This window comes from Somniosus microcephalus, chromosome 8 (genome assembly GCF_052327205.1).
Source record: "Somniosus microcephalus isolate GS21.2 chromosome 8, FLI_Smic_1.0, whole genome shotgun sequence".
Lineage (NCBI taxonomy): Eukaryota > Metazoa > Chordata > Chondrichthyes > Squaliformes > Somniosidae > Somniosus > Somniosus microcephalus.
The window spans coordinates 220753899-221042256 of NC_140994.1; the positions used below are offsets into that span (position 1 = coordinate 220753899).

At 46.2% G+C, this 288358-nt stretch overlaps 1 long non-coding RNA gene across 2 annotated transcripts; it reads right to left on the bottom strand.

The window, feature by feature from the left end:
• Positions 1–21251: 21251 nt before the first annotated feature.
• Positions 21252–232858, bottom strand: LOC147114115 (uncharacterized). Of its 2 annotated transcripts, none has more exons than XR_015079156.1 (4): positions 232734–232858; positions 43066–43183; positions 22439–22494; positions 21252–21639 (listed from the first exon to the last, which is right to left on the bottom strand). It is a non-coding gene; the product is annotated as an uncharacterized LOC147114115 (long non-coding RNA). The 2 variants fall into 2 exon arrangements; XR_015079155.1 differs by lacking the exon at positions 232734–232858 and adding an exon at positions 87494–87601.
• Between the last annotated feature and the right edge of the window lie 55500 nt (positions 232859–288358).

Here is a 288358-nt window from a genome sequence, read left to right on the forward strand (position 1 = left end):
TTTAAAAGTGCGGTTTGCACTCAGCGCAGACTTGGCAGTTCCTGGTCATGGTCCTGACCTCCTCAATGGAGTAAGGCAGGTTGCGGGCCTTGATGAAGTGGAAGAACCTGGTGACCCCCGGGTGGCATATGTCATTGTGGAGGGCCCGCAGTCTATCGATCTGCGCGCTGGCGCAGGTGCCACGCGATAGAGCATCTGGGGGTTCATTGAGCTTCCCGGGCCAGTACAAGATCTCGTAATTGTAGGTGGAAAGTTCGATTCTCCACCTCAAGATCTTGTCGTTTTTGATTTTGCCCCTCTGCTTGTTGTTAAACATGAAAGCAACTGAACGCTGGTCAGTGAGCAGGGTAAATCGTTTTCCGGCCAGGTAGTGCCTCCATTGACGCACAGCCTCCACAATAGCCTGGGCCTCCTTCTCAACAGCGGAGTGTCTGGTCTCCGGGCCCTGGAGGTTTCGTGAAAAGAAGGCCACGGGTCTCCCCGCCTGATTGAGGGTAGCGGCCAGGGCAAAGTCGGACGCGTCGCTTTCCACCTGGAAGGCGATGGATTCGTCCACTGCGTGCATGGTGGCTTTGGCAATGTCTTCCTTGATACGGTGGAAGGCTAAGCGGGCCTCTGCCATCACGGGAAAAGAGGTGGACTTGATCAGCGGACGGGCCTTGTCCGCATAGTAGGGGACCCACTGGGCGTAATAAGAGAAAAACCCTAGGCACCTCTTCAGGGCCTTGAGGCAGTGGGGCAGTGGGAGTTCCATAAGGGGACGCATCCGGTCGGGGTCGGGGCCGATGACTCCGTGTTCCACAACACAGCCAAGGATAGCGAGGCGGGTTGTGCGGAATATGCACTTCTCCTTGTTATACGTCAGGTTGAGGAGTTTGGCGGTGCAGAGGAATTTTTCGAGGTTTGCGTCATGGTCCTGCAAGTCATGGCCGCAGATGGTCACATTGTCCAGATATGGGAAAGCGGCCTGCAACGCATTTTGATCGACCATCCGGTCCATCTCCCTTTGGAAGACGGAGACCCCGTTGGTGACACCAAAGAGAACCCTAAGGAAGTGATAGAGGCGGCCGTTTGCCTCAAAGGCAGTATACTGGCGGTCCTCAGGGCGGATAGGGAGCTGGTGGTACGCTGATTTCAGGTCAATGGTCAAGAAGACGCGGTACTGCGCAATCTGGTTGACCATATCAGCTATGCGGGGGAGTGGGTAAGCGTCCAGCAGGGTGTAGCGATTTATTGTCTGGCTGTAGTCGATGACCAGGCGCTGCTTCTCGCCGGTCTTAACGACCACAACCTGGGCTCGCCAGGGGCTGGTGCTGCCCTCAATAATCCCTTCCTTCAGGAGCTGCTCCACTTCGGTTTTAATGAAAACCCTGTCCCCGGCACTGTATCGCCTGCTCTTTGTGGCGATGGGCTTACAGTCGGGGGTGAGGTTAGCAAACAGTGGGGGGGGGGGTGACTCTGAGTGTGGAGAGGTTGCACCTGGTGCGTGGCGGGCAATTTGGAAGCTGCTGGCTGCGGACTGTGAGTGGGGGGAGGGGTCCACCGTACGCCATCGTAACACTTTTAAGGTGGCACTGAAAATCTAACCCCAGTAGAACGGCAGCGCAGAGGTCGGGCAGGACCAGAAGTTTAAAATTATCGTACACAGTCCCATCTACTACGAGTGTCACCACGCAGTAGCCGCCAATGTCCGCCGACTGGGACTCGGAGGCCATAGAAATCCGCTGGTGCGCAGGCAGGACTGGGAGAGAGCAATGCCGCACCGTGTCGGGGTGGATGAAGCTCTCTGTGCTCCCAGAGTCAAAAAGGCAGATTGTTTCGTGACCATTTACCTTAATGTCCATTGTGGAACTGGCCAGCTGGTGCGGTCTCGCTTGGTCCAGTGTAACGGAGGCCAGCGTAGGGGTTGGTGTGTCGCTGCGGGTATCAGATGAGGCGGTGTTGGGGACCTGCTGCGTCCCGGCTGTCGTCCAAGATGGTGGCGTCCATGATCCCCAGGTGGCTGGAGGCGTCCAAAATGGCTGCTGTTCCGGTGGTTCGCACATGGCTGGGGAGGCCCAAGATGGCAGCCCGCACGGCCCACACGCGGCGCTGCTGGGGTTCGGGGTGGCTTTGGCCCTGCAGGCACTGGCGTAGTGTCCCTTCTTCCCGCAGCCCGAGCAGATCGCATTTTTCGCCGGGCAGCGCGCTCTGGGGTGTTTGGCCTGGCCACAGAAGTAGCATTTCTGGCCTTGGGGCACTGCTGTCTAGCCTTGGGACACTGCTGCGGTAGTTGGGCCATTGCTGGGATGTGGCTGGGGTGGCACGGCGCTATGAGACGGTCCTACCGTGTCCCAGGCTGTCGTTCCCCGCGGCGTCCACGGTGCAGAGGAGTAGGCATCCATGCCCCGGTAGGCTGCGTCCAATGATAGTGCGAGTTCAGAGGCCTTGTTGAGGTCGAGGTCACTTTGCTCCAACAGTCGCTGTCGGGTGTAATTGGACTTGTGGCCCGCTACAAAAGCGTCCCGGATAAGTTCCTCTGTGTACACGGCGGCCTTTACATCCTTACAACCACAGGCCCGGCCAAGCACAGACAGTGCCTGAAGGTATTCCTCGGTCGATTCCCCAGGTTGTTGTTTACGACTCCCCAGAAGGTGCCTGGCGTACACTTCGTTCACTGGGCACGTGTACTGGTCCTTGAGGAGCTTGATAGCATCTGCGTACGAGGTCGCGTCTTGGATGACCGAGTACACTCGGTGGTTCACTTTGGAGGTCAGGACATCCAGTTTGTCCTCGTCCGATTTGATTGCAGCGGAGGCAGTCAGGAATTTTTCGAAACACCTAAGCCAGTGAGTAAACTTGATGGATGAGTCCGCCTCCCGATGATCTAAGTCCAGGCATGCTGGTGTGAGGATCTTCTCCATTATAAAAATCTTGTTAATAAAATTGATGCGCTATCAATAACTCAAAAGACTGAGATTAAGCGAGTAATTAACAGGCTTTTATTAACAAGAGAATGAAGGTGTGCCTCGAGTGGTCGACCGGTCCAAAATACAAAGGGGCTGTGGAGCAGTCACCTTTATACCTGGATTCGTGGGAGGAGTCAGCCGAGGCATGTACAGGCATGTACACAGTGGAATACAAACAGTGGTTTACCACAGAAGTGCCCTCCCTTTCAGACAGGTATTGCTCTCATTGCAGGTCCCACCCACTGGACAGTGTAGCAGGACACAAACTTGGTGTATTTCCAATGGGTAGGATGTCCCCCAATTTCCTACATCTAGCCTTTCGAACATGGGAAATCTTATTCATGGGTCACGGGTTGGTGGAAGAACGAATGTGGGTTACTGCATTGTCCAGCTTATGTGATGTTCTCTTTAGTGTTACTCTTCTGCTTCGATATGATTAACCTTTTTTCTCTAATCACTCCAGTTCAGAGCTAAGCATTTTTTTTAATCCGATACTCCAAACACATTTCCTCTTTTCCATGCCATGTATGGTTGCTTAGCAACTCCAATTAATAACCTCAACCAAGAGAGAGAAAAAAACTTCCTTTTTTTGAAAGGAAAGATTCAAATAGATCAGAAAGAAGAAGGTACTAATAAAGAGATAACTTAGTTGAATCAAATGATTCCATCTCACTTTCTGATGATGCAAATAGTGACAATGTGCCACATTTATTAACATTGGTTACCATAGCCAGTTGTTCAGTGTCCCCAGATGTATCTCAGTAACCAAAGCAGCTAGCCTGATAAAAATAAAGTTTGAAGGAAGCTCAAAGATTCTATATAATATTGAAACACAATTTCCCTTTATGGTGCAAGAATAGAATATAGGCCCGGATTTTGGGGTCAGTGACAAAGTGACAGTGCTCACCGCTGACCTTGAAGAAAGCTGTCCAAAAAGATATAGTGCTCTCTGTGGCATGGATTTAACCTTTCCTGATGTTAATTTCATTCTGGCTCTATGGACAGGGGACCTCCAGTGTCCAGCAACAGTGATGTCATCAGGCAGGCTAAGCAGCCAATCACATTGAAGAATTCTCACAGATAGCAAACCAGGAAGTAAAAAGCAAGTTTAATCATTCACTTTTTAATACTTTTAGAGAAAGCAAAATAAAGATTGGGACATACACATGGGATTAAGGTAGAAGTTTAAATATCATAAAACTTAATTTTTTTTTAAATCATGGAATTATCATCATGTAATGTAGGAAATGAGACTCCACATGTAAAATTAGTCTTTTGGGGTCAGAGAGAATGTTCAGGAGTAATTATGACTTAGTACACCATTAAAAAAACTCAGGATTTCTGCACTTACCTGTGCACCCCAGAAGTTGCTGTCTGTTTTACACAGTAATGACAGCAAACGTTGACAGTTTTGCTGTCTTTACAACTGCAAATTCCAGGCAATAGATTTGTTGTAATAATCACTTGCACATTGGTTGTTTATTTTTGGCAAAATGTCACAACCACAAGAAACATGAAAAACTATCACTTGGGCGCAACAACAGAGCCCCCAGGCCCTGTCGGCACAGTGGATCCATATTCCAGCACAAGTTACTGCCTTCACAAATGGATGGATAATTCAAGGGGGAGGAAAGAGATAATGGGAGAAAATTGGGAAGGAGAAAGATAATGTCATAAATTAATTGGTAAGAGACAAGCTGGTAATATTTGTAACTTGGAACCACAGGAGAATCAGAAAATATATATTAAAAAAGGAAAAGTTGAAGTTTTTATTCCCTCCAAAATGACTCAAAAGACCATAAGAATACAGTCTGCTCACATGGAATAATGTTTAATTTCAGAATGCTCTCGGTTACTATCTTACAAGCGAACCATTTATTTTTAGACTGTAAAACAGGAGCAAATTCACACGTGCTAGATAACCCTTTTCTGTCAATGTCAGCTCCTACAAAGCTCCGGCTCATTCTGTGAACGTGCCATGTGGATTTCACATTCATCAACAGTGTGCATACCTGTCATGCATTCTATATTTATAAAGTCCTTTCTATTCCAGGAAGCTTCAGGTTATAGAAAGAGGGAAAAGGTTAATATGTCACAGCTGTCAATAAACCTTTAGAAATTCTAAAAATATACAATTCACTTTTTCATTTTCAATTTTTTTGAGAATTTTTGTGCACTTCATGGTGAAGGCGATTAGCACTGGAATAAGGAGTAGCCAACTTTAATATCAAGCACTCTCAGGTTAGGGGTACTGCAGGGCTAGATACATTGTAAAGTCACCTGTGCTCTTCCCAAATTATGTGTCTAGTCGCAAAATCAAGAATGTCATCACTATTGCGCTACAGTGAAGTTTGCAATTCCTATACCAATCACTTTTGTGCCCATGTAGTAAAACTGCAAAGTAAATGATTAATCTGTTCTGTGGGCTTAGGTTAAGGCTGGTCAGACATCGTGCACATTGGCGGTTGGATGGGGAGGGGGAGGGGGGGACGGGTTTAGTCTTTACATTGAATGCAATTCCTCCCCTCGTCCCCATGCGATTTCCCCCTTTAAATATGGCTCTGACTATGTGAAAAAAATTCAGTCAAAGAGAAAAGTATTCTCTGGAAGATCCCCATTGGTCAAATTATAATGACTACTATGCAGTTATACAGCAGTCTCTAATCATTAATGGAGATTAGGAACAGTGTGCATTCTGTCAAGCCACTTTCCCACAAGTTGATAGTGGGTTTTCAATTTCAGCACATTAAACAATCTTTTTGGCCTGACTGGATTCATTATTGAAGGGTAATATATTTAATTTGACTCTGGTCAGGGAGAAATTAGCAGATGATTACATTTCTTCCGGTACAGTGGTCATTGGGATCATTCACAATGTGCACCATTAACCATTGGTTCCCCCTCCCTGAAAATCCATGCAAGAAATAACCACTCCCCAACCCAAAGTTGAATTGAAAAGAAAGGCCACTTTCTTTGTATTTCCAATGGAGGGAATGAGTTGAGTGATTGAAATTATCATTCTAGTTTTCTAAAAGTTGTTTCAAAGAAGACCTATATGTTAGAATTAAAATTATGAAAGTAAAACTATTTGCCTCAACAGCTTAGTTTCCAAATTTCCTCTCCTTCCCTGAAGGCTGCGGCCAATGCAATGGACATCAGCAGCTCTCTGGTACCTGTCCAGTTAACCATTTTTCATGAGACATTGTTGCCAAGTTATTTGATTGTGTTTGTGCAGGAGTCACTGGATAGTAATCAGGATTAGGAACTCTGGCTTGATTGTGGTTTTTTTCCACCCTACAATAATCTTGGTCACAAGAGATAAAATGGGCAAGACCAGGTAAAGTATTTTAAACTGAACAATGCATTCATATACAGACAAAGAGGGGATCAAGCAGCAAGAGTGAGAGCAAACAGAGAGGAGGGGAGAAATAGAACAGAAATATAAAGAGGGAGAGGAGCGAATTAGAGTGTGGAACATGGCAGAGACAAATTATTCATGAGCAATGCCATGGAAGATCAACTAGCTTTTCATTAAAAAAAATTGACAATGTTGCTATATAAATAGATCTTACTTCTGGGAAATACCAAGGATAAATGTTACGGTGGCAATGCCTTAAATTTATAAAGCTCGAGGCTATATTGTAGCTTACAGCTCTGTTGAAGTGGTACCCTTCTCACAAGAAAGTTTTCGGAAACGGCTTTGTTTGGGGAGGAATATGTATTAGAAAAGCTTTGAGTTACTTTTGTCATTACTGTCATAAACAAGTGACAATGCCGTTCATCAGTCAAATGAATAAAGTTTTGACAAATAATTGTTTTCCTGCAACAAGCTTAAAACAACATATTTTACAAGCTATACAGGATGAAGCACTACAACAAAATTACTTCCTCCCCGAGGAATGCTCCCTCTTTAAAATTTCCATAAGCAAAAAGGAACAGCATGCCCAGTAAGTCATGCAACACAACACCAGATAATCACTATATTCAACCAAGAACCGACAGTGATACACCAATTGTGGATTTCAGCAGCATAAATTTCCTTTTGCAAATACGGTTAAGACAAGTAGCAACTAGAATTTAATTTGTTTATTTATTTGCCCGACAGCCCACCATCCTGCCTAATAAAAATATGAAGGTTGGCAGATTGTTAGAGATCATCAGCAATACTCATCAAAAGCTGACAGCTTTACATTTCAAAATGAGGTGCCATAACAATTTAATGGCACATTAATAAACTGTGTCTGCGCATATCTGTATGTTGGTGGAGAGGTCAGGATACCCAATTTCAACAAAGGTCAACAGTAACATTTTAAACAGATTACCAAAACTAGCACAGTGCAAGCGGTCATAATTAATTCAAAAACCAGCAAACAAACATTGGCTCCTATCCAGCCACTCTTGGCCTCCAAGAAGTCTCTTCTTAAAAAAAGGTATGCTTATTTATGCATATTTAAATCACTAAGTTCATGGAGGTACACACACTACTTCAAAAAAGAAATCTAGGTAGTTTTTGTTGTATTAAATAGTGAAATTAACCTAATTTCTCTCTCATCTTAGCCAAGACCACCAGATTGGAATTAAGATTTACAGCAGGTAAAATATGCAGCTTTGCAGTTTTACAGTTGATATGTTGCAGTATATAATATATATAATAAAATAAAAATATATATATATAATATAAAAAACCATTATCAAGCACATCTAGGTTAACTATAACCTGGTTTAGATCAGAGTAAATTTTCTCTGCAATGCCCCAGTAATGTGCCTCGATGCCACCCTGAGAAAAGCACGCTCTGCTGCAGTAGTGTGACATTTCTATTTCCCACACCATCTACTTTTCTGTCCTCTGAGCAAGACTACCAGTTGGTACTGAGGTAAAGTCACTAGGAACCTGGCTCGAGACTACCCAAACTAAATTTTATGTAGAAATAAGAGAAAAAAAACTGGAAATCTGAAACAAAAACAGATGCTGAAAATACATAGTACGTCCATTAATAGCTGTAAAGAGAAAAGATGAGTTAAAAATTAATGTTTTAGGTGTGTACCCCTTTTACAAAACTGAAAAATAAGCAAGCATTTTAGCAGAGTTGAGAAGGAAAGAAATGACAGATACTCCAAGCAGAGAGAGAACTAATGAGTCAGTGACCTGTAATAGAAAATTAGGTCTCTTAAATGATTCTACTCCACACGTATTCATTGTGATTTCACTATGCATACAAATATTGCAAAATTCATATCCTCAGATCAGCAAATTTCACTTAATCATATTTTCTGTAAATACAGATCTTGGGCAATGTATGATGCATTCATTGGATGTGGATGTCACTTCTCCTGTAGTATCTGGGTAAATTGCAGCTCAGAATGAAAGGCTGAAAGTCTCCTATCTCCGCTAATCTTAATCCAGCTATTTGTGGGCACAACACAAGATGGCTCACCAACAATAACTGGCTTTAAACCGCATGTTACATTCAGTGATGTTGCAAGGATTAAACGATGTAGGGAGCAAAGGGTCTTTTACTGGGGGGGGGCGGGGAAGATCAAATGAATTTCTGGAGCCCCATAGAGTCCTATGGAACATTATTCAACTGTCCTTTCTAGTCCAAGAAACTTCTCTTTACTCCTACCCTTCGCTTTCTGCCCTCCAAACATCTTTCTATCCATGTAGCCACATTGCTTTTAATTCCATTATCTTTGCCAAAAGTCTCTCACATGGAACCTTGTTGAATGTTTTTCGAAAATTCAGATCATAGAAGCATAGAATAGTACAGCACAGAAGGAGGCCATTCAGCCCATCAAGTCTGCGCCGGCTCTTTCAAAGAGCAACCCAGTTAGTCCCACTCCCCCGCTCTTTCCATATATCACTGCAATTTTTTCTTTAAGTATTTATCCTATTCCCATTTGAAGGCTACTATTGAATTTGTATCCACACCCCATTCCAAATGCTAACCACTCGTTGCGTAAAAAGTTTTTCCTCATGTTGCCTCTGGTTCCTTTGACAATCATCTTAAATCTGTGTCCTCTGGTTATCAACCCTTCAGCCATTGGAAACAGAGTAAATAAAGAGAAACTATCTAAACCCTTCATGATTTTAAACACCTCCATCAAATCCTCTTCGACTTCTCTGCTCTAAGGAGAGCAACCCCAGCTTCTCCAGTCTATCCACATAACTATAATCCCTCATCCCTGGAACCATTCTAGTAAATCTCTTCTGTACCCGCTCCAAATCACATCCTTCCTAAAGTGCGGTGCCCAGATTTGGACACAATACTCCAACTGGGGCCGAACTAGTGTTTTATATAGATTTAGCATAACTTCCTGGCTTTTGTACTCTATGGGGGAGAAATTCGGTTTTGCCCCGTTTGAGGCGCAATTATCGGCCGGGCGCAAAGTTTAGCGCCTGGTGTTAATTATCGCCTCCGACTGCAAACTTAGCCTCTATCACCCCTGGAGGTGATTTGAGTGCTAAATATGGCGCTATACACATCTCTTAAGGCACTAACGCCGAGAAGCGAGGCGCTACCTCAGAGCGCTGGCGAAGCTCAGGTGATGTCAGTTAGCAATGGAACACAGACACACTGGCGCCGGCCAGCTCTTAAAGGGGAGGTTCGATCTTGCTCTCCAGCCACACCCTGCTCATTGCAGCCTTGAATCTCAGCCTGGAGAGACCTGTACATCAATTCTGCTGGGAGAGGCCCAGGGAAAGAGCTCAGAGTGCAGCCCCCATAGTCTTTTCTAAATCGATGCAAGGAAGGTCATATCAAAATGAACCTGCAAAGTGCTGCGCAGTACCCAAAACTCCTTCACACAGCATTGAATCTCTTCAGAAGTCTCTCGCTCTCTCAGAATGCGTGGTGCAAAAATGTCGCCGACAAAAAAAGGCAGGAAGCGGCCGCCTTTAAATAGCACTCCCCCAGTCCCTTCCTGACTGCAAAACGTTCGCCTCTACCTGTCGTTGCTAGTGGCAGGCGGAAAGGAAGGGGGCGCCACTCAATATCCGGTCCGGGGCACTACACGCTCGACTGACGTCACGGCGGTAGTGTTTAGTGCCATTGCAAAATGTCTAGTCAATTTTGTGAGCGGCGCAAACATCGCCGCGCCCAGGCGCTTGTTGCTTTGCGCCCCATTAGTGCCCTAAGAGGGCGCCAGCAGGAGGCGCTAATCAACCGAATTTTTCTCCCATTGCCTCTACTTAAAGCCTAGGATCCCATGTGCTTTATTAATTGCTTTGTTAACCTGTCCTGTCACCTGCAAAGATTTGTCTCTGTTCTTGCTCCCCGTTTAAAATTGTACCATTTAGTGTGTACGGTCTCTCCTCATTCTTCCTACCAAAATGCATCACCTCCCACTTTTCTGCATTGAATTTCATCTGCCATATGTCTGCACATTCCACCAGCCTGACTATGTCCTCTTGAAGTCTATTACTATCTTCCTCACTTTTCACTACACTTCCAAGTTTTGTCTCATCTGCAAATTTCAAGATTGTGCCCTGTACCCCCAAGTTCAAGTCATAAATGTAGATCAAAAACAGCAGTGGTCCCAGTACTGAACCCTGGGGAACACCACTGTAACTCCCTCCAGTCTGAAAAACAGACATTCACCATAACTCTCTGCTTTCTGTCCTTTAGTCAATTTTGTATCCTTGCTGCTTCAGCCCTTTTTATCCCATGGGCTTCAATTTTGCTAACAAGCCTAATATGTGGCGCTTTATCAAATGCCTTTTGAAAGCCCATATACACATCAACTGCACTGCCCTCATCTACCCTCCTTATTACCTCATCAAAAGCCAAGTCCACTAGATTTCTTTTATCTATTGTCTTATTTCTTCAAGGAATTCTAGAAGATTAGTCAAGCGTGACCTGCCTTGTAGAAATCCATGATGACTGGCCCTGTTTAAACGCATTTCTCCAAGTTGCTTATTAATTGCATTAAATAATTATTCTTGGCTGTTTAGACGTTGTAAAGAATCCATTCCATTACAAGAGCAAGAAATGCTCAGAATTGTATCCAATGATCCCCATTGTCTCAAAACTATGGAAACGCATATTAGGTAAATCTTTTATAGCTGCGCATCTCTCATTGGGTAGTGAATTAATATTTCAAATTACCAAGAGCTCTGCCCATTGTTTAATGTCTGCTGGTTAATGTTAAGTCAAAAATTCTGTATTCTCCTGGAAGTTGACACTTTGTAAGCCGGTTGTAGTCTAATAACCCGATATAAATTTTAAACAAATTCTTACGGGCCATATAGGTAAATGTTCCAAAATGTCACACCTTGGCACTACATTTCTATAAATAACAATATGTCATATCTACCAATTGAAATTGAAATCAATACTTCTTGATACTCTACAGGGATATAAATTTCAGACAGCGCAACTGAAAGGCTCAATCCACCAGTCACAGCAACAGTTGTGTCTCTATAAAGGAAGTTTCACCATTACTAATTATATATGAGGATTTCACAGTAACAGATGCATTTCTGTCCAAGTCACTGATATAATGGCATATCCCAACATCCTCCGGGCATGCCATTGGCTGCAGGCCATTCTGAAATACCTGGAGGAAACATCCCGACAGTTTTTCTGTTTCATGTAGAATCAGTAAATAGACCAGTCCCAGTAGTGTTCAGGGTCTTTGCTTGCTCCAGGCTTTAATTATTATTAGGCCTAGCATTCAAAGTCAAAATTTGATCCATATGTTCAACTTGGGAGCCCAAGTGGAGAAAAGTTTGAATTGTTTATTACATTTATACAAGGTCAGATAGTGTCTTTGATTAAAAAACCTAATTGGCTCATTTCCTGAATTTAATTAGTAAAACTGCTCATCTCAGCAAAAGGAACTGTTTTGTTTCATTGCGAAGATTTGCTTGTTTGATGCAGGTGTGTGATATGTTCGTACCTTCCTAAATACTGTATTATTATTGTTTTTGTGGTAACAGTTCCCTATTGTTAATTGGATTTATGCAAGTATTATTAAACTTAGTTAGGAACCTCTAAATCAAGGTATTTACAGAAGTTTAAGTCTAAGGGGTAACAGCTGGGAGGTTGAAAAAGCACGAGTCTTCTTTCAACAGCTTGAGTTTGACCAGGCCCCACAATGAAACCTCCCTCCCCCTAATGCAATCACTTTTGGATTTCCCACCCACTTAGTACCAGCCACCATTCCCTCAGGTTCCAGGCAATGGATTCCTGCCATGCAAGATTCATCCCCGTTCGCTGGCCACCTAGTAATTTCAACTGGATTAAGGTGGGATTCCATCCTCCAACGTGCTAATGAGGCCCAAGAGTTAAAATAGCCTGGGGCTCATGCCAACACCATTATAGGCTCCTCTTACCTACTTGGCCCCCACACACTGCACTCATGCCCAGAGTTCAAATTGGGGCTTTAGAAACACTGCACTTGCTTTGTCTGTAGCAGAGTATCACTCCCCATAATGACTCAGCTCTTCTTACACAGGACTAGTAGACACACAGCTGAATGAAACCATGCAGATAACAGGTATTACGAGGCTGCTGGTCCTGCACAATATTGTTCCTCCTGAACATCAGGTGACAAGTTGCCTTGCAGAATCTGCTCCTTAAGGTGCAAGACATGCTACATCTACCCTTATTCAAAGATCTGTTTAATCTGAGCCACCACATTTGTCCAAGGTACCTAGTTTGGACAATTGCTTCAAGGAATCTAAATGTCACCTCCAAATGGTGCAAACAAACTTCAAACATAGGCAATCCCTATTTTGTGATAGATCCAACAGCTCATCGCTCTGGTTTTGACTTTCGATACAATCAATGGATAAAGCTCAATCATTTCAGATGTGGAATGATCAGATGTGCTGCAAATGAATATAAATAGGGCTGTTGTGACACTCCCCTTTGCCACTGTGGCCAGTCAGAAGATGTAAGCCACATACCAGCAGGTTTCACCCATTGGCAAAGGCTATCTGGTTCCCTAATGGACATGCACAATGTCCTTCACTATGGTTATCCAACATGCTTGACTTCACAGTCCAAGTAAATGCCATTACAATAAAAACAAAAACAAGAGTTATGTTATCTCCCAATCTTATTAAATGCAGTAAACAGCTGATTGTTAGCTCAAGAGATGGGGAAATGTTATTTTAGTCTAACCACCCATAATACAATTCAACATTTCTGAAGAAGTCATGGCCTCAAATTTTTAAGCCACATTATAGTATGTGAGCATAATCACTACAATCTGTTGCTGCTAAAACTCAAACTGCTGCCATTATTTCACCACTTATGTTGTGTCTGGTCCCTAACATCTTCAATACTCTTTTCCATCACTTACATTATTCCCCTTTACATTCATTACTATGTCCTGTGGCACAATGTACTGGTTATGGTACTAAACTAGCAATCTAGAGGTCACAAGTTCAAATATGGTAATTTATGGACTGGCACAAATTTGGCAACTTGTGGACTGGCACCAGAAAAAATAACAATGTCCTTCAGGGAACAGAATCTGCTACCTCTACCCACCACGTGATTCCAGTCTGATTCAATGGACGTGGTTGGCTTGGAATGCCCTCTATAGGGGCCTGGCAAAGCATTCAGTTGTAACACTATTTTTTCAAGAAATGTAGCCTAATTGGGGTCTCAAACTAGGGTCCTGAACTTAAATAAAGGCAATTACAAAGGTATGAAGACAGAGTTGGCTAAAGCGGATTGGGAAAACAGATTAAAGGGTAAGACGGTAGATAAGCAGTGGCAGACATTTAAGGAGATATTTCATAACTCTCAGCAAAGATATACTCCAGTGAGAAAGAAAGACTCTAAGAGAAGAATGAACCATCCGTGGCTAACTAAGGAAGTTAAGGATGGTATCAAATTGAAAGCAAAGGCATACAATGATGCAAAGATTAGTGGTAGGCCAGAGGATTGGGAAATTTTTAGAAACCAGCAAAGGACAACTAAAAAAATAGACTGACAGTAAATTAGCAGGAAATATAAAAACGGACAGTAAGAGCTTCTACAAGTATATAAAAAGGAAGAGAGTAACTAAAGTAAACATTGGTCCCTTAGAGGATGAGACTGGGGAATTAATAATGGGAAACAGGGAAATGGCAGAGACTTTGAACAAAAATGTTGTATCGGTCTTCATGGTAGAAGACACTAAAAGCATCCCAGTAATAATAGATAATCACGGGGCTATAGGGTGGGGGGATCTTAAAACAATCACTATCACTAGAGAAAATGTACTAGGCAAACTTATGGGACTAAAGGTGGACAAGTCCCCTGGATCTGATGGCTTGCATCCTAGGGTCTTAAAAGAAGTGGCTGCAGAGATAATGGATGCATTGGTTGTAATCTACCAAAATTCCGTGGATTCTGGAGGTGTCCCAGCGGATTGGAAAACCTCAAGTGTAACACCCCTATTCAAGAAAGGAGGGAGACAGAAAGCAGGAAACTAAAGGCCAGTTAGCCTAACATCTGTCATTGGGAAATTGCTGGAGTCCATTATTAAGGAAGTAGTAGCAGGACATTTAGAAAATCATAATATAGTCAAGCAGAGTCAGCATGGTTTTATGAAAAGGAAATCATGTTTGACAAATTTGCTAGAGTTCTTTGAGGATGTAACGAGCAGGGTGGATAAAGGGGAACCAGTAGATGTAGTGTATTTGGATTCAGTAAGGTGCCAAATAAAAGGTTACTGCACAAGATAAGAGCTCATGGGGTTGGGGGTAATATATTAGCATGGATAGAGGATTGGCTAACTAACAGGAAACAGAGTCGGAATAAATGGGTCATTTTCAGGTTGGCAAACTGTGGGGTGCCACAAGAATCAGTGCTGGGGCCTCAGCTGTTTACAATCTATATTAATGACTTGGATGAAGGGACCGAGTGTAATGTAGCCAAATTTGCTGATGTTACAAAGATAGGTGGGAAAGCAAGTTGTGAAGAGGACAGAAATAATCTGCAAAGGCATATAGATAGGTTAAGTGAGTGGGCAAAAATTTGGCAGATGGAGTATAATGTGGGAAAATGTGAGGTAATCCACTTCGGTAGGAAAAATAAAAAAGCAAATTATTTTTAAATGGAGAGACTACAAAATGCTGTGGTACAGAGGGATCTGGGTGTCCTCGTACATGAAGCACAAAACGTTAGCATGCAGGTATAGCAAGTAACTTGGAAGGCAAATAGAATGTTGGCCTTTATTGCAAGGGGGATGGAGTATAAAAGTAGGGCAGTCTTTCTACAATTGTACAGGGCGTTGGCAAGACCACACCTGGAGTACTGCGTACAGTTTTGGTCTCCTTATTTAAGGAAGGATATACTTGCATTGGAGGCAGTTCAGAGAAGGTTCACTAGGTTGATTCCTGAGATGAAGGGGTTGTCTTATGAAGAAAGGTTGAGCAGGTTGGGCCTATACTCATTGGAGTTTAGAAGAATGAGAGGTGATCTTATTGAAAAGTATAAGATTCTGAGGGGACTTGACAGGGTAGATGCAGAAAGGATGTTTCCCCTCATGGGGGAATATAGAACTAGGGGGCATAGTTTCAGAATAAGGGGTTGCCCATTTAAAACAGAGATGAGGAAGAATTTCTTCTCAGAGGGTCGTGAATCTTTGAAATGCTCTACCCCAGAGAGCTGTGGAGACTGGGTCATTTAATATGTTTAAGGTGGAGATAGACTGATCTTTGAACGATAAGTGAGTCAAGGGTTATGGGGAGCGGGCAGGAAAGTGGAGTTGAGGCCAAGGTCAGATCAGCCATGATCTTATTGAATGGCGGAGCAGTCTCGAGGGGCCAAATGGCCTACTCCTGCTCCTATTTTTTATGTTTCTTATGTTGTGTTGGCCACATTCCCACAACAAAATTATTTTGTATGAAAAAGCTTCAAATGTTAAACACTGCACTTTGTACTACAAAGAAAATCCATTTGGCCTGGAGTTGATCTCACCTCTGTGTTCATGACATTATCTGAACAGATTAATTGAATTCCTGCCTTGTACGTTAGTGCTCCCATTATTCTTGTATTTGTTTCTGTATTGAAATACCATACAGGCACAATGGGGGAGAAATTCTTCCAGGGCGGTGGCGCAAAACTGTCGATATCCAATAAAACTGAATACAGGGTGGGGTGCATCACAGAATGTCCATGCAATACTGCCCAAGACGCATTCATTACCATTATTTCCACCCCCCCCCCACCCGATGACCTGTGGGCACCAAATAATTGGGAGTGGGGAAAGAATCTAGTTAGTGTGCAAAGATGCTGTATCAGACTATGGACAAATGCAGCTCTTATCCAGAACTTCCTCACCGTGAGTCCTTGAACTTGACCAGGCTGTTGGAGATAGATGGCAAGCCAATCAAGTAAAATAAAATTCAAACTTAAAAACAAAAAAAGACACTCCACACTTGTCTCACACACAATACAATACAATAATACAATACAAATCGCTTTATTGGCATGATAAGGTACATCTTATGTTGCCAAAGCATCAAAATACATTTATGGTTGAACACATAAACGCGGTTCCATTCATACAGTGTATAAACAGGTATATCCCTGAGTTTATAAATATATTTTTGCCTTGTTTATATATACTCTTGTCTTAGTTTACTGGTTGTCCCTCTGTTCATGGCAAGCTGTGACATAGTGTGCCGCCAGTGTTACACAGCTTCTCTCCTCCCCCAGTAGGAATGGGAGTTTTTGGTTGTCAGTCAGATTTCTGAATTCAGGGCATATTTGTGAGAATTTTTGATAGAAATTCTCTCTGATGCCCTGATATTTTCCACAGGCTGTGAGGAAGTGCATCTCTGTCTCAACTACTCCCTGACTGCAGTGAGAGCATATCCTGTCTTCTCTTGGCAGCCTGGTCTGCCTGTGTCTGCCTTTTTCGATCGCTAGGCTATGTTCGCTAAGTCTGTACCTTGTCAAGGTTCTTCTCAGTTTGTTATCCTTTACCATGGTCAGGTAATCAGCTATGTTGTATTGTCTGTTTAGGGCCAAGTAGCAATTGAGTTTGCTTTGGGTTTTTGTTGTTTCTGCCCAATATGACAGATATTTTTCCTTTTGCTTAGCGACGATTGTGTTGGGTCAAATTCTTTGTGTTACCCTGTCACTGTCCTGGGGCTGGTTATTGTTAGTATTGTTATTAGTTACTTTATTGAGTCCCAGGACTAGTTGACTGAGGGTATTCTTCTTTATGGTCAGCTCTTGGCATTTCAGGGCGTCGTAGTGATAGCATTGGGGGTTGCTCATTTGTAGGTGATTCCAAAATTTGGTGGCTCTTTTTTGGATAGTGATTATTAATGGGTATTGGCCTAGTTCCGCCCTGCATGCGTTGTTTACTGTTTTCCTTTGAGTCCGGAGGATACTTTTACAGAATTCCGCATGTAGGATCTCAATTGGGTGTTTGTCCCATTTTGCAAAATCTTGTTGTGTTAGTGGTCCCCAGACCTCACTGCCATAGAGTGCAATTGGTTCAATTACTGATTTGAAAATTTTGAGCCAAATGCTAATTGGGATTTCTATTTGGATTGATTTTTTGATGGCATAGAAAGCCCTTCTTGCTTTCTCTTTCAGTTCATTCACAGCCAGTTTGAAGTTTCCCGTAGAACTGATTTTTAAGCCCAAGTATGTGTAGTGAGTGGTTTGTTCAATTTTGGTTGTTCCTACTGTGAAATTTATTGTGGGTTCATGTTGTTTGGATCTTTGCTGGAACACAAGGACTTTGGTTTTTTGGGGATTTATTGTCAGGGCCCAAGTCTGGCAGTACGACTCCAGCAGGTCCAGGTTCTGCTGTAGACCCTCCTTAGTTGGTGACAGCAGAACCAGGTCGTCGGCATAGAGGAGGAATTTAACCTTGGATTCATATAGGGTGAGGCCGGGTGCTGTAGATTGTTCAAGTAGTTTTGCCAATCCATTAATGTAAATATTAAAGAGTGTCGGTGAGATTGGCGAGCCCTGCGTCACCCCCCGCCCCTGTGGGAAGTATTTTGTTTGTTTGTCTCCAATTTTAACTGCACATTTATTGTTTGTATACATTGATTTAATTACATCATATGTTTTACCTCCTACCCCGCTTTCGATAAGTTTCAGGAATAAACCGTCATGCCAGATGGAGTCGAAAGCCTTCTGGAAATCTACAAAGCATGCGTAGATTTTGCTTTTGTTATGGTGAACGTGTTTGTCAATTAGGGTCTGTAGGGTGAAGATATGATCGGATGTTCTATAGTTTGGCAGGAATCCAATTTGGCTTTTACTCAAGACATTGTGCTCTTCAAGGAAGTTTATAAGTCTTTTGTTTATGATGCTACAGAATACCTTCCCCAGGTTACTGTTTACACAGATGCCTCGATAGTTGTTTGGGTCGATTTTGTCCCCACTTTTGTATATGGGTGTTATGAGTCCTTTGTTCCAGATGTCAGGGAAATAACCGACACTCAGAACCAAGTTGAAGAGTTTTAGGATAGCCAGTTTCAGTTTGTCGTCTGCGTGTTTAATCATCTCGTTTAGTATGCCGTCTGTCCCGCAAGCTTTTCCTGGTCGCAGGTCCTTGAGTTTTTCAAGAAGTTCTTTTTCTGTTATTATGGCGTCTAGCGGGTTTTGGTTATCTTTTATGGCCATTTCAAGCTTTTCAAGTTTTTTGCGTATTTGGTGTTGCTCTGGTCCTAGTGTGTTTTTCTGGTATAATTTTTCAAAGTGGTTTACCCATGTGTCCCCATTTTGAATGGACAAATCGTCGTGTTGTTTTTTGTGTAGTGTTTTCAAGTTGTCCCAGAAACAATTCGACTCAATGGATTCCTCCATGGAGCTGAGTGTATTCTTAATAAATTGCTCTTTTTTGGTCCTGAGTGTGTTTCTGTATTGTGTTAGCGTCTGACAATAAGTAAGGCGTAATTCCTCGTTTTCTGGATGTCTGTGTTTTTGGTTTGATAGTTTTCTAAGTTTTTTCCTCATGTTATGGCAATCATGGTCAAACCATTTTTCATAGTTTTTTGTTTTGGGTTTGTTCTTGCGAGCTTTCAAGTTTGCATTTGTTGCCAAATTATCAAAAATATTGTTTAGTTTACTAACTGCCCGGTTTACGCCTTCTTTATTGTGAGTGTATATGTTATCCAGAAAGGTGTCTAAGAGAGCTTGAGTTGATGCATTGCTAATTGTTTTCTGGTATTTTTCCGTGTCGTTTTTGGCCCATCTGTACGATTTTTTGGTGTTGTACAGTTTACTGGGTTGTGTTTCTATGTTGTTTGTTTCTGTCTTTTTGAGAAACATCGTAATTTGACTGTGATCTGACAGTGTTGTTTGTGGTTTGACTGTGAATGCTCTGAAAGAGGATGGGTCCAAGTCTGTAATCATATAGTCTACTGTGCTGCAGCCAAGAGGTGAGCAGTAGGTCGATCTTCCTAGGAGGTCTCCTATGAACCTACCATTGACAATGTACAGACCCAGGTTTCGACAGAGCTGTAGTAGCTGTTTACCGTTGGTATTTGACTGCTTGTCGCAGTTATGCCTGTATGGAAGGGAAGGGATGTCAAAGTGGTTATTCCCGAATACGTAATTGTTTCCCTGATTATTGGTGAAGTCTGGTTCTTCGCCCGTTCTTGAATTGAGGTCCCCACAGATCAACACGTTCCCCTGGGCCTGGTATTGGATAATTTCCCCCTCCATGTTGGAGAAGGTGTCCTCTTTGTAGTACGGGGAATCGATTGGAGGGATATAAAGTGCGCAAATGTAAACATCTTGGGTGTTTGAGATAATCTCCCTCTCAAGTTTGAGCCACATATGGTTTTCGCCCTTTTTTATAAATTTGATGTAATTCTTAAGTTCTGTTTTAAACCAGATCAGTATGCCTCCGGAGTCTCTGCCTTGGGTTACACTTGGTAATTTATTGGAGGGGACCACTAGCTCAGTGTACCCTTGGGGACAGCCGGTGTGTCCTTTTCCTTTATACCAAGTTTCCTGTAAAATGATAATATCTAGATCTTTATTTTCCTCTATGAACTCTGGGGTCCTACTCTTCACTTCTCGCAGTGAAGAGCGTAGACCTTGGATATTCCAGGTCGAAATATATAAGGATTTCATGTTAAGTTTTATCTTTTTCTATGATAGGTTAAAGAGTGGTACGTGTTTGTCGTGTCTAAGTGTGGGGAAAAAAAAGATCACCCCAGTTGTCTACAAAAGTTAATACAATTTGGTTACAGTTCTTTCTATTAATTAGTCCTTGATCCATAAGGCGGAAGTAGATGCTGCTGCACATCTGCTTATTGTCTCTTAATGGATTGTTTCTGTCTGAGGTATTGCGTACGTCCTGTGCATCTCTCCCTCTGTCTGGCTGGTAGCGGTCCTATTCCCCTGTGGGACAGGAGTGGTGCAGGTCTGATAATGTTGTTTTGCATGGGGATCCTCTCCGGTCTCGGTTGGTGTGGTGGTGGTCTTTGTAGTGTTCCTGATATGTACCCCGCTGATCTCTGGTGGTCGGGGGGGGGTCCTCTTGGAGTCTGGGTATGGACCCGGTTAAAAGCGACGTCCTTCAGGGCTTTAGCAAAGATCGATATTTTTTGCCTTTGGATGTGGACGTGGTCGTAAAGACATTCTTCATCGAGGGTGGGGTGTTGGGCCAGGTGTACGTTGTGGTTTGATTCGCATTCTGTTGCTATGCTGGCATTTATCTCATGAATTGTGTTGTTGTTGAAGTCTGTTCTCGGCAATATTGTGGAAACAGTGATTCTAGTGTTTGGAAATGTACTGCTTGCCTTCCTAATCATTGCTCTGAGCGATGTTGCTACCTCTTTCTGTTTGGCCTTTAGGTCATTTGTGCCCGTGTGTATTATTATGTGTTGGGGGGAGCCTAATCTGGCTTTGGTCAGCCATCCCATGGCTCTGTCTGTTGTTGGGCACCAAATCTTTTCTACTTTACTTCTAGGGAAGAGCTTTTTCTCCCATAGAAATTTCCCATTTGAGTCTATGAGTATTACGACGTCAGCCTTGTTTGTGTTTACTGTCTGGTGGCTTTCGCCTGGACTCATAGTGTGTGTGCTGGGCTGGGGTGTCTGGTGTGTGCGTACCTCTTGTGAGCGGCTCGCTTGTGGTTCCATGGTGGTGGGGGAAGATTGCGAGTCAGCATGCTGGTCGGTCTGTGTGGCACCCCTTGTATTGTGTGTCTGTTGCTTTTGTTCCGTGTGGGAGTGCAGCCGTTCCGTCCGGCTCTGTCTTGTCTTATCTCTAGTCTCTGGCTGCTGGTCTAATGGTGTTTTCTCTCCTCTATGGCTCTCTTCTTTTTCCTGCAGCTCTTTCACCTGATTCTTAAGTAGATTCACCTGGTTATCAAGTCTATTCAGCTCTCTCTTGTGTCTCTCCCTCTCCTGCTTTTGTTTGTCATTCAATTTGAGGACCTCCTCTCTAAGTTTAACCATCTCTATCTCTAATTGATAAATTATCACCCTCTAGCAGTCATTAGTGTCAGCCATGGCTTTATTGGTAGCACTCTCGCCTTTGAGTCAGAAGGTTGTGGGTTCAAGTCTCACTCCAGTGACTTCAGCACAAAAATCTAGGTTGACACTCCAGTGCAGTACCGAGGGAATACAGCACTGTCAGCAGGTGCCGTCTTTTGGATGAGATGTTAAACCGAGGCCCCGTCTGCTCTCTCAGGAGGATGTAAAAGATCCCATGGCATTGGGCACTTGGTGTTCTGGCCAATAGTTATCACTCAATCAACATCACTAAAAGAAAACAGATGATCTGGTCATTATCACATTGCTGTTTGTGAGAGCTTGCTGTGCACAAATTGGTTACCTCATTTCCTACATTACAACAGTGACTATACTTCAAAAATAGTACTTCATTGGTTCTAAAGCACTTTGGGATGTCCAGAGGTCGTGAAAGGCGCTATATAAAACAGAAGTCTTTCTTTGTTTTATTAGAAAAATGCATAGCACAAGATCTGGGAGCAATTGGCTGTTCAATGTCTTAGGCAGTGAATGATGAGCAGCAGTGGGAACCCAAAGAGAAAAAAAATTCAACTGCATTAATATATTCCAATAATAAAAGTAAAAAAAGTAAAAATGTTTTCTGACCTAAAAGAAGCAAAGATTAAAAACAGAATGAAGGAGAGGGGGATTTTAGTGCAACATTTTACTCTTGAGAGATATCTAATTAATATTCAAATATTAACCTCAAATAGCATCCATGATAGAGGTCTTAAACAGCAAGCACATGTCAGCAATCCAAGAAAGGAATAGTACAAAGCACAGTGCTAGTCAATTATAGAGACACAACCTGTAGATAGAAACACGGACAGTATTGACTTGAGCCAGTGGGTACGACTGCTTGACTTGAAACAACTGTTCTTTTCCAGTTTCCAAGAAGCCAGATGTAAAGCAAAACAGTTGATCATTACAGCAAAGGCTTCACTGCTACAGAATTGAAATTTTAGGCGCAGTAGAACACTTGGTTTACTTTGCATTATTTTGTTAACATGAACATTAATTAAAGCTACTGAACAGGGTGGCACTTATTTACCTTCAGTGTTGCCAGGGTAGAGGTACCATCCTACCACAGCAAAGCAGTTTCTAAGTCTGAAAGAGAGGTGTAGGATTAGATACTTTGAGTGAAACCAGACTAGCTCATTACTTCTGATTGGCCATAGAATGATAAACTGCTAGTTCTCTAAACCTCCTCTCCCTCATCTCATGATTCCCACTGGACAAGTTCTAATCTGGGCTATATCATCAAGGAACATTGCAAATAAAAGGGAATATGTAATCTGTACTGGGTACTAGATAAAGGATAATGGTTGGCTGGAGCGCATTACACGGCAACACATTGAACAATTGGTAAATTGGAACAGTTCGAAGTAATCTGAATTCAATAATGCAACTAGCTTGAAGTATATGTAAAAAAAAATGTTATTCTTCATAACATGCTTACACAGAATATCTTTATGTACAATAATTAAAGTTTTAAGGGACTAAGATAGGGAAAGACAGAAGAATAACATGCAAGTCAAATAATTTGTGGAAGGGAGGAACAGACTTGGTGAGTTGTACACTGACCTTTCACCTCTGGGCCTTGGTATCAAATCTACTCCAGGCTAATGGGATGAAAGTCTTATCTGTCTGCTGATTGTGACTGTCCTGCACAATTGAGCTTGAGCAGTTTAAATTCCATCATAGTAAGTTGTGAAACTGAGCTCATCAAGTCTGGTAATTTTGGGCTAGCACCAGAAAAATGACAATGAAGGCTGTTGCATTGATGTAAAAACCCAACTGATTTACTGATGTCCTCACGGAAGGGAACCTACCATCCCTTCTCAGTCTGGTGTACACACGATGCTGGCTCACACTCGTAGTTGACTTTTAATGTCCTCTGAAGTGGCCTAACAAGTGACCCATTATCTTCTCAAGGGAACTAGCGATGGACAACAAATGCTGCCGCGCCAGCAACATTCCCTTTAAGCTGCACGGCCGCACAGCTGTCTCGAGGTCCCGCACAGCTGGTGAGCCAGCTTCACAATGCAAAACAACATGCATGCGCGGAAGTTTGAATGGGCCGTGCAGTCTGTTAAAGGGGCCGCACAACCCAAAAAATTATTCGGAGGTGGGGGGGTGGGGGAGCAAAGTGTTATCAACTGAATTCTCAGTATACATGAACCAACATCTGCTATCGCATTTAGATGTGACAAGGATGCGGAGGTGGACAGTTGAAAGGTCACCTGGCATAATATAGGTGTTCTTCTGAAGTTGGGGCTAGGGCATATAGTTGGGCGATGTAAAGGCAGCTTTAGCATGCATCGAGCCCATGCTAATCTTGACTTCTGAGGGCTCTGGTGCTTATTAGTCGGTTTTTACAAAAATGCTACTGGTTATGGTTGGACAGAGACAAAAGCTTATGTGCGACGTACCAACCTTGTGACTTGAAAAGTGTACCAATTCATTTCACATTGGTCTTGTTTATATTCCCTCAGACAAAAATGATGATGGTGATTGGGTTAGATGAAGAGGAGCGAGAGGAGGCTCGTGTGGAGCATAAGCACCGGCATGGACCAGTTGGACCAAATGGCCTGTTTCTGTGCTGTACATACTATGTCATTCTATATATCATAGTGGCAGCAAAAATGCCATCCAAACAAGATGTTGTAAACCCCAATCGTGCATAATTGCTTGTCAAATGAAAACCTGTTCACATAGCTTCATATTCAAGGGTAGATTTCTCGATAAAATAAAACCGCTTGTTCCGTAAACATTGGAAATCTCACCCATTCACACACACGACAAACACACACGATCCACAGGAGAATAAATAAATGTTCCAGCACTAAGTCCTGACAGAGGAGACTCAATCACAGACACTGAAGTTGATACCATCTCAGACACAGATATTAATTGAGATCAGTAAGAGTTGAACCACTGACATGCCAGGTTGATATATTTAAATTAGCTAATTTGTTTAGGGGACTGATGTGATTAACTGTGGTGAAGGTCTTTAAGAGCAGGCCATCATCAAGTGCTGATGGAATGTTGTCACAAAAAAATCTCACTACTACCTCAGTAAAACTGGGGGTTGAAACAGCAATTGCTGCTGCAATTAGGGTTGCCAACTCTTCACAATTGTCCTAGTTAGATTTATTCCTGGAGGTTTCATTACATGACCTCCCACCTTCAACTGTCCCACCCACTGAAAGCCTATTTTCCCCATCTCCAACATTTTTATAGTTAATATATGAAAGTGTTAAGAATTTGTTTTAAAAGAACACCATTTTTTTTTAAAATGTCCCTATGATTTTTCTCCTGGGTTGCTTATAGTTGCTTATAACAGTGTCTGGGAGATTATTTTTTTTAATTCCTGGGACTCCAGGACAATCCTGGAGGGTTGGCAGTGCTAGCTACAACTGGTCTCATGGTTCTTGCAATAATGATGATTTTTCCCTCTGTCCCTGCAAAAATCACCCAGCTTCTTTTTCTCGTTTTTCAAGGGGCATGAACCCATGTGCTGCTACATTGTAGATTAAACAAAAGCAGCAACATACTGAATCACAACAACAAATTGCATTTACAGGAAACTTCGCGATATCCAGCACCGACGGGACCGAGCTGCTGCCGATCTATCAAAACTTCCAGATAGACCAGCACTAATGTTGAAGGATACGGAGGTTTTCATCTCTGTATCTGACAACAAACACTGTTGCTTAGCAACAGCTTGTAAACACTTGGCCCGTACCTTGGAAGCGTCTCTGAAGCTGTTGCTAAGCTACAGAGACGCTTTCCAGAGTCTGACTGTTAAAAGAAAAATGCGAGAAGAAAAAAAACCTAACCAAAACGGCTGCTGATTTCTGCCGTTAGATCGAGGTTTCCGGACATACAACCTCTGGATAAACCAAAGTTTCCTGTATATAACGGCTTTCATGTAGATAAACATCCCAAGTTTCTTCAAAGAAGCGTCATCAGACAAATAAAATTGACACTGAGCCAAAGGAGGAGATATCAAGAGGGGCGACTGACAGATTGGTCAAAGAGGTAGGTCTGAAGGAGGGTCTTAAATTATGAGAATGAGGCAGAGAGATTTAGGCAAGGAATTTCAGAGCTTAGGGCCTAGACAGCTGAAGACACGGTTGCCAATGGTGGGGTGAAGGAAGTGGGGGATGCACAAGAGGCCAGAGTTGGAGGAACACAAGAGTTGTCAGAGGGTTGGAGGGCTGGATGAGGTTACCGAGAAAGGGAAGGGCGGGCCAGTGGTGAGATTTAAACACAAAGTTGATTATTTTACATTATTTGAGGGGTTGGTGTCCTGGGAGACAATGCAAGTCAGTGAGCACAGGAGTGATGAGTAAGAGGGAATTATTGCGAGTTAGGTTACAGGTAGGATTTAGATGAGCTGAAGGATGAGATGCCGGCCAGGAGAGCATTGGAATAGTCGAGCCTGGAGGTGACAAAAGTGTGAATGAGGATTCCAGCAGCAGATGGGCTGAGGTACGAGCAGAGTTGGCCGATGTTATGGAGACGGAAGTAGGCAGTCTTTGTGATGGAGCGGATATGGAAGCTCAGCTCGGGGTCAAATAAGATGCTGATGTCTGGTTCAGCCATTTACAGGCATAAGCAAGGTGGTAGCAAGATGAAATTTAGCTGCAGGATGTCTGTTCCCAAAGGTACAATGCCTAGTAATTTTAAAGAAGGATCAATCAATTTGGGAAGAACGGTGAAATAATTAGTTGCGTGTCGTATTTGGCATGACATCAGCTGCAAACAATGCATTTATTACATTTATAAGCTTTCCCTACTACTCTTCAAAGGGGTCATTTTGCCTCTAAAATAAACAAACCAAAGCAGCAAGGGACAGAGATCCTAGTGAGGGTTCAATATCTTTCTTGATAGCACCAAGGATCAGTGACATGAATAGACTTTTGCTTTAAAACCATATCCACTTCCATTTAACGTCAGAATTGATTGACTGCTTAAGGTAAATGGTGACCTTTATGTCTCAGATAGATAATTCATAGGTACTCTATTTATCAGGCACGATGGGTTAACGCACTAAAAAAAAAGAGCCATTCAGTTTAAGTAGGAACTACTGCTTTATTTATTAACAAATTCAATTTACAGTGTGAGAAATTGAAAACTTGGATTGTTTTCTCTGAAAGGGGTGGCACTGATGGAATCAGGAATATTGAGGCATTTGTTTGTGCAGTAGATTGGTGGTTTAACACACAGCCCCATGGAGTGTTTGGATTCAAGTTTTGCTCTTGCCATTTCCCAGATGGCGAGTTAGTGGTCTCCGCTGTGCTGTTAGCAGGAAGCTCCAAGCGGTGGCCTGACTCTTGCCCAAAGTGAGGCTCAGTAATCTTTCACAAGGTCTGTCTACCTGCTGAGCCATCGGTGGAGCAGTTAATTATGATTTTAATTTGAAAATGTAATCACAGGCAGTTGAAAGAAAAAAGAACCTCTGAATTGATTCAGATCAGAAAATACTCTTCTCCATACATAATGAATCACAATGAGTAACAGCAAAAACAGAGAACTTACCTTCATTATTCTTTTACAAAAGGGTAAAAGCAAGTTATGTTCTCTTGTAAGTGAACTGTAAGTTAATAAATAGCAGGAAGGAGTGGTTTATAGGGAGGGGGCATTGGCTGTATAATTTAAGATTGCTGCAGACAGATTAATGCCATGAATAAAATATGATTTGTAAACCACTACTGAGGCCGTATAAATGCAATATACACACACAATCACATTAATAAACCTATTCAAAATAATTCCTGCACTTCAATATTTCAGAATGCAAACAGCTCCTTATTCTGTAGTTGTTTATTCTCAGTTTGATATACCTTATGAGGCAGCACGTGGAAGGAGGGGGTGGGCAAGGTGGGGGAGGGGGCGGCGAGTGCAAGGGTTCTTAGAGAGTGTCGGACCTTCAGTGTGCTGGTCAGTGTTTGCTTGCAGGCAGGCCAGTTGGCTGGTCCCAGTATCTACGAAATGTTTCATCAGGTAGTCATCCAATTTCATTTTGAGATTACAGATTCAAATCAGCCCTCGCTGCTTCCTTTGGTTGCAATTAAATCCAAACGGAATGGGAGGACCCACAGCAGTAAGTTGGTGGTTCATTTTTTCCCTGTGTTTTGGCCCTGCTGCCGCCACCCTGATTTTAAGCATAAATCTAGAAACGTCTACATCTTCTAGAATTGAGAGAAGTCATGCCAAGTAATCTTTATACCTCTATCAAAAAGTGGACTTCAGGGGCCTTTCAACATTATATTTACTTTGCTACTAAAAACTTACTACCTCCTGGTTAAAGAATGTTAGTTTGTAATACTAAAGGAGAATACCAGTAAAAATGCAGATCAAGAAACTGAGTGCGCCAGAAGGCCAAACGATGGAAACTTGTAGGCTAGGGCAGAGATTGAAACCAAATAGCTGCAAAGTTCCATAAGGTTTGGGGTGCCAAATTACTTTTGAATACATATCTATGACCAGAACTGCTCTAACAAAGTACTTAAAAAGGATTTTTCAGTGCTCACAAATCCCTTTCCTTGATCCAGCTACTAACGGCAGCCCCCTCTGAATGCACTGCTTCGAAACATTTCTGCTATAAGCCTGGGTCAGATCATACTGCGGCATGCATAATGGAGGACTAACACGCTATGCAATCACCTCATTTGGTGGTGTGCAATCTTCAACTTGGATTCTCAAATATAAATCTTTAAGTGGGCAAATAGAAAAATCTGAAAGGGCATTGCAATCTGTGTATGTTAGTTGATTTGTGCAGTTCCTCAAATGGATATTTCACAAGTGAAAATAAAAATGACATATTTGCTCCTCAGGACAAGGGCTCAGTTTGTTGAACACCGAATGCAGGGAAACATTGATTGAGAAACGGCCCGATGGCTCATTAGGCCTATTTATTCCCATGGATACTACTCCATGTATATAAACACGAAGGAAAGTTTCACATTTCTCCCCCAAGCCCTAAAGTCATCAATGAAAAGTCCAGAATATCTATTCATCCATATTCAACCCTGGTTGGTTGCTTTTCATAGATGTTAGATATACTATTTACCTGGCACAATGACATCTCAAACAACAACAACAACTTACATCTATATAGCACCTTTAATGTAGTAAAACATCCTAAGGCGCTTCACAGGAGCATTATCAATCAAAATTTGACACCGAGACACCTAATGAGATATCAGGTCATATGGCCAAAAGCTTGTTCAAAGAGGTAGGTTTTAAGGAGCATCTGAATGAGGAGAGAGAGGCGGGAGAGGTTTAGGGAGGGAATTCCAAAGTTTAAGGCTTAGGCAGCTGAAAGCACATACGTCAATGGTGGATCGATTAAAATAGGGGATGCGCAAGAGGCCAGAATTTGAGTAGTGCAGAGATCTCAGAGGGTTGTAGGGCTGGGGGAGGTTACAGAGGTAGGGAGGGATTTGAAAACAAGGATGAGAATTTTAAAATTGAGGCATTGCTGGACGAGGAGCCAATGTAGGTCAGCGAGCACAGGGGTGATGGATGAATGGATGCTTTTTGTGACTGTCCCTCTGCCTTTATCTTATATGTGGAGCCACACAGTGGTAGCACATGGGTTTGGCCACTGGCTGTCTGATCTCACTGTGGGAGATGGGGCTGTGGAAACCAGAGTAGGTACAGTTAGAGGGAGAATCGTTCATTTAACTTAGAGAAAAGCCCATAAATACAGATGTTTTTTACTTTTCTAACACACGACCACCAGCAGAATAGCTGCCATTATTGCGTAGCCTAAGGCCATGTGTAACTCAATTACATTTTTGATTTTGTTGTAGAAATTCCACTGTACTGCTTGGAGTTGATATCTTCCCTTTGTCATCTGTACTGACTGAAAATATCATCCAGACAGATGAAACAATGGGCACCAGTGAAGGTTGCATTGACAGTAACATTTCAGTGTTTCATTACTTTACTTTCCAAGCTTTGCTAGAGGAACAGGATTGAAAGAGAATGTGGTAAGAAATTGTCAACTTTTCAGAACGGAATAGCAATGACTCCATTCTGGAAGTGTCAAGCATCACTTTCAGTACTGTACAATACATGATGCTGGGCACAAAATCGTAATGAATAACAAATTCACATTTTGATAAAAGCACTAACTACACAGACATATTTTCAATCGTGTAATCAAAGTTGGAATCAGTAAAATTGAGCATTGCCCTCTTTCAAAAGGGACAATCCATTTTGCAAACTGTAAAATAACTAGCCAGAATTAATTAAGATTTCCACATTAGTCATTGTAACTTCCATCGCGATTGAATCACTGCATCGCATACTGTCAGGAAAATAATCAGTGGGCATTAGGTTTCATTCTGAAGATAGCAGTTACCCCAGTGTGTTTAATTATAGACACCACCCATCTCAATGATTGATGCATATATTCCATTGACCTACTCAAGATGAACTGATTTTACCAACTAGATCAACCACAATCTATTCTTTACTTGAAGAATAAATGAACTTCAGTCAGGGGAAAACAAATGCATACATTAACTCCTTCAGGGGTACAAAAGCATACACAGACAGTGCAGCGAATAAAGCATGATGGAGTATGTAAAGAAGTTTGTAATATACTTGAAGGGTTTAGATCACAATCGATTTGGATTCAGAAGTTAAATGAAAACTGACAAATTTGCAGACACACTAGGAGGGGCAGCTGAATCTAAGAAGGCAGTCCAGGAAGAGAGTGGGAAGTAGAGAAGTAGAGGCACTTAGGGAGGAATTTCTAGAGAGCAAGGCCTAAATAGCTGAAAAGCTCTGGCACCAATGGTGGACTAAAGGAAGGGGGCGGGAGCAGGATACCCAGTAAGCTGGTGTCAGGAGACCAAAGACTGCAGGATGGAAGATAAGTGTGCAGGAGGTTGCAAAGGTAGGGTTGAGCAAACCCATGGAATGATTTCAAGATAGGGATTTTAAATTTAATGTATGAAAGGACAGGGAACCAATGTAGGTTAGCGAGGATTGCAGTGATAGACAAGTGGTGTCCAGCATCCAACATGAAGCAGGATACAGGCAGCTGCAATTTGGGCAAATTGGAATTGATGGAGCATGGATAAAAAGGAAGGCTAGCAAGGAAAACTTCGGAATGAACAGAATCATGAAATGACAAAAGCATGGATAAAAGTTTCAGTGGCAGAGGGCCTAGGCTGGGAATGGAGACAGCAATATTGCGGGGATGGAAACAAACAGTCTTGGCGATGCAGAGTAGGTGGGATTTGAAGCTCAACCCAGTGTTGAATCGGACTCTGAGGTTTTAACCAGAGTGAGAGATCAGCAAAAGGGATGAAATCAGCATCAATGGATTGGAGTTTGCGGTGGACACAGAGAGCAAATACTTCATTCTTCCCAGTGTTCAGCTGAAAGGATTTGTGACACATCCATGATTTGATGTTGGACAGGTAGTCTAACAGAAGTGGTTGTGGGGTCGAGAAGTCATGGAGAGGTTATGTGGGATTTGTCAGCATACATATGCAACCCGACTCCATGTCTCTATATAGAGGAGGAAAAGAGGTTTCAAGGAGATCTCTTTGGGGAATATCTGAAAGGTGGTGATGCATGGAAGGGAATAGAGTTACACTGACATGTATCCAGATAGGGAGGAGGGGAACCACAGAGGGGCAGTTCCATGGAGCTGGTGACAGAGAAGAGGTGGAGTTGGAAGGCAGCATAATCATATATATCAAATGCTCCAAGAAGTTAGAGTACAAGAAGGGATGCATACACCATGGTTACAGTCACAGAAGAGGTCATTCTTGACTATAACAAGGAGAGTCTCAGTACTGTGACATTGGCAGAAGCAGTACTGCAGGGATTTGAACACGAAGTTTGGGAGAGCTGAGCATGGATCTGGGGTGCAGCGACACACTTGAGGAACTTACAGGAAAGGAAAGTTAGAAAAGGGGCAATAATTAGAAAGGAGGGATGGTTTAAGCATGGGTTTATTTATTTAATTTATTTAAAGTAAATGATGATTTTGAAGGGGTTAGGGAGGGTGCCTGAGGAAAGGAAACCATTAATAATGTCAGCTAAAATAGGTGAATTAGCAAATGGGTCATTTTATAAGCAGCTGAAGTAGATTTGATTGGGAGCTCATGTTATGGTTTCACATGCAATCCTTTCACTCGTTATCTTTGCTTCCCTTTGCTGAGCTCACTTTCTAGTTGCATAAGTAAAATAAGGTAAAACCTTTTGTAAATGCACTAATGCAAAACTAAAAAAAAAAATAAAGTGCCCGATTTGAAAGACTACTAAGAAGATATAGTTATAGGAGAAATATCTGAAATGTATTTTAGATACTTATGAATCTAATTCAAAAATTTGCTTCAGCAAATTTCTGGGAGGACCCAGATACATTTTTTGAGATTTTATGCTAGATATTTTATTTCTGCTCAACAACAATGACCACTCACATAAGTGGCCTCGCATCTCTTATGAACTGGCGTGTGTCCCTAGCTGCTCATTATTTAGGTAAATGATCAGAGAACCTTTACCACTATACACTGGAATAGATCACAATTTTCCACATGATCTCATCTTCAGTAGCACATGAATATATATTCCATCAGACTATAAACCAACAACTGATTTTATTTAACATTAACCAGGTAAATTAACAGTATGCTTATCTTGCATTACCGCTCAACATAAAATCAATATTTAAAACAGTAAGTCAATCACGTATTCCATAGCAAAATTCTACCATAGGGTCACTAATCCAGCTCAGAACCCTGGCTTCAGATGGACTGCCAACTAATTATACATCATCCATTAAGGATACTAGACAACTGTATATCGCACTCAAATTAGGCTAATAGCCACCTGGGCTGTTTGTTTACACAAGTACATCTGCCATTTACAGTAAAGTTCAAAATCACTTCACAGTCTTTGGGCAGGATTTTCATTGTGCCATGGAGTCGGGATTGGAGGCGTGGGGGGGGGGGTTAAAATCCCGAAATCAGGGGTCCCGACCCCTTCCCGCACTCAAACCCGCCTCCATGCCAGTTTCAAAGGAGGCGGGTACCCGCCCCCCCGAGACAGGAAGGGATTAGTGCCAATTAACTGCCTGTTAACAGATAGTTTACAGGCAGTTTATAGCCTAATCCCTATTTTTAATGTTGAAGTGTGGGATTCCCGACATCTCCAAACCATGCCAAGTTAGAGAAGGCGGACCGTCGGCTTGGAGGGGTCGAGATGTCGGTGTTCAGGTGAGTGATGTGTGCATGAGTGCAAGGGTAAGTGTGTTTGGTGTGCCTAAAGTGATTAAATAAGTTTTACATACCTTTTCAGCCTTCCTTCCTTTAGGTTCCGGGAGCCCTCATCTCACCGGCACAGAAAGCAGAATGGCTGCGAACTGTCAAAAGTGACAGCCTTCAGCTTTCTGTGCAGGAGAGATTTCTAACTGAGTCTGTGGAGAAGGACTCAGGTTAGAAGTAAGACTGTCAGTGTTTGACAGCTTCAAACAGCTGTGAAACGCTGATATTTCATCTGTCAAAAGCTCTTGACAGATGAAATTTCAGTCTGTGATGTCACCTGTTACCGGGTGGCCCTTAATTGGCCTGCTGAGCCCGCTGGGTGGGCTCAACAAGGTCAATCAAGTTAAAATCGCGTGGATTGGCCGCATCTCGATGGAGGCGGGACTACAACCCCGAAAGTTGTAGTCCCGCCTCCAACCCGACTCCCCGAGTTAAATTCCTGCCCTTTCTGTCTGTACCCAGCCTTTCTGTCTGTATCCAATGAAAGTTTTGAGCTGACCAAATTGGAACAAACTGAAATAGCTCGATTCATTGATTGGTGTCAAATATTTTCAGTACGACAGGTTCCAATCCAACAAGGAAATCACAGATCAAGACCTTCATGGTCTATACATGGCTCTGCCTTGTTGTGATGTGTGAAAATTAGTCAGATTGAAATGTGTACTGCACACAACTTTCAGAGATTGTGAGCCGTGACTGATCTTAACTCTGCATATGCCAGGTTCAGCAAGAATGAGTCCAATAATTTAACAGACAAAAATGCTTCACTTTTTAACCAGACCACATTCTTTTGTGGTAGTGGTGACTGAAATATGTAACTGGCTAAACAATCGATACTTCACAGCATATTTCATGGGGAAACAACTGTCCCAAATGGGTTTACTTTCATTGTCTTTGATTAGAAACTATTTAAGTCAAAAAGTTGCTTGGTAACTATTTGAAATGTTAACATATATGGATTGGGAGTGTGTGGAATAGATTAATTTAGTTTCACTGATTGCTGAACTATTGAACAAAGGGTATGGGAGAAGCAATGAGTATTCAGGTATCATCATCTTATAAGTATGGGATCTGTAAAACTTTTAATCTGTTTCTTTACATCAAAGAAATAGCAGCAAAACAAACTGCATCCCATGGAATAAATCACAGCTCCGGTTCTGGCAGGGATCCAAACTCCGTCTGTCAGCACGAAATTCAATTAATCTAAAGTCGCCATTTGAAAAGGTTTACAAACAGACAAAGCTGACATTGAAGCAAAAGATCTAGTAACAACACAAATTCTAATTTCATTGTTTAAGTATTGTGCTAATTTGATGTCTGTGATTTCTATGTATTAAATTAGCTGTAAGTAAATCTGACCAAGTAGTTTTTAACTTAAATACATTGGCCTGGAATTTGCGGTTGGGACGACGGCGAATTGGCAGCGTTTGCTGTCATTCCGCCTTTGAAACTGACTGCAACTTCTGGATTTGGCGCATGCACAGGCGGAAATCCTGAAGTTGCGGTCATTAACAGCTCTGAAACAGGCTGCGCTGTGCCCCCCCCCTCCCACCAGAGGTGACAATCAGTGAAATCTCGTAAATCATTGAAACTGATGAAAATGTCGCCGCTTCTCCGGTAATTACGCTACTAAATTCCCCACTAAAAGTTAGACCCAAAGGGATTAGGTCTAACTGGGTTGTTAACAGTATATTGACTGCTAAACTAATGTTAAGAGCCGAGAAAACTAATTTTAATTTTGTGCAGTGGGAAATTTGTCCATTTTAATAAAAATTAAAATTAGGAAACTTTTCAAAAACATTTAAAACATTTTTTTAATAGTTTGTCCATCTTTATTTCGGATTTGCCTTATCCCCATGCAAGAGCCCCAAACTTTCTGTGCTCTATAACTATTTTAAAAAGTTAGAATTTTAAGAGCTTACTCACTTTGTTGTTCGCTGTCTGAGAATTCTGCCTCTTGATTGGCTGCTTACATAAGAACATAAGAAATAGGAGCAGGAGTAGGCCAATCGGCCTCTCGAGCCTGCTCCGCCATTTAATAAGATCATGGCTGATCTGATCCTAACCGCCAATCCTCTATCACAGAACCATCTCCTGAATCTAACAGAATTAGACACACGAAATAGGAGCAGGATCAGGCTACACGACCCCTGGGACCGCTCCGCTACCCACAGGGCCATGACCGATCCGAACCTAGACTCATGTCCAAATTCCTGCCTGCTCCCCGTAACCCTTAATTCCCTTTACTTCTAGGAAACTGTCTATTTCTGTTTTAAATTTATGTAATGATGTAGCTTCTACTGCTTTTTGGGGCAGCATATTCCATGGACCTACCACCCTCTGAGTGAAGTAGTTCCTCCTCATCTCAGTTTTGAAAGAGCAGCCCCTTATTCTAAGACTATGCCCCCTAGTTCTAGTTTCACCCATCATCGGGAACATCTTCCCCGCATCCACCCGATCCAACCCCTTCACAATCTTATATGTTTCAATAAGATCGCCTCTCATTCTTCTGAACTCCAATGAGTAGAGTCCCAATCTACTCAACCTCTCCTCATATGTCCATCCTCTCATCCCCGGGATTAACCAAGTGAACCTTCTTTGTACTGACTCGAGAGCAAGTATGTCCTTTCTTAAGTATGGACACCAAAACTGTACGCAGTATTCCAGGTGCCATCTCACCAATACCTTGTACAACTGAAGCAATACCTCCCTATTTTTATATTCTATCCCCCTAGCAATGAAAGCCAACATTCTATTGGCCTTCTTAATCACTTGCTGCACCTGCATACTAACCTTTTGAGTTTCGTGCACCAGGACCCCCAGATCCCTTTGTACTTCAGTACTTTCCAGTTTCTTGCCATTAAGATAATAACTTGCTCTACGATTTTTCCTGTCAAAGTGCATAACCTCACACTTTCCAGTATTGTATTCCATCTGTCAAATCTCTGCCCACTTACTTAGCCTGTCGATGTCCCCTTGCAGGTTTTTTATGTCCTCCTCACTCACTACTTTCCCTCCCATCTTAGTATCATCTGCAAACTTTGATATGTTACACTCGGTCCCCTCCTCCAAATCGTTAATATAGATTGTAAAGAGTTGGGGACCCAGCACTGACCCCTGCGGAACACCACTAGTTACTGATTGCCAGTCTGAGAATGAACCATTTATCCCAACTCTCTGACTTCTGTTAGATAGCCAATCCTCTATCCATGCCAGAATATTACCCCCAATCCCGTGATTTTTTATCTTAAGCAATAATCTTTAGTGTGGCACCTTGTCAAATGCCTTTTGGAAGTCTAAATACACTACGTCCACTGGTTCCCCTTTATCCACCCTATACGTTACTTCCTCAAAGAACTCCAGCAAATTTGTCAAACATGACTTCCCCTTCATAAAACCATGCTGACTTTGTCCTATTAAATTATGATTATCCAAATGTCCTGTTACTGTCTCCTTAATAATGGACTCCAAAATTTTACCTACCACAGATGTTAGGCTAACCGGTCTATAGTTTCCAGCCTTCTGTCTACTGCCCTTTTTAAATAAGGATGTTACATTAGCAGTTTTCCAGTCTGCCGGGACCTTTGCCGAGTCCAGGGAGTTTTGGAAAATTATTACCAACGCATCCACAATCCCTACCGCCACTTCCCTCAAGACCCTAGGATGTAAGCCATCAGGTCCAGGTGATTTATCCGCCTTGAGTCCCATTATTTTACCGAGTACCACTTCCTTAGTGATTTTGATCGTGTTTAGCTCCTCCCCCCCTTTAGCCCCCTGTTTGTCCAGTGTTGGGATATTCTTAGTGTCTTCTACTGTAAAGAATGATGTAAAATATTCATTCAGTGTTTTTGCCATCTCCATATTTCCCACCATTAATTTCCCGATCTCATCCTCTAAGGGACCAACATTTACTTTAGCCACCCTTTTTCTTTTTATATAAGTATAAAAACTCTTACTATCTGTTTTTATATTTTTTGCTAATTTACTTTCATAATCTATCTTCCCTTTCTTAATCAATCTTTTTGTTATTTTTTGCTGTCTTTTAAAGTTTTCCCAATCCTCTATCCTCCCACTAGATTTGGCTACCTTATATGCCCTTGTTTTTAGTAGAATACTATCCTTAATTTCTTTACTTAGCCATGGATGGCTGTCTTTTCTTTTACACCCTTTTCTTCTCAGTGGAATATTTTTTTTTGGAAGTTGTAAAATAACTCTTTAAATGTACACCACTGATCATGTATCGTCTTACCCTTTAATCTATTTTCCCAATCCACTCTACTGACAGCCTGTTGACATCACAACAGTTTGAACAAGGGAATGCCCACTACAGTCCGTTGAATTGAATTGAAGGTCGGAAAGCCCGAACTTCTTGACACAGGGATTGTGAAATCTTTGTGCGGAGCGTACTTCGGGGCCAGCAGCGAATGCTTTCACTTTGCTGCTGACCGCTAATTCTGGGCCTATAGTCTGTCAGAATGGTATTTTCCACTTTTTGGAGAAGACAGGAGGACCTGGCAGGCATCCCATGTGATTTCCAGTGAAAAGGTACTACAATTGAGGGAGTTAATTGTTAAACCCATTCATGGCACGCAAAAGGGCACAGATTTTGGTTTAAGTGGCTTGTTCTGCTTATGGAAACTGCCTTTAGATATAAACACAAGACAAAAGAAGTGGGGAAAAAGCTCAAACAATAACAATGTGTAATAAAGACAGAAAATGCTGGAGATACTCAGCAGGTCAGGCAGCATCTGCGAAGAGAGAAACAGAGCTAACGTTTCAGGTCGATGACCTTTCGTCAGAACTGGAAAAAAGCAGGAAATGGAACAGATTTTTAAGCAAGTGTAGGGGCTGGGAAAGGGGGGAGGGGATGAAAGAACAAAAGGGAAGGTCTGTGATAGGATAGAAGGCAGGAGAGGTTAAGAGACATTGAGAGATATTCAAGGCAAAAGGAGATGGTAATGGGACAGGTTAAGAAACAAAGGATGGCTCTAGATGAAGTGTAAATTGCGCAGGCAGAATGAAAGACAGCTGCCATGTGGGAGAGAAGAACGGACACAAACAAAAAGTGTGGATAAAAAATATATATATGATGGGGGCCAGGTCATGATCTGAAATTGTTGAACTCTATGTTGAGTCCAGAAGGCTGTAAAGTGCCTAATCGAAAGATGAGGTGCTGTTCCTCGAGCTTACGGTGAGCTTCACTGGAACAGTGCAAGAGGCCGAGGACGGTGAGGTCTGAGTGGGAGTGGAGCAGAGAATTAAAGTGACAGGCGACCGGAAGCTCGGGGTCCCCCTTACGGACTGAACAGGAGTGTTCCACAAAGCGGTCACCCAATCTGCGTTTGGTCTCCCCAATGTAGAAGAGACCGTATTGTGAGCAGCGAATACAGTATACTAAATTGCAAGAAGTACAAATAAATCACTGTTTCACCTGGAAGGGGTGTTTGGGGCCCTGGACAATGGGAAGCGGGGAGATATAATGGCATGTGTTGCATCTCATGCGCTTGCATGGGAAGGTGCCAGGCGAAGGGGAAGGGATGTTGGGGGTGATAGAGGAGTGGACTAGGGTGTCGCGGAGGGAGTGGTCCCTATGGAATGCTGAAAGGGGAGGTGAGGGGAAGATGCGTTTGGTGGTGGGATCACGCTGGATGTGGCGCAAATGGCGGAGGACGATCCGTTGAATGTGGAGGTTGGTGGGGTGAAAGGTGAGGACAAGGGGAACTCTATTGTGGTTCTGGGAGGGAGGGAGGGGCAGGGGCGAGGGCAGAAGTACGGGAAATAGAATGGACACAGTCAAGGGCCGTGTCAACCACTGTAGAGGGGAATCCTCGGTTGAGGATAAAGGAAGACATGTTGGAAGCACTGGTATGGAAGGTGGCATCATCAGAGCAGATGCGGCGGAGATGGAGAAACTGGGAGAATGGAATAGAGTTCTTACAGGAGGCGGGGTGGGAGGAAGTGTAGTCCAGGTAGCTGTGGGAGTCAGTGGGCTTGTAGTGAATGTTTGTCAATAACCTATCCCCAGAGATGGAGACGGAGAAGTCGAGGAAGGGAAGGGAAGAGTCGGAGATGGACCATGTGAAGGTGAGGAAAGGGTGGAAATTGGAAGCAAAGTGAATGAAATTACCTAGTTCAGGGTGAGAGCAGGAAACGGCACCGATACAATCATCAATGTACTGGAAAAAGAGGTGAGGGAGGGGACCAGAGTAGGACTGGATCAAAGAGAGTGTTCCCCATATCCCACGAAAAGGCAGGCATAGCTAGGACCCATGTGAGTTCCCATAGCAACACCTTTGATTTGGAGGAAGTGAGTGGAGTCAAAGGAGAAGTTGTTCAATGTGAGAACAAGTTCAGCCAGGTGGAGGAGGGTGGTGGTGGATGGGGACTGGTTGTTCAATGTGTTGTTCAGCAAAGCACTTGGCTGAAGAAGCTGTCAGAATATACAATAGTCAATAGAGCGAAGGATGCAGTACTGTAATGACCATAATTACTTGAAGAATTGCAGAATTTGTTTGATTCCCATAGCGGAAATTATACTCCACTTGAAGCAGCCCAACTAAGTGGTTTTACTTGATTTAGGTCCTGATTTGCTGCTGCATCTAGAATTCAGTTCAGTGTTGCACCATTTACCTTTTGCTCTGTATATCTTAATAAACTGATTTAGTCCAGCCATCTTCAGTGCTTCATCAGAACTTGATAAGAACAAGGAGGTCTGGCATGCCCCGAGAGCACTGGACCATGAGCCCAGCACCTGGTTACAGACAGCTTCCTCATAAGATGGTGGGGGTGGGGAAGAACAATAGAAAATTTATTTGTAGATGCCTCTGATGGGTTTCCCCCAATCCCAGCATCAAACCACACATCAAATTGTGGTAGATTGCTTTTTACATTTTTCTCTCTGCTCGGTTGTCTGTAGAAGTCCCTCAATAGCACAATCCCTTTCAGCTGGTAGGGTGAAGCAACTGGGCTGTACACTGTTTTATGACTGCTGTAAATGCATTTTGAAAGCTATTTTCAAGAGATCAAACAACTTCCATTTATCACCATCAAGGAGCTTGGTTTTCACTTTGCACAGACCAGCTATTATTCCTGTAATGACGGGGAAATGGGTGGTGCTCACTTGTATTTGCTTCAATCCCACCAATTAATGATCCATCAAATAGTGCATCAAACTGTGATGGATGGGCTTTGAGTGACATGTAGCTCTGTAGTGCCCAGCTAGTAACCAAGTGCCAGCAGGCTATTCCAGGTAGGTTAGAGTTACATGCAAATCCTTACCAAGACTGATGAATAACTTTCTATTTCTGCCTCTTTGATTTATGTTTTTTTTTTAAACACCACTTACGCCCCTCAAAAGAAATCAGGACTGAAGCAGTGTCCACATGTGCCACATTTATTTTAACTTCACAGTTTGAACATTTTTAATAAAACACAAATTAAAATTTCTCTTGCTTCTTTACGAATAAGGGTCATTTCACACATGTTTGCAGCCTTTCACTACATCCAGGTTGGCAAGTTTGAACAGAGCAAGATAAAAATTTAAAACACTTAAATGTATACACCGTATACACCAAGGAGTGGTGGTGATCTACATACAGTAAACTATCAGCCTGTGGCACTTAAAAATTAAGAGTTGAGTACCACCCAAGCCAGCAATCACTGACATGTAGCCTCTGTTGATGATAATGAGTGCACCAAGGGTGGGGGCTACTGACTTAGAGGATTGACTGAGCCCAACTGTGTAAGAGCATTGAACTAACAGGTGGACATTCAGTCATCAGCACAGGTTTCTGGCTGCAAGAAAATGCTAAGCCTCATTTGCCAGGGAATTGGATTAACATCAGCATAGATACACTCATTAACAAGGCAGGTTTCAGCTTCAACTGTGCAGGCTTATTCAGCTCCTACATACTTTCAGGCTTAGTAACCTTTCCAAGTCAGTACATCTGATAAGATCTTCTGCACTCAAATACCCTCAAAAAGAAATCTATGATGAAACAGATACACAAGAATCCAATAATTATTTGATATGTGCTTTAAAAAAAGGGAACCTGATGGTACTATACACCTTGTGCCAGTCTCCAAGGATCTGCACAATTACTCTGGGGGCTGCAAAGCCTCTGTTGGTTTTTGCAAGGGTTTGATTCAAATGATTTGTTTTAAGCTGCCTGGGCTTGGGAAGGTTACCTGTACGCCCTTCTTTCCCATTGCATTTCTTTGCATCAATCAACTTTTAAAAAAAACCCAATTTCTTTCATATAGATGTCCAAGTTTTTGCTGGCTAAATTAGTCACTGCAGCAGCATTGCCCTTTAAACAAATACTCATTTGCAAAACAGGATGCATACTGATGAAAACAGCTTAACTTTAATCTACCCTTCATTTCTCATCACATGTCTGTAGCACACTTGTGGGGCTTTGTGCAGTGATTGCAATATGCAAATAAAGTTTATGATTTGTTTTTGTGGGTGCAGATGCCCAAGGGTAATAATAGTGACAAGACAGGGGAGGAAGACAGTTTTCATTTATTTTGAAAATGAGTTTTCTGTATAGTGTTGGTAACAGACGGTGGGGGAAAGACTCGACTTCTGCCCGAAAGAGGTGCCAAGCCAGTGTCGGGAGGCCCGAACTATATTGGGTTCGACCCTCATTTAAATGCCACTGCTGGTGAGGTGCAAGCAGCAGATAGGGACCTCGTTGCAGCTCACCAGTTGTGGGTGGGAGGGAGAGAAATCAGCCACTTCCATTCTGAGCTGGCCCGGTCGGGTGCAGGTAGGCGATCGCGGGTGGGTGGCCTCAAACGAGCAGAGGTTTTTTTTGTGGGCCTAGGAGGAGCACTCCAGCTCTTCCTAGCTCCACCAAAAAAAGATTAAGTTTTCCTTTAAAGACCACTGCTTAGGCCGCTCAACACTCGGTACAACTAGACGGCTCAACGCTCGGTACAACTAGACGGCTCAACGCTCGGTACAACTAGACGGCTCAACGCTCGGTACAACTAGACGGCTCAACGCTCGGAACAACTAGACATGCACAGCACACACTTAGCTAATTTGCACCTGAAATTTGGAAATCATAGTCCGTCAACTGGCGTAGGACCCTGATTTGCATACTTAAGTGAACTTGCACTGTTTCAAGTGGTTGGGCTGTTGGCCTATTTACAAGTCTGCCTAAAAATTGCATCAGGTGGGCCTTGGGTGCCAATGGGGCCAGTGAGCAGCATGCCCCCATATTTTCAGTTGAGAAAAGGGAAGCCCAGAGTTGAAATCTCCCCTGGTGTCTTTAAAGCGAGGCAACAGATTTCAGTAGAAATATCAACAAGATTGTTTTACACAAGAAAGTGCTATTTAAATATGTAGATATTTGTGGATGAATTTAGGATCATTTTCTTTAAAAAATAAACCAGTAACGGAAACAATATAGAGTAGATAATGGGAGAGTTTCAAGCACTGTGTCAGGTAAGAAAGATGAAGATCTGTGCATTATATCAAAAAACTCTTGGACAAAGCAGTCTATTAAAACACCAACTCATGATGACATGGAATGGCAGGACATGGGAGGACATGGGCTTGTTCCGTCACGCCACTGCTGATTAAGGAGGGTTAACCACATTTGGCCACTCTTGCATGCCCCTGTAGGTTGGGTCAGAATGTCATTGAAAGAGGGCCAGAAGGAGATGCTTGGACTGAGGAGTAAATATCCCCCACACAAAAATGCAACCTTCTCCCTGCCCAAGGAAGAGCCTTCTCTTGCCCCTTTTTCTCCCTTTATCTTATGACATTATCGAATCATCATTGGGTACAGTTGTGCAAGCTCCAGCCTCCTTGTATCTCCTCCAAGTAACCAGTCATCATGTGTGAGCACAAATAGGGTAAATTTACTAATCCCATGCCCTAGCGGGGAGCCACTTGGGTCAGAAATAGTGCTCCAACGCTATAGTGATGATTCACCAACCTGCACTCCCTTTGAGTGCAGCTTCCTGCTGGGTGCACAGGATCCGTAAATTTACACTAGTAAGTATTGGTAAGCTTTGCAGCCCTGTCCACATATACACACACATTTTCCAACAGGGGTCATTGGCTACTGATCCAGATCAGGTATTGTAGCTGAAATCTTTTCCTCCACTCCCTGGACCAAGCAAATTGCAAAGGCCCCTGCTGCAGCTTGAGCCAAGACCAGATTTATTTTTAAAATAAATAATCAACTTTATCACTACAATTATTAAAATTATTTCAGGCCATCTTGGTTTAACAATGAGGTGTATAAAGTGCACACTGTGTGCTCTAGATGTGTATAGCAGCAATGCCTTTCATTAAGCACTTAGATTGTAGTATTAAGAGAGCAGTATATCTATACATTTAAGCCAGATATAGACTTACTTTTGGTGACTGGTTTGCCAATTCCCAACTCTTCATTGAAGTATTAAGGTTCCTTGGAATTCCTCAAGCATTCATACAACCATGTAATCAAAATGTATGTAGGTTCTACGAGTTTAATCTGTGGAAAGGAAAGGCATCAAATCATACATTTGCTCTAAATTTATACCGAGATTAGCTGTCCTAATAATCACTTTCTAAGGCACATCCAATACAGAATCCCTGCAGGTGTTATGATCACATCACTTCACTGGCTTCTCCGCTTAAGAAACAATGAGGATCCAGCACACTTAAAAACTAAACTACATTCATCTGAGTTGCCGCAAAACATTCATTGATCTAGAGACAGAGCTGTACACTTATTGGAGTCTCTAACTCCCTTTTCTATTCCTGTATTTTATATACTTTAAAAGGGGAAAGCACATCCAGTTATTTGCCCTTTCCTTTAACCTTGACCGATTTAAAATCCAATCACATCAACACTACGTAGACTCTATATCAATAAGCCAAAAAGTAGCTGGTCAGGATAGCCAATGGAATGATGTCTTTTAATCTCGAGTCCAGATCACGATACAAATGTCACCAAACACCATTCTAAAACTATGGATTATAACAAATACTTGGGTAAAGTAAATCATTAGACCTGAGAAAATGCCCAATAGTTTTGTGAAGTTCATGTAAAAGATCAAATTGGTTTGAAAGCGGTTATGGTTGCACCTTAGAACTACCATTTATTAACAAATGGTCGTAGATTCTGTCCACCCCCTTCACCAACATGCTACAGTTTTAATGTGGAGCCAGCACGCCTGCTCCTCCTGGCTCCACATTCAGGTAGGTTTTAAAACTTAGCTTTTATTTTTCTTTCACAGCTTCCAACGGTCCCCAAGGACCACTAGTTAGGCCATTGTAGAAACAAAATGATTCATTGCACCTTGTGCAGTGCAAGCTCCGAGGTGATTTTGCTCAGTAGGTCAGAAGTGTTTTGCAACAGGTGCAAGACCCTTCTTTGTATAATTAACTTTGGCCGGCACTGCCTTCAGGCAGTCGCCAGGGAAACCTGAAAGCAGCACAGTCCAATGTGGTGGCTGCCATTCCACCACTGCATATTGGGTGCAAGACCCCCGCACACAATACTGGACCAGTCAGTGCCTGTTTTTTGCTTGAAAATCAAGTGCTGAGTAATCCAATTTCTAGGCTAATAATACTGTTTATCTCTCTCTGGGCACCCAGTGAGTGTTGCCTGGGACTACTACAGGCACAAGCCTAGTTGCACCCTGTGAGGAAGCCCCGGAGCAGGATGCAGTTGAAGTGGAGATCTGACAGAACAGGTCTGCCGCCTGTTTTCCCACTGACTGCACCAGGGGAACGCCATTTTCCAGACACAATGCAGAGGAAGTTCTACCTTAAATTGTTTGACCTGCTCACAATTTTTATATTGCCTACGTCACAAACAAAGTCAGGCCACTGAAAATTTCTTGCGCATTACTAAGTGGCTGTGTCTTTGGATCTCACTATCCTGGTCTGCTTTTGGAATTTTAGATCAAAATACGATTTAAAAAAAGATACCAAACAGCTGTTGTTTGTTAAGCCAGGACCACCAAGACAAGTAAAAACATAGCAGCTCTTCAGATTTAGTACAAGTAACACTGATTAAGGATCATGACATCTGCATTCCGAAAGATACTCCAAAGACCCACTAATGTTTGATCTACAGCTAAGATTTCTTCCTTCTTGTGCACTTCCATGACAAAGTTACCAGGTGTAACAGGGATTAAAGAAAGTGATTCATTACTACTTGGTTTTCAGAGAATCTTAGTAAGAGAGACAGTTAGCTACTTATTGCAATTCACTGTACAGGACCAAGAATCAATTTTGTTCACACACCAAGTAAATCACTTAATGATCAGGGTAGTTTGAATGTCCAGTGGTTCCAAACAATTCAGACCATCATCCCCAGCTAATCACCTTTGTCTCAAATGATTTTGCAACTTTATGAATCCACTCTTAACACTGTAATGAAGAAAAGCAAAAAAAGAAGAAAAAAGTGTTGCTGCAATTTTTGTTGAACCCAGATCACAGCTACATCAATACATTAAAAAAACACTATTTCCAGGGGTTCCGATTCCCCACAGAATAAGGTGAAACACACTCCCATGTACAATAAAACAACTTTAACCTTTAATGCAGAACAATATTCAATAGAAGGAGTTAATGGATCAAGCAGAATTGTCAGCTAAATGAAGTCCTGTGGTTCAAATGCAGCCTTGTATAAATAACAATGCTATTTAGGGGCTTTGACGTACTCACCCAAGGGCACACAGTATCTATACCTTGGGAATTAGTTGTGTGGAAAAAATATTCAGTACAAGACACAAATATGAGCCAAAAGGTCATTGGATGAAAATTAATTTAAAAGCAACGATTAATTCTGTATCATCTTTAAATGTATTTTGTTAGATTCTACTCTGAATTCATGTTATCCCCGTTGTTTAATAGGACAGGGATTTGAGAAATAGACACATTTAAAATTAGTAAAACAGACTAGATTTGGGATTTTGTTAACAAACATTTATTCCGGAAATATCACTTCTTGACACCATCTCACTTGTCCAAGCCCAAGGATGCACCATGTTATTTATTAACATTTCTCTGAAAACAGTGTATAAGGCAAGTTTGACTTCATAATTTAGACAGATAGAAAAGACAATTCATAAGTATTTCTTTTTTTAAAAATATATCAACAACCCAAAAAAGTAATCGGACCCATATGTTCTTGAACCTAATCTTCAGCAGATCACACGCATGCATGCACTCTTCCGGAAGAGAAACAAAGAGAGACCTGCCACCAATTCAAGTGACATCCAGCAAAAATTTCTGTACGACTCCTTATAGGCGATGAGACAATGAAGCAAGGCTGAGGAGGCCATCAACTCAACAGTTACTATGATTATAGTACAAAAAGCCAGTTGAGGGGTGCGCCATCAGTGTAGTCCATTATATATTAAGTTACCATGATCAACCTTCCCATCATAGGAAGCTATTGAACAAAGGTCTGGTGCAGTCCCACAGGGAGAGGAAGTTGGAGGGCCCGCCACCTCAGGACCATTTTTGCCAACATTGGCTTCAGGACTTTGCCAACAGTGTTGCCAGGACTGGAAGATTTTAGCTATGAGGAAAGATTGGTTAGGCTAGGGTTGTTTCCTTTGGATGGAGGAGGCTGAGGGAGACTTGATTGAGGTGTATAAAATTATGAGGGGCCTAGATAGAGTGGATAGGAAGGACCTATTTCCCCTAGCAGGGAGTTCAATGGCCAGGGGGCATAGATTTAAAGTAATTGGCAGAAGGATTAGAGGGGAGTTGAGGAGAACTATTTCCACCCAGAGGGTGGTGGGGGTCTGGGACGCACTACCTGAAAGGGTGGTAGAGGCAGAAACCCTCATCGCATTTAAAAAGTACTTGGATATGCAATTGAAGTGCCATAACCTACAAGGTTACAGACCAAGAGTTGGAAAGTGGGATTAGGCTGGATAGCTCTTTTTCGGCCGGCACAGCCACGATGGGGCAAATGGCCTCCTTCTGTGCCATAAATTTCTATGATTCTATGGGGGTGATTTTCTGACATCGGAGGAGGCGGGTTTGGAGTTGGGAATGGTGGGAAAATTAGATTCAAAGAGGTCGGGTACAGAACCCGCCTCCGTGGGATTTTGCCGGTGCTAGTTTTGGAGGTCGGGAAATGCTCCCGCCTCCAGCTGGCCATTGCGTTAATTAACTTCCTTAAATACTTGTTAAGGGCCTCTCTAAACCTATTTTGAGAGGCCCTCGTGAATTTCCCAGCATTTCGGCGTGCTTCATGCACCTCCTGAACCACGCCAGGCCAGGTAAACCTGGCGGGTTGACTCGTGGGTGGCCTCCTCGCTGCTGCAGGTCTAACAAGACATCATTTATTGCAGCAAGGATTACTTGCAGGTGCCAGACCGTGGCTTTAAAAGGGCTCTGAGCACTTTTAGAAGGCCTTCCGAAGTCAGAGGTGCTGCAGCTTGAATCAATCAACTGTGGGACCTCCTGTGAAGACCCGCTCCCCACTTGCAATGAGTGCTTCCCCAAAGGAGGCATTTGCAAGCAGAATGGGAACCATTCGTTTTCTTTCTGCATGGACCTCAGAGGAGGATGAGGAGGAGGTCAGAGTGCCGGTGTATTGACCAGCGGCACCGGCAGCATGCGAGTACATGGCTGCCCGCGATGCACTTATCCTGGCCAGATTTGCATAGGTTGCCCAAGTTGGCACATGTCCTTGGCTCCATCCTAGTACATCATTGACAATGGACATGACTCTCTGGCCTCCTTTCACTCAGGCCACCAACCAGACAATGCAAGTGTGGCGGTGCCCGCAATGTGGAGCTGCCTAAAGCAAAAGAACAGATGGCATAACACCAACATTTTGGCTTCAAATCATTTTAATGCTTTCCAACAGGGATGGCATTTCATCAATACACAGTTACAGTCTCCCTATCTGCACACAGATCTGGAGGTTATATCCCTTGCCAGCTGTACTCACACAGCCTTGGTTTCTTTGGCAGGCCTCTTCCTCCCAGATGAGTGGAAGAGCACCTCCATGCTAGCTGTCACCCCCTCAAACAACATTTTCAGCACCTCATCAGAGAGCCTTGGGTAGGCCCTTGCCTTGGAATTGGACATAGTGCTTTGTCAAAGATGTTGGACGTGGTGCAGGAGATGCAGAAATGCTGTGGAGTGAGTCAAGGGAGCAAGAAGTCATAAAATCAGACTGGAAAAGTGCTGTCAACAAAGGCGAGCTTCAGTCCCAAAACACTAATTGAGCAAGGCATTCCCACACCTCTGCAATCAAGTGGACAATCATAGGAAAATCGCAAAATTTTGAAACCTATCAGTGGAGGCAAGTTTCAAACCCACCCAAACTGAAACCTGCCTCTGTCTCACCTCCAGTGAGAAAATCGCCTCTGATGACTCAGCCAAAGAACACAATTGGTATAGGATCCATCATCTACTCTGGAGGCAAGAGGGGATGGACAGGAGGAGGTATGGCATGGGGAGACTCCAAAAAGGTGATAACTAATGTGAAGTCTAACACAAAAATTTTAAAAGGGCATTTCAGTTAAATTAGAAAGTGCTGAGACCATGGCCAGCAACAGATGGCAACATGGACATTGCAAATGAGATTATAAAGGATTGGTAGGTTTGTAGATTGGATTCTGTTCAAGCCCCAGCTTGTATAATACAATTGAATGAATTTGAGTAGGTTGCCATCAAAATAAAATTAATTTTAAGCCATTTTGTTTGTTGCTGATGTCCCTCAGATTAATAATGGTTATTTGCAAGGATTTGACTTACTTAGATCCTAATTAGCACTAGGAAGGTTTATACAAAGCCATGTTTTGAAGGTGTAGACAGATCTTTCTATTTCAAGCAATGAATATTAAGAGGTGTCAAAGCTGCTTAATTTATATCGTGAAACTATAATTTCCTCAAGATGTACTAGCAGTATTACAAATATAGCAAAAATTAAATACCTACAGGCTGCTTTCCATTCATTTGGAAGATTAAAAAAAAGCAGAAAAAGATTTGTAGTAAATAGTTCTTTAACTATGCATGGTGCCATGGAGTGGCAGGCCTTATATTTCAGCCTTTAACAATTTTTCACACAGGTCCCCGCACTTAACGAGGTTGCTAGTGTTCGACACTCTCTTCCCCCGATGGAGAAGTTAAAAGTTAGGTTTGCTTTTGAAAATCTGTCTACCTCCTAGTAGTTACTTAAAGAGCAACATTGGTGCTGGATTAGGAAAAGTAATCTCTGGTCTCTTGATGCCTTTGATCTTTTCCATATTTAACTAGAGGCAGCTACAGCTCATTCAATACTGGATGTCGGACAAGCAGTCTAGGCATTGGAAAGGTAAAAAAAAGTCTGTGGAGGGGTAGAGCTGGATGTCATCAGCCTACATGTAGAGGCTGACCTCGCGTCTTCAAACAATGTTACGAAGGGGTAGCATGTAAATGAGGAAGAGCAGGGGGCCAAGGATAGATCCTTGGGGGATTCCAGAGGTGAAGGTTCAGGGGTGGGATGAGAAACCATTGCTGGCAGCACTCTTCTTATGGTTGGATAGGCAAGAGGGTACCAAGCAAGGGAAAACCAGAAAATTGGATAATGGTGGAGAAGGACCCCTTTTCATTTGATATCAGATGCAGGATTTCTGGAATGTCAAAGGTCAGTTTTGTGCATAATATATTGAGTTTCAGTGATCATGTACTAAAATAATCTAGACAACCAGGAATCATTTTAATCCTGAATACAGTAAAAGGTCGTGGCAGATTTACAATCAGCTTTCTACTCTCACATCAAAGATACATGTTACAACAGAGACAGTTTTCTTACCTTCCGATTGCTGAAATTCTTCAGATAATTGGATAAAATACTTTGCTAGCATATAATGGCTGTTCTCAACACCCGACAACTTGCTTTTATTGAAGTTGGCCATAAGATGTTCAGGCTATCAATGGCCCAGAAATTCCGGTCGGAGGCTTCCCGCGGGTGCAAGCCTCCGAGCTGCACTTACCTAGCGCGCCGGCCATTGAGCTGTGGGCCCGCGTGGGATTCCGATCCTGGGCCTCCTCCAACTGCCGGCGCGCAGTGCTTGCGTATCCCAGGGGCGCAGTTACTTCGATGCGTCCCCTGGGATCACGTGGGCCACGGACAGCCAATGGTAGCAGGGAATGCCCATTCATAAAATTGACAGGAAGAGCTGTCAAAATTATAAATACTATAAGCTCCAAAACATCACTAAAACTTCAATTAATTTTTTTTTAAATCACATTTTTAAAGCATCTATAAATTACATAAAATAACTATTTTAAACAATAATTTAAATTTTTGAAAAAATTAATTACATTTTCTAATGGGGCTAAAAATAAACTTACCTTTCTTTAAACTATTTAAAAATAATAAACCTGTGGAAAAAATGTTTTAATTCTAATTAATTCACCACTTACCTTGTTAAAAGCAGGCCTTGCACCTGCTTTTTACATGTGTAACTCCTGGGGACTTACCCTCCCGGAGAAAGCTGGAAAAAAAACGCAAGTTCAATGCGCACACGCTGCTTCTCTGGCGCACGCGTTCCACCTCTGAACCCCTTCTTTCAAGGGAACGGAAATTCCGGTTTCCCGCGCATGCACGAAACTGGCACTTTCATTGGGCCTACGCGTGAGTACTCAGCGCATACTCACGCGTGGGGACCCGATTTCTGGGCCATGTCTATTAAATAAACTCACATTTAATGTCCAATTATATAAACAAACAGTATGCGACATGCTCTTTGGCATAATAATTGGACAGGGTCATGATTTTTTCTTCAAATTTCCATCTAAGTGGGGATGTACATAAGTGGGAGGTGGGGACTGGAGGATGGGAAGGTTTAAGCCCTGTGGAACCAGGCTTTCAATACAATATCTTTCTCTATTAACTAGTATTCACAAGAATTCCACCAAGTCACTGTGAAAAAGCACCAAATGAAGGTGAGGAACTTGCTCATGTGGAGGGGAAGGGAAGGGTTATTCTTAAAATTAAAGGAATTGATAATTGATAGCTGGCACTTTAAGCGCTCCCCCTTTTCACTACTTGCCCATAATCTCGACAGCCCCTTCTTCATAAGGAGTCAAATTATAACTTTGGTGACCCACTCCCCTCCTGTCTATAAGCAGTGCCACCTGTTAAATAGAAGTTTCTCCTGCAAGCAGATATAAAACAGACATATAGAAGATACATAGAAGAAAGAAGATGGAGAGAAAAAATGAGTTCTACACATAGGGCCAGGACTACGGTGTAGGGACCACTTGCCTGGATGAGTGCAGCTCCAACAACACAAGAAGCTCGACTCCAGCCAGGGCAAAGCAGCCCACTTGATTGGCACCCCATCCACCACCTTAAACATTCACTCCCTCCACCACCGGCGTACTGTGGCTGCAGTGCTTCATCTAGAAGATGCACTGCAGCAACTCGCCAAGGCTTCTTCGACAGTACCTCCCAAACCTGCGGCCTCTACCACCTAGAAGGACAAGGGCAGCAGGCACATGGGAACACCACCACCTCCAAGTCATCCTGGCCATCCTGACTTAGAAATATATTGTCGTTCCTTCATCGTCACTGGGTCAAAATCCTGGAACTCCCTACCTAACAGCACTGTGGAAGTATCTTCACCATGCGGACTGCAGCGGCTCTCCACCTTCTCAAGGGCAATTAGGGATGGGCAATAAATGGTTGCTTTGCCAGCAACACCCACATCCCATGAATGAATAAAAAACAATTTAAATCAACCTTTGTGTCTCAAATACAGTAATATCTTGATTTATAACATTTCAAAGAGGCAACTGATGCATTTTACTCTTACCATTGTTTATACAGGTAGACTATCCTTTATCCGAAAACCTCGGGACCAGCCGAGTTTCGGATAAAGGAGAATTTCGGATTTCGGAAGGTGGGTCGGCAGGGGTCCGCGGGGGGGTCGGCGGGGGGTCGTGCGCACGACTTACGCTGACGCTCAGCGTAAGTCAGTCGGGGTCGGCGGGGGTCGGGGCCGGCGGGGTCCGCGGGGGGGTCGGCGGTTGTCGGGGCCGGCGGGGGGGGGGATCGGCGGTTGTCGGGGCCGGCGGGGGGGTCGGCGGTTGTCGGGGTCGGAGGTTGTCGGGGCCGGCGGGGTCCGCGGGGGGGTCGGCGGTTGTCGGGGCCGGCGGGGTCCGCGGGGGGGGGGTCGTGCGCACGACTTACCCTTTATCCGAACTTCCGAAACCGGAACCCTCTAAAAACCGAAGGTTTTTTCGTTCGTACGCACGACTTACGCTGAACGAAAAAACCTTCGGTTTTTCGAGGGTTTCGGTTTTCGGAAGTCCGGATAAAGGGTAGTCTACCTGTATTTGCATAAACATTTAAAATCCACGTCCCAGCCTACGCAAGATTGTCATATGAAAATTAAGCGATTTAGCATTATAATCACATGCTAGCTGGCTGGATGGTGTTTGTTTCAGTCAAAGTACATTATAAGTCAAAAAATACGCCAGTAGGTTTAGACAGCAAACAAATTTAACCCAAAATGTTTTGCCTCCTTGAATTATACCCCACTCAAGGGTTTAGCTCAGCGAGGAGGAAGGCTGTTCAAAGTCAGACAGTAATTTTGGAAGTACACACTTCAAAATGCTGCTGCTTCCCCTCCCCCACACCCTTCTACCGGAGAGGGGTGGGGGCGGGGGAAGTGCCTGGGCATATATGCCGCTGGAAAAATATTGATTTTTTTTTTAAAGACATTATAAAATTTGGTTAATATTTTAAATTATTATTTCACAATTCAATTATTGAGTTATTTTTCTGTGATCTTAGGGTTTATCCATATTCATTCAACAGGCCAACGGGTTGCTCACTTCCCTAAAAGCTAACTGAACAGTTATTCAGCCCTTCATATTGGAAATTCCTATCCCCCTTCAGAGACACACTGCACCTCCATTCCAGCTCATAGAGGTACTCTCCTCCTCTAGTTCACAAAAATACTCTCTGCCTCCAAACAACCCCTCCAGTTCACTGAGGCACTCTGTCCCTTCCAAACCCCCATCTCAAGTCCATAAGAATACTTTCCATCAACCCCCGCCCCTCCCAAATTCACAAAGGGACTCTCCACCCCTTATTCCCAGATCCAACTGAAGTGCACACCTGATTCTGCCACACCACTTCTCTCTGGGAGCAGAACCTCTGCTGTAGGCAGGGATTCCCGATTGTCAAGAGACCAGGAATTCCTACTCGAAACCCGCAGCACAAAGCCCACTCCTGGAGTGGAGCTGCCAGATCAGTTAGGAGCAGTTCTGGAATTACCAGCACTGCAGTTAAGAAGTTGTTTGGAGGGAGGGGGGAGGTGGGGATGACAGAAAGACAGATGAGCACAGGAGGAGGAGGAGAGGAAAAAGCTGCTGTGACTGCAGCAGGGATGAGAAAGTAGCTTCAGCTACAACAGCAGAATCAATAATGGTTGCATGAGGAAGCCAAAATAAGTGACAGCAACAGAGGAGAGTAAATAGCTGCACCAGGAATACAGACAACAGCCATGGCCATTGATGAATGGAAGCTCCATAAGGAGAGAAACTCAAGCCCAGGCCAATGGCAGACATTAGGCCTGAGGAACAAAGACATTTATTGGATGCCTCGCCAACAATTTTATGGATAAGTTTAATTATTTTTTTAAATTACATTACTTTATAGATTTATCTCAAGTTGTATTTTTTTTAAATATCCATATAACTGACTTGCTGAGGAAAAGTGATCAAAAGTATTTTCAAACAGAATTTTGAGCAATTCTATTCATTCCATTTCCCCTCCACGATAGTTGTTCACGGACTTCATTCCCTACTTATTTAGTTTTAATTTGTCGCTTTTCTGTGAATGATATCTGAGCCAATCAAATGCAAAGAAAAAAAGAAAGGACTTGCATTTATATAGCGCCTTTCACAAACACCGGACATCTCAAAGCACTTTACAGCCAATGAAGTACTTTTGGAGTGTAGTCGCTGTTGTAATGTAGGAAACACGGCAGCCAATTTGCGCACAGCAAGGTCCCACTAACAGCAATGTGATAATGACCAGATAATCTGCTTTTGATATGTTGATTGAGGGATAAATATTGGCTAGGTAACCAGGGATAACTCCCTGCTTTTCTTCGAAATAGTGCCATGGGATTTTTAACGTCCACCTGAGAGAGCAGACGGGACTTCAGTTTAATACCTCATCCGAAAGACAGCACCTCCGACAGTGCAGCACTCCCTCAGCACTGCACTGGAGTGTCAGCCTAGATTTTGTGCTCAAGTCCCTGGAGTGGGACTTGAACCTACAACCTGTGTTGTGTGAAAAGTAATTTTATATATATTACACACACACACACACTTTGTATTCATCGCACCTTTAAGTGCAATGCTTGGAGGTGTATCAGACATGTACTAGATGTAAAACATTTACATAATTCTATCCATTATTTCACACTACATAAGGGTTACTAAGAATAGTGCATCCAAGATAGATCAAACTAACAAGATTAAAAAAATAGTATGGATTTGAATTAATGATTTTCAGCACAATCAGTACAAAAATAATTACAAAGACGCTTCACTTTAGTGAGCAATGTAATTACTTCCAGGGTTACTACTGCAGGGTACACTTAATTGCACCTTTTCCTTTTTTACAACAGTAAAACAAAAAAGTTGGCGAGCTGGGCCTGTTTAAAATAGTCAACTTTCCCTTACCTGGAAAGGTCACCGAGCTGAAACGTTAAACTCTGATTCTCTCTCCACAGATGCTGTCTGACCTCCTGAGTGTTTTCCAGCATTTGCTGTTCTTAGTTTATACTCTGATCTATGTGTTCATGTTCCAGATCAAGATTGGACTTTTCCTGCAGACTTCACATACCTTCTCATTCAACTCGCCTACCAGTATACTGGAATAATTACAGTACATTATTTTATATTTCTCTAAAATTAAAGAAACTTAATATTCCCACCGGATTAAATCTGGTATACCTTAATTAACTTACAAGTGCCCCATCTGCAATAATTGCTAGATAGATGACAGATGGCTACATCCCTATAGAGGAGGCATTTATTTCACGCATCTTGTAGTGTCCTACTTTTAAAATCGCTATAACTTGTTAATCAGCTATTAATGGGACACCAGGATACACCTTTTCCCCTTCTTACTCTCATTTCCCTCTGGATTATTGGCTTTCCTTATTTTGTTAGCAGTGTATGTATATAGATCATTTCCCCTCTAAAATATAGGATATTGTAGGAACGTGGGTTCCAAACTAAAAGATTGAGTTCTACTCAGGCAATCAAACAAAATGAAACAAACAGGCTTTAACAAGAAACTGCAGGATAACATCGAATGTAAGTTTGCTCTCTCTGGAGGCTCCACGAGGACTGCCCCTGCAGTCCTGTGGCTGACGTCATGATGTCATCATGTTTTCCCGCCAGTGGGGGATCACGTGATGAATGGCGTGACATCATCACGTTTTAGCTGCGCTGTTAAAGCAACCACACTCTGTACAGTTAAACAGCATAAATAAAGATACAGACTCAGACTGTAGCTAACATGTTGTTAAAGGAATTATGTACAAACGATCTGAGTCCTTTGGTGGCTCCGCCACATGCGCCCCCCCCAGAATTGTCTTTAACAGCAAAAGTGAGATGTCGAGGAGGCCTGACAAGTCTGTCCGAGCGACTTCGGTAACCTTGCAGAGGAAGCTGATGGACGGTGGTCGAGCTGGCGGGCGGTTGTGGTTGAGCTGGCGCGGCGAGTGTGGTCGAGTTGGTGGGTGGCTGTGGTTGATCTGGCACGGCGGCTGCGGGCGGTCGGCCACGTTTTGGCGGTTGAGCGACGACGACTGGGCGGTCCAGGTCCAGGTGAGCCGACTTCAATCAGTCCACCGAAATGTGATCCGGCTTTCCTCCGATGTTGACTGAAAAGGATTTGTCTCCTGATTCGATGAAGCAGAAAGGACCAGTGTAAGGGGGCTTGAGCGGATCCCGGTGAGCGTCATGGCGGATAAATACGTACTTGGCATTCTTCAGCTCTGCTGGCACGTGGGAGCTCTGTAAGCCATGATTTGATGTAGGCAACGGAGCGAAGCATCTGGCCGGTTCCTGGTGGCTGACGAGTTGCTGGGAGGTGGACCATGGCTCTGTGGGAGAAGGGAGGAAATCACCAGGTACTCGGAGAGGCTGGCCATAAACGAGTTTGGCTGAGGACGATTGCAGGTCTTCTTTGGGCGCCGTACGAAGACCCAAAAGGACCCATGGAAGTCTGTCCACCCATCCTGCACCTTGAAGACTGGCCTGAAGGGCGGCTTTAAGCAACCTGTGGAATCACTCACAAAGGCCGTTCGCCTGTGGATGATAGGCGGTGGTGCGATGAAGTTTGGTGCCGAGCCCCTGAGCTACAGCATTCCAGAGCGCCGAGGAAAATTGTGGCCCATGGTCGGAAGAGATGTCCGCCGGTACCCCGAAACGGGCAACCCAACAGGAGATGAAAGCTCTAGCGACGTCTGCCGAAGTGGTGGAAACCAAAGGAATTGCCTCTGGCCACCTAGTGGTGCAGTCCACCATGGTGAGGAGATGCGTATAACCATTAGAAGGCGGAAGTGGCCCCACAAGGTCCACATGCACGTGGTCGAAACGACGCTCCGGAACAGCGAATGTAGCCACTGGAGCTTTAACATGACACTGGACCTTGGCCTTCTGGCAGACCACGCAGGTGTTGGCCCAGTCACGGACATCGATGTGCATACCCTTCCAGACGAACTTCGCCGACATTAGCCGTTGTGAAGCCTTCATACCAGGGTGCGATAACCCGTGTATAGCATCAAACACTTTCCGGCGCCATGTGACTGGCACGATAGGTCGGGGAACGCCCATGGAGACGTCGCAAAGGAGCATGGTGCCTGCAGTCTGGAAACTGACGTCAGTCGCTTGGAAACTAAAGGGGATGGTTCTGTATGATTGGACCTCTGGGTCTGAGGCCTGATCCACAGCCATGAGGGCATAGTCAATCCCCAGGTGAACCGCATGGACCGTCGCACGGGAGAGGCAATCTGCCACCAGGTTGTCCTTACCAGACACATGTTGAATGTCCGTGGTAAGTTCTGAAATAAACGTCAGGTGACGTTGTTGAAGAGCGGACCACGGTTCGGCGGTCTTGGCCATGGCGAACGTTAGAGGCTTGTGGTCGACAAAAGCCGTGAAGGGACGTCCCTCCAATAAGAAGCGGAAATGGTGAATGGCTAGGAAAAGGGCCAGTAACTCCCGATCGAAGGTGCTGTATTTTTTTTCATTTTTCCGTAGTTGACGGCTGAAAAACACCAGCGGTTGCCACGTGCCGTTCACCCATTGCTCCTGCACTGTGCCGATGGCGTAGTCTGACACGTCTGTGGTAAGGGCGATGGTGGCAACTGGAAGTGGGTGCGCCAGCATGGTTGTGTTGGCCAAAGCGCTCTTGGTGTTGACGAACGCCTGGTCCATCTCGACCGTCCAGCTGATTGGATCCTTACTGGACTTGCCCTTGAGGGCCCCGTACAAAGGTTGCATTAGCTGAGCTGCCTTAGGGATGAATCGGTGATAGAAGTTGACCATCCCCAGGAACTCTTGCAGGGCCTTGACGGTTAGCGGGTGCGGGAAAGAGGTAACAGCTTCCACCTTCATCAGTAAGGGGACGGCGCCGTCTGATGTTATGCGGTGTCCCAAGAAATTGATCCTTTGCAGGCCGAACTGGCACTTGGCCGGGTTGATGATTAAACCGTGCTGGCCGAGGCATGTAAAGAGGGTACGCAAATGGGAGATGTGCTCTTCTTGCTAGCGCTGGCGATGAGAATGTCATCAAGGTAGACGAAGATGAAGTTAAGGTTTCGGAGCACGGAGTCCATTAAGCGCTGGAAAGCCTGTGCCGCGTTCTTCAAGCCAAACGGCATCCGCAGGAACTCAAAGAGGCCGAAAGGGGTGATGACTGCGGTTTTCGGGACATATTGCGGGTGCACGGGAACCTGGTGATACCCCCGGACGAGGTCGACTTTAGAAAAGATAGAATTTCCCGCCAAATGGGCCAAGAAATCCTGAATATGCGGGATCGGGTACCGATCAGGAGTAGTGGAGTCGTTCAGGCGTCGGTAGTCACCGCATGGCCGCCAGCCGCCACCCAATTTCAGAACAATGTGGAAAGGCAAAGACCAGGGACTATTCGACTGGCGAATAATCCCAAGCCGCTCCATCGTGTCAAACTCCGCTTTCGCAGCCGCGAGCTTGCCGGGTTCGAGCCTTCTAGCCCGTGCATAAACCGGGGAGCCAGTAGTGGTGATATGATGTTCAACACCATGCTTCGTGGCCGAGGAAAAGAAAGTGGGCCTTGTCAGCTCCGGGGACTCTCCGAGGAGCCGAGTGAAGTCATCCGGAGAAGGAAAAGCGCAGGCGATAGAGCGCGCCATGGTGGTACCGTGGTAGCACGGAATCGAGTGGAAGGTGGCCGCGTTGATCAACCGGCGGTGCCGGACATCGACGAGGAGGCCGTTGGCACACAGAAAATCTGCCCCTAAGATGGCCTACGAGACTGTGGCCGTGACGAATTCCCAATGGAAGCGCTGACCGCCGAAACGGACTTGGACCCGCCGCGTTCGGAAAGTTCGAATTGCTGCGCCATTAGCCGCCACGAGGGAAAAACCGTGGTTCCCAGCTTGCATATCGAGATTCGACGCAGGTAGGATGCTACACTGCGCCCTGGTGTCACAAAGGAAACGTCAACCCGATAGAGAATCGGTGATGTAAAGAAGTTTCCCCGTAGATCCAACGGCCATCGCAACTGCGGAGCGCCCGTTAGACACGGTCCTCCTTCGCCAGGAACACTGCAGGAGCTTTGTTTTGTTTTTGGGCGAAAAACTGCAGGGAGAGCGGCAGCGTCGTGCTTTCGCGCCAAAACGGGCGTGGTAGGAGCACCAGCCCGCTGCAGGAGGAGCTGTAACCACGTCTGTGGGGGATGAGCGCCTCGTGGCCGGGCAGCACTGCTGGGTTACTGTGAAAATCTTAACTGCTTTGGTAGCAAGCTCGGCGCAGTCTGTAATCTTGGATCTGGCTAGGGCAGCCTGCACCTGCTCCGGCATTTGGCCGAGGAATAGCTCCCGGAAGAGGAAGCATTCTGGTTCGGCACCCAAGAGTGTGAGCATTTGGCTCATGAGCTCGGACGGTTTGGAGTCCCTGAGGTCAGGCATCGTGAGGAGCCGGCGAGCGCGTTCTGACTTCGAGAGCCCGAAGACCTGTAGCAACCGCGCCTTTAACGTATCATACTTGCTGTCAGTAGGAGGACTACCGAGGAGGTTGACGATCCACGAGACAGTTGCGCTATCGAGGGCGGAGACCACATAGTAATAATGGGTCTGATCCGCGACGATGTTCCTGATGGCGAACTGGGCTTCAGCCTGGATAAACCAGGCGTCTGGTTGTTGCTCCCAGAACTGTGGCAGTTTCAGAGTCACGGCGTTCGTGTCCATGCTAAAGATCTTCCGCGAAAACTGTTCACGAGTGTCGGGGTCACCAATGTAGGAACGTGGGTTCCTAACTAAAAGACTGAGTTCTACCCAGGCGATCAAACAAAATGAACTTTAATGAAACAAACAGGCTTTAACAAGAAACTGCAGGATAACATCGAATGTAGGTCTGCTCTCTCTGGAGGCTCCACGAGGACTGCCCCTGCAGTCCTGTGGCTGACGTCATGACATCATCACGTTTTCCCGCCAGTGGGGGATCACATGATGAACGGCGCGATGTCATCACGTTTTAGCCGTGCTGTTAAAGCAACCACACTCTGTACAGTTAAACAGCATAAATAAAGACACAGACTCAGACTGTAGCTAACATGTTGTTAAAGGAATTATGTACAAATGATCTGAGTCCTTTGGTGGCTCCACCACAATATCATGTAGACAAGAGTGTACTGGGTATATTCATGGTCATTAACAGCTTAAGTCTCATTCTGCTCCAACTTGCCCAAATTCTGATGTTATGTTTCTTTCCAGATAATTTTCTCTCAGATACACAACATGCTCAAAATTGAAGAGTCAAACATATGTAAATTGGCCATTTAATAAGAACATAAGAACATAAGAAATAGGAGCAGGAGTAGGCCAATCGGCCCCTCAAGCCTGCTCCGCCATTCAATAAGATCATGGCTGATCTGATCCTAACCGCCAATCCACTATCACAGAACCATCTCCTGAATCTAACAGAATTAGACACAAGAAATAGGAGCAGGATCAGGCTACACGGCCCCTGGGCCCGCTCCGCTACCTACAGGGCCATGACCGATCCGAACCTAGACTCATGTCCAAATTCCTGCCCGCTCCCCGTAACCCTTAATTCCCTTTACTTCTAGGAAACTGTCTATTTCTGTTTTAAATTTATGTAATGATGTAACTTCTACAGCTTTTTGGGGCAGCATATTCCATGGACCTACCACCCTCTGAGTGAAGTAGTTCCTCCTCATCTCAGTTTTGAAAGAGCAGCCCCTTATTCTAAGACTATGCCCCCTAGTTCTAGCTTCACCCATCATCGGGAACATCTTCCCCGCATCCACCCGATCCAACCCCTTCACAATCTTATATGTTTCAATAAGATCGCCTCTCGTTCTTCTGAACTCCAATGAGTAGAGTCCCAATCTACTCAACCTCTCCTCATATGTCCATCCCCTCATCCCCGGGATTAACCGAGTGAACCTTCTTTGTACTGACTCGAGAGCAAGTATGTCCTTTCTTAAGTATGGACACCAAAACTGTACGCAGTATTCCAGGTGCGGTCTCACCAATACCTTGTACAACTGAAGCAATACCTCCCTATTTTTATATTCTATCCCCCTAGCAATGAAAGCCAACATTCCATTGGCCTTCTTAATCACTTGCTGCACCTGCATACTAACCTTTTGAGTTTCGTGCACCAGGACCCCCAGATCCCTTTGTACTTCAGTACTTTCCAGTTTCTTGCCATTAAGATAATAACTTGCTCTACGATTTTTCCTGCCAAAGTGCATAACCTCACACTTTCCAGTATTGTATTCCATCTGCCAAATCTCTGCCCACTTACTTAGCCTGCCTATGTCCCCTTGCAGGTTTTTTATGTCCTCCTCACTCACTACTTTCCCTCCCATCTTAGTATCATCTGCAAACTTTGATATGTTACACTCGGTCCCCTCCTCCAAATCGTTAATATAGATTGTAAAGAGTTGGGGACCCAGCACTGACCCCTGCGGAACACCACTAGTTACTGATTGCCAGTCTGAGAATGAACCATTTATCCCAACTCTCTGACTTCTGTTAGATAGTCAATCCTCTATCCATGCCAGAATATTACCCCCAATCCCCTGATTTTTTATCTTAAGCAATAATCTTTTGTGTGGCACCTTGTCAAATGCCTTTTGGAAGTCTAAATACACTACGTCCACTGGTTCCCCTTTATCCACCCTATATGTTACTTCCTCAAAGAACTCCAGCAAATTTGTCAAACATGACTTCCCCTTCATAAAACCATGCTGACTTTGTCCTATTAAGTTATGATTATCCAAATGTCCTGTTACTGTCTCCTTAATAATGGACTCCAAAATTTTACCTACCACAGATGTTAGGCTAACCGGTCTATAGTTTCCAGCCTTCTGTCTACTGCCCTTTTTAAATAAGGGTGTTACATTAGCAGTTTTCCAGTCTGCCGGGAGCTTTGCCGAGTCCAGGCAGTTTTGGAAAATTATTACCAATGCATCCACAATCCCTACCGCCACTTCCCTCAAGACCCTTTCTCCCCCTTCTCACTGTTCCATGGCAAATTAGCAACTCACACTAAGATCACACTGTATTTTACAAACTTGAAACTGCCCATTCCCAAGGAGCTTGTATTAACCAGCCAGTGTTGGACAGTGAGATCTCTACTCACTAAACCAATGATCGGATCTAAAAAGAAAATTACACCCCTTTCGGCTGGAATTTTGATTATTTTCCATTTCAATTTTCAAATGCGCAACATTTAAGAAAAAGAGTTAAAAAAAAAAAATTGTCACCTTTGTTGCCAAAATAACTCCAGCAAACTTACTGTATTCGTGAAATTGCACTTCGAAAAATTAGGTACGGAGACCATGGGGTAAAGTTTTCGCTTTGGGTGCAATTGGAAATTGAAAGGTCATCGACCTGAAAGTTAACTCTCTCTCTCGCCACAGATGCTGCCTGACCTGCTGAGCAGTTCCAGCATTTTCTGTTTTTATTGTAAAAATTCAAGTTAGATCTCGCATGTCTATTTTTGTTTCCTAAGCATATCAACAGGAGGAGGGTACTGTTGGAATTGGGTTTCCCTACCCCCTCTCTGCCGATCTCGCAAGGAGGATCAGCTTGTCACCCATTGGGACTCGGGACAGGGATTGTTCAAGGCTGGAGTAGAATTCCTCTGGTCTCATCTGTGGCTTCTAGTGTTGGGGCGTACGCACTGATGACCGTTGCGCACTGGTTCCAGGCTGGGGTGAGCCGAAGAGTCATGAGGCACTCGTTTATACCGCTAGGAGAGTCTCCGAGATGCCCAACCAGTTCATTTTTTATGGTGAAGCCTACCCCATGGAGACGGCGTTCTTCTTCAGGTTTGCCTTTCCAGAAGGTGGTGTAGCCACCACCTTGTTCCTTGAGCTGGCCTTCCCCTGCCCGGCGGGTCTCATTTAGGGCAGCGATGTCAATGTCAAAATGTCTGAGCTCCCAGGCAAGGATAGCAGTACGGCGTTCCGATCTGTCACTGTTGGGGTTGTCCATGAGGGTCCTGACGTTCCAGGTCCCGAACTTCATTTTAAAGGGTGGAAGATGCCTGTGCGTGAATTCTTTTAATGTGGGGTGGCCGTTGCACACCAGCTACCACACGGGCTTGACAGAGCAAGGTCTTGGTCCAATGGCAAGGGGATCCAAGACGATTGGAGACCAGTCTCTGCTACAATGGCCGAAGAGCTCCTCCCAGAGTCACAATGCAGATTCCGCCCACTAAGGGGCACAATGGACATGATCTTCACTACACGTCAATTACAAGGGAAATGCAGGGAACAGCACCAACCGCTGTACATGGCCTTCTTTGAACTCACAAACGCCTTCGACACTGTCAACTGTGAGCGATTATGGAGTGTCCTCCTCAAATTCGGCTGCCCTCAAAAGTTTGTCACCATCCTCCGCCTGCTTCATGACGACATGCAAGCCGTGATCCTGACCCAACGGTTCCACCACAGACCCAATTCACGTACAAACCAGGGTCAAGCAAGGCTGTGTCATCGCACCAATGTTCTTCTCGATCTTCCTTGCTGCAATGCTCCATCTCGCCCTCAGTAAGCTCCCCACTGGAGTGGAGATAATTTACAGAACAAACGGGAAACTGTTCAACCTCTGTCGTCTCCAGTCCAGATCCAAGATCGTCCCATCCTCTGTCGTTGAATTACAGTATGCAGACAACGCTTGCATCTGCGCTCACTCGGAGGTCGAACTCCAAGCCATCGTCAACACCTTCACCGAAGCGTACGAGAGCATGGGCCTTACACTAAACATCCGTAAGACAAAGGTCCTCTATCAACCTGCCCCTGCCACACAGTACTGCCCCCCGATTATCAAAATCCACAACAAGGCCTTGGACAACGTGGACCACTTTCCATACCTCGGGAGCCTACTGTCAACAAGGGCAGACGTCGACAACAAAGTCCAACACCACCTTCAGTGTGCCAGTGCAGCCTTCGGTCGCCTGAGGAAAAGAGTGTTTGAAGACCAGGACCTCAAACCCAGCACCAAGCTCATGGTTTACAGAGCAGCAGTGATACCCGCACTGCTGTATGCCTTAGAGACATGTACCATGTACAGCAGGCACCTCAAAGCACTGGAGAGGCACCACCAACGCTGCCTCCGCAAGATCCTGCAAATCCATTGGCAGGATAGGCGCACCAATGTCAGTGTTCTTACTCAGGCCAACATCCCCAGCATCGAAGCTTTGACCACGCTCAATCAGCTCCGATGGACGGGTCACATTGTCCGCATGACCGATACAAGACTCCCAAAACAAGCGCTCTACTCTGAACTCCGACACGGCAAGAAAGCCCCAGGTGGGCAGAGGAAACACTTCAAGGACACCCTCAAAGCCTCCTTGAAAAGGTGTAAAATCCCCACCGACTCCTGGGAATCCCTGGCCCAAGACCGCACAAAGTGGAGGAGAAGCATCCAGGAAGGCGCCGAACACCTCGAGTCTCTTCGCCGGGAGCAAGCGGAAGCGAAGCGCAGGCAGCGCAAGGAGCGCATGTCAACCCAAGCACCCCACCCAGCCGCCCCTTCAACCACCGTCTGCCCCACCTGTGACAGAGACTGTAGGTCCCGTATTGGACTCATCAATCACCTGAGAACTCATTTTTAATGTGGAAGCAAGTCATCCTCCGTTCTGAGGGACTGCCTAAGAAGAAGATTTTTGTTTTGGAGCCCGTGCAGAGTGGTTTTAATATAATAAAACATTTTGTTGCAAACAAGCTTTTTGCTTTAAATAGCCATCACAGGAAATTGACAACAATAAAGTGGACTGTCTTTCTTAATGTCATATGTAGCAGAATGAATTGAGCTGTCCCCGTTACAAGCAGTTTATGACTAATATAATTTAATTTATAATGAAACAGACCTGGGGTTAGACGTTATTTAGGCCACTTAAAAAAGCATTGCCTATTCTGCGCCTCGCTTTTCTTCATAATGTTACAGAAAGTAGCATATTTTATCCTCTCTGTCACTTTAGACCAGTGTCTCTGCTTAAGGCTTGTGAAATGTTCATTGCTATATTGGTCAATTCCATCATCGTTGAACATAATCACAGTTAGTGAATGGCGTGATGAGCCTCGAGCTTCAAATACACTAGACAGCAGCATTTGATGGAATACAAAATCTACCAACCTCTGTTATCATTACCAGTTTTAGCCAGCTGGTTCAGGTCTGAAATATAAATCTAAAAACGACATATTCCTGCATCTTTTAAAAACACAATAAATGTGTAAAAAAAATTCAAATACTAAACAGATACAGCTCAAAACAAAAGTTACTCATTTGGCACAGATGCATCTTGTGATACAGTCAGCTAGATCAATTAACAGGGAACAAGCTTAAAACTGGACACAGAATACTCTACTAGAAACAGTAAAGGAAGCAGAACCTATAATAGTTCATAAAAAGGGATGGGAAAGGACTATGTCGGCTTCTCTTTCAGAGAGTGGCACAGATATGATGGGTCAGATACTCTCCTATATGTGGTAAAATTCTGTGATTCTATTCTATAATATTTCCCCTTTATCAGAAGTTTTGTCGTGGGAGGCTCATTAATTGTGAAACTATATTTTCAGATCTGAGCCTACTGGCTAACACATGAAAGTCTGGAAACTAAAAAGTACAATATGGAAACATCGAAAAAAATGAAAATGGACCATTAGTATACAACTACATTAATGCAGTATTATTATCCTTCTCCTTCCTAAAGTACTCCCTTTCTTTGTGAAAATAACAAATATTGCATGTGTTCCCCAAGAGCATGATGCACATTTCCTCAATGTTCTGCTGGTTAAAGAATACATCATGAAGTATATTCATTATAAAAGAGAGAGATAATAGAGGAGCACAGTTGATCAGATGAACATAACTAAATTAGATAAAAAAGGAACTGGAATAATCAGCTCCCAGTAAAGCAGGTTCAACTGCTTAGGTCTGCAGCTTGATCTGATCAGATACTGACCCCATTTACACGCCATCTTTAACATCACGGCAAAGTGGGAGCCTATTTGCTGCAACACTAAAGATGATATGTGAATGCCCTTTTAGATGAAGTCTTTGCTGTGAGGAAAAAAGTGGGGGAGGTTATCTAAAAGCGGCAGGATTTGGAAGAGAGGACAGGAACAAAGCTATCTAACTTGGTTGATACAAAACTGGGTGGGGTTAAAAGGGGAGGTTGAATATAACTTGGAACAATATTAAATTGGTATAGATTAGAAAGCCAACAAGTGACATTTTAAATATTTTTGATTCATCTCATTATGTAACACTTCTTCATTTCCCTCTTCCTCGGTTAGTGATTTTTTTTTGTTTAGAAATGGTCATCCAGTGAACTAGCTTGGAAAGGGATACATTCTTGGAAGCATAGAAGTTCATAGTACAGAAAGAGGCCATTCAATTCGCCATGTCTGCGCTGACTCTCAAAAAGCTGTCCACTTAGTCTCATTCCCTGACTCTGACCCTTTCATTTTGCAAATATGTAATGCTATTATGGATTCTGCTTCCACCATTGTTTCGGTAGGGTTGTGTAAATGTTTTTTTTTTAAATGTAAAAACTTTTTTTGGGGTGGGAGGGAGGAGTTCTCATGGGAGATGGTTGAAGCATTGAGGGGTACAGTAGAATAGTGGTATGTTATTAGACTAGTAATCAAGAGGCCTGGGCTTAAAATCCAGAGACACAAGATCAAATCCCACCTTGGCAGTTGTGAATTTGAATTCAGTTAATTAAATAAATCTGTTTTATGTTGTTCAAAAGTAAGTGTGAATAAAATCAACAATAGTGACAATGAAGCTATCAGATTGTCATAAAAATCCTACTGGTTCACTAATGTCTTTTAGGGCAGGAAATCTTCCGTTCTTACCCGGTCTGGCCTATATTTGACTCCAGACCCAGAGCAATGCGGTTGACTCATTCCACCACAATCTGTAACCTCATGGCCTGACATATCCCTCACTCTGCAACACATTACCGTCAAGCCAGGCATTCAACCCTGGTGCAATGAATGTATAGAAGCATGCCAGGAGTAGCACCAGGCATACCTAAAAATGAGGTGCCAACCTGGGGAAGCTACATGCATGCTAAACAGCAGAGGTAGCATGCTATAGACAGAGCCAAGTGATCCCACAATCAATGGATCAGTTCAAAGCTTTGCAGTCCTGCCGCATCCAGTCATTTTTTTCCGTTCATTTATGGGATGTGGGTGTCGCTGGCAAGATCAGCATTTATTGCCCATCCCTAATTGCCCTCGAGAAGGTGGTGGTAAGCCGCCATCTTGAATTGCTGCAGTCCGTGTGATGAAAGTACTCCCACAGTGCTGTTCGGTAGGGAGTTCCAGGATTTTGACCCAGCAATGATGAAGGATCGGTGACATACTTCTAAGTCAGAATGATGTGACTTGGAGGGGAACTTGGAGGTGATGGTGTTCCCATGCACCTGCGGCCCTTGTCCTTCTAGGTGGAAGAGGTCACAGGTTTGGGAGATGCTGCCGAAGGAGCCTTGGTGAGTTGCTGCAGTGCATCATGTAGATGGTACACACTGCTGCCACGGTATGCCGGTGGTGGAGGGAGTGAATGTTTAAGCTGGTAGATGGGGTGCCAGTCAAGCGAGCTGCTTTGTCCTGGATGGTGTCGAGCTTCTTGAGTGTTGTTGGAGCTGCACTCATCCAGGCAAGTGGAGAGTATTCCATCACACTCCTGACTTGTGCCTTGTAGATGGTAGAAAAGCTTTGGGGTGTCAGGAGGTGAGACACTCGCCACAGAATACCTAGCCTCTAACCTGCTCTTGTTGCCACTGTATTTATGTGGCTGGCCCAGTTAAAGTTTCTGGCCAATGGTGACCCCCAGAATGTTGATGGTGGGGGATTCAGCGATGGTAATGCCATTGAATGTCAAGGGGCGGTGGTTCGACTCTCGCTTGTTGGAGATAGTCATTGCCTGGCGCGAATGTTACCTGCCACTTATCAGCCCAAGCCTAAACGTCATCCAGGTGGTGTTTGACTTTGAGGGGAACTTGGAGTTGGTGGTGTTCCCATACACCTGCTGCCCTTGTCCTTCTAGGTGGAAGAGGTCACGAGTTTGGGAGGTGCTGCCGTGAATGGTGGTGGACAATTAAACAGCTAACAGGAGGAGGAGGCTCCATGAACATTCCCATTCTCAATGATGGCAGAGCCCAGTACGTGAGTGAAAAAGACAAGGCTGAAATGTTTACAACCCGCTTCAACCAGACATGCTGAGTTGATGATCCATCTTGGCCTCCTCCGGAGGTCCCCACCACTGATTCCAGTTTTCAGCCAATTTAATTCACTCCACGTGAGATCAAGAAATGGCTGAGCACTGGATACCGCAAAGATTATATGGGTCCTGACAAAATTTTGGCTGTAATGCTGAAGACTTTTTCTCCAGAACTGGCCCTGCTGTAAGAAATCATGAATTGGAAGAAATTGTGAATTGTAAAAGGAAGTGGTTTGCCTAGCTCAGGCAGCCAGGATGAACTTATGACAGAACAATCAATCATGTCAGATAAAGATTTTCATATAGACCTTATTTACAAGGGCATAACGCATGAATAGGCCTTCATAAGATGTCGAGCAAGGAACCTGATGATAAACAAACTGTCCAAGAGAAGGTAACCAGAGGTCCAAACAAGAGAGATAAGCAAAGGAATGATCTCATGGGACGAGGGAGGGTTTTCATCTGAAAATTCAGACAAAGTACCTGACATACCATTGGGCACCTTGGTTTAGGAAGAGCACTTACAGGTTAGATAGTCCTGTCCATAATCAACCCTAGGCCTGTAGTGTATGTACCCGTCTACCTTTAAGGGAACTATTGAATGTAACCGTTCACCTTTAAGAGAACTACTTTAGGTGTGGCACTATTTGTTTGGCTTCTGTATACTGTAATACCGATAGTGACCACACCAGTATATAAGTGTTGTGGCAGGATTGCTGGGGCAGATTCGCCCTGACCTTCGAATAGTAAAGACCTGTTTGTTTGTTACTCCTGAAGTCTGTGCCGTTATTAACTGTACAACCCACAGACTTTACAGTGGCGACGAGTCCGATCGTACCCTGCGGCAAGACTACCAAAGCAACGAAGAGCGTCAAAGAGAGGCAACCGCCCTCGTCGTGCTGCTGAAAGAAAACACGAGGCTGCAGCAGGAGGAAGGAGGAAGACTTTAGCAATAAAAGCTTCCATCTGCAACAGGCACTGACTACCCTTCTACCACGGCGCGGAGTGAGCCGATCAGCTGGAAACAAGGCGGCCGCGGAGACTGTGAGTAGGGGAAGGTGTGGAGAATATCTGGAGGATAAGGGCTGTGCACTCGACCACGGTCGAGGGGGAACGGAGCCGGTCAGAAAGTTGGGTCCAACGGCGTCGTGAGACAGTCGGACCTCGATCGGCGGGAAAAGCCAGGCAGCGACCACAGCCACGAAGCGCTGAGACTGGGAGTAGGCGCGGGAAGAGAAACCCAGCTGCAGCCGGGGAGGGAAACACCGGTCTGCGAGAGGGCTGGGAGGCGAACAGGAACCGTGCGGGTGGGAGAGAGAGACAGAGCCGAGCAAGGGGAGAGAGACTGCGCGAGAGCCAGTCCAGCGGCTGAGCTGTTCTCCACCAACGGGGTACCCAGAGCCGGGAGAACCGAACGTGCGGGAGAGAGAGCGACAGAGCCGGGTACGGAGAGAGAGACTGCGCGAGAGCCAGTCCAGCGGCTGAACTGTCCTCCGTTAACGGGGTGTACCCAGCGCCGGTAGAGCCGTGCGGGCGGGAGGAAAAGACAGAGCCGAGTAAGGGGAGCTGTGCGAGAGCCAGCCCAGCGGCTGAACCTGTCCGCTGTGGGGAAAGCGTACCCCTTCCACCGGGAAGAAATGCGGGAAGCCGCCATTAGGCGGAGGAGACGACAGAAGCGGGAAACCGCCATTGAAGTGGGCGGGGAGAGAAAGGAAGAGCGGGAAACCGCCATTTTCGCGGGAAAACCGCCATCTTAACTGACATACCGCCATTGAAGTGGGCGGGGAGAGAAGGAAAGAGCGGGAAACCGCCGATTTCGCGGGAAAACCGCCATCTTAGAAATAAACAAATAAATAAGAATACTTAAAGAAATACTGGTGCTGCTCCCAAGGGAAGAAAGATGCCTAAGCGAGGGAATATTAACGACTTTAATTCTGAAATAGAAGACTGGGCCACGTACGTGGAACGCATAGAGATCTATTGCGAAGCCAACAAAATAGAGGAAGACGACAAGGCGATAACATTGCTAAACTCGATGGGGGCAAAAACATACGGGCTCTTGAAGCATCTAATAGCACCAGATAAACCAGCGGATCAGGCCTTCGAAGAGATTGTGGCTGTGCTGAAGGACCACTTGAACCCCACACCGTTGATGCTGGCTGAACGATTCAAATTCTACGCAAGAACGCAGAGGAAAGACGAAAGCAATGCAGAGTACTTGGTCGAACTGCGTAGGCTAGCGAAATACTGCCAGTTCGGAGGGAATCTGACAGAAGCACTGCGGGACAAGTTCGTATGCGGATTGTCCAAAGAAGGGACGCAGAAGCGACTACTGGAAGAGAACGACCTCACACTGGACAGGGCTGTCCTTATAGCTACATCGCACGAAGCCGCAGCGAAAGGAACGGCGGAAATGCAACTAAAGGCGGCGGCACTCGGGGTGGACCAAATTACTTCAAGCACAACAAAATGCTACCGTTGTGGGAAGACAACGCATGACCAGAATCAATGCTGGTTTAAGAACCAAGAGTGTAGGAAATGTGGCAAACTGGGTCACATCGCGAAGGTATGCCGGTCAGGGAAGAAGACCAACAATCAAAGGAAGCCACCACAAGAAAAGTACAACAAGGTACACAAGGTGGCTGAGAAGAGTTCAGACGAACAGAATTCAGACTCAGACCCAAACAACCAGGAGCTGGGTAGTCTGAGAATCCACAATGTGGGTAAAGAAACGGATCTACAAACCATCTGGGTCATACTAAAAATAGCTGGAGTCCAAGTAAGGATGGAGCTGGACACTGGATCAGCTCTATCAGTCATCAACCGAAGGGACTACCACCGGCTATTCTCTCACATACCTTTAAGAAATACCAAGTTCGTATTACAGACATACACGGGGCATAACGTATACCCCATGGGGAAAATAAGAGTCAAGGTGAGAGATAGGGGTAAAGAACACCCAAGAATGAACTTGTACGTATTACCTGAAGGAGGACCACCACTTCTAGGACGGGAGTGGATTAAGAAAATAGATATGGAATGGCACTACCTAAAAGCCATAATGAGGGAGGACTCGGTGCAAGCTATCAGCTCAGATTCTGAAATGGATGACGATAAGACCAATTCAAATATGGAAGACAAGGCTAAAAGGGACTTGCCGACGATGGGGAAGGAAACGAAGACATGCAGAAGGACTTATGTTACCAAGAAGAATAAAGCTGCAGAGCAGAACTCCAGGTTGACAGAGAATTCTGAGCCTGTTCAAGCAAAGGATTCATCCACGACGGAAGAACACCGAGTTCGGACTCAAACTTATGTCAAAGTACGACAACAATTAGAACAGTTGAGTGACCGTCTCGTACAAGAGATGAAAAATATGGAAAAGTTCTGGGACACCAAATGGGAGAACCTGGAAAGACAACAGAGACAGCTAGCTCAAGCAGAGAACGACCATAGAGCCATCATGGCCAAATACCAATCACATTCCCCTGATGCTGTTCAGGAACTAGAATATTTACAGAACGAACCAAAGGAAGAGGAATCTTCAGGAAGCCAGGATTTTATCCCAGTTCATCTCTACGACTCGTTGCAAGCAGGGTGTAACAAGTTGAAAGAACAGTATGAACAGGCCCAGACTACAATCCTGGAAGGGGTTAACTCGGCAACCTCCGAAAAGCTAGTTTTAGTGAAAGCATCTGAACAGCTAAAGGTTGAACATGAGCGAGAATTACAAAGGCTGCAGGAAATGTTTGATGAGCTCCAGGCCAAGACAGACTTATCGGTAGAGATTCGATCCATCGATGAAAAATTAGAGGTGGAAGACATAGCAGAACATGAAATTCAAGATGTCCAAGAACTCATTAAATTATTGAAGGCAACCCAGGACAAATATGAGGCGGCAATGGCCGAGGTTCAACAACTTGAAGAACATATTCAACTAGGAATCCGGGCAGTGGAAGGAAAGGCAACTGGAAGGATCACAGAGACTGTAGGAATTGTCCCTGAACAGGAGTTAGAGAACATCAAGGCGCAACTTCTTCGAGCGCTTAAAACCAAAGTACCGGAGGAAAGGAAGGTGAAAACATTGGAGGGAAAGGTGGATGAAATGGAGAAGACTCTAATCCACAGTGTCCCCGTAGAAGAGTTAACGGCCAGCCAACTCTTACACACGCTGAGGGACAAGACTCCAAAATGGGAACACGAGTTTCAGGGTTCAAAGGGAAAGAATTCGGAGCTTCCAAAAGTCACGGAGATAGCTGAGGTGGCAACACAGCTTTTACAAGGATGCCAAAAGTACGCTGAATTGCGTCAAGGGGAACAGAAGGGGGTGGACACAGATACTCCAGTAGAAGGATTAAATAGCCTGACAACGAAATCCCCGATGGAAGGGAAGGTATTGAACTCACAAATGAGGCCAGTAGTGAAGGAATGGCAGACATCCCCGGAAGAGCGGAATGAATATGAATGTTTGAAGAAGTCTTTTCAAGAAAGATGGTTAGGGAAGGAACCACCGTCGGCTAACGTCCAGATGGATAAGAAGGAAGTAGAAGGGCCTCTCACTGGCCTAACTCAGGACGACCCCGAATATTACCATGACCTGTTGAGTGACACTGAATATTACGAGGATCTGGTCTGCTCAGTTTGTGATGAAAACTCCCAAAGTGCTGAAATCCGGATGAAGCACTTAAGGTCTAAGGAACATAGAGAGTTGGTGGCGCTACAGCTGGCAGCCGAGAAAGGAGCTCCGAGAGTGTCAAAAAGGCAGAAAAGAAAAAGAAGAAGCAGAAGATAATAACTGTCTAAAATATTAGCACTTCTACCATCTCAGGCGGGACACTACGAAAGGAACTAAATTAGTTGAAAAACTGGAAAATATCAAGACAGCCAGTTGGTTGTAAAAGTCCGCACTGCTGGTTCAACAGGACGAAAGTTCAAGCTGTTACGTCAAGAAAAAGGCTATGGAGGAGTCATGCTAGCCATGTGAACCGGCTACACCAAAGAGATGTTGTTTGGAACGAGTCAAGATCAGAGACTGAATCTATGAACTGTTTCCGCAGAAACTGAACCTGTGAACTGTTCCCACCAAGATTATATCTGTAAATTGTTTTATATGACATTGACTCCACCGAGATTATATCTGTAATTTGTTTTATAGGAAGTTGAAGATATGTATGTTTAACGGGGACTCTGTAAGTAATAAGCTAAAAAGGGAGGATTGTAGTGTATGTACCCGTCTACCTTTAAGGGAACTATTGAATGTAACCGTTCACCTTTAAGAGAACTACTTTAGGTGTGGCACTATTTGTTTGGCTTCTGTATACTGTAATACCGATAGTGACCACACCAGTATATAAGTGTTGTGGCAGGATTGCTGGGGCAGATTCGCCCTGACCTTCGAATAGTAAAGACCTGTTTGTTTGTTACTCCTGAAGTCTGTGTCGTTATTAACCGTACAACCCACAGACTTTACAAGGCCCACCCCCAAAAAGAGAAGAAGAGAGATATCTAAAAAGCCTTTAGCACAGACGGTGGAGGGAAGAGCTGTTCGTGCACGCCAGCAGTTTATCCAATCAGGACCGATACCAGCTGCTTGTCATGATTGTATGTCTATTGCATGCTGTACTTAACTTAAACTGCCGCTCCTTAATAAAGTGGCCTATGACTCCTAAGACCATTTGGGTAATCTGTGATCCTAATCTTACAGTGGTGTCAGAAGTGGGATCACAGAGCAGGAGTCATACAGACCTCGGTGTTGAGAACCAGGAAGACCTGGTCAACCATGGGTGATTGACGCTTAGACTGGGTAGGGAACTCTGAGTTAGAGAACAGGTCAAATAAGTAAAACCAGAAATACAATGGCATTGGCATATCACCGGAAACAGTTAATAGATAGCTTGACAAAACCGGCACGGCTGGGGCGACTGACATTCTAAAAATCCAAGAAGATTATGACGGGAACTACGATTGCATTCTTGACCAACTCTGAAGATGTCCAGAAACGCAAACTTAAGCTAAAAAATGTCCAAGATAAGTTAGCCTACGGAGCACACTTGTGTGCCTCACAGTCAAATAAAAAAAGCATGAGTTAAAGTTACAGGCAGACAAGCTACAAAAAGAAAAAGTGAAGGTTGGCAGGAAAGCGTTGCCGATCTGCACAATCAGCTACGGTGGGAACAGAAAGGGTATGACGAGGCACGTTATACACAGAAAAAGCTGGAACAAACACTAGAATGAAATATCAAGTTACAGGTAGAGAATACCAGATTAGGTGAGGAGTTAGAAGATGCAAGAGGGGCTCAGAGAGTTAGACCGGCACCAAACCATCGCCTCCCCGAAGCAGTCCACGGCCCGTGTTTAGCAAAAGTCCGACAGCTTCAGGCACAGATCAGCCAACAGCGGGCAGTGGTGGCTGCTGTCTCCAAAATCAAACCAAGAGATCCCAGCCCTTGTTGGGACAACATAGTTGAGGCCTGCACCCCCTCTGCTCCACCTCCACTGTACAAGGATGGCAAGGCAAGTGAGACGATACCAGTGTGTGTTGTCACCTGAGCTAATGTTCCACGCCAGCCTAAGCACCAGACTGACCAAGAGCCGGGCAGCAGCCAACCCTCCTCGACCACTAGTGACGTCGTGGAATCCAGCACCACACATGGGTCCCTTACCGCAGTTGAGGTCAGGGCGTTAAAGGATGACCTGGAGACGGTGGACATGAACATCAGGCCCCTCGGCCTCAGGCAGCATTGGAGGACTTTTAAGCTCCCTCATCCTGAACTAGAAGGGGATGACCTTAAACAGGTCCTCCTGGCTGCGTGTTCCTCAGAATTAAAGCAAGAGATGGATGAGGAAATTCTGGGTGAGGACGCAATGCAGGATATCGAGATGGACCTATGTAAAACACTCGGGGAGGAGGGCATCAACTTCCACCGTTAATATCAAGCAGGGCCCTACCGAAAGCCCGGCCTTCGCACATAAACTCCATAGCATCTTCTGGTGCACTCGTGAATATGGCCCAGGGGACTGCTTTAACTCCCCGGGCTTCAAAACCCTCTTTTTGAATGGCCACCAACCATTGGTCCATAATGCACTGGGTGTCTACGTCTTCAAAGACACACTCTGGGAGCAAATATGCACCCATTCTGGGAATGCTTGGGAGCAGACCCGTGCCAATATCCCGAGAGCACCCACTAAAGTTAAAGTAGCGATTGTCGAGGGTCCGCTGCCAGGCCAGAGATCAGGGCCATCTAAAACCCCCGCGCCAAGGAAGTGTGTCCCGGTACGCTGCTATCTTTGCAATCACCTAGGGTACTATGCCAGTCAATGCCGCACTCCTCAGAGACAGACCGGTCCCGACTTGATCGAGCAGTGACTAAAGAGAACTGAGGCAGCGATAGGGGCCATGCAGATTGGTCTGGGGGCTCGAATAGTTGTCGCGGTGCATCAGCAACCCGAGCCAACGGCTCCACCTCTGCTGTGACTCCTGCAGGCCTCTCAGGGGGAGGTAATTTCCCCTCTCCGATATGATGGTGCTGGGAGACCAGTAGTCCGCACTGTTGATTCTGGAGGCAGTCAACAACTAATGTTAGTCGACTCCAACTCCTTCGCCACCATCATTCATGATCCCTTCCCTGACCCTACAAAGGGCGTGCCCCAAGTTTTATCGGGCCTTGACAATTCAACTCAGATAACTATACAAGGATCCCTTCCCTTGGAGTTAGACATAGACGGGGTTCAAGTCATGGTCCTGTCTCCCATCTATATGGCCATGCATAATGGGCAAGGACTATTGGGTAGTGATGTGCTCAAAAGTTATCGAGCAGCGATTGATTATGCCAACAATTGTATCTGGTGGAACTTTAAAAACAGACCCCCTACTCTGGTATCTCGCACGCACTCGGAGTTCGCGATTAAAAAGAAATATCGGAGGAGTACAGGCCTGCCACCTCTGATGACCCAGAGGTACAGACGACCCTAGAGTCAGTGCCGGGTGCATTCGCAACCCATAAACATGATTGTGGAAGCATGACCGGACCCAAAGAAGCCAAGAGTATACCGGATATTCAAGCCACCATCGAGTCATTGTTAAAGCAGGGTGTTGTTCGCAAAGGCACATTCATGACTAACTTCCCAGGTTGGCCGGTTAGAAAACCGGATGACAGCTGGCGACTAACTCTTGACTATCGGAAACTCAACTCAGTCACCCCCGCATGTGCCCCGGTGGTTCGGGAGACACCCACCTTACTCTCCCAGATTCTGAGTGGCAGTAATCAGTACAAAATGAGATTCAGTAGAAAATATCCAAAATTGAAAATTGGATCATGGGCAAAAGGATAAAATAATTATGATGGAATAAGAGAAAAGGGAAGATCATGTCTCTTTTCTGCTGTTCTACAGGTTTTTGTTTTCAGTGTGAATGTTAATGTCTTTTTACAAAGCATCTATGAATGTTTAAGAAGTTACAGTATTCCTTTTGTCTGAAAGTCTGTCTTTAAAAGAAAGTGCCTGTTATGTTTATTTTAGCTCCACCTACTTCTCTGTGCTAAAAGCCATTTAAAATAGAGCTAAAAGCCGTTTAACCCTTTGTAGTCTTGTCTTGAATTTTGAAGTTTTAAGAATGTGTGAAAATGTTGAGTATGTTCACTTTAATTTAAGATTGTGCACCCAGAATTGGGGAAAAAACTTTGAACTACAATTTAAGGTAAGCTGATGTGGAAAAACTGAGAAAGACAAAAAGTTTGTTTAACAAAAGATTAAGTTCCAGTTGCTATTGTGAATTTTCCAAAGCAGTTTGATTTGATTTGTTTAAATGTGAAAACTAATTTTTCTTCAGTTATATTCAGTATTTTTACAGTGATTTGAAAAGGCATCTGAAGAAAGAACAAAGAGAAATATGATGTAATTTACTGGGTTTTTGTAATCTAAAAATGCTGTCTTTCCTGATAAGAATGTTTTATTTAACATTAATAATGATGGCGTAGCAAGAGATCCAGCAGTTTTAAGAATTTAAGAACTTATCTGCAGACATCAAAATCACAGCATGGTGACAATATCGGGGTTATAAAGAATTTTTAAAAATGTGTTAATAACTGTGACCAAGTGGGAATGTTCTTTAATATTGTACTGGACGGTACAGATCCTCCAGGGCTCATGAATGAGATATGAATGGTAATTAATGGGCTGCCCCACTTACAATGCAGATAGAAACAGGAAAATCACACCACCAAATGGAAGTTTTCATTATCGTGAAAGTCAGGAACTAACTGTTACGGGTCTAACAGGGCCTTCCCATTAATAGCCCAGTTTCAGCTTCACACCACATCTACCCCCAGCTATCAAATCAACACATTTTACTCAGTATAAAAACCTATGCTCAAGTGAAACCGAGAGTAAATGAGTTACTTAAGTATGAGCTGTACAATTATGTGGCACAATTGGATACGACATTCCGCTGTTGTCTGAGGGCTTCAGTGAGCTCGTGATGTGACTGAACTCCTCCCTAAAGCATTTCTACATGTTGGAGCAAGGCAACACGAGAATACATATTGAAATTGACAGCATAGGGGACGATTCACACTGGTGGGATACTGGGCTTAATATATCAGCACACCCTTAGGTTCGTATTATTTCACATGCTCTGGTAGTTCTCGAACTTGTAATGATAGTGTATTTTGACATATGTAAAACCTGTAGTAAGACTTTGATGCATAAGCCAATTATGTACCCATGCCTATGACTAACCAGAACTAAAAAATTAATTGAGCACACCAAAAGAGAAGATCTGAAGCAAAATAGAGGAGACCCCTGGCGGGGTAAGATCAGGAAAGATAGAAGAAACAGAGGATACCCCAGGCAGGGCAGAATTGGAACACCGGAACAGTGAATTGAATCTGAGAGAGAGGTTGGAGATTGCTCCTCCCCCTCAAAGGTGTGGATTGTTAAAGAAATAATCTTCATTTCTGAGTCTCCCTATTAACTAAATCCCAAATTGAGAGAGCAATAGGTAAATTAGGGGACCACAAGTCATGGAAAGTAGCTTATAATGCCAGCCAGCATCCCTGGGCATGAATGGTATCAGCAGGCCGACAACTTAGTACTAGCTAGATTAGTCAAAAGTTGAGTGTGAGAAGTCAATAAGGATATTTCCTTCTCAAGGTGGGGAGTTGTAAGAAATCATGAATTGGAAGAAATTGTGAATTGTAAAAGAAAGTGGTTTTATAAAAAGGAATGGGTTTGCTTGCTCAGACAGCCAGGATGAACTTATGACAGAACAATCCTAATCATGTCAGATAAAGATTTTCACAGAGACCTCGTTTACAAAAGCATTACGCATGAATAGGCCATAAGAGGTCGAGCAAAGAGCCTGATGATAAACAAACTGTCCAAGAGAAGGTAACCAGAAATCCAAACAAGAGATAAGCAAAGGAATGATCTCATGGGATGGGGGAGGGTTTTTATCTGAAAGTTGAGACAAAGAACTTGACATACCATTGGGCATCTTGGTTTAGGAAGAGCCCTTATGGGTTAGATAGTCCTGTCCATAATCTACTCTAACCCCACCCCTAAAAAGAGAATAAAAGATATCTAAAGAGCCTTTAGCACAGATGGTGGAGGGAAGAGCTGTTTGCGCACACTAGCCGTCTGTCTGATTGGGACAGATACCAACTGCTTGTCACGTCGTATGTCTACTATGTCTATTATTGCATTGATCTACTTAATTTAAACTGCTGCTCCTTAATAAAGTGACCTATGACTCATAAGACCCTTTGGGTAATCTGTGTATGACCTGTGAACCTAATCTTACAGTGCCTCTAGCCAAGCTGTTCCAGTACAGCTATAACACTGGCATCTACCCGACAAAATGGAAAACTGCGCAGGTATGTCCTGTCCATAAAAACAGGACAAATCCAATCTGGCCAATTACTGCCCCATCAGTCCACTCTCAATCATCAGCAAAGTGATGGAAGGTGCTGTCAACAGTGCTATCAAGCGACACTTACTCACCAATAACCTGCTCACCAATGCTCATTTTGGGTTCCACCAGGACCACTCAGCTCCAGATCTCATTAAAGCCTTGGTGCAAACATGGACAAAAGAGCTGAATTCCCGAGGTGAGGTGAGAGTGACTGCCCTTGACATCAAGGCAGCATTTGTCTGAGTGTAGCACCAAGGAGTCCTAGTAAAACTGAAGTCAATAGAAATCAGGTGGAAGACTCTCCACTGGCTGAAGTGATACCTAGCACAAAGGAAGCTGGTTGTGGTTGTTGGAGGCCAATTATCTCAGCTTCATGACATCACTGCAGGTGTTCCTCAGAGCAGTGTCCTAGTCTCAACGGTCTTCAGCTGCTTCATCAAAGATCTTCCCGCCATCATAAGGTCAGAAGTGGGTATCCTCACTGAGGATTGCAGTGTTCACTACCATTCGCAATTCCTCAGACAAAGCAGCTGTCCATGCCCACATGCAGCAAAACCTGGACATCAGACTTGGGCTGATAAGTGGCAAGTAACATTCGGCTGCACAAGTGCTAGGCAATGGCCATCTCACCAGGGGAATTTATAATGGGGAACAAAGATATGGCAGCCCAATTAAATACATACTTTGGTTCTGTCTTCACAAAGGAGGACACAAATAAACTCCCAGAGATGTTGGGGAACATAGGATTTAATGAGAGGGAAGAACTGAATGAAATCAGCATTTGTAGGGAAATGGTATTAGGGGAATTGACAGGATTGAAGGCCGATAAATCCCCAGGGCCTGATAATCTACATCCTAGGGTACTTAAGGAAGTGGCCCTAGAAATAGTAGATGCATTGCTGGTCATCTTCCAAAATTCTATAGATTCTGGAACAGTTCCCATGGATTGGAGGGTAGCTAATGTTACCCCACTATTCAAAAAAGGTGGTAGAAAGAAAACGGGGAATTATAGACCGGTAAGCCTGACATCGGTAGTGGGGAAAATGCTAGAGTCCATTATAAAAGATGTAATAACAGAGCACTTGGAAAACAGTGACAGGATCGGACAAAGTCAACATGGAAATACAAAAGGTAAATCATGCTTGACTAACCTACTGGAATTTTTTGAGGATGTAACTGGTAGAATAGATAAGGGAGAACCAGTGGATGTGGTGTATTTTGACTTTCAAAAGGCTTTCGATAAGGTCCTGCATAAGAGACTAGCATGCAAAGTTAAAGCACATGGAATTGGGGGTAAGGTACTGACTTGGATAGAAAACTGGTTGGCAGACAAGAAGCAAGAGTTGGAATAAACGGGTCTTTTTCCGAGTGGAAGGAAGTTACTAGTGGGGTACCGCAGGGATCGGTGCTAGGACCCCAGTTATTCACAATATATATTAATGATCTAGACGAGGGAACTAGATGTAATATCTCCAAGTTTGCAGATGACACAAAGCTGGGTGGACATGTGTGCTGTGAGGAGGATGCAGAGAAACTCCAGTACGATTTGGATAGGTTGGGCGATTGGGCAGATGCATGGCAGATGCAGAATAATGTGGATAAATGCGAGTTTATCCACTTTGGTGTCCTTGTGCACCATTCGCTGAAGGTAAGCATGCAGGTGCAGCAAGCGGCAAATGGTAGGCTGGCCTTCATAGCAAGAGGATTCAAGTACAGGAGCAAGGATGTCTTGCTGCAGTTGTACAGGGCCTTGGTGAGAACACACCTTGAGTATTGTGTGCAGTTTTGGTCACCTTATCTGAGGAAGGATGTTCTTGCCATGGAGGGAAGTGCAGTGAAGATTCCCCAGACTGATACCTGGGATGGCAGGAATGACGTATGAAGAGAGATTGAGTTGATTAGGCTAATATTCGCTAGAGTTTAGAAGAATGAGAGGGGATCTCATTGAAACTTATAAAATTCTAACAGGACTAGACAGACTAGATGCAGGAAGGCTGCTCCCGATGGTGGGGGAGTCCAGAACCAGGGATAGGGGTCTAAGGATAAGGGGTAAGCCATTTAGGACTGAGATGAGGAGGAATTTCTTCACCCAGAGACCGGTGAACCTGTGGAATTCTCTACCACAGAAGACAGTTGAGGCCAATTCATTAAATATTTTCAAGAAGGAGTTAGATATATATCTTAAGGCTAAGGCGATCAAGGGATATGGGGAGAAAGCATATGAATTTGGATGATCAGCCATGATCGCATTGAATGGCGGAGCAGGCTCGAGGGGCCGAATGGCCTACTCCTGCTCCTATCTTCTATGTTTCTATGTTTCTATCTCCAACAAGAGAGAGAGTCTAACCACCTCCCTATGACATTCAATGGCATTACCATCATCAAGTCCCTCACCATCGACATCTTAGTGACCACCATTGACCAGAAACTTAACTGGACCAGCCACATAAAACTATAACTACAAGAGCAGGTCAAAGGCAGAATGTTCTGTGGCAAGTGACTCACCTCCCAACTCCCCAAAGCCTTTCCATCATCAACAAGGCACAAGTCAGGAGTGTGATGGAATGCACTACACTTGCCTGGATGAGTGCAGCTCCAACAACACTCAAGAAGCACACAACCATCCAGGACAAAGCAGCCAGCATGAACAGCACCCCATCCACATCCCCTCCCTCCATTACCAGTGCACCATGGCTGCCATGTGCACCACTGCAGCAAGTCGCCAAGGTTTCTTCCACAGCACCTCCCAAATCTGCTACCTCTACCACCTAGAATGACAAAGGCAGCAGGGGCGTAGGGACACTACCACCTCCAAGTCACACACCATCCTGACTTTAAATATATCGCCATTCCTTCACAGTCAGTCACGGGCTCAAAATCCTGAAACTCCCTACCTAACAGCACTGAGAACTGCAGCGGTTCAAGGCGGCGGCTCACCACCACCTTCGAGTACAATGAATGCTGGCTTGCCAGCGATGCCCACATCCCATAAATTAATACATTTTTTAAAAAGCAGAATGCGTCGATTCTTTCAAATGCAAATTAGATATATATTTTTTTCCCCCAAAAGACAACATTTTGGGATACAGTATACAAGTAATGAGACATGAGATGACTTTGGGCCGATGATTCCCAAAGCTTTCTACCACTGGAAAGATTTCCTTAGCTCATGCCTGGATATGTTGTAGACTAATTGAGAGAGATTGATTGTTGTGATTAGTCAACAACTTCATTATTGTTGTATCATGCGACTACTAGGTTCATAGAAGGAGAATTAGATGGAACTTGATCATTTTTGTCTGGGGATTCCTTTGTTCCTATCTTGAATCCGGGGTGGAGGAAATGGGTCAAGTTCAATTTGGTGGGGGGAGGGGGGGTGGAGGGGAGGGAAGGGAATGTTCAGTTGAATTAAGTGGCAAAAGATAGAATGGCACCACCTTGAATGGGAGTGGAAGAAAATATGTAGATTAGGAACAGTATGAATGGGAATAGTCAGAGCCAGTATGAATGGGAATAGTCAGAGTCAGAGTCATAACGGCACAGAAGGAGGCCATTCAGCCCATCGAGTCTGTGCTGGCTCTCTAGAGCAATCCAGTCAGTCCCATTCCCCCGCTCTATCCCCATAACCCTGCAAGTTTATTTCCCTCAAGTGCCTATCCAATCCCCCCTTGAAAACATTGAGTGTCTCCGCTTCCCCCACTTCCGTCGGCAGCGAGTTCCAGGTCCTCACCACTCGCTACGTAAAAAGGTTTTTCCTCACATCCCCCCTGTATCTCTTGTCCAAACCCTTAAATCTGTGTCCCCTAGTCCTTGTACCATCAACCAGTGGGCACACCTTTCCCCGTCTAGCCTATCCAAACCCGTCATAATCTTGTACACGTCCCATCAAATCACCCCTCAACCTCCTTTGCTCGAATGAAAACAAATCCAGCTTCTCCAACCTGTCCTTGTAGCTAAGATCCCCATCCCCAGAACCATTCTGGTAAATCTCCTCTGCACCCTCTCAAGTGCCTTCACAACCTTCCTAAAGTGTGGTGACCAGAACTGAAGGAAATACTCCAGTTGTGGCCTAACCAGCGCTTTATAAAAGGTTCAGCGTAACTTCTCTACTTTTGTACTCAATACCTCTATTGATGAAGCCCATATGCTTTGTTAACCACTCTCTCATTATGTCCTGCCACCTTCAGGGTCCTATGCACATTAACTCCCAGGTCCCTCTGTCCCTGCACACTCTTTAAAACTGTGCCATTAAGTGTATATTGCCTCTCCCTGATCCTTCTGCCAAAATGCATCACCTCACACTTTGCTGTACAGGTAGACTATCCTTTATCCGAAAACCTCGGGACCAGCCGTGTTTTGGTTTTCGGAAAATTTCGGATTTCGGAAGGTATTTTATAAGACTGGGAAATTTGTCGGGGGTGGGTCGGGGGTGGGGGTCGGCGGGGGGTCGGGGGTGGGGGTCAGCGGTGGGGGGTCGGCGGAGGTCGGGGTTGGCGGGGGTCCGCGGGGGGGTCGGCGGGGGGGTCAGCGGGAGTCGGGGTCGGCGGGGGTCCGCGGGGGGGTCGGCGGGGGGGTCGGCGGGGGTCCACGGGGGGTCGTCGGCGGGGGTCGGGGTCGTGCGCCACTCTGGTCGTGTCGTGCGCACGACTTACGCTGAACGAAAAAACCTTCGGTTTTTTGAGGGTTTCGGTTTTCGGAAGTTCGGATAAAAGGTAGTCTACCTGTATTAAATTCCACCTGCCACTTGTCTGCCCATTCTGCTCGCCTTTCTATGTCCTGTTGCAGTCGATTGGCATCATCCTCACTGTTTGCCACACCTCCAAGTTTGGGGTCATTGGCAAATTTAGAAATTCTACTCTGTATTCCAATATCCAGGTCATTTATCAAAAAAATGCAGTGGCCCCAGCACTGACCCTTGGAGAACACCACTGTTTACTATCCTCCAGTCTGAAAAACAGCTATTTACCACATTTAGCTGTTTTCTGTCCTTAAGCCAATTCCTTATCCAAGCTGCCACTGACCCACCAATTCCATGAGCCTCAATTTTGTTAACCAGTCTTCTATGTGGTACTTTGTCAAATGCCTTCCTAAAATCCATGTAGACAACATCCATTGCATTCCCTTCATCAATCGTCCCTGTTACTTCATCAAAAAATTCATTAGATTAGTCAAACACGATCTGCCTTTCAGAAATCTGTGTTGGCTCTCCTTAACGAGCTTAAACCTTTCCAAGTGGCCGTTAAATTTTCCCTTGATTATTGTTTCTAAATCTTTACCCACCACTGATGTTAAACTGACCAGCCTGTAGTTACTAGAACTGTCCTTAAACCCTTTCTTGAACAATGGTGTCACATTTGCCACTTTCCAATCCTCAGGCACTTCCCCCACATCTAGGGAAGATTGGAAAATTATGGCAAGCCCTTCCGCTATCTCCTCCCTCAATTCCCTTAGCAACCTGGGATGCAAGCCAGCTGGACCAGACAACTTATCCACTCTAAGCATACCCAGCCTTTCTAGTACATCCTGTCTATCAATTTTCAACCCTTCCATTGCTTCTACCAATATTTTGTCAGCATCCACCTCCTTAGTAAACACCGATACAAAGTACTCATTGGAGTATTCTAGCCTTGCCCTGTGCCTCTAAACATATAACACCCTCTTTGTCGCTAATAGGCCCCACCCAGCCTCTTACTATCCGCTTACAGTTTACAAGCCGGTAGAAGATTTTTGGGTCCCCTTTTATATTAAACGCCATTCTACTCTCATTCTCTCTTTGTCAATCTTATTTTCATCTTCACTTCCCCTTTCAACTTATTGTATTTGGTCTGGTTCTCCCTTGAAGAATTCACCTGACATGCATCATACACCCTCTTTTTTTGTTTCATCGTCTTCTCTATCTCCCTCATCATCCAAGGAGCCCTTGCTTTGGTTCCCTTACCTTTCCCTTTTGTTGGAATGTACCTCGCCTGTACTTGGAACATCTCCTCCTTAAAGATCTCCCATTGTTCCATTACAGTTTATCCTGTCAGTCTTTGGTTCCATTTTAACCTGGCTAGATCCTTTCACATCCCATTGAAGTTAGCCCTATTCCAGTTTAGAAGTTCCACTCTAGATTGTTCCTTGCTCCTCTCCATTGCTAATCTAAATCTTACGATATGATGATCACTTGTACCCAAGTTTTCTCCCACAAACACTTGGTCGACCTGGCCCAGCTCATTCCCCAGCACCAGATCCAGCAATGCCTCCTTCCTAGCTGGGCCAAGAACATATTGGTGAAGGAAATTCTCCTGAACACATTTCAGAAATTCCCCCCCCCTCCTTTCTCTTTACCCTAGCATTATCCCAATCTATACTTGGGTAACTAAAGTCCCGCAATATCACCATTCTATAGCTCTTGCATACCTTTGCGATTTCTCTGCAGATTTGCTCCTCTGCCTCCCTCTCACTATTTGGAGACCTGTAGCATACTCGCAATAGCATGATCACTCTTTTTTCTCCTCAACTCTAACCAAATGGATTCTGTCCTTGTCCCCTCAAGAACATCCTCCCTTTCCAACACTACAATATCTTCCTTAATCAGCACTGCCACCCCACTTCCCTTTTTTCCTTTCCTATCTTTTCTGAACACCTTGTACCCATGAATATTAATTGCCTAGTCCTCACCATTTTTAAGCCATGTTTCTGTTATTGCCACAACTTCATATTGCCACGTGGCTAATTGTGCTTGTCGCTCACCAACCTTATTCACCACACTTTATGCGTTTACGTACATTCATTCTAAACCCATTTTTGAATTTTTCGTAGTTTCTTAGTCTGCTCCTATCTAATATGGTACTACTACCGCCTCTAGTACTACTCTCTTCTCTAGTACTATCCAACACTCTCACTCTTTTATGCATCTTATTCCTCTTTTCTACTCCTATATGCTGGTGCCCATCCCCTGCCAAGCTAGTTTAAACCCTCCCCAACAGCACTAGCAAACCTCCCCGCGAGAATATTGGTCCCGGCTCTGTTGAGGTGTAACCCATCCGGCTTGTAGAGCTCCCACCTTCCCCAGAAGAGTTAGAGTAGAAGAAAGTAGAGCAGAATTTCCTTCCTGGGTGCGGAGAAGCTTGCTTGTTCATTCCCCCCCTCATATACACTCATTCAGCAGTGTGCTTCATCAGTTTGTTGCACCATCTGAAGTGTGGCTTTGTTGCACCAAATGGATACTTCCTAAATTATATCTTCATTATGCGCATAAGATGGTTGATTACATAGTATTTTATTTACAGGAAGCTTTATGTTAAAGAATGCACCCATGAAATCAACTTTTATTGGTAATAAGAGTCGTGCTGCTTGAAGTGAGTCCAGCTGAAGCACACTGTAGGCAGGAGCTCCAGTTGAGAGAGGTTGGCATCATGTTTCCATCCCTCCTCCTGGAACACCGAAACATAGACTTGCGCTTTTATAGTATATTAATACCTCTCAAACATCTCAAAAGTGCTGCACATACAATGAGTTACTTTGAAGTGCAATAACTCATTTAGGTACAGTAACAATCCTAAAAGCAACAATGTATTTCGTAACATTGTAAAGGAAGGGAATGCTGGCCAGGAGATTAGAACTCCAAGTTCTTTGATTAGTACCATACGATGTTTAGCATCTATACAGAATATGCAGATAGGACCTTGACTTAGCAGCCCATCTGAAGGATGGCACCTCCAGCAATGTATTATATTCTGAACGTCAGCCTGAACTATGAGCTCAAGACTTGGAGTGTGACCTGAAAACAAAACCTTCTCCCTCATTCAAGTGTGCTACCAACTGAGTCGCGATCACATTATATACAGGGAACTTTCGTTTAACCGGAGGTTAAATGTCCAGAAAGCTCTATCTACCAGCAAAATTCAGGAGCCGTTTCCTATAAGTTTTTTTACTTCTTGTTGCTTTTTTTTCCTAGTCGTGGCTCCCAAGCGTCTAGCTGAAGCCGTTACTTAGCTACAGAGACGCTTTTAAGCTGTGGCCGACTGTTTTGAAGCTGTTGCTAAACAACAGGGTTTGTTGTTTCATACGGAGCTCAGAAGCTCCGTATGTTTTAACATTAGCGCTGGTTTATACGGCAGTTTTGATGGGACGGCACCAACTCGGTCCCGTCGGTACTGGATACCAGAAAGTTTCCTGTAGTGTCTAATTCTCAGGTTGGCTTGGCTCTTTGCTCATTTCTCCATTCTTAGATTATTTTTGTTCGATTGCACATTTTAATTACATGGAGCAATTGCTCATGGGCAATGGAGGCTACACAAGGAAAACTCCTTCAAATCTGCTATTTTAACACTTTAACTGCCTACTCTTCCAGGAGTTTAATTTGTGTTTTCCTGAATAAAACAAGTCAAACCAAGTGCAAGAGGGAAGGAAAAAAACATGACCGCATTTTATTAGCTTAATGAAAAACAGACAAGTCCTTTCTTTACAGAAAATGCAGGATAAATTTATTATGGTAGTAGGAGTACATCAATATGAATATGCAAATTCAACTGATTAGAAAATTGATTTACCTCTATATCTGAAAAAAAATTCCAATATAAAACTCAGATTACATTTGTTATGCTGAAAGGGTAAATATGTTAATGAAGGATATTAATTAAACCTAAAATGCATTTGAAGATTAGGCTGATTACAAAATAGACTATTATTGAAACACTGCAATACCTGCTGTAGAAAAAAAACTTGTCTCTAAGAAAGAAGGAAAGAAAATCACGCAGACACAGACCTGAAAGGATCATCTCCATTTTAGGCCAAAAAGGAGAAAGGCCATCCTTTCATCACATACAAGTAGCCCAATGATATGTTAGTGTGTATGTCAAATTAACAGATAATGGCCCAGAAATTCGGGTCGGGGGCTTCCCGCGGGTGCATGCCTCCGACCTGCACTTACCTTGCACGCCGGCCGTTGAGCTGTGGGCCCCCGTGGAATACCGATCCGGGGCCTGGTCCAGCTGCCGGCGCGCAGTGCTTGCGTATCCCAGGGGCGCAGTTAGTTCAATGCATCCCCTGGGATCACGTGGGCCATGGGGAGCCAATCAGAGCAGGGAATGCTCCATTCATAAGTCTGACAGGAAGTGCTGTCAAGACTTATAAATATTACGGCCCCAAAATAGCACTAAATCTTCAAATACATTTTTTTTTAAATCACATTTTTCAAATAAACTATAAATTACATGAAATAACTATTTTAAACAATAATTTAAATTTTTGAAAAAAATAATTTTATTTTCTAACGGGCTAAAAATAAACTTACCTTCCTTTAAAGTATTTAAAAATAATAAACTTGTGGAAAAAATGTTTTAATTTGAATTAATTCACCACTTACCTTGTAAAAAGCAGGCCTTTCGCCTGCTTTTTACATTTCTAAATTCTGCAGGCTTACCTTCCCGGGAAAACCTGTAAAAAAGACCGAAGTTCGATGCGCACGCGCAGCCTCCCCCGCGCACGCGTTCGACCTCTGAACCCCTGCTTTCAGGGGAACGGAAGTGCCGTTTTCCCGCGCATGTGCCGTGCATGCAGGAAACCGGCACTTCCATCGGGCCTACGGGTGAGTACCCCGTGCGTACTCACCCGTGGAGACCCAAATTTCTGGGCCAATATACTTGGAGTATAATTGGGAGGGGTGGTTTCACTGAAATCTGAAAAGAAAGCCAAAGACTTGTACAATGAGTTAGATGAAATAAGTAAGTAAGTCAAACAGAGGCAGATTAAATTCAGAGGCAAAATACTGCAGATGCTGGAAATCTGAATATATAAACAGAAAATGCTAGAAATACTTGATGACTTTTCATCAGAACTGGAAACAGTTTGAGATGTAACAAGTTTTAAGCAAGAACAGAGGTAGGGAAAGGAGGTAGGGGAGGAAAGGACAAAAGGGAAGATCTATGATAGGATGGAAGGCAGGAGAAATTAAATGACAAAAGGGATGATGGCACAAGACAAAAAGGGATGGTAATAGGACAAGTAAAGAAACAAAAAGATAAGAAAAATGATTTGCATTTATATAGTATCTTTCATGACCTCAGAGCATGCCAAAGCACTTTACAGCCAATGAAATACTTTTAAAAGTGTAGTCACTGTTGTAATGTAGGAAACGTGACAGCCAATTTGCACACAGCAAGATCCCACAAATACCAATGTGATAATGACTAGATAATCTGTTTTTGTGATGTTGATTGAGGGATAAGTATTGGCCAGGACACCAGGGATAACTCTCCTGCTTTTCTTCGAAATAGTGCCATGGGATCTTTTACATCTACATGAAAGACCAGACGGGGCCTTGCTTTAACAGCTCATCTGAAAGACGGCACCTCCAACAGCGCAGCAATCCCTCAGTACTGCACTGGCGTGTGAGCCTAGATTTCTGTGCTCAAGTCTCTGGAGTCAGACTTGAACCCAAAGCCTACTGACTCCGAGGCGAGAGTGCCATCAACTTTTTAAAAATTATTTATTGAACATTAAAAACATAGTGAACATTCCATTGTATCATACAACCTAAAAATGAGGTGGCAACCTGGGGAAGCTGCAACACAGGACTACATGCATGCTAAAAAGTGGAAGCAGCATGCTAAGCGATCCCACAATCAACGGATCAAATTAAAGCTCTGCAGTCCTGCCACATCCAGTCGTGAATGGTGGTGGACCATTAAACAACTAATGGGAGGAGGAGGCTCCATGAATATCCCCATCCTCAATGATGGTGGAGCCCAGCACGTGAGTGCAAAAGACAAGGCTGAAGCATTTGCAACCATCGTCAGCCAGAAGTGCAGAGTGGATGATCCATATCGGCCTCCTCCTGAGGTCCCCACCATCACAGAAGCCAGTCTTCAGCCAACTGGATTCACTCAACGTTATATAAAGGAACGGCTGAGCGTACTGGATACAGCAAAGACTATGGGCCTGACAACATCCCAGCTATCGTGCTGAAGACTTGTGCTCCACAACTAGCCACGCCTCTAGTCAAGCTGTTCCAGTACAGCTACAACACTGACATCTATCCAACAATGTGGAAAACTGCCGAGGTATGTCCTGTCCACAAAAAGCAGGACAAATCCAATCCGGCCAATTATTGCCTCATCAGTCTACTCTCAATCATCAGCAAAGTCATGGAAGGTGTCATCGACAGTGCTATCAAGCGGCACTTACTCACCAATAACCTGCTCACTGATGCCCAGTTTGGGTTCCGCCAAGACCACTCGGCTCCCAAACTCATTACAGCCTTGGTCCAAACATGGACAAAGGAGCTGAATTCCAGAGGTGAGGTGATAGTGACTGCCCTAGACAAGAAGCAGCATTTGACTGAGTGTGGCATCAAGGAGCCCCAGTAAAACTGAAGTCAATCGGAATCAGGGGGGAAAACACTCCACTGGCTGGAGTCATACCTAGCACAAAGGAAGATGGCTGTGGTGGTTGGTGGCCAATTATCACAGCCCCAGGACATCGCTGCAGGAGTTCCTCAGGGCAGTATCTATCCTAGGCCCAACCATCTTCAGCTGCTTCATCAATGACCTTCCCTCCAACATAAGGTCAGAAACGGGGATGTTCGCTGATGACTGCACAGTGTTCAGTGCCATTCGCAACTCCTCAGATAATGAAGCAGTCCATGCCCGCATGCAACAAGACCTGGACGACATTCAGGCTTGGGCTGATAAGTGGCAGGTAACATTCTCGCCATGAAGTGTTAGGCATAAACTATCTCCAACAAGCGAGAGTCTAACCACCGCCCCTTGACATTCAACGGCATTACCATCGCTGAATCCCCCACCATCAACGTCCTGGGGGTCACCATTGACCAGAAACTTAACTGGACCAGCCACATAAATACTGTGGCAACAAGAGCAGGTCAGAGGCTAGGTATTCTGCGGCAAGTGTCACATCTCCTTACTCCCCAAAGCCTTTCCACCATCTACAAGGCACAAGTAATGAGTGTGATGGAATACTCTTCACTTGCCTGGATGAGTGCAGCTCCAACAACACCCAAGAAGCTCGACACCATCCAGGACCAAGCAGCCTGCTTGATCGGCACCACATCCACCACCTTAAACTTTAACTCCCTCCACCACCGGCATAGTGTGGCTGCAGTGTGTACCATCTACAAGATGCACTGCAGCAACTCACCAAGGCTTCTTCGGCAGCACCTCCCAAACCAGCGACCTCTTCCACCTAGAAGGACAAGGGCAGCAGACGCATGGGAACACCACCACCTCCAAGTTCCCCTCCAAGTCACACACCATCCTGACTTAGAAGTATATTGCCGATCCTTCATCGTCGCTGGGTCAAAATCCTGGAACTCCCTCCCAACAGCACTGTGGGAGTACCTTCACCATACAGACTGCAGCGGTTCAAGAAGGTGGCTCACCACCACCCTCTCAAGGACAATTAGGGATGGGCAATAAATGCTGGCCTTACCAGCGATGCCCACATCCCATAAACGAATAAAAAAAAAAATCCATTCCACACTCTGCAGTCATCCCTCCAACACATATTATCAAAACCTGAAGTTTAATTTTTCTCCTGTATCATATATTAAATCAATTGTACCTTAAGAATTGATCATAAAATACTATCTTTAAATTCCTTTCTGAATAAAACATCCACAGAGCCTTAATGATCTTTTAGCTTATATTTAAAATACTCTTTTAGGTTTATTCTCCTCCCTTTAAAAAAAAAGACCATTTCTTCTTTGCACAATCACGAATCTAGCCAAACTGAACATTAAATTAATTGGCAAATAAAAACAGAAAATGCTGGAAATACTCAGCAGGTCAGACAGCATCTGTGGAAAGAGAAACAGAGTTAACATTTCAGGTCGATGACCCTTCGTCAGAACCTGACCTGAAATGTTAACTCTGTTTCTCTCTCCACAGATGCTGCCTAACCTGCTGAGTATTTCCAGTATTTTCTGTTTTTATTTCAGATTTCCAGCATCCGTGGGATTCCCATTCGCGCTTTTTGGTCCCTACCCAGCAAGTAAACCTCAACTGTCGAACATAGTGCTTAAAATCCTTTAACTGTGGACATAACACCAGTAAATGGGACAGAGTCTCATCTCATGACCCACACACTGGGCAAGCTGCCACCTCCACTTGCCCAATCTTACACAAGACCATCATGGTAAAAATCCTGAGCCAATTTGAAATCCAGTTCCATCCACCCTGGAGATTTAAAATTCGCCCACACTCCCTTCCAAATCCTGTTGAAGTCCAGCTGTGGGTATATACTCTGCCAGAACTGACTAGCAGGTGTCTTGAATCTCCATTCTCTAAACACCCCATAGAAATCTCGAGTATTACAGTTGTCAAATTGGACCAACTCCTCCCCTTTCTCCAGCAGAAAGCTTGGAAAAGTGGGACGCATTTTACTTCCTTTGGAGTTTTGCACATTTAATACTTACATCCAATCCTGTGGCATTGCCCTCACAATCTTCTCATACATGATCATAATTGCTTTTTTCTCTACCTCCTGATCCTCCTCCCAAACCACATCCCTCACTGCCAATTCCGGCAACCAACCTGAAATTACCTCATAATACATCTTTCACATATAGAATACCAGCTTTTATAAAAAGGTTGAATAAATAAAACCTCTGCAATATTGACCCACCTGTTCAATAATAAGGGCGGTTCTAAAAATTCCTCAGCACCCTTGGGCATAAACTGCACACTTTTTAAAAATTGGGCCCAAGTCTCTACAACCCCCTTATAATACCTAGGGAAAGGTTTAATCGATTTCAAAAGTATATTCTTGTATTCCGTATAAAATATCCCCTGCCCTCCCATCCCACTTAGTTTTAAAAATGCTGAAAACAACTCTTCTAAAAACTTGTATTTGACTTCTGAAGAAATCTCTTCACCCATTTGATTCTAAAGTATTTTTTCTTCAAATCAGTGTCTGGGAAATTGAGTCCTCCCTGATTTCTCCGTCCAATGATGGTATTGTAAGCAACCAAGGCTGGTTTCCCTTCCCATAAAAACCTTACACAAGCCTCTCGGATGGACTTTCCCGCCCACTCAGGAACATCCTCCACCATCAATAATAAATACCATAGTTTGGATAGCAGGAGAGCCGACACCACTTTCACTCTTCCATGCACTTTCAACCACCTTCTTTCCCATCTTCCCAAAATCTTTTTAATTTTCATAACCTTCAGTTCCCAATTTAATCGATCCACTTCATCCGTCTTTCTTGCACCCCATATGCACCCCCAGAACTTTGAAAACCTCCACCACCTTAAAGGGGCTTTCCTCCAACCATTCCTCCCTACCCCTTCCCGCAACCAGGCATTGGGACTTGCTATAATTCACTCTGGCTCCTGAAGCTCTGCAATATTCCTCCACTACTCCCATAGCTTCTCTCACTGACACCCCATCTCTCAATGTTACGGTTGTGTCATCTACATATTGGTGCATCACCGACACCCGCCTGGAACTGGGAACCGCAATCCTGACTCCGCCTTGTTCCTTTCGCATCATGTAACCTAATGGTTCTGCTACCAATGTGTACAACCAGTGAAGGAAAAGGTTGATGCCGTCATCAATGCTCCAAAGCCATAGAACGTGTCAGAGTTAAAATCTTTCCTTGGAATGTTCCAGTACTACACACGTTTTTTACCTGAGTTAGCGAGCATGTTAGATGCATTGCATGAGCTCCTCAAGAAGAATGTCCAGTGGAAGTGGACGAAAGCGCAATAAGAAGCTTATGACGCTTGTAAGAGAAATCTCTCTAGCAAAGCTTTACTTGTGCACGGCGGCACAGAGCGTGAGCTGAACTAGCGTGTGATGCTTCCAGTTACAGTGTGGCAGCGGCCATAAGCCATGTAATGGATGACAGCCAAGAGGAACCAATCGCATCGCGAACCTTCCAAAGAGCGAAAGAAACTACGCACAAATTGAAAAGGAAGCACTCGCCATAGTGTTTGGAATCAAGAAATTCCAACAGTTCCTGGTCAGCAGAAAGTTTACCCTGATAACTGATCACAAACCGCTCCCAGCAATATTGGGGCCCAAATCTGCCATCCCTGTAAGAATGCAATTGATGTGCCATCGATAACTCAAAGGCAAGGAGTTTAAAGGATTCAACTAAAGGCTTTTAATCACTAAGAACATTGCAGGTCTTTACACATCGAGTTCGTCTGATAGAATGACTCATACAGCTCTTGAGATCTTTATATGACAAAAGACAGGGGCGTAGCCAATACACACAATAGGAAAAAGGGGGCGGTACACACAATACAAAGCAGGTAAAACACAAGGGCTGATGAAGGCATATATTTCATCACATTCACCCCTTCTACAGATTTAGTCTGTCCGGGGGTGTGATAGTCCTTCCTGAACGTCGCAACAGTACCTCGGGTTCCGACCGGGAGTCCGTGGTGCCCTCCTGGGCATACCCATGTGTTGGGGGTGTTGCGGGTACTTCTGGGGGTGGTGAGCCTGGGGATGGTGGAGGTTCTTCTGGGGGTGGTGGTGATGGGTCGTCGTCGCTTCCTGCCGAGGCGAGGTCCTTTATGGACACGGTGTCCTCACGCCCGTCGGCGTGCTTGACGTATGCGTACTGTGGGTTTGCGTGGAGTAGGTGTACTGCCTCCATGAGTGGATCCGTTTTGTGGCCCCTCACATGCTTTCGTAATAGGACTGTCCATGGGGTGGAGAGCCACGAGGGTAGGGACACTCCTGAGGTTGATTTGCGGGGAAACACAAACATCTTCTCGTGAGGAGTGGCGTTAGTAGCAGTACACAGTAGCGACCTTATCGAGTGGAGTACGTCTGGGAGGACCTCTTGCCAGCGGGAGGTGGGGAGGCCTTTAGACCTTAGTGCTAAGGTGACCGCCTTCCACGCTGTCGCGTTCTCCCTCTCCACTTGCCCATTACCCCGGGGGTTATAACTAGTGGTCCGACTCGTGGCTATCCCCTTCGACAGCAGGTATTGGCGCAGTTCGTCGCTCATGAACGACGCCCCCCTGTCAGTGTGGATGTAGTTAGGCATGCCGAACGTGCAAAACAGGTTGCCGAGGCACTTGATGACCGTGGCACTGGTCATGTCTGGGCAGGGGTAGGTGAATGGGAAGCGGGAGTACTCGTCCACAATGTTGAGAAAGTACACATTGCGGTCGGTGGAGGGGAGTGGTCCCTTGAAATCTAAGCTCAGGCGCTCGAATGGCCGTGTAGCTTTGATCAGGTGGGCTCGGTCGGGCCTGAAAAAACGGGGCTTGCATTCCGCACAGGTGCGGCAGTCCCTGGTCATAGACCGGACCTCCTCGATGGAATAGGGCAGGTTACGGGATTTTATAAAGTGGAATAGCCGGGTGACCCCCGGGTGGCAGAGGCCATTGTGGAGGCCCTGTAGCCTGTCCCCCTGGATAGTGGCACACATCCCTCGTGATAGGGCGTCGGGGGATTTGTTGAGGGCCCCCGGCCTATATATTATGTCGTACTCAAACGTGGAGAGTTCGATCCGCCACCTGAGAATTTTGTCGTTCTTGATCTTCCCCCTCTGTTTGTTGTTAAACATGAAGGCTACCGACCGCTGGTCGGTAAGCAGGGTGAAGCGTTTGCCGGCTAGGTAGTGCCTCCAGTGCCGCACTGCCTCCACTATGGCCTGGGCCTCCTTCTCTACCGAGGAGTGCCTGATCTCGGGCCCTTGGAGGGTTCTTGAGAAAAAGGCTACGGGCCGCCCATCCTGGTTGAGGGTGGCTGCTAAAGCGAAGTCGGACGCATCGCTTTCGACCTGGAAAGGGATGTTTTCGCCCACTGCCCGCAGCACGGCCTTCTCAATGTCGTGTTTAATGCTGTTGAAGGCGGCGTGGGCCTCGGCCGTGAGCGGGAAGGACGTTGATTTCAGGGGGGGATGGGCCTTGTCGGAATAATTGGGGACCCATTGGGCGTAATAGGAGAAAAACCCCAGGCACCTTTTCAGGGCCTTGGGAGTGTTTGGTAGGGTAGCTCCCGTAGGGGGCGCAATCGGTCGGGGTCCGGACCGATTTCCCCGTTTTCCACCACGCAGCCCAGGATACAGAGGCGCGTGGTGCTAAAGACACACTTATCCTCGTTGTAGGTGAGGTTGAGTCTGAGGGCGGTTTTCAGAAATCTCGCGAGGTTCGAGTCGTGGTCTTGCTGGTCGTGGCCGCAGATGGTGACGTTGTCTAGGTATGGGTAGGTGGCTGTTAACTGGTTCTCATCGACCATGCGGTCCATCTCCCACTGGAAGACCGAGACCCCGTTCGTTACCCCAAAGGGGACTCTGAGGAAGTGGTAGAGGCGTCCGTTCGCCTCGAAGGCGGTGTATGGACGGTCCTCCGGCCTAATGGGGAGCTGGTGGTATGCCGATTTTAGGTCGATGGTGGAAAACACCCGGTATTGCGCGATTTGGTTAACCATATCCGCTATGCGGGGCAGAGGGTAGGCGTCTAGCTGGGTGTATAGATTAACCGTCTGGCTATAATCTATCACCATCCGCTTCTTTTCGCTACCCTTAACTACTACTACCTGGGCGTGCCACGGGCTGGTACTGCATTCGATGATACCCTCCCGCTTGAGTCTTTCTACTTCCGATGCAATGAATCGTCTATCCTCCCAGCTGTACCGCCTACTCTTGGTCGCTATGGGTCGACAGTTGGGTGCGAGGTTGGCGAACAGAGAGGGCGGCTTGACCTTCAGGGTAGCCAGACCGCACACTGTGATGGGCGGCTGGGACCCACCGTAGGTAAGCGTGATACTTTGGTGGTGGCACTGGAAGTCCAGACCCAAGATCACGCTCACACAGAGATCTGGCATTATCAATAGTTTAAAATCTCTGTAATCAGTGCCTTTTACCGACAACATAACTGCGCAGAAACCTGTAATTTTTGAGGTATGAGTCTTATCAGCCATGGCGATTTTGCCCTGTGTGGGGACTATCGTTAGTGAAAGTCGTTTTACCAGGCTAGGATGACTAAAACTTTCGGTGCTTCTGCAGTCAATCAAGCATTTAACCTTGTTCCCGTTTACCTCTATGTCCATCATCGATTTAGACAACGGATGTGGCCTGGATTGATCCACTGTGATTGAGGCCACCAGTGGGTCCTGGAGGTCCGTGTAGTCGGGGCAAGATGGTGGATTCCATGAGGGTGGACAAGATGGCGTCCAAGATGGCCGCTCCCATGGCGTGCACGCGGCGGTGGTGGAGTTGGAGGCGGGGTTCCCTCTGCAGACTTTGCTGAAATGTCCTTTCTTCCCGCATTTAAAACAGGTGGTGCCCTTTGCTGGGCACGGATGCCTGGAGTGTTTGTCCTGGCCGCAGAAGTAGCATTTCGGGCCCCGATGCATCGCGGCAGTAGTGGGGCTCCTGGGTGGGGGCTGGGGCTCCAATGGTGCTGGGCTGGCCTGAGACCTGGGAGGTGAAGATGGCGGCCCCCATGGCGTGCACGAGGCGGAGTGGGCCGCATGGCCTGAGGAACAGGATTCAGAGTTCCTCTGGGCCATATCCAGCGATCGCGCTATACCCATAGCCTGTTTTAAGTCCAGTCCCTCCTTTTCAAACAGTTTCTGCCGAATGTAATTTGAACTGAGGCCCGCAATAAAGGAGTCTCGTATCAGCTCCTCTGTGTACACGATGGCAGACACGGCCTTAAAGTTACAGTCTCTGCCCAGTACTTTTAGGCTTAGCATAAAGTCCTCTAGTGACTCACCATGCCGCTGCGTGCGAGTAGTCAGAAGATGCCTGGCGTACACCTCGTTTATTGGCCGCACGTAGTGGGCCTTCAGAATGGTGCAGGCATCCCCGTAGCTGGTGGCATCTTGGATGAGAGGGGAGACCCGATGGCTCACCCAGTTTCGCAGGATTCCCAGTTTCACGTCTCCGGTGGCGGTTGCGGCTGCTATGGCGGTGGATGAGTTTGCAATGAAAAATTCGAAGCATTGGAACCAGTGTCTGAACTGTGTGGCTGCGTCTGAGGCATGGGGGTTCAGATCCAAGTGCTCTGGTTTCAGGAGTCGATCCATCTTGGTGTTTTAGTGATTAAAATTGATGTGCCATCGATAACTCAAAGACAAGGAGTTTAAAGGATTCAACTAAAGGCTTTTAATCACTAAGAACATTGCAGGTCTTTACACATCGAGTTCGTCTGATAGAATGACTCATACAGCTCTTGAGACCTTTATATGACAAAAGACAGGGGCGTAGCCAATACACACAATAGGAAAAAGGGGGCAGTACACACAATACAAAGCAGGTAAAACACAAGGGCTGATGAAGGCATATATTTCATCACAGCAATGTTGGGTAGTGTTGTTGTCACAATATGATGACATGATTGAATATCGCACTTCAAAGCAAAACGCAATTGCAGATGCCTTGTCTAGGTTGCCACATGAATACTCGTGTTGGGAGTGAAGGTGCGATTGTCACGCTATGTGCAGTTGACAAAGATTTTTCCATGAATGCAACTGAGGTTGCAAATGAGACTCAAAAGGACTCAGTACTGAAAAGTGTATGAAAACACCTTGAATGGATGGACTGATCAGTGTTTGGACATAGAGTTGAAAGCATTCCATAACTGTCGTACTGAATTGTCTTGTGAGCAAGGTTGTATCAAGTGGGGAAAGAGAGTGGTGGTACCTAGAGTCATAGGGGGTGATTTTCTCACTGGAGGCGAGATGAAGTCGGGTAGTGTTTGATTGGGTGTGTCTGAAACTCGCCTCCACTGATAATCTTCAAAAAATGGAGATTTTCCCATGATTGGCCACTTGATTTCAGAGGTGTGGGATGCCTTGCTCAATTAGTGTTTTGGGACTGAAATTCGTCTCTGCTGACAGCACTTTTCCAGTCTGATTTTATGGCTTCTTGCTCCCTTGCCTCATTCCACAGCATTTCTACTTCTTCTGCACCACCTCCAACATCTTTTGAGATGCCCATGTCCAATTCCAAGGCAAGGGCCTACCCGAGGCTCTCAGATGAAGCGCTGCAAATATTGTTTGAGGGGGTGAGAACTAGCATGGAGGTGCTCGTCCACTCATCTCGGAGGAAGAGCCCTGCCAAAGAAACCAAGGCTGTGTGGGTAGAGCTGGCAAGGGATACAAGCTCCAGATCTGTGTGTAGATTGGGAGACTGTTTGTGCATTGATGAAATGTCATCCCTGTTGGAAAGCATTAACATGATTTGATGCCAAAATGTTGGCGTTATGCCATCTGTTACTTAGCCTTAGGCAGCTCCACATTGCAGTGTCAGGTTGGTGGCTTGACTGAAAGGAGGCCAGAGAGTCATGTGCATTGTCAATGAAGTCCTAGCATGGAGCCAAGGACATGTGCCAACTTGGCCAACTTATACAAATCTGGCCCTTGCATCCCTGGCAGCCATGTGCTCGCATGCTGCTGCTGCTGCTGGTCGAAACACCAGCGCTCTGACCGCCTTCTGCTCCTCCTCCTCATCTGAGGAGGGCTGGAACTGAGCCACTTGCTCATCAGGAAGTTGCAAGCCATGACGCTGTGCCATGTTGTACAGTGTACAGCAGACCATGACCATTCTGGAGACCCTGAATGGTGTATACTGCAGGACTCCACCTGATCGGTCAAGGCAGCGGAAGCGCATCTTAAACAATCCAATGGTTTGCTCGATGAGGGACCTGGTCGAAGTGTGGCTGGTGTTGTAGCGCTCTTCAGCCTCATTAGCTGGCCTCCTGATCTGCGTCATTAGCCACTTCTTCAGGGGGTAGCCTTTGTCACCAAGGAGCAATCCATTAAGATGGTTTGGTGGATTGAAAAGCGGAGGAACATTAAAGTGCCGCAGGATGAAAGAATCATGGCAACTGCCAGGGTACATGGTGCAAACATGCAAGAACTTCTTGTGGTTACACACCAGCTGTACGTTGAGGGAGTGGAAGCCCTTTTGGTTGACAAAGATAGCTGGGTTGTGATGGGGCGCCCCAAGGGCCACATGTGTGCAGTCTGTGATGCCCTGCACCATTGGCATGCCTGCCATATTTGCGAATCCAACCGAACGAGCGGTTATACTTGCGTGATCCCTTGTGAACTGGATGTAATTGTGGGACTTAGCTAAAAGGGCATCAGTAACCTGGGGGATGCACCTGTGGGCAGCTGACTGGGAGATGCTGCTGATGTCTGCTGGTGATCCCTGGAAGGAGCCTGAGGCAAAGAAGTTGAGAGCGGTCGTGACTTTGACAGCCACTGGTAAGGGATGTCCACCCGTTCCTCTGTGCACCAGATCTTGCTGCAGCAGGCCGCAGATCTCGCTGACAACCTCTCGCGAAAGTCTCAACCTCCTTTGGCATTGCTGCTCACTCATGTTGAGGTAGCTCATCTTTTGTCTGTAAACCCTCTGTGGGGGGTATCTCCTGCGGCGAGGTGCCTCGATGCACTGGCGAGGGTCTTCACCGGAGGTCCCACAGTTGATGGAGTTAAGCTGTAGCGCCTCCGACTTCGGCAGGCCTTCTAAAAGTGCTCAGAGACCTTTTCCAGCCAAGGTCTGGCACCTGCAAGTAATCCTTGCTGCAGTAAACGAGGTCTTGTTAGACCTGCAGCAGTGAGGCCACCCACGAGTCAACCCGCCAGGTTTACCTGGCGTGGTTCAGAAGTTGCATCGACTATGCTGAAATGATGGGAAATTCACGAGGGCCTCTCAAAATAGGCTTAGAGAGGCCCTTAACAAGCATTTGCAGATGTTAATTAACGCAATGGCTAGCCGGAGGCGGGTGCGTTTCCCGACCTCCAAAATCAGCACTGGCAAAATCCCACGGAGGCGAGTTGGAGTCGGGTTTCGAACCCAACCTCATTGATTCTAATTTTCTCGCCTTTCCCGACTCCAAACCCGCCTCCTCCGGCGTCAGAAAATCGCCCCCATAGAGTCATAACTCTTTGAAAGATACAATTCTGGCCGAATCTCATACTGAACATCCAGGGATCGTCCGTATGAAATCAATTGCAAGAAGCTTTGTTTACTGGCCTGGATTGGACAGTGATCTTGAACCACTTGATCATGAACACATACATGAGTTTGACTCAGTTCAGACTTCAGTAACTGAAGTACCAGGTTCAAACAAGTCTGAGATAGAAACAGGATCATCTTTGAGTTCAGAACCAAAGCAAAACAGCCTTAAAATTGGTTCAATGCCAAAACCTTCTATAAGTAGATCAGGAAGGCTCCGCAAACCTGTCCTTAAACTGGATTTGTATTTCATTTAAAAGAAAAAAAGCTAAGAGCTTTTGTTAGGTGGTACATGTAATGCTAGGAAAGGTGGGACCATAATTTTGTTGTATTTGGGAGGGGAATGCATACATTTTTTTTAAAAGGCGGGTAAACAGTGTAATGTATTATCACATGGTTTGTCATATGGTTTAGTAGGAGCATGCTCGGTCCGCTCTGGCCCAAAAAAACAAGCACATAGACTAGCAACTCATCATGACATTGTCCTTTATTTGTTCTACCCACGTATATTATATAAGTGGCAGCTCTTTATCTGCTAGGCCCAGATGCATATTGAGCTGGCAATCAAGAGGAAGGTATCCAGATTCTTCCAGCTCAAAGTGCTCAGGGGTTATTTTGGACAAAGTGTAAAAACAGGCGCTAAATGGGTGCTGTGCTAATAAGACACGCCTGTTTTGAAAGTCTGGTTCTAGCATGCTATTTTGGTCCTAATTGCTGATTACCATAATTTGAACTTGCCTGGAGGTGCTAAATCAGAAACCTGCAGGTTTAGCACTCAAGTGCTGTTTAGATGCAATTTTCGTGGAGCAGTACATGTGGGCTCCACGCACCCACTTCCACTGAAGGTGTGGGGTGGGCTGGCTGGCACCCAGTGGAAGGTTTCAGGATGGCTCAGGTACAGAGTGTGAGGGCACACAGGTTCTCAGATGCGGCACTGGAGGTCCTGGTGGAGGAGGTCCAGAAGAGGAGGGATGTCCTATATCCACAGTGGGGAAGGAGCTCAGATCGCCCTCCTGTCCCTCTCTCCTGCAGCAGCTGGTGCTGCTGTGCTTGGCCTCACGTCCTCCTCCCCTGCATACCAAGATGCCGATGACCAAGCACTCCCCTTCTCCTGGTGACTCCTATAAGGTGTCCAATAAGGTAGAGTAGCACAGCACTTACTCTTTTTAGGTGAAATCCTCAGAGAATTTCCAGAATAAATGTTGATGGAGCATTGAAGTCTTGACAAAGTGTCCCAGAAAGTCTCTCAATGTGTTTCAAAAGTCCTCTTCAAACCTCCAGCAGTAGGTGAACAGTAAAAAGTGATATGCCTTTAAGTGGTGCTCAAAATCATCAGCAACGACTTGTTTACTCCCAATCAGCTGGTCGCTGTTAGGAGAGGTCTTTAATTCAAGCACTATCCACCAAAATGCTGTGCAGCCTCCTTCATGAGCACTAGCAGGCAATTTAGGTGGCAATTAGCCCCTTAATGATCCTCCAAGTAGCCATTCCTAGCGCAAGCTTCAACTCCTTTACCAAGATGGCGTCTTGTGCTAAACGCAGGCTTCGGCTTAAGACCCCATCTTGACCACCTCGGAGGCTCTTTAGCACTTAAGTATCTGGGGATTAAAAAAAAAATCACTCTCATGTTTTCTTTGCATTTTGTTTCAAACAAAGAGAATCAGACGGTGTGTAAAACAGGCGGCCAATCTGCTACTGCCCATTTTACACACCGCCCGGTAGTAAAATTGAAAATTCATCCCCAAGTGTTTCTCCACTCAGGAGGAGGACGGGGTGGGACGACTAAACTGGCAGATTCCTGGATCCAGATTGGGCATTACCTTGTAATTCCCTTCCAGAAGGAATCCATTTTGATTATTAAGCTGTAGTTTCAATTGAGGAGGATTAAATGTAGAATTATTACAAACCTGCAGTTTGATTTGAAGCTATTCATAAAAATGCAAAGATAGAAGGGGAGCAACATAATTAATGATTTATTTACATAGGTCATTAGACTGTTACACCTTAAAAAAAGAGCTAATTACAGATGCCCCCTTGCAACACTGTCTGCAAAACTGAGCACATGTGGGAATAAAACAAACACTCACGTAATAGCTTGCTACGGTTTAGCTACAATTCCGAATGAATGGGTCTTGCATGTACCCCATGAACAATTATACCAACACGCTGCTTAATAGCTCACAGGAGGAAACTATTAATGGCCAGGAATCTCTACTGTGTCACTAAATAGTTCACCTGGAAAATAGAGCAACATTTGCTACACTTACAGTAAATGCTTAATTGTTACAAGATTAACCAGTTCAGCATTTAATGTCCTTTGCTGCTACATACCATGCCTGTTTCTACTGCATCACATCAAGCAGAATCATTTTCCAGTATGAATGATTCTGACCGACAGCAGCCGGATATAATACATCAGAGCCCCAACATTCAGCACAGCAGAGTGTTGGGACGGGGCTTGGTGCCCATAAGCTTTTGCGCAGAGTGTTACTGACGTCAACCATGGTGTTGCAGAGAAGTGAAGTGATGAGCTGAGACACAGATCAGAGGGACAGCCCGGGTATCCCCTAACCCTTCCTCCCTCCCCCCTTCACCTCAAGGATATTTCTACAGACTTCCTAGCAGCTGATTTCCAAAGCATTGCTGGAAGAGTTCTGGGAATAGGCCAGCATCCTGCTCTCTGGCTTGGAAAATCTAAGAAAGGGGAACAAAAATTTCACTTGCAGTTTAGCATCAGACTCAACAGATTCATCTCAATAAAGAAATGATTACTGCAACAAAAAAACTGGAATTTTCAGTGCATTGTATCAAATGTAATACATTTGCAAATTCCTTTCATCTGGTCTTATTGAACAGTTCGGTTCTTTTGCTACTGAATATTATATCGACAGTTGCGATGAATGGATCGTTCTTTGAAAGGGGAGAGTGGGTGTTGCATATGGTTCTAACATTGGTCCAGTGGTGGTAACTAACCTGAACCTTACATTAAATAAGGAAATCCCGGGCAACAATGTGAGCAGCTGGTTCTGCATTGGAGTCATCACCATCCTCCTCCTCCTATTTGTCTGCAGACGATGGGCGCTTTGTGTCTTGTTCCTCCTGCAGCTCCAAACCTCATTGTGCATAACGTTGTGCAGAGCGCAGTACACACGGCCATTCTGTCACGGCACCTGAATCCATCCCTTGCACATGACACATCTGGCTTTCATTGTAGTGCTCATTGTAAAGCACTGCTGTTCAGGCAAGTCAAGGAAGCTCAGGCTATGCCTGTACACCCTGTTTCACAGTTGCCTCCTGCGAGTTGTTCCGTTCTCTGCTGTTAGTTCCAGGTCTGTCAAAAGCAGCCTGTTGCTGCTGCAGCTGGTCATATTGCTCCTTGTCCGAGGTCCAATCTAAGGTAGCCAAGGTGCCACCCATCCTGATCTGATTCAGAAAACCTTCAAAGTGTAGAAAGTAAACTCTCAGCAAAATTACTGTGAACAAACCCTTTCCCACTAGTAGGTAAGAAAGTAGCTGAGTACCGAGTATTTATTGGAGTATTTGCATGATTTTAATCAGCCGTTCAATTGTCATTCTGTTCTTGCCTTAGTTTCAGTGGTGAGTTTCAGGAAGCCCGAGAAACCCATAGATGCGCCGTTAAATTTAAAAGTCTGTTGAAATATCACTTTAATCGAGCAATTAGCATATTTTAATTGGTAACCCGCCTCTCCTAATGGGGATGCATACAATCAGCCTAACATGCCTGAGTATTTGGGGGTTGGAGCCGGCCTTCGGATGCGCTTGCATTTTTGCCAAATAACACACCACCCACACGCTCCTCCATGTTAAAATTCCCCCCAATGTCTGCTCCAGTCTGTGAATGGTATAAAACTGGTCACCCTATTCTTACTTGGTTAGGCTAGGCATCATGTAGGTCCTTGAAGTTACAAAGCTTAAACTAAGTAAAGACACATTTATGATAATGAGACTAAAGTTTCCACAAATAACTTTTTCCAATTTAGATAATATTCCCTGCCGGCAATGATTTAATTAGAAGCCAGGCATGAAGAATTTTTCAGTCTATCCTCACCCACACATCTGCCTACTCTCACCCACACACCATAAAATCGCTCAGATTTTAAGAAAATACACCTTTTGCAATGCTTCATGCATGCTCTTTCATGATTGTACTTGTCTTGTCTTATCTATAGCCAGAGAATCTCCTGCAACGGCTTCACTTCCAGCTCCCACACCCACACCGTTACCTCTGGAATTCCACAAAGTTCAATCCTTGGTCCCCTCTTAATTCTCATCTATATGCTGGTCCTCGGCGACATCATCCTAAATTTGCAACATCAGATTCTACATGTACACAGATGCCACCCAGCTCTACCGCATCACCACCTCTCATGGCCCCTTCGCTGCATGTGACTTGTCACGTTGCTTGTCCGACATCCAGTATTGATGAGCTTCTATTTGACCCTGAGCAGAGTTTCCGACCCTATATCATCTCCATCACCAAGACCACCTACTTCCACTTCCGTAAGATCTGCTATCTCCGCCGCTGCCTCATTCGCTTGTGTAACCTCCAGACTTTACTATTCCAATGCTTTCCTGGCCAGCCTCCTATCTGCCATCCTCCATAAACTTCAGGTCATCCAAAGCTCTGCTGCCCATATCCTGACTCGCACCAAGTCCCATTCATCCATCACCCCTGTGCTCGCTGACCTACATTGGTTCCTGGTCCAGCAATGCCTCAAATTTAAAATTCTCACGCTAGTGTTCAAATCCCTCCATAGCCTCATCCCTCCCAACCTCTAACCTTCTCCAAGCCCAGCACTACAAGCAGCCGAGATCCGTATTCCTCCAATTCCGGCCTCTTGTGTATCCTTGATTTTGTTCATCCGTCCATTGGCAGCCATGCTTTCAGCTATCTAGCTCTGGAATTCCCTCCCTAAATCTCTGAACCTCTGACTCACAAGACTGATTCCTGGGATGAGAGATTTAGCTATGAGGAGAGATGGGGTAGAATGGGCTTATATTTTCTGGAGTTTAGACAAATTTTTAAAAATATTTTTAATTAGTTCCTGGGATAAGGGCGTTGCTGGCAAGGCCAGCATTTATTACCCAACCTAGTTGCCCTTGAGAAGGTGGTGGTGAGCTGCCCTCTTGAACCGCTGCAGTCCCGGTGGTGAAGGTACTTGCATAGTGCATTAGGGAAGGAGTTCCAGGATTTTGACCAGCAATGATGAAGGAACAGTGATATATTTCCAAGTCAGGTTGGTGTGTGACTTGGACGGGAACTTGGAGGTGGTGGTGTTCCCATGCGTCTGCTGCCCTTGTCCTTCTAGGTGGTAGAGATCGCGGGTTTGGGAGGTGCTGTCAAAGAAGCTTAGGAGAGTTGCTGCAATGCATCTTGTAGATGGTACACACTGCAGCCATGGTGCGCCGGTTGTGGAGGGAGTGAATGTTTAAGATGATGGATGAGGTTCCAATCAAGCAGGCTGCTTTGTCTTAGATGGTGTCGAACTTCTTGAGTGTTGTTGGAGCTGCACTCATCCAGGCAAGTGGAGAGTATTCCATCACACTCTTGACTTGTGCCTTGTAGGTGGCGGAAAGGCTTTGGGGAGTCAGGTGGTGAGACACTCACTGCAGAATACCCAGCCTCTGACCTGCTCTTGTAGCAACAGCACTTATGTGGCTGATCCAGTTAAGTTTCTGGTCAATGGTGACCCCCCCAGGATGTTGGTGGTGGGGGTTTTGTCAATGATAATGCCATTGAATATCAAGAGCAGTGGTTAGAGTCTCTCCTGTTGGAGATACTCATTGCCTGGCACTTGTGTGGTGCAAATGTTACTTGCCACTTATCAGCCCAGGCTTGAATGTTGTCCAGGTCTTGCTGCATGCAGGCATGGACTGCTTCATTATCTGAGGAGTTGCGAATGGAACTGAACACTGTGCAATCATCAGCGAACATCCCCCCCGTCTGACGTGATGATGGAGGGAAGATCACTGATGAAGCAGCTGTAGATGGTTGGGTCTTGGACACTGCCCTGAGGAACTTGAGCAGTGATGTCATGGGGCTGTGATGATCGACCGCCAACAACTACAACCATCTTCCTTTGTATACGTATGACTCCAGCCAGTGGAGAGTTTACCACCTGATTCCCATTGACTTCAATTTTATTAGGGCTTCTTGATGCCACACTCTGCCAAATGATGCCTCAATGTCAAGGACAGTCACTCTCACCTCGCCTCTGGAATGCAGCTATTTTGTCCATGTTTGGACCAAGGCTGTAATGAAGTCTGGAGCCGAGTGGTCCTGGCGGAACCCGAACTGAACATCGGTGAGCAGGTTATTGGTGACAGAGTGCCGCTTGATAGCACTATCGACGACACCTTCCATCACTGTGCTGATGATTGATAGTAGACTGATGAGGCAGTAATTGGCCAGATTGGATTTGTCCTGATTTTTGTGGACAGGACATCTGAGCAGTTTTCCACAGTCGGGTAGATGCCAATGTTGTAGCTGTACTGGAACTGCTTGGCTAGAGGCGTGGCTTGTTCTAGAACACAAGTCTTCAGCACGATAGCTGGATATTGTCGGGGCCCATAGCCTTTGCAGTATCCAGTGCGCTCAGCCGTTATTTGATATCACGTGGAGTGAATCGAATTGGCTGAAGAGTGGCTTCTGTGATGGTGGGGACCTCAGGAGGAGGCCGATATGGATCATCCACTTAGCACTTCTGGCTGAAGATGGTTGCAAACGCTTCAGCCTTATCATTTGCACTCACATGCTGGGTCCTCCATCTTTGAGGATGGGGATGTTCATGGAGCCTCCTCCTCCAGACCTTATTCATTAGTCTATCATGTGGTACCTTATCAAAAGCCTTTCGAAAATCTAGATAAATTACATCTACTGCATTATCCTTGTCTACTCTGTTACCTCTTCAAAAAATTCAATGACGTTGGTCAAGCAAGACTTCCCTTTTGAAATCTATGCCGACTGTTCTTGGTGATGGACATTGAAGTCCCTCACCCAGAGTACATTCTGTGCCCTTGCTACCCTCAGTGCATCCTCCAAGTGGTATTCAACATGGAGGAGTACGGATTCATCAGCTGAGGGAGGGCGGTAGGTGATAATCAGCAGGCGGTTTCCTTGCCCATGCTTGACCTGAAGCCATGAGACTTCGTGGGGTCCAGAGTCAATGTTGAGAACTCCCGAGGGCCACTTCCTCCCGACTTTATAGCACTGTGCTGCCTCCTATGGTGGGTCTGTCCTGCTGGTGGGACAGGACATACCCAGGGATGGTGTTGGAGATGTCTGGGACGTTAGCTGAAAGGTATGAATGAGAGGCGATCTCATTGAAATGCATAAAATTCTTAGAGGGCTTGACAGGGTAGATGCTGACAGACTGTTTCCCCTGGCTTTGGAGTCTAAAATTAATGGTCATAGTCTCAGAATAAGGGGTTGGCCATTTAGGACTGAGATAAGTAAAAATTTCTTCATTCAAAGGGTGGTGAATCTTTGAAATTCTCTACTCCCGAGGGCTGTGGATGCTCAGTTGTTGAGTATATTCAGGGAATTGAGGGAAATGGGGATAGGGTGAGAAAGTGGAGTTGAGGTAGATGATCAGCCATGATTTTATTGAATGGCAGAGCAGGCTCAAGGGGCTGTATGGCCTACTCCTATTTCTTATGTTCTTTTGTTCCTCCTTAAAACCTACCTCTTTGACCAAGTTTTTGGTCACCTGTCCTAATATCTCCTTATGTGGCTCGACTCCAAATTCAGTCTGATTACTCTCCTGTGAAGTGCCTTGGGATGTCTTACTATGTTAAAGGTGCTGTATAAATGCAAGTTGTTGTTGTACTCAATAGTCCCAATTTAAAACCATGACATGACAGCACACTGATACCTACCATCTCAATTTAGTTACATTTCAATTTTAGTGGATAGAAGTATAGCGATTCACACAATTAGCTTGTTACCAAAAGTAGTGACTTGGCTTCACTTGCAGGAGCAGAAGCTCAAATGTTTGCTCCATTTTATGAGGGGAAAATGGAAGGTACAGAGGAAAAAAAAAGAAAAGATAGGGAGAAATACAACAAAGTAATTTATAAAAATGTTCATTATTTTCTTCTCCCTCCCCTGCGCCCTTTTATCTAGTTCAGAAGATGAAGACTGCCTTATGTACATGGATTGCTACCAATAAACACCAGTGACCATGAGATGTGTTGCAATTTTTACTCTGCTCTGCTGAAATTCAGATTTGGAAAGTTTGCTGCTGCCATCCTCCCACACATGCTCTATAAAATGTTTTAAAAAGAGTGAATCTTAAAAGTATGCATTTCCTTAGTTACAGCCACTATTTGAAATGCAAACCCTCATGCACTCTGTTCAAAGCCACACTATTTTCAGATTAGATGCTATGCCATTTAGAAGCCTGATCATTTAGAATAATAGGCAACTTGACGCATTTTCTGTTTTTAGAAACTGCATCATCAAACTACTTTATCCGGATTTACCCTTTGATGCATTAACTACAGTGAATTTGTTTTTTGAGACTACTTACCAGTTTACATAAACATTTTCTTTTCTCTTTTCATTCTTTCTATCAAATTAACTTTTCAGGCCACACACATCATTGAGGAGTTGCGAATGGAACTGAACACTGTGCAATCATCAGCAAACATACCCAAGGTCACCAAGAGATGTATAAACTTGATAGAAACAGTCCACCTGGATTAAGCCTGAACAGAAAATTGGTTGGCCTCTGCACAGAATCAACTCTGAAACCCTCTGTGGCATCACACATCTCTGCTCCAAAAGATATTGGCCCAAATTCTGCGGTCAGTGGCAAATGAATGGCGCCAGCCATTCATTGCACTTGCCCACAGACTTTCTATGGGTTTTTGCATTGGAACTTGTGGTACTGTAATTAGAAACCCATTTCAGCACGGCACCCTCTACAGGGGGATCTAGGAGCTGTGTGACAGGGCAAGCAACTGTGTACCTCCTTAACCAATCAGATTGAAGAATTCCTAGTGAGCAGCGCAGACTTTAAGCCAGAAAGTGTACTCCAAATCATGCATAGAAAGCAAAATAAAGAGGGGGAAATAAAGATGGGTTTAAGAAAGAGAGATAAGAGACAAAGACAAAGTTTAAAAATGTATTTATTTAAAAAAAAATCTCCAACAATAATTAAAGTCTGAAGGAATGAGACTCCACACTTCCAAAAATTAATTTTCAGTGCCAGAGAAGATGTTTGGCAGTAATTAAGACTTATCACACCGTTAAAAATCCACTTACACTAGAATGGACAAGCCCAAACTTTATCTGCCATGTTTAGTGGGTAAATACAGCAATTTCATGCATTCCACGTGTTTCAATACCAGTATCTCTCCAAGAGACTCGCCAGAGAGAAACTTCCAGAGGAGCATGGCAACTCGGACAGCAACTTCCTCATTTGCGTGTTTAACTGCGCATGTGTGGTCACCGGAGGTTGTTATCTGATTTACTCTTTAATAACTGTGAGCACCAATAGCCTCACCGACATTTTAACCACAAAATCCAGGTAAATATAAAGGCATCAGCCTGCAGAATTCTTTAGATTAAGGGTAAATCGATGGCTCTCAGTTCCAAAATTAACTGGTGTTTTGGTCTTTCAAAAATGTGGTGACCTATTTATACTTGAAGTCTCAATTCCCTGCCCCTGTTTAAGCTTTATGTCCAACAATGTAAATTCAAATAAAACTATCAAGCAAAGGCTATGGGCCCCAACAACATCCCGGCTGTTGTGTTGAAGACTTGTGCTCCAGAACTAGCCGCGCCTCTAGCCAAGCTGTTCCAGTACAACTAAAGCACTGGCATCTATCCGACAATGTGGAAAACTGCCCAGGTATGTCCTGTCGACAAAAAGTAGGACAAATCCAATCCAGCCAATTACCACCCCATCAGTCTACTCTCAATCATCAGCAAAGTGATGGAAGGTGTTGTCGACAGTGCCATCAAGCAGCACTTACTCATAGATAGAGGTAAATGGATACGATATAATTGCGATTACGGAGACATGGCTGCAGGGTGACCAAGGCTGGGAGCTGAATATCCAAGGATATTCAATATTTAGGAAGGACAGGCAAAAAGGAAAAGGTGAATGTTCTTATAATAATACTTCTCTAATTCTTTCAGAATCAAAGTAAAATATTTCAATTCTGGAAGGCTGAACTTGCATTTGTGTTCTGATGAAAGGTCATCGACCTGAAAGGTTAACTTGGTTTCTCTCGCCACGGGTGCTGCCTGACCTGTTGAGTATTTACAGCATTTTTTGTTTTTATTTCAGATTTCCAGCATTGCTTTTGTATTTATGTAGCAACGCTTCACCTTCTCAGGAAGGCTCAAAGCACTTCATATCCAATAAATTATTTTTGAAGCAGGGCCAATTTGCACAATGCACTGTCCCCAAAACAGCCAATGGAATGAATAAGTAGTTGACTGTTTTTAAATGGGTGTTGGTAGAAGGAGGAATGTTGACCAGTACACCAGGAGGCCATCCTTCTCTTTGTTGAATAGCAGCACATGACCTTTCACCCAAACAGGCAGAAAGGGCCTTAGTTTAATGTCTCACCTGAAAGATGGCACTTCTGACTGCAGCACTTCACTGAAGCATCAGCCTAGATTATGTGCTCAAGTCCTAGAGTGAGGTTGGAACCCATGACCTATCGACGGAGGCAAAAGTGCGATCAAATCAACCTAGTTTAAAATGTAGTTTTCCATCCAAAATGTATTAAAATGTTCTGAAGCATTCGATTAGTAAAACAATTATACCTGCATCACATTTGTTTCTAAAATAGAATTTCAAATATACCAAAAAGATAGAAGTTAAGCTGAGCTAAGCTGAGCACTTAGAGTGGAACTTATTTATTAATATTCCACAATACTGTCTGAAATAATATCAGTGACAATAAAATTACTGCAGAGGTTCATGGCTGGTAGGCCTGCATAAATCACATATTTGCCAGATTATACAGCAACTGACAAAGAACTGATGTTTCATGTCTGGCAATAAAAATATTTCATAATGGAAGCTTTAACCAAAAAGCTGGCAACAAAGCAACATGGCTCATTAGGTCATGCATATGTAACAGTACACGAGTTCGCAGCCATGATCCTCACACACTGATAAATGATTACAACTTCAACAGAGGTCACCTGTTGCTCCACAGATAGATTAAATCTTATCCCTAGGCCATCTTCTAGGAGCTGGTGCAAAGCAGCATTGGAAGCAGCCTGGGTGCTGGTAACCCATACTCTTGGGTTCAGATGTTACATACCATGAGGCATTTCAGGGATTGAGAGGGATTAATTTGCAAAGTGAGATGGGGATTGTACTCTTCCAAAAAGTGTCCTGTATTAACTCCTAAAAACTACAGCACTGTACTTAAATCATCACTAGCAGATCTCCCATGGTAGTTTGCATGGTGAATTTGAGAAATTGTTATATAAAGTAGGCTCGAGGGGCCGTGTGGCCTACCCCTGCTCATAATTCTTATGCGTGTACATGTGTGTGTATGTATATATAATTGAGATATAGATATATAGATATAAAAAAACTAACCTGTAATCGATTTAAGCATAAAATTACTGCTTTTTCTGCCCTCTTTTTATACTGAATACTCTAAATTGTGGTGTCAGAACTGTAATAGATACTTAAAACTTTTATATCAATAAACATGAATCTCCAATAATGGTGGTGATTTAGTTCAGAGCATATTTTACCAGTCATCTTTGTATTGCTCTTTCTTGGTCACTTCCCTTCTGTTTGCCTGCCTTAATCTTATTTTCTTGCCATCACCTTCTACTTCTCAGTCTGTCTTTTAATCATCTTTCCTTCTAGGTTGGAGTTGATGGGGGGCACAGATGGGAGGCGCCGATGATTGCAAGCTGTTTTTTCTGGTGGTAGGTGTGCACAAAATGTGTCCTGCTGTCTTTGACGGCTACCTTCTCCTCCCATGCCCCCTCACACTACACCCTTATTTTCATTGCATCAACTATCCTTGCTCACTGTCCCCTCTCACATCTATTACCTCCCTTACACATTCAGTTTCACATTACACTTTTACTCCCTACATCAATGTCACTGCATTGCTACAGTCACCTCCTTCCTCCTATCCATCCATTCTTTCCTCCTTCAACACCAATTATCTCTCTCTCTGCTACCCCCTTATTCCTGCAAGGACAGATGGCTAGAAGCACCTTCCCAACATGCTGACTCAACTGCCCCCTTATCCCACCCATACCCACTCTGTTCGCAACTCAGTACCTATCCACCAGCCTCTTACCAAGTTATGCCCTATCCCTTTATTCTCTCCCCATTGTGCCTGGAGAAATGGTACAGGAGGGAGGGCTTCAGATTCCTGGGACATATGGGCCAATTCTGGGACGGTAGGGACCTGTACAAGCCAGACAGGTTGCACCTGAACAGGGCTGGGACCAATGTCCTCACGAGGAGGTTAACTAGTGCTGTGGAGGAGGGTTTAAACTAATTTGACAGGGGGAGGGGAACTAGAACATGGCAACAGAGAGGAGAGAAAAAGTGCATAGAAAACTAAGAGGGACAAATATCAACAGAATAAAGAATAATGTAGAAAGAGCAGGAATTAGATGGAGGAAAAAAGGTGCATGGTGTTGGAATGCATGTGTGTGAATACGAGGAATGGTTACAAAATAAAGTTGATGAGCTGCAGACACAAGTTTCCACATGGAGTTATGATATAGTGGCAATAACGCAGAACTGGCTTAAACATGGGCATGAATGGGAACTAAACCTACCTGGATATAATGTATTCAGGAGAGATAGGGAAGGAACAAAGAAAGGTTGGGGTGGCAGTATTGATCAAGGATAATATCACAATTCTATAGAGGGACAATGTACTAGTGGGTTCAAAGACTGAATCTATTTGGTTAGAGGTAAGGAACAGAAACGGTGCGGTTAGATTGCTGGGTGTTAATATAGACCCCCAAATAGTGAGCTAGAGATAGAGGGGCAAATCTGCAGGTAAATTCAGAGAAATTTAAAAATAATAGAGCAGTAATAGTAGCAGACTTTAATTACCCTAATATAAACTGGGGGAAAAAAACACAATAAAGGGCAAGGAGGGTGACAAATTCCTAAAATGTGTGTTTCAGTGGGAAAACATTTGGGTAATAGTGATCATAATATAATTAGGTTTAAAGTAGTTATGGAACAGGACAAAGAAAAATCAAAGGTGAAAATACCCTACTGGAAGAGACAATTTTAGTGATTTGAGAAGTGATCTAGCACAGGAGGATTGGAAACAAAGATTGGGCAAGAAAACAGTAAATGATCAATGGCAGGCCTTCAAGGCGGAGATAGTGCAGGTACAAACCAAACATATTCCCATAAGGAAGAAAGATGGGGCATCCAAAGCTAGAGCTCCCTGGATGACAAAGGAAATGGAGGTTAAAATAAAACAGAAAAAGGAGCTCTATAGCAAATGTCAGGTATAGAATACAATTGAAAACCAGACAGAATACAAGAGTGCAGGGGGGGAAAATCAAAAAAGGATATAAGGGCAAAGAGAGAATATTAGAAAAGAAAGATTAGCAGACAACATAAAATTCAATAGTAACTTTCAAAAAGGGAATAGGATAAATACTTCAAGGGAAAAATGTTGCAGGGCTATAGGGAAAGAGCAGGGGCATGGGACTAGTTGAATAGGTCTACCAAAGAGCCAGCATAAGCACAATGGGCCAAATGGACACCTTCATTGCTGTATCATTCTATAATATAAGCCAGTCAGTCTAACATCAGTGGTGGGAAAACTACCAGAGATCATGGTCAAGGGCAAAATTAATTCTCACTTGGAGAAACTTTGGTTAATAAGGGACAGCCAGCACAGATTTGTTAAAGGCAAATTGTGCCTGAATAACCTGATTGAGTCCTTTGATCAAGTAACAGAGATGGTTGATGAAGGTAGTACAGTAGATGTTGTATATAGGGACTTTCAAAAAGTATTTGATAAAAGTACCACATAACAGATCTGTTCGGAAAATAGAAGTACATGGGATCAAAGAGACGGTGGTAACTAGGGCACGTAATTGGCTAAGGGATAGGAGGCAGAGAGTAGTGGTGAAGGGATGTTTTTCCTAATTGGAGAGAAGTGTGCAGTGGGGTCCCCCAGGGATTAGTATTAGGACCATTGCTTTTCTTGTTACATTTACATATAAATGACTGGACTTTGGTATAGGGAGTATAAATTCGAAGTTTGCGGATGATACAAAACTTGGCAACATAGCAGGTAGTAGGTAGTGAGCAGGACAGTAGCACACTTCAGAAGGACATAGACAGACTGGTGAAATGGGCACATGGCAGATGCAGGCAAGTGTGAAGTGATGCACTTTGGAAGGAACAGAGAAGCAGTATACTCTAAATGGTACTATTTTGGAGCCAGGGAGGGGTGGGGGGGCGGTGGTGCAAATTCATAAATCTTTGAAGGTGGCAGGACAAGTTGATAAGGTGGTTAAGAAAGCATTGGGATATTTGACTTTGTAAATAGGGGCATTGAAGACAAGATAATGGAAGTCATGCTAAACCTTTATAAATCACTGGTTAGGCCTAAGCTGGAGTATTGTGTACAATTCTGGGCACCACACTTTGGGAAGGATGTCATGGAGTTGGAGGGGTTACAGAGAAGGTTTACCAGAATGATATCAGTGATGAGGGACTTCAGTGATGTGGAGAGATTGGAGAAGCTGGCATTGTTATCCTTAGCGCAGAGAAGGTTAAGGGGAGACCTAATAGAGCAAATAGGGAGAAATTGTTTCCTCTGGCAAGTGGGTCAGTAACTAGAGGTCATAGATTTAAAATAATTGACAAAAGAATTAGAGGGGATGTAAGAGCCATGAAAGCTTAAGAAAATACTTTAAAATAGTGGTTAAATGGCATAATACAGTTAATTTACCTGACCGACTTATTGTATTAAGAAATCCCCTATTTTCTTGCTCCAGTAGTATAGTCCGAGACACCCCCTTCATTCTTGCCACAATGGTACAGTCCCTAAGCCACACATGGTGTGCAGCCATTTTACAGTTTAAACTGCACGTGGCTGAAGGAGGCAGAAGTCGTGAGGTTTGGAGCAATACAGTTTTTGACCGTATTCGTTTATACGTGTTTGCTTTGTAATTCCGTTTGTTAAGTGTTATAGTAAACAGTTTAAAAGACAAAGCTACGTTTGGGAACGTTTTATTTCGACACGCGTCTACTCGTTGTTAAAAGCCCCACAGCTCAGTGGCTGCCTGTTTGGAAACCAAGAAGCGCCACTACATTAGTCAAAAACTAGCTCCCTAAGAAGGAAAGGATGGAATCGTCGGCGAACGTATACATGAATGGTCACGGAGCCAGACGACAATATAAGAAAGCGAAGGTACAGTGACTGTTACTTGCTTTGTTCATTCTATTGAGAAGCTAAATAAGAGCTGCGGGTAAAATGGCCGAGGCCTTACGGAGCCAGGAGCTTCCCCCAGCCAGAAGGATTGCTGGCCAAAAGAGGGAAATAAAGCTCACCCCAAAGGCAATGGAAGAGAAATTACATAGAAGCATAGGTGCAAGGAAGGCTAAATTAGCTCAGATAACTGGAAAAATGAAGATAATTGATCGTCTCATGGAAGATAATGCTAATATTAAGAAAGCTGAAGACATAATGTATTACGATTTCTCCAAGCTGCATGAAGAATTTAATGTACTCAATGAAGATGTATTAGCACTTCTGTCTGAAGAAGAGGGAAACGCTGATCAGCACAACTGGTTTGATCTTAAATCAACCAGCATTAAGGACTTTATCAAGGCCACGGAACAGTGGATGTTAAAGATTCGTCAAGATGCTGATACAGTAGAGAAAGATAAAGTTGACGATGAAGTCGGACCAGACGATAGCATTTCAGAGACTTCCGCCAGACCGAGCAAAAATCGAAAAGAAGGTAGCTCTGTTTCTGGACGCAGGTCAGTCGCTTCTACCACAAGCTCGTCGCGACGCATGAGAGCGGAGGTTGAACGGGCGGCGTTGATGGCGCGCGCAGCATCTTTAGCGGAGAAGCAAGCTCTTGAACGGGAAGAGGCCCAACTGCAGGTCCAAGAGGCCCAACTGCAGGCCCAACAGGCCCAACTGCAGGCCCAAGTGCAGGCCCAACGGGCCCAGGTGCAGGCAAAGAAAGAACAGCTGGAGATAAAAACAGCTATCGCGGTCTCAGACGCCAGGTTGAGTGCGTACGAAGATTATGAAGGCTCACGGGACGGCGGGAGCGAATACTGCCAGTCAATGTTGTCACATAGAGTTGGATCCAGGGCACCTTCAAGAGTTACAAGAGAGTCCGAAGGCAATCCCCTGGCATTACAGCGTGGAAGAGTGGCCTCTCCACTAACAGGAGCACGTGATGCTACCCCAGACGTCAGACGGTCTAGACTAGACCCTGCTGATGACCACCAGAGGCCTGAAGACACAGGGAGAAGCCTATACCGAGTGATGCAACGTCAGAACGAAATTACAGAGATGCTTGTAAAACAACAGAATCTGTTTCGACTCCCTCAAAGAGACATACCAGTGTTCCAAGGCGACCCACTCAAGTATAAGCCCTTCATCAGATCCTTTGAACAAGCCATTGACTCCAAAACAGAGAGCAGCAGCGATAAGTTGTACTACCTGGGACAGTACACCAGTGGAAAACCACAAGACCTGGTCAGAAGCTGTGAACACATGAGACCGGACCAGGGATACATAGAAGCCAGGAAGTTGCTGCAGGAGCACTATGGTAACGAGCTGAAGATAGCCACTGCATATATTGAAAAGGCTACCAAGTGGCCACAGATCAGATCGGAGGACGGAGAGGCATTGAACGCATATGTTCTTTTCCTCATAGGATGTCGCAACACCATGGAGGACGTTGAATTCATGGAAGAGATGGACAATCCTACGACTATGAGAATCGTCATCTCTAAGCTTCCTTACAGGATGAGAGAACAATGGAGAAGAACAGCCTTTGAGATAATGGAGAGACGGAAAAGTAGAGCCAGGTTTGCAGACTTAGTGAATTTCATAGACAAACAGGCTAAAATTGCGAGGGACCCATTGTTTGGAAACATCCAGGATGTCAGCCCGACCACCGATGGAAGAGTGAAAGCCAAGCCTGTTGAATCAAAGACTCTCAGGAAAGGTGGTTCCAGGGGAAGCAGCTTTGCAACTATCGTCACTCAGGCCGAGGAAGAAAGGCCCCAGAACTCACCTCCCAAAAAGAGCAGCACAGTGATGTCTGCTAATGCCTTTCAGAAGCCATGCTTATTCTGCCAGAAGAATCATACATTGGATTTCTGCAGCGACATCAAAGCACAGCCACATAAGGACAGAATCGAATTCCTGAAGTACAACGGCCTATGTTTTGGATGTCTCTCTCAGGGGCACCTGAGTAGAAACTGTAAGCAAAGAACAACATGCAGAGAGTGCACTCGGAAACATCCCAGTCTGCTGCATATCCATAAAGAAGAACAAGTCTCTAAGAAGAGTGAAGAAAACAATACCGACGAGAAGGTTGTTTCAAGTGCTCTGGTGTCGCTAGAACCAGAGACTTGTGGACTCACTGGGGCCGGTGACAGTGATTGTATTCTTGCCATCGTACCAGTAAAGATCAAGTCTAAGAGGAGCGAGAAGCTTGTGGAGACTTACGCCTTCATGGATCCAGGTAGTTCAGCAACGTTCTGCACAGAATCACTCATGCGACAGCTGAACGTTAGAGGCAGAAGAACAGAAATCCTATTACGCACAATGGGTCATGAGAAGTCAATGCAAAGTTATATCCTGTCAGACTTAGAAGTGTGTGGACTTGAAGAGAAGGACTTCATAGACCTGCCTAATGTTTTCACACAGAGGGAGATTCCTGTTAGAATAGGGAACTTAGCCCTGCAGAAGGATGTGGATAGATGGCCTTACCAAGAAAAGGTGCGTCTCCCATACATTGAAGCAGAAATTGGCCTATTAATTGGAACCAATGCCTACAAAACTATGGAGCCATGGCAGGTGATAAACAGCAAGGATGACGGACCCTACGCCGTCAGGACAGCCCTTGGATGGGTAGTCAATGGACTGGTAAGGAGAGATGATGGCAACAAGTCGAACAAGGAGGAACGACAAAACGTCACAGTTAATCGCATCTCTATCGCAAGCATTGAAGAGCTGTTGATACAGCAGTTCAACGCAGACTTCTCAGAATGCAGCTGTGAGGAAAGGACAGAGATGTCACAAGAAGACCATCAGTTCATGGATTTGATGACAAGGTCTACACAGTTCATTGATGGCCACTATCACATTGGTTTGCCACTGAGAAGACAGACCGCGAAGATGCCGAACAATCGCTGCATAGCAGAACAACGCGCCATCAGTCTAAAGAGAAAGCTGAACAAGAACCCCGACTTTCACGAAGACTACAAAGGCTTCATGAGAAACATCATAGTGAAAGGCTATGCTGTAAAAGTGCCCGAGGAACAGTTGAACAGAGACGATGGAAGGGTCTGGTACATTCCTCATCACGGTGTGTATCACCCAAAGAAGAAAAAGATCCGGGTAGTGTTTGACTGCGCCGCCTCATTCAGAGGAACTTCACTGAATGACCAGCTGCTTCAAGGTCCTGATCTTACTAATACCCTCATTGGCGTCTTGACTAGGTTTAGACAAGAGCTTGTTGCCATGATGGCAGACATAGCATCAATGTTCTACCAAGTCAGAATCCCTGATGAAGATGCTGATCTTCTGCGTTTCCTTTGGTGGCCAGATGGCGACGTTAGTCAAGCGATGGTGGAATGTAGAATGGCCGTACACTTGTTCGGAGCCACATCATCTCCCAGCTGTGCAAGCTACGCTCTCAGAAAAACTGCAGAAGATGGCAAAGGCAAAGCACCATCAGAGGCTGTGGAGACAATCTTCAGAAACTTTTATGTCGATGACTGTCTGAAGTCCGTGTCAACAGAAGACGATGCCATCGCACTGTCAAGAGACCTTAGAACTCTGTGTTCGAATGGAGGATTCCATCTGACTAAGTGGATAAGCAACAGCAGAGCAGTTCTAGCTTCTATCCCAGAAAAGGAAAGAGCCACTGAAGTCAAAGATCTGGACCTGAGCCACGATGTCCTTCCTATCGAGAGAGCTCTTGGTGTACAATGGTGCATTGAGTCAGACACGTTCAACTTCAGGATAATGGTGAACGAAAGACCATCCACAAGACGAGGGATTCTCTCCGTGGTCAGTTCCATCTACGACCCTCTCGGATTCCTGGCACCACTCATTCTGCCGGTGAAGCTGATGCTACGAGAGCTGTGTAGAGACAAGAGAGGATGGGATGAAGATATCCCAGAAGGTCAAGCTCAGAGATGGCACAGATGGTTGACAGATTTGCAACAACTTTCTAGCTTCAACGTCAGTAGATGCATCAAGCCCGCGAGTTTTGGAGTTACAAAGACGGCTCAACTACATCATTTCTCGGACGCCAGTGAGGACGGCTATGGCACGGCTACTTACCTCTTGCTGACAAATCAACAGGGCCAGAAACATTGTGCCTTCCTCATGGGGAAATCCAGGGTGGCTCCGCTGAAGCAGGTCACCATCCCGAGACTGGAATTGACGGCAGCGGTTGTTGCAGTTAAAGTTGACCAGGTGATGCGGAAAGAGTTACAGCTCCCATTAGAAGAATCTGTCTTCTGGACGGATAGCACGACGGTGCTGAAGTATATAGAGAATGAGAAGATACGCTTCAAGACCTTCGTAGCAAACAGAATCTCATCCATTAGAGAAGCTACACAACCATCTCAATGGAGGTATGTAAACACCTCATTAAACCCAGCAGATCAAGCCTCACGGGGATTGAAGGCTGAAAACTTCATGAGGAGTGAAACTTGGATACAAGGCCCAAGCTATCTGCTGGAAACAGAGAGATCATGGCCAGAAAGACCAGATATGCCAAGTCAGATTGCTGAAGACGACGTCGAAGTCAAGAGATCAGTCACAGTAAATCTCATAAATACGAAAGAGAACTTTGACACAGTGAACAAGCTTGTTAACCATTTCTCAGGATGGCACCAGTTGAGGAAAGCAGTTGCATGGTTTCTAAGGTTGAAAGAGTTGCTGCTACACCTGAGCGGTAAGAGAAAAGAGTACCGAGCCACTATCAGTCAGTCTGAAAGTAACCCTGATAAGCAGAGAATGCTTCTACAGCAGTATATGCATCAGCACAAGACCACATTGGGTAAGAATTCATTGACCGTGGAGGATTTGGCCAAGGCTGAGATGGAGATAGTTTGCTTCAGTCAAAGACAAAGATACCTGGAAGAAATCGAAGCTTTACAGCGAAATACTCCAATCAAGAAAGGTAGTCATATCTACAAGCTGGACCCCACACTGCAAGATGGAGTACTGAGGGTGGGAGGGAGACTAAACAAATCTGCTATGCCAGAGGAGGCCAAGCATCCTGCTATCCTTTCTAAGGACCCCCGGGTTGCTACTCTCATTCTTCAGCATATACACCAGAGTATTGGACACAGTGGGAGGAATCACGTGCTTGCGAAGCTAAGACAAAGATACTGGATTCCAGGAGCTAATTCCGTAATAAGAAAAATACTCTCTGAATGCATTGTTTGCAGACGGCTACACGCTAGAGCTGGGGAGCAGAAAATGGCAGACCTGCCTGAAGACCGTTTGTTACCAGACAAGCCCCCATTTACAAACGTAGGGGTGGACTATTTCGGGCCTTTCGAGGTAAAGCGAGGACGGAGCCTTGTCAAGAGATATGGTGTGCTTTTCACTTGTTTGACCATCAGAGCAGTTCATATTGAGGTGGCACACACGCTTGACACTGATTCCTGTATTAACGCCTTGCGGCGCTTTGTCTGTAGAAGAGGACAGGTGTCCATTATGCGTTCTGATAATGGCACTAATTTCGTCGGAGCGGAGAGAGAACTACGGGAAGCTATTGAAGGTTGGAATCAGCTTAAAATACAGGAAGCCATGATGCAAACAGGAATTAAGTGGCTCTTCAATCCTCCGGCTGCATCCCACCACGGAGGTGTCTGGGAAAGACAGATACGCACCGTAAGAAAACTACTCAGTTCTGTACTGAAGCAGCAAGCGCTTGACGACGAGGGACTCCAAACCGTTCTGTGCGAGGTCGAAGCCATCATTAATGACCGACCGATAACTAAGACATCAGATGATCCCAATGACCTCGAAGCCCTGACTCCGAACCACCTGTTGTTGTTGAAAACACAGCCAGCCATGCCCCCGGGAGTCTTCAAAAAGGAAGATCTGTATGCCCGTCGGAAGTGGAGGCAAGTTCAGTATATGTCAGACCTTTTCTGGACCAGATGGACAAAAGAATACTTACCTCTGCTACAGGAGCGTCAAAAATGGTCCAAAATAAAGAGGAACTTCATTGTTGGAGACATTGTCTTAATCGTGGACGATTCAGCCCCTAGGAATTCTTGGTTGATGGGAAAAATAATTAAGACCATGCCAGACTCCAGAGGCGTCGTTCGTCGCGTTCGTTTGCAAACCAAGACCAGTACCCTGGAAAGACCGATCACAAAGCTCTGCCTGCTACAAGAAGCAGCGTGAAAGGTTCCGGAACGAAAAAAGTGGACACTTATATTGTAAATATGTTGAACTCATTAGTTTATGGCTCTTAATGTTTGAGTAATTGATATGCTTCATGTGCCTAGTCAATTAGGGGCCGGAATGTAAGAGCCATGAAAGCTTAAGAAAATACTTTAAAATAGTGGTTAAATGGCATAATACAGTTAATTTACCTGACCGACTTATTGTATTAAGAAACCCCCTATTTTCTTGCTCCAGTAGTATAGTCCGAGACACCCCCTTCATTCTTGCCACAATGGTACAGTCCCTAAGCCACACATGGTGTGCAGCCATTTTACAGTTTAAACTGCACGTGGCTGAAGGAGGCAGAAGTCGTGAGGTTTGGAGCAATACAGTTTTTGACCGTGTTCGTTTATACGTGTTTGCTTTGTAATTCCGTTTGTTAAGTGTTATAGTAAACAGTTTAAAAGACAAAGCTACGTTTGGGAACGTTTTATTTCGACACGCGTCTACTCGTTGTTAAAAGTCCCACAGCTCAGTGGCTGCCTGTTTGGAAACCAAGAAGCGCCACTACAGGGGAAATGAGGAGATTTTTTCCCCCCCACAGAGGGTTGTTAAGATCTGGAATGTACTACTTGAAAGAATGTTGGAACCATATTCCTTAGGAATGTTTAAAAGGCAATTGGACATGTACATGAAGAGGACTAATTTGCAGGGTTATGGGGGAAAAAAATCTGGGGTGTGGGATTAAAGTGCACAGATCTTTCGAGAGCCGGTACAGGCACAATGGGCTGCATGGCTTCCTTCTGTGCTGTAAGATAATTCTATCTATCCCCCACATCACCCCCCCAAACAAGATGCCTGCTAAGATGGTCTTTTCTAGTACCATTCCTCCACCCCCCTTCACCTGCACTCACCCTCCTCCTCCAGTCTGCAAATACTGCTTCCAAGCACTAAGTTCAGAAATTGGCTTTTTGTGTTTTTTTAATGATTTACAGCAGCACAAATGGACCAAAACTGTCAGAAACCCTTTAAAAGGAAAATGATGGTTTCAGAACGTGCATTTCTATAATGTGTTTCACGATCCTCAGGATGTCCCAAAGCGCTTTACAGCCACTGAAGTACTTATGAAGTGTTATCACTGTCATAATGTAGGAAACACAGCAGCCAATTTGTGCACAGCAAGCTCCCATGAACATCAATGTGATAATGACCAGATCATCTGTTTTAGTGATGTTGGTTGAGGGCCAGGACACCGGGGAGAACTCCCCTGCTCTTCTTCGAAATAGTGCCAAGGGATATTTTCCATCCACCTGAGTGGGCAGACAGGGCTGCGGTTTAACATCTCATCTGAAAGACGGTACCTCTGACAGTGCAGCCTGGATTTTGTGCTCAAGTCCAAGACGTGGGACTTGAACCCACGATATTCTGATGCAGAGACGAGAGTGCTACCACTGAGCCATGACTGACAATTCTTGGAAACAAAGAAGATAAAGGAAGGGATGTGCTTGAAGTCGGAGTATGGCATCACCAGGGGAGAGGCCAGTGGCCACATCTGAGGCCTAAGAACAGCATAACTAGTGGCCAGCAGGTTTTAGGGCCTGAGCAGGGCTGTATAGAACAGTGCAGACTGGAAGGTAAGCAGTGCTGAAAAAAACGCTTAGAAATTTTAATTAATTTGGCGAAATAAAACATATACAAATTGGTTGGGGACAAAAAAGAATTCTGGGTGAACCTAGGCAATTTACACCACAGTTCCACCTCACTTGAGGAAGGCATGCAATTACAACATGACAAGCAGATACTGGCATAGGGTTTTATCATTGAGTGTTGATACAAATAGGGTCAATGTGGACAGAAAGTGTGTGCCATACCCAAGACTTAACATATTATACAGATATTTGTAATGCATCAAAACAAAGGAATAAATTATTCCAAACCATACAAGCACCTCAAAACGAACTTCACACTGGCAGCATGGGCTGGCAACAGTAAAGTTGCAACACTGCCAAGCGTGTACTCTCTGCCTTATGCCCTCCGAGTGCAATTACTAGTTTAGTGCCAAATTATGGATTGTTACACAGAGAATGCATGACTACCAGGAGTAAAGTGAAGATTTGCTAAACCACTAAATTCATTAACTAATTTCACACAAGAGCCTCACAGCTAGCAAAGAGCAGAATTTCATTTCATCTCTCTGTTCTAGTTTGGAACCCAGTGAAAGGATAACGTGTGAACCCACTGCACTAGACAATCCCCCGTTTAAAAAAGTTTAATTTAAAATTCCCTTACCACGTAAAAGATCACTTCATTTCAAGTCAGAAATAGGTGAAATAAATATAATTTCAAGTATTTAGATCTCAAAGTTGTGCTTTCCATTTAACATCAAAGGAATGCATTGATTAGTAAAATTTAAACTCATTACTTTTCAACTGCAAATTAATAGGTGTAAACTGTAGATACCTATCGAGGTGTCTAGAGAAGGTAATAAACCATGACGGACTTACTGACTGACTGACTTACTGACTTCAGAAGGCAGTTAAGAGTCAGCCACATTGGTGTGGGACTGGAGTCACATATAGGCCAGACTGGGTCGATATTCACCACCCAAATCCCTTTCCTAAAACCGTCTCCTTTTCACTAGGGACGTGCAATCCCTCTACACCTTCATCTCTCACCAGGACGGCCTGAGCGCGCTCCGCTTCTTCCTTGAACAGAGGCCCAACCAGTTCATATCCACCACCACCCTCTTCCGCCTGGTTGAACTTGTTCTCACATTGAACAACTTCTCCTTTGATTCCAAATTAAAGGTATTGCTATGGGAGCCTGCATGGATCCTAGCTATGCTTGCCTTTTTGTGGGATATGTGGAACATTTTTTGTTCCAGTCCTACTTAGGTCCCCTCCCTCACCTCTTTTTTCAGTACACTGATGACTGTATCGGTGCAGTTTCCTGCTCTCACCCTGAACTAGAAAATGTCATTCACGTTGCTTCCAATTTCCACCCTTCCCTCACCTTCACATGGCCCATCTCTGACTCTTCCCTTCCTTTCCCTTCCCTTCCTCGACTTCTCTGTCTTCATTTCTGGAGAAAGGCTATCTTTAATGCAATTGTTGGCAGTGATGCAGGTGCTAATGGAATGTTTAGCCCTACTTCTGAAGTGAGCAATTGAAGGAAAAATAGGTGCTTTGATTTTCGATGTTCACCAAATATTTTTATGAATAACAAAAGTAGTTCTGTGAACAATAATTGTAGCTGACACATGATCTTGTGGCTTGGATAATGTGGTGTAAATCAGTCACCTGGAGTCTCCACTTAGTAACTGATTTTTTTTTTTTTAAAGGGGCAGCTGAGAAAGAGTATACTTGAAATTTGAGATTGGATTTATTCCAGATTAAGAGAGTCATTTAAATATTGAAGGAGCATGACACTTCATTGGGTGGGGGGGGGGGTTCTTCATGATGTCACATACCAGCAGCCCTCTGTGGGGTGGTTTATTCTTGCATGCCCACTCTGTATCGGCTAAATAAAGAGCACAGCTACCTTGACTGCACTTCCTCCCACCCCGCTTCCTGTAAGGACTCTGTTCCATTAGCCCAGTTTCTCCATCTCCATGGCATCTGGTCAAACGATACCATCTTCCATACCAGTGCTTCTGATTGTAAGGCTCACAAAATTATACAGATTTCCCCAAAGTAAAAGAGATTTGAAATAATATTGGGCCAAAGGGGCTTAAAATCCAAACCCCAGGAAGATTTGCCTAGTTTAAAAGGCATGTTCAGGCCTGTGGAAAAAAACTACGACAAAAGGAGGTGGGATGGGCCCCCGAAATACAAACAGTTTGAGTATTGGAAAGGGGCCAGATCGTCTGAGAATGTTCTGGGCCATCCCACTCATTCTACATAAAGACAATAAGCCCACGGAAAAGACTGTTCCCACCGAAACCCACAGGGCCATCAAGAACATGAATAATACAATACATGCCACGAGTCAACAAGAGAGAACCTGGCCCCAGCAGGAAAGGACAATCAAACAACAGTTTAAAACCACTCAAAGATTTCCAAAACACTTTACACATTTTAAAATGATTTCAAGGCAATCCCGAAACCAGTTAAAAGCCAATTAAAAATAGATGGGACCATCCCCGAAACTCGATGAGAATTTAAACATAAAAACATAGAAGATAGGAGCAGGAGAAGGCCATTTGGCCCCTTGAGCCTGCTCCGCCATTCAATGCGATCATGGCTGGTCATCCAAATTCAGTACCTGGTCCCTGCTTTCTCCCCATACCCCTTGATCCCTTTAGCCTTAAGACATATATCCAACTCCTTCTTGAATATATTAATGAATTGGCCTCTATCGCATTCTGTGGTAGAGAATTCCACAGGTTCACCACTCTCTGGGTGAAGAAATTCCTCCTCATTTCTGTCCCAAATGGCTTACCCCTTATCCTTAGACTGTGACCCCTGGTTCTGGACTCCCCGACCATCGGGAACATCCTTCCTGCATCTAGCCTGTCTAGTCCTGTCAGAATTTTATAAGTTTCAATGAGATCCCCTCTCATTTTTCTAAACTCCAGCGAGTATAAGCCCAATCGACCCAATCTCTCCTCATACGTCATTCCTGCCATCCCAGGTATCAGCCTGGTGAATCTTCGCTGAACTCCTTCCATGGCAAGAACATCCTTCCTCAGAAAGGCGACCAAAACTGCACACAATACTCAAGATGTGGTCTCACCAAGGCCCTGTACAACTGCAGCAAGACATCCTTGTTCCTGTACTCAAACCCTCTTGCTACGAAGGCCAACATACCACTTGCCTTCTTAACCGCCTGCTGCACCTGCATGCTTACCTTCACAAGGACACCCAGGTCTCGTTGCACTTCCCCTTCTCCCAATCTATTACCATTCAGATAATAATCTGCCTTCCTGTTTTTGCCACCAAAGTGGATAACCTCACATTTATCCACATTATATTGCATCTGCCATGCTTCTGCCCAATCACCCAACCTGTCCAAATCATCCTGGAGTTTCTCGGCATCCTCCTCACAACACACACGCCCACCCAGCTTTGTGTTGTCTGCAAACTTGGAGATATTACATCTAGTTCCCTTGTCTAAATCATTAATATATATTGTTTTAACATATTAAAAATAACGAGCCCACCAAAATTAACAAAGGACCAGAGGAGATTTGGCGGTCAGATAAGCCAGGCCTCAAAACAGTATAATTGAGACCTGCCTGTTCAGTGAAACACATCGGCAGATCGTTGAAATCAGTTGGAGCGAGCAGCTGAGAAAGAAGACAGGTTCAAGTTCAGTACAGGAGAGAGAAGTCATTGTTTTCGGTCCCCGCCACATACTCCGTGCCCTAGCCACTGTCTGAGGCTGAACCACACTGTTCGCAACTTTGGTGTCATATTTGACCCTGAAATGAGCTTCCGACCATACATCCGCAGCATAACAAAGACCGCCTATGTCCACCTTCGTAACATCGCCCATCTCCACCCTTGCCTCAACTCATCTGCAGCTGAAACCCTCATCCATGCCTTTGTTACCTCTCGACCTGACTATTCCAATGCTTTCCTGGCTGGTCTCCCACATTACACCTTATGTAAACTTGAGGCCATCCAAAACTCGGTTGCCCGTGTCCTAACCCACACCAAGTCCCGGTCGCCCATCACCCCTGTGCTCGTTGACCTACATTGGCAGGTGAAGCAGCGCCTTGATTTCAAAATACTCATCCTTGTTTTCAAATCCCTCCATGGCCTCGCCCCTTCCTATCTCTAATCTCGTTCAGCTCCATTCCCCCCACCCCCCGCCCCCCAACCGAGATACCGGCGGTCCTCTAATTCTGCCCTCTTGAGCATCCGTGATTATAATCGCTCAACCTTTGGTGGTCGTGCCTTCTGTTGCCTAGGCCCGAAGCTCAGGAATTCCCTGCCTAAACCTCTCCGCCTCTCTTTCCTCCTTTAAGACTTCCTTAAAACCTCCCTCTTTGACCAAGCTTTTGGTCACCTGCCCTAATTTCTCCTTATGTGGCTCGGTGTCAAATTTGTTGTCTTAAAATACTCCTGTGCAGCGCCTTGGGACATTTTACTACATTAAAGGCGCTCTATAAATACAAGTTGTTGTAGGTTACTTTTTTGGAAAAGAAACCTCTAAGTTAACTAAAGATACAATGGAGCATTGATTATCCACACTTTTGATTATCGAAGTGATTTTTTGAGGGAGTTTGGACTTAGTTTTACATGGAATCATAGAATAGTACAGCACAGAAGGAGGCCATTTGGCCCTTCAAGTCTGCGCCAGCTCTTTCGAAGAGCAATCCAGTTAGTCCCACTGCCCTGCTCTTTCCCCATATCCCTGATTGAAAAATCTATTAATAGTATATGTTTCTCAGACTCAGTTCTTGATATGGATGGAGACGTAGTTGTAATCTGGATGTCTAGTACTTGGTAGAATTCACCATCCATGCAGCTCTGCACAAGTAGATATTTCACTTTGGATCAGGGCACCAATGGGAACCTGGGCTTCAGGCCTGGGGAACCAACAGGAATTTGTTCCTCTCCCCTCTATCTTAACCTCCTTCAGGTCTCAAGACTTTTCCTACAATGCTAGGCACCCGATTAGGTAATGTAAATCCCAAGCTCAAGGGTCACCTTCAGACTAAGACGAGGACCATACACGATTACCTGCAAATCCCATTATCTGCCAGGTAGTCCTCCCCATTATGGCAGATAATTGAATTCCACTCTACAATGGTGCCTGGCGCCACTGAAGAGGTCATCAATGAATTGGGTACAGTAGTGTAGTGATTATGTTACTGGACTAATAATCCAGAGAAGGCAAGTTCAAACCCCACCACGGCAATTTGAGAATTTGAATTCAGTTAAAAAGAATCTGGAAATGAAAGCCGGTATCATGAAGTCGTGGATTAGCGTGAACAATCCAACTGGCTCACTATCATAGTTTAGGGAAGGAACCCAGCCATCCTTACCCAGTCTGGTCTATATGTGACTCCAGTCCCACACCATCGTGCTTGACTCTCAACTGCCTTCTGAAGCAAGAAGAATAAATCCAGACGGACTACCGGGCATCAACCTAGGCACCGGCTTCGGACATGAAAACGGCACACCCAGCCCAGTCAACCCTACAAAGTCCTCATCACTAACATCTGGGGAATTGTACCAAAATTGGGAGAGCTGTCCCACAGACTAGTCAAGCAACAGCCTGACAGTTTTATTCACAGAATCATACCTTTCAGCCAAAGTCCCAGACTCCTCCATCACCATCCCTGGATATGTCCTGTCCCACCGGCAGGACAGACCCACCAGAGGTGGCGGCACAGCAGTGTGCAGTCAGGAAGGAGCTGCCGTGGGCATCGTCATCATTGACTCCAGCCCCCCACAAAGTTGCATGGATAAGGAAACCTCCTGCTGATTACCACCTGCCGCCCTCCCTCAGCTAATGAATCAGTACTCCTCCATGTTGAACACCATTTGGAGACAGCACTGAGGGTAGCAAGGGCACAGAATGTACTCTGGGTGGGGGACTTCAACGTTCATCACCAAGAGTGGCTCGGTAGCACCACGACTGACCGAGCTGGCTGAGCCCTGAAGGATATAGCTGCCAGACAGGGACTACGGCAGGGGGTGAGGGAAAAACATACTTCACTTCATCCTCACCAATCTACCTGTCGCAGATGCATCTGTCCATGACAATTGGTAGCAGTGACCACCACACAGTACTTGTGGTGACAAAGTCCCGTCTTCACACTGAGGACACACTCCATCCTGCTGTGTGGTCCTACCACCGTGCTAAATGGGATAGATTCAGAACAGATCTAGCAGCTCAAAACTGAGCATCCATGAGATGCTGTGGACCATCAGCAGCAGCAGAATTGTACTACACCACAACCTGTAACCTCATGACTGCATATCCCTCACTCTACCATTACCATCAGGCAAGGGGACCAGCCCTGGTTCAATCAGGAATGCAGAACAGCATGCCAGGAGCAGCACCAGGCATACCTAAATAATAAAGGTGCCAACCTGGGGAAACTGCAACACAGGACTACATGCATGCTAAACAGCAGAAGCAGCATGCTGCAGACAGAGCTAAGCGATCCCAAAATCAACAGATCAGAACAAGGCTCTGCAATCCTGCTACATCCAGTCGTGAATGGTGGTGGACAATTAACCAACTAACAGGAGGAGGAGGCTCTATGAATATACCCATCCTCAATGATGTTGGAGCCCAGCACGTGAGTGCAAAAGACAAGGCTGAAACGTTTGCAACCATCTTCAGCCAGAAGTGCTAAGTGGATGATCCATATTGGCCTCCTCCTGAGGTCCCCACAATCACAGAAACCAGTCTTCAGCCAATTCGATTCACTCCACATATCAAGAAACAGCTGAGCGCACTGGATGCAGCGGGCCCCGACAACATCCCGGCTGTCATGCTGAAGACTTGTGCTCCAGAAATAGCCGCGCCTCTAGCCAAGCTGTTCCAGTACAACTATAACACTGGCATCTATCCGACAATGTGGAAAACTGCTCAGGTATGTCCTGTCCACAAAAAGGACAAATCCAATCCGGCCAATTACCACCCCATCAGTCTACTCTCAATCATCAGCAAAGTGATGGAAGGTGCAGTCAACAATGCTATCAAGCGGCAATTACTCACCTACACTCATTTTAGGTTCTACCAGGACCACTCGGCTCCAGACCTCATTATAGCCTTGGTCCCAAACATGGACAAGAGAGCTTAATTCCAGAGGGGAGGAGAGAGTGACTGCCCTCGACATCAAGGCAGCATTTGATCGAGTGTGGCATCAATGAGCCCTAGTAAAATTGAAGTCAATGGGAATCAGGGGGAAAACTTTCCACTGGCTGGAGTCATACCTAGCAAAAAGGAAGATGATTGTGGTTGTTGGAGGTCAATCATCACAGCCCACAACATCGCCGCAGGATTTCCTCAGGGCAGTGTTCTAGGCCCAACCATCTTCAGCTGCTTCAGCAATGACCTTCCCTCCATCATAAGGTCAAAAGTGGGGATGTTCTCTGATGATTGCACAGTGTTCAGTTGCATTCGCAACTCCTCAGGTAATGAAGCAGTCTATGCCTGCATGCAGCAAGACCTGGACGACATTCAGGCTTGGACTGATAAGTGGCAAGTAACATTTGTGCCACACAATTGCCAGGCATTGAGAGAGAGTATCTAACCACCGCCTCTTGACATTCAACAGTATTACCATCACCGAATCCCCTACCATCATCATCCTGGAGGCAACCATTGACAAGAAACTTAATTGAACCAACCGCATAAATACTGTGGCAACAAGAGCAGGTCAGAGGCTGGGTATTCTGTGGCTAGTCTCTCACCTGCTGACTCCCACTTGCCTGGAAGAGTACAGCTCTAACAACACTCAAGATGCTCGACACCAGCCAAGACAAAGCAGCCCACTTGATTGGCACCCCATCCACCACCTTAAACATTCACTCCCTCCACCACTGGCGCACCATGGCTGCAGTATGTACCATCTACAAGATGCACTGCAGCAACTCGCCAAGGCTTCTTCGGCAGCACCTCCCAAACTTGCGACCTCTACCACCTAGAAAGACAAGGGCAGCAAGCGCATGGGAACACCATCACCTTCAAGTTCCCTTCCAAGTTATACACCATCCGGACTTGGAAATATATCGCCGTTCCTTCATCGTCACTGGGTCAAAATCCTGGAACTCCCTCCCTAACAGCACTGTGGGAGTACCTTCACCACACAACTGCAGCGGTTCAAGAAGACGGCACACCACCACCTTCTCAAGGGCAATTTGGGATGGACAATAAATGCTGGCCTTGCCAGTGACACTCACATCCCATGAACGAATAAAAAACAAAAGTGGCCAAACAAGCCAGTCAGTCAGTCATCAGGGCAACTAGGATGGCCAATAACTGCTGGCCTTACCAATGTACCCACAGGCAACAATGAATAAAAACAAAATTTATGAAGTAGGACATTAAGTTATATTTGATTTGTGATCTGTAAAATTACTAATTCTTTATTATTAGTGATTTTAAAACATTTATCACCTTGCATAAATCACCAAGAAATAATAAATACTAAAACAAACTAGTGTAACACACACACACACATACACCTCGCATGTCAAAAGCTCACTTTTATTATGGTGCAAGTTATAGCCCAGGTTTGCAAGTCATGGATATCACTGCAAAGCGGCAACTACCTATTTAATGGCAGTTGTTATCACTTGCAATTCTCTTTCTCACTATTTTTCTGTGGGGAATTCCTTGCAAATATTAATGCTCTACTGGGAACTCATTGCAAATACCGGCACACTCCAAAGTTATCCCATCCTAACTTTCAAAAGACAGTGGCAGTTCCTCAAAAGAAAACACTGCTATTGTAGGAACGGAGGTTCCTAGCTGAATAAAGTATTCGACTCGATGAATCAAATCAACAGGTTTTAATGAACAACGAAGTTAGCAGGGAAACTACAGGAGAAACGGTATACAGGTCTATACAGCTTGCTGGGCACTCGACGACTACTGGAAGATTCTGGAAGCTGACGTCATGACGTCATCACGTTCTTCGCGCCACTGGTGGTCACGTGAGCAGCGTCATGACGTCATCACATGGAGTGCAGGAAAACACCATCCAGTACAGTTAACAGGCAGTTTAAAGGTGCAGTCCACGGTTGCACTATACTGTAGTTAAAGGGATTATTACTAACTGTTCTGAGACCCTTGGTGGCTCCGCCACAGGCGTGATATACCTATCAATTCATCCAATGAAAAGCGACGAGTTAAGAAAGTAACTATAGGTTTTTATTGGCTAAATAACAGAGCCCACCCTCGTGGGTGATCGGATCCAACAAGGAGGAATGCCAGCCAGTCGACCACCTTTATACCTGGGCAGGTAGGTGGAGCCATGGGCGGAGTCAGCAGTGGTCAGCCCAGGTATAACAGCGTGACAAGAGGCGACCTCGTATAGTGATACAACAGTGTGAACAGTGATAACCATAGAGTAACGATATAACAGTGATAACTATAGTGTAACGATAGTGAACGATAAAAGTGGTTTACCACAAGGCGCCCCCCCAGAATCCACTTTAACAGACATTGTCAACCGAGTAGGAGGCTTAATGATCCTGGTCGAACGGCGGCAAAACTCAGGCAGCGGAAACGGGGCGTTACTCGAAGAACCAGTGCCAGATTGTGACAGAAGCGGCGTCTTGGGCGAGGCAGAAACGGTGGTCAGAGGTGCAGGCACGTCGGAGGCCGAATCGGGCTGTTCGACGGTGGGTTGATGCACAGCTGGTCTGGTGGCTAACGGCGGTCGGCCACGGCGAGGCGGTTGGGCAGCCACGACAGGCTCAGTCCGATCCAGGTGGGCTGGTTTGAGCCGGTCGACAGAAACAGTATCAGACTTTCCACCGACTTCGACTGTGAAGAACTTTTCTCCTGATGAGATGACACGAAAAGGTCCGGTATACGGCGGCTTGAGCGGGTCTCTGTGACCGTCGTGCCGAATAAAGACATAGTTCGAACTCATGAGCTCTGTCGGGACGTGAGGCCTCTGCAGGTTGTGCTGCGAGGTTGGGATGGGCCGGAAATTCCTAGCCGCCTCCTGATGCAGCAGGAGCTGTTGAGCTGCAGGCCATGGTTCGGTGTGTGGCGGGAGGAAGTCACCTGGCACTCTGAGTGTCGGGCCATAAACCAGCTCAGCCGATGAAGACTGAAGATCCTCCTTTGGTGCTGTCCGGAGGCCTAGCATCACCCATGGGAGCCTATCCACCCAGTTGGGTCCTCGCAGGCTGGCACGGAGCGACGCTTTGAGGGACCGATGAAACCTTTCGCACAGGCCATTCGCCTGCGGATGGTACGCAGTGGTACGGTGCAGCTTGGTACCCAGGCCTTGTGCCACTGCGTTCCACAGCTCTGAGGTGAATTGCGGACGGCGGTCCGAGGAGATGTCCGATGGCACCCCGAAACGAGCTACAAACGATGAAAGAAATGCCCTGGCTACGTCAGCTGCGGTGGTGGCGGCCAAGGGAATCGCCGCTGGCCACCTGGTGGTCCGGTCTACGACTGTCAGGAGGTGTGTGAATCCACGTGAGCCGGGAAGGGGGCCTACTAAATCCACGTGAACGTGGTCGAAACGGCGCTCAGGCACCGGGAAGTTTGCCAGCGGGGCCTTGACGTGACGGTGAACTTTGGACTTTTGGCAATCGACGCAATTGTTTGTCCAGTCCCGGACGTCCAAATGCATGCCTTTCCAAACGAATTTGCGGGACAGTAGCCATTGAGAAGCCCGCATCCCCGGGTGAGATAACCCGTGGATTGCCTGGAATACCTTCTTGCGCCATTCGACCGGCACGATGGGCCGGGGCACTCCCATGGATGTGTCACACAGGAGCGTGGTTCCTGCCTCTTGAAACGGCACGTCTGCAACCTGCCAACTGGAAGGCATGGTCCTAAACGCTTGTACCTCTGGGTCTGCCAGTTGATCCCCTGCCAGTCCGACAAAATTGATGCCCAGGTGGACTGCCTGGACTGGAACTCGGGAAAGGCAATCTGCCACGAGATTATCCTTGCCTGACACGTGCCGCAAATCTGTCGTGAATTTGGATATAAACGTGAGGTGGCGCTGCTGCCGAGCTGACCAAGGCTCCGCCGCTTTGGCCATGGCGAAGGTGAGCGGCTTGTGGTCCACGAAGGCAGTGAACGGGCGGCCTTCTAGGAGGAAACGGAAATGCCTGATGGCCAAAAACAGGGCTAGCAGCTCTCTGTCAAAAGTGCTATACTTTCGCTCGTTCTTGCGCAGTTGGCGGCTGAAAAAGGATAACGGCTGCCAACCCCCGTCGACCCATTGCTCTTGAACTGCTCCGATGGCGTAGTCTGAGGCATCCGCAGTGAGGGCCACAGTTGCGCCCGGAAGTGGGTGTGCCAGCATAGTTGCGTCTGCCAACGCCGCCTTGGTATCGCGGAACGCCTAGTCCATTTGCAGTGTCCAAGTGAGAACATCCTTGCCCGACTTTCCCTTTAGTGCTTCATACAGCGATTGCATCAACCAGGCCGCTTCGGGGACGAAACGATGATAAAAATTTACCATCCCCAAGAACTCTTGCAGGGATTTGACCGTGTGAGGCTGCGGGAATGCGGTAACTGCCTCTACCTTGGTGGCTAGTGGGACGGCGCCTTCTGGGGTAATCCTGTGTCCCAGGAAATCAATGCAGGATACTCCGAACGTGCATTTGGCCGGATTGACAATAAGGCCGTGTTGGCTGAGTCGGGCAAAAAGTGTATGTAAATGGGCCATGTGAGCTGTCGAATCCTTACTGGCTATTAGGATGTCATCCAAATAGACAAAAATGAAGGGTAGGTCCCGTAATACAGAGTCCATCAAACACTGGAATGCTTGAGCTGCATTTTTCAGACCGAATGGCATGCGGAGGAACTCAAAAAGGCCGAACGGAGTGATGACTGCCATTTTGGGGAAGTCTGGAGGGTGCACCGGAACTTGGTGATATCCACGAACGAGATCCACTTTAGAAAATATAGCGTTTCCAGCCAGATGAGCCGAAAAATCTTGGATGTGGGGAATAGGATGCCTGTCCGGTGTCGTGGCGTCATTTAAACGTCTGTAATCCCCGCAAGGACGCCATCCGCCGCCTGGTTTGGGTACTATGTGCAGTGGGGATGACCAAGGGCTGTCTGAACGCTGGATGATCCTGAGGCGCTCCATGGTCTGGAACTCAGCCTTTGCAGCTGCCAGCTTGCCGGCTTCAAATCGCCGCGCCTGAGCGTAAACTGGTGCTCCGGTCGTGGAGATATGGTGCTCCACCCCGTGCCGTGTGCTTGTAGCCGAAAAAGTGGGCCTGGTGAGCTCCGGGAATTCGCTGAGCAGGCGCGTAAAGCCGTCTTGCAACGGAACCGCGCAGGCCACCGACCAGGACACGGCGGTGCTGCGGTGGCAGGGCACTGCGTGGAAAGTGGACGTATTAATGAGTCGGCAGTGTTGGACGTCGACCAGCAGACCATTGGCGCAGAAAAAATCGGCCCCCAGGATGGCCTGTGAGACCTTGGCTGTAATAAAGTCGCAGACGAAACGTTGACCGGCGAAGGTTAAGTTTACCATCCGTTTCCCGAACGTACGCATGGCAGCGCCATTTACTGCCACGAGGGAAGGCCCTTGGCTGCCGGATAGTAGGTCCAGCTTTGAAGCCAGGAGGATGCTGCACTGTGAGCCAGTGTCGCACAGGAACCGACGGCCCGTAACGGAATCCGTAACATAAATGAGTTTGCCCGCTGAGCCCTCCGCCATAGCTAACTTGCTGTGCTTCTTAGACCTTGTCACCCGTCCGGGAGGACGCGGGCTTGTTGGAGTTTTTTTGTTGTTGTTTTCTTGAGGGAAACTGCAAGGAGGCCGACAGCATCGAGCTTTGGTGCCAAAACGGGCGTGGTATGCGCACCATCCTGCTGGGGGCGGGCTGGTTTTCTCTCGCGTGGGGGAAAAGCACCTCGCGGCTGCACAACATTGCTGAGTAACAGTAAATATCTTGTCTGCCTCTGCAGCGAGTTCAGCACCGTCTGTGATGGCAGTGTTGGCCAATGCCGCCTGAACCGGTTCGGGTAGCTGGCAGAGGAAAAGCTCACGGAATAAAAAGCATTGGGGTTCCGCACCCAACAGCGTGAGCATTTGACTCATCAGCTCTGACGGTTTTGAGTCCCCGAGGCCGGGCATGGAAATAAGCTTGTGTGCCCGCGCCGACTTATTAAGACCAAATACCTGGAGCAAATGGGCTTTAAGCGCTTCATACTTGCCCTCCTCCGGTGGGCTTCCAAGGATGCTGACGACCCGCGAGGCCGTGACACTGTCGAGAGCGGCAACCACGTAATAATAACGGGTCGCATCCGCTGTGACCTCCCGGAGAGCGAACTGTGCTTCTGCCTGGAAAAACCATGCTGCTGGCTGCTGTTCCCAGAATTGCGGCAGTTTAAGGGTGACGGCGTTCGTGTTCATCCTCGACGAAAGTTGTCCGACGAGATCGGGGTCACCAATGTAGGAACGGAGGTTCCTAGCTGAATAAAGTATTCGACTCGATGAATCAAATCAACAGGTTTTAATGAACAACGAAGTTAGCAGGGAAACTACAGGAGAAACGGTATACAGGTCTATACAGCTTGCTGGGCACTCGATGACTACTGGAAGGTTCTGGAAGCTGACGTCATGACGTCATCATGTTCTTCACGCCACTGGTGGTCACGTGAGCAGCGTCATGACGTCATCACGTGGAGTGCAGGAAAACACCATACAGTACAGTTAACAGGCAGTTTAAAGGTGCAGTCCGCGGTTGCACTATACTGTAGTTAAAGGGATTATTACTAACTGTTCTGAGACCCTTGGTGGCTCCGCCACACTATCATGTATTTTATGAACCTATGTTATTAGTGTACAATAACAGAAAGAATGTTATTTAAACTGAAAAATACTGAAATTTAATGACATACAGACTAGAATCTTACAAATCTTGCTCATGCCAGCTTTAAAACCTATGCCTTAGGCCACAAAATTGCTGCAGATATTTGAAGCCTGATTACCTATTTGTTTGATTCCGTGGAGAGTCTCATTTTGACAGAAGATGTCAGTTCAAATCTTCACATGATGAAAGTATGTTAAAATTATGGCAGTTTTAAATATCTTATTTAAGTTTATTGTTTGTTTTTCCACGCAAATAACTATTGTACTTCTAACAGAGCGCATTAGTCAGACTCAAACTGAAAGATATTACAATTCAATTATATCCTTGAGCAAATGCTTACGATACACTCATGTGATGCCATGATTTATTTTACTTTCTAAGTTTATTATGCTCCTGTCTTTGGAATACCCCCTTTTTGCATATTAGACTGGATTTCATGGTTTTAGCCCTGTTAACAAAGAGCCGGCACAGGCACAATGGGCCGAATGGCTTCCTTCTCTGCTGTATGATTCTATGAATCCTACCATTCCATGTAATGTCAGATTTGCAACAATCCTCTAAATTTACAAGCCAGTTCTTGCAAGCTAGCTGGGCCCAACACCACATTGATCCAATGTTACAGGGTTGATCCTGCAATTTCAGTTTGCTCAGGAAGAGAGTTGGTATTACCAGCTAAAATGCTTCTTGACTCGGGTGACTGTCTGTGTGGAGTTTGCACATTCTCCCCGTGTTTGCGTGGGTTTCCTCTGGGTGCTCCGGTTTCCTCCCACAGTCCAAAGATGTGCGGGTTAGGTTGATTGGCCATGATAAAAATTGGCCCTTAGTGTTAGGGGGGATTAAATACGTGGGGTTACGGGGTTACGGGGATAGGGCTTGGGTGGGATGGCTGTCGGTGTAGGGACCGGGTGCTAGGGTTTGGATGATCAACCATGATCTCGTTGAATGGCGGAGCAGGCTCGAAGGGCCGAATGGCCTACTCCTGCTCCTATCTTCTATGTTTCTATGTTTGACCAGTGAGGTCCACTGCTCCTGCACTATAGGTCAAAAATTCCTCTTAAATGACCCTTTAATGAAATTGATGGAACTCCGGCTCGGTAACTTGATTTCTGAAGATTAAATTTTTTTTTAAAAAGGATTAGTTATTCATTGACAATAAACAAGAAATCCTGTTTTTCTATTGACTCATAAATGTCCATGAAGTACTCATGGATCAAATGGTATAAGCACTGCATTAAACAGACTTAGCAGAAACATTCCTAAATTTTAAAGTTCAATAAAATCTTTAATTCACTCAGTTAACAGCATCAGGAAAGGGAAGGGGAAGAAAAGAATAATGAGTTCCAGTGGAGTTTTGCCATATTAATTAATACTGTGTGGCGGAGCCACCAAGGGTCTCAGAACAATTAGTAATACAGGTACACTATCCCTTATCAGAAAGCCTTGGGACCAGCTGAGTCTCGGTTTTCGGAATTTTTCGGATTTGAGAGGGTATTATTATAAGACTGGGAAATTTGTATTTAATGTAAATTTTTAAAAGTTCAGGCTACCTCTTGCGACTGTTCCGTGTCTCATTCCCCTTCCTGCTTCTCTGGAAAGCCGGATATCGGCTGACTCCTACTAAGCTGGCCCGCAAATCAGGTCGGGGGTCGGGTGGGGGTGGAGAAAAGAATATTGGACGGGCCGCGGTTCGGGTCGGGGGGGGGTCGGGTCGAGTCGGGTGGGGGGGGGAGAAAAGAATATCGCACGGGTCGGGGGTCGGGTCGGGTCGGGTTGGGTGGGGGGGTGGTGGAGAAAAGAATATCGGACGGGCCGCGGTTCAGTTCGGGTCGGGGGGAGAAAAGAATATCGGACGGACCGCTGCAGCTATCGGATGGGCCGCTGTATTGTTGGGTTCACTCTCCCGGTACCTCCTTCACACTGCCGGGCTCGGCCTGCAATCTCCTACCCAGGAGGGAACTCTGTGACCCTCTGCCCTGCTCAGCGTAAGTCGTGCGCCACTCTGGTCATGTCGTGCGCACGACCTACGCTGAACGAAAAAACTTTCGGTTTTTAGAGGTTTTCGGTTTTCGGAAGTTCGAATAAAGGATGGTCTACCTGTAATCCCTTTAACTACAGTGTAGTGCAGCTGCGGACTGCACCTTTAAACTGCCTGTTAACTGTACTGTATTGTGTTTTCCTGCACTCCACGTGATGATGTCATGACGCCGATCACGTGACCACCAGTGGCGCGAAGAACGCGATGACGTCATGACGTCAGCTTCCATAATCTTCCAGCAGTCGTCGAGTGCCCAGCAAGCTGATTAGACCTGTGTACCGTTTCTCCTGTAGTTTCCCTGTTAACTTCGTTGTTCATTAAAACCTGTTGATTTGATTCATCGAGTCGAATACCTTATTCAGATAGGAACCTCCGTTCCCATATTGGTGACCCCGATCTCGTCGGACAACTTTTGTCGAGGATGAACACGAACGCCGTCGCCCTCAAACTGCCGCAGTTCTGGGAACAGCAGCCAGCAGCATGGTTTTTCCAGGCAGAAGCACAGTTCGCTCTCCGGGAGGTCACAGCGGATTCGACCCGTTATTATTATGTGGTTGCCGCTCTCGACAGTGCCACGGACTCGCGGGTCGTCAGCATCCTTGGAAGCCCACCGGATGAGGGCAAGTACGAAGCGCTTAAAGCCCGTTTGCTACAGGTATTTGATCTTAATAAGTCGGAGCGGGCACGCAAGCTTATTTCCATGCCCGGCCTTGGGGACTCAAAACCGTCAGAGCTGATGAGTCAAATGCTCACGCTGTTGGGCGCGGAACCCCAATGTTTTTTATTCCGTGAGCTTTTCCTCTGCCATCTACCCGAACCGCTTCAGGCGGCCTTGGCCAACACTGCCATCACAGACGGTGCTGAACTCGCTGCAGAGGCAGACAAGATATTTACTGTTACTCAGCAATGTTGTGCAGCCACGAGGCGCCTTTCCCCCACACGAGCGAAGCCTAGCCCTCCCCCAGCAGGATGGTGCACGTACCACGCCCGTTTTGGCGCCAAAGCTCGATGCTGCCGGCCTCCTTGCAGTTTCCCTCAAGAAAAAAAAACTCCAACAAGCCCGCGTCCTCCCGGACGGATGACAAGGTCTGAAAAGCACGGCAAGTTAGCTATGGCGGCGGGCTCAGCGGGCAAACTCATTTACGTTACGGATTCCGTTACGGGCCGACGATTCCTGTGCGACACTGGTTCCCAGTGCAGCATCCTGCCAGCTTCAAAGCTGGACCTACTATCTGGCGGCCAGGGGCCTTCCCTCGTGGCAATAAATGGCGCTGCCATGCGTACGTTCGGTAAACGGATGGTAAACTTAACCTTCGCCGGTCAGCGTTTTGTCTGCGACTTTATTACAGCTAAGGTCTCACAGGCCATCCTGGGGGCTGATTTTTTCTGTGCCAACGGTCTGCTGGTCGACGTCCAACACTGCCGACTCATTAATGTGTCCACTTTCCACGCAGTGCCCTGCCACCACAGCACCGCCGTGTCCTGGTCGGTAGCCTGTGCGGTTCCGTCGCAAGACGGGTTTACGCGCCAGCTCGGCAAATTCCCGGAGCTCACCAGGCCTACTTTTTCGGCTGCAGGCACACGGCACGGGGTGGAGCACCATATCTCCATGACCGGAGCACCCGTTTACGCTCGGGCGCGGCGATTAGAAGCCGGCAAGCTGGCAGCCGCAAAGGCTGAGTTCCAGACCATGGAGCGCCTCGGGATCATCCAGCGTTCGGACAGCCCTTGGTCCTCCCCACTGCACATAGTACCCAAACCAGGCGGCAGATGGCAACCTTGCGGGGATTACAGACGCTTAAACGACACCACGACACCGGACAGGTATCCTATTCCCCACATCCAAGATTTTTCGGCACATCTGGCTGGCAACTCTATATTTTCTAAAGTGGATCTTGTTCGTGGATATCACCAAGTTCCGGTGCACCCTCCAGACGTCCCCAAAACGGCAGTCAACACTCCGTTCGGCCTTTTTGAGTTCCTCCGCATGCCATTCGGTCTGAAAAACGCAGCTCAAGCATTCCAGCGGTTGATGGACTCTGTCTTACGGGACCTGCCCTTCATTTTTGTATATTTGGACGACATCCTAATAGCCAGCAAGGATACGACAGCTCACATGGCCCATTTACGTACACTTTTTGCCCAGCTCAGCCAACACGGCCTTATTGTCAATCTGGTCAAATGCATATTTGGAGTATCCAGTATTGATTTCCTAGGACACAGGATTACCCCAGAAGGCGCCGTCCCGCTAGCCACCAAGGTAGAGGCAGTTACCGCATTCCCGCGGCCTAACACAGTGAAACCCCTGCAAGAGTTCTTGGGGATGGTAAATTTTTATCATCGTTTCGTCCCCAAGGCGGCCTGGTTAATGCAACCTCTGTACGAAGCACTGAAAGGAAAGTCGGGCAAGGATGTTCTCACTTGGACACCGCAAATGGACCAGGCGTTCCGCGATACCAAGGCGGCGTTGACGGATGCAACTATGCTAGCACACCCACTCCCGGGCGCGACTGTTGCCCTCACTATGGATGCCTCCGACTACGCCATCGGAGCAGTTCAAGAGCAGTGGGTCAACGGAGGTTGGCAGCCGTTAGCCTTTTTAAGCCGCCAACTGCGCAAGAACGAGCGAAAGTATAGCACTTTTGACAGAGAGTTGCTAGCCCTGTTTTTGGCCATCCGGCATTTCCGTTTCCTTCTAGAAGGCAGTCCGTTCACTGCATTCGTGGACCACAAGCCGCTCACCTTCGCCATGGCCAAAACGGCGGAACCTTGGTCAGCTCGGCAGCAGCGCCACCTCACGTTTATATCCGAATTCACAACGGATTTGCGGCACCTGTCAGGCAAGGATAATCTCGTGGCAGATTGCCTTTCCCGGGTTCCAGTCCAGGCAGTCCACCTGGGCATCAATTTCAACGGACTGGCCGAGGATCAACTGGCAGACCCAGAGGTACAAGCGTTTAGGACCACGCCTTCCAGTTGGCAGGTTGCAGGCGTGCCGTTTCAAGTGGCAGGAACCACGCTCTTGTGCGACACATCCATGGGAGTGCCCCGGCCCATTGTGCCGGTCGAATGGCGCAAGAAGGTATTCCAGGCAATCCACGGGTTATCTCACCCGGGGATGCGGGCGTCTCAACGGCTACTGTCCCGCAAATTTGTTTGGAAAGGCATGCATTTGGACGTCCGGGACTGGACAAACAATTGCGTCGATTGTCAAAAATCCAAAGTCCACCGTCACGTCAAGGCTCCGGTTGCCAACTTCCCGGTGCCTGAGCGCCGTTTCGACCACGTTCACGTGGATTTAGTAGGTCCCCTTCCCGGGTCACGTGGATTCACACACCTCCTGACGGTGGTAGTCCGGACCACCAGGTGGCCAGAGGCGATTCCCTTGGCCGCTACCACCGCAGCAGACCTCGCCAGGGCGTTTCTTTCATCGTGGGTGGCTAGGTTCGGGGTGCCATCGGACATCTCCTCGGACCGCGGTCCGCAATTCACATCGGAGCTGTGGAACGCAGTGGCACAAGGCCTGGGTACCAAGCTGCACCGTACTACCACGTACCATCCACAGGCGAATGGTCTGTGTGAAAGGTTCCATCGGTCTCTCAAAGCGTCCCTCCGTGCCAGCTTGAGGGGACCCAACTGGGTGGACAGGCTCCTATGGGTGATGCTGGGCTTCCGGACAGCCCCAAAGGAGGATCTTCAGTCTTCATTGGCTGAGCTGGTTTATGGCCAGACACTCAGAGTGCCAGGTGACTTTCTCCCTCCACACACCGAACCATGGTCTGCAGCTCAACAGCTCCTGCTACATCAGGAGGCGGCTAGGAATTTCCTGCCCATCCCAGCCTCGCAGCATGACCTGCAGAGGCCTCACGTCCCGACAGAGCTCATGAGTTCGGACTATGTCTTTATTAGACAGGACGGTCACAGAGACCCGCTCAAGCCGCCGTATACCGGACCTTTTCGTGTCATCTCATCAGGGGAAAAGTTTTTCACAGTCGAAGTCGGTGGAAAGTCCGATACCATCTCTATCGACCGGCTCAAACCAGCCCACCTAGATTGGAGTGAGCCTGTCGTGGCTGCCCAACCGCCTCGCCGCGGCCAACCGCCGTTGACCGCCAGACCAGCCATGCACCAGCCCACCGTCGAACAGCTCGATTCGGTCTCAGATGCGCCTGCACCTCTGACTACCGTTTCTGCCGCAATCCGGCACTGGTTCTTCTACTGACGCCCCGTTTCCACTGCCTGAGTTTCGTCGCCGTTTGGCCAGGACCATTAAACCTCCTACTCGGCTGACAATGACCGTTAAAGTGGATTCTGGGGGGGCGCCTGTGGCGGAGCCACCAAGTGTCTTAGAACAATTAGTAATAATCCCTTTAACTACAGTGTAGTGCAGCCGCGGACTGCACCTTTAAACTGCCTGTTAACTGTACTGTATTGTGTTTTCCTGCACTCCACGTGATGACGTCATGACGCCGATCACGTGACCACCAGTGGCGCGAAGAACGTGATGACGTCATGACATCAGCTTCCAGAATCTTCCAGCAGTCGTCGAGTGCCCAGCAAGCTGATTAGACCTGTGTACCGTTTCTCCTGTAGTTTCCCTGTTAACTTCGTTGTTCATTAAAACCTGTTGCTTTGATTCATCGAGTCGAATACCTTATTCAGATAGGAACCTCCGTTCCTACAACTGTATTGATTTTTTTTGCGGGGGGTGGGTAGGGGAAGAAGAGTTGTAACAGATAACATTAGCACTTTGCTTTGAAAATATGTTGCTGTGCTGGGTAAAAAATCATCAGTGTTTGCAGGACTGACCAAGTCATTGAGGTGTGTCGGAACACTGCAGGAAATCGTGACAATGTTAGCAGTCTAAGACTGTTAGGCTGCTGATCCAATCCGCCAGTCTTTATAACATGCGGTCTCCTGTGGGACCAGACTGTCCAGAAAACCTAAGACTTAACATTTTCCGCAGCAGCTAATCTATATGGAAACAGGATGATCAATCATAAAGGTCACATAAATTAATGTATAAATCAGTATAATCACATTGTGAATATAAATAAAAATGTATAAAATACCCAACAGAAGCAGAGAAGAAATAAAGAACGAAGAGCAAAGGATAGAAAAGATGGGTACAAATCAGAAATGCTACCCAGATTATGCCATACAAGAGTGATATCAAAATATCAAAATCCACGACAAGGCCTTGGACAACATGGACCACTTTCCATACCTCGGGAGCCGACTGTCAACAAGGGCAGACGTCGACGACGAAGTCCAACACCGCCTTCAGTGTGCCAGTGCAGCCTTCGGTCGCCTCAGGAAGAGAGTGTTTGAAGACAAGGACCTCAAACCCAGCACTAAGCTCATGGTCTACAGGGCAGTAGTGCTACCTGCCCTGCTGTATGCCTCAGAGACATGGACCATGTACAGCAGGCACCTCAAAGCACTGGAGAGGTACCACCAACGCTGCCTCTGCAAGATCCTGCAAATCCATTGGCAGGATAGGAGCACCAACGTCAGTGTTCTTGCTCAGGCCAACATCCCCAGCATCGAAGCTCTGACCACGCTCAATCAGCTCCGATGGACAGGTCACATTGTCCGCATGCCCGATACGAGACTCCCAAAACAAGCGCTCTACTCGGAGCCCCGGCATGGCAAGAGAGCCCCAGGTGGGCAGAGGAAACTCTAATGTATATACCTTTAAGGAGGGAACTATTTTTTACAGCTCATGTATACTGCAGTACCGGCAGTGACCACACCTGTATATAACACTGAGTAGTAATCTGTACAGATCAGTTGCAGTGTGAGCCACGTTGAGTAAACACCTGTTGTACCGTTCTCCGCAGTCTGTGTCTTATTATACACGGACGTAACATTGGCGACGAGGCAGGTTCGAACCTACCTGCAACTCTGCATCACCTCCCGGGGATTCGTTCCTGCAGATCAGTGGATTGGAGGTCAAGGCCAGAGACTCGGGCGTCAACCACGGGCAACTGCCCAGTCATCCAGCAGAGACTCGAGAATTGCGGGGGAGGCTGTCGAGAGCCAGGCTTGGCTTTCCAGTCGAGGTGGTCCAGCGAAATGGGCTGGCAACAGGTAGTGTGCAGACACTTCCCGGACAGCGGCGGGCTAGAGCCCGACCGAGCGGCACAGCAAAGGGCCGAGCAGTGTCGACGGGGGAGAGAGAGAGAGGGCAGAGCGCACAGGGCGCAGCCGGTGTTCAGGGGCCGAGCAGCGTCGAAGAGAGGGAGAGAGAGACGCACAGAAACCCGCGAGGCGCCGCCATTTCCACCAGGACCGCCGAGAGCGGCGTTGGCAGCAGCGCAGGAGAAACGCGCGAAACCTACAGGGCGCCGCCATTGCCATGAGAATCGCCGGGAGCGGCGTTGGCAGCAGCGGGGGAGGAAGGAAAGCGCGGGAGATGCCATTTTAAGCCATTGGGAGACGCCATTTTAAACCACACCCAAAATGCCGAAGAGTGGCAGTATCACCGCATTTGACAATGAAGTCGAAGATTGGACTACATATGTCGAACGAATAGAGGTGTACTGCAAGGCAAATGAGGTGTCAGATGACAAGAAAGTGTCGGTATTGTTAAATTTAATGGGTGCAAAGACGTATGGTTTATTACGAAATCTAGTAACCCCACGAAGCCAACGGAAAAGAGTTTTGAAGACATAGTAACGATACTAAAGGAACATTTAAACCCCACACCGCTGCTGATAGCAGAAAGATTCAAGTTTCATAAACGGAACCATTATAAGGATGAAAGCAATGCTGATTATTTAACAGAACTGCGGAAACTATCGAAACACTGCCAGTTTGGAGCGGGACTGGCAGATACCTTAAGGGACAAGTTTGTGTGTGGGCTTCAAAGTGAAGGAACCCAGAAACGGCTTTTATCTGAAAAGGACCTTATGCTGGAAAAGGCTTTCAGCATTGCGGTATCATATGAAGCAGCAGCACGGGGCGCTGCAGAGATACAACAGAGACCGCAAGAATATGGCACAAACGAAATGTCATATGGAACAGAGAAGTGCTATCGCTGCGGCAGAACAACACATGACCAGAATGATTGCTGGTTCAAAGACAAAGTGTGCAGACAGTGTGGAAAAGTAGGACACATAGCACGAGTCTGCAGGTCAGGAAAGAAAACCAGCAATAAGAAACCTACCAAAGAAAATTACAAGAAGGTACATAAGGTGATGGAGAATAGTTCAGACGAACAAGAGTGATAACGACTCCGAAAGCAGGGAACTGAGTTGTCTGAAATTACATAATGTGATCACAATGGAGGATCACTGAACCATTTGGGTCACTCTCAAGTTAGCAGGAGTCCAGGTAAAGATGGAATTGGACACAGGATCAGCCCTAACAGTCATAAACCGATGGGATTACGAGCGGCTATTCTCACACATACCCTTGAGAGACACAAAAATTATTTTGAGGACGTACACGGGGCAAAAAGTCTACCCCAAAGGAAAAATAAGGGTGACCGTTATATATAACGGTAAGGAAACACCAAAACTAGACCTGTATGTATTGCAAGATGGAGGACCACCATTACTGGGATGTGAATGGATCCAGAAAATACAACTGGATTGGCATTCCATACAGGCACTGACTGTGGCTGACAAAAAGGATGACGACGTCACACCTGGGCGACTGTCAAAGATCCTAACTGACGCGAAAGAAGTGTTCCAGCAAGGACTCGGAACACTAAAAGGCATGACAGTGACGATTAAAATTGAAGAAAACGCAAGCCCAAAATTTTTTAAGGCCAGACCAGTACCTTATGCGATCCGCCCAGCCGTCGAAGCAGAGCTGGAGAGTCTGGAACGTTCAGGTGAACTGTCCAAGGTAGACTGGAGCGAGTGGGCTACATCCATCATCCCTGTGATGAAAAAGTCGTTGAGCAGCACGCCTGGGGAACCAAGAAAGGTTCGCATCTGTGGGGACTTTAAGGTAACAGTGAACCCGGTCCTTCACACCGTACAATATCCACTTCCGCGGATTGAAGATATTTTCGCCTCGCTATCTGGAGGGAAACGCTTCACTAAGATTGATCTGGCCCAGGCGTATCTGCAAATGGAGGTAGAAGAAGCATCAAAAAAATACCTCACAATCAACACCCATAAAGGTCTCTACCAATACAACCGGCTGGTATTCGGGGTAGCATCAGCTCCGGCTATTTGGCAGAGGGCAATGGAACAAGTCCTGCAAGGGATCCCAGGGACCCAGTATTATTTGGACGACATCCTGGTCACGGGCGAAAATGACAGTGATCACCTTGCCAACCTGGAGCAGGTGCTCACTAGATTGCAGGAATATGGGCTCCGAGCTAACCGCCCCAAATGTGAGTCTTTTAGAAAACAGATCTCGTATTGTGGCCACGTTATCGATAAAGAGGGGTTACATAAGTCCCCAGAGAAGATTGAGGCAGTAGTCAAGCCTCCAGCACCGGAAAATGTGTCACAACTGAGGTCGTTCCTCGGGCTGGTAAACTACTACCATAAGTTCTTGCCAAATTTGTCTACAATACTACACCCACTGAACACCCTACTGCAAACTGGAGTGCCATGGAAGTGGAGTGACGAATGTAGACGAGCTTTCCAGAAGAGCAAATCATGAATCACATCGAAAGAGGTATTGGCCCATTACAACCCGGTGTAGTGTATGTGCCTTTAAGAGCCCCCTGTGTACTGTAATGCCGGTAATGGCCACTCGGGCTATATAAGCCTGTATATTGTGTTGTATCAGTTATTTCACCTCCAGGCTTTGTTCAGTAAACACATGTGAAACCAACTCCTGCCTTCAGTGTCTCTATTAACACACGGATACAACAGTGGCGACGAATTGGAAACGGATTTACCTGCAATTCAGCAGCACCTCAAGGACATCGATTCCTCAGACGTCCAAAGTCGAAGAAAAGCAAGAAAAAAAAACTGTAGTTTCACCAGCTAGCCGAGCTGGTGGCAGGTACTGCAATAATCCTTCCTGGGCGGGCTGGGGCTCCATCGGCTGGCTCTGCGGCGAGGCCAAGCAGCGAAGGCGGAGACAAGCAAAAACAGACTGGGGGGAGCACTCGGGAGACGGCCGGCGCTGCAAAGCAGGTCGGCCTTCGGACCTAGCAGTGGGGGGGAAAAGTCCCAGAGAGTCCGGCGAGAACGAGTCTCCACCTGTAATTAAATTTTTTTTTTTTAAAACCACGGAAAACAGCGTTGTCAGCAGCAGCAGCGGCGGGAAAGCGCGGGAAGCGCCATATCTTTTCTGCAGGGAAGAAAGAAAAGCGCGGGAAGCGCCATTTTTTTTCCAGGATGCCTAAGGCTGGCAATATTGATGCTTTTGATAATGATATAGAGGATTGGACCACATATGTGGAAAGAGTGGAGGTATATTGCACAGCAAATGGAATAGAAAATGATAAAAAGGCGTCAGTACTTCTAAATCTAATTGGCGCAAAGACATACGGGCTGTTACGAAACTTAATCACTCAAGCCAAACCAAAGGACAAGAATTTTAAGGAAATTGTTGATACCCTACAGGAGCACTTAAATCCAACACCGCTGCTGATAGCGGAACGATTCAAATTCTTCAAGAGGAATCAGCACAAGAATGAAAGTAACGCTGATTACCTCACCGAATTAAGAAAGCTATCAAAGCACTGCCAATTCGGGGCAGGACTGGCAGATTCTCTTCGAGACAAATTCGTCTGTGGTCTCCTAAGTGAAGGAACACAGAAAAGGCTGCTTTCTGAGAAAGATTTGACACTGGACAAGGCTTTCAGTATGGCTGTATCATACGAAGCAGCCGCAAGAGGAGCTGCAGAGATACAGCAAAAGACACAGGACTTCGGCACCCATGAAATAACACAGGGTTTCGAGAGATGTTATCGCTGCGGCAGATCCACCCATGACCAGAGGGACTGCTGGTTCAAGGACAAAGCATGCAGGCAATGTGGAAAATTGGACACATTGCATGGGTATGCCGATCTGGACAAAAAAAATCCACGGACAGGAAAAAAAAAATCAATAAAGAAAAGTACAGAAAGGTACAAATGATGACGGACAGTAGCTCCGAAGACCAGAAGAGCGATAGCGACTCCGGAAACAAGAGACTAAGCTGTTTCAAATTACATAATGTAATTGCCAAAGAAGATTACCAGACCATTTGGGTTACCCTCACGATAGCAGGGTCCCCAGTTAAAATGGAACTAGATACAGGATCAGCTCTGACCGTCATAAATCGACGGGATTACGAGCGGCTATTTCCGCATATACCTTTAAAAGACACATCCATTATCTTGAAAACATATACGGGGCAGAAAGTATACCCCAAAGGAAAAATAAGGATGCCTGTTGTATACAACGGCAAGGAAATACAGAAGTTGTATTTACACGTTCTACAAGATGGTGGTCCACCGCTGTTGGGACGTGAATGGATCAGGAAGATACGTTTAGACTGGCACTCCATTCAGGCACTGACGGTGACCAGTAAGAAAAAAAATGATGATGATGTCATACCTGAACGATTAAAAGACATCTTGGCCAACGCCAAGGAAGTGTTTCAAGGGAAACTAGGAACCTTGAAAGGCATCACCGCCTCAATAAAAGTGGAAGATGCGGCAATTCCCAAGTTTTTTAAGGCAAGGCCGGTGCCATACGCAATTCGTCCAGCAGTCGAGGCAGAGCTGGAGAATTTGGAAAAGGCAGGCGTATTATCCAAGATAGATTGGAGCGAGTGGGCAACACCCATCGTCCCGGTCATGAAGAAAACGTTGAATAATGATAAATCTGAAGAACAGAGAAAAATTCGCATCTGTGGAGACTTCAAGGTGACTGTAAACCTGGTCCTTCACACGGTACAGTATCCTCTTCCGAGGATAGAAGATATTTTCGCCTCACTATCCGGAGGGAAATGCTTCACCAAAATTGACTTGGCACAGGCATATCTACAGATGGAGGTTGAAGAGGCCTCTAGAAAGTATCTCACGATAAATACACACAAAGGCCTGTACCAGTACAATCGACTGGTTTTCGGAGTAGCATCAGCTCCAGCTATCGGGCAAAGAGCTATGGAGCAAGTCCTCCAAGGGATTCCGGGGACTCAATGCTACCTAGACGACATCCTTGTAACAGGAGAAAACGACAACAAGCACCTTGCCAATTTGGAGCAGGTGCTCACTAGGCTGAGAGAACGGGGCCTACGAGCAAATCGCCGCAAGTGCGAATTTTTCCAGAAACAAATATCATATTGTGGCCACATAATTAATAAGGAAGTGTTGCATAAGTCACCTGAAAAAATTGAAGTGGTCATAAAAGCCCCAGCACCTGAAAATGTTTCACAATTAAGGTCGTTCCTGGGATTGATAAATTACTATCATAAATTTTTTCCGAACTTATCAACTCTTCTGCACCCCCTTAATGAACTGCCACAAACAGGAGTAATTTGGAAATGGAGCGAAGACTGTAAACGTGCCTTCCATAAATGCAAAGGCTTAATCACGTCCAAGGAAGTTTTGGCTCATTACAACCCATCACTGCCAATCAGACTGGCGTGCGATGCATCCCCTTACGGCGTAGGAGCGGTATTATCGCATAGATTCCCTGATGGCTTGGAACGGCCGATAGCTTTTGCGTCACGCTCATTGAACTCAGCTGAGCGTAACTATGCCCAAATTGACAGGGAAGCACTCAGCCTGGTATGGGGAGTGAAGAAATTCAACCATTACCTACATGGACAAAAATTTACCTTGTTGACTGACCATCAACCCCTCATCTCCATATTCAACCCTAAAAAGGGTGTTCCCATTATGACAGCGCAAAGGCTACAGAGGTGGTCCCTTTTTCTAGGGGCACACCAATATGACATAGAATACAAAGGATCAAAACAGCATGGGAATGCTGACGGTTTATCGCGCCTACCATTGCCAACGGTAGAAGAGGCACCTACAGTAGACCCAGTGGAGATGTTCCACTCAACCATAGTGGAATGTCTACCAGTAACAAATTCTGCCATTGAAAGGGAAACGAGAAATGACCCGACTCTCTCACGAGTCTACGATTTAACAGTGAAGGGATGGCCAGCACATGGCGAACCATTGTTGCCAGCATTCTCGCAAAAAAGAGAACAGCTGTCAGTGTGCCGAGGAACCTTGATGTGTGGATCCAGAGTGGTGATTCCACCCAAACTCCAGGATAAAGTGCTAAAGGAGCTTCATGAGGGGCATCTGGGTGGAGTGAAAATGAAGAACCTAGCCAGGGCGTTTGTATGGTGGGCAGGTATCGATGGAGACATCGAAGAAATGACCAAGAGCTGCCTAGGATGCCAGAAGGTCCAAAATGCTCCACCACAAGCCCCTCTACATCCATGGGAGTGGCCCTCATCTCCATGGCAAAGGGTACACATCGACTTTGCTGGTCCATTTATGGACTCAATGTTCTTAATCGCGGTTGATGCACACTCCAAGTGGCCGGAGGTAATAAAGATGTCCTCCACCACCACGGAAAAAACCATCACAGTATTAAGGACCATATTTGCCAGGAATGGGCTGCCAGAACAGATCTGTTCTGATAATGGATCGCAATTTGTGTCCGAAGAATTCAGGAAGTTCTTAAAAAACAATGGGGTTAAGCACTACACGTCCACCCCATACCATTCCGCCACCAATGGATTGGCTGAAAGGTTTGTCCAGACCTTCAAGAAGGCCATAAAGGCCATGGGTAATGAAGACATAAAACTTCAGCATAAGGTAGATAACTTCTTGTTTGCATACAGGAATGCAACACATATGGTTACAAACCAAACTCCCGCCATGATGTCCTTCAATAGAAGCCTAAGATGCCGGCTGGATTTGATCAAGCCAAACATCAGAAGGGACGTGGAGAACTGACAATTTCAAGGCATGAATGAAAGGCCAACTAGAACCTTCCAGATAGGTCAACAAGTTTTGGCCCGGGACTGCCGTACCGAGAAATGGCAGCCTGGAACTATTTGCACACGACTAGGACCACTGATGTATACCGTGGTCATTGGAGAAAGCATTATAAGGCGCCATGCTGACCAGATCATAGAGTCATCCAAAAAGGGACAACCTACACCACAACTCTATACAGCTAATGATGAAGTAGAGATACCCATAGTATCTACCTCCGATCCGGTGATACTGGAACCAGATGAACCCGACACTGGCATTCAAGCCGAATCAGCCTTGCCAAAAGAACCTACTACACCACCAGAAACTACTACACCACCGAGGTGTTATCCAGACCGAGTCAGGAAGCCTCCAGAGAGACTGACTTATAATTGATTAACTGCAGCAATGTGTAGATTATTGTTCTTGTAACATGTAATTAATGATTACTTAAAGTATTATGTACTGGTTGGCTAAAAGGGGAGGAATTGTAGTGTATGTGCCTTTAAGAGCCCCCTGTGTACTGTAATGCCGGTAATGGCCACTCGGGCTATATAAGCCTGTATATTGTGTTGTATCAGTTAGTTCACCTCCAGATTTTGTTCAGTAAACACCTGTGAAACCAACTCCTGCCTTCAGTGTCTCTATTAACACACGGATACAACACCCGGCATTACCAATTCGGTTGGCATGTGATGCGTCACCCTACGGCATTGGAGCGGTGCTGTCGCACAAATTCTCGGATGGCTCAGAGAGGCCAATAGCCTTTGCATCACGATCACTAACCTCAGCCGAGCGTAACTACACCCAGATTGACAGGGAGGCCCTCAGCCTAGTGTGGGGAGTGAAAAAGTTCAATCACTATCTGCACAGGCAGAAATTCACCTTGCTGACTGATCACCAGCCTCTTGTCTCCATTTTTAATCCGAAGAAGGGCGTTCCGGTGATGACTGCGCAACGACTACAAAGATGGTCACTTTTTCTAGGGGCGCACCACTATGCGTTTGAATAAACGGGCATGAAACAGCATGGAAATGCTGATGGGCTATCACGCCTGCCACTGCCTACTGCGGAGGAAGCACCAGCAGTGGATCCTGTCGAAATATTCCATTCGACTATAGTTGAATACCTACCGGTGACTAACATTTTTATCGGAAAGGAAACCCGAAATGACCCGACACTGTCTCGGGTATATGATGAGAAGGTGAAGGGATGGCCAGCACATGGCGACTCACTGTTGCCAGCATTCTCGACAAGGAGAGAACAGCTGTCAGTGTGCCGGGGGACCTTGATGTGTGGATCCCGAGTGGTAATTCCACCCAAGTTAAGGGATAGAGTGCTCAATGAGCTTCATGAGGGTCATCTGGGAGGGATAAAAATGAAAAGCCTAGCCAGGGCTTGTGTGGTGGCCGGGAATCGATAAACAAATCGAGGACCTGACCAAGAGCTGCTCAGGATGCCAGAAAGTCCAAAATGCACCACCATAGGCCCCTCTACACCCATGGGAGTGGCCCTCATGTCCATGGCAACGGGTGCATATTGATTTTGCTGGTTCATTCATGGACTCAATGTTTTTAATAGCCGTGGATGCGCACTTGAAATGCCCTGAGGTCATCAAAATGTCCTCCACCACCACGGAGAAAACGATTGCAGTCCTACGGACCATTTTTGCCAGGAATGGCTTGCCAGAACAGATTTGCTCCGACAACGGACCACAGTTTGTGTCTGAAGAGTTCCGGAGGTTCTTGAAAAGAATGGGGTAAGGCATTACACATCTGCCCCGTATCATCCAGCCACAAATGGATTGGCTGAGAAGTTCGTACAAATCTTTAAGAAGGCAATAAAAGCTATGTACAATGACAACATTCCGCTGCAGCACAAGGTGGACAATTTCCTGTTCGCCTACTGGAATGCGACACATGCAGTCACCAACCAGGCCCCAGCCATGATGTTCTTTAACCGAAGGTTAAGATCTCACCTGGATTTGCTCAGACCAAATTTACGAAGAGATGTTGAGAGTAAGCAATTCCAGCACATCCATGAGAAGCCAACAAGGAGCTTCAATGTAGGGCAACCAGTCTGGGCCCGCGACGGCCGAACAGAAAAATGGCAGCCAGGAACGATATGCACACGGCAGGGCCCACTAATGTACACAGTGGACGTTGGGGAGAGCATCGTGAGACACCATGCTGACCAGATCCTAGAGTCACAGGAACAAGTCAACCCCATGCCTCGCCCATACGTACCTGGTGATGAACCCGACGTACAGGTCGCATCTACCCCAGAAACAGTGGCATCGGAAGCTGATGAACCAACTGATGACAGGGGGCCAGAATCGCCTCTGCACCAAGAGCAAGACACTCGGGAAAGGCGCTATCCAGAAAGGATCAGGAAGCCTCCCCAAAGACTGAATATATAAATAGACTATTTTCAGCTAATGTTGCATGTTAAAAGTGTTAATTGTAATTAGTTTGATATTTAATTGTTAAATGAGTGTTATGGTACTGTTAATCTAAAAGGGGAGGAATTGTAATGTATATACCTTTAAGGAGGGAACTATTTTTTACAGCTCATGCATACTGCAGTACCGGCAGTGACCACACCTGTATATAACACTGAGTCGTAATCTGTACAGATCAGTTGCAGTGTGAGCCACGTTGAGTAAACACTTGTTGTACCGTTCTCCGCAGTCTGTGTCTTATTATACACGGACATAACAAAAACGCTTCAAGGACACCCATAAAGCCTCCTTGAAAAGTGTAACATCCCCACCGACACCTGGGAATCCCTAGCCCAAGACCGCACAAAGTGGAGAAGTATCTGGGAAGGCGCCGAACACCTTGAGTCTCTTCGCTGGGAGCAAGCTGAAGCCAAGTGCAGGCAGCGCACGTCAACCCAAGCACCCTACCCACCCGCCCCTTCAACCACCGTCTGCCCCACCTGTGACAGAGACTGTAGGTCACGCATTGGACTAATCAGTCACCTGCGAGCTCATTTTTAATGTGGAAGCAAGTCATCCTCGGTTCCGAGGAACTGCCTAAGAAGAAGGATACAAGAGTCTGAAGGTTCCTCAATTAAAATACCATGTAGCAGTTTAAATTGCCACGAAAGAATTTCCATTTCATGATTCAGAAAGTTGGATTTTTATTAGATAATTGATAAAATAAACACATCCTGAAATAAAAGGGTGACCACTTGAATTGTTAGATCTTAAAAAGGTTATTAAAGCAAGCATCTGCATATTTACTTAGTGAGGGGGATATTGCCGGCACTCGGGGGCAGGTTTGGAGGCGGGACATCGGCAAAATTGCAAAGATTGGCAGCGGGTAGGAAACCCGCTGTCAACCTGCCTCCAATCAATCCTCCCAGGTGTCGGGTCCCCGATTTGCGCATGGACCCGACCCCTAGCGGCGGGAAGATGATTATAGGCACTTAACTGCTTGTTAACAGGCAGTTAAGAGGCTTTTTGCAATTTTGACAGGTCTGCTGTGGGCTTCCCGAAGTCTGGACACCACGCCAGGTATGTGTGGTGTACTGTGGGTCTACTATAATGTTTGTGCATTGATGACAACTGCAGAAGTGGTGTGAAGGATCCAATGGTACACTGGTGAGTTTCAGAGGTAAGAAAATGTTGGGAAAATCATTTTTAATGTATTTAGACTTTTCTGTAGGTAACAAGTTTTGAATTGTTTATGTAGTCCCACCTCATTGGGAGAACCTCTCTCACCAGTGACAGATTGCTTCTGTAACCTCACCTGCAGCTGCCATCTGTTCTAGCCTACGGAGGGAGTCACTGGAGTGCCTGGGTGCAAGGGCTCACCTTTGTACAGGGATTGTCAGTGTTTGCAGCACCTCAATGCTGCCAAACACTGAAAAATCAGGTATCCAAAAAAATTGTGCGTGGTCCCTTTAAGAAAACCGACAGATGACGTGTCATCAACTGATGACATCTGACACCGGCTTTCTCTTAATTGGCTGGCAAGCCCACAGGGTGGGCTTAAAATGCCCAATTGATGCAAAATCGCTTTTGTGCATCGGACGTCGTTAGGAGCGGGTTTGGAACCCGGAAGGCAGCTGTCCCGCCCCCAAGCCACATCGAGAGGAAAAATCATGGTCAGTGTCTCTACCTACTTTAAAATCGGTGATTACATGTAGTTGCAGAGCAGACATTTTGTCTCGAACTCTTATGTGACATCATGAATTGAGACAGCTATTCACTGCTCACTACTCCTGTTCATAGTACAAGCATGGAAAGTGGTCATGAAATAAGAAATTTTCTTAAAAGGTGTATCATCAGAATTGGGTCTCTTTTCTCTTGAAAAGAGAAGGCTGAGGGGTGATCCAATAGAGCTCTTTAAAATTATGAAAGGTTTTGATATAGTTACAGAGAGAGTGTTTCCACTTGTGGGGAAGAGCAAAACTAGAGGCCATCAATAGAAGATGGTCACCAAAAAATTAAATTGGGACGTCAGAAGGAACTACTTTACCCAGAGAGTGGTGAGAATGTGGAACTCGCTACCACAGGGAGTGTTGAAGCAAATAGTGTAGATGCATGTAAAGGGAATCTAGAAAAGAATATGCCTAAGAAGGAGAATGAGGGAGAAGGGAATAGAGGGTTATGCTGATAGAGTTAGATGAGGAAAGACAGGAGGAAGCTTGAGTGGACCATAATCACCGGCATGGACTGGTTGGGCCGTATGGTCTGTTTTTTCATTGTATATCCTATGTAATTGCCACATAAGCTTAAAAAAAATGCATAATATATGTTCACCGCTGGTGTTTCTCGGCAACTGTTACTCTGCTCCCCCGCTGCATCTAGGCACCAATTATAAAATCATTTAAAAAAATTGTGCTGAAACCAATCTTTTCCTCACATTAGCAATACTAATGCTAACCATAAACCTTTAGCCACATTCATGTCATTACTGAAGAAAAAAATTGGTACAATGTTTGCGCTCCCAGGGTGTCCCTATTCAGTAAAAGTATAACAGACAGGAAGAAGATAACTGTAACACATTAGTAACGAGACAGATATTTCCTTTTTCTACCATTCAGGATTATATATTATTTAAAATGAATACACTTCAACTTTAAGGTAGTGCTTTATTACAGAAAATTAATTCTTCTTAAGTTGCACATGTAGACACACATGATGTTACATACATAGAAACATAGGAGATAGGAGCAGGAGTAGGCCATTCAGCCCCTCGAGCCTGCTCCACCATTCAATGCGATCATGGCTGATCATCCAAATTCAGTACCCTGTTCCTGCCTTCTCCCCATATCCCTTGATCCCTTTAACCTTAAGAAATATATCTAACTCCTTCTTGAATATATTCAATGAATTGGCCTCAACTGCCTTTTGTGGTAGAGAATTCCACAGGTTCACCACTCTCTGGGTGAAGAAATTCCTCCTCATCTCAGTCCTAAATGGCTTACCCCTTATCCTTAGACTGTGGCCCCTGGTTCTGGACTCCCCCGCCGTCAGGAACATCCTTCCTGCATCTAGTCTGTCTAGACCTGTTAGAATTTTATAAGTTTCAATGAGATCCCCTCTCATTCTTTTAGCTCCAGCGAATATAAGCCCAATCGACCCAATCTCTCCTCATACGTCATTTCTGCCATCCCAGGTATCAGTCTGGTGAATCTTCGCTGCACTCCCTCCATGGCAAGAACATCCTTCCTGCGGGAGACGAGGCGGCTGAGCGGCGGCGAGTTTAAGAGGCAGCGGCAAGGACCAGGTAGCCCTCAGAGCGGCGGCAGCGGACCTGCGGGAGATGAGGAGGCTGAGCGGCAGCGAGTTTAAGAGGCAGCGGCGAGAGCCAGGTAGGCTTACTAATTTCCAATCTCCAAACTCAGAGGGAGGGAGGGAAGTAAAAAGTAATCAAAGTGTGACGTCACCAGAAAGCAGGTAAGTGATTGGTTGCTGAGTATTTCACTCTTTTTAAACTTTAACTCTGTGGTTTATAGTTTCTAAGCTCTCTGTGGTGTAGCAGGGACTGTTGGTAAACCAGGACCCTTAAATATACCATTTAACTGTAGTGTAATTGGTGGGATTGATTTGATTTAATTTAATTTCAATTAATTAAAGGGCAAGTCATGGCAGGAGAGCCCAGCCCCGTGGTATGCTCCTCCTGCGCTATGTGGGAACTCAGGGACACTTCCTGTGTCCCTGACAACTATGTGTGCAGGAAGTGTGTCCAGCTGCAGCTACTGGCAGACCGCATTGCGGCACTGGAGCTGCAATTGGATATATACTGGACCATTCGCGATGCTGAGGACGTCGTGGATATCACATAAGCAGTTGGTCACATCGCAGGCAAAAGTTGCTCAGGCAGAAAGGGAAGGGGTGACCAACAGAAGAGTAGTAGGCACAGGCAGGTAGTGCAGGGGCCCCCTGTGGACATCCCCCTCTCAAACAGATATACCACTTTGAATACTGTTTGGGGGGGGGATGGCTTATCAGAGGAAGGCAGCAGCAGCCAACTTCCTGGCACCAGGGGTGGCTCTGCTGCACAGGACAGGAGGAAAGAGGGGTAGAGCTATAGTAATAGGGGATTCTATTGTAATGGGAATAGATAGGCGTTTCTGCGGCCGCAAATGAGCCTCCAGGATGGTGTGTTGCCTCCCTGGTGCAAGGGTCAAGGATGTCTCAGAGCGGCTGCAGAACATTTTGGAAGGGGAGGGTGAACAGTCAGTTGTCGTGGTGCATATAGGGAAAACACAGGATGAGGTCCTAAAAGCTGAATATAGGGAGTTAGGAGGTAAATTAAAAAATAGGACCGCCAAGGTAGTAATCTCAGGATTGCTACCAGTGCCACGTGCTAATCAGAGTAGAAATAGAAGGATATTTCAGATGAATACGTGGCTAGAAGAATGGTGCGAGGGGGAGGGATTCAAATTCCTGAGACATTGGAACCAGTTCTGGGGAGGTGGGACCGGTTCAAACCGGACGGTTTGCACCTGGGCAGGACCGGGACCGATGTCCTAGGGGGAGTGTTCGCGTTCGCTAGTGCTCTGGGGGAGGGTTTAAACTAAAATGGCAGGGGGTTGGGAACTTGAGCAAGGGGACAGAGGAAAGGGAAACAAGGATAAAAGCAAACGATAGGAAGGAGGAAAACAAAAGTGGCAGTCAGAGAAATCAATGGTTTAAATCAAACATGGCCACACTAAATAATAATTCTAATAGGTCTAAGAGCATTAAAAAAACAAGCCTGAAGGCTTTGTGTCTTAATGCGAGGAGCATTCGTAATAAGGTGGATGAATTAGCTGTGCAATGTAAACAAATATGATTTGATTGGGATTACGGAAACATGGCTCCAGGGTGGCCAAGGCTGGGAACTCAACATCCAGGGGTATTCAATATTCAGGAATGATGGGCGAAAAGGAAAGGGAGGTGGGGTAGCATTGCTGGTTAAAGAAGGGATTAACACAATTGTAAGGAAGGACATTAGCTCTGATGATGTGGGATCTGTATGGGTAGAACTGAGAAATACCAAAGGACAGAAAACGTTAGTGGGAGTGGTATATAGACCTCCAAACAGTAATGCGCAGGTTGGGGATGGCGTTAAAAGGGAAATTAGAAAAGCGAGCAATAAGGGCACAGCAGTCATCATGGGTGACTTTAATCTACATATAGATTGGGCTAACCAAATTAGTAACAATACTGTGGAGTAGGAATTCCTGGAGTGTTTATGAGATGGTTTACTGGACCAATATGTCAAGGAACCAACCAGGCATCAGGCCATCTTAGACTGGGTATTATGTAACAAGAAAGGATTAATTAGCAATCTTGTTGTACAAGGCCCCTTGGGTCGGAGCAATCATAATATGATAAAATTCTTCATCAAGATGGAGAATGAAGTAGTTGACTCAGAGACTAGGGTCCTGAATTTAAATAAAGGAAACTACGATGCTCTGAGACGCGAGTTGGGTAGGATTGATTGGGGAATGTCACTCAAAGGGTTGATGGTGGATAGGCAATGGCAAACATTCAAAGACCGCGTGGATGAACTACAGAATTTGTTCATCCCAGTTTGGCATAAAAATAAAACAAAAAAGGTGACTCAACCGTGGCTAACAAGGGAAATTAGGGATAGCGTAAGATCCAAGGAGAGGACATATAAATTGGCCAGAAAAAGCAGTAAACCTGAGGATTGGGAGCAGTTTAGGATTGAACAAAAGGAGGACAAAGGGATTAATTAAGGAGGGGAAAATAGAATAAGAGAGTAAGCTTGCAGGAAACATAAAAACTGACAGTAAAAGCTTTTATAGATATGCGAAGAGAAAAAGATTGGTGAAGTCAAGCGTAGGTCCCTTGCAGTCAGAATCAGGGGAATTTATAATGGGGAACAAAGAAATGGCAGACCAATTAAATACATATTTTGGTTCTGTCTTCACAAAGGAGGACACAAATAACCTCCCAGAGATGTCGGGGAACATAGGGTCTGGGGTCTGATGAAAGGGAGGAACTGAAAGAAATCAGTATTTGTAGGGAAATGGTGTTAAGGAAATTGATGGGATTGAAGGTCGATAAATCCCCAGGGCCTGATAATCTACATCCTAGGGTACTTAAGGAAGTGGCCCTAGAAATAGTAGATGCATTGCTGATCATCTTCCAACATTCGATGGAATCTGGAACAGTACCCATGGATTGGAGGGTAGCTAATTTTACCCCACTATTCAAAAAAGGTCATGATGTGGAGATGCCGGTGTTGGACTGGGGTGGACAAATGTAAGAAGTCACACAACACCAGGTTATAGTCCAACAGCTTTATTTGAAATCACAAGCTTTCGGAGCGCTGCTCCTTCGTCAGGTGAAGTGAAGAAATGCATATAGGCACAGCATATATAGTCAGAGAATACTGCCAGATGATTACAGGTAATCTTTCTAACTGCCCTTTATCACACCTCGGCAGAGAGATAATCACAGCAATCAAAGGTGTGAATGGTGTCCAAACAGGTCAGTCAGGAAAACATTACATCAAAGAATAATGAGGTGGGGTCACAGGGGGTCAAATGTTGCAGATGCTGGGGTCTGTATGAAAAACAAAAAACTATTTTTTTGCTGGAAATCACAGCAGGTCCGGCCGCATCTGTGTAGAGAGAACAAGCCAACGACGACTCGAGTCTGGATGACTCTACATCAGGTGGGGTTACATGTAGCGTGACATGAACCCAAGATCCCGGTTGAGGCCATCCTCATCAGTGCGGGACTTGGCTATCAGTTTCTGCTCAATGATTTTGCGTTGTCGTGTGTCTCAAAGGCCGCCTTGGAGAATGCTTACCCGAAGATCGGAGGCTGAATGTCACTGCCCTAAGCTTGACATGTATGCTTAAACTGTCAGGAGATGCATCAATGCCAGATTCATCAGCCGCACTGACAAGACAGTCCAGAATGTCACCCGAGCACAACGCAACGCCATCCACGCTCTCAAGACCAACCGCAACATCGTCATCAAACCAGGAGACAAAGGAGGAGCCATCATCATACAGAACAGAACGGACTATTGCAAAGAAGCATACTGACAACTGGACAACCAGGAACACTACAGACAGTTACCCGCAGATCCGACCAAAGAACACACCCGCCAACTCAACAGACTGATCAAGACCTTCGATCCAGACCTTCAAAGCATCCTACGCGCTCTCATCCCACGTACTCCCCGCATGGGAGACTTCTACAGCCTCCCAAAGATACACAAAGCCAACACACTCGGACGTCCTATCATATCAGGCAATGGAACCCTGTGTGAGAACCTCTCTGGATACGTCGAGGACATCCTGAAACCCATCGTACAGGGAACCCCCAGCTTCTGTCGCGACACTACAGACTTCTTACAGAAACTCAGTACCCATGGACCAGTTGAACCAGGAACACTCCTCGCCACGATGGACATCTCGGCACTCTACACCAGTATCCCCCATGATGACGGCATCACTGCGACAGCCTCAGTACTCAACACCAATAACAGCCAATCTCCAAACGCCATCCTACAACTCATCCGCTTCATCCTTGACCACAATGTCTTCACCTTCGACAACCAGTTCTTTACCCAAACACACAGAACAGCCATGGGGACCAAATTCGCACCCCAATACGCCAACATCTTCATGCACAAGTTCGAGCAAGACTTCTTCGCTACACAGGACCTCCAACCAACACTATACACCAGATACATCGACGACATTTTCTTCCTATGGACCCACGGCGAAGAATCACTGAAAAGACTACACGATAACATCAACAAGTTCCATCCCACTATCAAACTCACAATGGACTACTCCTCAGAATCGGTTTCATTCTTGGGCACACGAATCTCCATCAAAGACGGACACCTCAGCACTTCACTCTACCGCAAGTCCACAGACAACCTCATGATGCTCCACTTCTCCAGCTTCCACCCTAACCATGTTAAAGAAGCCATCCCCTATGGACAAGCCCTGCAAATACACAGGATCTGCTCAGATGAGGAGGAACGCGATGGACACCTACAGACGCTGAAAGACGCTCTCGTAAGAACAGAATATGACGCTCGACTCGTCGATCGACAGTTCCGACGGTCCACTGCGAAAAATCGCATAGACCTCCTCAGAAGACAAACACGGGACACAACCAACAGAGTACCCTTTGTCGTCCAGTACTTCCCCGGAGCGGAGAAACTACGCCATGTTCTTCGCAGCCTTCAACATGTCATCGATGACGATGAACACCTCACTAAGGCCATCCCCACGCCTCCACTACTTGCCTTCAAACAGCCGCCTAACCTCAAACAGACCATCGTTCACAGCAAATTACCCAGCTTTCAGGAGAACAGCGACCACGACACCACACAACCCTGCCACAGCAACCTCTCCAAGACATGCCAGATCATCAACACAGATACCATCATCACACGTGAGGACACCACCCACCAGGTACATGGTACGTATTCATGTGACTCGGCCAACGTTGTCTACCTTATACGTTGCAGGAAAGGATGCCCCGGAGCATGGTACATCGGCGAAACCATGCAGACACTGCAACAACGGATGAACGGACACCGCACAACAATTGCCAGGCAGGAGTGTTTACTCCCAGTCGGGGAACACTTCAGCAGTCAAGGACATTCAGCCTCCGATCTTCGGGTAAGCATTCTCCAAGGCGGCCTTTGAGACACACGACAACGCAAAATCGTTGAGCAGAAACTGATAGCCAAGTCCCGCACTGATGAGGATGGCCTCAACCGGGATCTTGGGTTCATGTCACGCTACATGTAACCCCGCCTGACGTAGAGTCATCCAGACTCGAGTCGTCGTTGGCTTGTTCTCTCGACACAGATGCGGCCGGACCTGCTGTGATTTCCAGCAAAAAAATAGTTTTTTGTTTTTCATACAGACCCCAGCATCTGCAACATTTGACCCCCCTGTGACCCCACCTCATTGTTCTTTGATGTAATGTTTTCCTGACTGACCTGTTTGGAGACCATTCACACCTTTGATTGCTGTGATTATCTCTCTGCCGAGGTGTGATAAAGGGCAGTTAGAAAGATTACCTGTAATCATCTGGCAGTATTCTCTGACTATATATGCTGTGTGTGATAAAAATGATAACATCCGGGAAGTTATGTCATCACTTCCTGTGAACTATGAACTATGAACTATGAACTGTGTACATACCTCACTTCCTGTCATATGTCACTTCCTGTTGGACTGGTATAAATACTGGTCTGTTCAGTATTGTAAGAGGCTTCTACCAGAGGCATGGTAAAGACCTCTCTTGTATATAGTGTGTTTAGAAGTTACTTAAAGCTTACTTTAAAGTTACTTGATGGTAAGTCTCCTTTTTCTTACATCAATTTAAGTAACTTAATATTTACACTGACAAATACTAGACCTTCAGACAAACTCGGAAGTTAAGGATCCAGGGAACCACCCATCATGGAGAAAATCCTTAGACCTATTCGTCTGGACTTGGACCCGAATACACCAGCAGCTGGCAGGGTATGGAAGCATTGGTATCGTACTTTTGAGAATTTTCTGGATGAATGTAAAGTGGATGCTCCTGCTAAATTGAAGATACTTGTCAATTATGTGACCCCAAAAGTGTTCGAATATGTTGATGACTGGGATAGTTACGAAGAGGTGATTCGGGCACTTAAGAAACTGTATGCGAAGACCCCAAATGAGGTCTATGCTAGACATCTACTGGCCACAGCCCGACAAGGGCCAGGGGAATCAATTGACGAATTCCTGCAAGAACTTCGCAGGCTCAGCGTAGATTGTAACTTTCAGGCAGCCTCAGCTGAGCTGTACCGCCAAGAAATGATTCGTGATGCTTTCATCTGCGGGATTGCCTCTCCATTTATACGCCAGCGTCTACTAGAAAGTAAAACACTTGAGCTACAAAAAGCTTTTGACCTAGCTTGTTCACTGGATTTGGCAAAGAGAAATGCAGACCTCTATCAGCTGCCCAGATCTCGATCTGCTGCTGTAGCTGCAACCAGACAACTCAAGCGGTCTCAGGTGAACCCTATCATGGGGGAATCTAATTCTGATAATTCTGATGAAGAAGAGGAGGACGACCCCACTTTAGCAGCCTCTTGGCAATCTAGGAAGGAATGCTTCTTTTGTGGAGATGCTTTTCACCCTAGGAAAACCTGCCCTGCTCGCAATGCAATCTGCAGTTATTGCGGGAAAAAAGGACACTTTGCTAAAGTTTGCCTATCAAGGGCCTCTACGAGGGCCAATCCAGCTAAGGCCTACCGAACTGCCCCAATTAGGGCCTATCAAGATGCTCCAGCTAGGACCTATCAAGCTTCCTCTCGAGCTCTCTCCCGAAGAAGCACACCGAGAGTTTTAGCCACTCTCTGTGCAACGACACCAATTACAGCTGCTTGCCCACAGAACCTGTCTCAGGCAGCCACAAAAATTTCAATTAAAGGGCATACCTTAGATGCCTTAATTGACTCAGGAAGTACTGATAGTTTCATTAAGGAACAGATTGTTGCGAAATTGAAACTACATGTCTTCCCATCGGACCAGGCAATTGCGATGGCCCAGTCATCACTTAATACCAGAATCTCCGGCTTTTGTGTTGTTGATATGACACTTCATGGTCGTATGTATCCCTCCACCCGACTTTCGGTGCTCAAAGACTTATGTAGTGATCTCCTCTTAGGGCTGGACTTCCAAAAACAGCATAAGAAACTCACCATTGAGTTTGGTGGATCCAAACCCGGACTTACTATTTCTAATATACCATCTAAATTACCATTTTGTGCATTATCAGCAGCTTCACTTAATGAACCCTCATTATTTGCCAGTATTCCGCCTCAATGCCAACCGATAATAACGAAATCGCGGCGCTTTAATCAGGAAGACCAATCTTTTATTGCGGCTGAAATCTCTCGACTTCTAGCAGAGGATATCATTGAACCATGTTCGTCGCCCTGGCGGGCTCAAGTCGTCATTGTCAAGAACCCTCTAAAACCTCACAAACAGCGACTATGCATCGATTATTCGCAAACCATCAATCAATATACCGACTTGGACGCCTACCCATTGCCACGCATTGATGATATGGTTAATAAACTGGCCGAATACAAAGTGTTCTCAACTTACGATTTAAAAAGTGCCTATCATCAGTTACCCTTGAAGGTCTCAGATAAGCAGTACACAGCCTTTGAGGCTAATGGACGGCTGTACCAATTTCGTCGCCTCCCATTCGGGGTTACTAATGGAGTGGCTGTCTTTCAACGGGCAATGGATGGCCTGGTTAAGCAGGAAAACCTAAGGGACACTTTTCCCTATCTTGATAACATTACCATTGCAGGTCACGATCAACAGGAACATGACTCCAACCTCCAAAAATTTCGGGATGCCCTCCATCGCCGTAATTTGACCCTGAATGAATCCAAATCTGTTGAGTCGCAACCGACCATCAACATCCTTGGCTACTGCGTAGGCAATGGTATCATTAAGCCAGACCCAGAAAGACTTCGCCCGCTCCAAGAGCTCCCGTCACCTAAGAATCCGGCTTCTTTACGTCGGGCTCTCGGTCTGTTTGCATACTACGCTAAATGGATTCCTCATTTTTCGGACGAAATCCAACCCTTGCTGCATGCTAGATCATTTCCACTGGGAACAGCGGCTGTTGCAGCCTTTAACCTTCTCAAAAAACAGTTGGAGAAAGCGGCTCTTCACTCCATTGATGAGAATCTCCCTTTCGTGGTTGAATGTGATGCCTCGGAGGTGGCGATCTCGGCTACTCTGAATCAGGAAGGTCGTCCTGTAGCATTTATGTCCAGGACCTTACAAGGTGCCGAGCTACATTATCCTCCGGTTGAGAAAGAAGCCACAGCCATCATAGAGGCAGTACGGAAGTGGAACCATTTTCTAGCTCGCCAGCACTTTACGTTGATCACGGACCAACGATCAGTCGCCTTCATGCTCGATAATCGAAAACGAACCAAAATTAAGAATAATAAAATACAACTTTGGAGGATGGAACTGGCCTCTTTTGGTTATACCATTCTCTATCGGCCTGGCAAGGAGAATGTGGCCCCGGACACCCTCACACGGGCATTCTGCTCCACTATGTCATCCTCCACTCTCATGGATGTCCACAATGGTTTGTGTCATCCTGGCGTTACGCGCATGCTACATTTCGTACGATCACGGAATCTCCCTTTTTCCACTGGAGATGTAAAGAAAATATGCTCAGAATGCCGGCTTTGTGCGGAATTAAAACCTCAGTTCTTCCGCCCCTCAGATGGTATACTCATACATGCAACCCAACCGATGCAACGACTTAGCATCGATTTTAAGGGCCCAGTGCCCTCTTCAACTCGGAACACATATTTGCTCACCATGATCGACGAATATTCACGTTTTCCGTTTGCCTTCCCCTGCTCCAATATGCTGGCGTCCACAGTAATCTGCTGCCTTGAGCAGGTATTTTCTCTCTGTGGCATGCCGGCTTATATTCACTCAGATCGGGGTCCATCCTTTATGTCAAGGGAACTCAAGGACTACCTCTCAGAACGGGGAATTGCTACAAGCAAAACAACACCATACCATCCCATCGGAAATGGGCAGGTAGAGAGGTATAACGGTATCATCTGGAATTCCGTACGTCTCGCTTTAAGATCTCGGGGCCTACCAGACCAGCAATGGGAAACAGTGCTTCCGGATGCATTGCACTCTATACGGTCCCTGCTTTCTACAGCCACAAATACTACACCTCATGAGCGGTTCTTTGGATTCCAGCGTCGCTCATCTCATGGGACATCACTCCCGTCATGGCTAACTACTCCTGGACCTGTATTACTCCGAAGATACGTTCGGACGTCTAAAAATGACCCTCTTGTAGATGAGGTCGAACTAACCGATGCCAACCCCACCTATGCAAACATACGATATTCCGACGGCCGAGAATCTACCGTATCATTACGGGATCTGGCTGCCTGCCCACCAGGACCTAGTGGGACATCGGGTGATGGCATTTCACCAGGAAACTCTTGGGACCTATCGGGTACCCCTCTCCAGGATCCTGATCGGACACCAACTAGCTTGGTGCCGGTAGAACCCCGTGCTCAAGGTTGCGACCCTCCCAGTACCGCGCATGAAAGTACTGATCCGCCACAGACCAGCTCTGCACCTCCCTCTGAACAGAGGCAGTCCGACTTTGAACCTATTGGGGCTCGTACTCGAAGCCATGATCTCCCCGACCCTTCACAGGGCAATCCAGGCCACACAGACTCTGACCAATGGCCAACCGCATGTAAGCGGACCAGCGACCCTCTACGACGGGAATCCAAACGGGTGCGACTCTTCCTTGTTCGGCGGCTGCGGACCAAAAGGTAGACCACAGCCTCCTAATCCTGCAGGAGGGAAGAATGTGATAAAAATGATAACATCCGGGAAGTTATGTCATCACTTCCTGTGAACTATGAACTATGAACTATGAACTGTGTACATACCTCACTTCCTGTCATATGTCACTTCCTGTTGGACTGGTATAAATACTGGTCTGTTCAGTATTGTAAGAGGCTTCTACCAGAGGCATGGTAAAGACCTCTCTTGTATATAGTGTGTTTATAAGTTACTTAAAGCTTACTTTAAAGTTACTTGATGGTAAGTCTCCTTTTTCTTACATCACTGTGCCTATATGCATTTCTTCACTTCACCTGACGAAGGAGCAGCACTCCGAAAGCTTGTGATTTCAAATAAAGCTGTTGGACTATAACCTGGTGTTGTGTGACTTCTTACATTCAAAAAAGGTGGTAGAGAGAAAACGGGGAATTACAGACCGGTAAGCCGGACATCAGTAGTGGGGAAAATGCTAGAGTCCATTATAAAAGATGTAATAGCAGAGCACTTGGAAAACAGTGACAGGATTCGGACAAAGTCAACATGGATTTACAAAAGGTAAATCATGCTTGACTAATCTACTGGAATTTTTTGAGGATGTAACTGGTAAAATAGATAAGGGAGAACCAGTGGATGTGGTGTATTTGGACTTTCAGAAGGCTTTCGATAATGTATAAAGTCCCGCATAAGAGATTAGCATGTAAAGTTAAGGCACATGTGACTGGGGGCAAGGTATTGACTTGGATAGAGAACTGGTTGGCAGACAAAAAGCAAAGAGTTGGAATAAATGGGTCTTTTTCCGAGTGGCAGGCAGTGACTAGTGGGGTACCGCAGGGATCGGTCCTTGCACTCCAGCTATTCACAATATATATTAATGATCTGGACAAGGGAACTAGATGTAGTATCTCCAAATTTGCAGACGACACAAAGCTGGGTGGGCGTGTGTGCTGTGAGGAGGATGCCGAGAACCTCCAGGATGATTTGGGCTGTTTGGCTGATTGGGCAGAAGCATAGCAGATGCAATATAACGTGGATAAATGTGAGGTTATCCACTTTGGTGGCAAAAACAGGAAGGCAGGTTATTATCTGAATGACAATAGATTGGGAGAAGGGGAAGAGCAACGAGACCTGGGTGTCCTTGTGCACCAGTCGCTGAAGGTAAGCATGCAGGTGCAGCAGGTGGTTAAGAAGGCAAATGGTATGTTGGCCTTCATAACGAGAGTGTTTGAGTACAGGAACAAGGATGTCTTGCTGCAGTTGTACAGGGCCTTGGTGAGACCACATCTTGAGTATTGTGTGCAGTTTTGGTTGCCTTACCTGAGGAAGGATGTTCTTGCCATGGAAGGAGTTCAGTGAAGATTCACCAGGCTGATACCTGGGATGGCAGGAATGACGTATGAGGAGACATTGGGACGATTGGGCTTGTACTAGCTGGAGTTTAGAAGAATGAGAGGGGATCTCATTGAAACTTATAAAATTCTGACAGGACTAGACAGGCTAGATGCAGGAAGGACGTTCCCGATGGTCAGCGAGTCCAGAACCAGGGGTCACAGTCTAAGGATATGACAGAAGTGAGGAGGAATTTCTTCACCCAGGGAGTGGTGAACCTGTGGAATTCTCTACCACAGAAGGCAGTAGAGGCCAATACATTAAATATATTCAAGAATGAGTTGGCTATATTTCTTAAGGCTAAAGGGATCAAGGGGTATGGGGAGAAAGCAGGGACCGGGTACTGAACTTGGATGATCAGCCATGATCGCATTGAATAGCGGAGCAGGCTTGATGGGCCGAATGGCCTACTCCTGCTCCTAACTTCTATGTTTCTATGAAATGGATTTTGTGTATAAGGTTCCCCATGGAGTGGGAGCCCAATCTGAACTGTAGTAGAAAATTCAAAGGAGGAGGAGGAGGAGGAGGAGATATTCTCCGATTTCCTTGGTCAAACTGCAGCTTCATTAAGACCTGCCACATCATATCTCCTACCAAGAAGTGAGCTTTTGAAATGCCTGGATAGCCATCCAAGAACACTTTAATGGTAGCTGGCTATACTCAAGCTGGTCAAATAATCATCCGTTTTACAGGTGCTTAAGGGTTCAAAATGGCAGGTGGCGTGCACGTGCTCATTCTGCGCTGGAAGCGCACAGTCCACAATATTGGTTACAGCTTCTCAATAGGCATCCAGGGCGATGCTCAGACTCTGTGTATCACGAGGTATTCACACCAATTAGATTAATTAATTCAGATGTAGTCCGTGGCCAGGATCAGGATGGTGTGACTAGAAGTGAGGCAGGTACTGGGATCCAGGAGGTAGTGTTGGAGGAGCCGCAGCCCTTGCACTTGTCCAACAGGTTCGAGGCTCTTACTCTCTGTGAGGATGGGAACAGGGACTGCGGGGAGGATGAGCAACCTGGCCACCGCACCGTGGAGCGGGGGGCCATTCAAGTTGGGGGAGTTAAAAGAAATGTTGTAGTGGTAGGGGATAGTATCGTTAGGGGGATAGATAGAGTTCTTTGCAGCCGAGAGCGAGAGTCCCGAAGGCTGTGTTGCCTGCCCGGTGCCAGGGTTAAGGACATCTCCTCTGGACTGGAGAGAAACTTGGAGTGGGAGGGGGAGGATCCAGTTGTCGTGGTCCATGTTGATACCAACGACATAGATAGGACAAGGAAGGAGGTTCTGCTGAGGGAGTTTGAGCAGCTAGGGGCCAAATTAAAAAGCAGAACCACAAGGGTAATAATCTCTGGATTATTACTTGAGCCATGAGCGAATTTGGCTAGGACAAATAAAATTAGAGAGTTAAATGCGTGGCTGAAAGACTGGTGTGGGAGAAATGGGCTTTGCTTCCTGGGACACTGGCACCAGTACTGGGGCAGGAGGGAGCTGTTCCGTTGGGACGGGCTTCACTTGGCCAGTGCTGGGACTAGAGTCCTGGCGGATCATATAACTAGGGCTGTAGAGAGGGCTTTAAACTGACTAGTGGGGGGGAGGTTCCTAGAGAGCAAATAATAAAAATGACAACAGAGAAGGTCATAGACTTAGGTAGCAGTGGGGACATTAAAAACCAGAGCGTGTCAGGAAGGGGCAGAAGGTATGGAGTAAAAGGTAAAGTAATAAAAAGGGCAAAAGCAGGAACTAAGTGTCACAAAACATATTTGAAAGTTCTCTATCTGAATGCACGTAGCATTTGTAACAAAATAGACGAGTTAATGGCACAAATAACTACTTATGGGTATGATCTTGTGGCCATTACAGAAACATGGCTGCAGGGTGACAATGCCTGGGAATTAAACATACCAGGTCATTTAACAATAAGGAAGGACAGGCAGGAAGGAAGGGGAGGTGGGGTGGCTATGTTAATAAAGGAAGGAATCACTGTAATACAGAGAAATGATATTGGGTCAAAAGATCAGGATAATGAAACCATTTGGGTGGAGATAAGGAATAATAAGGGGAAAAAAACACTAGTGGGCGTAGCCTATAGGCCTCCGAACAGTTGCAACTCTGTTGGACGGAGTATCAATCAGGAAATAGTTGAGGCTTGTAATAAGGGAACATCTATAATTATGGGGGATTTTAACTATCATATTAATTGGACAAATCAAATTGAGCAGGGCTGCCTTGAGGATGAGTTCATTGAGTGTATTAGGGATGGGTTTCTTGAGCAGTATGTAACTGAACCGACCGGGGGCAAGCAACCTTAGATCTGGTCCTGTGTAACAAGACAGGATTAATTAAAAATGTCCTAGTAAAGGATCCCCTTGGAATGAGTGATCATAACATGGTTGAATTCCATATTCAATTAGAGAGTGAGAAGGTTGGATCTCAAACAAGCATGCTAAGCTTGAATAAAGGAGACTATGAAGGTATGAGAGCGGAATTGAGTAGAGTGGATTGGGAAAATAGATTAAAGGGTAAGATGATACATGATCAGTGGTGTACATTTAAGGAGTTATTTTACAACTTCCAAAAAATATATATTCCACTGAGAAGAAAAGGGTGTAAAAGAAAAGACAGCCATCCGTGGCTAAGTAAAGAAATTAAGGATAGTATTCTACTAAAAACAAAGGCATATAAGGTAGCCAAATCTAGTGGGAGGATAGAGGATTGGGAAAACTTTAAAAGACAGCAAAAAAATAACAAAAAGATTGATTAAGAAAGGGAAGATAGTTTATGAAAGTGAATTAGGAAAAAATATAAAAACAGATAGTAAGAGTTTTTATAGTTATATAAAAAGAAAAAGGGTGGCTAAAGTAAATGTTGGTCCCTTAGAGGATGAGACCGGGAAATTAATGGTGGGAAATATGGAGATGGCAAAAACACTGAATGAATATTTTGTATCAGTCTTTACAGTAGAGGACACTAAGAATATCCCAACACTGGACAAACAGGGGGCTATAGGGGGGGAGGAGCTAAACACGAGCAAAATCACTAAGGAAGTGGTACTCGGTAAAATAATGGGACTCAAGGCGGATAAATCACCTGGACCTGATGGCTTACATCCTAGGGTCTTGAGGGAAGTGGCGGTAGGGATTGTGGATGCATTGGTAATAATTTTCCAAAACTCCCTGGACTCAGCAAAGGTCCTGGCAGACTGGAAAACTGCTAATATAACACCCTTATTTAAAAGGGGCAGTAGACAGAAGGCTGGAAACTATAGACCGGTTAGCCTAACATCTGTGGTAGGTAAAATTTTGGAGTCCATTATTAAGGAGACAGTAACAGGACATTTGGATAATCATAATTTAATAGGACAAAGTCAGCATGGTTTTATGAAGGGGAAGTCATGTTTGACAGATTTGCTGGAGTTCTTTGAGGAAGTAACGTATAGGGTGGATAAAGGGGAACCAGTGGACGTAGTGTATTTAGACTTCCAAAAGGCATTTGACAAGGTGCCACACAAAAGATTATTGCTTAAGATAAAAAATCACGGGATTGGGGGTAATATTCTGGCATGGATAGAGGATTGGCTATCTAACAGAAGGCAGAGAGTTGGGATAAATGGTTCATTCTCAGACTGGCAATCAGTAACTAGTGGTGTTCCGCAGGGGTCAGTGCTGGGTCCCCAACTCTTTACAATCTATATTAATGATTTGGAGGAGGGGACCGAGTGTAACATATCAAAGTTTGCAGATGATACTAAGATGGGAGGGAAAGTAGTGAGTGAGGAGGACATAAAAAACCTGCAAGGGGACATAGACAGGCTAAGTAAGTGGGCAGAGATTTGGCAGATGGAATACAATACTGGAAAGTGTGAGGTTATGCACTTTGGCAGGAAAAATCGTAGAGCAAGTTATTATCTTAATGGCAAGAAACTGGAAAGTACTGAAGTACAAAGGGATCTGGGGGTCCTGGTGCATGAAACTCAAAAGGTTAGTATGCAGGTGCAGCAAGTGATTAAGAAGGCCAATGGAATGTTGGCTTTCATTGCTAGGGGGATAGAATATAAAAATAGGGAGGTATTGCTTCAGTTGTACAAGGTATTGGTGAGACCGCACCTGGAATACTGCGTACAGTTTTGGTGTCCATACTTAAGAAAGGACATACTTGCTCTCGAGTCAGTACAAAGAAGGTTCACTCGGTTAATCCCGGGGATGAGGGGATGGACATATGAGGAGAGGTTGAGTAGATTGGGACTCTACTCATTGGAGTTCAGAAGAATGAGAGGCGATCTTATTGAAACATATAAGATTGTGAAGGGGTTGTATCAGGTGGATGCGGGGAGGCTGTTCCCGATGATGGGTGAAACTAGAACTAGGGGGCATAGCCTTAGAATAAGGGGCTGTTCTTTCAAAACTGAGATGAGGAGGAACTACTTCACTCAGAGGGTGGTAGGTACATGGAATATGCTGCCCCAAAAAGCTGTAGAAGCTACATCATTACATAAATTTAAAACAGAAATAGACAGTTTGCTAGAAGTAAAGGGAATTAAGGGTTACGGGGCGCGGGCAGGAATTTGGACATGAGTCTAGGTTCGGATCGGTCATGGCCCTGTGGGTAGCGGAGCGGGCCCAGGGGCCATGTAGCCTGATCCTGCTCCTATTTTGTGTGTCTAATTCTGTTAGATTCAGGAGATGGTTCTGTGATAGTAGATTGGCGGTTAGGATCAGATCAGCCATGATCTTATTGAATGGCAGAGCAGGCTCGAGGGGCCGATTGGCCTACTCCTGCTCCTATTTCTTATGTTCTTATGGTGTCGGGGCCATTGCAAATACAAATGAGGTGTCCAGCATTGGTTTCAAGCCCCTTTGCCAAATTGGTCTATGAATGACCACAGCATGTGCTGCGCATTCTCTGGTAGGTTTCTTCAGGCGCTCAGCAGGCAAACTAGTAGTCCTTAAAGTGGCTGCTGGAGGCTGGCACCGAAAAGGTAAGTGGAACTTTAAAAAAAATATATAAGCTTACCTCACTGTGGAACCAGGAGAAGAATTCCAACTCCTCTTGGCGCCACATTAAAATCATGGGGCGCCAACGTCCACCAACCAGCAAGCTGCCTCCAGGGCCACAGTTCACCAGTACTATCATAAGACCAGTGGACCAATTTGCCGTGGTCCTGTCATCGGCCACACCCTGACAATCCAATTTCTAGGCCTTAGTCTGAAAATATTTTTTTGTCCGGATAAAGGTGGTGGGGGCAGTGAAGCAGATGATTAAAGGAGAGAGAGAGAGAGAGAGCGCGAGTGAGATTTTTTTTTACTATATGCCCCTATTGTACAGAGGACACAGATGAGTGCACAACAGTCTTAAAGACTGAAATATCATTGTGAACCTAGTGACAGTCAGCGACACAAATCATAATTAGAGAAACTACAAGAGTACAGTGTTGTCAGACATGTCAAGCAACAACTAGAGCAGCTGCTGTACCATCCTGCAAAAATAAAATGATTCTGTGTACAATTCATCCAAAATAACCCAGCTTGCTCTGAATTGAGAGTACTCAATATCCAAAGATTGTCAATCCAATGATAGAGCATTTTTTCTTTGCCACATCTCTGCACATAAAAGTTGGGGAACAGATAGCAGAGGAATTATTACATATATAAAAATTCATTAGAAAAGGGAATAGTGCCAGAGAATTGGCAGTCAGCTAATGTGGTTCCTAAGTTTAAAAAGGGAGATAAGAACAGATCCAAGGAACTAAGGACCAAGTAATGTAACATCAGTATGGGGAGGGGAGGGGGAGGAGGAGGAAGACTTGCATTCATATAGTGCCGTTCATGACCACCGGATGTCTCAAAGCACTTTACAGCCAATGAAGTATTTTTGAAGTGGAGTCACTGTTGTAATGTGGGAAACGCGGCAGCTAATTTGTGCACATAGAAAAACCATCTAGAAACTGAATATGTAATAAAGAGTAGTCAGCACAGATTTTAAAAAGGGAAGATTATGCTTGACCAGCTTTAGTGAATTCTTTAAAGAAGTAACAGAAAAGGTACATAAGGGTAATGTAGTAGATATAATATATTTAGATTTCAGAAAGGCCTTTGATAAGGTACTGCGCATAGTAGACTCATGACCAAGGTCAGAACATGTGGAGTCAGGGGAAAAGTAGCAGAATGGATCACAAGCTGGCTACAAAACAGGAAACAGAATAGGGTCGCCGTCGTCGTACGTGTCTTCACACTGTTCCCTTTGGGGAACTGTGTGAAGTGGTGGAAGGATTTCTGGCCGCGTTTAACGCTCCTTCCGTGACCGTAACCATCTTCATACCAGCCATTAGGGTGGTTAGTCCTATGGCGGGAGGGTTTTGCGGGCTCCCACAACCCATACGAGGGCGGGGGGGGCACCCACACCCACGGACGCAAGTATCCCGCTGGATGTCAACCCAGAATTTAGAGCCGGAGCTCCGACTCCACTTGCCGGGACTGTCTGGAGCGGGGTTCGAAACCCTACACTTTCTGGCCCAGCAGCAGGGATGCTACCGCTACGCCAAAGGCCCACTCCACAGAATAGGGTTATAGGTAGTTACTCATACTGGTAAAAGGTGAGAAGTGATATTCTGCAAGGATCGGTGCTGGGACCACTGCTGTTCACCATTGACAAATAATTTGGACTTGGGAATTGGAAGTAAAATTTCAAAATTCGCAGAAGACACTAAATTGAGGGGTACAGTTAATAGAGGAGTACTGTAACAAAATATACAAAGATATTAATAAACTTGCAGACTGGGTGTGTAATTGACAAATTAATTTCAATATAGACAAGTGTGAGGTGGTACATTTTGGTAGAAAGAATAAGGAGGTCACATACTCCTTGGAAAATAAGTGTCTAAATGGGGCAGAGGAGCAGAGTGATCTGGGGATGCAGATACACAAAGCACTGAAGTAGCAATGCAAGTTAATAAGGCCATTAAAAGGGCAAACAAAGCACTAGGGTTCATTTCTAGAGGGATAGAATTGAAAAACAGCGAAGTTATGTTAAAAATGTATAGAACCTTGGTTAGACCACCTTTGGAATACAGTGAACAGTTGTGGTCTCCATATTAGAAAAAGGATATTGAGGAACTGGAGAAGGTGCAAAAAGGATTTACTAGGATGATACCAGAACGGAGAGGTTATACCCATCAGGAATGATTGAACAGGCTATTACTCTTTTCACTAGAAAAAAGACTGAGGGCTGACTCGATGGAGGTTTTTAAGATTATGAAAGGGTTTGACAGGGTAGGCATAGGAAACATGTTTCCACTTGCAGGGGGGGGTGGGGGGAACAGAACTAGGGGACATAAATAAGATTGTCACTAATAAATCCAGTGGGGAATTAAGGAGAATTTTCTTCATCCAGAGAATGGTTAGAATGTGGAAATCATTACCACAAGAAGTAGTTGAGGCGACTAGCATCAATGCATTTAAGGGGAAGCTAGATAAACACTTAAGGGAGAAAAGAAGAGGGATATGTTGATGGGATTAGATGGGAATGGTGGGAGGAGGCTCGTGTGGAGCACAAACACCAGCATGGAGCTATTGGGCTGAATGGCATGTTTTTGTGCTGTAAATACTATGTAATCTCAACAATTAAAAGCTCAAGGAAGCTGCTGGGGAACCAACAGGGGACATATTAAAAACAGCTGAAATTTTGCATTTGAAGTAACATACTCCATGACAGGAGAGTGGTACAGTTGTTTAGAAGAATAATCTCAGTCAACAATTGTGTCAGCATTCTCATCGGAGTCATAAGGTTGTGGATTCAAATTCTACACCAGGGACTTGAGCACACAATCTAGTCTCACACTATAGTGCAGCGTAGAGGGGGCACTGCACCGTTGGATGCAGTGCCGTCTTCCCCGTCTGATAGGTTTCAAAGATCCCATGATACTATTTGAAGAGCAGCGGCATTCTCTCCAGTAGCCTGGCCAATAGTTATCCCTCAACCAACTTCACTGAAATGGATATCTGGTTATTATCTCATTACTGTGCGCAAATTGTCTGCTGTGTTTCCCTATGTTACAAAAGTACTTCCATTGGCTGTAAAGTGTAATAGGACATTGAGTTCATGAAAAGCACTATATAATTGAGAGTTTATAATCACCATTTGTGGCATTTCAAAATGTCCATTACAATTAGCTATAATCTCAGTGATTCATTTGTTAACCTCTCAAAATTTGACTCTCAAATCAAAAGGTGCATATTCTGAAGCTTGTGCAAAAGGTGAATTTTAAAGAAAAACACGATATTTACAGTCTAATTATTCTCCAAGAACTGGAGAGTTTTCCTCAATCCCCATTGATTTCAGTTTTACTAGGGCTCCTGGGTGCAAAATTTGGTCGAATGTTGCCCTGATGTCAAGGGCAGTTACTCTCATCTTCCCTTTGGAATTCAGCTTGCGACAATGTTTGGACCAAGGCTGTAATGAGGTCTGGAGCAGAATGGTCCTGGCGGAACCCAAACTGAGCATCGGTGAGCAGATTATTGGCGAATAAGTGTCACTTCATAGCGCTGTTGACGACTTCTTTCATTCATTTATTGATGATTGAGAGTCGGCTGATAGGGGCGATATTTGGCCGGGTTGGATTTGTCCTGTCTTTTGTCGATAGGACATACCCGGGCATTTTTCCACATTATTGGTTAGATGCTAATGTTGTAGTTGTACTGGAACAGCTTAGTTATGGGCATGACTAGTTCTGGAGCACAAGTCTTCAGCACTATAGCCAGGATTTGAGCAGTGCTCATAGCTTTTGCTGTGTCCTGTGCACTCAGCCATTTCTTGATGTCAAGTGGAGTGAATCAGTTTGGTTGAAGACTGGCATGTGTGATGGTGGGGACCTCATGAGGAGACTGAGAAGAATCATTCACTCGACACTTCTGGTTGACGATGGTTGCAAAAGTTTCAGCCTCGTCTTTTGCACTCACGGTTGAAGCATTATCAACCAACCTGAAGTAGGGAGAATTTAAAAAAGGAACTGTTCCTACACCACCTATTGAGTTCATCTTCCCATCTCAAGAGAAAGTCCAGCAAACTAGCCAATAAGGAATATCACAAAGGCTTGCTTACATTACTTTCTTCGACTATTACTTAATCATTCAGAGTCATTAAGCTAGTATTACTTTTCTTTTTTAAATAAAGTTTTTTTCTATCCATGTAAGCAATTCCTTGTTCTACGCTGGAAGATGAAATTTGATGATTATGTTTATGAATTCACAATGACATCACTGAGCTAGGTAAAACAAGATTCTTTCTCTACCCAACAAATAGTGCTATTTTGTAATACCTTTGATTTTAATCTCTATCTTGTTTGACAGTCTCACAAGTTTCCTGCCTATACGCCAACTAGAGCCCAAAGCCTCTACCGATGTTACTTTGAACTGTCACTATGAGTTGCACAGATGATGAGAAATATATATATCCCACCAATTTGTGGTGTCATGCGTTAGCAGTTCATTGCACCAATTTAAACTACACAACGTGTAAAAATGATTCAGGAGGTGATATTCTACTTCAGTAATCAGCATGCTTTAGATCAATATAAAAGAACATGATAGCACTTTTTGCAACAATAATGTCTACAATAAATTTAATGGTCCCTTTTATACAGATCCCCTGAAGTGCAGGGCTCTCTCAGAATGTTTTCTCCTATGGGGTCAGTTATTTTTCCCACATTTATAGCCATGCAACCATCAATTGACAGAGGACACCAAAGACGTCTCAAGAGCTCCTGAAGAACTTTGTTTTGTTTTATGATATTTCAGCCCATGGACTTTCCAACTTAGTGCATCATTATTACAACCGTGTGTTTTTATTACCATAAAAGGAAAAAAATGTAAATATGACACAGAGAACAGCTCGAGTCATCAACATGGGACCACACTCCCCACCCCCAAGTAATCAGCTACATATCAACAGAAAAATTCCTAAATCAAGAGAAATGCACAGAGCTGGACCTCAAAGGACTGTCAGTGCAGATTGCAAAGGGCCTTTTGCTTGCCCAGATGCCTGTATGATGAAAGGGTATCATCAGGACCCAGACCAATTTATTTGTTTATGGCCATTAGAACATCCTATCGGATGATGAAGGAATTGTGAGTAACCCATCGCCAGTTCTATCAAAGCAACTGGACCTATAATCTTTCTGCAATGTGAAATAGTGGACTTGGAAGAGCTATAATGAGCGCGAGAGTACTGGTAAAAAAAAATATTTTTTTATTGAGACATGAAGACTTAGAAAAACATACACCAGAAAAACATACACCAGAGAAAATTGATCAGGTCAGATAAAGGGCCACATCTGAAAAATTGGCCACGATTTTGCCGGCGTGAGTGTACGGGTTCAGAGGTCGGTCAGCTGTTAAATTCAAAATGATTGACGGCGGGTTGGGAACCCATCGCGAAGCCACCTCCGTGTAAGTTTCCAAAGTGTCGAATCTGTGGATTCAGAATAGATCAGACACCAAGCGGCAGGGGAGGCATTTAAGATAGTTAAATGCTTGTTAACTACTATCTTGCCATCCTTTTCCTATTTTACCACTTTAATGGGGTTCACATCGTTCGGTGATCTCGTCAGGTGATTAGGTCGGGTTCTCTGTCACCCAATTGCTGTGAATAGGTGACAGCTGCAAAAGTGGCATCAAAGCTACCATTTCACAGCTGGTCACTTTCCAATGTCAGAAGCTTGAGCCTTCAGGATTTGGAAGACACTTTTGAGCTTTAATCAGTTTGGAAGTGTTTGGAGTAAACTCTCTATCCACTGTCACCTCCTTGTCACATGATCTATTACCATTGACAGATCGCTTCTGTCATCTCAAATTCAGCTGCCATCTAATCCAACAACATTGGTGCCCTTGAAAAAATCTCACCTTGGTCCTCTGAATCCCTCCGTGATCAGCCCCAACACCAAATTCACCAGGCACACCAACATCACCAACATCAACACCAACCTTCTCTGCAATCACTTGATGCTGCACTGGACACAGGGGCCTAGAAATTGGGTTTTGGCGCAGCGACGGCTTTAGCGCCGGAAGTTAGTGCCGGAGCTAAGTCGCGCTGGGTGGGCCAAAAATTCACTAGTTCTGCGCCCAAACGGCTGCCGGCGCTGCTGAAAGCTGTTTGCGCCTGAAAACTGGCGCTACGCGCTGAATTGCGGCGCTATTCCGGTGCTGCGGCGCCCGCTGCGGTGCGGCAGGTTCGGGAAGTGCAGGCCTCCTCCTTCCCTTAAGGAGGAGCTGCCTGCACCCGGCCGCGGCCCGCGAAAATCATTGTAAAAATGAGCCCGGCACCTCGGACAAGTGCCGGGCTTGCATCTGTCCCGGGGGGGGGGGGGGGAGAAGTCCGGGGAGGGAGCTGCGGCCAGGCGGCCGGTGGGAAAGCGGCCGGCCGCCGCGGGGCCTTTAATGCGCCGGCGCAAAGTCCAGTAAGGCACCTCTGCCAGAACGTTGCTTGCGGCTGCCACGGGCGAGGCGGCCGCAAGTCAATTTCGGAGTTCGGGCGGGTTACCATGGCAACCGGGACGCTGCGCACACCGATGACGTCATCGGTGCCGGCGCAGCACTAACGGCCTAACGCCGATTTAGGGACCCACTCAATTTCCAAACTGGCCATAACTCCGGCGCTAGGCCCTCTAGCGCCTCAAAAGCGGCGCTAAGCCTACCGAATTTCTAGGCCAGGGCATCAGCACCCGACCACATTGCTGCCTGAGCGGCCAGCGATGGCATCACCATGGCCAGATTGATTTCACTTGACACTGTAAACCCTGGCTGTTACATGGTGCACCATGTTAACACCACCCCACACCAGCACCACAAAGCATTCCTACAATGACCAAGCCATTCCTTTCACACTCATCACCATTGCAGTGGATACCGTTGTGTCTCACCATTCACTGCAACTCACAAAGGCACTTCCAAAGGTGAGCATAGATCTATACAATAAGGCAAAATGTTGAAAATAAAGATTTTAATGTCTGACAAAACATTAATAGAAAATTTACATGAACATTGCATAAGACACCCAAGTTCCTACCCTTTTGTGTTGTTAGTTGTTATGATTGAGCTAGCTTGAGGGCGAGTGCGAGGGGTGGCTAGTGAGATGGGGAAGTGATAATGTAGATAGAGAGGGATGGGTGGAGGTGCAAGGTAAGTTGGTGTGAGTAAGGATGTGCAGGAGTAGTAGGGAAGGCTGAGTGATGGGGATGTGATGAGTGGCACAGCAGGATGAGGTTGAGTCTGGCTTTGCAGTAACTTTTCATGATCTATTGAAATCATTGAAAGGTTTGCTCCACTGCAGCCAGGTACTCCTGACAACATCCCTGCTTTTGCCCAGTGCAATGTGCAATCAGGCTGTGCTCATCTCCTGGGAAGGTCTCTTCCACCCATGGGAAGGGAAGAGTGCCTCCCTGCGTGCTGTGACTTCCTCCATAAGCATATGGAGAGAGTCATGCGAGAGCCTGGGTGCAGCCGTGCACCTTTGTGCAGCACCTCAGTGCTGCAGAGCACTGACAGCATAACTGTCAAAATGAATGTGGCCATGGTCCCTTTAAGGAAACCGGCTGATGAAGTACCATCAAATGACGCCATCAGACCCACTTCCTTTTAATTGGCCGGGAACCCCGTAGGGCAGGCTTAGCAAGCCCTATTAACGGAAAATCCTTTTGTCAGAGCGGCTGCAGCCGAGAGTGGGACCGGAAACCGCCAACCAGCTCTCCCGTCGCGAACCCGCCTCCGCAGGGAAAATCCAGCATTGGTTTCCTTTTCACGTGCTGACTGAACTCCAATTAGGCAATTCCAGCATCTTTTAATTCCTTTATTTATCTGTTGTACTGGTAACTGAAACTTGCCATCTTTTCTTTTTCCACTAGGATCTTTTTCCCATCCAACTATGGGGGCGATTTTAGCCCTACCCATTGGTGAAACCAGGCAGATCAGCTGTTAAAAATCGCTCAGGCTACCCAGATGCCACTGACCGTGACTTTTGCACAGGCCTCTATGCAGATCAGGGTTTGATCAGGGTAATTGGGCCCGGAATGCAATTTTAGTCAGACCAGAGTGTGGAAGCTGCTGGGGCTTTCCTGCCAAGCTCAAGACAGAGAGTCACGACTGTAATGATCAGTAACATGTCATTCTAGAATGGTACACTAGGTGGAGCTGTATGTAGGAGCTGTATGTATATAAGAGTGGGACTACCCACGATGCACTAGGCTACCCAGAAGGCAGTAGTCAAGATGGATGCTGTACAAGTCCACATGGCATGAATAAAGTGACTAGCTAGAAGCTAACTGTTCATAATGAAAACGACTAGTTATTAATGAACATAACATGTTACCAGGATTGGTAAAATCTGCTGAATATTGTGAAACGCTACATGGAGAATTTGAAGCCACCGGAGGTTTTGAAACTCACGGGGAATGTTGACTGCAATTGGCGGACTTTCAAACAACAATTCGAACTCTACATTGCTGCCATCGGATTCGGTACGATGCCAGATGCAAGGAAAATAGCGTTGCTGCTCATGGTTGCAGGCCCGCAGGTGATAGAGGTATTTAATACATTTGTATTTAATCAAGAGGAGGACAGAGAAAAACTGGACGATGTGCTAAAGAAATTTGATACACATTGTTCTCCCAAAAAGAACGAGACCTATGAGAGATACGTGTTCCGCTCACAGACACAGCAGCAAAATGAGACTTTTGATAGCTTTGTGACCGATCTGAAACTGAAAGCACAGACATGTAATTTCTCTGAGCTGAAATCATCCATGATTCGTGACCAGATTGTGTTTGGTATTCATGATAAAAAGGTCAGGGAACATCTGTTGAGAGAAACCGAACTAACATTGGAGAATGCTGTGAAAATATGCCAAGCCAGTGAGCTAGCTCAGATGCACACGAAGACTTTCAGTGAAATTAATAATAATGCGATTGTAGTGAGTGATAGTGCTGCTGTCGGTGCTGTGTCCTACAAGGGGAAGAAACGTGCGCAGAACAGGAATGCAAAGCAATCGGAGGAAGGAATTTTTAATTGTAAACGCTGTGGTTACAAACACCAGTCACGACAATGCCCAGTGTTTGGAAAAAGGTGCAGAAAATGTCATGGAAAGAATCACTTTGGCAAACAATGCTTTTCAAAAGTAAAAACAAAGAAAGGGCAACAAGTCCAAGTCAATGTGATTGAGGACACTGATTTAAGTGAGACATTTTCTGTAGGAATTGTAGTGTATGTACCTTTAAGGGGAGAACTACTTTTTACAGCTCCTGTATACTGTAGTACCGGCAGTGACCACACCTGTATATAAACCCTGAGTAGGGATCTGTACTGTTGTTTTAGAGTAACCCTCATCCAGTAAACACCTGTTGATTGTTCCTCTGCAGTCTCTGTCGATTTATTGAAGGACACCATACATCAAGATTCACGGATTTAACATTGGCGACGAGGCTGAGGGCCTCCCTGTCAATCTGGGTGTAGTTACGCACAACAGAGGTCATTCCTCGGGCTGGTGAACTACTACCATAAGTTATTGCCAAATTTGTCTACAGTACTACACCCACTGAACACCCTACTGCAAACGGGGGTACCATGGAAGTGGAATGACGAATGTAAATGAGCTTTCCAGAAGTGCAAAGAATTGACCACATCAAAAGAGGTGTTGGCTCATTTCAAACCAGCACTACCAATTCGGTTGGCGTGTGATGCATCACCCTATGGTATTGGAGCGGTGCTGTCACACAAATTCCCGGATGGCTCGGAGAGGCTAGTAGCCTTTGCGTCTCGGTCACTAACCTCAGCCGAGCATAACTACACCCAGATTGACAGGGAGGCCCTCAGCCTAGTGTGGGGAGTGAAAAAGTTCAACCATTATCTGCACGGGCAGAAGTTCACCTTGCTGACTGACCACCAACCACTTGTCTCCATCTTTAATCCAAAGAACGGCGTTCCGGTGATTACTGCGCAACGGCTACAAAGATGGTCCCTTTTTCTAGGGGCGAACCAATATGAAAGAGAGTATGAGGGCATGAAACAGCATGGAAAAGCTGATAGGCTATCACGCCTGCCACTGCCTACTGCGGAGGAAGCACCAGCAGTGGACCCTGTCGAAATATTTTATTCGACTATAATTGAGCGCTTGCCAGTAACTAACGCTGATATAGAGAAGGAGACCCGAAATGACCCGACACGGTCTCGGGTATATGACTTGACGGTGAAGGGATGGCCAACACATGGCGACTCACTGTTGCCAGCATTCTCATCCAGAAGAGAACAGCTGTCAGTATGCCAGGGGACCTTGATGTGTGGATCCCGAGTGGTAATTCCACCCAAGTTAAGGGAGAGAGTGCTCAATGAGCTTCACGAAGGCCATCTGGGAGGGGTGAAAATGAAAAGCCTTGCTAGGGCTTATGCGTGGTGGCCGGGGATCGATCAGCAAATCGAGGACCTGACAAAGAGCTGCTCAGGATGCCAGAAGGTCCAAAATGCTCCACCACATGCCCCTCTACACCCATGGGAGTGGCCCTCATCTCCATGGCAACGGGTGCATAGTGATTTTGCTGGTCCATTCATGGACTCAATGTTTTTAATAGCCGTGGATGCGCACTTGAAATGGCCTGAGGTGGTCAAAATGTCCTCCACCACCACGGAGAAATCTATTGCTGTCCTACGGACCATATTTGCCAGGAGCGGCTTGCCAGAGCAGAGTTGCTCTGATAACGGACCACAGTTTGTGTCCAAAGAGTTTAGAAGATTTATGAAAAGGAATGGGGTAAGGCATTACACATCCGCCCCGTATCATCCAGCCACAAATGGATTGGCTGAGAGGTTCGTACAAACCTTTAAAAAAGCAGTAAGGGCCATGTGCGATGACGACATTCCACTGCAGCATAAGGTGGACAATTTCCTGTTAGCCTACAGAAATGCGACACATGCAGTCACCAACCAGACCCCGGCCATGATGTTCTTTAACCGAAGGTTGAGATCTCGTCTGGATTTGCTCAGACCAAATGTACGAAGAGATGTTGAGAATAAGCAATTCCAGCACATCAATGAGAAGCCGATAAGGAGCTTCAATGTAGGGCAACCATTCTTGGCCTGCGACTACCGAACAGAGAAATGGCAACCAGGAACGATATGCACACGGCAGGGGCCACTAATGTACACAGTGGATGTTGGGGAGAACATTGTGAGACGCCATGTTGACCAGATCCTAGAGTCACAGGAACGAGTCAACCCCATGTCTCGCGTACCTGGTGATGAACCCGACATACAGGTAGCATCTACCCCAGAAACAGTAGCATCGGAAGCTGATGAACCAACCGACGACAGGGGGCCAGAATCGCCTCCGCACCAAGAGCAAGACACTCAGGAAAGGCGCTATCCAGAAAGGATCAGGAAGCCTCCCCAAAGACTGAATTTATAAATAGACTATTTTCAGTTAATGTTGCATGTTAAAAGTGTTAATTGTAATTAGTTGATATTTAATTGTTAAATGAATGTTATGGTACTGTTAATCTAAAAGGGGAGGAATTGTAGTGTATGTACCTTTAAGGGGAGAACTACTTTTTACAGCTCCTGTATACTGTAGTACCGGCAGTGACCACACCTGTATATAAACCCTGAGTAGGGATCTGTACAGTTAGTTTTAGAGTAACCCTCATCCAGTAAACATCTGTTGATTGTTCCCTGCAGTCTCTTGTCTAATTATTGAAGGACACACAACATCAAGATACACGGATCTAACAGATGGGAATTCTAATTTGAGCAGAACTTCAAATAAAGTGCCTTCCCCTCACAACTCACTTCTTCCTTCTGTGCCTAGCAATAGTCTAGGACAGATCAGGTGCTAATAATCATGGATGTCTTCGTGGTTGCTCAGTGGCAATACAATCCAAGGCCTGCAAGCAGGGTACCTTAAATAAAGAATGGTGCAAGAGTAGGAGCAGATTATAATAGTGGCACAAAGATTACCAAATTCAAAATAATTTTGGTACAAAAACAAAAATTAATGCCCAGAATAAAACATGAAACTTTTTGAATTTGAAAACATGACATAATTATTCAAGAGGCTCCTCAGGTATTAAAAATGCACATCTGTCTTGCATCTTGACGGATCATGATTAAAAAGGTTAAAGGACTCTTCATTAGGCATGCCAATGTCAAATTTCAAAGTCACATCAACATATTGCAGCACATTTTAATCAACTTTGTACAGTCAATTGAGTCTCAGCCAGCATCTCCCATCAGTCTGTAAGCCATGTTAATATGAAGTAAGGAATTCCTCTAAGAGGGGTCATAAGCAGAAAAGTAATTAAGTCTTGCAAACAAGCTCAGTTATCAAAGGACTGATTTTTTTTTAAAACAGCAAATAGGCAAAATAGAAGTATCTTGTGCTTTCAAGTCTAGAAATTCTACATTAAAGGTTACTACATATTAAGTTTTGAACTAGAAAGTCCAATTTATGAATGGACAGTTTGGACATTTCTAGAAAGGAAACTAGACATCAAAAGTCTCCAAAAAAAACTGGACAATTTTCCACTTAATTATAATTAGAGTGCAGGCACCAGTATTATGATTTTCAGTCTTACTGGAAAAAAGGCAAATAAAATAACATTTTACATTTTGTCTTCTGCACATTGCTTTATAGATTACAATAACCAACAACAACTTGTATTTATATAGTACTGAAACGTAGTAAAACATCCCAAGGTGCTTCACAGGAGTGTTATCAAACAAAATTTGACACGGAACCACACAAATGTGCTGCAATATGTTGATGTGACTTTGAAATTTGACATTGGCATGCCTAATGAAGAGTCCTTTAACCTTTTTAATCATGATCCGTCAAGATGCAAGGGAACATCTATAATTATGGGGGATTTTAACTATCATATTAATTGGACAAATCAAATTGGGCAGGGCTGCCTTGAGGATGAGTTCATTGAGTGTATTAGGGATGGGTTTCTTGAGCAGTATGTAACTGAACCGACCAGGGGGCAGGCAACCTTAGATCTGGTCCTGTGTAACGAGACAGGATTAATTAAAAATGTCCTAGTAAAGGATCCCCTTGGAATGAGTGACCATAACATGGTTGAATTCCATATTCAATTAGAGGGTGAGAAGGTTGGATCTCAAACAAGCGTGCTAAGCTTGAATAAAGGAGACTATGAAGGTATGAGAGCGGAATTGAGTAGAGTGGATTGGGAAAATAGATTAAAGGGTAAGACGATACATGATCAGTGGTGTACATTTAAGGAGTTATTTTACAACTTCCAAAAAATATATATTCCACTGAGAAGAAAAGGGTGTAAAAGAAAAGACAGCCATCCGTGGCTAAGTAAGGAAATTAAGGATAGTATTCGACTAAAAACAAGGGCATATAAGGTAGCCAAATCTAGTGGGAGGATAGAGGATTGGGGAAACTTTAAAAGACAGCAAAAAATAACAAAAAGATTGATTAAGAAAGGGAAGATAGATTATGAAAGTAAATTAGCAAAAAATATAAAAACAGATAGTAAGAGTTTTTATACTTATATAAAAAGAAAAAGGGTGGCTAAAGTAAATGTTGGTCCCTTAGAGGATGAGACCGGGAAATTAATGGTGGGAAATATGGAGATGGCAAAAACACTGAATGAATATTTATGGGTCATTCTACAGAAATGGTGGCATTCCTGTCTCTCACCTTTGCAGCAAGCAAAATACTTTAAATGAACTTAATGATCACATGTAATATATATTTTTGATAAATATACACTGTTCTTTTAATAATAAAACATATTTAAGTCATGTAATGAGCAATGTTTGTTTTTTATAATTTATATAAAATACCAAGTGCAAGCAATTTGCTTGTCACTCAGATCATGTATGGAAGTTTAGAGACATATTCTGAGTTTAAAAATATATTTTTCTCCTACTTTAAATGTCATTAAGTAAACACAAATGTCACATTTATGGAATGGAAACCTAAAAAAACTAAAATACCAACTAAATATTATAAATAATATAACAACAATAGCGGTAACCCCATGTTATGTCATTGGTGTTACTGCTTCACAAAACACACTATTTTGAAAAAATGCAATGACTTTTGGAAGTACTTCCTGGTTCAAGAGGTCATTGGAGGAAGTGCGATCAACAGAGGCACATGGTGAGTCTGCTGTCTCTCTTCATTTGTTATAAATTTGATGATTTATTTGATAATTTTATGCGAGGCTTTTAAGTATGTCATTGGTGTTAGTCATTTCATAGGAAGGGAAATGAGAAATTGATCATAGAAGTTGATTAAATTAGATATTTGAATGATTTTAATATGATTGAAGACATGTGGTCTGAGGTACTGTGGCGTCCATTTTGTAAAAAACATTTTTTCTGCAAATTGTCATTGGTGTTACCGTCATTGGTGTTACTACTCCTCCTGGTAACACCAATGACAATCAGTAATACCAGTGATGTTTTTGTGTAAATGAGCTTTTATAAAAGCTTCAACAAAAGTTATTAGGGCAAAATAGCACATATTGTTTCATTTTCATAACTTCCTATTGTTATTGTTATTGTTCCTTTTGTCAGGTATGGCGAAATTGAGTGCAGCTGAGAAGCAGAGGCTTTACAGACAGCGCAGGGATGCAGACCCTACACGTAGAGCAGAGTACTTAGAAAAAAGGCGTCAGGGTTATGCCAATGATATAGCAACAAAAAGAAAGAAAATAAATGATCTCAGTGAAAGGGCAAAGAGAGGTCAGCGCAAGGCATGGCGAGTCAACCAGGCAAGACACAGGCAAGATATGAGAGCAAAAGAGACAGTCTTGACCCCCCCATCATCTCCAGAGAGTTCACCCAGCATCTCAAGGTAGAACTGAAGACATTGGTGTTAGTCATTTCATAGGAAGGGAAATGAGAAATTGATCATAGAAATTGATTAAATTAGATATTTGAATGATTTTAATATAATTGAAGACATGATTGGATTACTATTCTGACATATTACACCAATATATTTGACAGACAACTATGGCAAGGGAGGAGAGCGTGCAAGAGAGATGCACAAAGGAGCCAGAGGAAAATTCAGAAGTTGGAAGATAAGCTTGAGGAAAGCAAACGACAATGCAACATGTACAAGAAACGTTATTTCCATTTGCGGGGTAGAGTTGCAAATTCCGAAAGCCCAGGAACGAAGACAAAAGAGATCCTCCAAGGTTACACAGTCCACTCTCCAGTCAAGAAAGCTCTGAAATTCCACTTTGCTCTTGTGGGAGATTTAAAGGAAATGTACAATGCAGCCAAAGAAACAAAATCCAAACAGGTTTTTGCAAACATACTGATGGGAAAGCTGATCAGAAAATACAAATGCCAGCTGCTGTGCCAGAAGAGCATTGGCTTCTCATGCAAAGCTTGGAGAAAACCAAAGATCAGCTCTCGAGAAACCACCACAAACAAGAGGAAGACTGTGAGACAGTTCTACCTAAGAGATGATGTCAGCTGACTGACCACAGGAAAGAAAAACACAATCACTCTCCAGAAGGTGAAGAAACAGAGGAGGTTACTCTGTGACTCCCTGCTCAACCTCCACAAGAGATTTGTTGCTGAGCATGGAGAACAGATTTCTTATGCCTTCTTCTGCAGGCAGAGACCCTTTTGGGTTGTGACACCAAATGAGTGGGACAGAGAAACATGTCAGTGCAAGACTCATGAAAATCTTCAGTTTATGGCAGATAGATACACTGTACAAACTTGGGCTCTCAGAGTGTAAAAACCTGGATGAAATGGCTGACAGCACCGTCTGCAACAACTCAAAGTCATGTGCCTATGGTGAATGCCAAGAATGTGAACGCACCACATATCCCCTCATGGAATCAACATCAAATACACTGGTAACTTTAACCCAGTGGCGTCTGGAGAAGATTGACCATTCCAAACCAGGTGAAGAGTCTGAGAAGAGAAGAACAATCACTGTCAAGAAAGATGTGCCAATAACAGAGGATGAGCTTGCTACCCATTTTCAAGATAGGCTCTTTAAGTTCCGCAGACACATCTTCAACATCCGTTGGCAGTACAATGCTTACAGAAATCTAAGAGAGAACCTAACCCCCAAGGACTGCCTTATACACATAGATTTTAGTGAAAACTACACTTGCAAGTATGCAAATGAAATCCAGTCTGTGCACTTTGGGGGGTCACATCAAGTGACCCTCCACACTGGTGTTCTCTATGTGCAGGACCAGCCCCCCATGCCCTTTAGTACGATCTCCCAAGTAGAAGGCACGACTCGCTATATGGGCTCATCTTGACCCCATCCTGGAGATGGTGAAAAATCAGTGCCCTGAAGTCCAGAACCTTCATTTCTTCAGCGATGGCCCTGCCACCCAATACAAGCAGAAGGGCAATTTCTACATGATTTGCTCAGAACCTCACCAGAAGAGCTTCCCCAAAACCACTTGGAACTTCTTCAAGGCAAGCCATGGGAAGGGTGCTCCGGATGGGGTGGGGGGTGCATTAAAGAGGTCAGCTGACATCTTGGTCCGTCAGGGAAGGGATATCCCAGATGCACTCTCTTTCTTCCAGGAGTTAAAGGACTCTGGAATGCAGGTGAAACTGTTCTATGTAAGCGAGGAAGATGTTGAGACTAAGGCACAGAAAATGCTGGAGGTGCCTCTTGTGGCAATAAAGGGGACCATGAAAATGCATCAAGTTTTGAGCATCACACCTGGCATCCTCAAATACAGAGACATCAGTTGTTTCTGCCACGCAGCAGAGGGCGTGTGGGATTGCCCATGTTACAGTCTCCAAGAAATCATTGTAGGAGCTGTGCCGCCTACAGAACGTGACCACTCTGCTCCACAACAACCACACCGACCTGATGTCATTGAGACTCACCATAGCGGGCAGTGGTGTATTGTGAGGTATGATGACCAGACATACCCTGGCATTATACTGGAGGTGGAAGAGCACAACATAAAAGTCAAGTGCATGCACAGGAATGGCGTGAACAGGTATTTCTGGCCAAGCCCAAGAGATGACATAAATTGGTATGGGGACGACCAGATAATGTGTTTCATGCCAAAGCCAGTTCCTGTGAACAAGCGATCAGTTCAGGTTGACCAGAAGATCTGGACATATTTGAAGGGGCAGCTGGATGTGTGACCACAAGTCAAAAACCAGTTGCTGGAAGCCTAAAGTTGATGTAAAGACAGATTACTTTGTTTACTTGTGATCTAATGAGTATGTTTTATATCTGGCTCAATTAGGATAGAACTAGGCTACATGTTTTATGAGTTTCTATGAAAATGGTGATGTTGACTACGATGTTGATGACAATGTTCAGACACAATCATTCTTGATCTTGGTCTTAATGTGCTCTCTTTAATGTGCTCCTCTTTGGTCTTAAAGTGCTTTGGCTAAGTTTTTTTATGTTATTACTCAAATTATATGAATCTCTCAGTGCTGTAAATGAGTTAACTGAAAAAAATGGCACATTAGTTAGATGAAATGTAATAAATTCATTGAGTTTTTTGAAATAGTCTGGAGTCAAGTCATTGGTGTTGTATTGTGTCACTGGTGTTACTGCATGTTTTTTTTCAGTGATATGATATCAAAGGTGTCATTTTTGACTATAAAATAATTTTGTGTTTGTTGATTGTTGCTTTATTCATGAGTTAGCAGTTTAAGGATAATATCATTCAATTTTGATGACTGTCCTTCAGTTATTGTTGATATTATAGCAAAAACATGATGGCGCAAATGAAAAAAAGTCACACAATGTAACTTTACACATACCTGATTATAATAAATAAATAAATAATCAAAACTTTTTCTTTAAATTATTATCAACCTACTCTGTCTTTCAGTATATGTGCAGATTGAATTGAGAAATAGCATTCTAATAAGCCTTTAATTTTGTTTAAGGTATAAGTAACACCAATGACAAAAAGACAGCGCAAGCATTCTTTGAGTGAATGTATAAAAAAGCTTTGATTCTGTAAAATGAAATACATTTCAAGACATCTTGCAATTCCAAATGCCAAGACACTAAGAATATCCCAACACTGGACAAACAGGGGGCTAAAGGGGGGGAGGAGCTAAACACGATCAAAATCACTAAGGAAGTGGTACTCGGTAAAATAATGGGACTCAAGGCAGATGAATCACCTGGACCTGATGGCTTACATCCTAGGGTCTTGAGGGAAGTGGCGGTAGGGATTGTGGATGCATTGGTAATAATTTTCCAAAACTCCCTGGACTCGGCAATGGTCCCGGCAGACTGGAAAACTGCTAATGTAACACCCTTATTTAAAAAGGGCAGTAGACAGAAGGCTGGAAACTATAGACCGGTTAGCCTAACATCTGTGGTAGGTAAAATTTTGGAGTCCATTATTAAGGAGACAGTAACAGGACATTTGGATAATCATAATTTAATAGGACAAAGTCAGCATGGTTTTATGAAGGGGAAGTCATGTTTGACAAATTTGCTGGAGTTCTTTGAGGAAGTAACATATAGGGTGGATAAAGGGGAACCAGTGGACGTAGTGTATTTAGACTTCCAAAAGGCATTTGACAAGGTGCCACACAAAAGATTATTGCTTAAGATAAAAAATCACGGGATTGGGGGTAATATTCTGGCATGGATAGAGGATTGGCTAACTAACAGAAGGCAGAGAGTTGGGATAAATGGTTCATTCTCAGACTGGCAATCAGTAACTAGTGGTGTTCCGCAGGGGTCAGTGCTGGTTCCCCAACTCTTTACAATCTATATTAACGATTTGGAGGAGGGGACCGAGTGTAACATATCAAAGTTTGCAGATGATACTAAGATGGGAGGGAAAGTAGTGAGTGAGGAGGACATAAAAAACCTTCAAGGGGACATAGACAGGCTAAGTAAGTGGGCAGAGATTTGGCAGATGGAATACAATACTGGAAAGTGTGAGGTTATGCACTTTGGCAGGAAAAATCGTAGAGCAAGTTATTATCTTAATGGCAAGAAACTGGAAAGTACTGAAGTACAAAGGGATCTGGGGGTCCTGGTGCACGAAACTCAAAAGGTTAGTATGCAGGTGCAGCAAGTGATTAAGAAGGCCAATGGAATGTTGGCTTTCATTGCTAGGGGGATAGAATATAAAAATAGGGAGGCATTGCTTCAGTTGTACAAGGTATTGGTGAGACCGCACCTGGAATACTGCGTACAGTTTTGGTGTCCATACTTAAGAAAGGACATACTTGCTCTCGAGTCAGTACAAAGAAGGTTCACTCGGTTAATCCCGGGGATGAGGGGATGGACATATGAGGAGAGGTTGAGTAGATTGGGACTCTACTCATTGGAGTTCAGAAGAATGAGAGGCGATCTTATTGAAACATATAAGATTGTGAAGGGGTTGGATCGGGTGGATGCAGGGAAGATGTTCCCGATGATGGGTGAAACTAGAACTAGGGGGCATAGTCTTAGAATAAGGGGCTGCTCTTACAAAACTGAGATGAGGAGGAACTACTTCACTCAGAGGGTGGTAGGTCCATGGAATATGCTGCCCCAAAAAACTGTAGAAGCTACATCATTACATAAATTTAAAACAGAAATAGACAGTTTCCTAGAAGTAAAGGGAATTAAGGGTTACGGGGAGCGGGCAGGAATTTGGACATGAGTCTAGGTTCGGATCGGTCATGGCCCTGTGGGTAGCGGAGTGGGCCCAGGGGCCGTGTAGCCTGATCCTGCTCTTATTTCGTGTGTCTAATTCTGTTAGATGCAGGAGATGGTTCGGTGATAGTGGATTGGCGGTTAGGATCAGATCAGCCATGATCTTATTGAATGGCGGAGCAGGCTCGAGGGGCCGATTGGCCTACTCCTGCTCCTATTTCTTATGTTCTTATGTTCTTATATTAGGACAGGACCAAAAGCTTGGTCAAAAAGAGGTAGGTATTAAGGAGCAGCTTAAGAGGAGGAGAGAGAGGCAGAGAGGTTTAGGGAGGAAATTCCAGAGCTTAGGGCCTAGGCATCAATGGTGGAGTGATTAAAATCAGGGATGTGCACGAGGCCAAAATGGGAGGAGAGCAGAGATCTCGGAGGGTTGTTGGGCTGGAGACGATTACAGACAAAGGGAGGAGCGAGGCCATGGAGGGATTTGAAAACAAGGGATGGGAAGTTTAAAAATCGAGCTGTTGCAGACTGGAAGCCAACATAAGTCAGTGAGCACAGGAGTGATAGGTAACGAGAGTTAGGATACGCTCAGCAGAGTTTTGGATGAGCTGAAGTTTACGGAGGGAGTAGTAAGGTGGGTAGACTACATATCTTTCTTATTAGCCCAGCAGAAAGATGCAATCATGGCAGCTGTTACAGTTACACAATCTGCAACTATCTCCAGCATTGCTCTACATACCAAACTTCCATGAGAATTTAAAGCAATACACCTTAAAAAAAGAAAAGGTCGTCAATGGAAGGGTATGAATGCACTTGGAACACCCTGCGCAGGGTGGTGAATAAAAGGCTCATTACACAGGAGTTGGCAGGTTAGTTAAGTTTCAAGATGGACTAATAAAATACTTGGCAAAATACAGGTGTATTAATGCAGAAGAATTTGTTAGTGAATAACTAAGTGTATTTATAGACTGGTTAAATGAGATGAAGATAGCAGATATCATTAAAAGGGAGACAGGTTCCTAAAAGTGTTTCTATGGTAACTTGGCCACTTGATAAAATATACCTTTATATAAATATGTACAATCTAGAAAAAACAATAAAGTATGACTTCATTCTCCAGGATGTATTGCCTTACTGCAGACTAGCTGATAAATGGAATCAGGCTGCAGGTGTGCGACTACTCCCTTCGAAGTTTTTTTTAAGTTATGAATCGGTCGGGATCCTATAATCAATATGCCAGCTCCTAAAGGGGACATTGAATGGGAATCATTGGCCAATAGATGGACACAGATCAGGACAGAAGCACCCGTTGAAACAGCAGAGTCCATCACTCTGATAGCACACAGCAGACACTGACAGATCCAATTACCTCACTTGGATGACAGGTGGACAGGAGAAGTACCATATGCCATGGCCATCAATGCCAAACAACTCCTAGGAGACATCAGGTTCCGAGAGAACAAGGAAAACTTTTACCAATTTCCATTGAAAAGTGAAACCAGAACAAAAAAAAACACACATTTTGCAGCAATTTTCAAACACTGGGATGGATACTGACCCACACCAGGAGTATATATATACACACACACACACACGAACAAACAAACATTCTTCCAGTTCAGACTACAAGCAAAAACCCACATTTATTGCTCACTTCTACCACGTCCATTGGTTCTGTGATAATTATAACAAAACAGTTAACACCATTTGCAATAGAACAATAAATTTAGATAAGATTTTGTTCCAATCTGTAGAGAAGTCATCCTGAAAACATAAGATAATGTAAGGATGCATAAACCTATAAAGAAAATAAATTATATTGTGCAACACTGCGAATGCTTAACATGTAGATCCTTTAGTAAGGAGAGTTTCTAAAAAAAATTAAATAATTTTGAAAGAGATTAGACTATGTTGAGCATTAGTGAGATCTCTGGTCATTTCTTGGTAATTGGAAGAAGAAAAATAAACAATCAATTTACTGCTTTGGGAAACACTAACCAGAAGTCCTCATTGTTTTAAGGGCAAGGTTCTCTTTTGAAGGCCTTCTCTTTGCTGCCTTCCCTTTAACTAACTATTGATTATTCCCCATTCTAGCCACGCATCATCTGTGGGTGAAGGGCACAGGAAGCTGACCTGCTTCCAGGCCTTTACTTTAAAACTATCTGCTGGGAGGTGGTTGGAACTGATGAAGGCCTCAACATCTGGGCGGAAAGCAACTGCTCCCTCTGCTGGCAGTAAAGACCCGAAAAAGTGATGCAAATCTTGGTTCTGAGTGCAAGTGCTCCCAGATTGAACTTTCCCTATAAACTACATTGTTTTCTCTATCCTCACTTTATTTTCCTGCATCTTTCCCTATATAAAACACACTATGCAAAGTATGGACATAAAAGACAACTTAATTTAAAATCAAGAAATGCAACATTTCTTTTTAAGTGTACCTAATGAACCCACTAAAGTCATATCCACAATGGCCCAAGCTATGAAAATGGGTTGGTCATTAACGGACAGTTACACCCCATGATGGAGGCACATATCCAGCCTTGTGTTTCATACACTCCAATATCTCAATTCAAACAAAAACATTACAACCAATTAATGGTCTATTCTTAGATAGCCAGCGTACTCTCTCATATCTGTCTCTAGTTTCCTTCCTGTACCTAGATACTGATCACATTTCATATAAAGTGCACAGTAGTCCCTCATTAGCATTCCTTCTCCACACAGTTGCAGCTTCACTTGTCATCCTCTCCCCCCAAAAAACTGCTGTAGATTGCCTCTCACTTCCAATATTATTTTCTTTTGACATTCAGCAGCCACTGGGTACTGGAGGAACAAATAGTACATTGCAGAACCGGTACTCTCCACTTAGCACTGTACAATTGCAAATACATAGTAATCATTTGCCATGTAGAAATATCAGTTATATTACTACAGGATATAGAACAGATGTCATCATGAGTCAATGCCTTGCCAGATACTTTAGCAGGTTTGTAAAGAATACACAGCTACAAAGGCTGATCCACACATGCCAACCTAGAAAAGCAGCAAAAGCTGACAACTTCCAAAATAAAAACTGGTAACTGAAGAATGGCCTTGACATGCAAAAACAAGTGGTTATTGGAGGATAAAAAAAAAACCTTAAGTGTATAAAAGATTGAAAGTACAAAATTGGAGGTACATTTCTAGAGGGGTCTAAGGGTATGCTCACTAACAAAACTTAGAATTTTTACATTAAAATCTTCCTTTTATCGCCAAAGTCCTTGAACATATTGTCGCCTTCCAAATCCAGGCTCATCTTTCCCAAAGCATGTTTCAATCTCTCAAATCAGGTTTCTGCTCTTGCAACAGCACTGACATGGCCCTGACCAGTGTGCCACGTGCACCACATGGTAATCTGCAAGGTACTGCATAGGCCACTCATAAGCTATTCCATCGGATATACCGCGCACGTGCAGAAATTTAAAGGGATAAATAAATAGGCCGCATACAACAAAGCGCAGCTTCGAGGGAACTTTGGCCCTGACCAAAGTTACAAAAGATGTCTGTGACAGTGGTGCATTATCCCTGCTCATCCTCCTCGGCCATTTTGCAGCCTTTGACACAGTCGACCAGATCATCCTCCTCCATCCCTCTCATCCATGGCCCAGCTCAGTGGGACTGTCCTTGCTTGGTTCCACTCTTACCTATCCAATCATTGTCAGAGCATCTCCAGCAATGGCTTCCCTTCTTGCCCTACACCGTTATGCCTGGAGTACCCCAAGAATCTATCCTTGCTGCCCATTGACATCACCTGAAGACGTCGGGTCAGTCTCCACATTTATATTGATGACACCCAGCTCTAATTCACCACCTCTCTTGACCCCCACCATGGTCTCTGTGCTGTCGGATTGCTTCTCCAACATACAGTCTTGGATGAGCCACATTTTCTTCTAGTTAAACATTGGGAAAACCCTCATCTTTGCCTCCAACCACAAACGCCGTAATCTTGCCACACATTCTATTCCCCTCCTCAGCCACTGTCTCAGTTTAACCAGACTGTTCACAAACTCAGCATCCTCTCTCGGCCCGGATCAGACTTTACAACCCCATATCATTTCCATCACAAAGACCACCTATTTCCACCTCGATAACATCACCTGCCTTTGTCCATCTGCTGCTGAAACTCTTATCCATGCCTTTTCACACCTCCAGGTGCAACTACACAAATGCTCGTGGCTAGCCTGCCATCTTCAACTCTCCATAAAAGTCAGCTCATCCAAAACTCTGCTGTCCCCATCTCACATCAAGTCTAGCCATCACTCCAGTCATTGCAGACCTGCATTGGCTCCCAATTAGAATGACACCTTGAAATCACTCATGTGCATTTCATAGTGGCCAATTTCAGAGCTGCATTGGCAGGAACCAAGGTCGAGCAAAGGAGCAGAACATACAGTTGAAGAGAGTGTTGTAAAGAATATGAAAATGACAATCCTAATCTAAAAAGGTACACTGCATTGGTCCTCACTCTGGCAGACATAGTTACTGCAGTGCAAACTTTCTTCAGCAACCAAAATGTTAGAGAAAACCTGCACGGAGCTCCCTTTTTGCAATGTTACCTCTTTAAATCACCAGGGGGTCATGCGATAAGGGATGGAAATTGTAATGTATGTACCTTTAAGGGGGGGAACTATTTTCTATAGCTCATGTATACTGTAGTACCGGCAGTGACCACACCTGTATATAACGCTGAGTAGTAATCTGTTGTTTCAGTTGCAGTTTGAACCAGATTGAGTAAACACCTGCTGTACCGTTCTCTGCAGTCCTTTTCTTATTATTACACGGATGTAACAGTGGCGACAAGCAAGTTCGAACCTACCTGCAACTCTGCATCACCTCCCAGGGATTCGCTCCTGGAGAACAGTGGAAGAAGGTCGAGTCCAGAAGCACGGGCGTCGACGACAGGCAACCGCCCAGTCATCCAGCGGAGATTTGAGCATCGCAGGGGAGGCTGTCGAGAGCCAGGCTTGGCTTTCCAGTCATGGTGGTCCAGTGAAACGGGCTGGCAACAGGTACTGTGCAGACCCTTCCCGGACAGCGACGGGCTAGAGCCCGACCGAGCGGCACAGAAAAAGGCCGAGCAGCGTCGACGGGGGAGAGAGAGAGGGCAGAGCGCACAGGGCGCAGCCGGTGTTCAGGACCGAGCGGCATCAACGGGGGAGAGAGGCGCGCAGGAAAATGCGAGGCGCTGCCATTGCCATGAGGACTGCAGAGAGCGGTGTTGGCAGCAGTGCAGGAGCAGCGCACGAAACCCACAGGGCATCGCCATTTGCCACGAGGACCGCCGAGAGCGGCGTTGGCAGCAGCGCGGGAGACGCCATTTTAAGCCGCAGCGGGTAAGAAAGGAAAGTGCGGGAGACGCCATTTTAAGCCAGTCTAACCACACCCAAAAATGCCGAAGAGTGGCAGTATCACAGCGTTCGACAATGAAGTCGAAGATTGGACGACATATGTTGAACGCATAGAAGTATACTGCAAGGCGAATGAAGTGCCAGATGACAAGAAAGCGCTGGTATTGTTGAATTCAATGGGTGCAAAAACGTATGGCTTACTATGAAACCTAGTAACCCCAGAGAAGCCAGTAGAAAAGGATTTTGAAAACATAGTGTCAATCCTACAGGACCACTTAAACCCCACACTGCTGCTGATAGCAGAAAGATTTAAGTTTCACAAAAGGAACCAGCATAAAGATGAAAGTAATGCTGAGTATTTAACGGAACTGCGCAAGCTATCGAAACACTGCCAGTATGGAACGGGACTAGCAGATACTTTAAGGGACAAGTTTGTGTGTGGGCTTCAAAGTGAAGGAACCCAGAAACGGCTTCTATCAGAAAAGGATCTTACGCTGGACAAGGCTTTCAGCATTGCAGTATCACACGAAGCAGCAGCACGGGGTGCTGCAGAGATACAACGGAGACCGCAACAATATGGCACAAATGAAATGTCATACGGAACAGTGATGTGCTATCGCTGCGGCAGAACAACACACAACCATAATGATTGCTGGTTCAAGGACAAAGTGTGCAGACAGTGTGGAAAAGTAGGACACATAGCAAGAGTCTGCAGGTCGGGAAAGAAAACCAGCAGCAAGAAATCTCCACAGGAGAAGCACAAGAAGGTACATAAGGTGACGGAGAGTAGTTCAGACAAACAGAAGAGTGATACAGACTCCGGAAGTAAGGAGCTGGGTTGTCTGAAACTACATAAGGTGATCAAAACGGAGGATCACCAAACTATCTGGGTCACGCTCAAGATATCAGGAGTCCAAGTGAAAATGGAATTGGACACAGGATCAGCCCTAACAGTCATAAACCGAAGGGACTACAATCGGCTATTCTCACATATACCCTTGAGAGATACAAAGATTGTCTTGAAGACGTACACAGGGCAAAAAGTCTACCCCAAAAGGAAAAATAAGGGTGAACGTTATATATAACGGCAAGGAAACACCAAAAATGGACCTATATGTATTGCCAGATGGAGGACCACCACTACTAGGACGTGAGTGGATCCGGAAGATACAGCTAGATTGGCATTCCATACAAGCACTGACTGCAGATGCCAAAAAGGATGACGACGTCACATCTGGATGACTGTCAAAAATGCTAACTGACGCACAAGAAGTGTTCCAGCAGGGACTCGGAACACTAAAAGGCATAACAGCGACAATCAAAATAGAGGAAAATGCAAGCCAAAGTTTTTTAAGGCCAGACCGGTACCTTATGCGATCCGCCCAGCTGTCGAAGCAGAGCTGGAAGGTTTGGAACATTCAGGAGTACTGTCCAAAGTGGACTGGAGCGAGTGACCTACACCCATCGTTCCTGTAATGAAGAAGTCGTTGAGTAATACGCCTGGGGAACCAAAGAAGGTTTGCATCTCTGGGAACTTTAAGGTGACAGTGAACCCAATCCTTCACACTGTACAATATCCACTTCCGCGGATTGAAGATATTTTCGTCTCGCTATCTGGAGGGAAATGCTTCACTAAGATTGATCTGGCCCAGGCGTACCTGCAAATGGAGGTAGAAGAAGCCTCGAAACAGTACCTCACGATCAACACTCATAAAGGTCTCTACCAATACAACCGGCTGGTGTTCGGGGTAGCATCAGCTCCGGCTATTTGGCAAAGGGCAATGGAACAAGTCCTGCAAGGGATTCCAGGGACCCAGTGTTATTTGGACGACATCCTGGTCACGGGCAAAAATGACAGTGATCACCTCGCCAACCTGGAGCAGGTGCTCACTAGATTGAAGGAATATGGGCTCCGAGCTAATCGCCACAAATGCGAGTTTTTCCAGAAGCAGATCTCGTATTGTGGCCACGTTATTGATAAAGAGGAGTTACATAAGTCCCCTGAAAAGATTGAGGCAGTAGTCAAGGCTCCAGCACCGGAAAATGTGTCACAACTGAGGTCGTTCCTCGGGCTGGTGAACTACTACCATAAGTTCTTGCCGAATTTGTCTACCGTACTACACCCACTGAACACCCTACTGCAAACGGGGGTACCATGGAAGTGGAGTGACGAATGTAAATGAGCTTTCCAGAAGAGCAAAGCATTGATCACATCAAAAGAGGTGTTGGCTCATTTCAACCCAGCACTACCAATTCGGTTGGCATGTGATGCATCACCCTATGGCATTGGAGCGGTGCTGTCGCACAAATTCCCGGATGGCTCGGAGAGGCCAGTAGCCTTTGCGCCTCGGTCACTAACCTCAGTCGAGCATAACTACGCCCAGATTGACAGGGAGGCCCTCAGCCTAGTGTGGGGAGTGAAAAAGTTCAATCACTATCTGCACGGGCAGAAGTTCACCTTGCTGACTGACCACCAACCACTTGTCTCCATCTTTAATCCAAAGAAGGGCGTTCCGGTGATGACTGCGCAACGGCTACAAAGATGGTCCATTTTTCTAGGGGCGCACCAATATGAAATCGAGTATAAGGGCACGAAACAGCATGGAAACGCTGATGGGCTATCACGCCTGCCACTGCCTACTGCGGAGGAAACACCAGCAGTGGATCCTGTCGAAATATTTCATTCGACTATAATTGAATGCTTGCCAGTAACTAATGCTGGTATAGAGAAGGAGACCCGAAATGACCCGACACTGTCTCGGGTATATGATTTGACGGTGAAGGGATGGCCAGCACATGGTGACTCACTGTTGCCAGCATTCTCATCCAGAAGAGAACAGCTGTCAGTATGCCAGGGGACCTTGATGTGTGGATCCCGAGTGGTAATTCCATCCAAGTTAAGGGAGAGAGTGCTCAATGAGCTTCACGAAGGTCATCTGGGAGGGGTGAAAATGAAAAGCCTTGCTAGGGCTTATGTGTGGTGGCCGGGGATCGATCAGCAAATCGAGGACCAGACAAACAGCTGCTCAGGATGCCAGAAGGTCCAAAATGCACCACCACATGCCCCTCTACACCCATGGGAGTGGCCCTCATCTCCATGGCAATGGGTGCATATTGATTTTGCTGGTCCATTCATGGACTCAATGTTTTTAATAGCCGTGGATGCACACTCGAAATGGCCTGAGGTGATCAAAATTTCCTCCACCACCACGGAGAAAACTATTGCAGTCCTACGGACCATTTTTGCCAGGAACGGCTTGCCAGAGCAGATTTGCTCTGATAACAGACCACAGTTTGTGTCCGAAGAGTTTCGAAGATTTATGAAAAGGAATGGTGTAAGATTTGAAATTTTCAGTAATTAATCACGCAAGAAAATAGGGTTAATAAGACAGTTTATTGACCAAAAGAAGCTTGTACAGAAAAACCTTTGATAAAAGGGCATACAAAATGGCCGCCGGACCTTGTGATCAGTTTCTGGGACCATTTGATTTCTGTTACTGCAAGCCAGACAGGCTTGTGGATTGAGGACAGTAAGCCCGCGAAAGCCAGTATCGGGAAACCGAAACTCATGGAACTGAGCATACATATTAATTAGATTCTAAGTACAGGACAGTTTTGGGTAACAGGATGAGGCCCATCAAGAAATGGGCGGACAATTGAACGAACATTTAAACCCATTTACTGTACAAAGGAAAACCGTTTAACAGCCATCGAGGGCAATCTCCAGACCGATCAATATACGAACCGAGTTACGGTGACAAAGTAAAAGACATTATCGGCCCAGGAAGGCCAGTTAAGCTATCACCGGCTCCCGTTACAAAGACAAAGCGCCCCTGCAGAGATTTCTGCCCGCCAAAAATATTACAAAGACTGGACTATGATTTGGCGGGAGATAAGAATGTTCCAAAAGGGTATAACTGTGGATTGAAAATGTCCATCAGGACGTTATGCGCTACGCTTCGCTTCACGCTTCGCTTCGGAACTTCTACGACTCTTCGGTTAAGGCAGCACTTTGGTTTCGGGACGTGGTCGGTGTTCGGCCAGGCAAGGCTCAGCCACAACAGGAAGACGACGAGGGTGGCCCGGGTACTTTTTGTCGGGAGATCATCGACGACCCAGGCCGAAGAAGAAGACACCCTCAGAAGGACATTATGACGGTATAAAGAAAGCTTTTTGAGACCAGCGTCCCGCCCCGAGGAAGACCATCGGGAGATCGACGACCCAGGCCGGAGAAGAAGACACTCAGGGCCTAGCACTCCAGTGCCTCAACATCCCATTCGGTAACGGACCTTCCATGTGCATTTCTACAACATCACATCGGTAGCAGAGTCTCCATGTGCATCCAGTTCTTCGGCAGCCTTTCAGTAAAGGTAACACAGGTTTAATGGATTTTCATCCTGTGGTAAACCACGTTCACTATCGTATCACTGTTAGTAGTTAGCACTGTTCACCACTGTTCGTTATAACTGTATCACTGACCACTATTGTATCACGGTACGAGGTCGCCTCTTGCCACACTGCTATACCTGGGATGACCACTGCCGACTCCGCCTTGGCTACACCCACCAGGCCAGGTATAAAGGTGAGCGACTGGCTGGTATTCCTCCTGCTTGGATCGGATCACCCACGAGAGTGGGCTCTGTTATTTAGTCAATAAAAACCTTTAGTCACCTTCGTAACTCTTCGCCTTTTATTGGAGGAATTGATAGGTATATCAATTTTATTGACTAAATTTAATGATGTCCGACAACGAGTCACAACCGGCGGAGGAGCCACCAGCGCAGCTCCCAGGAGCACAGCCACACCAGCCAGCTTGGCTGCGAGCCCTCAGACCGCCGTACCTGGACCTGAACCCACGAGCAGCAAACTCAGCCGCAGACTTTAAACACTGGCTGGTCTGCTTCGAATCATACCTGAGAGAATCCAGCGTCCCTCAGGCATCCAAACTAAGTGTCCTGCAGGCACAACTGAGCCCGAGAGTATACACTCTCATCGAGGACATGACTACCTACGAGACCGCCATCAACCTGCTGAAACAGAAGTACCGGACCCCGGTAAACTACATGTACGCTAGGCACCTCCTAAGATCACGGCCGCAACAGCCAGGAGAATCAGTAGCCGAATTCTCACAGGCGCTATATGCACTCGCCAGGAACTGTGACTTTAAATCGGTGTCGGCAGCCGAAAATACTGAAGATAATATCCGCGACGCATTCCTGAAAGGCCTACGGTCCGAGTACTCACGGCAAAGACTGCTGGAAGCTAAAGACCTCAGCATGGAAAAAGCTGAAGCCCTCGCTATCTCCCTGGAAGTGGCCCACCAAGATCAGGAAGCATTCACCAGGTATTGCTCGCGACCCTGGGACTCGGGCCCGACCCCTACCACAGCACCCTTCCCAGCGCCGCCCCCGGGACCTACCTCTGCGTCGGCGTCCCGGACCCGACCGGCCCCGCCACCCCCGGCACCGGCCCCGACATCGGGCATCCGCGATCGGGCCGCCGGCTGTTTTTTTTGTGGCCAGGAGAAACACCCGAGGTCACGCTGCCCAGCCAAGAACTCCATATGCAAAACCTGCCTGAAGAAAGGCCACTTCTCCAAGGCCTGCAGGAGCGGATCCTCAGAGGCCAGCAGTGCCGCATGCGAACTATGGGGGCGGCCATCTTCGTTTAGGGCAACTGAGGCTAGCATCCCCACACATGAGTCATGGGGGCGGCCATCTTTGTTTAGGGCAACTGAGGCCAGCATCCCCACACATGAGTCATGGGGGCGGCCATCTTTGATTAAGGCAACCGACCCCAATAGTGCCTCATGGGGCCCTACCTCGTGGGAGACGCCATTTTACTCACCACGCCCGACCGCCTCGCCCGCAGATGACAACGACTCGCTCAGCTACACACTAGCTTCCGTCACCCTGGACCAAGCCCGCCCGCACCATCTGTCCAAGTCAATGATGGACATCAAAGTGAACGGCCACGCCACGACCTGCCTGTTCGACAGCGGAAGCACGGAGAGCTTCATCCACCCAGACACAGTGAGCCACTACTCCCTCTCTGTCCTACCAACGCGCAGCCGAATCTCGATGGCATCGAGGTCCCACGCCACGGACATCAGCGGCTACTGTGTCGTGACCCTGTCGGTTAAGGGCACGGAGTATAAAAACTTTAAACTCCCCGTCCTCCCCCATCTCTGCGCTGCCGTCCTACTAGGGCTGGACTTCCAATCCCACCTCCAAAGCGTAACCCTAGCATACGGTGGACCCCTCCCCCCACTCACAGTCAACAACCAGCAAACGTTAAACCGCCCACCGCGTAACACCTGCAGCCTCTCCACCCTCAAGGTCCCGCCACCCTCTCTGTTTGCTAACCTTACCCCTGACTGCAAACCCGTCGCTACCAAGAGCAGGCGGTATAGCGCCGGGGACAGAGCCTTCATTAGCTCTGAGGTGCGGCGCCTCCTGAAAGAGGGCATTATCGAGGGGAGCAGCAGCCCCTGGCGTGCCCAGGTCGTAGTCGTAAAGACCGGCGATAAAAACCGCCTGGTCATCGACTACAGCCAGACCATAAACAGATATACCCAGCTGGACGCATACCCGCTCCCCCGCATATCTGACATGGTCAATCAGATTGCACAGTATAAAGTATTCTCGACCATCGACCTGAAGTCGGCCTACCACCAACTCCCTATCCACCCTGAGGACCGCCAGTATACCGCCTTCGAGGCGAATGGGCGCCTATACCACTTCCTTAGGGTCCCCTTCGGTGTCACTAATGGGGTCTCGGTCTTCCAAAGGGAGATGGACCAGATGGTTGACCAGAACGAACTGCAGGCTACATTCCCCTACCTAGATAACGTCACTATCTGCGGCCGCGACCGGCAGGAACATGACGCGAATCTGGAGAAATTCCTCCGTACGGCCCAACAGCTGAACCTCACCTACAATAAGGAGAAATGCGTGTTTAACACCACGCGCCTTGCCATCCTCAGCTGCGTAGTGGAGAACGGAATCATCGGCCCCGACCCAGAAAGAATGCGCCCCCTCATGGAGCTACCCCTCCCCCACTGCCCTAAAGCACTTAGGAGAACCCTAGGGCTTTTCGCCTACTATGCCCAATGGGTACCCAATTACGCGGACAAAGCCAGACCCCTCCTGAAAGCCACTTCCTTCCCCCTCACGGAGGAGGCGTGCGCGGCCTTCTCCCTCATTAAGGGAGACATAGCCAAGGCCACGATGCACGCAGTGGACGAGTCCATCCCCTTTCAGGTGGAGAGCGACGCATCTGACTTCGCCTTAGCCGCCACCCTAAACCAGGAGGGGAGGCCAGTGGCCTTCTTCTCAAGGACCCTACAGGGCCCCGAGATCCGACATTCGTCGGTCGAGAAAGAGGCCCAGGCGATCGTGGAGGCAGTACGGCGCTGGAGGCACTACCTGGCAGGCAAACGATTTACCCTCCTCACCGACCAGCGTTCGGTGGCTTTCATGTTTAATAACAAGCTGAAGGGCAAAATCAAGAATGACAAGATTTTGAGATGGAGAATCGAGCTCTCCACCTACGATTATGAGATCTTGTACCGGCCAGGCAAGCTGAACGAATCCCCTGATGCCCTTTCACGAATGACATGCGCCAGCGCGCATATCGATAGGCTTCAGACCCTCCACGACCAGCTCTGCCACCCCGGAGTCACCAGACTCTACCATTTCATTAATGCCCGCAACCTGACCTACTCCATCGAGGAGGTCAGGACCATGACCAGGAACTGCCAGACCTGTGCGGAGTGCAAACCGCACTTCTATAGGCCGGACCGAGCAAGCCTGATCAAGGCCACCCGCCCCTTCGAGCGCCTGAGCATCGACTTTAAGGGGCCCCTCCCGTCCTCTGACCGTAATGTGTACTTCCTCAACATCGTTGATGAGTACTTCCGTTTCCCCTTTGCCTTCCCCTGCCCCGACATGACCAGTAGCACGGTCATTAAGTGCCTGAATGCCCTCTTCGCCTTGTTCGGGTTCCCGAACTATATACACATCGACCGGGGCTCCTCCTTCATGAGCGAGGAACTCCGGCAATTCCTCCTAGAGAGAGGTATTGCAGCAAGCAGGACCACCAACTACAACCCCAGAGGTAACGGTCAGGTGGAAAGAGAGAACGCGACGGTATGGAAGGCCGTCCTCTTAGCCTTAAAGTCTAAGGGCCTCCCAACCTCCCGCTGGCAAGAAGTCCTCCCGACAGCGCTGCACTCCATCCGGTCATTACTTTGCACGGCCACTAACACCACCCCCCATGAACGAATGTTCGTTTTCCCCAGGAAGTCGACTACGGGAACCACTCTACCAACCTGGCTGACCGCCCCGGGGCCGGGCTGGCTGCGGAAACACGTGAGGACCCATAAAACGGACCCCCTGGTCGAGAGGGTGAACCTCCTGCACGCCAACCCCCAGTACGCCTACGTGGCGTACCCAGACGGGCGGGAGGACACTGTCTCCCTACGAGACCTCGCACCCTCAGCTGATCCGGAAACACCGCCACCACCCCCCCCAACCTCAGTCCAGGTAGACGGCATGCCGGAACCCCACGAGCCCTCGCCGACCACGCAAACACCAGCATCAACACCGGATAAGGCACCAGCACCGGATAAGGCAACACCACCGCTGCGGCGATCGGAGAGGCTTACGAAGCCTCCGGACAGACTGACCTACCAGAATTGGTAGTACACTTCACCCCGCCGGACTTAATTCTAAACAAGGGGTGAATGTGGTAAACCACGTTCACTATCGTATCACTGTTAGTAGTTAGCACTGTTCACCACTGTTCGTTATAACTGTATCACTGACCACTATTGTATCACAGTACGAGGTCGCCTCTTGCCACACTGCTATACCTGGGATGACCACTGCCGACTCCGCCTTGGCTCCACCCACCAGGCCAGGTATAAAGGTGAGCGACTGGCTGGTATTCCTCCTGCTTGGATCGGATCACCCACGAGAGTGGGCTCTGTTATTTAGTCAATAAAAACCTTTAGTCACCTTCGTAACTCTTCGCCTTTTATTGGAGGAATTGATAGGTATATCACATCCATGACGAGCGCTCATCAAGGCTGTATCTGCTGCTTCATCGCGTAAGAAAAACAAGCTGCGCCAGAAGTTTCCAAATCCACGTAATGACGGAAAGCTGTGCCAAAAAGGCTGCGAACCCCCTTTTCGCGAATCTGAAAGTGGTGAGCATGATCCCGAGTTCCTCAAGTTGAAACTTAGTTTAGGTCTAGGGGAGGGGGTTAAGGGTAATCGTAATGTGTTCCCCCTTTTACGATGTGCCGTGTGTTTCCCATTTCCATAGAGTTAAGTTTATAGATATGTGCATGCTTGTAGTTACTTTAATCTGTGCTTATGACATGTATTTTATAATGCTGCAAACTGTTTAATAATAAAAGCATCCATTTCGTGCTATTCAACCTGGTCTATTGAGTTTTTCTCTGCACTACAGTTCCCTGCACCTAAGTCCAAGGTCTAGAACCGTAGGGAAGAGTGGGTCGAACCACTCAAGGGTAATTATTGCACGAAGCCTGGTAGGAGACCAGAACGAGCAAGAGAAACCCCCTACAATGGGGTAAGCCATTACACATCCGCCCCGTATCATCCAGCCACAAATGGATTGGCTGAGAGGTTCGTACAAACCTTTAAAAAAGCAGTAAATGCCATGTGCAATGACGACATTCCACTGCAGCATAAGGTGGACAATTTCCTGTTAGCCTACAGAAATGCGACACATGCAGTCACCAACCAGGCCCCGGCCATGATGTTCTTTAACCGAACGTTGAGATCTCGTCTGGATTTGCTCAGACCAAATGTACGAAGAGATGTTGAGAGTAAGCAATTCCAGCACATCAACGAGAAGCCGACAAGGAGCTTCAATGTAGGGCAACCAGTCTTGGCCCGCGACTACCGAACAGAGAAATGGCAACCAGGAACGATATACACACGGCAGGGGCCACTAATGTACACAGTGGATGTTGGGGAGAGCATCGTGAGACGCCATGCTGACCAGATCCTAGAGTCACAGGAATGAGTCAACCCCATGCCTCGCCCACACGTACCTGGTGATGAACCCGATGTACAGGTAGCATCTACCCCAGAAACAGTAGCATCGGAAGCTGATGAACCAACCGACGACAGGGGGCCAGAATCGCCTCTGCACCAAGAGCAAGACACTCGGGAAAGGCGTTATCCAGAAAGGATCAGGAAGCCTCCCCAAAGACTGAATTTATAAATAGACTATTTTCAGCTAATGTTGCATGTTAAAAGTGTTAATTGTAATTAGTTTGATATTTAATTGTTAAATGAGTGTTATGGTACTGTTAATCTAAAAGGGGAGGAATTGTAATGTATGTACTTTTAAGGGGGAAACTATTTTCTTTAGCTCATGTATACTGTATTACTGGCAGTGACCACACCTGTATATAACGCTGAGTAGTAATCTGTTGTTTCAGTTGCAGTTTGAACCACGTTGAGTAAACACCTGTTGTACCGTTCTCTGCAGTCCTTTTCGTATTATTACACGGACGTAACAGAAATTAGCATATTTATCAATCACCTCACTGTCTTTTGTCATTGCTGGTCAAGTATTTGGCATAATTGAATAAAACGTTTACATTAGAAGAATGTAGGAATGAGAAAAGATCATTTAGCACAGCTAGCTTACTCCTTTCATCAAAGTTCTCTCCAGCACCCAACCCCTCCCCAACCTGACTCACACAATATGAAAGAAAGAACTTGCATTCATATTGCATCTTTCACATCCTCGGGACATCCCAAAGCACTTCATAGCAATGAGGTACTTTTCAAATGTAGTCACTGTTCCAATGTTGGCAAATATGACATCCTATTTGCTCACAGCAAAGTCCCACAAAAAGCAACGCGATAAATAACCAGGTTATCTGTTGTAGTGATGTTGATTGAGGGATAAAAATTGGCCAGGACACTGGGAGAACTCTCTTCCTCTTCTTCAAATAGTGGCATGATATTTTAAAACAGAAATGAAAAAGGTGATCTCAACGTGTGCACCATAGCCTGAGCCCACCACAATCACAGAGACTGCAAGATGTGGTTTAATACTGTAAAAAGCATTAGTCTTCCCTGCACAGACATCAGGCCAGAGAAAGATTCTAATTATCATACTGCTTATTAATGCAATTAGAGATTTTTTTTCTCAGTAAAAGTCGAAGTGCTCTCCCACGTAATTGGAAATGGAACAGTAAAATGATTAAATATGAATTTACATTTCTACCAAATTTTACATTTCTCTCCATGAACCAGCAAAACAATCAAAATGCATTTTAAGAAATAAATCTTTTTAAGGAGAAAATAAAATAAAAGGACTTGAATTTATATAGAACATTTCTTAACTTCAGGTCATCTCAAAGTGCTTCACAACCAATTAATTACTTTTGAAGTATAGTCAATGTTTCAATGTAGGGAAACACAGCAGCCAATGTGTGCACAGAAAGCTCAAAAAAACTGCGATGAGATAAATGATCAATTAAACAGTTGTAGTCAAATTGGTTGACAGATAAATGCTGGCCAGGACACCAATAGAACTATCCTGCTCTTCTTCGAATATTGCCATGGGATCTTTACATCCAACTGTGACGGCAGACAGGACCTGTTTATTTTACCTTAAAAAAGAGGGCGCTTCCTCAGTACTGCACTGATGGATCAACCATTATGTTATCAAGGCTTGGAATAGGGCTTGAACTCACAACCTTCTGACTCAGAGGTAAGAGTCCTACTACTAAACCAAGGCTGACAACTGCATAATATTCTCTGCAGTATTTGACTTTTAGCACAACCTTGGGAAGATACTCAAGGCTCTTGCATTCAATACTGTATGTATATATGTAAGAAAAAAGAGAAAAAGTGAAAAGAATTGCAATTATATAGCATCTATCATGACCACCGAATGTCCCAAAGCACTTTACAGCCAATGAAGTACTTATTGAAGTGTAGTCACTGTTGTAATGTAGGAAATGCACAAAGTTAAAGGGGAAGCAATGTTTATCTGAATGGAACATATTGAAAGATGTGTAAAAAGCTATATAGATCCCCATCCTTCTTCATTTCAGTGTTTTTGCATTAGCTTAGCCAGAAACAGCCAAAGAGCAGACATTTTTTAATTGAAATCCACCTTTCTGCAGCAACCGGAGGGTCCCGGTGGAGAGAAATCTAAAATTCTAAAAATAAAAGACAAGGAAGCAGTGCAGGAAAGCGATTGGGGTAAGGATAACCAGATTGTGTCAGGAAGGGACAGAGCGTACAAACAAGAGTGCACTAACAAATAGGGTCCGGGTAAGAAAAAAATAGTAAGACAAATAGGGCCATAGTAAAAAAAATGTTAAGATATCTAAAAATGTTAAAAAGACAAATCTAAAGGCACTGTATCTGAATGCATGAAGCATTCCTAATAAGGTAGAGGAATTAACAGCGCAAATAGATGAAAACGGATATGATGTAAATGCGATTACGGAGATATGGCTGCAGGGTGACCAAAGCTGGGAGTTGAATATTCAAGGATATTCTGTGGCAGAGCCACCAAGGAACTCTTATACGAATGTATATAATTGCCTTTAAATCTGTATTCTTTCGCTGTATGTAAATAGCGCGGTCTCTAAAGGGTTAAGACCGAATGCGATGACGTCTTCACGTGGGTCACGTGACGTTCCCAATGGCAGGAAACGTGATGATGTCATGACGTCGGACTGAGGGGCCTCCCCTTCTCAGTCCTCGTGGAGCCAGCATTAAGCAAGCACCTGTTGATTTGTTCTCCTGCGTTTTTGTTTGTTACTTCCACCAGTTTGCATTAAACATCGTTTTGGTTAGCTGATTGACTCGCTCTCAGTATTTTCGTCAGGAATTTACCAATTCCTACAATTCGATATTTAGGAATGACAGGCAAAAAAGGAAAAGGAGGTGGGGTGGCGTTGTTAGTAAAGGCTGAAATCAGAGCAATAGCGAGAAAGGATATTGGCTCAGAAAATTAAGATGTAGAATCAGCCTGGGTGGAGCTAAGAAGCATGAAGGGGCAGAAAACATTGGCAGGAGTTGTCTATAGGCCTCCAAACAGTAGTGGTAATGTAGGGGATAGCATCAAACAGGAAATTAGAGATGTAACAAGGGTACTACAGTAATCATGGGTGACTTTAATCTACATATAGATTGGCCAAACCAAATTAGCAATAATACTGTGGAGGATGAATTCCTGGAGTGTGTACGAGATGGTTTTTTAGACCAACTAGGAGGAGTTGGCTATGATAGATTGGGGAGCTTCATTAAAAGGCATGATGGTGGATAGGCAATGGCTAACTGTTATGTCCCCTATGAGACTTTTAGTATTGTGTTTTGTCTCCCCCTAGTGTTTTTACTACTTACCTCCTTATTGTTGATTTATGTCATGTGACATGATTAGAAAGTGAAAGTAAAACACAACCACGAGGGAGCCAGAAGTCATGGCTGGTGATTCTGCAGCATCTAACGCCATCCTTTTCAGTTTCCCCCTTTGATTGGCATTGTCTGTAAGTAGCTTTTTATCAGATGTCTTCATGTTTGATCTATGTCACCATTTCTTGATATTTGTGGCCAGATGAGTTAAAATATTGCACTTTGTGGAGTTTCCATGTGGCTGGCTATTAGTCTTTCCCCTGGCATTCATGTGTTAGACTTTTGATTGTTGTATCATATTTACCTCAAATTGTAATAGAACCATTGAGTTATAGTGGTAATGTTTCATTCTACTATCCTAGGTTTATTTTGTGTATTCAGATCATGATTGTAATACCAATCGGCCTTATTTGATGTTGTAATTTCTTGTTTTCTTGTAGTTTCACCCTGTGTCATTAAACTGGATAAAAAAGTAACAACGCCTCCTGTTTGGTGATGAGGGTTTAGCTGTCTGTTGAATCATAATCATGAGGAGGACAGAACACTAACATTTAAGGAATGAATGCATGAATTGCAAAAGTTATACATTCCTTTCTGGCGCAAAAAACACAAAAGGAAAAGCGGCCCAACCATGGCTAACAAAATAAATTAAGGATAGTATTAGATCCAAAGAGGAGTCATATAAAGTTGCCAGAAAAACAAGCAAGCCTGAGGATTGGGAACAGTTTAGAGTTCAGCAAAAAAGGACCAAGAGATTGATTAAGAGGGGAAAAATAGAGTATGAGAGTAAACTTGCAAGGAACATAAAAGTGGACTGTAAAAGCTTCCACAAGTATGTAAAAAGGAAAAGATTAGTGTAGACAAATGAAGGTCCCTTACAGTCAGAAATGAGAGAATTTATAATGGGGAACAAGGAAATGGCAGAGCAATTAAACAAATACTTTGGTTCTGTCTTCACGGAAGAGGACACAAATAACTTCCCAGAAATGCTAGGGAAGCAAGGGTCTAGTGAGAAGGAGGGATTAAAGGAAATTAGTATTGGTAAAAAATTGTGCTGGAGAAATTAATGGGACTGAAAGCCGATAAATCCCCAGGGCCTGATAATCTGCATCTCAGAGTAATAAAAGAGGTAGCCATGGAAATAGTGGATGCACTGGTTGTCATCTTCCAAAATTCTATAGATTATGGAACAGTTCCTGCAGATTGGAGGATGGCAAATGCAACCCCACTATTTAAAAAAGGGAGAGAGAAAACAGGGAACTACAGATCGGTTAGCCTAACATCAGTAGCAGGGAAAATGCTAGAGTCTATTATAAAGGATGTGATGTGATAACAGGACACTTAGAAAATATCAACAAAGTCAACATGGATTTATGAAAGGGAAATCGTGTTTGACAAACCTACTGGAGTTTTTTGAGGATGTAACTGGTGGAATAGATAAGGGAGAACCAGTGGATGTGGTGTATTTGGTTGCCTGTGAACAGCTTTACGTGTAAACAGAATACGAGGAGGAAAACAACCTGAACTCCTGCCTATTGGTGGGGCAAGGGTTTAGTTCTTTCTTGCAAGTAGGAATTAGATATGCATTCCACCACCCCACTTCTCTTGAGGGTCATAACTTGCCTAGATGGTGGTGCTATGCCAATTGAAGTCATGTGGAAAATTAGTCAAGTTAAAAGAATTGCTAATGGGGCAACAGGATCATGGAGATGAAGGAAGAAAGTGTTTTCAGCGACATTATTGCTCCCAAAACTGAACTGTAGAGCCACTGGTATGATTATGTATATTATTATTGAGAACCCTAGGTGAAGGGCGAAGGCCCCTAGTTCAGGATATTATCCAAGCTTGAAAAGGCAAGGAACATCAAGCAGTTTTTAAATGACGCACTCCCCCAGCCTGTGCATTGAACATTTCACAAATTCAAAAAACAAATGTTCTTGCAAGAACAATTGCCATGATTACCAAACCAAAAGTTTTTTAAGTAATTGATAAGTGTGGGTAGGCATTTAAAAAAAAACACCTACAAACAAGTTCCAATGACTAAAATATAGTTTCTGACTTTCACTACATACCATCAATAAACAATTTTCTCGCTGGTGAAACTCACAGCACCAACGCTGCATCTAAGGTGTACAGTGCAGACAGACCTTCATGACTGTACATACGAGTGCAATAAATTAATGATCAAGTCTAGCATCTGTATTAGAAGTCCACCAAATAAGTCCTACTGACAGTCATTATAGAGATTTCACTGAAGAATCCTTCAAACTGTGTCTCCCAAAGGAAGCATCATTTTTTTCATAATTAGGCATTTATTGGAAAGAGCAGAGACAAGGTCTAGTCTAGATCTTTTAAGTAGGCGATTTCAGGCAAGTTCAGTTCCCAAATTAGACAGGATCGTACTGCAGTACTACTATACTGACATCATAATGAGCTTGCATTTCTTTGACAATATCACTTATTTCTTTAAATAAAAAAAGGTGTAAAGTTGAAATATATAATTTTAAAAAAATCATTACATCCCTGCTTGCCTGGTAAGAGGTCTCGTTTTAAAACTTGGTGCCTAAACAAGACGGTACAACCAGAGGTAATTTCTCAGAACCATTCCCACTCTGTCACCATAATTTCACCAGAAGGGCAGTGAAAACCCGATTTATACATGCAAACAGGATTTCTGCCATCCCAGAAGTGACTCTTGGCTTATACACAGTGGCCTACATTTTCAGTGGGCCGTGAGGCGGGCTTTTAGGCATGTGGGGGGCTAAAATCCCGAATTCGGGGGTCCAGACACCATCCCGCCCAAAACCCGCCTCCACGCAAGTTTCAAAGGAGGCGGGTACCCGCCCCGCACTGGGACCCGCCGACCCGAGGCGGGAAGGGATTAGTGCCAATTAACTGCCTGTTAACAGGTAGTTAACAGGCAGTTTTTAGCCTAATCCCTATTTTGAGGGGTGTCGTGTGGGATTCCCGACGGCTCCAAACCACGCCAGGTTAGAGCAGGCGGGCCGTCGGGTTGAAGGACTTGGAGGGGTCGCGATGTCTGTGTTCAGGTGAGTGATGGGTGCATGAGTGCAAAGGTAAGTGTGTTTGGTGTGTCTAAAGTGTGTAAAGAAGTTTAAATTACCTGTACTTACCTTAACAGCCTTTCTTCCTCTAGGCGTCGGGAGTCCATCACTCAGATGGCACTGAAAGCAGAATGGCTGCGATCCGTCAAAAGCGACAGCCTGCAGCTTTCAGTGCCGGTGAGAGTTCTAACTGAGTCTGCGTAGAAGGACTCAGGTTAGAAGTCAGACTGTCAGTGTTTGACAGCTTCAAACAGCTGTGAAACACTGATATTTCATCCGTCAACACCTCTTGACAGATGAAATTTCAGTCTGTGACGTCACCTGTTGCCGGGTGGCCCTTAATTGGCCTGCTGAGCCCGCTCCCACTGGGCAGGCTCAACAAGGTCAATCAAGGGAAAATCATGTGGATTGGCTGGACGTCGATGGAGGCGGGACTAAAACCCAAAAGTTGTAGTCCCGCCTCCTTCCCGACTGCTAAATGAAAATCCAGCCCACAGTGTGTGCTGGGTATGGTCTTCTATGAGTAGCTCCCACCCCCTCATTTGCTGTCTTCTGATAAGTCACAGCTGCTGCTGGTTTTGGAGACTACTGTTACTCTTCCCTCATGTGTTCCTCCATCCAAAAGTAACTAGCTACAATTGTACCCATGATAATCATAGAAAGCTTACCAAGGGCAACAAGACCAAAAAAATGCAAAGCGATCTGGAAGCTGGAAACACTCCTAGCAAACCAGACAACGAAAAGATCCTATGATCCACTGACCTGCAACCGAATCCCCCTTTACATACAGTTTCAGTAGCTCAGACACAAAATCACTGGAAAGTGAAGGTTGAGAGGTGATATAATTGCTATTTTCAGGATGCTAAAGGGACTAGATAATGTAGACCATGACAAGCTATTTCACATTGCCCAGAACAATAGAACCAGAGGACACAGCCTGCGCTTGAAGGGGGATAAATTCAAATCGAAACTGCAGAAGCTGTCAGCGAGCAGTCAATCTACAGAATAGACTCCTTAGGGTGATGGTGGAATCAGTTAGTATTGATTCATTCAAATGCAAATTATATAGATTTCTTACAGGAAATAACATTTAGGGAGAAAATACACAAGTAATTTGAGACATGACATATGGTAAGCGTAGCATGTTTGGGAGTAACAAGTGACTTAGGATCTATGGCTCTCAAAGCTTTCCATCACTGGTGTTGCTTCACGACATGTTTGGATCCGTTATAGATTAATTGATGACGATGCATTGCTGTGACGAGTCACAACTCCATTATTGTTGTTTGATGCGACTACCAGGATGGCAGAAGGCAAACTAGATAGACCTTGGTCTTTTTTCATCTAATAATTCCTATGTTCCCACTAGATTTTACTGGCGGGTCAGGTACCTTCTGTGAGTTTTAGCTAAAATGGCATTGGGGTCCTATTTGAATCATAGGATACCAACTTAAATATATTCATGAATCCTCCACCAAAAAACTAGCGACAGGTGGAAGCGCATCAGGAATGCAGTGGAAAGTGTATGACCACCATTTTAACCACTTCTCCACCCAGTTTTTGCCAGGTGTGAAGGGTTAAAATCAAGCTTTTAGCATTCAGATGTACAAGTATACAGTTTTTCCCAGTTTGCAAAATGCATAAATATAAATAAATTTACACAATTTCTATTGCTTCTGGATAGCTGGTTTTAAGTCTAAAGAGGGAGTCTGCTCTTCTAGTTTTAATCCACCTTGAAGGAATAATGTCCGCTTGCCTGCCATTCTTGTTGGAATGAATCTATAGAGCCCTTCAAATCATGTCCAAAACTTTCCTCATGTAAATTTACTGACTTTCATAGAATAATAGAATGATGAAGCACAGAAGGAGCCATTCAGCCAGTCGTGCCTGTGCTGGCTCTTTGAAAGAGCTATCCAATTAATCACACTCCCCTGCTCTTTCCCCATAGTCCTGCAAATTGTTCCCCTTCAATTCCCTTTTGAAAGTTATTATTGAATCTGCTTCCACCACCCTTTCAGGCAATGCATTCCAGATCATAACACTCACTGCGTCAAAAAAAATGGTTTCCTCAGGTCACCTCTGGTTCTTTTGCCAATTACCTGAATCTGTGACCTTTGGTTACAGACCCTTCTGCCACCAGAATCAGTTTATCCTTATTTACTTGATCAAAACCCTTCATGATTTTGAACACCTCTATCAAATCCACCTTCTCTGCTCTAAGGAGAACAACCCCAGTTTTTCTAGTCTCTCCATGTAACTGAAGTCTTTTATCCATTACCATTCTAGTAAATCTCTTTTGCACCCTCTAAGGCTTCGACATCCTTTCAAAGGTGTGGTGCCCAGAACTGGCCACAATACTTCACCTGGGGCCTAAACAGTGTTTTTATAAAGGATTTGCATAACTTTCTTGCTTTTGAACTCTTAATAAAGCCAAGGATCCCATATGACTTTTTAAACAGCCTTCGCAACTTGTCCTGCCACCTTCAAAGACTTGTGTAAGTACACACCCAAGTCTCTCTGTTCCTGCATTCCCTTTAAAATTGTACCATTTAGTTCATATTGCCTCTCCTCATTCTTCCTACCAAAATGCATCACTTTCCACTTCTCTGCATTAAAGTTCATCTGCCATGTGTATGAATGGCTGTTTGTCAGACTGAAGTGATTTAATGTAGAGAAATGTAAAGCGAAGAAACAACCGTTCACCACTACTCTACTTTCTGTCCTTTAGCCAATTTCTTTTCCACGCAGCCACTGCCCCTTTAATCCAATGGGTTTCCAATTTTGCCAACATGTCTATTAAGTGGTACTTTATCAAACGCCTTTTGAAAGTCCATATACACAGCATCAACTGCACTACCCTCATCAACCCACTCTGTTACTTCATCAACAACATCAATCAAGTTAGTCAAACACTTTACCTTTAACAAATCCATGCTGGCTTTAATAACCCATATTTTTTCAAGTGACAATTAATTTTGTCCCAGATTAGTGTCTCATAGTTTCCCCACCACCGACCTTAGGATGACTGGCCTGTAGTTGCCAGGTTTATCCCTCCTTCTCCCCCCACCCCCAAACATGGGTGTAACATTTGCAATCCTTCAGTCCTCTGGTACCACTCCCATATCGAAGGAAGATTGGAAGATTGCAGCCAGAGCCTCCATAATTTCTACCCTTGGCCACCTAGGCCATCTGGACCGGGTGACTTTCTACTTTGATTACCAACCTTTCAAGTACTCCCTCTTTATCTATTTTCATCCTACTCAATTTCTCTACTACCCCTCCTTTAGTGTGACATTGGCAGCATCCTCTTCTTTAGAGAAGGCAAATGCAAAGTACTGATTTAGTACCTCAGCCATGCCCTCGTTATTGGTCAGTAATCAGCCCCACCCTCCCACTATGCATATATGTTTGTAAAAAAACTTGAGTTCCCCACTAAGGACTTTTTGATCCTGACCAGTCCTGCCGATAGATCGCTCCTGGTTTTCCTCAGCTTGCCTTTCAATACTCTTGCAAAACCCGTCTTTTATGTTTATATGTTTTTTTGACGTAAACGTTGACTGGCTGAGTCTTGCCTCAGATAATTGACTGTTACAAGTTTATAGCTATTGCTGCAGTATTGTTATTCTGCTGTAGGCAGTGCCATGTTTTACCTCTTTTTAAAACATTTTGTTCAATTTCTTTTTCTTCTCGCATGTTGTGGATATTGTTTTGCAGTTGAAAATTCCCAATCTTTTTTTATATTAAAAACAGTCTCAAGAAACAGGATCAACTTTAATACTCACTTTTTCCTTCTTGAAGTAAATGGAAAAGAAAAATCAGGTGAGGTGTATAATGGACTGCCGATTCGCTATTTCCCAATTTAGCCCCTCAAGTTTTTCATCTGGCATATTTCAGTAATACTAGATTTGATCAAGTTTGCTTAAAAGAAAAATGTAGAATGGAAAATCCAAGCACGAGTAAGAAATTTAAACTTTAAATGGCAAGTAAAAAGTTATTGTGTAATACTTGATCAAAATGTGCATTATACTTTACTTGAGTAGCTCCTCAAAATACACAAACTAAGATAGTGGTAATCTTTTTTGCTTTAGGCAAATATATTCACGGTTGGTAAGGGATTTTCCAAATTGCTGTCTTTATGACAAGCATTTTATAAACAGACATAAAGCTCAATTATCCAGTGCAACAATCCCCTTTTAAATATAACTTTGATGAAAGTGTTCCACAGTAATCTGGTTTTAAGAGATGGAGGCGGAATTTATATTGTGCAGAAAGAGCAGAACAGTCACGTGTTAAGTTTGTAACATCATATGTAAGCAACTCGGATATTTTAAACACAACTAGTGAGCAAAACAAGGGATCTGTAGAATATTTCTCAGTGTTCCTTTAATTTTGGCAAAATTTCATGTTGAGCCAGCCAGATATCTTAAACCGTTCAATCATTTTGCAACAAAAATGCAGGGCAATTGAAATTGTTCAGTTTTGTCCTGTTAGTATGGAGTCAGTCACTCAGGTGAGTAAATAGGCTGCAATGGGACAACTGCCAAACTAGTTACTTTAAACTACACTTGGTACAGCTGCTGGGCTAAGGAGATAAATCTCTTGGCAAAACTAGTTGTGTATATTTGGATTTAGCTGGATATTGCCAAAAGAACCAGAGGTGCCATGAGGAAAAACTTTAAGCAATGAGTGGTTAGGATTTGGAATGCACTGCCCATAGGGTGGTGGATACAGATTCAATAGTAGCCTTCAAAAGGGAATTGGATAAAAGGAGGAGGAAGAAAATTGCAGGGATATGGGGAAAGAGCAGAGGAGTGGGACTAACTATATTGCTCTTCGAAAGAGCTGGCGCAGACTCGATGAGCCGAATGGCCTCCTTCTGTGCTGTATTGTCCTATGATTTCCAGCTAAGCACTCAACAAATAAATCCAATCGTAATAAACTCTAAAAAGTAGTGTAGCAACGGGTTCTCTTCATAATTCAAAAGTAACTGGAGAATGATCACCATTTTTCTTTATTTTAAAACTTTCCAATGTATTCATGAATTGTACTTTAGCAACAGCAAGGTTCCTTTAAGAACATAAGAAATAGCAGCAGGAGTAGGCCAAGCAGCCCTCAAGCCTGCTCCGCCATTCAATAAGATCATTGCTGATCTTCTACATCAACTCCACTTGCCCGCCTTATCCCCATAACCCTCGATTCCCCTAGTGCCCAAAAATCTATTGATCTCAGTCTTGAATATACTCAATGAGAGCATCCACAGCTTTCTGGGGCAGAGTTCCAAAGATTCACAACCTTCTGAGTGAAAAAATGCCTCATCAGTACTAAATGGCTGACCCCTTATCTTGAGACTATGACCCCTAGTTCTAGGCTCTCCAACCAGGGGAAACAGCCTCTCAGCATCTACCAGGTCAAGTCCTCTAAGAACTTTATACATTTCAATGAGATCACCTCTCATTCTTCTAAACGCCAGAGAATACAGCCCCATTTCACTCACTCTCTCCTCAAAGGACAAGGCTCTCATCACAACCCCTTAATCCCAGGAATCAATCTAGTGAGCCTTTGTTGCACCCAATCAAAGGCAAGTATATCCTTACATTAGGTAAGGAGACCAAAACTGTACACAGTCCTCCAGGTGTTGTCTCACCAAAGCCCTATATAATTGCAGTAAGACTTCCTTAATTAAACTCCAACCCCCTTGCAATAAAAGCTAACATAGCATTTGCCTACTTAATTGCTTGCTGTATTTGCATGTTAACGTTGTGATTTGTGTACAAGAACAACCAAATCCTTCTGAATGCCAATATTTACTAGTCTCTCACCTTTTAAAAAATATTTTGCTTTTCCATTCTTCCTATCAAAGTGGATTTCACACGACCCCACATAAGACTCCATCTGCCACCTTCTTGCTCAATCACTTAACTGATCTATATCCCTTTGCAGCTTCCTCAGTGTTTACTTTCCCACCTAGCTTTATATTATCAGCAAACCTGGATATTACATAGATTGCAAATAGTTGAAGCCCAAGCAGTGATCCTTGCGGCACTCCATTAGTTACAGCCTGCCATCCGGAAAATGACCTGTTTATTCCTACTCTGTTTTTTGTCCGTTAACAAATCCTCAATCCATGCCAATATATTACCCCCAATCCCATGAACCCTGAAAGGGGGAAAGAAGATGTATAAAAGTTAGTGCAGAATGGTGGGGCATGATGGAGATTTGGTTCTATATAAAAATGGTCAGGAGAGGCAGTGCATTACATTACCTCACATTATCACGTGACTGGGCTGGCTACAAGAGATATAATCAAAAACAGAAATGCAAATGTTGCAAGACAAAGGGGATGCTCAAAATGTGTAACCGGCCTAGAAACCAGACGGCCTAACAATATCCCAAGGACGTTAAGTAGATCAGGAAACAGACACGAAGTCAACGATTCTTGGGGATTAGGACAAAGGGCCAGTAAACAAATGCTAATAAGAGCGAAATTATGTTATAACGCAGAACATTCTAGAAGGTAGACGGGAACGTATGTATAGCACATCAAACTGTATATATAAATATCTACCAACTGCTGTAACAATTTGGAGAAACTTGACTAAGGCGGGAGCAGGCTGTCTTCCCACCGATGCGAATAAAGGCTGTTTGGACTCTTGGGCCTAGAAATTCAGTCTGGACACTTTTGGGGCGCTAAAGTCGGGCGCTCGCTAAAGTTAGCGCCCGCCGGAAAGTGCAGGCCACCTCGCCGAAATTCAGTAGAGTTGGCCAAGAGTTTGGCCGAGCGCTGAAACTGGCGTTGCAATGCTCTGTTCAGGCGCTAATCCGGCGATGCGGCCTGATAACGCCGAGGCCGGGCGCAGCGCAGGTGCGGTCATGTTTTGATTGACAGCAGACACCCTGACGCCGGCCTGCTCTTAAAGGGGGAAGGGTCGACTTTGACTGCTGCCACACCCTGCATACTGGAGCCCTGCAGCTAGGCCTCAACACTGCTGGTGGGCCAAAATAGCGCCAGGAGACATGGAGAGGGCCCGTGAACGAGCGCAGCGCTTCTCCGAGCATGCTCTGAGGGTGCTCATTAATGGTGTGGAGGACAAAAGACAGATCTTGTGCCCGGACAGTGGCAACAAGGCTCCCAGGAGCGAGTACAGGAAAGCCTGGAGGAGAATCGCCCGCAGGGTGTCATCCACCTGCGATGTCCCCAGGAGTGCGGACCAATGCCGCAAGAAGTTCAACGACCTCACTCGGTTGGTGAAGGTGAGTACCCTTTCCAGTGTCCTCCTCATCCTTGCATGTGAACCTCACATTATGGGCAAAGGGACCTCAAAGGCCTAATGGGCAGCCCTCCTCCCGCAGCAATGGCACTGGCATGATCATCAATAGCACTTTCTGCACTTACCACACTGGCCAAGCTATTCCACCATGGGAGGCAGTGCACACAGCAACAGGGCACCACACTGGCCAAGCTATTCCACCATGGGAGGCAGTGCACACAGCAACAGGGCACCACACTGGCCAAGCTATTCCACCATGGGAGGCAGTGCACACAGCAACAGGGCACCACACTGGCCAAGCTATTCCACCATGGGAGGCAGTGCACACAGCAACAGGGCACCACACTGTACTTAGAGTCCGTCCTTTCTCTTGCAGGCCAAGCTGGCAAGGAATTTGAGGAGCCAGACTGTCACCGGTGGAGGCCGTCCCCAGTACCAGGCACTCACTGATCTGGAGGAGAGCGTGGCTGGACTCATGCGTTCCCGGGTGACTGGCCCTGTTGCGATCGGAGATGCGGACCCTGTACTGGAACCCACTGGTAAGGACATGACCGGTTGGACCTCTCTCGTTGCCCTAGCGCTTCAGATCTAGATCCTTTCCCACTGACCGACAAATGCGCATAATGCCACCACTCAGGCCTCCCTCGCTGACGCCGTGTCCTCACTCTAAAGCTACTCTTATGCCTTCCTGCTTTCAGCTGCTGAGGAGGAGGTGGTCCCTGAAGCTCCGAGTGCCAGGCCCTTGGAGGAGGAGGACGACGAGGACCAGGAGGAAGGCGGCACATCGGGGGAACCCTCAGCCGCGCCAGGGGATGGCAATGGAGGGGGGACGTCTGGCCTGCAGGAGAGCCAGGGGGAAGTGTTGCAGGGGAGGGCAGATCCTGTGGCCAGTGGGGTTGAGGCACGCGGGAAGGGTCCGGCAGCACGCCGGCCTGCTCCCCAGAGGGGGGAGGTGTTGCAGGGGAGGGCAGATCCTGGGCGCAGTGGGGTTGAGGCACGCGGGAAGGGTCCGGCAGCACGCCGGCCTGCTCCCCAGAGGGGGGAGGTGTTGCAGGGGAGGGCAGATCCTGGGCCCAGTGGGGTTGAGGCAGGCGGGAGGGTTCGGCCAGCTCGGCCGCCTTCTCCCCAGAGGGAGAGTCCTCCCTCCAGTCCGGAGAGGGTCCTCGCCCAGGAGGTGCGCCTCCTCGAAGAGATCTCGGCGGCCTCTGAGCGGCGCCACCAGGAGTTCATGGGGGTTGTGGACCAGATGCCTCAGGCCATTCAGTCCCTGGCTCAGAGTGTGGTCGCATTCGGGGAATCACAGGCCAGGGGGGTGGAACAACTCGCGGCAGCCCATGACAGGGGTGTCCAGCATCTCGCGGCAGTGCAGGACGCGACTCACGAGATGAGTGGTGCCGTCCAGACACTGGCACAGCTGATGCGGCCACATACCAGGGCAGTTCGGGCACTCACTTCTGCCACACTCGCTGTGGCGCAGAGGCTTCGCCACGGCACCCGCCGCCCCGCTGCAGCACAGCGGTCTGGCCTCCACCTGATAGCTGCGCCTGCTGCACTGCCAGGCCGGCCGAGTGCCAGTGTCTCTGGCGAACATCGCGCGCCTGCCATCAGCCAGCTTGCCCCCCTTGGTGCAGCCGACACTGCCACTCCCCCAGCCAAGGTGCGACGAGCTGCTGCTGGCACTGATGCTGGCCAGCGACAGCTGCAGCAGTCAGCAGCCGGCCCCTCCCGGGACGTGCGTCGTCTAGGCCAACCCCCAAGGGCATCTGCCGACACGCCTCGGGGCCCTCATGAGCCTTCCCCCAGCCTTGTCCCAGCCACAGGGCCCAGGTTGAGGTGGAGCAGCAGGTCGGGCAGGGGCCGGGGAAGGCTGTCTAAGGACTCGCCCTCTCGGCACACCCACTAGAGTGTGGTGAGAGTGGTTTTTTATATATGGGGGGGCTTGTGTTTTGGGGGGGATTATTTTGGGAAGGCCGAAGATCAAGGCCTTGTTTGTTTTTATGGGGGTGTTTGTGTTGTGGAGGGGGGCCCTTATTTTTGTAAGGCCGATGTTGAAGGCCATTTGGATGGCCAAGTTTTGTAAGTCCTCCCCAGGTTTTGGGAGCAACAGATGTTTTTGACTGTTTTTTGGGGCTCTTGTCTGTTTTTCTGTTTCATGTGGGAAGGGCCCTGATTTTGTGAAATAAAGCGTTTTATTTATTCAGCATGTCCAGGTGTCATGTTTCAAGTGGTTGTTGCATTAACCGGCTGAGGGCTTGCGGAGCGGCTGCCTTCAGGTGCGTACATTTCCACAGCCCATTCCCTGACAGGGGGCCTAGAAGTGTCGAGCAATAAGCCCCCGGCGGACGGCCCTTGGACCTTGTGGCTTCCTCCTGGGCTGGTACTCCTCCTCCTCCTCCTCCTCCTCATGGTCCTCCTGCTCGTCCTCCTGAGGTGGTGGTGCAATGTCAGGTGGCAGTGCCTGAGTCCTGTGGATAGCCAGGTTGTGCAGCATGCAGCACGCGACGACGAACTGGGAGACTCTATCCGGCGAGTACTGTAGAGAGCCGCCGGAACGATCCAGGCAGCGGAACCGTTGTTTGAGGACGCCTATCGTTTGCTCTATGATGTTCCTTGTGGCTTGATGGCTTTCGTTGTATGCCTCCTCCGCTGGGGTCCTGGGCGCGCGGAGCGGGGTCATGAGCCATGTACACAAAGGGTAGCCCTTGTCCCCAATAAGCCATCCCCTTGGTGGAGGCTGTGCCTCGAACATGTCAGCCACAGTAGTCTGGCGCAGGATGAATGCATCGTGGCTGCTTCCTGGGAAGTGGGCATTGACAGCTAGGATGCGCTGCCTGTGGTCACACACCAGCTGTACATTGAGGGAATGGTAGCCCTTCCGGTTGCGGTAATCCTCGGCATTGTGGATAGGTGCCCGCATAGCCACATGCGTGCAGTCAATGGCGCCCTGCACCATGGAGAAGCCCGCGAACCTGCCAAATCCGACTGCACGCTGCTCCTGCCTCTGTCGGGTCATGGGGAAGGAGATGAATTGGTGACTCCTTGCGAAAAGTGCATCAGTGACCTGCCGGATGCAGCGATGCGCGGCAAACTGGGAGATGTTCGCTATGTCCCCAGCAGCGGCTTGGAAGGAGCCGCTTGCATAAAAGCTCAGCCACCGTGACCTTCACTTCCGCCGAGAGAGACGTCCTGCACATCAGCTGTGGACGCAGATCTCTGTGAAGCAGCTGGCAGATCTCTGCAACCACCTCCCTTCTGAAGCGCAGCCTCTTAACACAATGCGCGGCAGTCATGGTGAGATAGGACACCTGCTGCCAGTATTGCCTGAGTGTGTAAGGCCTACGTTGCTGACGCCTGATGGCCCCTCTGCGTCTAGGCATGGCTGGCCCTCTCTCACAGCGTCTGCGAGCCCTTCGCACATAATGCTGCAACTCCGGGTTGCACCCCCATACAGCCCCCATAATGAAGTTGAAAACAGTGAAATCACAATGAGTCAAATGTCAAAGCACTGGCCAGAAGCCAAAAATACCTCTCCTATGTTGTCCCAAATCAGTTAGCTCTGTCCCTTGGTCTCTGTCGAGAAATCCAAAGCAGTAAAGTCATTGCAGCAAAATGGCTGGGCTTTATAGGTCCCCGAGGCCCACAGGGCCTCTGTTGCGTTCCACTTCACAGTTCTTAGCAGCGCCACGCCCACATTGGGCGGGCGCCACTGAATTTCCGGTTTGGGGCGCACAAACAGCGTTGCGCGACGATATGACGTCATAAGCTGCGCGCGCACCTGAGCGGGCGCAAACACTTTGCGCCGGCGCTAAATGTCAACTGAATTTGGGCGTCGGCGCGGATCACGCTGCGCCCGGGCGCAAAGTGCCTAGCGCTGGAAGTAGACCCCTCTTATGGCGTTAACGGCTGGCGCTATCCACTGAATTTCTAGGCCTTGATCTCAGACTTGTGTTGAGTGATTTGAAATTCCTCCACAAGAAACCCTAATCTTGTGCAACAACCTCTTGTGTGGCACCTTATCGAATGCCTTCTGAAAATCCAAATATATACTACATCCACAGGTTCCCACTTATCTACCCTGCTAGTTACACCCTCAAAAAACGAATAGGCCCGGAGGAATCTTCTTGACAGATCCTCCGCATCCCCGGGAAATGGACATCTGCTAGCAGAAAGTTGGGCTATTTGCCCAGCGAATGCCCGTGAAACTCTTACGCCTGGTAAAAGCAGGCATAGGGCTTTCTTTTACCAGCATAAGGGTGAAAATAAATATTAAAATACATTTTTTAAAATCATTTTAACATTCAAAAAGTTGTAAATTAAGTTTGTTATTTTGTTTAAAATTTGTTTAATTTATTTTGCAAAAAAATTGTTTTAAATGTTTAATTAAATTCTATTTTAATTAATTTTAAACATGTAATGATTTTTTTTTCAGTGCTGTAAAAATGTGTTTTTTGGGTGATTCCTAATAAGCTTATGGGGATTCCGTATGTAAATGGAATCTCCATAAGCATAATGGGAACCCCTTTCTGATTGGTTGGGCCAGCCCATGTGATCCCAGGAATGCTCAAGAACTGCATGCGCCCCTGGGATACTTAGGCCTTTACGCAGGCCTACACAGAGGCCCAGGAGCGCGAGCCTCCGTGGATCCAGGACCATCCGTTAGGTGCGTACTTTTATTGCGGTTCGGAGGCATCCGCCCACAGGAAGCCTCCGACCGCAAAGTCAGGCCCAATGATGTGTCAGATTTAGGTTTCAATATTGAGGTTTGTATCTCTTGTATCTTGTGTTAGTTAACACAAGAAAATTGAAAAAAAAAAGCTTCTTTTAAATGGATGTAAATAACTGCCAGTCTTTATGCACGGCTTGAGGAGAAATGAGGAAGGAAAGGAGGAAAGAGCATTTAAACAGCACTTCTCATGACCTCAGGACATCCCAAAGCACTTTACAGCCAATGAAGTACTTTTGAACTGCAGTCACTGTTATAGGAAACGTGGCAGCCAATTTGCACACAGCAAGGTCCCACAAACAGCAATGTGATAATGACCAGGTTATCGGTTTTTAGGTGTTGGTTGAGGGATAAATATTGGCCAGGGAACTGGGGAGAACATCCCTGCTTTCCTTCCAAATAGTGCCATGGGGCCTTTTACATTGACCCAAAAAGGCAGACGGGGCTTCGGTTTAACATCTCATGCGAAAGATGGCACCTCCTACAATGCAGCACTCACTTAGTATGGTACTGGAGTGTCAGCCTAGGTTTAATGCGCAAATCTCTGGAGCAAGACTTGAACCTACAACCTGACTCAAAGGCAAGACTGAGCCATGGCTGACACCTCAAAGCTCCAGTGCTCTACAGTCAGACCATAACTGAAACCACATTGTTGCTTTATGAAGTCCTTGTGAAAGGGTTTTCCTTCTATTTTCAAGTGTGCAGTGTGAGGTTATTCATATTTGAAAACCACCATGGTGAGGAAAAATTATTCAGGTTTTCCTGTGCAATTTTCTTCCCAAAAAAGTCAATTCCCCTTTAAACGTTGATCACTTGTAGAAGGTCCCACCTCTGACAAATTGCACCCTTTACACTTTCCGCACAATGCAAGGAGGGAGTGCCACCATCAGTGGCATTTTAAAAGGGCATCAAGTTTCACAGGCAAGGCAGTGTAGCACTAAAAATAAAGAATTGCTTTACCCTTTACTTTCGAGTGACTGAATGAGAAAAGGTATGGCTCTTGTGCAGGAGGATGTACTTCAGAATTGTATTTGAACCAACAGCTCATTCCCCATGAAATGCCATGAACAGGGGAGTTACTGAGAGCTGCTATGAGGAGCCAGCTCTAATGAAAGCTGTGCTATCAGTAAGCTGCAGCTAGGTTTGACGTTCACACTTCACTTCAAAACACATTAAAATGCATTGCTTTTCAGACATTTATCTCGCATCAGCCAAAATTGGAACAAACGTGGTGTTTTGTAAAAATATATAACTCCTTCAGTACTGAATTTGTCGAACTGTTTATTTAAAAAACCAACAAACAAACGAGTTAGACGACCATTTAGGATTGCGATGAGGAGGAAATTCTTCACTCAGTGGGTTGTGAATATTTAGAATTCTCTACCCCAGAGAGCTGTGGGTGCTCAGTTGTGAGTATATTCAAGACTAAGATCGACAGATTTTTGGACTCATGGGGAATCAAGGGATATGGGGATCAGGCAGGAAAGTGGAGTTGAGGTCGAAGATCAGCCATGATCTTATTGAATGGTGGAGCAGGCTTGAGGGGCCGTATGGCTTACTTCTGCTCCTATTTCTTATGTTCCTTTGGCCTAGAAATTCAGTATAGCCGCGTTTGGGGCGCTAGTCCTGGCGATGCGCAAAGTTTAGCGCCAGGCGCAATTTAGTGCCACCTAGCGCGATATTGGGTTGCAGTGCCCCTAAAGGTGATTGCGGCGCTATATCAGGCACTGCACGCTACTCTTAAGGCGCTAACCCGGCAGCGCAACCCAACTTCGCCGCGGCGGGGCGCAGCGAGGGTGCTGTCAATAATCACTTTCCCTGAGACACACGGGCACCGGCCAGCTCTTAAAGGGGCAGGTCAATTGGCATCACCAGACACACTCACTGCTTTGTAGGCCTTCAAAGCGGTGGGAACCTATCTGTGGCGCACCAGCCTAGCAAGACATGGAAAGGGTGAGGCAGAGGGCAGAACACCTCACTGATGGGGCATTGGATGCTTTGGTTGGCACAGTGGAATCAAGGCCAAGGAAGATGGTCGGAATGTGATTTATGTTTTGGACAGTCTCCTGGGTGTGAGAGGCAGTTATGTGTCAGTGTATTAGTTTTGCTTTCTGTTGCCATAGCTTTCTCATGTTTGAAGGAACCACATTTTGTGTAATGAAACACTTTCTTCATTTACAATGGCCATGACTGCTATTTACATGCATCTTGCCCTTCACAGGCTTGGGAGTATCAGACCGGTTCCATTCCTGTTCTTGGAATGGCAGCAAGCATTCTGTGAGAGGGGCCTAGAAGCTACTTCTGATCAGCCTCTGACGCGCAGCCTGAGAAGAGCCGCTCGCGTAGAAGTTCAGGCCAGCAGGCATCTTCTCAGCCACCGACAGAGATGTCTTGCACCTTATCCGAGGCTGCAGACCTGGCTGAAGCAGCTGGCACAGCTCAGTCACCACCTCCTTTCCAAATCACAGCCTTCTGACACACTGCATGTTCATGTAGGAAAACTGCTGTCGGAAAACCCTGCCAGCGTAAGGTCTGCTGTGGCGACGTCTGTTGGCCCTCCTCCGTCTGGCCATGCCCGCCCCCCTCTCCCAGCGTCTCAGTGCCCTTTCCAGATGATTCAGCAGCAAGTCGTTCCCCTCCAATGCAGCCCCCGTAATAAGTGCCCACAGGAAGGTTCCCCATTGTCAAGGCTCACCAACAGCAAGGTGATGGCCAGAAGGCTGAAGATCGTCTACCTGCACTGGCTCAGTGGTTAAATGGCTCTCAGTGTGCAGCTCAGCAACTCTTTGTAGCTCTCGAGGAAGTTGTGCTCCAAAAATGGCTGCCGCATTTAAACCACACCAGTCCCCTTTAAATAACGCTCCTCCAGCCCGAGAGCGACTTGGTAAGGCCCAGGTAAGCTGTCACTATTAGCGCCAGGCACCACTGAATTTCCGGTCCGGGGTGCCCAAAAGGCGTTGCACACTCAAATGACGTCATAATCAGCCTGCGCCCATGAACGGGCGCTAAGCCGGCGCTAAATGCATGCTCAATATGGGGCGAGGCACTAGACGCCTTGCGCCCGCCCGGAAATTGGCTAGCGCCCCACTTCTCGGCCTCTTTAGGCGTTAATCGGTGGCGCCAACAACCGAATTTCTCCCTCTTTATTTTTTCTTTATATCCTTGTAGGGAAGAGTTCCTCATCACAATTTGTAGCAAAATCATATACAAGTTCTTTTAGAATGCTTTTCCAATGTCTCTATAAATGGTTAGAGCAAGTTCTCTCACTATGTTTACAGTGCACCAACAAATAGTTCAGGGGAAATCTTTCATCCTGATCTCTCAAGGCAATGCATCAACTACAGCCGAGGGGGAAGGCAACTGTTTTCAGCCAATACAGCTCGGAGGTAAACTTGAATGACCTTTGTGGACTCTCACTCCTATTTACTTTCCCTTCCTCCTACTTTGTAGGCAAAGCGACAGACCTCTGCTCAATGCTTGCCAATAGCAAAGCAGCCGAGATCAATATCTCAATGCATGAAGTAAAATTGAAGGTGCAAACCTACCTTTGCCCCACGTCGTGATGTGGTGTATTAATACTCCATCCCTTATTGCAACAATAAGGCTTTTCAATTTACCCACACCTTATAGTCTTAAGGGGGATAACCAATTATTGCCAAATACATTATGGACAGTTGTGCACAGTAGGTCTATGTGAACTCAATGACGGTTTGAGCCTGCACAGACTCACCATGTAGCTCCCTGGAATTGGAGAGGAAACTTTCATTCCACTAATCTGGTCTGGATTCAAACTGCTTTTCTAGAGCTACAATGATAGGGTACCTGCCCAAATATTTAAAAAAAATTAAGTTCTAGAGGTGAGATAATGAAGATGGGACTGCTGAAGACAGCCTGTATTTCCCTCTTAGGAGGGTAGTGCGATTGTTTTTGTGAAGGAGGTGAAAAGTAATGCTGTCAATTCATACTTCAAAAAGAAACTGCTTTCATATATTTTATGGTCCCCACTGGAACCTGGGTTTGAATTCAGTCAGGGCGATAAGAGTTTTCTCTTTGCCAGCTTCAGGTACCCTGCAAATGAGCTTTAGTTGAAGGAATCTCAGGTGAAATACAACTTTGGTGAGTGTGCAATGGAAAGGATAATTGGGCAAGGTATCGAATGGGCGACTGACTCGCTGCCGTGCATTTTACACTTTCACTGAAGTTGAGTTTCACGCCCCCCACCGCAGTTTCTATGGAGTACAAATGCACAACAGAAAACTGCTTAGAATTCAGCATGGATTTAAATTGGGTCATTAATACTTATCAGTATGAGAAATGCAAAGAAATGGAAATATCGAGTAGCTTTTCAGACATTAAGCATCAAAATCATATTATTGGAGAAAGTAAAATAAACTTCACTCACCCAGCATGCTTCTAACCCATAATATACGCCAGATATGAAATTATTGGTTACAACCAAAGGGTGTTCTAGGGTGTTCTATTCCCAACTTGAACTTCCTTCAACAGCACAAAATATCGTCAGATCTCTTTCAGCTCTGAAAAAAAGGAAAAGAAATTGAACTGGACTGAAAACTTGAATCAATTTTAAAAAGAACGGAAGTGGTTATAAATGTACAGCTAACATGGAGTCATGTTGATTCATATCTAATTTGGGATGTAGTAAAGTTGAATGTCTCTTGCATCCTCATTCCCACTGCACATCGATATCGGGCCTGGTAATGAGCTCAGATAGGCGAATCACTACTGCAGACTTGGTACCTCGGAAAGAGGCTCTGCAAGCATACTGAAAGTTTACAGCAGCACAAAACACGGGTTATGAAACCAACAGTACAGTCTGTTGGAGTTCCAACACTTTGCTACACATAGAAGGGTACAGGCTGCTGATCCAATTCTCCAGATGCTTAGTTGCTAGTATCAGCTGTACTGAACAGAGAGCTGTTGCTGCATACTTATTGGAAATCAAATAAATTTTATTTCCGCCCCCCTAAAATTTTCAGCTAAAGTCACCCATATAGATTTAGTGAGAATCTGATGTTGGGGTAAAGTATGGAAAGTGGCCTGAAATCAGGGGGGGTGGGGGGAGGGAAAGAGAACAAAGGAAGTTTAAAACTCTGCAAAAAGTTAAAGCAAACAGGATGCACTTCAGAAGACCACTCCTGGTTTGCTTTTGCACAAAGATGCCAAAGGGAGGTATAAACCACTAATATTGCTTTTTTTTAATATAAAAATGCCCCTCAGATATAATTCTAGTAATCCAGAGTGTGTACGGCACTTGTACCGGTGTCAACTTTTGCTTGATGTACTGATGGCAAAAGCAGATTGTTCACAATCTCACATCCTTTACCGACCGTGAGCTGAGCTTCTGGCCCCATATACTCTCCATCACAAAGATTGTCTACTACCATAACTTACTTCTGCCCCACCTTAGTTTATCTGCCACTGAAACTTTCATCCATGCTTTTGTTACCTCTAGACTCTAATATGCCAATGTTCTCCTCGTCAGCCTTCCATTCTCCACACCCTAAACTTGAACTCATCCAAAACTATGCTGCCCGTATCCTACCTCACACCACTACCTCAACTCCACTTTCCCGCCCAATCTCCATATCCCTTGATTCCCCTAGAGTCCAAAAATCGATTGGTCTCAGCCTTGTAGGAGTCTACGTACTCCTAGCAAAAAATACTGAACTCGGAGAGGTTCAACAGAAAAGGTTTAATTGTTGAGGCTGCATGTTGAACACAAAATGGAGTCAGAGACTACACCAAGTCCGACTGCCTTTCATCAGTCCACAGCTTCGACTGCTCCTCCCCCGCTCCGGGCTTGACTACGTTGCAGATCGAGTTTCTTAAAGGTGTGATCATTCTTAAAGGCATGACGCCTGATTTATAGTCTACGGACCGAAAAGCGGATTGTGTCCTTTCTGTGATCGGTACGCCACACAGCTCCCCCCAGAATCCGCTAGTAGGGAGTGTACAGCTGGTGCAGTCGGGAGAGCAGGAGGCCAGTAACTGCTGGGGCAGTCGGGAGAGCAGGAGGCCAGTAACTGGTGAGTTTAAAAGCTCACCTTTCGCGGGCTTTTTCTTTCACAGCTGGTGCAGTCGGGAGAGCAGGAGGCCAGTAACTCTTATATAGGTGGAGCTGTTGCTAAACCCGAAACACTACAGTGTAGTGTCTCCCACCCTTCCACCTCCTCTAACCTTTTAGGGGTTAGGGGAAGTTGAAAAGGTAGGTTCAATTTATTTTATTTCAGGAGCCTAACCTAGGTGGAAAAGGTTCCAGGACAGGAGGCGGCAGTGAAAATACAACACCAGAAAACAGGTAGGTGACTGGTTGGTGAGTACTTTCACAAACTTATTCTAAGTAGAATTCAATAATTAAGCTAAATCGTAGTAAATAAAAGGGTATTGTAAGGGTTAAGTCATGGAAGGGCAGCTCGGACCCGTGTCATGCTCCTCCTGTGCCATGTGGGAAATCAGGGACACTGTCCCTGACAACTATGTGTGCAGGAAGTGTGTCCAGCTGCAGCTCCTAGCGGACCGCATGGCGGCGCTGGAGCTGCGAATGGACTCACTCTGGAGCATACGCGATGCTGAGGATGTTGTGGATAGCACATTCAGTGAGTTGGTCACACCGCAGGTAAAGGCTAGCTCAGACAGTAAATGGGTGACCAAAAGGCAGGGTAAAGGCAGGAAGGTAGTGCAGGAGTCACCTGCGGTCATCTCCCTCCAAAACAGGTTTACCGTTTTGGGTACTGTTGGGGGAGATGACTTATCAGGGGAAGGCACCAGCAGCCAGGTTCAGGGCACCATGACTGGCTCTGCTGCACAGAAGGGCGGGAAAAAGAGGGATAGGGCTATAGTGATAGGGGATTCAATTGTAAGGGGGATAGATAGGAGTTTCTGTGGCCGAGACCGAGACTCCAAGATGGTATGTTGCCTCCCTGGTGCAAGGGTCAAGGATGTCTCGGAGCGGGTGCAGAGAATTCTGAAGGGGGAGGGGGATCAGCCAGTTGTCGTGGTACATGTAGGTACCAACGATGTAGGTAAAAAGAGGGAGGAGGTCCTACAAGCTGAATTTAGGGAGTTAGGAGCTAAATTGAAAAGTAGGACCTCAAAGGTAGTAATCTCTGGATTGCTACCAGTGCCACGAGCTAATAAGTTTAGAGAGAGTAAGATAGATAAGCTAAATACGTGGCTTGAGCAGTGGTGCAAGGGAGAGGGATTTAAATTCTTGAGGCATTGGAACCAGTTCTTGGGGAGGAGTGACCTGTACCAAGGGGACGGTCTACACCTGAACTGTGAGGGAGCCGATGTCCTCGGGGTAATATTTTCTAGGGCGGTTCGGGAGGATTTAAACTAATTTGGCAGGGGGATGGGAACCTAGGTAGTGGAAAAGAGGGAAGTCATATGAAGTCAGAAATAGATGGTAGAAAGGTGAGAAGCAATAAGCAAAGGAGAGAAACACAAAGGGCCAAACTAATTCATAATGAGAGTGTGAAAAAAGCAAGCCTGAAGGCTTTGTATCTTAATGCTAGAAGCATTAGGAACAAGGTGGATGAATTAGTTGTGGAAATAGAGGTAAACAAGTATGATTTGATTGGGATTACAGAAACGTGGCTGCAGGGTGGGCAAGGCTGGGAACTTAACATCCAGGGATATACAATATTTAGGAAGGATCGGCAAAAAGGTAGGGGAGGTGGGGTAGCATTGCTGGTAAAGGAGGGGATTAATGCAATGGAAAGGAAGGATATTAACTCGGATGAAACGGAATCTGTATGGGTAGAAATGAGAAATAGCAAGGGGAGGAAAACGTTAGTGGGTGTGATATATAGGCCTCCAAATAGTAATATGGAGGTGAGGGAAGGCATAAAAAGGGAAATTAGAGAAGCGTGCGATAAGAGCACAGCTGTCATCATGGGTGACTTTAATTTACATATTGATTGGACTACCCAAATTAGTAAAAATTCTGAGGAGGAGGAATTCCTGGAATGTTTTCGGGACGGTTATCTGGACCAATATGTCGAGGAGCCGACTCGAGATCAGGCCATTTTAGACTGGGTATTGTGCAATGAGAAGGGACTTATCAGCAATCTTCTTGTACGAGGCCCCTTGGGTCAGAGCGATCATAATATGATCGAGCTCTCAGTCGAGATGGAGAGTGAGGAAATTGAATCAGAGACTAAGGTCCAGAACTTAAATAAAGGGAATTACGAGGGTATGAGATGGGAATTGGGTAAGATTGATTGGGTGGTGTTTCTGGGGGGATTGACAGTGGATAGACAATGGCAAGCATTCAAAGATAGAATGGAAGAATTCCAGAACATGTTTATACCGGTTTGGCATAAAAATAAACCTAAAAAGGTGACTCAACCGTGGATAACGAGGGAAATTAGGGACAGCATAAAATCAAAAAAAAGGGCATATCAACTGGCAAAAAAAGCACCAGACCGGAAGATTGGGGGCAGTACAGGATACAGCAAAAGAGGACAAAGGGATTAATCAGGAAGGGGAAAATAGAATACGAAAGTAAACTTGCAGCAAACATAAAGACAGACTGCAAAAGCTTTTATCGGTATATCAGGAGGAAAAGACTGGTAAAATCCCAAGTCGGTCCCTTGCAGTCCGATTCGGGAGAATATATAATGGAGAATAAGGAAATGGCAGACCAATTAAACTCATACTTTGGTTCTGTATTCACAAAGGAGGACACAAATAACCTCCCAGGAATATCGACAAACATAGGGACTAATGAGAGGGAGGAGCTGACAGAAATTAGTATCTCTAGGGATATGGTGTTGGGTAAGTTGAGGGGACTGAAGGCCGACAAATCCCCGGGGCCTGATAAACTACATCCTAGGGTACTTAAGGAGGTGGCCCTGGAGATAGCAGATGCTCTAAGGATCATCTTCCGGAACTCCATTGACTCGGGAACAGTACCCGTGGATTGGAGGGTAGCTAATGTTACCCCAATATTTAAAAAGGGGGGTAGAGAGAAAGCAGGGAATTATAGACCAGTAAGCCTTACATTGGTTGTGGGCAAAATGCTAGAGTCCATTATTAAGGATAAAATAGCGGAGCACTTGACAAATGGGGAAAGGATCGGACAGAGTCAACATGGATTTACAAAGGGTAAATCGTGTTTGACTAATCTGCTGGAATTTTTTGAGGAAGTAACTGGTAAAATAGATGGGGGAGAACCAGTGGATGTGGTGTACCTTGACTTCCAGAAAGCCTTCGATAAGGTTCCACACAAAAGATTATCATGCAAAATTAAGGCTCATGGGATTGGGGGCAAAGTATTAACGTGGATAGAGAACTGGCTGGCGGATAGAAAACAGAGAGTTGGAATAAACGGCTCGTTTTCGGAGTGGCAGGCAGTGACCAGCGGGGTGCCGCAAGGATCTGTCCTGGGACCCCAGCTGTTCACAATATATATAAATGATCTGGATCAGGGAATTGGATGCAATATTTCCAAATTCGCTGACGACACTAAACTAGGAGGAGGGGTGGGCTCTGATGAGGATGTCAGGAGGCTACAGTGCGATTTGGACAGGTTGGGGGAATGGGCGGATACGTGGCAGATGCACTATAATGTGGATAAATGCGAGGTTATCCACTTTGGGGGTAAAAACAGGAGGGTAGATTATTATCTAAATGGCAATAGATTGGGAGATGGGGAAGTGCAGAGGGACCTGGGTGTTCTTGTGCACCAGTCACTGAAGGAGAGCATGCAGGTGCAACAGGCGATTAAGAAGGCAAATGGTATGTTGGCCTTCATATCAAGGGGGTTCGAGTATAGGAATAGGGATACCTTACTACAGCTGTACAAGGTGCTGGTGAGACCGCATCTGGAGTATTGTGTACAGTTTTGGTCGCCCCATCTGCGGAAGGATGTTCTTGCCATGGAAAGAGTGCAACGGCGATTCACCAGGCTGATACCTGGAATGGCGGGAATGACCTACGAAGAGAGATTAAATAGTTTGGGCTTGTACTCACTGGAGTTTAGAAGATTGAGAGGGGATCTCATCGAAACATATAAAATTATGGCAGGCCTGGACAGGCTGAATTCAGAGAGAATGTTTCCAATGGCCGGGGAGCACAGAACCAGGGGCCACAGTCTAAAAATAGCGGGCAAATCATTTAAAACAGAGATGAGGAAGAATTTCTTCACTCAAAGAGTGGTGAGCCTGTGGAATTCCCTGCCACAGAGGGCTGTGAAGGCTAATTCAATAAATATTTTCAAGAGAGAATTGGATATATTTCTGAAGGCTAAGGGGATTAAGGGTTACGGAGAAAAGGCGGGGACGGGGTACTGAACTGGTAAGATCAGCTATGATCTCAGACGAAGATCAGCCATGATCTCATTGAATGGCGGAGCAGGCTCGAAGGGCCGAATGGCCTACTCCTGTTCCTATCTCTATGTTTCTATGTTTCTACGAACCGGCGTGGCGGCTTGATGGCACAGCCGGAACGGCTCTTGGCGGTTGGTGTCGGGAGCGGGGTGGTCGGACGCGTCGGGCTCTTAGGCGGTCTGCCCCGCGGTGGGGGTTGGCCCACTTGAACGGGTTCGTCAGGCTCTAGGTGCACCAGCTTGAGCTGGTCGACTGACACCTTGTCAGTTCTGCCACCCACTTCGAGGAGGAAGAACTTGTTCCCCGTCTGGAGTACCTTGTAGGGTCCGTCGTATGGGGGCCGTAGAGGTCCTCGGTGGGCATCATGGCGCACGAAAACAAATTTGGCCATGTGCAGGCTAGGTGGTACGCGGGTTGCTGGTTCGCCGTGCCGGCCGGTGGGTACCGGAGCGAACTGTTGTGCTCGGTTGGCGAAAGCGCGGCGTTGCTGGTCAGCCGACCAGGGGGTCGTGGCGGTGGGCAGGAACTCTCCGGGTATGCGCAGCGGCTGGCCATACACGAGTTCCGCCGCCGAGGCTTGCAGGTCTTCCTTGACCGAGGCGGTCGATCCAAGCCTCGTCCTCGAGGCTGGCGCGGAGGGACGCCTTCATGGACCTGTGGAATCGCTCGCACAGTCCGTTGGCTTGGGGGTGGTAAGCCGTGGTGCGGTGAACGGCCAACCCGAGGTTTCGGGCGATGGCGGCCCACAGATCAGAGGTGAACTGCGGGCCTCTATCCGACGTCATGTCGGAGGGGACGCCGAACCGAGCAACCCAGGTACCGATGAACGCCCTCGCGATGTCGGCGGTGGTGGTGGACGTCAGTGGAATGGCCTCGGGCCAGAGGGTGGTACGGTCCACGATTGTCAGCAGGTGCGTGTGACCTTGTGATGGCGGCAGGGGGCCGACGAGGTCGATGTGGACGTGGTCAAACCTTCTTTCTGGCACGGTGAACTCCTCGAGTGGGGCTTTGATGTGCTGGTGGATTTTGGCACGCTGGCAAGCTATGCAGGATCTGGACCAGACGCGCACATCTTTGCGCAGGCCGCGCCAGACAAATTGGTTGGCCACCAGTCTAATGGACGCGCGGGTGCCGGGGTGTGAGAGGCCGTGGACGATGTCGAACACCCGTTTTCACCAGGACGCCGGGACTACGGGGCGGGGTTGCGCCAAGGAGGTGTCACATTTGACTGTGATGGCGGACGGGCCGCAGGCGACGTCGGTCAGTCGCAGCCCTGGGAGGGTTGTGGGTGTGGAGAGCAGATCGGGGTCGGTGCATTGCTCCGCTGCCAGTTGAGCATAGTCCACTGCCAGGTGGGCGCCGTGGATGGCGGGGCGGGATAGGCAGTCGGCCACCACGTTGTCTCAACCGGAGATGTGCCGGATGTCCGTGGTGAATTCGGGCTGGCGTTGTTGCCTGGCTGACCACGGGTCCGCAGATTTCGCCATCGCGAATGTCAGGGGTTTGTGGTCGACAAACGCGGTGAAGGGGCGGCCCTCCAGAAGAAATCTAAAATGGCGGACTGCCAGGTACAGTGCGAGGAACTCGCGGTCAAAGGCGCTGTATTTGGCCTCCGGGGGGCGCAGTTGGCGGCTGAAAAAGGCCAGCGGTTGCCAGGCCCCGTCGACCCACTGTTCGTACACGGCGCTGACCGCATGGTCGGAGGCGTCCGTGGTGAGGGCCACCCTGGCGTTGGGCTGTGGGTGAGCGAGCATGGTGGCGTCGGCGAGCGCCTTTTTGGTCGAGTCGAAAGCGGTCAACATGTCCGCCGACCACTCGATCGCCATTCTGTCTTTCTTACCCCGGAGGGCTTCGTATAGGGGCCGCATGAGGGAGGCCGCTCCGGGAATGAAGCGGTTGTAAAAGTTGATCATCCCCAAGAACTCCTGGAGGCCTTTGATGGTGGTAGGCCGGGGGAACTGCTGGACGGCTTGCACCTTGGTGGGCAGGGGAATGGCTCCGTCCTGCGTGATGTGGTGGCTGAGGAATTCGATCCTGCTAAGGCCGAATTGGCACTTGGCTGGGCTGACGATGAGCCCGTGCTCACTGAGCCGCTGGAACAGGGTGCGGAGGTGCTCGATGTGTTCCTGCTTGGAGGAACTAGCTACCAGGATGTCATCCAGGTAGACAAAGAGGAACTTCAGGTCCCGGAGGACCGAGTCCATGAGCCGCTGGAAGGCCTGGGCCGCGTTTTTGAGGCCGAAGGGCATTCGGAAGAACTCGAATAGCCCAAAAGGGGTGATTATGGCCGTCTTGGGAACGTCCGCGAGGTGGACTGGCACCTGATGGTAACCGCGCACCAGGTCGACTTTGGAGAAGACTGAGCGGCCGGCCAGTCTAGCCGAGAAGTCTTGAATGTGTGGTATGGGGTACCGATCTGGTGTGGTGGCGTCGTTTAGGCGCCGGTAGTCCCCGCAGGGGCGCCATCCCCCGTCAGGTTTGGTGACGATGTGGAGTGGGGAGGCCCAGGGGCTGTTGGAGCGGCGGATGATGCCGAGCTGTTCCATTGTGGCGAACTCGGCCCGCGCGATCTCCAGCTTGGCCGGGTCCAGCCTGCGGGCGTGGGCATACACCGGTGGGCCTGTGGTGGGGATGAAGCGTTCGACCCCGTGCTTAGCAACTTTTGCGGAGAAGGTCGGGTTGGTGAGGGCTGGGAACTCAGCCAGGAGTGCTGAGTAGTCGTCCGTTGAGCGGGCGCGGCACTGCCACACCATTTCGGCGGGTTGGGGGGGGGCCATGGCGCCCGAGATAGGTGACATGGTGTTCATGTCCACGAGGCGGCGCCGAGGCCTGTCGACCAACAGGCCGTGGGCGTACAGGAAATCTGCACCGAGGAGCGGGGAGAGCACCTTGGCGGTGATAAACTCCCAGTGGTAGCGGCGACCTGCGAGGTCGATGGTGACGGTGTGGGTGCCGTATGTCCGGATGTCGGTGCCGTTGGCGGCAGCCAGCGCAGGGCCGCGGCCGCCTCGCTTGATCTCGAGGGTGGACGCAGGGATGATACTGTGCTGCGCGCCTGTGTCGCATAGGAAACGGCGTCCGGAGGCACTGTCCGTAACGTACAGCAGCGCGCCTGCTTGCCCCACGGCCATCGTGTAGGCCGGTGTGGGGGCGGTTGGAAACGTGCAGGGATGGCTGCAGCGGCGTGCCCGTGCGCCAAACCAGGTATGGAAGTAGCAGTAGCCCTGGGTCGGAGGGCTTGGGGGACGTGGGGGCCTGGGGGGTCTCGTGGCCGAGCTGTGTGGCCGCGCGATAGAGGGTGGAGCGCGCGCCGACGCTGCGGAGGCCAGGTCGGGGGTGACGGCGTGTTTGGAGCCGGCAGACAGGAGCTTATCGGCTTCATCGGCCAGGGCCTCGAGGTCCGTGTGGCTGGACGCCACGATCGCCGGGCGGATGCTGGGAGGTAGTTGGCGGATAAAGAGCGTGCGGAAGAGGGAGCCGGGCGGTTTCTCGTCGGTCAGAGCAAGCATGTGTGAGAGCAAGTCTGACGGCATGGAGTCACCGAGGCCCGGGAGGTCGAAGAGGTGGCAGTTGCGCAAAAATTGGGAGGCTGTGAATTTTTTAAGGAGCGCGGCCTTGAGATGTGCGTACTTGCCTTCCTCCGGAGGGTTTTGTAGTGTTGTCCAGACTTTCGTGATTGTGGAGCTGCCCAGGGAGGCGAGGAGGTAGTCGTACATCGTTGCGTCGGCGGTGATGCCGCGGAGTCGGAATTGCGATTCGGCTTGACGGAACCAGGCGGTGGCTAGGTTCTCCCAGAACTCCGGCAGCTTCACAGAAACTGCGTTTGTGTCAGCCATGGTTATGCTTAGGAGTCGTCCTGAGCGTCGGGGTCACCAATGTAGGAGTCTACGTACTCCTAGCAAAAAATACTGAACTCGGAGAGGTTCAACAGAAAAGGTTTAATTGTTGAGGCTGCATGTTGAACACAAAATGGAGTCAGAGACTACACCAAGTCCGACTGCCTTTCATCAGTCCACAGCTTCGACTGCTCCTCCCCCGCTCCGGGCTTAACTATGTTGCAGATCAAGTTTCTTAAAGGTGTGATCCTTCTTAAAGGCATGACGCCTGATTTATAGTCTACGGACCGAAAAGCGGACTGTGTCCTTTCTGTGATCGGTACGCCACAGCCTTGAATATACTCAAAGACTCAGCATGCACAGCCCTCTGGGGCAGAGAATTCCAAAGATTCACAACCCTCCGAGTGAAGAAATTCTTCCTCATCTCGGTCTTAAATGGCCTACCCCTTATCCTGAGACTATACCCCCTAGTTCTAGTGTAGCAGTCGGCGCAGACTCCATGGATTTTCAGATTATTAAAAAGTGGACAGGCTGCTTGGGGGGGTGGGTGGGGCGGGGGGAGCAGTGAAAAACCACTCAAGCTGGAGATGACTCATTTGTATGGAAACAAACTGTACTTGGGAACAATGGCCCGAGAGGCCCACTCCCAAGTCTTGATTAACAAGGCTGACGACTCATTGTTCTGGTCGAGATCAACTCATTAAGTTAATTGGCTGGAAGATCGAAATGAGATCAAAAACCAGTCAAACCTGGAAAGAAGCTTCAAAACCATCACCTGAGGCCATGAGTCCATTAAAACTACAGACAGCAGTCTTTGTATTGGAGGGGTATATTAGAGAACAGTTTGGATAGCTCTCTCTCTCTCTCTCTCCTGCTCTCCACACAATGGAATGTCAAGATGGACTTCGACTAAGGCTAGGACTCACAGCCACAAGGCCGGTACGGAACCAGGTAGCTGAGACGTACGGGAGAAAGCTGCAAGCAAGATCAAAAAGGGGCAATCTAGGTGAGCATTGCCAAGCCTACACACCCACAAGATCACTTAGCTGTGTGAGGGGCTGCCTGTATGTTCCTACCAAACCAGAGGGGGTTTAGCGTTGGAAGGGCCCTGTGATAGTTTAGTTCATAGTTCACAGGAGGGTGTTTTTAGGCCATGGTAAGTCAGCACGGCAGGGGCTTGTTGGACAAGTCAGGGTTGTACTGTTTCAAACTGTACTGTTGTGTTCACACTGCTCGTACTGTATGCGAGTGGAGTGGTTTTTGTCAACCTTAATAAACACTGTACAGGTAATTCTGAAAACGCTGTTCGTGTTCAAATCTGTCCTCAGTAATCCGTATCGTCCAGAACTTGTAGTAAGGGGGTTTGCGTGCTCGCTATGGGCGGGGCGAAACCACTTACAATAATTGACGATTGCGGCAGGGGCCATAGGAAATTGGCCACCGGAAAAAACGGTTACAGATTTGGTGACCACTGGCAGGACGATAGGTTGCGGATTAGATATGGACAGTTTGGAGGGCAAGAGATCCGGAATGGAAGACAGAATTTCCTCCTACGTGTTTAAAAAGGTTAACGTATCCCAACAATGGGTGCTGGAGATGTTGTGCTCTGAGAGTCCCGAGGATAGTGCTGCAGAGTGGACAGGGAGCAAGGAGCACAGGAAGTCCAAAGAGAAGGTGATTTGGCTCCTGTGCTTCCAAAAGCAAGTTCAACTGCTCCGGGAGCAGGTTGAAAAGCTCAAAAACGAGCTGAAAGTGTCTGAAGACAAGCCCGACACGAGGGGGATAGTTGGGAGTAGATTAGTGGAGGAGTTGCGCGAGGAAAGACGCGCACAGGAAGAGACCTCCCGTAATATGGGGGAATACCTGCAGTGCCAGGTTAAATGAGCAGGCCTTACGGGAGGAGAACGCAAGATTAACGATGAGAGCCAACGGTTTGGAGGGTCCGCTAAGGGACATTAAAATAGCTCATAAAAGGTAGCTAGAAGTAGGGGCTATGAAGACTCTGATCACGGTCCCTGCAAAGAAAGGATTAAAAAAAATTGACCCAAGCCTTGTCTGGGGCCAGAGGCATGGTCTGTTTAATGGCACCAGGGGAAACCCAGGTGGAGTGGGACGAGGAGGGTCAGGAAGCAGAGGATAAGGTTCAGGACAGGGAAGTCCCACCGGCGCCAGAAGCGCCACCAAGACCAATGTATCCTCTGCGGCAGCAAAAGTACGGTGACCAGGGCCCGCTGCAGAGCGATTATGTGGTCCCATTCACCACCCCACAGTTGCAAGCCATGGTAGTAGAGTTGCCCAAACGAAAACAGGACGGGGACCCCTCAGTTCACTTTATGGAGGTTGAGCAGGTAAGGGGGATCAACGGGTGTAGTGAGGGCGAGATCCATAGGCTGATGCTGCTCTTCCTTGACGAGAAACTGTATCAGAGCCTGTCCCCAGCCACAAAAACGGGGCGAAGCACCACAGAGGGGTTGAAAGAGGAGATCCCGAGAGCCCTGGGGCATACCCAGTGTAGTCCGTTCTCACAAGTGGAACGGACTCTACAGTTGGCCGGCGAGGCACTGGCTGCATTTGCGGACAGGCTATGGCCGGTGTACGCAAAGGCAACTGGAGGTGCGCCAGACCACACACAACTGATAGGGGTCTCCAGAAACCACTGGCTTAGGACCCTGGTAGCAAACAGCCTGCCAAGGATTAAAGCCAAGGCAGAAGCATGGTTTGACTCTGAGGACCTCATGAACACGGAGGCAGGCGTGCTCCGAAAATTGGGCTTAGCTTTTAGGGCCGGTTCCAGGTAGGAGGTCAACCACAAGGGGAGGGTACATGAGATGAAGACCAGTAAGGGGGATAGGAAGGAATGGCGTCAGGAAGGGGGTAACACCGACGCGTTTAAGACTTGTTTCAAGTATGGGAAGATGGGACACTGGAGGGGGGATTTTTGGTCCAAAAGGGGGGGGAGGGGAAGTTAGGCCAAGGGGGTCCTCCAGTGCGAAAACCCCAGGTCACTGAGGCAAAAGGAGGCGCCCAATGAACCATTTGACGTTCCAGTGCCGCCCTTCGCACGGTGCTGGGGAAGGACAGAGGAAGGCTAGGCGCTGCCGTGAGCAGCATAACGCCGCCCACACCCGCATGTCCACCTTCCTCCTGACTAGAACGCGCCCAGCCTGAGTACCTGTGTCCGCTCACTTATGATGAGTGGGACAGGCCCTGTGTTAAGATGGGGGTGGAGACGGTGCAGGGGAGATATTTGGTGGATACCGGAGCTTCCAGCACAGTGGTCCATTCGGAAGACCCAACCAATTCACCCTGGTCTAACAAGGTCCCATTTAGGATAATGGGATTCACAGGGAACGAGCAGGTGGAGGCGAAGTCCAAAACCCCGAGAATAGAGCTAGGGTCCCTCCGCACCATGTGGAAGTGCGTGCTAATGAAATGGGAGCAACCAGGGTGGGGACTCCTCGGGGCTGATTTCATGTTAGCCAACCGGGTCATTGTGGACCTGAGGAATCACTGCCTGTGGGGGGCAGTGGTCTCGGACAAGACAGAGGAGGTGATAGCGATTCCCAGAGATAAGGGAGGAGGGGGTAGTGTATGCGCCATGAAACCCAAAGGGAGTTACGACCTGGAACAGTTGGTTAGTAGCGCCCCAGCCCAATACCAGGCGAATGTGCGGGACAATCTCGCCGCATTCGCCACCCATAAACATGGTTGTGGCAGGGTGACGGGGGTAGAGGTCTGGGTGCAAGGGGACCCCATGTCATGGCCACAAAAGCAGAATAGTTTCCCCCGGGAGGCAGAAGCTGACTTGGAGACAGCACTGGGATCCCTGGTAAAACAGGGGGTGTTGAGACTAACAGCCACCATCGTGAACTCACCACTCTGGCCGGTGAAGAAACCCGACCAGTCGTGGAGAGCCACCGTGGACTATCGGGTCCTCAATAAGAACATCCCAGCTTGTGCGCCCACAGTCGCAGCTGTCGCTGATCTTATAGGGAGCATTCCAGCAACCGCAACCACATTCACAGTGCTGGATATCTCCAACAGTTTTTAGTCGATTCCCCTCAGACGGGAAGACCAATACAAGTTTGCATTTACTTTTAAAGGGCAGCAGTATACATGAACATGCCTTCCCCAGGGGTTCCACAACAGCCCCTCCATATTCCACCAATGCATGGCAGACACACAAAAAGGCTTCAGCTGACCCCACCAGTTAATCCAGTATGTGGACGACCTGCTTTTGTTCTCCGCAGAGGGGGAGAACCACGGGCCACTACTGGACGAGCTGCTAAAGCCGTTGTAGGAGGCGGGGTTCAAGGTCAACCCCAAGAAAGCCCAGATTGGCCAGGAGGAAGTCAAATTCCTCGGGCTGACCATAAGGGCTGGTGAAAGGGCCATAAACGAGGCTAGGAGGAAAGCAGTACAGGAGCTACCAGCCCCCAAGAATATGACCGGGGAAAGGTCTTTTCTGGGACACGGTACTGCCGGGACTTCATAGAGGGTTACGCAGCCACGGCAGCCCCTCTGCTTCGGCTCCTCCGCAAGGGAGTCGAGTGGGAGTGGGATCAGAACTGCCAGGAAGTGTTCACTCGCCTCAAAGGGGATTTGCAGACGGCATCCGCATTGGGAGCCATCAACGGTGGGGAAGGATTCTTTTTAGAGGTAGCAGCCAGCGGGGATAGCTTGAGCGCGGTGTTGCTCCAGGAGCGACACGGCAAGCTATGGCCCGTGGTTTACTCTCTAGCGTTCTCACCGAGGTAGAACGGGAATATTCCAACTACGAGAGGCATCTCCTGGCCACGCATTGGGCCGTAAAGCGCTCACAGCTCTTTACGGGATCATCCCCGATAGTTCTACTCCCCCACCATACACCCACTCAGATGTTGTTGGACGGGAGAATAAAGGACGGGACAGTGAGCAGTGCTTGCATTGCCCACTGGACGTTATTGCTCTCGAAGATGAACTCGAGTGTGCAGGGGTTGACCGAGCCAAAGCTAGCAGCCAGCATGATTTACACATGGACGGCCCACACGTGTACGGTAGAAAGGGTGTGGGATGTAGATGAAGGATTCCGGGCCGGGAAACACCTGATGGGCCGGGACATCTATTTAGACGGGTCCAGTTCGGTCGTGAAGGGGGAGCATCTCACCGGGTGCGGAATCTATGACCCTACGGCTAAAATAGCAAAGGCCATTAAACTCCTAAACACCCTGGAGCGCTCAGCACGCCGAACTGGCGGTGGTGGCATACGTGGTCACCCACCCCGACGAGTTCCCCACCCCCTACACCATTTGTCGGACTCTATGTTCACGTGCAACTCATGCACGGAATACTTGGCAATCTGGGCCAGGCGCGGATTCAAGTCCACAGATGGGAAGCCCCTAGCAACAGCACCGCTGCTAGGTAAAATTTGAGGCCACAGGCACTGGGGGAGATCACTATATTCACAAAGTTAAAGCCCATTCAAAGACAGAGCCCAAGTGGGAGGGCAACCAAAAGGCAGATGAGCTGGCCAAACAGGGGGCCAGGGAAAGAGTATTCTGGGATCCGTACACAGCAGGTCCGGTAGCCGCAATCCGGGACAAGGGAGGCACACGGGGTTGCTTTGGCTCCAGACTTAAAGCAGGCCAAAACCCAGGATCCTGTCCTTAAGGCCGTCCTGATAAAGAGAGAGAATGGGGAGTCCATAGAAGGTCCGTTCGGGGCAGCGGACATTAGTATCAAAGAGGGGATGCTTTTCAAAGGGGATTGGTGGGTAGTCCCTGCACGGCACCGAGAAGAGATCCTCCAGTTGGCCCATGGGGGACCGGGAGCAGGACACCCAGGGCCGGAAACTACCTGGCAAAGGGTACAGGAGGCAGGGTGGTGGCTCCAGCTCAGGGAGGATGTCCGAGTTTTCTGTGCGTACTGTTTGGTGTGCGCAGCCAATAACCCCGATCCGCAGTGCAGGAAAGCCCCCATAGGGCACACCAGGAGGGTAGAAGGGCCGTGGCGGTCCCTGCAGGTCAATTTCATCGGACCACTGCCCACCACTAAAGCAGGCAACAAGTACGGTTTAGTCCTGGTGGACGTATTTTCCAAGTGGGTGGAAGCCTTCCCCTGCCGAGCAGCCATGGCACTAGCAACAGCTAGAATCCTGGTGAGGGAAGTGTTCTCCCGATGGGGGCTGCCCCAGGTCGTGGAGTCCGATCAAGGGAGCCATTTCACGAGGCAGGTGATGCAGGCCACCTTAAAACTCTTGGGAATACAAGGGAAGTGGTGTTAGAATAAAATTTTGCTGGACAAATCAAATCAAATCAACTTATATTGTCATTGTTAGTGCACAAGTGCAGTACAACGAAATGTAGGCTTGCGGCTCCCGAGAGTGTACAATTTGGATTAGGACACTTAAACATTTCAACATACATTTGTACATATATATTAGCATAAATATGACCATAATAAAGTGCATCGGCAGATGTGCAGGCTTTAGTGTTTATTTGTGGAGTTCAGTAGGATGACAGCCCTGGGAAAGAAGCTGTTCCTAAATCTGGTCGTACAGGTGCGAATGCATCTGTAGCGTCTTCCAGATGGTAGGAGGGCGAACAGACTGTGGCTGGGGTGGGTAGGGTCTTTGATGATGGACCGTGCCCTCCGTAGGCAGCGTTTCTGATATATATGTTCTATGGTCGGTAGCCGGGTGCCGGTAATGCGTTGGGCAGTTTTGACTACCCGCTGCAGGGCTTTCCGGTCATGGGAGCTACAGCTGCCATACCATACCGTGATACAGTTTGTCAGGATGCTCTCTATAGTGCAGCGGTAGAAGTTAGAGAGGATCGGGGGTGACAGATTACATCCCTTCAGCCTCCTCAAGAAATATAGGCGCTGCTGGGCCTTCTTCACCAGAGAGGAGGTGTTGAGGGACCAGGAGAGGTCTTCCGTGATGTGGACTCCGAGGAACTTAAAGCTGGCCACCCTTTCCACCTCCGCCCCATTGATGTGGATGGGGGTGTGACTTCCGCCTTTGGACTTCCTGAAGTCCACGATTATTTCCTTTGTTTTCTTGGTGTTAAGGGCCAGGTTGTTGTCGGCGCACCACTTCACGAGATGCTGGACCTCCTCCCTGTAGGCTGACTCATCGTTGTTGGTGATCTGGCCTACTACCGTGGTGTCATCTGCAAACTTGATGATGGTGTTGGAACCATTAACAGCCACACAGTCGTGGGTGAAGAGGGAGTAGAGGAGGGGGCTCAGCACACATCCTTGTGGGGCCCCCGTGTTCAGGGTCGGGGGGGGGGAGGTGTGGTTGCCTAATTTGACAGACTGGGGTCTGTTTGTTAGGAAGTCCAGGGTCCAGTTGCAGAGGGAAGATTGCTGGACAAGATTTTGCTGGAAAAGACACAAACAACAAATTTGCTGACTGGGACTAATTGAATCACTGCACAGTGAGACATGCCACGCTTACGCATGGCTGGAACAAAGTTCGTCTCGTGTCCTGACTGGGACTAATTGGATCACTGAGGACTAACAAGGTTCACTGGTATCCTATCATCGAACTAATCACTTGTATCCTATTATCGAACTAATCACATTCCGCCGGGGAACAAGATGGAACGAAGACCTGAAGAGGCAGAATTGGCAACACAAGTGTGTAAACTCCTGACTGGAGGAAAATAACGATATGCGCTAATAAATGAATTGATTGGATGAATGTAAATGATCTAAAACCAACTTCTTGGAATTGTATATAAGCTCGGCACGTACTACAATCGGGGAGAAGGTGCTCTCGCAGACCGCGTGGTTGCAGACGCTTCTCCCAGAGCTCTGTCATTTAATAAAGTTGTCTCTCTTACTCAAAGTCTAGTTTCCGAGGAATCATTTTTCCTACAACAAATTGGCGCTGCGAGCAGGGTGCCACGGAGCTGAACAGTCGTTCGAATCAGTGACCAGGGTGAGTAGTCAGATTTTTGACCGCCCATAAATCAGAGACACTCGACAAGGCGACTGAACGGCGAAGCGGCACCAAAATGAATCTGGGACACAGACTGAGTGGGTAAGAGACACTACTTGATTTGTATTTGTGTGTTTGTATTTGTGTATTTGTATTTGTGTAATAGTAACTAAGAAAAACCTCGGACCAGGAGGACACTTGTCTCAGACACCTAGCCTCAGGCCGGTTGTTAAGAGGGCAAATGCCCCACGCGAAGGCCAGGACCATGAAGTAGGTGCCGAGACTCCAAGGTGTCCTAAAGTCGTGATACTACTCGAGTACGGTTAACATTTTTCTGCATTATATCATGTTGCTAAGTGAACTAGGAGATTATTAGTGTTGGTGTTGTAGGACCCTGATCAGGTAAACAGACACCGGGGAGGGGTAGAAACCCCGTCCAACAAGCAAGCGTTACACGTCCGGGCAGTTTTGAGAGAAAGACAAACCCGGACCTCTGAGAACGCTGGCATAGAGTGCGACAAGAAGCTCGGGTATTCTCGGAAGGAAAGAATAGGGGGGCTCTCTAAGGAACAGATCTCCAGACACGAAGGAACGATCGGTGAAGCAGCGGCGATGTCAGGTGAGGAAGTTAAGAGGGGACCTTCGGGCTCCCTCACATATTCTTATATGACAAACCGACAGTCGTTAATTAAGAAGATGCAGAAAGATGGTTGGGCTGTGTCACAGACTTTAGAACTCCAGGGAAGAAAGTTGACAAACAGTGCAATTATTGCGGAAAACGGGGGCACCTAGAGGCCGCCTGTTACGGAAAACACAACAGGCCTAGTGAGGGGCAAAACACCCTAACCGCCGAAGAATATAAGGAATGGCAGGAATATAAGCGTAGTAGTTGATGTCCTGTGGCCCCCATAAAAGGTAAAAGGGAGGGGAGAATTTATGTGTCTGCACTAGTAGGGGGCCGACAATGTGAAATGCTGGTGGACACAGGCGCATCAGTTTCCGTCACTAACCTCCCCCTCCCCACTACTAGTAAGTCAATACTCCTGCGAGGACTCAATGGCACAAAAGTGCCAGCTCACTTGAGCAACACGCAGCTGGTGGAAATCGATAATATATACCTCCCCATGAAATTCTATGTGTGTAAAAATAATGAAGGTACAATATTAGGTAATGATATAATGAGGGAGTACAAAGCAAGAATTGATTGTGGCAAAGGAAAGTTAACATGGCCAAAGGCGGATGGCCGTAAGGAAAAGATTAGACAACTGGCAAATAACACTGGCACCCTTGGGGTGGCCACCGTAACTACCAGGGACTGGCACGAAGATACGGGAGGATACGGAGCCATTGTGATTCCGTGATTGGGGTATGGGCTGAAACAAAGTTAGATACAGGAAAAGCTAGTATCGACCCTATTAAGATTCCTGGACCAGAAAACAAGCCACACCGGCAGTACCCAATAAAGGCGGAGGCCAGGAAGGCAGTCGTGGACATAGTGAAGGGGCTAGTAGAAAGGGGTATCCTGAGGGAAACCACGAGCACTACTAATTCCCCCACATGGCCAGTAGAGAAACCTGATGGGAGCTATAGGTTGACTATAGACTATACGGCCCTCAACAGGGTCACTCCTAAATTACACCCCATCGTTGCCAGCCCCTCAACAATTTTGAATGGGCTATCCCCTGAACAGAAGATATTCACCGTTTTAGACATAGCTAACGGATTCTGGGCACTCCCATTAGATCCGGAATCACAAGAGAAATTTGCATTCACAGTAGGGGATAAACAATATACGTGGACCCGATTGCCACAGGGATTCCATAATAGCCCAGCTATTTTTCACCGCGTCATGAGCGATATCCTAAAACAGATAGAAGTACCTAAAGGAAGCACTATTTTGCAGTACGTCGACGACATACTAATAGCCTCGGAAACGAAGGCAGACCATCTGGCAACCCTATATTTAGTACTAAGGGCCCTAGAGACGGCTGGCCTCAAGGTAAGCCCTAAAAAAGCACAGATAGGAAAAACTCAGGTCCTATACCTGGGACATCTAATCTCCCAAGGACTTGAAGAAATGCCACAGGACAGGAAACACGCTGTCCAGGGCATGCCGAGACCCGTAACAGTACATGGAGTTAGGAAGGTACTGGGGCTCTTTAATTACAGTAGAAATTTTATCCCGGGGTTCGCTAAATTAGCAGAACCTATACAAAGATTAGTGAAAGGGGGTAAACCCGCGTTGGAACCGATAGATTGGGGACCGGAACAAGAGGAAGCTTATACTCAACTAAAGTCTGAGCTAGTATCAGCCCCAGGGCTAGGACTGCCAGATATGAGTAAGGACTTCCACATACATTGCAACAATGAAGAAGGGTTTTACACAGCAGTGGTTACACAGGATCATGGGGATAAAAGAAGGCCCATCGCCTACTATTCCACAGCGGAGGGACCGGTAGTCACAGGGCTCTCCCGGTGCATAGCTGCATTGGATTGTGCGGCTTGGGCAGTAAAGGTTAGTGAGCCAATAGTAATGACAGGAAACATTATATTGCACACTAAACACACTCTGGTAGAGATGCTGAATACCGGGAAATTAAGATCCGTCTCGAACATGAGACGTGCCAAGTGGGAGGCCATCCTCCTCCCTCCGAGTAAAGCAGTAACCATTGTTAGAGGCACAGGGGAGAACCCGGCAGAAGGAATACTGGGAACTGGGGAGCCCCACAACTGTGGGGACGTAGATATGAACCTGGAAGAAGATAGGATAAAAGACACCCCTTTAGCGACAGCGGAAGAGACGTTGTACGTAGATGGTTCACGCAAGTATATAGATGGGCTGCCCCGAACGGGGTGGGCGGTGGTTATTGGCGAATTAAAAACCGTAGAGTCAGGACGGATTGATGGAGGCCTATCGGCCCAAGTAGCAGAGCTAGTGGCTATCACCAGGGCACTAGAGTTGTCAGAGAATAAAATCGTGAACATTTACACAGATAGTAGGTATGCCTTTGGGGTGGTCCACGATTATATGACTGCATGGGGTAGGAGGGGATTCATTACTATGGGAGGCAATCCCATAAAACACCAGCTGAGGGTAGAAGCCCTCCTAGAAGCTAGCGACAAACCCCAACAGGTAGCAGCAATTAAGATTAAGGCACATCAGAGGGAACCGGACCGGACTAGCCCGGACTGGTTAAATCACCAGGGGAACCAGGCTGCGGACCAAGCAGCACAAAGGGCGCTAGAGCAAGAAAGGATCGAAGAAGTACCAATAGCCACTGTGAGCAGCTCCGAGGACGAGATAAGTATTGACGAACTGCATGAGGACACCCCCGACGTCGAAAAAGGTACGTGGGGAGAACAAGGCGCAAAGCGGGGAAGCGATAATGTCTGGCGAAAGGACAACAGGGTAATGGCCCCCAAGTGCATTCAAAATACGCTATTAGAACTCCACCATGGGCTTGTACACTCAGGGAGAGAAGCGATGATGGGAAGCCTCAGCAAAGAATGGTGGTGGAAGGGGATGGGAAGAGATATCGCGAGATACTGCCATCGATGTATCACCTGTGCGCAGTATAACCCCGGGCGACCCATAAAAGTCAAAATGGGACATCAACCAAGGCCGCGAGGGCCCTGGGAGCATATACAGATAAACTTCACAGGTCCCCTTCCACCGTCACATGGCAAAACCTACTGCCTCATGGTCATAGACCAATTCACCCGCTGGGTAGAGGCTTTCCCCACGCGAAATTGCACCGCTTTGACGGTTGCCAGAGTCTTAGCTGAAGAAGTAATCCCCAGGTGGGGAATACCAATTCAAATGGACTCTGATCAAGGTACCCACTTTACCGGGAGTGTCATAAAAACGGTATGCCAATTAATGGGAATTAAACAAAAATTCCACATTCCATACCACCCTCAAAGTTCGGGCATGGTGGAACGAATGAACCGAACCCTTAAAAATGCATTGGCAAAGGCAATGCAGATGTCAGGGAAAACCTGGACTGAAGTATTGCCCATTATCCTAATGAAGCTGCGAGCCACTGAAAACCGAACGACAGGCTTGACCCCTTATGAATTGATGACAGGAAGGGCGATGCAATTGCCAGAAGGCATCATAACAGGTGGGGCCGATGTAGGCCCTTTAAAAGATAGACTAAAATGATACGTTCTGGAATTTAGCACTCAATTAAAGGAGATGCGAAAGAATGTCCGCGATAATCTGGAGGACAAGGATCGGGCACAAGAGCTCACAATGACGGCTTATGTTCCCTCAGCGGGTAGTAAAGTCATGGTGAAAACTCTGCCCAGCAAACCAGGGTTCGCCCCAAAATGGAGTGGGCCATATGAAATCATAATCAGTGGGGATACCTGTGCCTGTCTAGACATAAGGGGTAAAGGAGTATGGAAGCATTGGACACAATTGAAAGTATACAAAGACGACTGACTGGCTACTTTCTGAATCTGTTTCACAGGTGATCTGCATACCCTTTGTCACAAAATTCCTGTAAAGACTGGACTGTAGTGATATATGAATCATGTTTAGAGTATTATGGGTAATGGCGTTATTTTATATTGTCACGGGAAGCGCGGTACCCCATTTACGTAAAGAGAGAGGATTGCATGTAAATACCTTTCTGTACATGTCATATGTCTATGCGAAAAAAAATGGGCCAAAGCTCCTGCTGGGTGTGCGCCCATGTGCCCACCCATACGGGGGGAGGAATCCCATTAAGGCCTATCCCCTTTAAGGTAGAGGAGATGGTAGGGTGGTTATTACACTCTAATACCACCTGGAATAAGGAGGATACCATACAAACCCAAAATAGCTTGAATCCAGGTCAGCTGGAACATGAGTGGAAACAGGCAGGGTATAACCCCATGAACTTTAAAGGATGGTTTCATCCCCAGTACAATAATCGAAGGTATCCAGAAGAGCTATTAGTCAGCACAGGGGGAAAACTAAACAATGCAGAGGGGGAAGTCTGCTTGGTAAACTATGACGAGACAGGGTTAGTGGTTGGATGGAGTAAGTGCAAGTATAATTACACTTTAACCAAAACCAGTACTAAACCACCAGGTGCCCTAGAATGGCCCCACGTGGGAACGTTTAATTTATCCGACGTGCTAAACCGGACTAGCAATCTACCCTGGAGGGGAATACCTGGGATCATGTACCAACTTTGGAACAAATTTGAGGCCTATAATAATACCTATCTCATTTGTGGATATAAGGCGTATCCATGGCTTCCACGAACCTGGACTGGGTCATGCTATATAGGATACGTAGTACCATACATCCATCATTTATCCTCCCTAACCCACCACTACGGGTACCAGTCATTATGGCAACCAGCCAAGCGTGTTAAGAGAACTATTACGGAAACCGAAAGATTCTGGGCTATAGCATTCCCCTGGTACGGAACAGGAAAAATAGCAAGGGAATCCATAAACATGGCAGCAGTGCTCGAACAAATAGCCAACGATACGGCTGAGTCCCTGAGAGAAATGAGTGCCGAAATGGTGGCGATCCGGACCACCGCCTTACAGAATAGGATAGCCATAGATTATCTGTTGGCGGCGCAAGGAGGCACCTGTGCCCTGATCGGGACAGACTGCTGTACATATGCCCCAGATAGCTCCGAGAATATCACGAGCCTAGCAAATCATATCCAAGAAGAAATAAAGAAGCTCCATCAACCCACAAGCACAGGATGGCTTGATTGGTTGCTAGGGAAAACCGGGTGGGGAGCGTGGATGATGCAAGGGATAATAATAATAGTTGTAATTTGTATGTTGATGTGTTGTGCGCTGAGCCTTATAAAGTTGTGTTGCCAAACTGCTATGAAAACCGTGATGCCGATCGCCTCTATCGAGGAGGAACACACCAATCTGCTACCAAGGGATGAAGAACACCAATACGACACTGTCGAAGGAACAACCGAACCCCCGGACATAAGCCAGTGGCTGTAAGCACCGACGAAAGGGGGACCGAGGATGGTCATCTGGGAGCAAATGAATCGTGCTCCAGGACCAAGAGGAGGGATTGTTAGAATAAAATTTTGCTGGACAAGATTGCTGGACAAGATTTTGCTGGAAAAGACACAAACAACAAATTCGCTGACTGGGGCTAATTGAATCACTGCACAATGAGACATGCCACGCTTACGCATGGCTGGAACAAAGTTCGTCTCGTGTCCTGACTGGGACTAATTGGATCACTGAGGACTAACAAGGTTCACTGGTATCCTATCATCGAACTAATCACTTGTATCCTATTATCGAACTAATCACATTCCGCCGGGGAACAAGACGGAACGAAGACCTGAAGAGGCAGAATTGGCAACACAAGTGTGTAAACTCCTGACTGGAGGAAAATAACGATATGCACTAATAAACGAATTGATTGGATGAATGTAAATGATCTAAAACCAACTTCTTGAAATTGTATATAAGCTCTACAATCGGGGAGAAGGTGCTCTCGCAGACCGCGTGGTTGCAGACGCTTCTCCCAGAGCTCTGTCATTTAATAAAGTTGTCTCTCTTACTCAAAGTCTAGTTTCCGAGGGATCATTTTTCCTACAACAGTGGCACGTGGCTCACAACCCCCAGTCTTCTGGCACCGGTATACCGAGTGGAGAATATTGGCGTCCTAAGGGACAGAGTGCACGTGCGACATCATGGGGCCCCACCGTTTGCTGTAAAGTTGGAGAACGCCATGACCGGAACTGACCTCAATGGATGCCAAAGCAAGGGCGCGCACGTGGTGTTGTCCCCAGCATTTGAATGCATTTAAATCGGCCGGTGTGCGGGTTTGAATCAGAGGGTGCGGAGTCCATTAATTGCACCATGGAGGTGATAGCCCAAAGCCACGTTCCACCCCAGGTAGCATGTGCGGGCAGAGGGATGTACTGCGTCACGACAAGCGTGGACCAGTACCAGGTACCCAACGACACTTGGTGCCCGGTTACCGATAAGATTTTCTGCTTCAATCCCCGCACAGAAGTTCAGGTGGCTCAAGAGCGCATCATTCCCATTCCAGAGCCCACCATGGTACACCGCACGGTGAACAACACGATACAGGACCTGCAGCAATACGTAATGCGGTTCGGGTATGAAATTCCTCCTCTGCCCGAACACCTCACAAAATTAATAAAGGAAATTGAACTCTCGCAAAAGCATTTCTATACCCTTGAGCAATGGAACAGGGAAATGGGGAAAATTCTCTGCCATGGTGGGACATCGTTCTAAATATCGAGATTCCCCCATGGATTCATGTGATTTCTCATGTGATTGTAGTAGTTCAATGTGTGTTAGCGTTTTACCTTCTCCGGTTATCACGCAGAAAGCAAAGGAAAACACTCCGAACCCAGTGGCAAGCTTTGATTAAAGTATAGCCCGGAGTTGACCGTTTGTATATATTCCTGTAACTGTGATGTGATTTGTTGTATAAAGTGTGAGATACAGGACCCTGGGGTAAAATTTGATGTACGGTTTGGTTGGGATATACAGCGCGCCTCCCGCAGCGGAAAACGACAGAACTTTGATATTTCAACTTTTCCCAAACAGAAATATCATAAGGGGGGGCCTGTAGCAGGTGGTGCAGACTCCATGGATTTTTAGATTATGAACCCTTATTAAAAACTGGACAGGCTGCTTGGGGGGGTGGGCGAGGGTGGGCGGGGGGGAGGGGGGGAAGCAGTGAAAAACCACTCAAGCTGGAGATGACGCATTCGTATGGAAACGAACTGTACTTGGGAACAATGGCCTGAAAGGCCCAGTCCCAAGTCTTGATTAACAAGGCTGACGACTCATTGTTCTGGTCAAGATGAAATCGTTAAGTTAATCGGCTGGAAGATCGAAATGAGATCAAAAACCATTCAAACTTGGAAGGAAGCAGGTGAGGGCGGGCGGGGCGAGCAAGCGCCAGCCTGAGTGGGCGGGCGAGCGCCTGCCAGAGAGGGAGAGTAGGCGGATGAGCGCCAGAGAGGGAGAGCGGTGGCAAGCGCGAGAGAGAGAGAGAGAGAGAGAGAGCGCAAAAGAGAGATGGAAAGACAGAGCTTGCATTTATGTGGAACGCCATAGCTCCTGTGCTGCTGGAACTGTATAAATGTTTGGTATGGAAAGAAACAGGTCAAACACAAATAATAACTTTGAAGGTCAGATCAATAGTGTGGATTTTCCTTCAATTACCTTTGCAGAGGAAAGAGGAGAAACTTGCTAAACCTTCGAGAGATTAAATAAATTGGTTTGAGCTCACTATAAAGTAAAGTATTCATAGTCTGGAACAGAACAAGGTAGATGGGCCTATGGGCTTTTTCCTCATTCAATGCTTTTTAATATTTTTGGTGCAGTCTTGGGAGCAGTTACTACCCACGGCCTCAGCCCAGGAACTGTCAGCCCTCCTACTAATCCCATCGACCTGCCCAAATTTTTAAAAAAAATGGCAAGAAATGAAATATAAAACTAAACTTCTGGGAAATGATATCTGTGTATTTTGCCGTTGGGAGATTTAACCGCAGTAATTCTGCTAGCTAGCAATAAGTAAAATGAACAAGCAGTTTTGAGACAGCACTCCAAGAACCATAACCTTTCCTCAGACTACTTGCCTCAGTAATGTTGTACAAGTAGCTGTTAATTTAAAATAAACTTGTGAAAACTCACAATGAATAAATTGACAACACAACACAGTATGCTTTCAAACATGGAGTCACACTTTATTTTCATTTCAGTGTTTAGTACAACAGATTTTTAAAAATATAGGAAGCAGGCACAAGTTGATATATTAAAAAATGCAATCCCCTGGAGACTCTGCAACTATCAGCTGCTTAAATCTGTATAGGTCAGCAGTTTGAAATACCAGGAAATGCAGCAACTGGGGCAGAAGAGAACTGCATTAAAAAAATACTGTACACTGCTTTTAAAATATGTACCATTTAATCTCCATCTGTTTTGTTGAGCTAAATGTTGCAGAAATGTATAAATACATATTCTATTCTTTGAATTACTGCAAATCTTAGAGCTAGCGCTGCTTTAAACTGGTTGGTCATACAATAGCAGTACACTCTCTCCAGAAGGCTCTCTAGAATATAACAGTATATAGATGTCTACAGTTAACCCTTAATAAACTGGTAGCTGATTCAAGAATAACTCAGGCTTCTAAACCTCTTCCCATTAATTCACATTGTATAGAATTGCAATTGACTAAAGTTACTCCGAATTGTATGGAATTCCAACACATCAAATCTTTTCCCTTTGTACAGAACTCATGAAACTTAAATCTTAAAAAACTCAAAGGGGTCGATTTTCCCGAACCTGTCGGGAAGAAGGCGGGACTTCAACTTCCGGGTTTTTGACCCGCCTACATCGACGTCCGGCCAATCCGCGTGATTTTCCCTTGATTGACCTTGTTGAGCCTGCCCAGCGGGCTCAGCAGGCCAATTAAGGGCCACCCGGCAACAGGTGACGTCACAGACTGCAATTTCATCTATGAAGTATCAGTGCTTCACAGCTGTTTGAAGCTGTGAAACACTGACAGCTTGAGTTCTAACATGAGTCCTTCTGCACAGACTCAGTTAGACCTCTCAGCAGCACTCAAAGCTGAAGGCTGTCACTTTTCACAGATCGCAGCCGTTCAGCTTTAAGTTCCGGCTGAGTGATGGGCTCCCAATGGCTACAGGAAGAAAGGCTGTTAAGGTAAGTAAAAGTTCTTTACACACTTTAGACACACTTGCCTTTGCACTCATGCATCCATCATCACCATCGCGACCCCTCAAACTCCTTCAACCCGACGGCCCGCCTGCTCAACCTGCCGTGGTTTGGAGCCGTCGGGAATCCCACACGAAACCCCTCAAAATAGGGATTAGGCTAAAAACTGCCTCTTAACTACCTGTTAACAGGCAGTTAATTGGCACTAAGGCCTTCCCGCCTGGTTTTGACGGGTCCCAGTGCAGGGCAGATACCCGCCGCCCCTGAAAGTTGCGTGGGGCGGGGTTTTGGACGGGATGGTGTCGGGACCCCTAAATTCAGGATTCCCCCCCCCCACCCCCACACCCCCCCCCCACCCCCCCCACACCCCCCCCCACCCCACCCCCCCCCCACACCGCCACCCCACCCCCCACACCCCCACCCCCACCCCCCACCCCACCCCCCACACCACACACCCCACCCCCACCCCCCCCACACCCCCACCCCCACCCACCCCCCACACCCCCCACACCCCCCACACCCAACACACGCCTGAAAACCTGCCAACGGCTCGGGGAAAATCAGGGCCAAAGTATTTTCCTTTTTTTCAATGCTCAAAAAGTGTATCTTTAATGCATTGCCAAGTTTCACTTGGAGCCAGACACACAATGTCTGATCACTTTTGTGTGAAAATGTTATTGTGTGTGTTATTTTCAATGAGTGAGTTGCTGATTGGCTGGTTAAATTGTGTATTCCTCTGCCGATTATGTGAATCATGATACAGAGTATTACTTAGAAAACTAACCATTCATCAGGATTCAACCTCATAGTTCCTCTAATGGTACGGAAGAATAAGCAATAAGGAGACAGCACTTTTAAAAGTGCATCTTCATTATATGAAAAAATACCACAACTACTGCTAGAATACACCTGGTTAATCACTTGCCTATCAATATGCGAGAGCACAACTGTCATCACAGTAATTACCCTTGCATCTTAAATTAAATAGGAAAACAACTGCAAAAGTAAAGTTCAACTAGAGAATATTTTATTCCAAAAGATAATTCTATTGGGGGAGGGTGGGGGGGGGGCTTATCAGGCCACATAGTTGCGGGCAATCCTGCCCTTCATTCTGGCAAACAACCTCAAACATTTTACTACACGCCTTTCTCCCCACCCCACCCCCACCCCCCCACCACCCCCCCACAACCCCACCCCCCCCACCACACCCCCCCACACCCCCCCCACCCCCACACCCCCCCACCCCACACCCCCCCCACCCCACCCCCCCCCCACCCCACCCCACCACCCCCCCACCCCACCCCACCCCCCCCCACACCCCCCCCCACCCCACCCCACCACCCCCCCACCCCCCCCACCCCACCCCACCACCCCCCCACACCCCCCCCACCCACACCCCACCCCACCACCCACCCCACCACCCCCCCACACCCCACCCCACCACCCACCCCACACCCCCCCACACCCCACCCCCACCACCCCCCCACACCCCCCCACACCCCACCCCCACCACCCCCCCACCCCACCACCCACCCCACCCCCCCCCATACCCCACCCCCACCCCCCCCACCCCCCACCCCACCCCACCACCCCCCCCACCCCCCACCACCACCCCCACACCCACCCCCCCCCACACCCCCCCACACCCCCCCCACCCCACCCCACCCCCCACCCCACCCCACCCCCCCCCACACCCCACCCCACCACCCCCCCACACCCCCCCCCACCCCACACCCCCCCACCCACCCCCCCCACACCCACCCCCACCCACCCCCACCCACAATAGTAGTATTTAACCTTTCCATGATATTCAGCGACTGCCGCTTCCAGCCGTCACCTTTTCATAGACAGGCAAAAGCAGTCTGGCATCCACAAATATTATTTTTCTTTTACATAAAATGAAAGAACTTAGGCAACATGCTAGTAAAGACACAATGGAGGTTTTTCTTCCTTTTCCTTTTTGCTGAGCATATATTTTTTTATTTTTGTTTGAAGTGTATGGTATAGGAACTTCACGTTCATGCAAGCCGTGATCCTGACCAACGGTTCCACCACAGACTCAATTCACATACGAATCGGGGGTCAAGCAAGGCTATGTCATCACACCAATGCTTTTCTCGATCTTCCTGGCTACAATGCTCCATCTCACCCCCAGTAAGCTCCCCGCTGGATTGGAGCTAATTTACAGAACAAATGGGAAACTGTTCAACCTCCGTCTCCTCCAGTCCAGATCCAAGGTCGTCCCATCCTCTGTAGTCAAATTACAGTATGCAGACGATGCTTGCGCCTGCGCTCACTCGGAGGTCGAACTCCAAACCATCGTCAACACCTTCATCAAAGCGTACGAGAACATGGGCCTTACTCTAAACATCCATAAGACAAAGGTCCTCTACCAACCTGCCCCCGCCATACAGTGCTGCCCCCCCGATTATCAAAATCCACGACAAGGCCTTGGCCAACGTGGAGCATTTTCAATACCTCGGGAGCCTACTGTCAACAAGGGCAGATATTGACAACGAAGTCCAACACCGCCTTCAGTGTGCCAGTGCAGCCTTTGGTTGCCTGAGGAAGAGTGTGTTTGAAGACCAGGACCTCAAACCCGGCACCAAGCTCATGGTCTACAGGGCAGCAGTGATACCCGCCCTGCTGTATGCCTCAGAGACATGGACCATGTACAGCAGGCACCTCAAAGCACTGGAGGGGTACCACCAACGCTGCCTCCGCAAGGTCCTGCAAATCCATTGGCAGGATAGGCGCACCAACGTCAGTGTTCTTGCTCAGGCCAACATCCAAGCTCTGACCATGCTCAATCAGCTCCGATGGACGGGTCACATTGTCCGCATGGCCGATATGAGACTCCCAAAACAAGCGCTCTACACGGAGCTCTGGCCCAGGTGGGCAGAGGAAATGCTTCAAGGACACCCTCAAAGCCTCCTTGAAAAAGTGTAACACCCCCACCGACACCTGGGAATCCCTGGCCCAAGACCGCACAAAGTGGAGGAGAAGCATCCAGGAAGGCGCCGAATACCTCGAGTCTCTTCACTGGGAGCAAGCGGAAGCCAAGCACAGGCAGCGCAAGGAGCGCACGTCAACCCAAGCACCCCACCCACCTGCCCCTTTAACCACCGTCTGCCCCACCTGTGACAGAGACTGTAGGTCCCGCATTGGACTAATCAGTCACCTGCGAACTCATTTTTAATGTGGAAGCAAGTCATCCTCGGTTTCCGAGGGACTGCCTAAGAAGAAGAGGAACTTCAATCTAACGGCACAGACTAACAAGATATGAATTCAAATCTTATTGTGCATTAGAAGCTTCATTCCTATATTCACATCTCTGCACTTAAATATACCAGCATAAATACACACAATTGATCCCAAAGGATTTACAATACTAGGATTATTTTTAGGCTTTAGGAGACTTTACCAATAGATACACATTTCTAGTACAGTTATTGTACACTATGATTGCACAGTGCTTGTGAGCAGGCACATTGCTCCATTAGCTTTGATGTCATAACTGCATGGGTAAAGAGAGAGCACATATTTAGCAGTTGCAGTAATTTGTTCTTTGCCAAATTAATGGACGAATACCTTTTTAAGAATAAAAATTCCAGAAGGTGGTGATGAGAAGGATGCAATTACAGCTAGACTTATTTCAGGGTCCATCTTTATTACAACTTTAGCGTCACTGCGCAGTGAAAATCATTTTGCACGGACAGTGTAAATTGGGAATCGGGGCCTGATGCGAGACTGATTCCTCCAGGCAATCTCACATCATTTATGGATTATAATTCCAATGCAATGTCAAACCAGCTTTAATAAAAATGTTCGGGGTCTCTAAATTTTAACATTTTAAGCCACTTGCTGAAGGGCTCTGCAAGAGTGCTTTTACGCAGAGTTTTCGGCTGGGCAAAAGAACGGAGTTCGATCCAGGTCGCAAAAATAAGGTACTGCATGATTGAAAACATTCTTACAGCTACTAGTCTGAAGACTGGAGCTGCAGTACAAATCCAGAAAAAGACCTACATTAAAATTTAGAAATAAAAAATATATTTTATGACTTAAAAAGCTTTGATCTATTGCAACAGGTTGAGAACAGGAAATGTCGTTGCTTTAAAACAAGGCTCCATCTCGGCAAAAAACTTATAGCAAAATAAAAAAAAATAAAAAAATAGGAATCCATTGCGAAGGTGCACCATGAAAAACACTTTTTTGTATCAGCAGCCTACGTGTATCAATGCCCCAATTGATTCTAGTCAATTAACACATCTGAAATAAACAGAAGGTGAAGACGGCTGTCCAGTCACACCTACGCCATACTGATCAGCCTATTTTTAAATTGAAACAGGATTCTTACCAGCTCTATACAAGCCACAACACTACAGATTAGAAATTTCTCACCAGCTAAAACGAAAAGCAATTGAAACAATGCTATAGAACAAATTGAGGGCATGTATAGATTCAACACTGAGGCTGGTGTTCCGGTCATCTGATAAGGCATCTGTTCCGTCCAAATACAATCAGTGTGGATTATATAATTTGTATTGAAGCACCACTACACAAAATGTGTCATTAAATCACTTTTCTTATTAATGCAGCGATACCTGCATTTCGGTCTTCTGCCTATACAGAATTAGGATCAAGGAGGTATACTAGTATGCAGATGTAGCTTAACTCCGGGTGAGGAAAGCAACAGGCTTTCTCTCTACTCCTTATTTTCCTATCACAAACCTATGACAATATATATTACAGTGAAATACTTTGATATGCAGTGACTATTGTCATATATGCAAGTGTGGTGGAGATTTGGGGAGGAGTAACATACCCAAGGACATCAATGAGATAAATAACCAGTTAGTCTTTATTTTGGTGTGTTAATTGAGGAAGAAATGTCAACCAGAGCATCAGAACTATTTTTTCCCAAATAGTGCCAGGATTTAATGTCCCCCCCCCCCTGATCCTGAACACGGGGGCCCCACAAGGATGTGTGCGGAGCCCCCTCCTCTACTCCCTCTTCACCCACGACTGTATGGCTGTTCATGGTTCCAACACCATCATCAAGTTTGCGGATGATACCACGGTAGTAGGCCAGATCACCAACAATGATGAGTCAGCCTACAGGGAGGAGGTCCAGCATCTCGTGAAGTGGTGCGCCGATAACGACCTGGCCCTTAACATCAAGAAAACCAAAGAAATCATTGTGGACTTCAGGAAGTCTAAAGGCGGAAGTCACACCCCCATCCACATCAATGGGGCTGTGGTGGAAAGGGGTGGACAGCTTTAAGTTCCTCGGAGTCCACATCACGGAAGACCTCTCCTGGTCCCTCAATACCTCCTCTCTTGTGAAGAAGGCCCAGCAGCGCCTATATTTCCTAAGGAGGCTGAAGGGATGTAACCGGTCACCCCTGATCCTCTCTAACTTTTACCGCTGCACAATAGAGAGCATCCTGACAAACTATCACAGTATGGTATGGCAGCTGTAGCTACTATGACCGGAAAGCCCTGCAGCGGGTAGTCAAAACTGCCCAACGCATTACCGGCACCCGGCTACCTACCATAGAGCACATATACCAGAAACGCTGTTTACGGAGGTCACGGACCATCATCAAAGACCCTACCCACCCCAGCCACAGTCTGTTCGCCCTCCTGCCATCTGGGAGACGCTACAGATGCATTCGCACCCGTACGACCAGATTTAGGAACAGCTTCTTTCCCAGGGCTGTCATCCTACTGAACTCCACAAATAAACTCTAAAGCCTGCACATCTGCCAATGCACTTTATTATGGTTATGTTTATGTTAATGTATTACAAGCCATATGTATGTTAAATGTTTAAATGTCTTAATCTAAATGTACACTCTCGGGAGCCGCAAGCCTACATTTCGTTGTACTGCACTTGTGCACTAACAATGACAATAAAAGTTGATTTGATTTGATTTGATTTGAAGAACAGCTCACCCAAAACAATCTCAGACAGTACAATACACTAACTTTAACAATGGAGCATCAGCCTTCATTTTGTGTTTAAGTTCTAGAGTGAAGCTTGAACCCATAACCTTCTGAGTGAGTAGGAGAGTGCTACCATCATGTGGGAAAATAGAGGCTGCAAACCCATGTCACACATCCTACCGCTCCAATGTGCTGCATTACTATGCTATACTCGAAATATGGACATTTGGAATTCAAGAGATCAAGCAGAGCTGTGAGATTCCATTTAGAGTATTAGCATGTGATTCCTGGGTGCTTATGGTAACTTTCTCATTTTACAAGCCAGGTGATTGTGGACTGCTTGGATATATTGGGTTTTGACTGCTCAATTTTCAGGCACGCTACAAACCTCAAATTTTTGGAGTTTTTTGGGGCCACTTAACCATCTCTACAGGTGATATTGGATGAAATTGTAAAATCAGCTATTGGGAATGAGCCCATGGGATGCAGTTTAAACAATATTTTTTGAGTGCCTCATAAGAACCTAAAATAGGAGCAGGAGTAGGCCATATGGCCCCTCGAGCCTGCTCCGCCATTCAATAAGATCATGGCTGATCTGCTCAGCCTTGAATATACTCAAAGACTCGGCATCCACAGCCCTCTGGGGCAGAGAATTCCAAAGATTCACAACCCTCAGTGAAGACATTCCTTCTCATCTCATAAGAAGGGGTAGGCCATTTAAGACCGAGACTTTGCCCCCTAGTTCTAGACACTCCAGCTCGGGGGAAACAACCACTCAGCATCTACCCTGTCAATCCCACTCAGAATCTTGTATGTTTCAATGAGATCACTTCTCATTCTTCTAAACTCCAGAGAGTATAGGCCCATTCTACACAATCTCTCATCATAGTATAGACCTCTCGTCCCAGGAATCAATCTAGTGAACCTTTGTTGCACCGCTTCCAAGGCAAGTACATCCTTCCTTAGATAAGGAGACCAAAACTGTGTAGAGTACTCCAGGTCTCACCAAGGCCCTGTACAATTGTAGCAAGACTTCCTTAGTCTTATATTCCAACCTCCTTGCAATAAAGGCCAACATACTATTTGCCTTCCTTATTGCTTGCTGTACTTGCATGCTAGCTTTGTGTTTCTTGCACGAGGACACCCAAATCTCTCTGAATACCAACATTTAAAAAAGTTTCTCACCATTTAAAAAGTATTCTGTTTTTCTATTCTTCCTACTAAACCGAATAACCTCATATTTCCCTACATTATACTCCATCTGCCACCTTGCAGCCCACTCAGTCTATCTATATCCCTTTGCAGACTCTGTTCTCCTCACAGCTTACTGTCCCACCTAGTTTTGTATCGTCAGCAAACTTGGATACATTACACTCGGTCCCTTCATCTAGGTCATTAATATAGATTGTAAATAGCGGAGGCCCCAGCAATGATCCTTGCGGCACCCCACTAGTTACAGCCTGCCAACCTGAAAGACCCATTTATCCCTACTCTGTTTTCTGACCATTAACCAATCCTCTAGCCATGTCACTATATTACCCCCAATCCCAAGAGCCCTTATCTTGTGTAATAACCTTTTATGTGACACCTTATCGAAAGCCTTTTGGAAATCCAAATATACTACATCCACTGGTTCCTCTTTATCTACCCTGCTAGATACATCCTCAAAAAACTAATAAATTTGTCAAACATGATTTCCCTTTCATAAAACCATGTTGACTCAGCCTAATCATGATATGATTTAAGTGCCCGAATACCACTTCCTTAACAATGGATTCCAGCATTTTCCTGACGGCTGATATTAGGCTAACTGGCCTGTCGTTCACTGTTTTCTCTCTCCCTCCTTTCTTGAGTAGCAGTGTTATATTTGCAACCTTCTAATCCGCTGGGACCGTTCTAGAATCTAGGGAATTTTGGAAAATCAAAACCAATGCATCCACTACCTCTGCAGCCACCTCTTTAGAACACTAGGATATAGGCCATCAGGTGCAGGGGATTTGTCGGCTTTTATTCCCATTAGTTTCTCTAGTACCTTTTATCTACTTATATTAAATTATGTTAAGTTCCTCACCTTCATTAGACCCTTGGTTCCTCACCATTTTTGGCATGCTTTTTGTGTCTTCTACAAAGACAGATACAAAATAGTTTTTTTTAATGCTTCTGCCATTCCCTTATTCCCCATAATAATTTTGCCTGTCTCAGCCTAAGGAACCAACATTTACTTTTGCTACTCTCTTCCTTTTTACATACTTTTAGAAGCTCTTACAATCTGCTTTTATATTTCTTGCTAGTTTTCTCTCATTCTATTTTTTCCCCCCCTTTAACAATTTTTTGGTCATCCTTTGCTAGTTTCTGAAACTCTCCCAATCCTCAGGCTTACTACTATTCTTCACAACATTATAAGCTTCTTCTGTCAATCTACTGCTATCCTTAACTTCTTTAGTTAACCACAGATGGATCACTTTTCCCGTGGAGTATTTGTTTCTCAATGGAATGTATTTTTGTTGAGAATTATGAAATTTTAAAATTTAAATGCTAGCTACTGCTTATCTACCACCATACCTTTTAATCTATTTTTCCAATCTACCTTAGCCAACTTGCCCTTCATACCTATGTAATTGGTTTTATCTAAGTTTAAGTTTAAGACTCTAGTTTTGGACTTAGGCAAGTCACTCTCAAATTTAATGTGAAATTCTATCATATTATGATCACTCTGCCCCCAGCGGATCCTTTACTATGAGATTGCTAATTTACCTTGTCTCATTACACAATACAAGATCTAAAATAATCTGTTCCTTGGTTGGTTCCATGACATTTTGTTCTAGGAAACTGTCCTGAATGCATTCCATGAACTCATCCTCCAGACTACCTTTGCCAATTTGATTTGTCCAGTCTATGAGAATCTATATGCCTCAATCTTTGAGTGAATCATTTTTGGGGGGAAAATGAACAGAACATTAAGTTGTTCAAAGAATTTGTGCCTAATAGAACATTCTTGTTTTTTATATATAAAAAAGGAGGCAATTATTAATAAGATAATGTTTATCACTTAATACAACCTTTTATACAAGACTTCTGGATGGACCACCTTGCTTTTTATTTTTATGGGTAATTTTGTAACAGTCTATCTTTTATAGGATTTTCCAATTAAATAAAGTTAGGGAGGACCAGTGGGGGGGGGGGGGGTCACAATTTTAAGTTGTGTAAGGCCAGATGTCAGGAGGTGGTTCTTTTCCTAGAGAATAGTGGACCTCTGGAACAGGCTGCCATCTCACGTGGTGGACTCACTAAATTCCTTCAGGCTGTTTCTGGTTGGAGCGAACATCACCTCTTACAAAAGGTAGGTACTTCAGTGAATTCAGGGTCAGAGTGATGTCCTGGACTAGTTTTGGTCGCCTCAATGAGTTAGAGGGGAATTTCCCAGATTTTTTTTCCTGCAAATTGGCCTGGGTTTTTTCATCTGTTTTTTTGCCTCGTCCAGGAGAGAACATGGTTTCGGGCGAGTTGGGGAGTGTATATAGTATAACAATTGAGAGAGACAGGCTGGATGGACCAGAGGGTCTTCACTTGTCTGTCATTGTTCGTATGTCTCATAATGCAACATTATTCAAAGCTCCATGCCACCTTTATTTAAATGAAAGCATTATCCACATCTTCTCTGTTGACTCTCCACTCTCCGTTCCCCCAACCCCTTAAAGTGGGGCACCAATCTATATATATAAAGGAATCGATCTGTCTGTCTGTCTATCTGTCTGTCCTTCTGTCTGTCTGTCCGTCCTCGGGTGTGCGTCTGTCTGGCTATGCGCTCGAAAGTTATACGGCGTACCTATGCGCGCGTTACCTCCGAAGAAAGCTTACGCTTCCGGGACGCTCGTAAGCATATTTACTTTTCGGTCGGACGAAAATTGTTCGTGCCTTATGCAAAAAACCTTCAAAATTAAACTCATTATCTGCTACCATTGATTGACTGACGTCAAGGTTCGACCAATCCTGTGCCGTCACGATTGACCAATCCTACAGTACGGTCTGTGTCTGTGTCTGTGTGTGTCTAATCATTTTCATCTCGGGGATCTGGCAGCCATTGTTTCACTGCCATGACTTCAGCTTCCAGCTCAAACTACTTTGAAAGTTAGTATCTCTTTTAAAAATAACATAAGATTTACCAAAAATGTTTTATAAGTACTTTCACTTTCATCTTTCAAGGTATTAAAAAGGTAGAAATGTTGCCCGGCAGCAGATTCACACAGGGAGAGAGAGACAGGGCCTGAAAGCCCTTTGATAATCCAGTTTTGAAAAAGTTAGTTTCTCTTTTAAAAATAACATAAGATTGACCAAAAACCTTTTATAAGTACTTTCACTTTCATCTTTCAAGGTATTAAAAGGCAGACATGTTGCCCGGCAGCAGATTCACAAAGGGACACAGACAGGGCCCAAAAGCCTGGGACGCGATTTAAAATGTTGCCCGGCAGCAGATTCACAGAGAGGCCCCAAAGCCTGGCACTCTATTTAAACCGCCCGGCCCAAAACAGCCCTGGCAAAGGCGGGCTCCCCCCAGCTATCTATATATATATATAAAGGAATCGACCTGTCTGTCTATCTGTCTGTCCTTCTGTCTGTCCTCAGGTGTGCGTCTGTCCGGCTATGCGCTCGAACGTTAGAGCGTACCTACGCGTGCGTTACGTCGAAAGAAAGCTCACCATTCCAAAACGATGGTAAGCGTATTTACGTTTCGGCCGGACAAAAATCGCGCCCGCGGTATCCGAAAAACGTTCAACATTCCGCTCATTAGCATCTCATTATCCGCTCATTAGCGACAGAGTGACCTCGAGGTTGACCAATCGTACGCCGGGTTGCTGGCACGTGCGGCCGGGCCCTCCTACGGTCGAGTGACGGGACGATTGACCAATCCTACGCTTTGGTCACCTGACGGTTGACCAATCGGTGCGTGTGTGGGCGGGCCTTATCGTTCTGGACCGAGGTGAGTCGCCGCCATCTTGATTCCAAACTTTTCCTTTCTTTTTCCCGCTTTCTGCGTCTTTCAAAGAAACGTTGACTTTAAAACATATTGTTTTTTAAAAAAGTTAATTACTTTCTAAATCTTTTATCTAATCTCATTAATTTTCCTACCTTTCCCTGTTTTTCCAGGTAGGCCTCGAAGCCTCGGCCTCTCCTCCGCACCCATGCCCAAGCTAGGCACCTCCCGGCCCCAGTCAACAAGCGGCCCCCGATCGCCGCCATCTTTGTGATGGCTGGAGGGGCGGGCCTCAGCCGAGCGCCGCCATCTTAGTAAAGGCTGGTGCGGCGGTGGCGGCACGGAGCTCCATGGAGCAGGTGTGCGGCGGTGTCTAACTTGCACCCCCCCCCCCCGCCCAGTCTGTCTCTCTCTCTTCCCCGCGCCTCCTGAATGCGCGGGGGAAGAGGCTCGGCGCACGCCGCTTTCGGAGACTTCAACTCCGTGACAGGTAAGGAGGGTCTTCGTTCACGTTGGGCGGCGGGCGGGTTCCTCGGGTGCTGATCCCCGGCTCTTACCTTGTCCCAGAGAGCGGGCAGACGGCAGGGCCTGGAGTAGCAAATCGGGCACCACGGCAGAAGAAAAACTGAGAGCGACAGAGGGGAACAGACGTCAGAGAGACAGAGAAATAGGGAGGGAGGAGGAGAGGGAGAGGGAGAGGGAGAGGGAGAGGGAGAGGGAAAGAGTGAGGGGGTGGGACAGGGAGGGAGAGCTTACCTTCTTCCTTCCTTCGCAGGGGTCCATCGGGCCAAGTTCCCACCCAGTCTCGCTCTCTCTTCCCCCCAGTCGCTCTCTCTTCCCCCCCAGTCGCTCTCTTTCCCCCCCAGTCGCTCTCTTTCCCCCCCCAGTCGCTCTCTTCCCCCCCAGTCGCTCTCTCTCTTCCCCCCCCAGTCGCTCTCTCTCTTCCCCCCCCAGTCGCTCTCTCTTTTCCCCTCAAGTCGCCCTCTCTTTTACCCCCAGTCGCCCTCTCTTCCCCCCAGTCGCCCCCTCTTCCCCCCAGTCACCCCCTCTTCCCCCCAGTCGCCTTCTCTCTTCCCCCCCAGTCGCCTTCTCTCTTCCCCCCCCAGTCGCTCTCTCTCTTCCCCCCCCAGTCGCCCTCTCTCTCTTCCCCCCAGTTGCTCTCTCTTCCCCCCCAGTCGCTCTCTCTCTTCCCCCCCAGTCGCTCTCTCTCTTCCCCCCCAGTCGCTCTCTCTCTTCCCCCCCAGTCGCCTTCTCTCTTCCCCCCCAGTCGCTCTCTCTCTTCCAACAACAACATGCCCTCAAAAGACCCTCGGCACCGCCGGGCACTTCAGCTAGTTTATAATAAATGCATTGTCAATAATTTAGCTCAGGTATTCCTGTACATAAATCCAGGCTCAATTTTGGAAAGTGCCCAAAATGCTAGCAGAAATTGAAAATTCACAGTACAATGTTTTGAACAGTGATTGAAATCTGAAGTCTACAGTTTTGCTTTTAGAAGCCTCCTTACAATAATTAATTATTGCCTAATGAAGTGCAGGCAGGATGTTTTGGTGCCTCCACTAGCTACCAACAGGACCGAAGCTACTACATGTCTGAATCGCTCCAATCAGATTTCCATCCCTGCCACAGCACCGAACCTGCCCTAATCAAGGTCACAAATGATGTCTTCTGTGACCATGATGCATTTTATCCCTCCTCGTCCTCACTGCAGCCATGGACAGGTCGATCACACCATCCTTCTACAATGCCTCTCTATTTTGGGAAGTCGTCTATAGCCAGAACATTCGAGAGAAGTTAGGAAACACATCTTCACGTAAAGGGTGGTAGAAGTGTGGAACTTTCAACAGGCTCGAGGGGCTGAATGGCCTACTCCTGTTCCAATGTTCCTGTTATTTAGCTTTGTAAAGCACCTTGGGATGTTTTTCAAGGTTAAAAAGGTGCTGCATAAATGCAAGTAGTGGTTGTTGTTGTTGGGGCTAAAGATTTTGGTATAAATTTAGGGAATTTGCAGATTAGAAGCAAGATTAAAAACAAACCAAAAATCACCAATTCTGCACAACATCCCACGAAATTGGATTTTATGGCTTTAAAGTAAGTTTTACCTTCCAGCCGTAAGTTTTATGGAGTTCCTTTGATAGCTTTACTATTAAAAAGTGAATTGCCAGTAATAAAGTGTAATAAGCTGGCTAATGTGTTAAAGCTGAGATTAATCTCAATTAAATAGCACTGGTGGGAAGTGATGAACAGTACTTCCCATCATTGCAGTTCTGCAAAATGGAGGCACCATCGGCTTGGAGTCTAGAATAAGGAACACTGAAAGAAAGCAGTCCTGGAGTGAATGCACAGAAAATATTGATCACACCTCTAAGTGACTTTGTGTGTCACTTATTGGGAGTCAACAGAAGGATTCAGAATGATCAGTTTTATAAAATGATATGGTTGGGAATTGGAGATAAAGAAACAGATCCCAGAAGCTGCCCTCTAAGATTCCCTCTCACCCCACAAAGTGAATCGCCAAACCAAATTAATTAGTCATCATTTTCACTCAAAATTAGAAAGCCATTTTTGACCAACATACTGTACATGGTTGACCCTCACCTTGTGGAACATGCTAGTGTAGATGTAGAAATCCAAGATTGTAGGCTAAAGTTTAAAACTTCATCTGTAACTTGGCTGTAGTGTTTGCCTACATAATAATAATAATCAACTTTGTCATTGTTAGTGCACAAGTGCAGTACAACGAAATGTAAGCTTACAGCTCCAGAGAGTGTACATTTAGATTAAGACATTTAAACATTCAACATTCATTTGCCTTGTAATACATTAACATAAACATAATAAAGTGCATTGGCAGATGTGCAGGCTTTAGAGTTTATTTGTGGAGTTCAGTAGGATGACAGCCCTGGGAAAGAAACTGTTCCTAAATCTGGTCATACGGGTGCGAATGCATCTGTAGCGTCTCCCAGATGGCAGGAGGGCGAACAGACTGTGGCTGGGGTGGGTAGGGTCTTTGATGATGGTCCGTGACCTCCGTAAACAGCGTTTCTGGTATATGTGCTCTATGGTCGGTAGCCGGGCGCCAGTAATGTGTTGGGCAGTTTTGACTACCCGCTGCAGGGCTTTCCGGTCATAGTAGCTACAGCTGCCATACCATACTGTGATACAGTTCATCAGGATGCTCTCTATTGTGCAGTGGTAAAAGTTAGAGAGGATCAGGGGTGACAGGTTACACCCCTTCAGCCTCCTTAGGAAATATAGGCGCTGCTGGGCCTTCTTCACCAGAGAGGAGGTATTGAGGGACCAGGAGAGGTCTTCCGTGATGTGGACTCCGAGGAACTTAAAGCTGTCCACCCTTTCCACCACAGCCCCATGGATGTGGATGGGGGTGTGACTTCCGCCTTTAGACTTCCTGAAGTCCACGATGATTTCTTTGGTTTTCTTGATGTTGAGGGCCAGGTTGTTATCGGCGCACCACTTAGAGATGCTGGACCTCCTCCCTGTAGGCTGACTCATCGTTGTTGGTGATCTAGCCTACCACCGTGGTATCATCCGCAAACTTGATGATGGTGTTGGAACCATGAACCACAGTCGTGGGTGAAGAGGGAGTAGAGGAGGGGGCTTAGCACACATCCTTGTGGGGCCCCCGTGTTCAGGGTCGGCGGGGGGGGGGGCGGGGGAGGTGTAGTTACCTAATTTGACAGACTGGGGTCTGTTTGTTAGGAAGTCCAGGGTCCAGTTGCAGAGGGAAGTGTTCAGGCCAAGAGTGTGGAGTTTGGTGGCCAGCTTGTTGGAGACGATAGTGTTGAATGCTGAGCTGTAGTCTATGAACAGCATTCTGATGTAGGTCTCTTTACCGTCTAAGTGACTCAGTGCAGAGTGTAGAGCAGTTGTGATTGCATCCTCCGTTGATCTGTTTGCACGATAGGCAAACTGGTGTTGGTCAAGAGAGGCGGGAACACTGGCTTTGATGTGAGCCAGGACCAGTCTCTCGAAACATTTCATTATGATGGGTGTGAGTGTGACAGGTCGATAGTCGTTCAGACACGTCACAGCCATTTGCTTTGGCACAGGAATAATGGTAGCGGTCTTGAAGCATGTAGGGACTACTGCCTGGGCCAATGACAGATTGAAGATGGCGGTGAAGACATCAGCCAGCTGATCAGCACATTCCTTGAGTACCCGTCCAGCGATGCTATCAGGTCCAGCAGCCTTACGTGTGTTCACTCCGTGTAGAACACCCCTTACGTTGGAGGTCGACAGAGTGAGCACCTGGTCTTCCGGGGGTGGCAAGGCTTTGGTAGCTGGCTCCCTGTTGTCCCTGTCAAAGCGAGCGTAGAAGTTGTTAAGCTCCTCCGGAAGGGAGGCATCGCTGACTGGGGGGGCTGGTGTTTTTACTCTTGTAGTCAGTGATTGACAGGAACCAAGTCAAAAAATAACTAATTGGACATGAAGCAGTTTGGAAAGTCCTAGAATGCAATAAAATGCTATATAATTGCAAATTCATTCATTCATTCTTCTCAAATATTACCTGACTGGTATTCAGAGGTTAAGTGTATATATGTATATGTGCAATGCCAGTTGTCTCACCAAGCATGCTTTTAAACCATTAGCTCACAAACAACTCAGTGATAACACTCATTCTTACCCTTTATTCCTATGTACATCTTTCTAAAGCCTTCATAACTCTACGGGCTCGATTTGAATTGCTGAGTCGGGTTGCGTGGTGGGCAGGCTCCGGAGCCGCTTCCGGCAGAATCAGCTGCGGATGTCCGATTTGATTCAATGAGGCGCGCTGGCCAGTCCAACGAGTGCGATCGGGTCGGCTGGCCGCCTCTGATGATGTCATCATAGCTGCTTCTTTTAAATCTGCCATTCAGCCTAAGCCTTTCTCTTGTGGACTCCTGGACTCATTGATATTGATTTAGACGAAACAACTTCTTCCAGAGGCAAGGCAGCTCCTCATTTTAATGATGACTCCCTCCATGTTCTTGTGGATGCTGTCAGAGGGCGCAGGGAGATTCTCTTCCCTCCTGATGGCTGGAGGAAGTCTCCTCAGCCGATCAAGGCAGCCTGGCTGCACATTGCTCAGGAGGTGAGCGCAAGGTCCATATCTGCACGCTCATGGATCCAGTGCCAAAAAAGGCTTAATAGTCTTGTGCGAACATCAAAAGTGAGCATCCCATCACACTTACCTTCAATCTGCTTCCCTTCTCTTCTCATCACCAGCACTCTGCATTGTAAGCCTGCTCCTCCACATCCCACCTTATCCTTACTTCACTTGCACCCTTACCTATCCATCTCTGCACTGAATCACTTCAGCATCCTGCCTATGCACCCCTTGGACTCTCTCTCGCTATCATGCAGTGACAACAACTAACAACGCACAGGGAGCTAGCTTCCTCTTGGCACCTTACCCCATCCATGTCTCCCTCAAAGCTTCTATGTTAGGGATTATTGACCCTCAGTGGCTGAAACACCACTCATGTCCCTCCTTGAAGGAAAAGATAGCCCACAATAAGGGGGAGAGAGAGAGAGCAATGACTGGAGGAGGAACACCCATCCTAGCCACATTGCAGCCTCCTCAGCACTGGTCAAACGAGATTGTTGGAGGTGGCAAGGACCTAGAAGTAGGCGATGGAGAGACGGGCACACTAGAGGAAGCTGGTGACATTAGAGTTTCATCCCTCTCAGAATGCAATGGCATATGATGTTCATAGAGAATCACATATCATCTGCTCAAAAGGATGTGTCGGCTACATCAATATCAAATGTCTAAATCATGCCTTTACTCTCCACAGGACCATTGAGCGCCCCCCTCCCCACGATCCAGGATGAAGAGCCGGACGACTCCTCGGGAGGAACCTGAAGCCTCCGAGGCAGCAGCGTCTCCAGGACTCAGCACACCCAGCAGCAGCGCAGCAATGCACACCTCGGTGAGGCCATCACGAGTTATAGTGTTGCCACCTGGTCTATCACAGCACACAAGTGAGCATCAGCAGATGGTGGAGACAGCAAAAGCAGTGGAGAGTCCTCGGCGGAGGTTGCAGGACGCGCCTAGCTCTGCTGAGCTGCATGCAGATGTTGTGCCTCTGGGGCTATCCACAAAAAGAGTGTCATGGGAAATACAGGAACAAGTGCAGGTGTCTCGGGAAGGATTTGCCTCCGAGGTTAGAGAGAGTGTGGAGGAGTTCATCTGTAACATCAGCACTGCCGTGATGGAGGCAATGGCGCATGAACTCACTACCATGGATAGGATGGCAACCTCTGGAAAGGCTGGCTACCTCAGTGGAAAGGATTGCTATGGCCATGGAGGAAATAAGTTGCCAGAGTCAGGAAAACATGGTAACTGTTCAAAATAGAATGTCATCTCTGGAGGAGCGATGGGCAGCTATTGAGCAGAGAGCAGAGCTTCATGGACGTCCTTTTGACGAGGACTGCCAGTGCAGATACGGGTCCTCATGGTCCCCCTGATGTGCAGCAAGGTGCTCTCCAGCCACTTGCCAGCACTGAGGTGCGACTGACCCATGAGGGATGTTGTTGGCAGGACAGAAGGAAGTGTGGGCTCCCCTCAAAACACTCGCGACCATGCCACTGCGGAGCCCTCGGTCAGAGACCCACTTTGCGGAGACAACAGAGATGACTGTTTCAGCCCCTGCACAGCCGCAGGAAGAGCAGACTGTTGATGTTCCCAGGTTCCCACACATCTACAGAAGCCACAATCGAAGCACGCGTAGGAGAAAGATTAAGCACTTATGTAAGGGGGGCATCTTTTAACTGGTTTATGGTAATTTACCTGGCCAGCAGCCTTTGCCTCTGAGCTCTGACCAATTCCAACCTTTTACCTGGTTTACGGTAATTCACCTGGTCAGCAGCCTTTTGCTGCTGCACTCTAAACCAATTTACAAACAGCGGTTTCGAATCGCTACCCCTCCTTCAGTTCTGAGTGGAGGAACTTATAATTAATGATATTAAAACGGACAAGTGGTTTGGATGAGAGGAAAAATCAAGTTTTATTACCTAAATAAACTACATTCAAAAGAATAAACTGTAATGTATATACCTTTAAGGGGGGGAACTATCTTTTACAGCTCATGTATACTGCAGTACCGGCAGTGACCACACCTGTATATAGCACGGAGTAGTAATCTGTACAGATCAGTTCCTGTGTGAGCCACATTGAGTAAACACCTGTTGTACCGTTCTCCTGCAGTCTGTGTCTTATTATACACGGACAGAACATTGGCGACGAGGCAAGTTCGAACCTACCTGCAACTCTGCATCACCTCCCGGGGATTCGTTCCTGGAGATCAGTGGATTGGAGGTCGAGGCCAGAGACTCGGGCGTCGACCACGGGCAACCGCCCAGTCATCCAGCAGAGACTCGAGAATTGCGGGGGAGGCTGTCGAGAGCCAGGCTTGGCTTTCCAGTCGAGGTGGTCCAGCGAAACGGGCTGGCAACAGGTAGTGCGCAGACCCTTCCCGGACAGCGGTGGGCTAGAGCCCGACCGAGTGGCAAAGCAAAGGGCCGAGCAGCGTCGATGGGGGGGGGGGGGGGGGGGGAAGAGAAAGAGAAAGAGAAAGAAAGAAAGAGAGAGAGAGAGAGAGAGAGAGAGAGAGAGAGAGAGAGGGCAGAGCGCACAGGATTAAGAAAGGGAAGATAGATTATGGAAGTAAATTAGCAAAAAATATAAAAACAGAGTTATATAAAAAGAAAAAGGGTGGCTAAAGTAAATGTTGGTCCCTTAGAGGATGAGACCAGGAAATTAATGGTGGGAAATATGGAGATGGCAAAAATACTGAATGAATATTTTATATCAGTCTTAGAAGACACTAAGAATATCCCAACACTGGACAAACAGGGGGCTAAGGGGGGGGGGGGGAGGAGCTAAACACAATCAAAATCACTAAGGAAGTGGTACTCGGTAAAATAATGGGACTCAAGGCGGATAAATCACCTGGACCTGATGGCTTACATCCTAGGGTCTTGAGGGAAGTGGCGGTAGGGATTGTGGATGCATTGGTAATAATTTTCCAAAACTCCCTGGACTCAGCAAAGCTCCCGGCAGACTGGAAAACTGCTAATGTAACACCCTTATTTAAAAAGGGCAGTAGACAGAAGGCTGGAAACTATAGACCGGTTAGCCTAACATCTGTGGTAGGTAAAATTTTGGAGTCCATTATTAAGGAGACAGTAACAGGACATTTGGATAATCATAATTTAATAGGACAAAGTCAGCATGATTTTATGAAGGGGAAGTCATGTTTGACAAATTTGCTGGAGTTCTTTGAGGAAGTAACGTATAGGGTGGATAAAGGGGAGCCAGTGGACGTAGTGTATTTGGACTTCCAAAAGGCATTTGACAAGGTGCCACACAAAAGATTATTGCTTAAGATAAAAAATCACGGGATTGGGGGTAATATTCTGGCATGGATAGAGGATTGGCTATCTAATAGAAGACAGAGAGTTGGGATAAATGGTTCATTCTCAGACTGGCAATCAGTAACTAGTGGTGTTCCGCAGGGGTCAGTGCTGGGTTCCCAACTCTTTACAATCTATATTAACGATTTGGAGGAGGAGACCGAGTGTAACATATCAAAGTTTGCAGATGATACTAAGATGGGAGGGAAAGTAGTGAGTGAGGAGGACATAAAAAACCTGCAAGGGGACATCGACAGGCTAAGTAAGTGGGCAGAGATTTAGCAGATGGAATACAATACTGGAAAGTGTGAGGTTATGCACTTTGGCAGGAAAAATCGTAGAGCAAGTTATTATCTTAATGGCAAGAAACTGGAAAGTACTGAAGTACAAAGGGATCTGGGGGTCCTGGTGCATGAAACTCAAAAAGGTTAGTATGCAGGTGCAGCAAGTGATTAAGAAGGCCAATGGAATGTTGGCTTTCATTGCTAGGGGGATAGAATATAAAAATAGGGAGGTATTGCTTCAGTTGTACAAGGTATTGGTGAGACCGCACCTGGAATACTGCGTACAGTTGGTGTCCATACTTAAGAAAGGATATACTTGCTCTCGAGTCAGTACAAAGAAGGTTCACTCGGTTAATCCTGGGGATGAGGGAATGGACATATGAGGAGAGGTTGAGTAGATTGGGACTCTACTCATTGGAGTTCAGAAGAATGAGAGGCGATCTTATTGAAACATACAAGATTGTGAAGGGGTTGGATCGGGTGGATGCGGGGAGGATGTTCCCGATGATGGGTGAAACTAGAACTAGGGGGCATAGTCTTAGAATAAGGGGCTGCTCTTTCAAAACTGAGATGAGGAGGAACTACTTCACTCAGAGGGTGGTAGGTCCATGGAATATGCTGCCCCAAAAAGCTGTAGAAGCTACATCATTACATAAATTTAAAACAGAAATAGACAGTTTCCTAGAAGTAAAGGGTATTAAGGGTTACGGGGAGCGGGCAGGAATTTGGACATAAGTCTAGGTTCGGATCGGTCATGGCCCTGTGGGTAGCGGAGCGGGCCCAGGGGCCGTGTAGCCTGATCCTGCTCCTATTTCGTGTGTCTAATTCTGTTAGATTCAGGAGATGGTTCTGTGATAGTAGATTGGCGGTTAGGATCAGATCAGCCATGATCTTATTGAATGGCGGAGCAGGCTCGAGGGGCTGATTGGCCTACTCCTGCTCCTATTTCTTATGTTCTTATGTTCTTAGGGCACAGCCGGTGTTCAGGGGCCGAGCAGCGTCGAAGAGAGGGAGAGAGAGGCGCGCAGAAACCCGCGAGGCGCCGTCATTGCGACGAGGACCGCTGAGAGCGGCGTTGGCAGCAGCGCAGCAGAAGCGCGCGAAACCTACAGGGCGCCGCCATTGCCATGAGAGCCGCCGGGAACAGCCTTGGCAGCAGCGGGGGAGGAAGGAAAGCGTGGGAGACACCATTTTAAGCCACACCGAAAATGCCGAAGAGTGGCAGTATCACCGCATTTGACAATGAAGTCGAAGATTGGACTACATATGTCGAACGAATAGAGGTATACTGCAAGGCAAATGAGGTGTCAGATGACAAGAAAGCATCGGTATTGTTAAATTTAATGGGTGCAAAGACGTATGGTTTATTACAAAATCTAGTAACCCCAACGAAGCCAATGGAAAAGAGTTTTGAAGACGTAGTAGCGATACTACAGGAACATTTAAACCTCACACCGCTGCTGATAGCAGAAAGATTCAAGTTTCACAAACGGAACCAGCATAAGGATGAAAGCAATGCTGATTATTTATCAGAACTGCGCAAACTATCGAAACACTGCTAGTTTGGAGCGGGACTGGCAGATACCTTAAGGGATAAGTTTGTGTGTGGGCTTCAAAGTGAAGGAACCCAGAAACGGCTTTTATCTGAAAAGGACCTTACGCTGGAAAAGGCTTTCAGCATTGCGGTATCATATGAAGCAGCAGCACGGGGCGCTGCAGAGATACAACAGAGACCGCAAGAATATGGCACAAACGAAATGTCATATGGAACAGAGAAGTGCTATCGCTGCGGCAGAACAACACATGACCAGAATGATTGCTGGTTCAAAGACAAAGTGTGCACACAGTGTGGAAAAGTAGGACACATAGCACGAGTCTGCAGGTCGGGAAAGAAACCAGCAATAAGAAACCTACCAAAGAAAAGTACAAGAAGGTACATAAGATGACGGAGAATAGTTCAGACGAACAAAAGAGTGATAACGACTCCGAAAGCAGGGAACCGAGTTGTCTGAAACTACATAATGTGATCACAATGGAGGATCACCGAACCATTTGGGTCACTCTCAAGATAGCAGGAGTCCAGGTAAAGATGGAATTGGACACAGGATCAGCCCTAACAGACATAAACCGATGGGACTACGAGCGGCTATTCTCACACATACCCTTGAGAGATACAAAAATTATTTTGAAGACGTACACGGGGCAAAAAGTCTACCCCAAAGGAAAAATAAGGGTGACCGTTATATATAACGGTAAAGGAAACACCAAAACTAGACCTGTATGTATTGCAAGATGGAGGACCACCATTACTGGGACGTGAATGGATCCGGAAAATACAACTGGATTGGCATTCCATACAGGCACTGACTGTGGCTGACAAAAAAGACGACGACATCACACCTGGGCGACTGTCAAAGATCCTAACTGACGTGAAAGAAGTGTTCCAGCAAGGACTCTGAACACTAAAAGGCATGACAGCGACGATTAAAATTGAAGATAACGCAAGCCCAAAATTTTTAAGGCCAGACCGGTACCTTATGCGATCCGCCCAGCCGTCGAAGCAGAGCTGGAGAGTCTGGAACGTTCAGGTGTACTGTCCAAGGTAGACTGCAGCGAGTGGGCTACACCCATCGTCCCCGTGATGAAAAAGTTGTTGAGCAGCACGCCTGGGGAACCAAGAAAGGTTCGCATCTGTGGGGACTTTAAGGTAACAGTGAACCCGGTCCTTCACACCGTACAATATCCACTTCCGCGGATTGAAGATATTTTCGCCTCGCTATCTGGAGGGAAACGCTTCACTAAGATTGATCTGGCCCAGGCGTATCTGCAAATGGAGGTAGAAGCAGCATCAAAAAAATACCTCACAATCAACACCCATAAAGGTCTCTACCAATACAACCGGCTGGTATTCGGGGTAGCATCAGCCCCAGCTATTTGGCAGAGGGCAATGGAACAAGTCCTGCAAGGGATCCCAGGGACCCAGTGTTATTTGGACGACATCCTGGTCACGGGCGAAAATGACAGTGATCATCTTGCCAACCTGGAGCAGGTGCTCACTAGATTACAGGAATATGGGCTCCGAGCTAACCACCCCAAATGCGAGTTTTTTAGAAAACAGATCTCGTATTGTGGCCACGTTATCGATAAAGAGGGGTTACATAAGTCCCCAGAGAAGATTGAGGCAGTAGTCAAGGCTTCAGCACCGGAAAGTGTGTCACAACTGAAGTCGTTCCTCGGGCTGGTAAACTACTTCCATAAGTTCTTGCCAAATTTGTCTACAATACTACACCCACTGAACACCCTACTGCAAACTGGGGTACCATGGAAGTGGAGTGACGAATGTAGACGAGCTTTCCAGAAGAGCAAAACACTAATCACATCGAAAGAGGTATTGGCCCATTACAACCCAGCATTACCAATTCGGTTGGCATGTGATGCGTCAATCTATGATTTTGGAGCGGTGCTGTTGCACAAATTCTCAGACGGCTCAGAGAGGCCAATAGCCTTTGCGTCACGATCACTAACCTCAGCAGAGCGTAACTACGCCCAGATTGACAGGGAGGCCCTCAGCCGAGTGTGGGGATTGAAAAAGTTCAATCACTATCTGCACGGGCAGAAATTCACCTTGCTGACTGATCACCAGCCTCTTGTCTCCATTTTTAATCCGAAGGGCGTTCCGGTGATGACTGTGCAACGGCTGCAAAGATGGTCACTTTTTCTAGGGGCACACCACTATGAGATTGAATATAAGGGCACGAAACAGCATGGAACTGCTGATGGGCTATCACGCCTGCCACTGCCTACTGTGGAGGAAGCACCAGCAGTGGATCCTGTCGAAATATTCCATTCGACTATAGTTGAATACCTACCGGTAACTAATGCTTGTATCGAAAAGGAAACCCGAAATGACCCGACACTGTCTCGGGTATATGATTTGACGGTGAAGGGATGGCCAGCACATGGCAACTCGCTGTTGCCAGCATTCTCGACAAGGAGAGAACAGCTGTCAGTGTGCCGGGGGACCTTGATGTGTGGATCCCGAGTGGTAATTCCACCCAAGTTAAGGGATAGAGTGCTCAATGAGCTTCATCTGGGAGGGGTAAAAATGAAAAGCCTAGCCAGGGCTTGTGTGGTGGCCGGGAATCGATAAACAAAATCGAGGACCTGACCAAGAGTTGCTCAGGATGCCAGAAAGTCCAAAATACACCACCACAGGCCCCTCTACACCCATGGGAGTGGCCCTCATCTCCATGGCAACGGGTGCATATTGATTTTGCTGGTCCATTCATGGACTCAATGTTTTTAATAGCCGCGGATGCGCACTCGAAATGGCCTGAGGTCATCAAAATGTCCTCCACCACCACGGAGAAAACAATTGCAGTCCTACAGACCATATTTGCCAGGAACGGCTTGCCAGAGCAGATTTGCTCTGATAATGGACCACAGTTTGTGTCCGAAGAGTTTCGAAGATTTATGAAAAGGAATGGGGTAAGGCATTACACATCCGCCCCGTATCATCCAGCCACTAATGGATTGGCTGAGAGGTTCGTACAAACCTTTAAGGCGGCAATAAAGGCTATGTACAATGACAACATTCCGCTGCAGCACAAGGTGGACAATTTCCTGTTCGCCTACCGGAATGCGACACATGCAGTCACCAACCAGGCCCCAGCCATGATGTTCTTTAACCGAAGGTTAAGATCTCACCTGGATTTGCTCAGACCAAACGTACGAAGAGATGTTGAGAGTAAGCAATTCCAGCACATCCATGAGAAGCCAACAAGGAGCTTCAATGTAGGGCAACCAGTCTTGGCCCGCGACTAACGAACAGAAAAATGGCAGCCAGGAACGATATGCACACGGCAGGGCCCACTAATGTACACAGTGGACGTTGGGGAGAGCATCGTGAGATGCCATGCTGACCAGATCCTAGAGTCACAGGAACAAGTCAACCCCATGCCTCGCCCATACGTACCTGGTGATGAACCCGACGTACAGGTCGCATCTACCCCAGAAACATTAGCATCGGAAGCTGATGAACCAACCAACGACAGGGGGCCAGAATTGCCTCCGCACCAAGAGCAAGACACTCGGGAAAGGCGCTATCCAGAAAGGATCAGGAAGCCTCCCCAAAGACTGAATATATAAATAGACTATTTTCAGCTAATGTTGCATGCTAAAAGTGTTAATTGTAATTAGTTTGATATTTAATTGTTAAGCGTGTTATGGTACTGTTAATCTAAAAGGGGAGGAATTGTAATGTATATACCTTTAAGGGGGGAACTATCTTTTACAGCTCATGTATACTGCAGTACCAGCAGTGACCACACCTGTATATAGCACTGAGTAATAATCTGTACAGATCAGTTCCCGTGTGAGCCACGTTGAGAAAACACTGTTGTACCGTTCTCCTGCAGTCTGTGTCTTATTATACAGACACAACATAAACTGTACCACACGAACACAGTAATTACAGTAAAACTATATAACAGGGGCTTGCAGACAGCGAAAACGAGGGATACAATGGCTACAATGTTATTTAAAGAATCTTAGCAATTCCCTTAAATCACCACCCCAAACTCCTGCTAGGTTGCCTTGTTGAGGAGTCAGAACACCCTGCTCACCTGTGGTCCAGCGAAGTAAGAGAGAGTGATAGCTTCTCAGCAGCTATCTTAAATACCTGGTGAGCCCCCTGCCATTCTGCCTTGCAAGGGCTGTGTGCAAAATTCCCACCCAAAGGGGCCCATACACAAGAGAAAGCTGTGATTGGCTAACTCAGAGTGGTTGGACTGGGTTAATGTGTCTTCCGGAGCTCCCTGGGCTGAAACAAAAAGGGAAATACAACTGCTCTATTGTACAGAATGCTAGGTGATTTAAGCCCATTCAGTTCTTAAATGGTTCCCATTCAAGATCCAAAAGTCTCTTCTGCAGTTTAGATGTATCCACTCGATATACAAACAAATGCTAATAGCATTCAATTGCTTTGTAAACAAAGCATTGTCCTGTGGTCATCTGGAACCACAATTGATTGACAGTCTTGAGTGCTTAGCAAACAAAGTTCCTTTGTTCATGTTGGCAGTTTCAAGCACTCGATCTTAAAGTTAACATTGTAGAACGTTTTATAAACAGGCATCGATTGTCCTGTTGCAGGGGGGTGGGGACTCCCCTTTGATTGGCAGCTCCATTGAACCTTACTTCCAGACACAGAAAGCTGCTTTCCAAGTCCTTTGTCTTCGGCCATGTGGTGCGACAGTCATTTTTATCCCTGGAAATTTAAAAGCACAACGCCCAGGGATGCTTTAATCAAAAAAATTAATCTTCAGAACTGTAAATTCTTACACTTAGTCACAATGGGAGTCACTTGGGTGATTTATCTTTTTTTTTTTCCTGTCTGTTGCTGGTTTATTATCCTTTCATGATGTGTAAAAGAAAAATCATGGCAAACAGTCGATTGTGTGGCCTATGTGTTATCGGAAATGGCAAAAGCTCATTGAGGGCTCAGGGCGACTTGCTTTTGTAATGCTGATGGTAAAAGTGATAGGAAATAACAGGATCTAGCAGAGATGATGAATGACATTGGACAAGTGTCATCTGCAATTACAGAGCCATATGGTAGCCACCTATGGTTGAAGAGTAAGCTTATGCTAATGTGGCATGGCAGTGTGTATACCCTGGTTGACAGGCAGCAGTGAACTGGAGGGATGCTGCATTGGTCACAACAGGGCATGCAAGGCTCCCTTCATCCTCCTCTCGGGAAGATCTGCGCTGAGTCACGCGGCTGCTACTCCTTCGATTATGAGGACCAGGATGAGAGGGCATAAATTTTTCCCATCCCCTTGCTATAGATTTCATTTGAGGCAACAAGCTTGCAAGCGCACAGTCGAAGTGGCCTGAAATTATTCCATTCATGTCACACTGCAGATGAATGTCACAATATCAGTAGATGTGCAAAATCTTATCCCAAACCTCCAACAACAAAGTTGTTGCATTTGAATGTCAGCTATGTTTCAGGGGCACTTTTAAAGCACCCAACCAATGCATACAAATCATGCCCTCCAGCAACTCGTCTCCTTGAACCTGGCCTGGTTCTGACAAGTCCTAGAAGTAAAGGGAATTAAGGGTTACGGGGAGCGGGCAGGAATTTGGACATGAGTCTAGGTTCGGATCGGTCATGGCCCTGTGGGTAGCGGAGCAGGCCCAGGGGCCGTGTAGCCTGATCCTGCTCCTATTTTGTGTGTCTAATTCTGTTAGATTCAGGAGATGGTTCTGTGATAGTGGATTGGCGGTTAGGATCAGATCAGCCATGATCTTATTGAATGGCGGAGCAGGCTCGAGGGGCCGATTGGCCTACTCCTGCTCCTATTTCATATGTTCTTATGTTCTTATGAAACAGGAGCCAGAAGCACAAAAATGGGAAACCACTATGAAAATAGGATTAGCAAGGCAGTTAACAGCCTTAACTACCTGTTCCACCATTTCCAGTCGGGTCAGTTTGGGAGCGGCTGAACAGACACTCACGAAAATCGGGTGGGGGTGAGATGTTTGTCTGAAGCAATTTTTCCCCCGATTTGCTACAGATCTGCCTCCTCAGGGCTATTAAAATCAAGCCCTACAAGTCAGTCAGAAAACTTGGATATGTTACTTGGTACACGATGTAGATGTGCCTTCATATACGGATAATGGATTTTCCACTGTAATTTCAGGAGCTAGTCCCCAATATTGCAGACATTGGCCTAGAAATTCAGTGGGCTTTGCACCCAGTTACCGCCCAAATAGGGTTTCTGCGCCAGTGTAAGAGGGTGCGCTGATATTCAGCGCTGCGGTAATGGCGGCGGTAGCCGGTAGCGCTGCGCCGACACCGATGACATCATCGGTGTGCGCAGTGCCCCGGTTCCGCCCCGCTTCCGGCCCAAACCCCATATTTAGTTGCGGCCGCCTCTTCTGCAGCGGCCGCAAACAGCGCTGGAAAAACGGGGCCGTACTGCTGCGCTACTGGGGCGCTTTAAGGTGGCGGTGCGGCCGGCCGCTTTTTCGGCGGCCGCCTGCCCGCACCTCCTTCCCCGGCCTCCTCCACACCCCCCCCCCGCGGCATTGCCGGCTGCTTTCCGCGAGCCCGGCACTTCTCCGTGGTGCCGGGCTCATTTGCCGGCACAATCCAGCGGCGATCTCGCTGTTGCAGGCACCTCCCCCAAGAGAAGGAGGAGGCCTGCAGTACCGCAGCCTGCCGCTCCGCAGCGGGTGGCGCTGCGGCACCTAGCGCGCCGATATTCAGTTTCAGCGCCCCAAGCGGGGGCGCCGAAACCCTTGAATAGCGGCCGCCTTCGAGTTGGGATGCTGAAACTGAATTTCCGGCGGGCGCAAGTGGCTCCGCCCGCAGCGCTAACTTTTGGGCGTTAGCCTGCTGGCGGGCCTTAACTGAATTTCTAGGCCATTATCTTTAATTATATGCATGATCTGCAGCTTTGGGTTTGAAAGTCACATTTTTGATTTCCTGTGTTTCCGGCTAAACAAAGAGGCCAGGGATCTCTCTCAAGGACTGTACTTCCAGTTCACCTGCTCTTCCGAGGCTATCAAAAGAATG